General features: G+C 38.5%; 2 protein-coding genes and 1 pseudogene across 2 annotated transcripts; 1 reads left to right on the plus strand and 2 right to left on the minus strand.

Annotated features, from left to right (window-relative positions):
* Positions 1-3,020: 3,020 nt before the first annotated feature.
* Positions 3,021-3,138, minus strand: LOC129077208 (uncharacterized; annotated as a pseudogene).
* A 34,215-nt stretch (positions 3,139-37,353) lies between these two features.
* VEPH1 (ventricular zone expressed PH domain containing 1) lies at positions 37,354-224,918 on the minus strand. Its single transcript, XM_054579995.1, has 14 exons — positions 224,817-224,918; positions 220,382-220,673; positions 208,622-208,837; positions 198,814-198,988; positions 172,514-172,680; positions 165,113-165,322; positions 137,168-137,388; positions 122,824-123,033; positions 121,843-122,237; positions 87,176-87,315; positions 84,256-84,390; positions 59,882-59,999; positions 41,419-41,555; positions 37,354-37,840 (listed from the first exon to the last, which is right to left on the minus strand). The coding sequence occupies exons 2-14, from the start codon at positions 220,517-220,519 to the stop codon at positions 37,604-37,606; spliced, it is 2,499 nt and encodes an 832-aa protein (XP_054435970.1). The 5' UTR covers positions 220,520-220,673; positions 224,817-224,918; the 3' UTR covers positions 37,354-37,603.
* On the plus strand, positions 176,861-182,242 carry PTX3 (pentraxin 3). Its single transcript, XM_054580008.1, has 3 exons — positions 176,861-177,056; positions 177,502-177,903; positions 181,367-182,242. Exons 1-3 carry the CDS (start codon positions 176,927-176,929, stop codon positions 181,978-181,980), a joined length of 1,146 nt encoding a protein of 381 aa, XP_054435983.1. The 5' UTR covers positions 176,861-176,926; the 3' UTR covers positions 181,981-182,242.
* Positions 224,919-288,358: the final 63,440 nt, after the last annotated feature.

The following is a 288,358-nucleotide window of genomic DNA, read 5'->3' on the forward strand; positions in this document are numbered from 1 at the left end:
ACATTTCTTTATTTCTTTATTTCTTTATTTATTTTTAGAGAGGGGGATGGGAGGGAGAAAGAGAGGGAGAGAAACATCCATGTGTTGTTGCATTTCATGTGCCCCCTACTGGGGACCTGGCCTGCAACCTAGACCTGTGCCCTGCACTGGGAATCAAACTGGGGACCCTTTGGTTTGCAGGTCTGCGCTCAATCCACTGAGCCACACCAGCCAGGGCAGTTTTCTTTTTTTAAATGTAAGATTTAATCAAGGATCACGCATTATCTTGTTTTTAAAGTTTGCTTAGTTTTTAAATGTATCTATCAGTATACTATTTCATGTCCAGAGTTTCCAAGAGAAGAGTAAAATCCCCTCTCGGCAAGATCAAATAATTGAGAAAATCGATTAGTTCTACTTTTTCTCCTTTTGGAGATGCCGTCCCAAGCATCTCCATCCACACAAGTTCTGTGTGTGCTGGGATGGCCAAAAACCAAGAGAACTGCTTTTTTCTGACACTTCCATTCAACACCATCTGAGAATTTCCTTGACTTCTCTTCTAGGTTGGATTCCGTGTGGCCTGGACCTTAGGTCTCCCTCTGTCTTGATTTAATCCTTTATTTTTGTAGAAAACATCCTCCAGTAGCTTCTTGTGGAAGAGGGTGCATTGAAGATAAGTTTTCTGAGAATTTACATGTCTGAAAGGATCTGTTTTCTACCCTCAAACTCTATTGAAAGCTTAGTTTGGTACAGAATTCTAGGTGTAAAAATAATTTACCCTTAATATTTTGAAGGCATTGTTCTACTGATTCTCAGTTTGCTATGTGATTTACCTCCAATATGTTCTGATTAATTGTTCTGGGTGTATAACTCTGTTTCCCCCACCCCCACCCCTGCACCCACAGGGCTTTTAGGATTATTTCTTACCCCTCATGTTCTGATATTGTACAGTAATATGCCTTAGATTTTTTTTTTTCCCCTCAGTGGGCTGGGTACTAGGTAGTTGCTTTCAATCTGAAAACTCAGTTCTTTCCGTTTGGGGGAATGTGCTTTTACCATTATTTTCTCCCTTTGAGTTTTTCACATTTCTCTTTCTGGAACTCCTCTTACTCTAATGTTGAGGAGCCTGAATTTATCTCTAATGTTCCTACCATTTTTTAAAAAAATTTTCTTCCTTTTTATTTTTTGTTTCATGAGAAGTTAAAAAAAATTCTTCTAACCTTTCTATTGAGTTTTTATTCTAGTTATACTTTTAATTTTCAAAGCCTTTTCTTTTTCTCTGTTTTCTGCTGCTTCTTTTTTTTAAACTGTTTTCATAGCACCTTATTGGAGTGTCCTGGGTCCAACAGTGTTTCTTTTTCAGGGGATACAAGTTAATCTTTGAAATTTTCTTCTGTTATCGCATTATCTCTGTTTTTTCTAAGTTTTTTTTTTTGTTGTTGTTGTTGCTTAGACTATGTCTCTTATATTGGAGGCTTTTTCTAAATATCTGCTGATCCTTGGCTGCCTGTATTTAACAGTGAGTATTGAAAAATCTGATTTTGGTGGGAAGGGTAAAGTGTGATGGATGGTGAGCTTTACTGGAGGATTAAGAAGATAGGGGTGAGCCAGCTCTAGTGGGCTTGCCCAGAGTTAGCACACAGGGCACCCACCACTTCCTAGCTGTGGAGGGAGCATATCAGCCAGGCCTGACAGCTTTCTGGAAACTGAGTGGGCAAAGGAGTCAGCAGGTCTTGCAGACAGGTATGTAGTGTGGAAAGGAAAAAAAAAAAAGTGGGGGTGGAGGGGAATATTCTATAGAAACTGACCTCACAGGGTGATCTGATAATAGATTCCTAACTGGGCAGGTTATGGTGAATAGTCACGCCCCAGGCCTATAACTTTTTAGTGGTTCATCTTTGCCTTAAGCAAGCTCTGTCCCTTGTTTCTGTGCATCTAGATTAATGCCTATGAAATTACCAAGAGAACACATAATCTTGTTGCCCATCCTGTAATCCAGTCCCCATCTTGCTTCTCCCACCTCCATGCAATCTTCCCTAAAGTCCCTCCTAAACTTTAATTGCATTAAAAAAGCTGCAAAACTTAATCTCTGGAGCACCTGAGATACTGCTTACTTGCTGGCATATGTTGTCAGTTTGTCTCATAAAAATAAACTCATAAAAATTCTCTACAGGTTTGGTTATTTCTTATGTTGACAGTAGTTTTCTCCAAATTATATTCTGGCCCCTGCCTTTCCAGGTCCGGGGGTAGGGGGTATAGGGATTAGGTGTGGGGTGGGGGGTTCTTTTGATCTCTGAGTCCCCAGGGTTCTCGTATGGAATAGGCTTGGTTCTCACTTGTCCCCCACCATGGGTGTTTGGGTTTCAGCCTTTTCCTACATTAGTCACACATAGCCTTTGGTTGCCAGCTTCTTAAAAATGTGATTAGGTCTGCTGTTTTGTTCTCTCTCATTTTTTATTTCCTTGTGAATTTGTAACTTTTAGTTTCCTTTTCTGTCTTTTGAGGGGCATTTGGGAAGTGTTCAATTCTCTGTTTTTTTCATAGCTAATAATTCTGTTACTAGACTAAAGAGGTCTTTTTTCCTGTGTGCATCAAAGTCCAATAAAAGTCCAACAGGAGTTTGCAGCAAAGAAAGCAGAATTAAGGAAAGCGTACCAAGTTTGGAGACACAGATAAGCTAGTGCTCTGAAACCTAGCTCCCTGATGGCCTGCATGAGGGCAGGCTAGACAGGAAAAACTATTAATCATGGTGACTAAGAGGGTTGGGGTCATGGGCTCTCATGATTCTTTGGGGTAAGGGTAGGGAGTAGCTGATCATTGTGCCAGGTCTTGATGTCAGCCACGGCGTCACTCTGTCTAGTTTTGTGAGTGTGGTCTGTAGAGTCCTTCCACCTTCAGGGGCCTGGGGCTGAAACACAGCTGAAGTCAAGATGTCATCTTTAGCTTGACCAAAACTCTGTTTCTGTGGTCAGTAGACCTGAGACTTTGTTCTTCAGACAGTCTGATGCTGACCAGAATCTGATGTCCCAAGGCCTTAATGACAGAAAGGGTCAAGTTAAAGAAATGGAGTTTCTGCGTGGATACAATTTTTTAGTATTCAACTTTTTAAACTGGTAAGAACAGATACTACACTTGATCTTAGCCAAAAGGCCGAGAAGCGATATTATTAAACTTTTTAGATGATCACAACATGGTTTTCCCTTAGAGGAGAACTTCAATCAGATGTATAATTAAATTTGCTGTACTTTATCATAGCAGTAAATGTTCCACTGATAAAAGGTACTCAGTAGGTATTAGGGCCATCTAGTGGACAACTTGAGCTTAGCACCAGCACCATGGGCTTTAAACCTGACTGGGCACCTTCTGAAATGCAGGGAAAAGAGCTAGAAAACATCACTTACTCAGTTCTTGGTATCTCTATTCAAAATCCCCCCAGACAGAAGTGTCTCCTTTATTGTATGGAAATAACACACACATTTATTTTGTAGTTTATTTTAGTATCTGTTATTTCATCTTTATGGCTATCTTAAAGTCTGTTATAATTTAAAATGTTTCTGTGCTAATATCTTAGTGAGAAATGAAAAAATAAATTGACCTAACTGTTCTCCTTTCTTTGTAACAATTTTTTTATTCAGTGAGGATTAGATTCTATTCCTTTCTCCTCTGGGATATTTCCCATGTTCACTGCTGGCTTTTCTGAAGAATTAATTGAAAAGGAAATGGCAGGTATGATTAGGCTGCTGGACCCAGTACTAGGGTAGAGGCCAGGCGTGGAGGTACCCAAGGGCAGTGGAGGCCAGGTGCCATCCAATTATGCTGCTGTGTGGTTATTAAGACTTCGTGTTACACAGGTGAATTGAAAAGATGTAAGTTGTCCAGTCGCTCAATCTTACCCTAAATAATTTAGTTAAAAAAAACCCCAAAACTGATTTGAAGATTTTAGGCAGAAATTTAAAATTACTTCTCTCTTTCCATAACTCCAAAAGAATTTTATGTCTGTAGCTGCAGAACCTGATGTAGATTTTTCCTAAGCTTCAATTCTGCCAACTCCTGAGAGTTCCCACAGTGTCAAAATACATGAATTGCCAGTGCTTGAACCAAGTGCAAATCAATTAAGGTTTTAACTAGATCAAGTGTGTGCTGAAATCTGCTACAACATAATTGAAATGCCATCTAGTGGCCAAGTGCCATTTTTAGTCCTCAATCAAAACATCTTTGGTGCTTTCTAGTATTTTTCTTAACTTGATTTACCAAATAATTTTGAATTAGGGATATTATAGCTGCTTCTGCTTTTGGAGTGAAATGGCATATTTCCTTATTAAATAAATGTTTCACAGCTTGAAATGTGCACAAATTCCAGCTCTTATTCTAGGCCCATCTGTTTATGTGGCTGCCAAACAGTTGTTGCTTGGTTTGGTTACTAAGTCATTAAATAACACCAGTAGTTATAATTTATTACTTTGTAGTTGAAAAATAAAAAGTAGTGTACATGTAATGTCAGGTAACTAGTATAGGAACAACATTCTAAATATTGATAGCCAGAAGATTTTAAGGAGCGACCTTTAGTCTCAGAAAATTGAAGAGCTGTGAGGGAGACATATCATTTGTCCGTAAATGAATGCCATGGACAAACAAATTAGTGTGATAATAACAATAGCGGTAGTAGCAGCACCTAGCATGTATTGAGTGCACCTATGGCAGACACTGTTCTCAGTGCTCTGCTTGGAATAACTCATTTGATCTTCACAACAGCCTAATGAACTAGGTACTAGTGTTATATCTATTTTATAGACAAAAATCAAGGCACAGGGTGGTTAAATTGCATGTCCACTACAGAGAGTCCGAGTAGGGATCAGAATATTTGGAGTGTCCTTTGGTCTCTTGGCTGGTTAGGATTTTGGTTAGTATTGTTTTGGTTGAAGGATCCTCGGAAAATTATGAAGGCCCCTTTAATAGAACCAGGGCACAGTCAGCACTTGATCATTCTGGCCTGGGGCTCCAGGTAGGTTTTGGGATGTTTGTGCAAAGATGAAGCTGAGTGCTGGGGGATCGCTCTGGGCGCACGACCAGATCAACTTTGATTAGATCCACCTGCTCTTTTGGATAGGGCAGCGGGGAGGAACTGCTGCTGGAGAACTGAGAGTCAATTTGACTTTTGTATGTTGTGGTCTAGCATGATTTGTAATCTCTCCAGCTCTTTTTAGATAATAGAGAGTGGATTGATTTCCGTGTAGCCAAACTAGTTGTGGTTATGCAAGAAATGGAACATCATTAAATATTTCTCTTCTTGTTTGTCACAGATCTGGTTCTATTTTTTCCTTTCAGGTATTTGACCATTTAAATTCTTAAAGATAACAAGTTAGTTTAATACCTCACACAGTGCTTTCTTGCTCTCAATGGGCCTCACAAAGTATTTTTCAGGGGATGACAATGGGTTTATTATCTTCCATGTACAGATAAGGGAACTGGGACTCAGAGATATGAAGGGGCTTGCCAAAATTCACATGACTGCTGGCTGTAGAATTAAGACTAGAACACCAAGGCATTTCATTGCATTAATTAACACACACAATGACTCAGATTTTTCCAGGCATGGAGTATGAATATGTGTGCACACATAAATGACAATACCAATTGAATGTTAAGTAAGGTAGGCTAATGTAAAAGTGAACATTATACTAATTGTAATTTTTATCATCTATTTTTTTTTTACTTTCTCAGTTTACTTTTCAAAGATTTTTAAAAAGAAAGTCAGATAACCAAGTCAGTTACATAGGATAGATAGTTTAGATGCTTTACAGCCTGGAAGGAAAAACTTCGGTAATCTTTCAAGGTTTACTCTAGCCCTCTAATTTTAATTTTTAATTAAAAAAATCTAGAATTCTAATTCTTTAAACAAATTTTATTTGTAAAATGACATCTCTATAGCAGCTTTACAAGCTTATCATGCCTGATGCAATTTATCCAGAAGGAGGCAGCATTTTACTATTAAATTGATGCTTCTGCAAAGATTCTATCAAGCGTTTTTTCCCCCCCCTTTTTAAATATCTAGGCTACCTAATCACACACTTCCAAAACCGTTTCAGGGAAAAGATCCTTGGATATCACTAGAGCTTTGCACATTGAGACACTCGTAAAAGCCAAATTCTGCTCAGATTAACCACATTTAAAATTACAGATCACATGTGCCCAAATTCATTGGCAGACGGTGGTTTTGCAGTAATGATGCTAATTAAAATAGAGAGTTAAACAGAAGATGGAGTAGGAACAAGAGAAAAGTAATGATTCAGTCATTGCTACCTTGTAGAAAATAAGTATTTGGTCAATAAGAGATCAACTTTAGAGGAAAAAAAAAACCTTTAATGCACTCAAGAATAAGGGTAATAAATGAGTTTTAGTCATCTGCCTGCTTCTTCTTCTCCTGTTTTCATAGAATCACAGGATCTTTAGATGGGACCTTGAAATTTTATTTGACACATTTCAGTGACTAAAAGTCAAAACTCATTTCATCTATATAGGGAAGTGAGAGTCCATCTACTTTCCAAAGACACCTCATTAGCCTAAAAAAAGACACCTTTATTACTGTCATTACTTCAGAAATTCCAAGGGTTTAAGGACCTCTGTGCTTGGAATCAAAGACCAAATGTACAAGTATATTTCCTATTATAAATTACATCACAGCAAAAATTAGGAAAAAGTTAGATTATTTCATATTTATGCCCCATTAAGTAGAGATACATTGGCTATATAAGTATGTAATGGGAATGCTATTAAAAGACTGATATAATAATTTTATTTTTCCTAATTCCTGTTTTTTCCTCCATCCTTTGCTATTAAGGCTTATTTCCCAGGGAAAGAAAGGACAGCATCAAAATAGTGCTGAAGGAAATTGTGACAATCAGTGTTTTCCACACCATAGGAAGAGAAAGTAGAGAATACTTTAAGTTTCTAGGAAGTTGTGTGTATGTGTGGGGGCTGGTGAGGGACGGGGGGGGGCGAAGGGTTGGGGGGAGGAGAGGCAGATGTGCATACGCAGCACACACTCCACAATGCCTGTCCAATACACAAGGAAAAGGAAAGTTCAGGAAGAGAAAGGGACAGAAGTGGTCAAATAAGTACACCCTGATTTTCTCCTCAGACCTGCATGGTCCAAGGAGAGAGGGAGTTAAAAAAATTTTTTTTTTAAGCATAGGTAATCCTAGAGTAAGGAGATTTGTTTGTAGTTTCCCTAGACACACACTGAGAACATTTCAAGACATCTAAGAGAATCACAATAGCCAATCTGGAACCATCCAGGCAACCAAGTTAGAAAGTAACATTTAAGCATAGAGAGAATCAGATAGAGAGTCCCAAGAATCCCTTGGCTTCTCTGTGATGTAGAAGGATCCAGAAGGTCTTATGTACCCTAATGCAGAAATTGAAACCAGAGGCCTGCTACGGCTGTGGTAGCAATAGGTGGGACGGTACCCAGTGAAGAGCTCTCTCAGGGCTGCTGGAAGCTGAGGTGGATGAAGACTTAGAGGGTTTGCAGGGCTAGACTGGGCTAAGATGGAACCAGTTAACACAGGAAAAGACTCTGGAAACCCCCAGCTTGGCCAAAGAACTGGCAACTAATGTCAGCAGAAGCTATGACCAGGTAGCGCAGGGGGCATCTCGGAGGAGGCCAGTCCTGGGGTCAACTTTCCCCTTCAGCAGCCCACAGAGACAGGTCATCTCTGCCCGGAAACAAGTCTCAGAGGGAGTTAGAACTTTGAACTCACTGTGTATTTATCTGGAAGGGACTGTTAAAGCCAAAGTAACTGATTGATTCTTAACTGCAATTCTGTATCTTTCCTGATCCTACTTCGTCTCACCACCTCAAAAAGTGCATATTGGGATATACCGGTCAGCTCAGTGTGCCATAATAAAATACCATAGACTGGTGGCTTAAAAAACACACAGCTTTATTTTCTCATTATTCTGGAGACTGGAAATTCAAGAGTAGGTGCCAGCAGACTTGGTTCCTGGGGAGAACCCTTTGCTTCTCACTACGCCCTTCCATGGCAGAGAAAGAGAAAGCTCCGGTGTCACTTCCTCTTGAATAAGGACACTAAGCCCATCATGGCCCCTCCCCCTCGCATGGCCTCGTCAAAGCCTCCCTAAGGTCCCATCTCTCAATGCCATCGCATCTGAGGGTTTAAGTGTATGAATTTTGTGGGGGGGGCCAATTCAGTCCATTCAATGGGGCTTGTGAGGAAGTTTATATCATTATGGAAAAGCACAGTACCACAGTCTCTTGGTGTGTATAAATTAAAGTGTGCCATCAAAACCCAATTGTACTACCAGTATATTCAGTCCCCCACCTCCTCACCTTTGGGGACAGTGTCGGTAGAGAAACAGATTGAGAGGATGGAGGGAGGCGCAGGGGAGGAATACAAAGAGTATAAGAGGGAGGAGAAGAGAAAATAGAGGGAGATAAAGGACAGAGGGAGTAACCTGGAGACAGAGGGGGGAGTGGGACGGAGGCAGGAGAGAGGAAGAGAGGGGGGAGGTGGAGGGGAGAGGGAGTTGGCGCTCACTGGAGCGCTGGAGGGGGGAGGTTTGCCAGGAAGACTGGAATTTGGGGGGAAATTGGAATTAGGGAGAATTCTCTGGTAGCCTTGCTCTGTGATATGACACCCTCCTGCATTTCTCAAGACACCTTCTCTCAAGAAACACATTCCTGTTCTTCCCTTTTACAGTTGTTTTCCTGTTTCTATTCTGACACTTTGCTGTGTTGGGACGTGTGTGGGGAGGGCAGCCTTTGGGTCTTGCACTTTTCAAACAGTGGGGACCTAGGCTAAAGTTTAACAGGCCCCCATTATTACAGAGTCTGTCTTGTGTCTAATCCCATTTACAACATCCCCTCCTGTTTTTGTCCCCTCGGAGGGCGCCCTGTCCCTGGTGTGCCTAACAGTCATTGTGAACTGAAGTCTGATAGGAGAGCAGCCTCCAAGGTTTTCATTTCTTTCCAAATGGGAATGACCTTAGTTTCTTCCTTTGTTTCTCCTGGGCGCGGTAGGCTTTCCTTCTGAATCAGTTCATCGTCTAGAGCCTCCCTTGGATTTGCCGTGTGCTTCCTCAGCTAAGAAGCCTGGAACATGGCTAGCAAAAACCACTGAACACTACTTGGCTCTTGCATTTCCGAGTCATGTTCTATCTCTTTCAACAACTTTACATTTATTTCTCCAGACTATTTCCTTAATTAAATAAAAGGTCATATTTTCGTTGTAATGGTCCCAGTGATTTCAACTATTTGCTGTGTTATTCTGACTCCCTCAGACTTCGTGACAATGTTGGCTAGAGGACACGGCTGCTATATGCTTTTTGTCCGATAATCTGTTTTCAATATAAAACTCTTAGTGAATATTTAGAAGTTTGGTTTATTACAAAGTTAAGAGCGTGTGCTTACTTAAAATGAGAAAATTCTAAGTCTATCATAAATGTCTATTTTGGTTGACTACTTGCCTAATGAAGCATAATATACAAAAATGCTGAACATTCCATTCAACCCTGTGGGACAAACTGGGAATTCTGAAAGATTGAATTTCAGCATTAAAAAAAAAAGAGAAAATTCCATACAATTAAGAGGAGATGGGAAGAAGGAAATGCTAAGTTTGTAATTTTCAGGGAAAAACATTAAAGAATGGTTTTTCTTCCTGTGTAGAAAAGTAGGAGAAAGAGTTTCAGGATTTATAAAATGTGCAAACTGCCTTTATATCTCAGGGTAGATTTTGTGGTCCACTGTAAGGCTGAAAATAGTGTTTGCAAGAGTTGATTGGATTCATTATACCACAGGTGTCTGTCACAGTGAAAAGCTACCTGGAGGTAAGACCTATGGTGTTTGGGAATATTATCAAATACTAAGGTGCTCATGATCCCAAGCACACAACGATGTGAGTATTGGGCTGACCAAAGAGTCTGTTATATTTTTTTCCATAAACTAAAGGACAGATTTTTCATTTTCACCAATAACTTTATTGATTTAAGTATCTTGAGTTTGTCAGCTATCTCCCGCTATTGGCTTCTAGTGGGTAGAGGCCAGGAGTGCTGCTAAACATCTTCCAATGCATAAGGCGGCCCCTTAGCAAAGAATTATTTGGCCAAAATGTCAATAGTACCAAGAAACTTCACAAGCACTTTTGGCATGTTTGATCAATCATAACACCTTCTCTATACACTGCACCAATCTTTTTGTGCATGTATTTCAGTTGTGTTTTTACTTTTCTTGAAGTAATAAAGCATAATACACCAAAAATGTTGCATATTTTCTTCCATCTTCAATGTTAAAATGGCTGCACAAAAATTCACCAATTTTGATAACCTTTTTAAAATGCACACTGATGTGACAGTTGTCACAATACAATCTAACAAAAATTTGTTTCGAATTAAGTTAAAGAGAACTAAGCACTACTAGAGCCATCATATTGAAAAACTATAATGGACTTTTTGGCCAACCCAATAGCTTTAAAGGCTTCCTGGAAGCTATGTGGAAATTTTTTGGACAAGGTCAAAGGTATTTTGAAATATCAAGCACATTGTTTTGTTTTTGACCAAAAACATTAGAAAAGTAAAGCCATACTTAATTATATAAAAAGTAGCAAATTTGAAAAATAGAACATGCTAAACATCTGGACTATTTAAGAATATTGTTTTAAAAGAATGGCTATTGTATCTGTGTAACATCACCTGTATTCTGTATTCTCTTTGGTAAATAAAAAAGGAAATGTTTAGTTGAAGACAATAGCAGAGTTCATGTTTTCATGATCACATGTCTTAAAATCAAAATAGAAATTCCTGTTTGTTCCAAGAATTTGTCAGTTTCCATTTGATTTATTTTTGTTAATAAGGAAAAATATATTAAATTAAAGTTTTATATCAAACCTATGTCCTAAAGGATTTAAAATAAACCAGTCTGAATGACAGAGGAGTATGATACAAAAAAAATCACTAATGAAAATAAGGCAGGATTCCAAGTGTATCGGATGTCCATGTTTGTGGATGTTACATATTATAATAATGGATTTGTGATATAAACCTCGACTTGCTTTAAGATTTTGGTGTTTTAATGATCCATCTAGACCCTTTCTTCATCATTCCTTGACTATTCCAAAGCCTCTGCTTCTCCACTTCTGCCAACCCTAGACCTTATTGTCACCTGGAAATACTTCGTCACCACATTTTGTTTCCTTTGGTCACAACCTTTTCTCCTTCAAATTCCCCCATTCTCAACTCCTCTGGAATGGTTCTTTCTCCCATGCCAACCCTGGCACTCTGCCACGTAGCCTGTGGCATGCCCGCTCCAGCCGCTTGTCTCCCTTGACTCACTTGGGAGCCTGGAATCTTGTCTGGGCCAGACTTGGTCCTTGATAACATGTTTTTAGAAAGGTGAGCAGTTTCGATCTCATTGTGATCTTCTTTCCCTTAATACGTCCCTCTTTTCCAGTCTGTTGGCTCACCATTTCCTTTGCTTCAGCTGTGTGTTTAGGAAGAGTGTAGGGAAGGCACAACAAGAAGTGACCCATGTTACCTCTGCTCACATTCAATTGTTCAGTAGGACTGAGAGGGAGGCAGAAAAATGTAGAGGATTGGAGATATCAACCAGCACTAACGCTTTCTCTGACATCTACCTCGTAACTGTTTTGAGAATATGTTAACATTGGTAAAGTATCTAGCTCAGTGTTTGGTAGATAGTTTTCTCAATAATTATTTGGTATTCCAGTTCAATGGAAGTTGTCTTTCTCATTGTAAGTTGATGAATTAGCATTCTCCTTTATATTTCTGTGAGTTTTTTTAATGCAAAAAAAAAAAAAAAAAGTCAGAGAGGTTGCTTCAGATTCAGTGTACAAATAAAACAGCCTTTCTAGGTCTGCATATACAATGACTACCTAGAAATCACCTAGAAATGCCACCTTGTAGAGTCACATCTTGGGGGCTGTCAGCTTGGAGGTAAAATTGCTCAGTCACAACCAGTACCTTCCTGGAATTGCATCTGGTTCACCTGGTTCTAGAATATATTTTTTCCTTCTGATCTTAGCTGAGCTTTCAATATTAAGAGCCATGGGTGGAGTATCTAGCCATATGATTTTTTTTTGTCTTTCTAAGTTATCTTTGGTAGGCTCTTTTTCCCATCCCTGACAGCAGTGTCTGAACTTTTTCCAAGGATGCCTGCTATGGAGTTTGCTCCTGGTGTGTCCTGGAGTGGCTCACTCTTTAATTACCAATACTCCCACTGGCTTATCCTCTAATACTGACCCTGAATATGTTGCTCTTTTTAATAATTCCATATAATCATCCTTCTACCATTTTCTTCCCAGATCAGGGCATATCCTACCATCAGGAGACACGTAGCACATTTGCCTCAACATCATTTTTACTGGTGAGAAATAAAAACTATTATTCTGTTTTAGAACAAATATAAATATGTTAGGAAATAGAGTGTAAACTCCTCTTAAATTTTAAATCTAGAACTACAATAAAATTGGGTGGAACCCTTGCTCCATTTCTAGTTTGGTTTCCTTTGCATTTTGGATATACTGGGGGACGAGTTTAAGGACCATCCCTTCTCTCACTTGTTCGATTAACTTGCACTTAATCTTACTGAATCTAATATAAACCCTCTTTAAGCATGGTGTCTTCTGATAGGTCATTCCTGATATCCTTTGGCTGGTAGAAATAACTCTTTTTCATTCTCAGAGCTCTTATGACCCTTGTTCATGTTTCATATTTTATTAATTCTGTAGTTGTTTAACAAACACAGCACTTACTAGGGGCAAGGTAATCTTCTAAGTGATGAGCATATTTTAATTCTTATAACTACCATATGAAGGAGGTTCTGTTTTGTGTGTGTAATACATACATAAATAAATATAAAAAGTATATACATAAATATATAAAGCATATGTATAAAAGTATATGTATGTCTATGTATAAGCACAGACACATGCACACAGTTGACCCTTGAAGAGCATGGGGTGGGGAGGTGGTTAGGGGTGCCAATCTCTATGAAGATGAAAGTCCCCATATAACTTTTGGATCTAAAGTTGGTTTCTTGCATCTGCAGATTCAACCAACTGCGCATGGAACACAGTATTTGGGACAGAAAAGAGTTTTCTATCTGTGATTGGTTGAATTTGTGGATGTGAAACCCACAGATACGCAGGGCTGACTGTATTTATTGAAAATGAATCTGCATATAAGTGGACCCATGCAGTTCTAACTTGTGTCATTCAAGAGTTAACTGCACTGTATCTATATACAGGTGAATGTATACATACACATATGTGAGTGTGTGTATGTATGAAACACTGAGGCACAGAAGTTAAGTAACATTCTCAAAATTATACAGCCAATATGAACTATAAACCAGAGTGAGGATTTGAACTCGGCGGTCTCATTTCTAAGTCCATATGCTTAGTCACTGTGTTATTCTGGGTCTTGCTTGCATTAACTGCTGGTTAACTTTTCCCTTTCTCTCTAGTCTATAACAGCCGTGATGATAGAGTTTTATTTATTTCTGTGTTCCTCAGGCCTAGAATGAGGCCCAGCATACAATAACAGTGCTGAGTGGAACAAATTGTGAAACTTTTGTATAAAGTATCTTTAGGTGTTTTCCTAGAATATTCGAACAATTTCTTTGTTAATGTCTGAATAGGAATTCTAGAATTTCAATTTCCTTCTACACCCTGTTTGATTCTAGGAAATATGGTCTAGTTGTACTCATTCAAAATGTGTGAAAGTTTGGGACCCTTTGTGCCAAGATCTGAGATTTCAGTCTGTACTCTCTGTGTTGGAGAGGCAGACTCTACCAACAACAAAGAGCCTGCCCCCTCCCCGCCCCCGCCAAAACACCCCAACATTTTTGAAGCTTTGAAAATAGAAGCAAACACCTCTACCTACAGTATCAGCACTTTCCCTTGGCATCTTTCCTAAGCCACAGCTCAAGAAGGTGGTTTGGGATTGCGATTTTATATTCCCTGTGAGCTGAAGCATTTTGAGAACATACCCATCACAAGTGATGACTGGTTAGAAATAAATCTCCTGAGTGTCAGCTTGATGTAAGAGTAATCATCAGAGCTTGAGCAATTAAAACCATGTTTTTCTTAGAAATTATTTTCTTCACGAATATTAAGCTGGGGATCGCCCTTATTTTGTTTCTAATCAAAGGGAGGGCTTTTCATTACAGGAAATTTTGACTCTCTTGTGGTACTCATTTTTCCTGGCTGGCCTACCATATTACACACACGTGTGCATTTTTTTGTTTGTTTGTCTGTCTGTTTTTGTTTGAAATATTTTGCAAAAATATGGTCTTCCTGCTGTCACTACCCTGGTCAACATTTATTGACTCTAGTTTGGTAAATGGGATGTATAATTTTTACTGTGGCCTTGAGGTAGGCTAGTAAGAAACTAGGAAAATTCCTTGGCAAGTTGAATGGGGAGACTGAGGCAGACAACTTAACAAAACCAAACAATTTACAGCCAGATAATAAATCAAAAGGTCTTATCTTCCCTAACCAAGGATACTTAGGAGCAAATGGTTTACATATTGCAGATCATGCCAGGGCACACTTGCCCTGGTCCTGGTTCCTCTCCTGTGACATTTTTTGAAGGTGAGGCTGACTGGAGAATGACCCTGACCCCTCTATACACTCATTTTGATCAATCCGCATACTAAAGGACACACCTGGAAAGCTGATGAATATTCTGTTGAGATCCTCCCCTGAGACCTCCCCTAAAATTCCCACCTTTAGAAAACAGATAAAAACCCTTAAGACAAAGAATCCAGGGTACTCACTCTTGAGCACATCTGCTCCTTCCCCCACTTCTTTCCTCAAGAAGTGGGTCAAAGGCGTGTGTCTTTGCTTTCTCTTTCCTAAGCTGTAAGGGTTCCCGTGAGAGACTTGTGACCAGGGGAGCAGTGGACAGTAGCAGCTCGTCCTGAGCTAACTGCCCACCTGTCTCTGAGGGCCTCCTTTTGCCTCTGTAACTTGCTTCTTATGTCTATCCACTCCGGGGGACTCACTTCTGCCTCCGTGGCTTTCTTTCCAAAAGGCCAAGACAGCTCCACCTAGGCTCACTCCTGTTGCTATGATCTTGCTTCTTCTATCTTAAACTTTTCTTTGTTTCACTTCCCTGGCTTTAATAAATGATACAAATCACCTGGACTCAGGTTGTGAAATCTTTCCTGTGTGAAGTCAAGAATCCACACATGCTAGACCATGCCATGGCAGACGTACCTTTGTTCTAATCTTTTTCTGGTGACAACCTAACTTGCATCTGATTTTCCATTTCAAAAACTGGAAATAGTTACACATGCCTTTCTCTGATTAGGTAATTGAATCATATCAAAATTATTCATTCTCCCTCTTTCCTTTGTCTGCTCTCTTGCCCCACCTTCAACTTTGAAAACAAACCATTGATATTTTTTATAATCAGGGAGTACCTTGAAGGAGGAAATAATTCTATTTCCTCTTGAGGACAATTTAGCAAATTCTGCTAACACACTAAGAGGTGTGAGTCCATCCAGCAAGGTCAAAGAGATCACATGGCTGAATTCAGACCAGAAACAGTTACTTTGGATAGGAATGACTTTGTCACTGATTGTTTATGATATATTAAGGGCTATGGGCTGCAAAGATTATAAAATAACAAGAGTTAGGATAGCATATTTGATTTACTTGCTGAATATTACCTGTGGTAGGTATAAATGGTGTGAAAACACAGTGCTTCACATATTCCCACTTAGAATGTGTGCAGACATGTATTTATTTATTTATGGCTTTTCTTTTATACCAGAAAGGATTTAAGATTATTTACCAAAATATAAATGATACAAAGAGATAAATTAGGTAGAAAGCTGGTGGATGAGGGTGCTGAGCCCCAACTGAGGGTAGAAAAGAGACAGTGCCCTTTGTGTAAGGAGAAACTCTGTGGATTTAATGTCCCTGGCACCTTTGGCAGCTAAAATTAAATAATTTAATTCTTAATTAGGCCTTTGTTCACATGGTAACTGCTCTTCCTACTCAACTGCTTTTGTTCTCATTATTGTAGACACAAGTTACTGATGTGAGGTCTCTTTATCAAGCAGGAGGAGATAAATTCAGGGTCGCCCTGAGAATTTATAAGCTTGTTTTGCAGAAGGAAAGAATGACTTCAAGGAAGCTGTGACCAGCTGCTGACGCCCAGGAGTCTGTTGTGACAAAGCATTATCTGTGACTAAAGAAATACAGACTTCTCTCTCAGTTTCCTGGAACTCTCTCTTTCTTTCTTACTTTTGTCGACGTAAGAAACATCCAAACCTGTAGAAAAATTTTATGAAATTTTTGGAGCCAATCTGACCACAGTTGCTGGGGCTGAGAAAATGCTCCAGAAAATGGAAGTTTTATTACTTATTTTGTACATCAGAATCAAAGGGGAAGACATAAGGGAGTTACTGAAATCCATTGGGGATAGATTAGGGAGGCGGGAGAAAGCAAACACGAGGGGAGAATCTCTGGGACTGGATAAAAAGTTAAATGAGTAGACACATATTTCTTTTACATTGGTGGGTATAGGATAGTTGCCAGTTAATTAACATGATAATAACAATGAGGGGTTCTGTGGTCTTGTGTGTTCTGGTGCAGTGATGGTACTCTAAGGGGTCTGAAAAAGGAAACTACCCAGCGTGGCTGCTGAGGGTGAGGGTGATGTTTTGGATACCTGTGTGTTTGTTCTCATGGCTGCTGAAAATTACAACTCTAGAAAGTCTGAATTTGGGGAGAGGAGTTGATTTTTTTCTCTTGTGAATGGTATGGGCAGTCTGCTACTTTCACATAAAAACCTTCTTGAAAGCATGAAAGAAAACTGAATATTAAATATATACAGGGTGGGGCAAAGAAAGTTTACAGTTGTGAGTGCACAAAACACAACTTATTCTTGTATTATTTTCTATATGAACAACTGTAAACCTACTTTTGGCCCACCCTGTATTATAAGGTAAATCTATTCATATCAACTTAAACATAGTCTTCAAAAATGTATTTCTAACACAGCATATATGTGTTCCAATTTTGATCCCCCTTTTAAAATAGCACACACTTTCGCCTGGGTTAAGTCCAGTAAGTGTCTTGAATAAGGATGAAATCGATAGTTTTTGGCATGTCCACTGATTTCCATCTTTGTCTCAATAGTATTACTTTTATGAAACCTATTTTTCCACTACTATCAACCATTCTATTTTCCCATTTTCCACTACTTTTTATAAAATTATAATGGTAAAATATACTAAAACAGTGAAACTCTTTCTACAGCATTACCCACTGACCAAGATGGCTGTGCTGGCCACAGTGAGTGGCTGACTGGCCTCAGGCGGCCCCTTAAATCGTGGCTCAAAATGTTTGTCTGGAAGTGAAGAAGAAAATTCAGAAGGTGGCCAATAGCAATCCATTTAAGGGTTTTAATGTATAATGTATATAAAAAAGATACAGGTTATCTGAAGTTAAATTTAGGAAAATAGAGAACTGTATATAAGAGAAGATGGATCAGGTAGGACAAAACTAGCCTAAAGGTAACATCTAAACAACAACAAATGACTAAATTATATGCATAATAAAGACTCACTGTTTAGGATATAGAGTGCTGTTATTCAATTTCATTTTATTCGGGGAATGAGATGTGTGTTGAGGAAATAAGAGAAAAGTGAGGACTATTTCTGAGGCATTGCCACTTTAATGTATTTTCCCTGAAGTATCATTCTAGTTGCCACAGGAAAAAGTAACTACAAATAAAAGTATAAATAAGGAGGTTGATGGGGATATATTAGTTCTTAGTCCTGGTAACACCCCATACCTGCTGTGTTCCTGGCACTTGGACCTGAAAAGATGACCGAGATTCAGTCTTTACCCTCCAGTTACATTTTGCTGAATTCTGAGAGCACAAAAATAAAAAGTGGCAGCGATCCAAATTGAGTAATGAGATGCATTTTATATATTTGACAAATATAATATTTTGTTTCAAAATGTGGAACCTCAATAAACTTTCAGAAGAGGTGTAAATACAGTGCAGGACAGGACACTTTGTTTTCCTGAATAATTTGAGTAAGTTGCTGACTTGATGTTTCATCATCCCTAAATACTTCAGTACATTTCCATATAAACACATTCTCCCTACATAACCACAAAATAACCATCAACATCAGGAAATGAACACTCAACCGTTGCTAACTTTTAATCCTAAGGTCCCATTTACATTTTACCAATTATCCTAATTATGTACTTTATAGCAAAAGGATGCTGTTCAGGATCGCATGTGGTATTTAGTTGTCATGTTAGTGTCCTTCAGTCCTGAAGGTATCTTTAGTCCTCTGTTGACTTTTACAACCTTGACACTTTTAAGAATCACAGGCCAATCATTTTGTAAAATATCCCTTAGTTTGGGGTTGTCTGACACTTCTTCATGGTGCCATTCAGGTGATTCGTGTTGGTGGGAACATCACTGTGTTCTCTTTACCTCCTATCAGGTGATAGGTAGTTTAGATTTGTCCCATGGCTAATGGTTCGCTTTGATCAGCTGATTAAGGTATTAGGCTTTTCCATTGAAAGTTACTCTTTACTCCCCTTGGTACATTGTAACTATGTTTCTCATCAAACTTCAATTCATCCACTATTTAAATCTGTTAGGACTCACGGTTTCCTATTTTATTCAATAGGTTATAATTATTATTTTTATTTTGATGCTCAAATTATCCCTCATTTGGTCAGTGACAGCCCCTTCAAGCTGGCTTCTATGTCCTTTTGACATTTCCCCATTATTCTTTGAGCACTTTCTTTTTTCTTTTTTTGATATAAGATATTATAGACTCATCTTTTAGCCACCCTCACCTGGCCCTAGAATCATCCATTTTCCCAAGAAATCTAGTGGAGGATCATATCTATAACCTAAGATCTGGGTGCGTGGTCTGCTCATTGCTATTAGAGTTTGGCTCTTCCTGGGCCCTCTCGGGCAACAGAGATATACATATGGCATATCGATGCAAATGTGTCTTTATACACATATGGTTTTATTTATATGCACATAAAGACACATTTGCACCTATATACTTTTCTATATTTCTATACCTGTATGTATTGAAAATCATGAGTTCATACTGATACTTCCAATTCTACTTCAACACCATGGAGTTCATTCTAGTTTTCTTTCTTTATACAGATGTGCCTTCTTTCTCTGATAATGAGGAACCTGATTCTTCAGATCCTTAATTTACTTACCCACTCCCTCAATCTCCTCATATGTTACCTATCTTTGCAGTTACCCTCTTGCCCATAGGGACACTCCCCTCACTCAGGCTGAGACACCCTGTGCCTGGCTGTCCCCATCTCATGGACACTTGTTTACTTTGCTTGGGCTCCAACACTCTGTGCTGGGTGACGTCATGCCTGGACGCCCTCCACACCCTGTTTGGGCTCCGACAGTCTACACCAGGTAGCCCTTTGTAAGGACACCCAGCTCCAGCTCTGACCCTCTGTTGGGCAGCTGTCCTGGGAGGTCACTCCCTTGCTTGATTTGAGCTCTGATACCCTGCTCTGGGACATTAGGGTTCTCTCCTTGGAGGGCAGATGCCTACCTCACTCTGCTCTACTTCCTGGCTTCAGGATTGTGCTGTTGGGAAGGGAAAGCAAGGGGCCGGGGGAGGGAGAGGGGAGTAAAAGAAGGGCAAGGTCTATTTTACATTGTAAGAAACAATGTATACAATATATTTGTTTTCCATACCAGTAAGATATGAGGCTTTTTTCTAGGTCTTTTAAAAAGACTGAAAGATTTAAAAAAGACTAAAAGATTAAACATGTTTTTAAATTTTACACTTATTTTTTTTCTGGGGACTAATGTAATGCTGGATAATTAGACTCAGGTTTCTTATTTATATTCTTATTTGGGGCCTTAAGGGAAGTCTCTTTTAATATATAATCTTTCCTTTTTTAATATGCCCATAGGGGTTGGAAAATATTGGGAATTAACAATTATCGGTGAAGAGACTAGATTGTAAAGCTATTATATTTTAAAATAAGGGTCAGGATTGTTCCCTTTAATCACGTCTTGCAATTTTGCCCAAAGGCATTTATTCTTGTCTTTATCCGTTGAAATGCATCGTAAACCTTATTAATTTTATCCAGATGAAGTCAAACAGTTTTGACTCCATTTCGCCATTCTATTGGGGTAATTACTACTAAGTGATCAGTGATTGAAGCTGAAAAAAATGCATTTAATTATTATTAATTAAAAAACCACTGAGTTAATTAAACTGTCCTAGGATATTATGCTGGAAATTAATTGAATATATCTATCTACCTTCAAGAAATTATATTCAAGGGATATAAGAGAGGAGGCACAAGCCTTTTCCTTTAGATAAAAAGATACAATAAATGCTCATTAAAAATATTTTCTTAATATTTGAGAGCTGAGGTGGCTTGGGAGAGATAAATAACAATTTTATTTGTGCAAATTCTTATTATGGCAAACATCTCAAATGAATTAACAAAGTTGGAAAATCCAGTGCCTGGTCTCAGAATTTTAATGTCTAGCTAATAAACTGGATTTTAACAATGTGTCTATGTCGTCAGTTTTTAGTTTTTATTTTTGTAAAAGCTAGTAATGGCTAGGTTAAATTAAGGTAAATAACCTAAAGTCAAAAGGCTTAAAAATGGCTTTAAGCCCATTCCTTTCTTTTTCTTTTAAAACTCAAGAAGGCAAGCAATTTTCTTAAACAACGATAGAGCTTATGCTAGTATAGGTTTTCTGTCTCTGACTGGCTTGACCTTGCATTGTTCTGTGATTCTGGCTCAGGCTCCTTGCTAACCATAAATGTGGAAGAATTGCAGGGCCTTAATGCAAGCCATGATTCTGGAATGGTTGTCTCATAAATTCACAGATCAAAAAAGAAGTGAGATGTTTTGCACTTGGTAATGCAATGAGGGGGTTTGAAGGGGTTTTGCAAGTAAGTTAAGTGCCTCTAGAGAATACAGCATCCAGGAAGCTAAATTACTCACTGAAAAGGAAAGATGACCACAATACCTAACTATATGTTTAGTGATTCATCATAACCTTCAAAATGCATTTTACTTTTCTTTACACAAACATGTGTTTAAATACATTAAACAGAGCCTGAGTACAGTTTCGAGGATTCAAAAATCCTTGAAGAGCAATGAATAACAGAACCAATAGAAACAAACTGAAAGAAACTGTGAACATGGATGAGAAGATCGAGGTCTCTGGAAATTGTCAAGAAAAAAGATTCCTGACCACAGAGTGAGACCCCTGTTTGAGTTCTGAGAAGATAGAAAAGCAATTAAGTGATGCATCAATAGGAAAAGTATATATGTTTTGCTAAGAGGCAAGAACAACACGTTTGCTTTCAGAAGCAAACAACTCTGAGACTTCAAAGAAGACCTTTTTTTTCCCTGTCTTTCTTTTTCATTTCTTTTTGTTTTGTTTTGTTTAAATCTTTAAGAACCCAGTGACAGAACTGTATCTGATAATAACACAGTGGACTTTGGGAAACACTGCTTCGTGCTCAGCATGTGGTCAGTAGCCTGCAGCGTCCCTTGTAAGTCCCTGCCGCCACCCTAGCCCCTGGACCATTTCAGGACAGACTCCCTTCTGAAACCGTATCTGAATTTTAAAAAGCTTGCCTGAGAAAATGGACTTCTTTTACGTCTATAGAGCGTAAGGATCTTAAACAGGGAGATTTCCAAGCACAAAACCAGATTAGGAGGGAAGAGAAGGCTGTGTTTCTGAGGGCTAGTTTATGTTCGATTCAAAAATACAAAAACATGGCGGCCCATTTCAGAACAATTTAAAGCTAATTTAGGAGATAAGGAAAGGCATAGGTGGGAGTAGCTGTGGCCCTTTCAGCACGTGCCTTGGAAAGAAGGCCTGAGGAGCAGGCCTGAACCCAGCCGAAAGCCTCCCGTTCAGCCTGGCCCCCGCTGAGGCTAGCGAACCTGCAGACTCATACAGGGATACAGAAGGATTTTCTGTAAGCCACTGACCAATAAACTACTTCACAAGCTTGCTTTCAAAATTCACTTCTTAGTGTGAATTCTAAAGATCAAACGACATCACAAATGGCATCATCATCCCTACATATTTCTAATGGTTTTTCAAAATAAATGGCCCCAAAGCCTCCAAATATAAAAACATAATTGAATCTTAGATTGAGTTACGCTTAATATTGCTTACACATTTCAGCTCTCACCTTCTTAGTATGATGGATAAATAAACCCCAACTGAACTCCCAAATTCAAAACTTGAAATCATTTTACACGCAGAAAATACATTACCATGCAGCCATTATAAAGGGGAAGCCTATGCCCTGGGTTAATCTAATGCTCCACCTTCTCCACACCTGCACCTGAGCAGCTGAATGTGGAGAGAGAGCAGGTGAGAAACTCCACTCTTCTGGCTGATCTCTCTTCAGATTTATTGTTAATTCAGTCAGACGGTTATACCACACTTTCATGGTAAGTAGTTTTGTCTTTTCTCGGAAAGGGACAATTTCACATATTTTCTTCTCCTCTCAGCCCTCCGACACCTTTTCCCCTGGCCTCACTCTCAGCTAATAACATTGCTTCTTAGTTTACTGAGCAAATAGAGTCAATCAGGAGAGATCTACTTTATCTTCCTACCTCGAACTTGACCAGCCTCTCTTGCCTGTGCCATCATCGCTCCTGGTGTGTCATTCCAACAGTCCCTGGGCCTGTACGGGACAACGTGCCCCCTGTGCCCTGACTCACCGGAGCCCATCCTGTCCTGCCTCCCTGAGACCTTTGCCCCTGCAGTCACGCCTTCTTTCTGCGCCCTCAGTTTTCACCACCTCAGAGATTATTTTCATCAGCATACAAATGTCTCTTGTATTAAAAATCTTCTCTTTATCTGAGTTCTCCTCCATGATAGCTGTTCATCATAAAACTTCTTTAAACAGTTGCCTGTATTTGCTCTCTTCACTTCATCACCTCCCATCCTTCTCTATAAAACTCACTGTAATCAGGTTTTTATTCTCACTGCTTCAATGAAACTATTCTCATCAGAGTCACCAGAGACTTCCATGCTGCCAAGTTCCCTGGTCAATAACATGTGATGCTGCTGAATACTCTTCTTTCCGTGAAATACGCTTTTCACTTGAGTTAATGTTCACTATCTTCTTTCACTTATGTCCTACTGTACTGGACACTTCCCCATCTTCTCTGCTGGCTTGATCTCATCTTTAGACTTCTGGTTGGAAGGTCTAGGAGAGAGAACAGCCTTGATTCTGTTTGCTTATTTGTCATACCCTTTCCAGGTGATATTAACCAGCTTCATGGTCATGTATTTGTGGATTAATCCCAAATTTATGTCTCTTCTAAGCTCCAAACTCATATACCTACCTGCCTACTAGTCATCTCCACTTGTACGTCTAATAGGCCGTTCAAACCAGGCATGTCCAAAGCCAAACCTTTAACTTTCATGACCTGCTTTTTCCCCAGCCACCCCCATCTCAATAATAGTAACTCTATCCAATCAGTAGCTCAGGCCAAAAACTGAGGTCTCATCTTGGTAGTTTTCTTTCTTCCATTTCCCGTATCCAATAAAGAAAACCTATTAGATCCACCTTCGAATGATCCGAAATATGACTACTTCTTACCACTTCCCATGATCTCTAGGTCCCTTCTGAGGGACCGGCACCAGCGGGGCAGCAGGATGGCAGTGAGTGAAAGCAGAGGAAGGCCAGGGCATTTCTTCTCCACTCTGTCTTTGCTTTGAGCCTACAGGTCTGGCAGTAGCTGTACCCACACAGCTTTAGGGGACCCTTCTCCATGGCTCTGCTGGCACTGGGCTCTTCTGTGACTCTGTTCCTTCTTTTCTTTGCCCCTTTAGTCCTTGGGACAGTATCTGCTTTCCTCTTTTGCCTTGCGTCCCTCTGTAAACAGTCCCTTCATTGAAGTCTCTTCATCTGATACAACTGAGGGTAAAGTTTTTCTCTTGCTGGGATGCTGATTGACACACTATCTAAAATATCATTTCCCTCCACTTTTTACTCCATTAACTATTAGTAAGCTATTGACTAATAAACTAGTTCACAAGCTTGCTTTCAAAATTCACTTCTTAGTGTGAATTCTAAAGATCAAATGGCATCACAAATGGCATTGTAATCCCTACATATTTCTAATGGTTTTTCAAAATAAATAGCCTCAAAGCCTCCAAATATAAAAATATAATTGAATCTTAGATTGAGTTATGCTTAATATTGCTTAAACATTTTAGTTCACCTTCTTAATATGATGGATAAAAGAATGATGGATAAATATATATTTTAAAGATTTTATTTTTTTACTTTTAGAGAGAGGTGAGGGGAGGGAGAAGGAGAAGGAGAGAAATATCAATGTGTTGTTGCCTCTTGTGTGCCCTCTACTGGGGACCTGGCCCATGATCCAGGCATGTGCCCTGACTGAGAACTGAACAAGCGACACTTTGGTTCACAGGCTGGCGGCACTCAATCCACTGAGCCATACCAGCTAGGGCCCATTAACTATATTTTTATAGTACTGTTAAATAAAATTTATTATCTTTTTTTCTTTTTATTTTCTCTGTCCCCTCCTCTAAAATGTAAGCTTTCCAAAAACTTTTCTTTCTATTTCCATTTTTGTATCCTTAGACTTTAGAGGAATGTCTGATACACATGTTCATATAAATATGTTTCTAGGAAAGATGTTCCTGACATATTATATTTTTAAAAAGCAAGTTGAAAAAGAATATTATGGTATGGTTCTATTTTTTAAAAAACCTACCTATCCAGATATAATAATTAAGTAATAAAAAGAAAAGTCTGGAAGCATATAAATAAAAATATTAACAGAGTTTTTAGGATATTTTGGGAAGTAGATGACAGGATTTGGTTTTATGCTTTGGACATGTCTGTAAAGTTTGCATTTGTAGGAGAAGCAAGCAGGACCACCGGAAGCCTATGTGACATTTTTGGGAAAATGAGAAAAATTCATGTCTCCACTACAAGGTAGATACAGTGCCACTGGCACCAGGAGAGTGGATTTTATCTGTCACTTCTCACCATTTTGAAAACTCAACTTTACAACTTTACCTGTTGGCTTGGAGGATAAATACTATTTTTTAAGGTCAGAAAAAGTTGATTGAGATATTTCTTTGCTCTCAGTTTCTTTCCCAGGCCAACTTTTACATTTTTGAAAAATTCTTGATATTACAGAACGAAATGAAGTATGTTAATAGCCCCTATTACCTTTTCATGACAAAACAGAGCCAATGTTCTGAGTGACAGAACTTACTAATAGGCAAGAACTAAACTAAACAACAGACACAAGTCTTGTAAAGCCAAAGTGGGAACTCCGTGTTAACAGCTGAACATAGAAAGCTATTACAATATCTTTAAAAAAAAATCACAACTTAATAATAAAGCAATGTAGAAACTGAAAATTTATCCACTTTTTAAACCTGGAGCTGCTGACCGTTCAGAAATTCCAAGAATGGATCACGACTGGTGAGCAGCAGAAGAGGCTCTGGGTGTCCCCTATGAGCCAGGTTAATGTTGGCAGCAGACCTCATTTGAAATTGACAGATCTCATTGAATTTTGATGACTTGGCTCCTTATTATGCAGCCAACTAAATACTTTGGAAAAAATGAATCCATGGGAATTTGAACGCAGGAGCACCTAATTAGGCCCAACAGCTTTTCACACCTGGAGAGCTTAATTAGTGCCACAGTATCTGGTATAGGCACATAATGTAGAGAAACAAGACTTTGCATTTCCATTTGGTTCAGCTTGGTCAGCCCCAGAGGTGGCCCCTCCAGGTCAGAGTTGAGGCCCTTGGCTGGTGCCTCGTGAATGGTGTGGGGAAACTGCACCTATTGCCTGGGCTGTGTCTGTCTTAATACCTGCAAAGATGACCAGAAGCCTAGAGACCTTGGGCTGCTACTGGATGTCATGCCTGCCAGGGGGACCAGAGAGAGTCTTCAACAAGACCACAGAAATCTGGTCCACAGAAATCTGGTCCACAGGAGTGGTGATGGAGGGTGACTTGTGAGCAATATGACAGCTTACTCAGTGAGTTGCCTCTAATCTGCCTTGCCACCTGGTCATGAACCGTGTACTCGCTCTCATATGTCCTCCATCTTGCACCCATCTTTGTCAAAGAGTGAGCCACATAGATTAGAAAGGTTATGTATTTTGAAAAAAGTGAGTTCATAGGAACTCAAATGCAGAAGCATCCAACTGGACCTTAGGGTAATGGGGTCAATTGTCCCACTGGTCATAGAGTGGCTGATCTATTCTTTTAGATTCTCTATGATCACAGCAAATGCTTTACAGATGACACTAGTGGTTCTTGCCAAAGCAATGATTCTCTCAGGAGAGTTCCCTTCCAAGATATCATGTGTATTATTCTCTCTGTGCATGTTCTTAACCACTTTTCCTTTCCTCCCATGATTCTGCCCATTTTCTTTTCATGCAACCTGCTCTCATTCACACTAGAGTCCACCTACACAGTGTCTGGGAAGCTGAATCTGGTCAAGTGGTTAAATGTTTGGTCACTGGTGGTAGTAAATGCCAGGACTGTGGACACAGAGTGACCGAGAGGGAAGGGGGACAAGAAGGGAAGGAAAAGGTAAGATTCTGATCCTATATGAAGGGTAGTCTCATTGAAGGTCACCTTCCCTAGCTTTGTTTGAGTGATAAATAAATTGTATGTAAAGACACTGAGGTTTTGGAATTGTTTGTTACCACAGCATAAATTGGTTTATCCCGACTAATATGCTTGCTCGCAAATGTTAAAGTGCTTGTACAGTGGTATGTACTTTGACAATAAATAATAGTTAAATAAATTGTATGAAGAATGAATTTGACATTCAATGAACAAACTCATTTAACTGGGGGAGGAGACCAGCTACATTAGCTCAGTTCAGCAAATACTTATGAACTGGGACTGTAATGTATGTTGAGGATACAAAGATGAGTTAGATACAATTTCTAACCTGAAAGATTTTGATTGGAATATAAAGTTGAAAAGGCTTATTCTTGTCAGGGTGTGGAGGACCTTGAATTAAAGACTAAAGAGTTTTATTTCATCTTGTAGACAATGGTGGGGGGAGTGGCAATGGATTTTGAGTAGGGAAGCACTACTATTAAACTACTATTAATTTTAGAAAAGTTAATTTGCTGATGGTGGAGGAGGTACAGAAAGACCAACTGAGAGGCTATTTTAATAATCCAGGTGTGAGCAAATGAGGGCCTGGCCTAGTAGCATGCTGGTGAATGGAATGAAAGGGCATAATCAGAAAGGAAGGAGATTAGAAAATAAAAACAGGATGTTGGGTATGTGAGGGGTGAGGTGAGAAGAACGATTTAAGAATGACTCTGAGGTCCCACATCTGTGATGCCATGGAGGGAGGTTGGAGGAGGTAGATGAGATCCTTTTATGTATTGAATTTGAGGGGTGAGAGTTTGTGCATGGAGAAATAGCCTAAAGGACAGTGTGTAAAGTGGGATTGGATGCCACTTGACAGAGAGGTCAGGCTAGAACTAGAAGGTTATAGTGTGTGGTCACGCTGGAGACATGAGCAAATGAGGCGAGGTATTTAAGAGAGAGCTTGAACAGAGAGGACACCACAGGGCTTTGAGAGAAATCCACATTTGGTGATGGGAGAATTGGGCAGAGTCAGCATGGGCAACTGGAGAATAGTCAGAAAGGAGGGGTTAATAGTACAGGTAATTTTTATTGAGCACTTACTATGTCTTGAGAGTTTTGCATGTGTTCTCTTATCTAATCCTTATAGCATACCCTGGGAAAAGAGTTATCCAGTTTTACAGATGAGCAAACTGAGACGGAGAGATGTTTAAGAGTTTTCCCTTAATGTCAAACAGCTACTAAATAGCAGTGCCAGTTCTGCTTGACAACAAATTTACATTCTTAACCATTGCAAAATCTCAAATGACCTAAGTTTTACCTGACCTAAAGCATAGAAAGTTGCTATTGAGGAAGGGCTGACCACCAGGCTTTTTGAGAGAAGTCCATTGATTTGATGAGCAGGAAGTGATTGTTGTGAGTAGAATGGTGGACCAGGAACCCCTCTACAGGCAAAGGTGTGGGTGGGTGGAGTCACATGGAAGGAATTGGTGGAGACAATGAATCAAGAAACATTTGGTGAGAGGAACAAGAGGAAGGATTAGATCCTAGAGGGATATCAGGGCTAACTTAATGTAAATTAATGTATTCATTTCCATGTCATTATTTCCAATACAGAGAGACCACTTACAGACAAATGAAAGGGTACGGTAGAGCCAGAAAATGAAGGTTTCACAAAGATTGTGCCAACCGAGTTGGTAGCTGGTTGAGTAGAGTGAAAAGACTGGGACCTAAAGTCTGGGATGCAAAGGGCCAGCTCTAGAAGGGGGAACAACTGCCTACTTCCAGACCAGGGGGAAAGGTCTGCTGGATGAAGGCGTTTATTCAATTTATTTGAATTAACTGAAGTTTCCTTTGCTACACTGATACCAAATATAGCCAATTTTAATTTAGGTTAGGTCAGAGTTAAATTTTCAAGTTATTAAAATATCTGAGAGTTTGTGAAAATGCGAGGACTGTTCTTTACACTTATAAATATTTGATTTATAAAACAAAATTATAATAATTCTTCCAAGTTATGCTCCATTGCCCTCAGTACTTTATTTTAAGAAACAACTATTCCTTCACGGGATGAGTTCACTCCCAGTGCCTGGTCTATATTCTGACTCTAAAAAAAAAAAAAGAACAAACTATTAAATAACATACTCATTTTGAATACATCTCATGCAGCTGTTTTTTAAAAATATTATTAAAAATACCTTTGCATCTTAACTTTTTTGGCAGCTTTAAGTTACGATATGCAGATCTGAAATTATTTTTGTAATAACTTATTGGTTTCTTATATAAATTCCAAGGCATGGGTACGAGTGTCACTGCAACCCAAATCAATTTTTTTCTGAGCAAACAATCAGGAGGGCTTTAGGATATAGTACACACTTCAACATTTAGTAACTCCCCAGAAAATTAGAGAAATAAAGTGTCAAGAAATCGCCTCCCTCCCTGCTGCCCCCTGCTAACGAAGGCCAGCCTTGAGGAATGTCCTTGGCCTTGGTGGGATTTGAGGAACACGAAGATTGTTAGGAAATTCTTACAAGATTTAAAAAGGAATAGGAACATGTTATAAAAAAATGTAGGAAAGAAACTCAATGTTTTTGTCAGAAGTAAGTTTCCTCATAAAAGGAAAAATAAGTGTAATTTAATTTGCATGACTTTTTGTCAACTCTGGTTTATTTTGTTGCTTTTGTTTATTTATTTGCTTGCAAGGTTTTGGCTCCTGGGCCCTTGGACTAAGGCCTGAATAACTCAGCTCCATTACCCTTGATTTGCCAAGTGGTGTGCGAAATTGCATCTTTTTATATTCTTGAGTCTTGGGACAGAGGGGGATTATTATGCCACTTATGTTTTAGGAAGCATTGAGAGTTTTTATTATATTTCAACAGTCTTTCTGTTCTCTGAATTTTCTGAAATTTAGTTTATTTTCATAATCAGAAAAAATTTATATAAAAAAATGTGGACTGGTGATAAAGAGATCGGTTCTCTGTACCCATAAGTGTCTGAGCAGCTGAAATGATACCTCCTAGTGATGACAAGGAAGGGACTTCTCCTTGGAGTTGGGGGAGTTGGACCCCGCATGCTCTAAGATTCTTTGAACTCCAATAGCTCGTGATACTGTTAACTGCCGAGTCCCCTTCCTTGGAAGAACTTGGTCTAGTTTTCTTGGCTGCTTTGCATTCTGCTGGTGGCTTCTTTATACTGGAACCTCACTGTGACAGTATTGGCTACAGTGGAATTTGGTTTGTAATCACCTGAAGCTGATATAACATCAGGATTTCAGGAGACAGCAATGGTACAACGATGCCAAGAACATGAACATGTATGTGAGGGTATTTATGTGGAAAAGCCTAAGGTAACCCTGTATAACGTGTTTGAGCAAGATCTGATTAAAATGCTCTCAAACCATACTTAGAACACACATTCCCTAAGTATTATATTTAATGGTTAGTTTTTCTAGATAGACATTTCCCAGTTGTGGTTTTGGTTACATTAAAAAGATGGGCCCTATTCTGACTTTTGTTTTTATGAGCTAGTTTGGTAAATAGGGTCATTGTTTTTCTCTCTTAAGAGAAAAGACAATTAGACAATTTCCTCCAAATTATAATAGCTCTGAATTAAGAGGGAACAGAATACTCCCAGGGGAAATTTGGTGCGTGGAAGTGAATCTCGATTAAGAACAGTGCAACAACATACAGCAAGTTCTTACTGATCGTACGAAATCCCAGCCTAGACAAACAGAGGACAGGGAATCTAATATAAAATAATGAAATAATAAGATTGGTTTCTACAAAGTACATGTGAAAACAACTGTTTTGTTGCCATAATGCCTGTATAAAAATATGTTTATGTATATGTCTATAAATGTGTACTATACTGGCGAATATACATTATCCTAACATAAGTGAACAGGCAGTTAAAAATAAAATAATGCAAAAAGGAATTATAAAAGAATTCATAAAAGAAAATTTAGAATTTACTACTATTAAGCTCCTCCCACCCCCGTTTCCAGCAAGGTCTCATGGAACGGTTATTCCAATGAACACATGAGTCTGTCCTTTGTTTGAATACTTTATATTTTTATGTTATTTGAATACTTTATAACTCTTCTCTGTTCTTAGTATTGAAGTGAATTCTAATTACTTTATTGACTGAAAAACAGATGACATATATTTTCCTTCTATTTGATGCAAGCTTCAACAAGGTTTGTCCACCAAGGCATAAGGAGCTATGTAAATACAACATGTCTGATTAGCATCCTACAGAAAAATGCACAAGAAAGTTCCAGGACACCCAGCTCTCCTCTCCATACCCCCAGGAAATTTTTCATCTGAAGTAAATACATTCAATATGTACTGGGTTGGGGGTGTAGGATGAGAAGAATGTCAATATGAAAAGTGCTTTGCAAGGCTGAGGTTCTCATGACAGGACCCAGGAGCCAAGGCCTCTGCAGAGCTGGTCACCTGTCCTGCCAAGTATGGGACTAGGGCCTTGTGTCACCTGGTCATAGAAGTATATGCATGAGGAGGTTGAAACCTGTCTCATCAAAGCATATGGACCAGAACCCTCCACACCCGGGCAAGTACCTGAAAAAACTCAACCTTGGGAGCTGTCCTGCTTCTGTAAAGTTCATCTGGCCTGTGACCCATTCCACCTACTCTGCTCTGTGCCTCCCTCTGTCTGCTCTTTCCTGGTTCCCCATCTTCCAACTTGGCTGCAGTTGTTGCCTCCCAGATGTCGTCTCTGGTACGGTTGACCTGGAGGGTCTCTTCTGGAATGCTCCTCCTACTTGGTAAGAATTTCCCCGCAGGCAACATCCCAATTTCACCTCCAGACCCCTCAGTCAGACAGTGGGTGGAAGACATAGCACATGCCCTCTACCCTCACCCTGCCAACCTTGCCCCATTCTCTATCTAACTTCCCCACCGGGAAAGGGGCTTGGATAAAGGGGAGCACAGAAAGGAGGGTACAGAAGCACCAGAAAAATGGCTTGTGTGTGAACATTAGCCATCTCTATTTCCATCAAAAGAGAGAGTGTGATGGTTAATTTTATATGTGGACTTGACTAGCCTAAGGGATGACCAGAGCGCTGGTAAACATTATTTCTTGGTGTGTTAGTCTGGAAGAGATTAACATTTGATTCAGTAGACTGAGTAAAGAGATCCACCGTCACCATTGTAGAGGGACATTATCCAATCCATGTGGGACCTGCATGGAATAAAAAGGCAAAGGAGGGATAAATTCTTTCTTCTTGAGCTGGGATGTCCATCATCATCTGCTCTTGGACATCAGAACTCCTGGTTCTCGGACTTTGGACCCCAGGACTTACACCAGCAGCTCCTGGTTCTCAGACCTTTGATTTTGACTAATTTATACCAATGACTTTCTTGGGTCACCAGCTTACAGACAGCAAACTGTGGGACTTCTCGGCCTCCATAACTGTGAGCTAATTCCTATAATAAATCTTGATATATCCTATTGGTTCTCTTTCTCTGGAGAACCCTGACTAATACAGAGGGTCAGCCCTCACAGAAATGTTTGATCTCATACTTTTGAGAATGGATGCATTGGGGGCATTTTAACCATTTTAATAGATTTTAAAATTTCTTACATTTGCCATGTGCTTTATTGTTCACAAAAACTTTTATGTATAGTTTTGATTACTGTGAAACAAACTCCTGTGGAATTCTTAATTATTTTTCTTATTGATTTACATTTTTTCTCCCATATTTTAACAGTTCTGAAGTTAGGATGTGGCTTACAATTGTCATCCACCAGGAATGACCATGACTAGATATCATGCAAGCTTGGTGCCAGCTCTTTGTGTTTGTACTTCAGTTAGTCATGCCAATGGTCAACACTACATGTGTTTATTGATGCTTAGCAGGTCTTTAAACATTATATAATTTTTCTTTGAAAAAATAGTTATCATGTACACAGACAAGCACAGAAACAGAGGATTGAGATGAAATGTGACATTAGTGGGCCAAAGAGCCATTATTGGAGGAGTTGACCACAGTTCCATGTGGCGTTGCAAAGCAACAATTAAATGTTTTACCTAAGAAAGAAAGACATCACCATGAACGTAGATCCTTGTTTCACTTTGTTGCTGAAATGGATAGAAAAGAATGACCTATCACACACCACCTAAAGTCCCTAAAGTCAGAAGAAACTGTCAAATCCCTCAGATAAGAGATAAAAGACATTTTGAAGTAAAACATTACTCATTGGACGTTATTAAGGCATCACATCATAATTTCATTGGTAGGATTTTTTCCCTTCCCTACTGGAGTGTCATTACCAAGCACCTGTTAGGTTATAGGTTTTCTGTTAGATGCTTTGACCAATTCTGTTCCATCTCAGCCCATCTTAGAGATGAGAGATGAGCATTTTGCTTAAGTTGGTAATTTAGTTTTGGTAGAGCTAGGACTTGAATCTTCACATATCCACTCCCAGAGCCTGTGCCACTTTCTCTAGATTCCACAGTCCTGGTAGAAATCTCCCTGACTTGCCAACCCCTTTGTCTTTCAGAAGAATCTTGGAGAGGAATGGAGCGAGGAGGGCTACACGCAGGATGATATCTTGGGTGTTTCTTGATTCTTCGTTTGAAAACTTAGATTTTGGGGACTGGAAATCCTCATGAAGGCATTTATGTATTTACTTCTCCTCGGTGCACCTGCAATTCAGCTCACATAGTCTCTCACCTCATCTCACGATTGTTTCCTAAAATGGGAAATACTTTTCAACCAGGTAATCTTCATTTATGCCTGAGAATGTCATAATCAATAGGCCCCTAAAAAACCATCTTCAATTTAAAGTAGGTAAATTGAAGATGATCCAGTAAATGTCCCTGAACATCACAAGCTAAGGATTTTCTAGAAGACCCAGCATTAGAAAAATATTAAACATTTATTTATTTATTTATTTTACCAAACTCCAGGTTCTCAAGAAATAATCAGATGAGATTCTCACACATAAACATATTTTATACGGCTATCTGGGTGGGAGAAAGAGTCAAAATGCAATATAAAATAAAAACCACTTGAATTTCTGTCCATGATTATAATTGTATTCATACCAACATTTTTAAAGTTTTGCACATGTTTAGAAAAGTGGTTTCGTCTTAGAAACCGCTTCTTAGAAAAGCGGTTTCTTCTTTCCCCTTGGGAAAGGCCAGCCTGTGGTAAGCCAGCAGGGAACAGGGTGGAAGTGCCAGAAACATCAGTGGGAAGCTGATGATTCTGAAATTCCTAGTGTGATTCTGAACCCAGGAGAATTTGCCTGCATTTGGAATTAATGCATCATGATATGAAACCAGTAAGATCATTATTTAGACTTCATATATTTCCTTCTTTTTAGATCTGGTTCCAAGGCTCTGAGAATTGTGTTATAAACTAGAAGCATTTCATTAATTAAGTAACAAGGACTTTGTAACAAGTAATAAAGATACTTATTATAAACATACTAAAGGAACCTGGGAGGGCCGCTCTCTTTTTTTCTCAGGACAGTATTTAATGAAAACAGAATTAGTACGCAACCAGTGTTTTTGCTGTAACCTCTCTGCTATGAAGGGTTCAAGCATATTATTGGTGTTTAAATAACTAATGACAAATGCAATGCCACTTAATGTTTTATTTCTATTCATCAGCTACCAGTTTTTCCTAATTGATCAAACCAGCTACGGTTACTCACTGACTCTTAAGAAGGAGATGGTAGATTTTAAAATAATATTTAGAGAATCATTTATAACTATACCTGTTCTCACCTTTTTCCTGCCCAACTTCATAGGAGGAAGGGTCCCTCTAGTCCAAGGTGAATCACTTATCTATATTTTGAATGTATGCATTAAAATTAAATTTGCCATCTGCTCCATATCTCAAATTGTTGCTTCGAAGTTTCCTGTCTCAGTGAATGGTGTTATTATTCATTAAGTTTCCAAAGAAGGTATTAGGGGTCATCAGAGACTCCTCCCCTTTCCTATACCCCAGCTCCATCCAGCTCTTCAGTATCTTGTCCATTTCACTGATGCAACATATTTTTCCTGCCCTTTCATTTTCCTCTGTCTCCCCAGCTATCACATCAGTCCAGGTCTTCACCATCTTTCAAGAACCCGTCAAATCATCTCCTGGGTATAATACTTGATATCCCTACCATCCATTCTCTATACCACTATCAAAATTATTTCTCTACATGCAAATATTCTTAAAACTTTTTAATGATGTTTCACTATCTTAAGGAAAAAGTTCAAGACCCTTAGCATGGAACCAAACCCTTCATGCTATGGCCCTGCAGCCTTTTCAGCATGATTTTGCACCATTTCCCGACAGGCCGCTATGTTCCCATCCTAGGTAAGGACTCACTGTTTTGCAAATGGACCATGCTCCCCTCTCTCATTTGCCTTTGCAAAGGTTCCCTCTACTGACCATTTCCTCCTTGTCTGCCCGCAACACTGCTTATGTTCTTTAAGGTAAGCTCATTTTTGACAACTGTGGGAAACAGGGAGGGAGCCCACATTGAGTTCGAAGTCAATTGCAGAGGTGCCTTCTCTTGTTTCTGCAAACTTCCATCAAGGTACTTGCCACATGCATTTTAATTTCTGTTGATACATCAGTCTCCTCTACTACACTATGAATTCCTTGAGTGGAGGAGTTGGGTCTTCTGTTTTTGTCTCTCCAGGCCAAGCATGGTACCTGTTGCTTGATAGCTGCTCCATAAATTGCTGCAGCATAGGGAGTTTGATCTTTTTTCATCACTTCAGAAAACTTTCCTCAAGCAAAGTTATTTTTCATTATTCCTTCTGTATTTTAAATGTTTGTCCCTTAAGTTTAATTCATCTTTAAAACAAAGAGTAAAACACTTTCTCCATCTTAGCCCCTTCATCTTCTCCCTTTTGTTGAAAGAATAGTCCACTTACTGCTTTTAACTTCTAACTTCCTACTAATTTTTCAGCCCACTGAAATCTGACTTAACCTCATCACTTCAATGAAATTTTTACCAATGATACCAATTACTTCCTAATTGCAAAAGTCATCCTTTATATTAAGTGATTACTCTTGAAAATTTCACACTGTTGATCTCTCTTATATCCTGAAAACCTTACTTATTTGGCTCTTGTGATATTATTTCCCCTGGTCCATGACATCTCTGAATACTAATCAGCCCACCAACCCTGTCTTTGTGTAAGCGCTGGGTGTCCCAAGGAAGCCCTTATTAGGTCTTTTGTCTCATTTATCCTGAGTAATTTCACCTAATTCCCTATGGTCAGTGACCATCTATATATCCAATGAGCCTAAATTTTGACCTCCAGAACTCTATTTCCTGACTTGTAATAACTTCAGTGTCTCAAATGCCCTCAAATGTTATATGTTAAAGGTGAATTGTTTCCTTTCTCAATTGGCTTCTTTAATATTTCCTATCCTAGTGAGTTAGCAGTAGTCAAAGTAGAATTAAGGGTATTGATTACTTGCAGTCTTTCTCCCGGTTTCTATGTTAAATCACATAATTAATAAATTTCAAGGAAAAAAATTATCCTCTATGTATAGTCCAAGTTAGCTTTTGTGTTAGTTATCTATTGCTACATAACAAAGCGTCACACACTTAGCAACTTAAAAAAGCTTTTATTTATTATCCCAACTTTTCCACAGGTCAGGAGTCCAAGTAGGGCTCAGCTGGGTTCTCAGCTCAGTCTTCCATAAAGCTGCAGTCAAGGTGTTGGCCGGGTCTGAGCCCTTCTGTGAGGCTCAGGATCCTCTTCCAAGCTCACTGATTGCTGGCAAAACTCATTTCCTTGAAGCTGCAGATCTCAGAGTGGCTTGCTTACTCAAGGCCAATGGCAGAGAGTCTCTGGCTTGTTTGTCTTCTTTTAAAGGGATTATCTGATCAGGTCAGGTTTACCCTTTGGATAAACTTAAAGCCAACTGTTTACAGATCTTAATTATATCTGCAAAATCTCTTTGCCTTGGCTGTGTAATCTAACACAATTGGGGAAGCGACCTGTCTATCTCTTTTGCCATATTCTATTAGTTAGGAGCAAGTTACAGGTTCCCCCACCCACAAGGGGAGAAGTTTATACCAGGTTGTGGGCCCCTAGGATTCATCCTAGAATTCTGCTTACCACAGCTTCATTCTTAAAAAAAATGTGGGTAATGGCAAAAGCCAATAAATGTTTGTAATTTGGAGGCATTAAAAGGTTGAATACAAGGAAGAAAAGTACAGAATTTTAAAACCTCGAGCTAAAAAAAATTCAAGTTTAAATGGGAGCGGCACATATTTTGAAGATGGAGAAAATGGTTTCCTATGCTTATCCTAGCTTATACCTAAAGCCGTGGATGGGAGATACATGCAAGTATCTAAACTTTAGATCATATTATATAAATCAAAAAGATAATCAGATAAGTAGCTCTGAAAGATAGACATTACATAACTGGCTTAACTTGAGAACTATTTTACTATGGTTAGCTGCATTTGCATTAAGAGAGGATAAACGTAATAATGTCTATAAGTAAGTTATATGGTTTTCCTCAGTTTCCTTAATTTGACTTCTCCTAATAGTTTTTTTTTCTTTTAACACTTTTGAGATGCTGTGGTTTTCACTGAAAATGGCTAATCTTTCCTCATATGTAGGTATCTTTAGAAGGTGCTTTCTTGTGACGTACAGTGACACATCTACAGAAGTTCCTAGATCCTGACTCTCCCCTTTCTGGTCCCATCCCATCTGTAGCTCCTTTTCCTTACTGTATGCATCACACAGATGTTCTGGAGTCAATGCAAATGCCATTAGGACATGAAATGTACTAAGAATCCTGCGATGTTTGAGTCTTGCTTCTGAGGAAAAACTCTTTCACTGGTATTTAGTAAAATACAACACGAGTTGGTGGATTTATATCTTTTTCTTGACGTTAGCAATGATACTGCAGTGCCATTATATACAATTGGTATGAGGTCAGCTTGCAAATCCCTACAGATACGTGGTTACTTCTCTGCTTTCCCTCTCTTTTGCTTGGGCAACTGCCACATTGATGCATTGGAGCCACTCTTCTGCATTTTTCTCATCCTTGGCCTTGAAAACATAGGTTTTATTGTCTGTGAAGATTTCAAAAGCCCGAGGGAGAGAGCGGTCCCTGCGTTTTCTGGTCACAACTTTCACGCTCTGTACTTTGCTGAGTTCTATTGGTGAGTCATCAGGATCATCTTTCTGAAATGCATATGGGAAGTAAAAACATGAGCTGGCTCCCAGAGTATGAAAAGATCTCTGGCTATTGGAGAATTTTCCAGGAGGATCAGAATCCTTTCACTTCATATGGCTCAAGAACTTTGTTATTTTGGGTACTAATGCCTCAAAGAGTCATTAGAAAAATGAATGAGGGAGCATTTGGCCCTTTGATATTGTATCATAAATTTGCGCAAGATAGGCAATTTATAAAAATTATACAGTGGGATTGGGAAAATGTTTAATTCATATTTCTTTGACTTTATGTCATTTTCTATTGATATTAACACTACATTAATAGAGAAAAATGCAACAGTACAATTTGGAGTACTGTTAGAATGAGATAATTTGGAAGGCAATGAAATTTAATTTTACTCTGTGCTATCTCTGAGAAAGATTTTAATTGAATAAAAAGCATTTCAATGTTTAAGTAGATCAAACTGTTTTTGAAACTCTGTGGAACTTTGGAAGCATGATTTGTCTACAAATGTAAGTGAAGGGATATTTAATGACTTACATTTTTCTTGCATCAAAGCAGAGGCTTAAGGATCTCTACAACACAGGTCATCACAACTGGCTAGCATAAATAGTGTTCAGGGGTCAGGTAATTCTTTTAAGCAATTTCGGGTCTTAAACATCCCTGGAAACATTTTGCCTGCTGGAGAATGTACCTGTGGTTGAGGATCTTGTTAATTCCCCTTTCTCACCTCTTCTATACAATTACCCTTCTTTCACCTTGCAATGAAAAGACACCAGTCTCACTCATCCTAAACTTTCTATGGTGTATTATACAACTTGGAAATATTACAAGAGCAAGAAACAAACAATTAAAAGCAATTCAGAATATTGATGCCAGGGAAGCATCCTTTAAACAAGGTAACATACTTACTTCTCATCTATTTTTAACAGCATTTCATTTTTTTATGTTTAATAACTACTAATATAATAATACATTTGGCATTATGGCTTTTTCTAAATGATATAATATTTTTAAAAGAAAAATAAAAAATCTTAACATTTGGAGACTGATGGTCACAAGAAATTTAAATTTCAATTTATATACATAGTTTCATTGCAGTTAAAAATGATAGGGTGATTACAATGAAATGCTGTGGGAGAGGTAGAATAAAAATATGATTTTAAGGAAAAATGAAACAATGTAAACATTTCTACTTAGAAGAACTAATTTATATAATTTTTTAAGTGGACAGTGTTAGATGTCAAATTGCTATGGTATTTTATTTCAATGGTTATATTTAAAGGAAACATGAAATCTTTTTATTTTAAAATGACAATATTTATAGTTCAACAGAAATTGCAGTTTGTGCAACTGTTTAAACTTATGATAAAAGTATTGCTACAACTTAAAATGCTATGGGTAATATAGATCTTTCTAAATTCTTTTAGGGGATATATAGGATAAAGCTTGCATATATCTGTGTTAGACAATACTTTGTCAGCTTACTTTGGTTCATAGAATCTGACAGTAATAAAACTGTATTTTTTTGGATTAGTTTATAATACAGAAATTGATACATGAAAGAACTGATCAAGAAAGAAACATGACCTTAGTTATCTAAGAAGGGACAGTGAATTGACCAAGACAGAGAAGGACAGGAAGTCAGAGGACACCGTTGCTTGGCTGGTTGGTAGAGATTAAGACCTTAAGAATGCAACAGTATTCTTAACAGTAGAAATAGCACTATAGTCTTTTAGTTTTTATTTTAAAGTGCACATTTTTCTCATTTACAAGAAAGGCCCTTTACGATGTGGCTGAAGCTTTGGCTAGACTGCTAATCACTGCTAGGTTACTGTGTGCCTGGGGATCAGGGCGATTTTGCTGTGGTCCTCGTACTCCATTATACTATTTCCCAATATTTGAGCCATATGTTTCGTCAGATTTCGGGAATGTCAAACCATTATTTCCCGATAAAGATGTCAAACAAGTCAGCCAATTATAAAATAGCTTATTCTCTAAACTTTATTAAAAAGCTCTGAGTCAAGAAGTATTAAAGGTCATTATTTAAGTTCAGGAAAAACACTCTTTTATACTGACTCTGCTTTGTCTCAAGGGATCTAAGAAATCACTACTTCTTAGTTTCTATTTCTGATTCCTTTACTAAAAACAGGAAATTCAGATGGCCCTTTTTTTAATACTTTAAGAGTTTCAATGTGAACCTATGCTAAAAAATGTTTCTTAAAACCTTGAGTAACTGTCTAAATGGAACACACCATTACACTTCCCTTTTTAAAAGATCTTCAGCCACACAAAAATCCATCTGTATATTTTATAATACACACAGATGAGGAAAGTAACATGAATTCAGAGTAGGCATCATCCAGGTCTCTTTTTTTTTTCCATTCAAAAAGTAAACATAAAGTTTTATTGATTAAAATAGCACTGATCAGAATTTGTCAAATTCAGATCCATCACTCTTGATTTCTGCTGGGTAATAAATGCAAATAAATTTTATAATGCACAATCTAAAGATATAATGCATACGTATGTTCTCAGTGCATCATATTTTTAAGTAATTTAATACCTTTCATTAATTAATTCAGACACAGTTTGGCTGGCCACTGGCTCTGCAGTTAGTGTGCACGAGAAACAGGGCTGTGGACAGGCTTTGGTGTCATGCTTACTGCCCAAGCCTGACTCCAGTGTTACCCTATCTTACTGGCTCTCTCTTTGGTCAAGCCAATCAGTCTCTTTGAGCCTTGTTTCCTCATCTATAAAATGGCAATGATCATAGTGCTGACCTCGAAGGGTTGTTAGTGGCAATCCAGTGTGGCATGTGATAAGCACTGATGAGCTATTATCATTATATGTCCAAATAGCCAAGAAGTAGGTCAAGATTTCATTTCCCCTGATCCTGCATGAGTGGAGTTTAATGATAAATAAAACTGCTTTGAAAAGAAGGGGATAACTTTACGTTGTGAATGGGAGATAGGCTTCCCATTGAAAATTCAGAATACAGATGTTTACTGAGCATCCTAGTTCAGATTGGAAATTCTGTTACATATTTATTAATTATTTTAGAATTTCATTTTACTCATTAACTGCATGTTACATGAATGAAAGATAGTAATCTTATTTTTCCTAATCATATTGAACTTGTTGATTTCAAAAGTTACTTATAATAAATCGGCCTTTATTTTTTCCTCCCTGCCTATGCTCCCCCTTCCTTAGGTCCCCACATTGAAATATAATCTGTAGTTTTAAAAGAAATCATGGTCAATATGATGAGCCATAAATCTATGTAGGCAATCCACGAGGAAACAAAAGGCACAGTGTTTCAGTCAAGAGTAGTTGATCTTCTAAAATGTAAGTCAACAAAAACAGCTCCCATAATAAACTTGAGAGGGGTAGTGAACCAGCTAACATAGAACTGAACAGAATAGACAGTGAAAGGAACATGGGTAATAAAATAACACTGTAAAATTGTAAAACGGAGAAGGAAAAATATATTGGTATTTCAACTCAAGACAAAATGTCTCCCTAGCTGGTTGGTGCCAATCAAGACCTTAAAAATGCAAGTGTAATATACAACAGAGGAACTTACAGACTTTCCTTTTTGAAACAGAAGTTGATTTCCAGCCAGTGTGAAATAACGGGTTTTCCACCTTTTGATGAACTTCCATCTGACTTGCTTCTCTTTAAGTTTTCCTTCTATGAGAGGCTGGCCATCTTGATTTACAACTGTTGATGGTAACAGAATGATCAAGCCATTTATTTTCCATTATTTATTTGGCAAGTGATCAAAAGTCAGGATCGTCCAGTGAACTAGAACCCGGTAAGCATGTTTGGAAAGTAGGCTAATAAATTATGAATTTGGTTAACCTCTCCCCTTTTGTCCCTAAAAGAATGTGCAGTTTAGATATGATGATGGGAAAGTGTTGAAAGACCTCATAAAGGTTTTCAAAAGAAATACATCTCACAAAAAAGAGCATCTGGTTAGCAGTTTCTAAGCCTCACCCAGCTAGCCAGCTTTTCTGTGCTTCTTAATTCCTTTGCTTCATGATATTCTGTTCACATGAACTGCTTAGAAATATAACTTCATAAATAATCACAAACCAAGTATATTTAGCTATTTGGCAGCAAAAGTCAATATAGTGCTCCAAAAGACATGTTTTCCTAAAGCCATAACAGCTGCAAGGCAAATTTACCCAGTTCTTTTGAACATGCTATTTCCACTCTCTGGAACACACATACTCTCTTCACTCTCCATATTCCCATCTTCACCTAGTCAACAACTAATCATGCATGTTTCAACTCCAATGTTGCTTCCTTTGGTAGACCTTCTCTAAACCCAGACCAGAGTGGCTTTGCCTGTTATATGTTCTCATAGCATCTGGCATGTTTCTTTTATATCAGGCATCATCATCTGTAGATTGTTATTGGTTTTTATCTGATTAATATCTTCCTTTCCTGTTCAACCAAAAGCTCTGTGAGGGCCGTGTGTCTTGCTTTGTTCACTGTTGTAACACCAGGCATCTAATACTGTGCCTGGCAAATAACAGGGAATTTGTAAGTATTTGTTGAATGAGTGGATTAATTTGACATTGAAGTAGAGTGTTTATGATTACACATAATCATAGAATTAGAAGAACTGTTCCCATTTTCAGAAGTTTAGATGTCAAACTGAAGAATTTCATTTCTTTAACCAATTACATAAAATTCACTCTTTAAGTTTATATAAATGCATCTTGATTTCTGTGGAGTATGACAATATTTATTATGTTCAATTTTCACAGCACCTTGAAAGTGATAAAATTTTTTCCTATCACTTGGGAATTGGGACAGTGCCTGTTTTACCATAGGAACACAACTTAGCCTTCTTAGTCTACCATTTCTCTTTTCTAATGTAGGTCATATAAAGTATCTCGGAAGAGGATTTGTCCACTTTGACTGCATTTTCAAGCTAAGAACAATGAAATGTGTAGGTTTACCAAGTTCCAATGAGGATGGTTGGGCTTTTTTTTCCCCTTGTCTAGTAACTTATTAGACAAGGAACATCCCAGTTGGATGTTCCATTATCAGCCCCATATTGTCTAAAACACAGAAAATATATATCAAATATATTGTTAGATAATGATGGGGCTATGATAAAAATAGAATAGAGAATGAGTGACTTGGGGTTGGTGCACATGCATTTAAGTGGTCAGAAAAGAGCTTGGACATTCAGGGTGACATTTGATCTTGAGACATCAGTGTTGAGAAGTGTCGCCCATCTTCTGAGAAACTTCATGGTGGTTAGTATTGTGCATGATAGAGGATGGGGAAAGCAAGAGCTCAAGAGGTATTGACAATCGAATCAAGGAAGTGATTTCAGTGTTTTGCTTTGTTTTACCAAGAATCATCTGACTTGGACAATTCTTTTTCATTTATTTATTTATTTAGAGAGAAGGGAAGGGAGGAAGAAAGAAAGGGAGAGAAACATCGGTTGCTTCTTCTGCGTGCCTCCACCAGGGAACAACCCACAACCTGTGCCCTGATTTTTTGCTTTGTGGGATGACAGCCAACCAACTGAGCCACGGTGGTCAGGGCTGACTTAGACCATTCTTAAAACCAGTAACGCTCTTTGCGACTTTAAATTTTCCATAAACAAGGAACTTGCTTTGGGCGGCCTCTACAATCTGCAGTTCCCTCAGGGAAAGCACCTAGGACTCCATGTCTCTTCCAGGTGCCCTGCTTTGCGAGAGCAGGAGCAGCTTCACGCGATGTCTGCCTGCTTGAGCTGTGTGTTCAATGAGTGTTTACTAACAGTGTGCTGTGCTGTTGAGCCATGAATGAAGACCATGGCTGCCAGTGTGGGGAGAGGAAGGAAAGGTCCAAGGGAGAGCCAAGAGGAGAAAACAGGAAACAAAAAAACCCCAGCAACAACAAAAAGCCCACGCCAAAATTAGATTTAATAAAATTTTAACACCCATTTCTCATGCTTTCAAATTAGGAAAAAAAAATGCTAATCTAAATGTAATGTTCAAGGATTTTGAATTAAATTTCAGAAGAGTTAGATTTGAGTCCTCTCAACTGCAGTTTTCTGATCAGCAATGAGGAAATAATGATAGCTTTCTCCTGCTTAACAAGGATGCTGAGAGATCAAAAATCAAAATGAAAAAATTTATGTAAGGACACTAGGTAAGTGGCAAAGTACTTCCTCTACTCTGCTACTACTTTTATTAAAGACTTTACTTCACAGTTTGTAATCACATAGCTTTTTTCCATGGTTTTCACAGAAAGATGATCTAATGCAATGCTATGTACTAACAGTACATTTTTCCTGTTTTAGTTTTCCATATTTATTCAAAGAAACATTTGAAAATAACCATGCGACTGGAGCTGATTTGAAATCATGATTGATACAGGTAATATGTACACACGTGGGTCCTCTGGATCTGAGACAGGAGATTAGCTACACTTATTTCTCCTCAAGGCAGATCCAAATCCTTCAACTGAAGAGTATGTGTCAAAAGTTTGTGAGGAGCGCTTGGCAAAGTAGTTGAAAGGATTGTTTGAGAGAAGGTGGGGATGGAGTATTATAGCCACATACCCACATGCCTGTAATGACAGTGAGGGGACTCCACACAAAATGATAGGCTTATTTGAGAACAAAGGAAAAAGGACTGTAGAGAAATTCTGCTAAGCAAGGACTTTTCATTGTAGCCTAGAGAAAAATTAACCTCAGGAGAAAAGTCCATGTAAAGGGTTTTAGGAAAGAAATGTTAGCAGAACTTTAATGTAGCTACATGTGAGGGCCCTAATTCAGGCATCAGAGTTAGCTTTAGATAATTCTGTGAAAGCCAGATTATTTGTAGCTGTAGGATTAATTTAAAAATAGTTCTAAGAGGCAAAAAAAAAAAAAAAAAAAGAGAAAGACTTAAAATTTTTTTCCAGCTGCTATCTCATGTCTTAACTTTTTTTTGCAATTATGTCTAGCACACGCATGATTGACCATGTGTCATTTTAATAGGCCTATTGCCCATAGCACATCCTTGTTAGCAATAATTCTCATATGATGTCACAGTCTCTTCATGGATAAAACATGGAACTAATTCTTTCTAAACATGATCATATTTCATTTGAAAAATACAATGTGCAATGAGACCATGAAGGAAGGAGCTTGTGTCTAAAACTACCTTGCATGCATATAATGCATACAGGATATTTAAATATTTTCTCACTTGCCAATTAGCATATTATTTTATTTAAAGCATGGCAATTTGGCTAACATATTCTCTACCAAGATGGATCTTTCCTTTCTTTAATTATCAGTTGGCTGAAAAAACTATAGAATATTAAACTGAATTCTTTAATGTGATTGGAACCCAAACTGTTACCATATTTATCAGCATAAAAGTATTTCAGAATGCTAATGCAAATGTTTGTATAGTAATTGTATTTCTTTTGTGTACCAAGCATTGAAAATAGTTGTTAATAAAAGATGAATTTTGAAGGTGTTCATGTTAACAGGAAGTTGGTGAATAAGAAAGAAATAATACCAGACAGACACCTTAAAGTTCAGAAACACCACAGCAGGAAGAGTAAAGCAATAAAGAATATCCTCATGTTCATCTGTCAACCACCCAGCCCTCCCACACATACTCTTGAGCACAGATAAGCTGTAAGGCGCTGTGTTTGGATCTGAAGCCCAGTTCAGAGGGAGTTTGAATTTATCATCTTGTGGAGAGAGAAAGTATTTTACAAATTCTACAGCTCGGTGCAGATGGAGTTTGGAGAGTGCCACTGGAGAAGTAGAAGCCAGTCACTTGAAAGAGGAAATCTTTCCTCTAGCTGTGAGGAGATAACATGAGAGTGGGGCCTCTGCTGAAGAAGGGAGAAAGAATATTCTAGGAAGAGCGCAGAAAAAGGCTGAGGTAACAGGAGGGATGTGTGAGGGAAAGCACATGAAGAGAAAAACACTTAAAGAAGCAGGAAGAAGCCATGAGCTTAGAAGTGAGTTCGTAAAGCAGTTGTGTTAGGACATAATTATGAGCTGAAGGCTGAGGATATGAGGCTGATTCAGTTTCCTAGGTGTAAGATCCAGGAAAGAGACTGGGTATCACACAGTAATGGGGAAGTCACACTGGACTTTATTTGAAAATTCTTCTGAAGCCCCATTAGGGAGGTTTTGCTTTTCTTAAGGTCTGAGGGCCTGGGGCCTGTGAAGGTCCAGCCAGCACAGCTATGCAGGCTCATGGACCCCAGATGGGATCAGCTATGTTCATGTAGTGTCCTGGCAGGAAACACAGGGCACCTCAAGATGGGCAATTGGGAGTTAAAAAAGGGACTGTTTACGCAGATGTGGACAAGGTATAGGAAAAGCACCATGGTACTCTGGGCCCAGAAACTGTGAGGAAGCATCATAAACACTCTTCTGCCTGAAGAGGAAAAGGGAGAGAGAACGCTTTGCAACCAGAGGCAGAGCTGTGTGGAGAGAGCTGCCTGACAAGAGCTGTGGCAATGGATAGAGGACACAGTCAACCTGCAGTGACCAAGCAGAGAAGAAGCTGGGAATCAATAACATGACCTCATTCTTCTTCCTCTCTCTCATTTCCTGTTGGTATCCCCAGTGGTCTAATGCGGCTGAAAGCCAGAAGTAGGGGAGACTGGAATACAAAGGAGAGGTGCTTACCTCATATTCTCAACTAGGGTGTAGGAAGCACGAAAACCTCCTGGGGCAGATGTTGACTGAGATAAATTCTGAGGGACAAGTAGCAGATTCTGATGGTAAAGGGAGGAAGGGTATTCTAGAAAATGAAATCACATGCAAAGGGCCAAGCCTTACAGAGGGGGTATCAAATAATTTTAGGAACTGTCACTCATTCTATGTGATGGAACCTGGTGGGACTTGGAGAACAAGAGATGAGGCATGAGATTCAATGGAAAACCAATCCTAATGACCATTAGACATCACGCAGAGTGGCACCTAAAACTTTATGATATAAGAGAATAAAAAATAACAATTTCTGTAGTTATATACTCCTTTTTATCTCAAGAGCATAAGCATTCAGCAATTCGAGGTTTCTGTCTTGTCCTAAGATTTATTGCAATTCTGAATATGTCTTTAGCCAATTGTAATTTACTTAAACATGGTATGTTTTAATTCATGTTTAGTCCTTATTATAATAGGTCATATAGGGCTGTACCTAAATTTTTCTCTAGTATTGGCCTATAGTTTGTGGGGGCAAAGGCAGTGACTTTAGAGCCAGGCTTCAGTTGAAGTTGGGAGTTTGCCACGTAACAGCTGACTGATCTTGTGCAGATTACTTAACATCACTGAGCTTCAGTTTCCTCCACTCTAGAGTTGTCATGCTTAACAACAGGGCCACCATAAATGCCCATGCATGGTGTTTACTGCAAAAGAGCACTCAGCCAAGGTGGTGAGTAGGGGCTCAAATTCAGCCTGAATTTTGCTATTGAAGCCATGCATTCCTAAGTGAACTTCAACCACCATAAAAAGGGCATATAAAAATGCCATAAAGGTTAATAGTGGCCCTGCTTAGCTAAGTGTCTGGTACATGGAAAAGGATTAATAAATAGTAGTTACTATCATCGTGATCATAATCATGATCGTGATCATCATTAACATAAAATGATCATCCTCATCCTTTTATTGTAATGATGAACAGTTAGTTTTTATAAATATCTTATTCTCACAGCTCTAGGATAAAACCCATCTCTCTCCCTCCAATCTAATGTAATGAAACATACATGAAAGTATTAGGCATAGCGAGAGAGTTCAGAATGAGACAAGAATGCTTTCAAGGTTCAAGGACTGAAGGCTTTTAACTTCAGGTGTTACAGGCAATTCAGAGGGAGATACACTCCTATTTTTGAATAACTCACCCATTTTTTGACTGAGACTTCCATTTTCAAGCCAGTCCAATAATGGGTTAGGCTGCATTGGGAACATTTTTTGCTTTCTCTGTGGTTTCTCCATTTTCCTCCAGACTTCCTGCTTGTTCTTATGATTGTAGATGGTGACCCCCATATAACTACTATTCACATTGCACCCCGACTTCCAGATTCAGAAATTCCTTACACTGTATATGTTCTGGCTTATGCAACTTTTACTTGAAAGAATTGCATTGTGCATGAATATTTCACCATTAAGACTGTTGTGAATCTAACTTATGATATTTGAGTTTTTAGATATTCTTTCCTGATTGTTAAAGATGAACACCTTCAAAAGAAATTGAGAAAAAAAAAACTTCTGGCCAAGAGGGAGGCATAGTTAGACATACTCCACCTCATCACACAATCATAAGAAGGATCACAACTAACCTCAAAACAAAAAAAACAATCAGAACTGCCAGAAAATTGAATTGTATGGAAGGCCAACAACAAAGGATTTAAAGATGAAACATTCATCCAGATGGGTAGGAAGGATGGAGATGGGGAGCCAGGGCAGAGAGGACATGGTGTGGCAGTGGTGAGGTGGCCGTGGTGAGGCAGCAGCGGCGAGGCAGCAGCGGCGGCTGGTGGAACCAGTAGTCCCACATTTGCATGTGATGGATAAAAACTGGGAGGGACATGTGGGGAGCGGGTGATCCCAGTCTGGAGCCAAACCATGCAGCCCAGGATTCCAACCTCATAACTTCTGGCTGTAAAAAAACAGTGGTGCCCTGGCTGGTGTGGCTCAGTGACTGAGTGTGGCCTGTGAACTGAAAGGTCGCTGGTTCAATTCCAAGTCAGGGCACATGCCTGGGTGCAGGCCAGTTCCCCAGTTGGGGGCATGTGAGAGGTAACCTATTGATGTATCTATTGCACATCGATGTTTCTCTCCCTCTCTTTCCTCCTTGCTTCTCTTTCTAAAAATAAAAATAAATAAAATCTTTAAAAAAAACACAGTAGAGGATGGGGTGGTGGAAGAAACTGCCTGTCTCTCAGGTGAGTCTGTTCAAAAGGCCTCCATGGTCCTAGAATGTGTGAGAACCCACCCGCTCTGGGAGCCACTACCAGTGCAACAGCTAGAGGGGTGTCAGTCACATACAGGAAGTGGTGGAGTGACTGGAAACAGGACAAGGACTGAGCAAGTGGCAATGTTCCGTCTCCAACCCCTCCCCCACATACAGCACCACAAAGCAGCAAAGTGGGTTGCCCTGCCCTGGCGAATACCTAAAGCTCTGCCCTTTACAATGTAACAGATGTGCCAAGACAGGGGATCAAAGCAGCTCTACCTAATACACACAAAGAAACAGAGGGAGGCTACCAAATTGAGGAGACAAAAAAATATGGCCCAAATGAAAGAACAGATCAAAATTCCAGAAGAAGAACTAAGTGAAATGGAGATAATCAACCTATCAGATGCAGAGTTCAAAACACTGGTAATCGGGATGCCGACAGAAATGATCGAGTATGGCAAACACATAAGGGTAGAAATTAGAAGAGACTAAGAAGACTCTGGGACATCTCCAAGAGGGCCAATATTCAAAGCATAGGGATGCCAGAAGGAGAAGAGGAAGAGAAGAAATTGAAAGCTTATTTGAAAAAATAATGAAAGAAAACTTCCCTGATTTGGTGAAGGAAATAGACACATGAGTCCAGAGGCACAGAAAATCCCAAACAAGTTGGACCCGAAGAGGACCACACCAAGACACATCATAATTAAAATGCTTATAGTTAAAGATAAAGCGAGAATCTTAAAAGTAGCAAGAGAAAAGCAGAGAGTTACCTACAAAGGAGCTCCCACTGACTGTCATCTAATTTCTCAAAAGAAACTTTGCAAGCATGAAGGGACTGGCAAAAATTATTCAAAATGATGAAAAGCAAGGACCTACAATCAAGATTACTCTATCCAGCAAAACTATCATTAGAATTATAGGGCAGATAATGTGCTTCCCAGACAAGGTAAAGCTAAAGGAGTTCGTCATCACCAAGCTTTTATTATATGAAATGTTAAAAGAACTTGTTTAAGAAAAAGAAGATCAAAACTATGAACAGTAAAATGACAACAGACTCAAAACTATCAACAACTGAATCTAAAAAGCAAAAACAAAAACACCCTAAGCAAACCAGGAACAGAATCACAGATATGGAGACCATTTGGAGGGTTATCAGTGGAGGTGGGGGAGGGATAGAATGGGGAAAAGGCACAGGGATTAAGAAGCATGATTGGTAGGTACAAAATAGATGGGAATGTTAAGAATAGTATAGGAAACAGAGAAGCCAAAAAAGTTACATGCATGTCCCATGGTCATGTACTGAGGGGGAAGAGTGCTGGAGGGAAGGGGTGTACTTGGTGGAGAAGGGAAAAGGGGAAAATAATGGGACAACTATAATAGAATAATCAATAAAGTATACTTTAAAAAAATTGAGAAAAAATATGTTTAATTTTTTTTCCCCTTGAAATCCCAACTTCTGGGACTTACAACTCCTACATAGTCTGTGGGGAATTTTTTTGTATGTATCGAGAGTCTCAAATTTACTCTAATTTCCTCCCATGTTTTTACTGATTTGTGTGTGTATGTGCCAGTTGTAATAAAGCCAACTATGATTACAGAGAATATGCTTAAGGAGGGATAGAAGCATTAAATGAGGAGGTCACAGGAGCCACATTTAGCAGACTGAGCGTCTGTGGTTTTTGAAACCACGAAGGATTGCAATGAATGGCATGTTTGTTATGACTATCCAGGCAGTATTTTAGAGTACCATACCTTATCAGCAGTGAATAAATGAGGAGGCATAATCCAGCATAGATTCTGTAACATCTTACAAGATGCTCTGGGTCCAAAATAGTATGGACAAACTCAATTTGACAACAGATCTTTGAGGGTACTTTTACATGGTCCTGAATGGCTTCCTTTCTCAATAATTTCATACCCATCAAAATGAAACATGCTTTCTAGGCTTCTCTGTCAATCATTAAAATATTGATCTAAAAAGCCTCAGAGCTCCTATTTTATAAGTCTATAGAACAATGTTTCCCAAACTATGTTCTCAGGGCCACCTACATCAGAATGATCTGCTTGCTTGTTAAAATGCACATTCCAAGGCACTACTCCAAATTCACTGGCTCACAATATTTGGATGGGGTGAGGCACCCACCATTTGTAATAAAATCCCTAGATGATTCCTATGTAGCCCAAGAACTTCTAGAAAATGATAGTAGCCTCATGATAAATCACAGTAAGAGATCATATAATATATAAAACAGTAAAACTGCACCACCAATAGTGGAAGAAATTTATTATGACCTTTTCATGAAATTAAGCAATAAGATAACAGTATAAGGTCATATGCATGTCCTAAGTCAACAGAGTTACAGAAAAAGAAATGCTCAGAATCAATGTTTATAGAATTTGACTTGTTTTGTCATCCATGAAACAAAAATTCTAAAGTCATCTGCCAAGGAGGTAACCTGTTCAGTTGTTCTGAGCAGTAAGTATGGTCACCTTTGTGCTTTTATGGGAAGCTACCAAGGAAGATTGGTTTGGACTTAGCAAGCAACGACTGATATGGACCAATGGGAAAAGACCAGGGATGGTGGAAATGAATGGAAATAATTTCTCAATCTTAGAATTGACCTTTGAATAAGAAAGAGTCACACACATTTCCTATGTTGGTCTCACATTGTCATCTTATTAATACGATCTCATGGATAGGTATTACGGGCAACATCTGGCCATAGGATTTTAAGCAGTTTTAAATGTTGAGTGCTTTGCTGCACTGCCTATGCATTGTAGAGCTTTCCTCACAATGGGGAAAATAGATCTGACATACTTGTTCCAGGTTTATGATAATGAGGGTCCCCTGTTTGGGCTGTAAAAGTTGAGCACATCCTACCCATTGTCTTATCTGCTCGTACATTCTTGGTATTTTAGAACATTCTAAGGTTTTGTCTACACTGCTCTTGTGAAACTATTTTACACAGGTTCTATCTGTTGTGGTTCAACACTTGGCCTCAAATCTTTTGGCAATAAATAGAAGTTTTACAATGTCTGTTTTGGAAGGTTTATCTATAACATACACACCATTATACTCTCTGTGTATTTAGTTATATATACACACAATACCTTACTCTCTGTTAAATAAAATGATTTCCCATAATACTTTTGGAAAAGAACTTATATAAGAAGTTATTGTTTATATAAAAATATATTTGGCACAAAAAGTGCACGGGAAATGTCATCATATGAATATGTTTTTTCTCTTAAAATGTATCACTGTGAATTCACTAATTTTCTTTTTGTCAGCACTTGCTTGAGAAAAATTTTACTGAAAATTTTCTGAGAAGACACAAATTTGGACATTCACTTATATGGTAAATATTTATTGAGTATCTATTGTGTGCCAGGGACTGAGGATGGGTGGATGAGGGCTTCCTTCATAGAACCAGTGTTGACTGGAGGAGATAGACATCCATTAAATACTCACACATAAAAAAATAAGATGATAGCTGTAACGAGTGTTATGAGGAGAGGTCTAAGGTGCTTTGAAGGTCTTAGTATTAGTTAGGAAGGTTACAGAAGGCTTCCCTGTGGCAGTGAATTTGAGTTGTAATGGAGAAGCTCAAATCTACATTAGGTAAGTAGGTGTAGATGGGTAAAAGAGCAATTTGGGAAGAAAAACAGCACATACAAAATCCTGATGAAATCAGGAAGAAGTGTGGTGTGTATGGGAAACTGAAGGAAGCTCCTTCCCACCAGAGCAGAGGGGAGCAGACAGCACATGGGACAAGACAAGGCTTGAGGGGCTGGGAAAGGCCATTGCACTTGCAGCCATTGCATGTTATAGAGTTTCTTCTTCAAAATAAGAGCTGTGGGAAGCTATTGTAAGGTTTTATGTAGGGGCTGGCACAATTGGATTTTTGCTTTGAAGAGATCATTTTGGCTGAGTGTGGGAGGGAGATCAGAAGGGTCCAGATGAACTCAGTTAGGAGGCTAATGCCTTTATTTTAGGTGAGAGGTGATGGTATTTTGCTCTAGGGTGATGGAGAGAGGCAGACTGAGTTGAGAGCAATTAAGAAGGTAAAATCCACAATATTGGGGGATAGACTAGATGGGGATGAGGGAGAGCACAGTGGGTCTCTGGCTGGTGCAATGGAATAAGCGATGTTGTATTTACTGAGATAGGGGATTCTGGAAGAAGGCCAAGTGGTTTTTTAGGGCGAGACAATCATAAGTTTTAATTTAAATGAACTGAGTTTGAAGTGACTTTGAAGCAGCGAAGTGGGCAGTAGTAGATCTAAAGCTAGAGTTTGGAGGAGAGGGCTGGACTGCAGACACACATTTGGGAGTTGTCTATCAACGTGGTTGCAAAGCTGCAGGTCCAGCAAAGGTGGATTGGGGAGAGTGTACAGTGAGGATAAGAGAGATACTCTAACAGTGAATAGCTGGATAGAGGACTGTGGGCCCGGGAAGGAGGCAGAGAAAGGTCTAGAGAGTCAGAGGGAGAGCAGAAGAGTATGCGTCACAGAAGTCAAGGATGACAATGTTTGAAGAAGGAAGAAATGGTCAACAGAGTTGAATGCTGCTACAAGGCAAGTAACACATCTAGTGCATAGGTGACTTGCATGACTCTAATGGCCATAGAGATAATGGGCTTAGGAACCAGATAGAGAGGGGTCAAGTGAGGAGGTGAAGGGGGCAAGGAAGTGCAGAGCTTGAGCATTGACAACTCATTTGGCCTTAAAGAGGAGGTGAGAAAGAAGCAGTAGTTGAAGAGAAAGGAGAGGTTAAGTCAGTTGAGTGTGTTTAGAAGCCAATGGGAAGATTCAGTTGGGATGGAGAAAATTGAATAGAGAAGAGAGGAATAGTAATCTATATTATAGAATTTCTGAGAAAGTAGGAAGAATGAGATCCAAAGCAAAATATGACCACTCTACTGAGATACTGGGTGACTTCATGGTCAGTGGTGGCTAAAAGCACCTCTATGTGTTTATACATATGTGAGTTCATGGTTGAAAAACAAATTTCATTTCTAATGTATTTATATAGGTAAATAAAAAATGAGGATTGCTTTAAAAAATATAGTGTATTTTATTTTAAAAACTGCATACAGATTTTTTAAATCAGTGTCATCTTAAGCCTGCATAGTGATAGAGACTGATTCACTCACTCTATTCTGCCTTACTAAAGCATGCTTCCCCTCCTCCATATGTTGGCTTGACTCAGTTTATTCTCCACGTAGAGAAGGACACATTTCCATGTGTGATGATTGGTTTGTAGATAAGCACAGAGTGACTAATGCTTTCTTGCAAGTATAAGGCCTATGAGACACTTTTACCCTATATTAAGATAAGATTGCTGATCCATTATGGGAAGGCAGAAAGATTAGGAAAGTGATGTTGGAAGAAAAATAAATGTAAACCCTTGAAGGGTGATAGGTTAGTGAGCTTAGCTTATTTCCCATCGAGGCTCACAAGTTGTTAGCAAGTGTATTCTGGGCTCTGTGTGTATGTATGAATAGAAATATTTTCATGTAACATAAAAATTGGGTATCCATAAGGTGTTGAAACCTTGTACACAACAACATTTTCTTCTTATAAAGTTTATTTTGCAAAAGATAATTCAAAGTTACCATTCAGGAAGTTTTTTTTGTTTTTAGTTTTGAGAAAATATTAGATTTTTAAAAGTTAGATTTTAAAGTTACATTTGAAAACAAATCCTATTTCTTTCATAGTTATCCTACAACTTGCATGATCCATGAATTGCTCAATCATCCATCTGCTTGCCAAACACTCGTTAAACACTACTATGTGCCAGGCGTTGTGTAGGGCATACAAAGATGAATAAACCCATGGTTCTTCCTTCTCCAGTTTACTGTCTCGTGGGGGAGATTGAGGTCAACATGCTGTGGACACTACAAAAGTGTGGGCAGAGAATGGAAGGGACAGAGAGGAGAGAATTTATTCTGTTTGGGGGTGGCATGTCCAAGTGTGCCAGAGTGTGCATACGTGTGTGTATGTTTGAGGGGGTGGAATTTAACAGAGAGGAATGCCCATCCCAGAAAGGCTTAGACCATTGATATGGGAGGGGGGAAAAGGACAAAGACTCCAGGATAATAACTTATCTGAGTTGATAAGTGTGTATTTGTTTTGTCATAAAGTAATTCAAAGTATCTTTGAACAACAAGCTGAAGATCTATGTAATCAATACATATTCAGGAGTCACTAACACTGTGTAAACATGAGATGTCCTATGCAAGTGCTGCCCTGTTTTTGGTACTTGAACAACATTTAGCATATATGACAATGTTCTGACATGGGGTGGGAGGGAAGGCCATTGCATACATCCAAGGTGGGTTTTCTTTTGTCACCTTTACATTTTTGTGAATATTGACACTGAAATTAAGTGGAAAAGTTCCAGATGAATGGACTCACAAGATTATCTGTGTCCTACGGTCTGGTCCTCAGAGGTCATTTAGCCCATTTTCACATTGGTGCCTGGAACGGAAGGTCACTTTGCTCACACTAAAGCTGTCCAGCAAAGGATAGCCACAAATCTCCTTACAAAGGCTTTTCTTATCCTGATATAATTTTGAAACCATCTCTACTTGCCATGTGATATAATTAATGCACAGCATGCTCTTATAGCACAAATATTTGACACCAAGTTCTAGAGAAGAATCATGGTAGCAGGTAGTCTGGAAAAATTCTTTTATTTTATAACCATCGGAGACCTCCTACGACAATCACATTCAATACTTAATATCTAATGACTCAGAGAGAAATCATACTGGGGAACACTCAGACTTGTGGAGGAAGACACAAGTGCCAAAACTGAGCTGTCTCTAAGTTGTTTTTTGTAGGGTGTAAGGACAAAGGCATCCCATGTCTTCAGGAACATCAGGGAAAGTCATGACCTAGTTTTCCCTTGTCCTTTTAAAAAATGTGATTGAATAGATAGCCAGATGTGTTCCAGGATGGCTAGCTGACTAACTCTTACTGTTAACACACACCAGCAATTCCAAGACTCGAGGGTGACTGATAAAGGCGATTTGCTTAGTTTTCCAGAAATAAATTCTGTTCTGTTAAAACTATTTGCTCAATCTCCATTCTCCCATTCCTGTGGGGTAAAGAGATTGGCAATAAACACTAGCAGGCAAAAGTCCCGGGATTCTTGAGTTATTTCAGTAATTTTCTAATCTACTCTGGACTTTTATAAAATGATTATCAGAAACTGTATCAGCAATTGGAGTGTCTGGACATAGCTTGTAATGTAACTGTTCCCCACATGCAGCAATGACCCACATCTTACTGTGCAAAGCTCCTGCTCTTTTTTAACAAGAATAAGTTGTCAGGAAGAGTGAATTCCTTGGTCTTTTCATGACAAGGAAATGGAGTAATTGTTCTTGGAATTTCCAATATTCCATGTCCTTAACTTGGATGTGGCCTAGAGATTGAAGTTTCAGGTTCAGGAGAATTAATCTGGATTGAAATCCTAGTTCTACGGCCTAGTAGTTGTGTTACTTTAGGGAAATTACAATACCTTTCTGTGTTTCAGTTTCCTCATTTGTAAAATGGAGTCAATAATGATAAGAAAATAAGAAAAATGAATGTGAAGTTTAGCATATGGTTAACATGATAATGTCAGCAATTATAATCTTTTTAGGACCTTTATATTAATTTAGCATATAGTTTCCTCAGACATCACCAGCATCTAATTGGATAAAAATATATTTTATTGAACCAGATATTAAACTCTTGTGAATTTCTGTGTGTTGATGGTGGAGTTGGTGGGAAAATGAATGGGATTTGGTGGAATGATGAGACTTTTACCTGAAGAGGGGAATGTATATAAGGCAACCATGTAAGCCAGCTGATTTGCTGTCAATTTCTGGAGTCCAATAGTTTAGTCTACACACTGTTAAGAAGCATTTATATTTCGGGATGTCTAAGTTCTAACTGCCTCATGCTTTGTCCCTCATTTATGGTATAGCTGAAAATATTTTATTTATTAATTATTATTAATTAATTAATTTTTCTTTTTTATTGAGTTTATTGGGGTGATACTGGTTAATAAAATTATACAAGTTTCAGTTGTACAATTCTATAATATATCATCTGTATATCATATTGTGTATTAACTACCCCGCAAATATTTTTTAAATACTGAAACAATGAGTACTTGACAAGAATTACTGCATCATTTGTTGGTACCTTAAAAAACAAACGAGCGAACTCAAATCCAGTTTTTCCAGCCTTTTGTCTTAGACTCCAATCCTACTTCTTTAGACCCTCCTCCCTGAGGCCAACAGGACATCTGGACCCTGCGTGGGCACTGAAAAAATCCAGAGCAGTAACAGGACTCGGGCACAGTATGACCAGTACTAGGCAGGAAGGGAAGTGAATTTTTTTTTCCTTTTTGTGATGACTTCTCTCAAGGAGGAAATAAACATCATCCTTCATTTGCCAGATTCAAAATGTACTGTGTATGGGATAGTGATGTAGTTGACATGGTTAATGCATGATTACAATCTTGAAACATCATATTTTAATATTCAAGGCTTTGGCTTTGCCATTTCTAAATATTCATTTATTTATCCGTTCATTCACTTACTCAACAAGTATTTACTGCATGCTAAAAATATACAAGGAAGTATGCTTGATTTTTCCATCTATGCCTTCTAGGAGACATTCAACCTCAACAAATGTGCATTGCATAAATGAAAAATGAGATGCAAGTACTATGCTAGCCGTGCATAACCAAATCACAAAATATTTATTCCTATGTCCTGATCATCTTTGAACTTACAATTCAAGAAGGACATGAATGCAAATATTATCTTCGTGTATAACGTATGTGCCATCAGTGTTTCGTTAGATCTTTCACTTAGATTAAATATATAATTTACATGCTAATATAAAAATAAGAAGATGACATTAACAACCTATATAAACTTTACAGGGATTCAAGGGCTTTTGGTGAAAATATTAGTTTAAAATAGGATTTCTCTGTGGCTCAAACCCCCTTTCATGTAGTGAAAGGAAATGAGCAAAGAAATCCAAGCACACTGAAGTTTTCAGGGCCAAACATTTTGATTCAATATGTTCTGCTATAAAATATTTGGCCTTGTATGAATTTTTATTGCTATATGTTCTCAGTCTATATTTAACTGTGAGAAACACAAATAAGAAAGAGTGAATGTGCAAAATAGTCTTTTCAAGTGCATGGCAGTGAATTTGAGAAAACATATATTAAAGGAACACTTTGTGTTTTTAACTTTCAGTTCCTTTCCTGAGGCCTCCCTTGGCCAGATACAATGAACTGTTTATTGAACTAAGGACTCAGCTTACTTGGAAAGAAAATTCTGAAGGGCCTCTCTTTGCCACCTGATAAGCACCTTACTTTGCCATGCTCTCAAAATTTCTTTTAACCTCTTTTCATAGGTGAAATTAGAAATGTTTATAATGGAGACATTCAATTCCTCAATTCCCCAATTCCTTATTTGCTCAAACTAAGTTTTTTTTAAATCATAACCTGAGGATTTTTTTTAAAAAAATTAATTTTATAAAGAAAAGAAGGGAGAGAGAAAGAGAGAAATATTGATGTGAGAGAGAAACATTGTTCGGTTGCTTCCCGTCCAGTGGCCTGACTAGAGATTAAACCTGCAATTTAGGCATGTACCCTGACTTGGAATTGAATCCATAACCTTTTGGTGTATGGTGTAACTGAACCACCTGGCCAGGCCTTGAATTAACTTTTTAAAAATTGGAACGTTCACTCTGGCATCAGCTCAATCCAGACTCTAATCAACCAAAGATCTGCACATTGCAAAGGCTGCATCCTTAACTGCCAGCTTCTTCCATCCATACCTTTTCTGTGGGGTAATACATTTTAATTGGTGCCTCTCCTCGATCCCCTTGCATCTCCATCTGGCCAAATAAACACATTATTTTTCCTATTTAGCCTCAACATCTTGGCAGTTAGCAAGAGGACAGACTTGTCACAATGGGTAATCTCTAAACTGCACATAATTCTAAAATTAAAGGCACAGGTACAGGTGGTATAATCAATGGTTCTCTAGAGTAGAAGTTGGCTCATCTACAAAGTGACTTCAGCTCAACAGTGTTTTAACACTGTTCTCTTGGTCTGCACTGCAGTTCCTGAGCAGTGTTGGTGTTGACAGCTCTGTGTCCTTTTGAGGGCAAATCTCTGATGACATATCCAAAGAGCAGCGTAACTTTTGAATACAGGCTTATTACCAACCAATTTCTACTGGTCAGAGAGGGGCCAGTATAACCAGGAAGCAGAAGGGTGAAATGGTTAAGAGTGTGGGCTCTGGCGGCAGGTTGAGCCCTACCCTGCCACTCTGATCTCACTACCTGTGTGACTTTGGGAAGGTATCAAATTGTTCTGTGCCTCAGTTTCCCCATCAGTAAAACCTGAGACAATATTAGTACTAACCTCATAAGATTTTTGAGATGGTTAAATGAGGTATCTGACACATTTGGCACTGAGCTTGGCTCATATTCACTAACAGCTATTATTTTTAGGGAAGTAAAAGTTGACTTCCCTAAAATTCCCAAAAATTCCTTGAGCAGCAGAAAGAAAGAGGGAGGATGACTAATCAGCCATGATGTTACTCCTCAAATAATTTCTTACTCTTTAAGGAATTATTTTTACACAGTTTAATTGCAAAGCAAAAGTGTAAGGGACGATTAGGAGATGAGCCGGTCCATGCGCTCATCTGTTCATTAAGTGCGGCCTCATTTCTTTGACGCTCAGGACAGAATTCTTCCTTTCTCCAATCCTCAGGGTCATTTGTGTGGAAATGAAGATGGTTCCAGGGCAAAACTGCCAGACCTGCTTTCCTGGAAGCTATATATATGTAAGGTATTGTTTCTCTTGCTCATTTCTGGTTTATGTGTCTCCCCCTTTCAACATCTCTTTTTCTCACTCCCACTTTGGGGAGATACCTTTCTCAGTATGAAGCAGAGGCGATCGGGCACACCTCTGTGCATTATTACAACGGAGGATGTTTATGCAAGAAGGGGGCCAGCCAGAACAGTGGGGCTCACAGATCCCTGTCAATCCCAGGGGCGCACATGGTTCTTAGCAGTAAGGGGGGGTGTCTCTCACCGGTTGCTTTTTCAGGGTTGTTGCACATGAAGCATTGCCATGCTCCTGCTGCTTCACTGAAGCCAAACACGTCAAAGAACCTCACTTCTTCCAGATGGAGCTGTACTTGGTCCAGATCCTGTTTCAGGAACACAAAGCACAGGGAACATAAGCTGATCTGCCTGCTGCATAGAATTCTGAAGCCGGAAAGCAGGCTGTGGACGCAGGAGGGCCAGTGTTCAGTTTCAGTACTAGGGATGAGGAGGGAGTGTGGAGAAGACCTCTCTTGCTCCACCATGGGAAGAGCAGCACCTTAAACTCTTCCAAGGGACTGCTCTTAAATGCAGAGCCCCAGGCCCCAGGGCTGGGTGCCAGGGTAGGTGGTGAGGGGTCAGAGCCTGAAGTAGCCCATAATTTTCCTGCATCCAGCTGCAGTTCCAGGGTTTCTACAAAGAAGGGACATCTAAGTGGCAATGTGGTTGAAAGGAACGCTATTGGGGGATTTGTCTTTTAGGTACCCTTTACATGAATTTGAGAATCAATTATCCACGTCCAAAAATAATTTTTATTAGGTTGATTTTGCAGGGGGAAGGTGGAAAATGTGCAAGAAAGCTTAATCTTTCAATCTTTGGCTCCAATATTGTTTTAGCAGTTTGTTTTATCTTAAAAGTGTATGCAAATTTTTTCATTCTATTCTATTATATGGCTGTATTGGCTTTAATGGAAAATAATGTCTTAAATTACTTATCAGTAAATTAGTTAACTTTCCCCCTCCAAATGGTTGAGTAGAACTGACACACTAAGAAGACTGCCCATGTTTTATGAGCCTTGTGGCATTGTGCCAATGTGTTCCTATTTACGAGGCAGAGGAGAAAGGTTCCATTACACTGTAAATGGATGGAGAACTATTAGCCTAACCAAATGAAATAGCTCTACTATCCTCCTGAGGTTTTCCTATTATGTAAATGACTTGTATCCTCTGCTACAGGGTGGCCAGAACTGCACTCTTAAAAGGTTGCTATCTTAAGAGGAATTTAATGTCCTTGCTAGCCTTGCACATGCCCAGACAACTTATGTGTTTGTTCTCTGTTGAGCTGTGATATTATTTCCTTTCTTCTGGTCCATACACCCTTATCTTCTACCCATAGTGTCAGCTCCTAGCATGTCTGAGAGTTGAAGGATGGACTGCTTATGGTTGATCTAAAATAGAGAATGCTCGAATGGCTACCCACATTCTACCCCAGAGTTCTGGTTTACCGGTTCTACATGTCTTGACAGAAGTGAGAAGTATGCTAGACTCTAAGCTCCTTGAGGGCAGAAATAGCCTGCCTTGCTCACAGTTGTAGCCCCAAAGTCCAGTTCCACGTTGGTAGTAGAGCGAAGCCATTGGTTTGCAGGCCCAGTGCAAAGGTTACTAAAGGCCTGTACAAACAGTAAGAGAATTTTAAAGCGGCTTCTTTTTTAGAGAACATTTACACTCACTGGAACATAAACACAATGAGGGCAGGGGGTTTTCCCACTCTCACTTTGGTGAGATACCTTTCTCAGCATGAAGCAGAGGCGATCAGGCACACTTCTGCTGAGCAGAGGCTGTTATAACCTCAGCACCTAAAAGTGCCTGTCACATAAGCAATATTAAATAAATACATGTGGAATAATGAAAAGCATAAACTGGGACTAGAAATGAATACTTTCAAACATCTCTTATGAAGACTATTATAGCTCATGTTCTTGGATTGGACATTTTGGAGGCTCTACGTGCTGAATACAGCATTTTGAGTTGCTAACATTTAATACCATATTTGAGGCATTCCAATAGGCTTGTATATCCACAATGTTGTTTCAACAGAAGTGATTTCAAATGTGTTTAATGAAAAAAAGGAGACTTAAAAAATTTCTTTAAAGCATGTTCCCAAGATAAAGACTGAAGAAGCACCTGGGAGTTTTGTAGATTTCAAAGGATGAACTCCATATTAGAATTTATGGGGGAAAAGCAGATGTTCATAAATATCATTTTCAAAACTGCTAAGTCTCTGAAGTCTGTATTTGGCCATTGGTATGCAAATCACTTCCCTATTTTCCACACAATTGAAGTCTAATTTTTCATTCATCTCAAACACTGCTAGCAAATAAAGCACTTAGAATAATGCTTAAGAGTTCTCTGATTTTTCCTGTTCTGAGACCAGAAATGTCCCAGGTCGTATACCTATAATCCACATTTGTCTTGGTAAAGAGTTACTTAACAAGTTTGAGACAGATGCAAGCTCCATTGCAGCGATCAGGTTCTGAAGTCAAAAGCAGGTGGCTACAAACCCTCCTTCTTCAGAGGATTTAGGTGTTGTGCAAAGGGAACTGAGTGAAGAATATAGGCAGTAGTTCTATAAACCATTGAAGTTTACAAAACCAGCCAACTTGAACAGAGAGACAGACGAAACACATGGAGATCTAAATATTGGTAGGAAATCAAAGCAAAATAAATCACAAAACAAGCAAACACAAACCAACAACTAGTGATATATACATTTTTGAAAATTTGACCTTTTAATATGTTTGAGGCCATTATTTCTCTGACTTAATCTTCTTTACCCTCCTGGGTTCTGTAGCTTCCCTAGACCTTGCCCAAGAATTTCTGTATGGCTTCTATTGTTTTTGTTTTTGTTTTTTCAAGACAAGAGAACTAAGCCTAACTTGTTTAGAGAATTACAAACTTCCTAGACTCCAGAAGAGTAATAAAAATTGTTCATGTCTAAGTAGAGTCACTCCCTGAGTATTTCATTTCAATGGGATTATAGTGGACAGACCCTAGAGCAACCCCCTCCCCCCAATAATTTCCATCTCCTGGTGTTCATTCATTTGGATAATCCCCTCCCCTTAGTGTGGGAGGGATCTGTGTCTTGCTTCTAAAAGAGAATATGGCAAGTGTGATATGATATCAACCCCATCATTATCATAATGTACACACACATGCACACACACACAAACTTGTCTTGCTAGATGCAAAGAAAGACTGCTCTCCCAGTCTTGAAGAAGTAAGCTGTCATGTTGTGAACTGCCCATGGATGGCAGGGAACTGTGGGTGGCCACCAGGGCAAAAAGGTGGCCTTTAGCCAAAAGCCAGTAAGCCTTCAGTTCTACAAACTCTAGTAAATGGTTTCCGCCAAGAACCTGAGTGAGTCTGGAAGCAGACCCTCTCCATTTGAACCTCCACATGAGAACACAGCCCAGGCAATATCTTGTAGCTTTGTGAGGCCTTGAGCAGAGGACCCAGCTAAGTCACAAGCAGGCTCCTGACCCAAGGAAACTGTGAGATAACAAGTACGTGGTGTTTTAAGCTGCTAGATTTCTGGTAATTTGTTATGCAGCATTCAGAATCAAAGATAAGATTGTGCCATGAAGAAGGGTAGGCCACCCTGTTGGCCAGTTCTCAATGAGTGTGCTCCAAATCAGGCCTCAATAAAACCCGAAGAATATTGAAGTCCAACTTATTTCTGCTGACTTAAGGAAAAATATATATAATCATAGTAAATATGCATTACGAAGCACTTTTTCTAATAAACACCATCTAATTCAACAGGGATAAAAGCCCATGGAGGGAAAATGATGTTTTTAAGCAGCTGATTAAGTGAGAGTTCCTCCAGTTTTAGAAGAAAGTCACTAATGAGGGCAGGAGTTAGGAAACTATATAAAAAGTCCCATGTGAAGCCTCTTAGGGGAAAAATAGGCCAGGCAGCATGGAAAGATGAGAGGATATTTACAACATTATTTTGATGACAGTGACAGCATGAGTCAGCACTATGGATTCCTTAAAAGTGCAAAGTGGCCTCTGGATGTTATAATGTGGTCTATGTACTTACTGTAAAGAGGGTACTGAGGAGCAATTTTCCAGAAATCAGTGAAAGCATACATCTGGAAGAAGTTTGGATTCTGGCACATTTAAATTCTGTTCTAAAGTTATTTTTGCACAGATACAAACATAGGATTGCCTCATGTGCTCTGTGTGCCTATGGTTAATAGGATCAATTCTAGGCGCATACTTTAGGGGTGTTTTAAGAAACATAAACAAGAGGTTTAAAAAAAGCCCCAATATTTGCATGTAATAGTAAGGCTTTGTGTCATTATGGCTATATCTAGTGCATATATTCTAATTATATGGAGTCCAGAGTGTGAAATAAATTTATTGAGGGAAGAAAATTAACAACTCATTTTTATATTGTTCACTTTTATATTGTTTATATTGCCTACAATATGGAGGCATGGTGTCTTGCAAGAGACACTGTATGTTATGTGAATATACTAACGAAAGGACTCTTAAATTAAGAGTATGTATGCTACAATTTAATTTTTAAATTTATTTCAATTTTTGAAAAATATTACAATTGAATTCAATTCATAACATGTAGTCTTGACAGCAACTGGTGTCAGGAACCAAGGATAACCAGATGAAAGAGACAGAGACTTGTATTCCAAGGAGGTGAAAAAGTAATTCATTGAGTTCATAGTAGTCCTCACAGAGGAAAATTGGGATACATGGTTATTTGTGTTTGTTATTAAACTTCTTCTGGTGTGAATTCTTTGGCTCTCAGCTAGATTAGAGCTCTTTAGCAAGAAGAATGATTTATTTTGTAGCTTCTGAAAATACTTAGTATAGCATTTTGCCCATATTAGATTTTCAGTAAATTTTTACTAATTGAAACACATGGACTTTATCTCTAATTTATACCAATAGTAGCATTTAGGTTTTCAATTTTCATGTCTACTCAACTATGACCATTAAATATGCTTTTCAGAACATATTTATTTTAAAAATATATACTTTCATCTCTATGTGTATTATGGAAATTCATTTTATTTAATTGTATGAAACAAGTTTTTAGATTAAAATGTTAGTAATTGAAGAAGAATGTTTGGCTGACTTCATCAATATAGCATGTTGACTTCATGTTCTCAAGACTCTCAGCTTTTCCACATCACCAGTTCTCAGAAGGTGTTGGCATCAGGAATCCAGGGGAAACTTTTAATAAACACCAGATACAGGTTCCATTCCTGGAAACCTAAAATTATACGTCTGTGTTCAGGCCTGGGAATCTGCATTTCTAAATGAGCTTCCCCATGTTTTCTGATATGCACTGACTGGGAAATTAATCCTACACCCTTGGGAACAGATGTGGAACTGGCTGATCTGTCTCCATTAATTGGTATTTGAGGGATTTGTCAGTCCTCATGGGCTTATGTTCATACTTTACCACAATAGGTTTCATATGACAAAATATATAATCTGGTTGCAAGACCAAAAACTCCATTCTTAAAAAAAAAAGAGATGTTATTATTCCAAATTGTGCAATATTGAAGGGAGAGGTGAAGTGTGAAAATTGGACTTGTTGGGCCTCCTCTGAAACTTGGCAGAAGGCTGGGCTGTGTGGGAGGGAGGGGGGCAACAGGTGGGAGGCAGGCCCTAAGTAGAGGCAGCAAGGGTGCTGATCTGGAAGAACTCAGTGTGTTTCAGTATTCAACATGGGTGCCAGGCATGCGCTATGTTGCACTGCCTCCCCCTTTTCTATACCAAATTTAAAGAAAAACCCTAGGGACATGTGAATATATGGGGGAAATGTGGCATGCCTCTTACTATCACTGGAGGTCATGAAATAGACCTATTTTCCTAAGCTTTGAGTCAAAGTATGTTGGGAAGAACTGAATGGCTTCTTGGCAAGTTGCGGCAATTCTGACAATGGGTCTGGCTCTGAGGGTTTGGAAGAAAGCACTTGTCTTCGTTTGATTCATTTCAGAGAGAAGCTCTGAAGAACTCTTTTAAGAACCAACAGATATGATAAAATATTTTATTGGGTTCAAAAAGTCAAATTTTCACATCTAAAGATCATGAAAGAATAATCTGATTATATAATGTTGGCAATAAACATGACAAGAGCTTAAATAAAGCAGTTTTTAGGAAAACTAAGATAAGCATATGAGTTGAATAGAAAATAAAGGTGGCAAACTGAATGACATTTCATAAATGTTTGATAATTTCTTTATGAATACAATTAAAAAAAATAAAACCAGCAAAGTATTTTTGCAAAAAAATTTGAGCAAATTTTACTGAAACTTGGGACCTGGGCTAAAAGCACAAGCTTTAGAAGTTAATTTATGACTGATTAGAAGTTAGAGATCATCTAGAGAGATTTCTCTTCCCCAAAGTATGAGTTTACCTTTCAAGGTGGGGATGAGACCCAGGATTTGGAGATGTCCTTGGTTGTCAAGCTGGAGACACTAGTCCTATCCTACCCCTGGAGAGGTTTAGGTATCTCTGAAAGGATAGGAGTAGGAGCAAAGATTTTCTTCCCTTCTTTCAGATGAGTGGGAACAGCCTATTCCATCTCTATTTGAATATCCAGATTCATGTTTTCAGGGTTCTCAAACTATAGCGCAGATCCTACATGTGTGGGATGGTATCTGGTTCTCACAGTGTTGCCCCAGGCAACTGAGGCAAAGGGAAACTGGTGAGGTTATTTGCTGTAGATAATAATAATCTGCTCTGCTCCATAAACCTTGTTTGCATGAGACATTAAAAATTTAACATTATGCACATCCTTAACTTCACTAGGTTCTGATACATTGCTTTCCAAAATGGCTGTACAATTTCCATTCCAGCACAGCATGAAGTTTCTGGAATAATTACCATCCAACAGTCCTTTCCCATGTCTGAGACAGGCCATTTTTTTGGTGACCACAGACATATTGGTTTGATTGGATTAGGGGCTCGCAGCAGTCTCCGATGACTTCTTAAACCATGGGAAAAATCAGCCATGCTCTGTAGCAAGCATTGTATTTCTGTCCATTTTTTATTGCCTTTGCTATCATAAGAAGCATTCTAGGTTTTGGCAATCAGACCACCGTTTTTAGGTACAATTATTTTAATACACTAGTACATACCAACTTTTTGCCAGCGTCTAGTTTTACTTTAAGAACTGTTATTTTACTGATGTGTTTACTACTTGGAGCGGTTACAAAGAGGAATTAAACTACCATGACTCTGCCATGGACTTAAGAGAGAAGGTATTTCTTCCCATGGTGTGGGAATTGCAAATGTCTCACTCAGTCATGCAACAGACAGAGCACAGCACTAAGCATTGGTAAAGTAATAGTGATCAAGGCAGACATAATAAGTCAAACTACCCCTCTGAAGAAAAATGGATAAAGTGAACTATGGTCTGTTTACACAATGAAAAGTTTTGTAGGTGCTAAAATGGATGAGCTAACTCTACCTGTATGAACAGATATATTTTTATAAGGTAATCTTAAGCACAGAAAACATATAGCAAAAGATATGTAAAAAATATGATAACACACATGTAAAATTTTAAAACAATAGGCTAAAAGCACTCATGGAAATAATGCAGGCCAAACTTGGAAGAGTATTTGCAACACTTTTCTTCTGTTTGTAAAGAGAAATATTTAAAGTAACTATGGAGGAAATGTAAGCACCTTTTCTATTTAGTGGTTGGATTAGGTATCATCTTTCTTCACTATTCTGAATTTGTCAGCTATTTCTGAATTGAATAAAAATAAAAGTGAGGCAGAGAACAGAGTTCAGTGAAGCAAAGAGACTGGAAGAGGGTAGAATCTGTGAGGAAGAAAAGTTCTGTATGTATTGGGGGGCTCCTGTGGAACCCCTCACATTCCTTGGGGAGGAGACTATTTTGCCTGTATGAGGCTGGCCTTGGTTAAGGTCATTAAAGGACCATGTCTTTCTCCTGATTTTTGCATTTATTTCTGTAGGGGGGGGAGTGCTCCATATTAAAGCCCCTTTTAATCTAGCTCTTCAGACTGAGTGACAAAGACATAAGCATGAAATGCAAAGAGTTTGAAATATGTTTTATTGTTCTGTTTTCGAAAAGAAACCAAGCTTACAGCATACTGACATCAAGTTCTATCTTAGGTGTCACAGAATGGGTTAGATGACAGCAGAAACACTTAGAACTAAGATTTTTTTCCCCCTGCAGAGTTGTATGGAGTAAAGAAGGTGGTTTCAGAGCCGTAAGATCTGAGTTTGCGTCCTGCCACTGTCGTTCACTACTGGTCCTTGGGAAATATCTTCATTTCTCGGAGCTCTGAGTGCACTCCTCAGTCTGTGAAATGACAGTGATCCCTGAGCTGTCTCCTCTGGAAAGTTTTTGTGCCAAATCAATTCATGGCAATTACACTAACTGTAGAGAAATAATACAAAAGGTGATAATGATGATGAACAGAGCAATCAAAGAAGCTCCTTTTTATGTATATGAAATGTAGTGGGGTTTTTTTGGCTTTTAGTTAGATAAATATATGTAAATCTTTCTGAAATGAATGACTTGTTTAAGAAACACTGATGTTAGGTGCCTGAGAAACATATTTCATTTTCTAAAAGCAAGTAACATACTTATCTGTCTGTTTTCATTAGTGTGTTGTCAAACCTAGGGATATTGAGCATAATGAGATGCAAACATAATAGGATATAATGCAATGTGAACATTTGAAAGGGGAATAATGACATGTGCATGTTTGATGGGGCCATAATGAGATGTACAAATAGAAATGCACATAGAAATGTGCATGGGTAATGGTGTAATGAGATGCATAAATGGATGGGTGTAATGATAAAGGCATTTAGGGGGATGTAATGTGATTTATAAATGGCAGCATTAAATGGGGAGGGTGGAAAGGGCAGGTTGTGATAAGAAGCAGAGAGGAAGAATGCAGTGCTATGCATGAATGGAGGAGCTAATAATATGTGCATGATGAGGACGTAATGAGATAAAAATGGAATGGTATAATGAGGTTCACAGATGGAAGGATGTAATGAGCTGTGCAGAAAGGAGGGAATAATGACAAGCATAAAAGGAAGGATTTAATACTATGAATAAAGAAATGGGCATAAAAAGATGTGAGGACCGAAAGGAGGAGCAAGAAAAAAGGAACATTGGTGAAGGGATGGGAAATAACAAGGTGGGCAAATGGGGCACTCTAATGAGGTGCTGAAATTAAAGCATGCGACGAGGTGTGCCCGTTTAGGGAATAATTAGACACACGCATAGGATCATAACGAGGTACCCGGACCCTTATCAGACACAGACCACAGTATTCAGTTCTTACAAAGGAGGTGGAAATGGAAAAAAATTCAGAGCACAGAGCCACAAGATATCTAAATTGTTACGAATCCAGAAAAGAGAAGGCTAAACAGGTGATTTAACCACAGCCTCAGAATTCATGAAGTTATGGTTTTATAGGTGCCACTTGGGGTATTTACTCAGCGTCAGGTGCTGTGCTGGGTGTTTAATTGGATGTACCATGTAATTTCCCCTTCCTAGCAACCCTGTGAGGCAGTTGGATTAGTTCCTGGTTTATAGATGAAGACTGTGCTACAGGGAGGTCAACCAAATTGTCCAGATTCCCAGAGAATGTCACTTAAGATGTCACTTAAGTCAAGTCAACTGGATTCTAGTTGCCTTTGTCCCTCTTCTGGTATGTCTGTAAAAGTAGTCTGTGACCCCTCCCGCTTCCAAATCACCTGGATCACTTGTCATAGATGCAGAGTCCCAGGCTCACCCCAGTGAGTAGCATTTGCACGATCTGTAGAGGCCCTGGAAACCTGCATTTAAATAAGCTCTCCAGGGAGTCCTGCAAGCATTAAGGTCTGGGAACTACTCAGCAAGAGAGACCAGCACTAGAGTCAGGGTTATTCTAATGCTTCCCATTAGCTCTGGTGAAAGATTGTGAAGAAAGGGGCATATGTTTGGCATGAGCTACTTGGGCTGGCTGCACGGGACTGCAGAAGGAATTTCCAGGCCCTGGAATGAGGCATCAAATGTTTCTGTGTGCTGTCATTAACAGAGGACTAAAAAAAAAGGCCCCCTCCCATCAGACTGGTCTTCAGTAGGAACCCCAAATTATACTGAAAATAGTATATAATACAAAAATGTATTGAAATTAATTAGACTCTAGGAAATGTTTGTTTACTGAATTAAAAAAAAAAAAAAGGTCGCTCCATAATCTTGTAATCCCTTGGAGCTCTGAAGAGGATAATGTGTCTGTAGAACCTGAAGCTGGCCAATCTACATGCAACTTGCAGGGTTCTAAAAATAAAAGCAAATAGTGTTACTGTTCTCTCTCCTGATATGTTTAATATTGAGATACTTAAATTGCTATAATTTTTTTTGAATAAAAAACACAGAATTTTTGTTTTGAAATGAGTGTTCAACATGAATGACCACTCACAGTTTAGTGAAACATTCTCTGCTCAAAACATTTTTAAAAGTCTCTTTTGGGATTTTTAGAGTATATTCATGAGCCACATAAGAAAAAATTTCATTATTTTAGTGAAACCCAACTTTTAATTTGCAAAACTATTATTCAGTTGGAGTAGTCTCCTTTTGTAACAGACCTGGGTGGGCCTGGATAAAGTTTTGGTTAAGGTGAAAATAAAGCTCATACTCAAGAGATGGAACCTTTGTCATTCATTTTGTTTCGGGGGTTCTTGCAGAGAAAGTGCGGTAAAGTAGTATTAGTTACTGTTTATTGAGCACTTACTTTGTGCCAGTCACTGTTCTAAGAATTTTACATGTATTGTATCTTCTACGTCTCATAAAATCCCCTGTGAGGTGGGTACTATATTTTCTGCACTAGGCAGGTAAAGAAGATGAGGCAGAGGCTTTCATAAAAGAACTGGTAAGTGGTAGGGCCAGGATTTGAGCCAAGGCCCTAAGCTTCTAACTACCACACTTCCACTTTGCCTGGAAAGAGGTGCTATTTATTCTAATAGCTTAGTGCCCAGTGTTTGTAAGTATTTACACACTATCTGTGATCACATTGAGGGAAAAAGAAAAAAAATTTCCTCATGCACTGATTGTTTAAGAAAAGAACCTAAACCACTATTGGATTAGAACAGACATTTCAGAGGAACTCCATACCTCTGTTCCCCCAGGAATAGAGTTATTTTGTTAACTCTTTTCTAAAGTTTTTTTTTTTTTTAATTTCCCTGACTGATGCAGAACATCTGGCTGACTGTGAAGGAATGTTCACTACAGTAGTAAAATTGACATGCTTCATTATAGGACAGTCTGGCTTGCGTAATACGAAGAAAATGCAATGCATGTGATAAACCAAGATTTAAATAATCCAAGAAAATATTTCTTATGCCAATTTTAATTTCTTTAAAAAAGCTTATGTACAACAGAGGTATAGTATATATGGATTGCGGTTAGGGAGATATTAATAGTGTATATCAATTAACTTGGTGTAAGGATAGCAACTTTCTAATTTTTCAGTAGAGAATGGCACTGTCATTTAGGTTCAATGTGCTTACAAAATCATGTGCCCTCACTTAATATAATGAATTGTGTGTAAGAAGTTGTTTAAATGAGGGGCTCTATAGATTGTTATAATGTATAGCTCTTGAGGGGAAAAAAATGAATTCAAATGAAGGTAGAGACAGTATATTAGGAGGCAAAGTTTAGAAGTTGGCTGAACTTGCAAACTCAGTGGTCCCAAGGCATCGATAAAAGTCAAGCTTGTAAAAGTGTCCAGAAGACGTGTCAGTTCTCAAGGACTCTTTTCACCTTCGAGCCTCTCCTCTCACGTTAATCATGTTAATCCCAGTTGAACTATTATGTGGCTACAGGGGAGGAGTGCGAGTCCACTGGTACCGCATAAACTGTGATAAAAATTCATCTTGTGCTTAAGCTAATACTCTCCCAGTGCTACCCAGCATTGCGAGGCCTATGCACGGAGCATGGTGCAAAGGCAGCCCTGGTCACAGCCTCTTTCCCCTTGCTTGGCTGGCTGTCTGCCTTAGCCTTGGCCAACCTCGTGATAAATGAGCTTGTGTCCTTGTTTCCAAGGGGAATAGCAGAGCATCTGTTGGGGGTGGAAGGAAAAGCAGGGGGTTCTTGTGAAAAGAGGCTCAGCACAAATCCATCATCTTCATCATTTGGAAAATAACTTTTTCTCTCGGCTCTGAAGAGCATCTTCCTGTTTCTCAAATCAGGTTTCCTATGTGTAGACTCTTCTTCAGCATTTTATATCTTTCCTTTTGGTCTGCATCTTAAGCCTTTCTCTTCTCTCAAACACAGATCTCCCCTAACCCCTTGAAACAGTGGTACCATTTCATTACCACTGAATTAAAAACAATAAAGAAAAAAGGAAAACTTATTTTATCACCCTACTAGCTGATCACTGCTGGAGAAAAAAAATCACATTTCCATCTTACTTAAAATCTATCATCTCAGATTCCAAGTGAATGTTCCTCATTACCTGATGGTCCTGCTATTTTTCTCTAATAAGTTCATTCATGGCTGTTTTCTCTAAGAATTTCATTTGACTTTCTCTTTCCCCAAACCTCCCACATTCTACTCTTCCTTTCAGCCAATGGTCTCACCTCTTATTTCACCAAAAAAGATGAAAAGCCATCCAAAAGAACACACTCATCTTTCCACCATCAAATCCACTACTTGATCCGGAGCTGCATGCAATGGCTTTTTCCTCCCATCTGCTTATCATTTTCACTCTCTCTATTGCATCATCCCAACAACTTACAAACATGCTCTGGGGTTTCCATATTAAACCATCTCCATACTTCCTCCATTACCAACCCGTTCAGCAACAGACTTTTACAACAACTCTTTACACATGCTATGTTTCCTTCCTTATTCTTTTCTTCTCATTTTCCTCCACCGACTCCTGTTTGCACCTTGCCCTTAAAGCTCCATTAAAGCTGTCCTTCCCAAGTTGCCCAAATGAATAAACATTTTTCTGTACTTGTCTTCCTCGATTTGGCTGCCGAGTCCCAGCCATGCCCTTCCTCTTCCTTGGGCATTCTCTTAATATCTGCAACCTCTACATTTGCTGGCTTTCTTTTGTCTCTTGGCTGCTCTCTGGATTTAATCCTGAACTGCGGCCTTTTCCTCTCATGCTCTCTTCCAGATTGCTTTAATCTCCCCAAGGCTCTTTCATCACCTCTGTGCCGACAATGCCCTCATTTATATTTTTGTCTAAACTGCTTCACATTTGCCTGCTAGACGATTCCACTAGAACATCTTAGAGGCATTTTAAATTTAAGATATTCAAAAGCCTCTCTCCCCCTTACACCCCACCCATTAGCTGGTTATGTCCCTTTTATATCCAAAACTGATAGTGATGGGTCATTTATTCTATCCCAATTAGGACTGTTCCAGTTAAGCTACACTCTTCTCATCTGGATCAGTAATTGTCTCCTTCATGGTCTCCCAGATTCTGCTTTTGCTGCTTCTGATCTAGTCTCCACACACTGAGTGATCGTTTGAAGACCAGCTGGGTAATGTCTGCTGCTCAGAACCCCTCTGTGACTTCCCATAGACTGCAATAAAATCTCAGCTCCTTGCTATGGCTTACAAGGCCAGTGATCAGTTCCCCCAGATGAACGCTCCACTTGCCTTTCTTCCGATGTTGTGGAAGGAGAGAGTTTCCTCCTAGATGGGTGTGATCATCCACAGTGATGTCGGAAGAAGAAAATTTTAGAACTTTCACTTTATTTTTCATCTCATCTTTTAACATTTCTATTTTTGAATATGTTTTACAATAAACACAAGTATAATAATACATGGATATAATTTATAAGTAAATAAATATAAACATTGACGGTGCTGGCTCAGAAATTTTTTCTGATGGGAAGTGCGATTGAAATTCAGAGGAGCATGCTCTAATACGCCAACATTTTGCCTTGCTTTTCTTATTCTTTCTTTTTGGTTTTTGATCTCAAGGTCTTTGTGCAACATGTTCTCTTTGCCAGGAAAACTCATCAGACACCGCCTCAGAGAAGCCTTCCCTGACCACCCAACAAATGCTCCCTTCATCACTTCCCTTGGGCACTTCATATTTTTGCAGTCTCTGTCAGGGTGGAATTGAGAACTTACTTACTTGTATATTACTGTCTCCATCGGGGCAAGGCATGATTGCTTATGTTGGGTCTCTCTGCACAGTGCTTGGCATAGAGCGGGCATTCCCCCAAAATGTTTTTAACTGAATGAATGAACTTAGGGTCACATTTATGATGTTTTCACTGTGATTTTTTTTTTTTGTCTCCTCCGTGTCATTGCTGATATCATTCTCTTTACAGGGAACCATTTTCCTCTTTTTTAAAAAAACCCAGACTCCATATTGTAATGCCTACTGTCCTCCTACCCAGCTCACTCTCCATAGGACTGTCCCAGATATTTGCATCTGCACCCACCTCCCACCTTCAATCTGCCTTCCCGACCCCCTTGCCTCCAGTTTCTTATCACGATTTGTGTCCCCATGGCATTTACCCCTGAATCACTGTATTTACCCTCATGGCCTGGCTTTTTCGGATAGGCTCTTATTCATACATTCGTTTAATCTCTTTACCTCACCTTTGGTTTTTAGATACTGTCTATCAGATTTCCCCAGGTTCTGAGCTCAGAGCCCAGGACTCCCTACCTGCCCCCACCCCAACTGCCTGCCTCACATCTAGGCTTCTAAAATCCCAAACCTAATTCCTATTACCACATTTCCATGTAGCATGTTCTGAAAGGGAGGGTCAACATAGCTAATCTTTCTCAAACAATGGGATTCACACTGCTCTCCCTTGAGGCTGGCTTCTAACACTTAACACTCACATCACATGTGTAGACTTAAATTTTTCTTAAGAATTTAAACAGTTAACAGCCTTTATAATAAATAAGTCTACTCCTTATTTACTTCCTTATGCATATTATTTGTTTATTAAAGCACTGTATTAACAATGTATCTCAAATCACTAAATCTAAGCCTTCGGAGCAGCAGAAGGTCTCCTTTTGTTCCACACAAGATTGGTGTTTTCGTTTTATTTATGCTTTGACACTAGTGCCAATTACCCTGAGAACCATCATGTGTGTTTGTAGCAATGTGGACTGAAAACAAATCTCCAAATGTTAGCCAGATGGGGCACGTTTTTTTTTCAGCAGCAAATTTTAATTTTTTTTTTTGTTGTTTCCATAATGGGCATAGTTTTGAGACCTCATTTCTATGGCATATTGAATTTCTCCAGGCTTTGGGAACTGGAACATGTGTGTCAATAAAGGAGACTTTGCTCTCAGATTCCAGTCCTTTAGCAATTACCCAGTCAACTTTGTCAACTGCCTGGTCCTCTGATGATCAGAGTGCCTCCCCGCCTGAAAGGTGGAAATATTAATCGTGTCTGTAGTTACTCCATGGAGGCCATTCTCCCCATTTCTTACATAAGTCAATGGCTTTTGTATCCTTTTAAAAATTCTTATTTTATAATAAAAATTGATTATCTTAAAACAGAACTTTCTTTAAACAAGCTGCTCGTTTACATTTCCTTACATAAAACAGTATAACTAAAAGTGGTACTTCTGTAATAATATTTTTTCCTTGGTCATAAAAGAAATACATACTTCTTGGAAAAAATTTAGAAAATACTAGTCCCATCAACCAGAGCTAACCAGTGCTAACATTTTGGTATATTTCCTTTTGGTTGCTTGAGTGGGCAATCCTCCAAATAATCTTTGTATAAATGATTTTGTATATTGCAATGTGGTATTTGATATAAGTATTGTTTCATGTCATTAAACATTCCCCATAAACATGATTTTCATGGTTTCTTAATATTTTTTCATATGGATGGATATATAACTTTAATTCTGCCATCTCAAGATCTATATCTATATCTATATCATCTATATCTATATCTAAATCTGATACTCTAATTCTCCTTTCTTTAGACATTTAGGCCATTAATCACTCCACAGAACTTTCTTGGAATTTGTATCTAAAGTTTTGTACACACTTCAGATAATTTCTTTAGAACAGATTCCTAGAAGTGAAATCACTGTGTTAAAGGATATGAATATTTTTAAGACTCTTGACCAACATTGCTAAATTGTTTTTTATTAATGTTGAAATAATTTACACTTCAACTAGAAATGTGTGAGAGTGTCTAAATTTCCTCTTTATTTAGCACTGATTATTGTCTTTTAAACAATGATTTAAAAAGGATCATGTTATTTTATTTTCAGTTTTTATATCTTGACCACTAGTGAGGCTGAAAACTTTTTCTGGACTCCAAGTCTTATGTTCTCATGTCCATGGCTCATTGATTATTAATTTGAATGAACTTAGAGTATCTTAAGCATATTAAACTTTGTTTTCTATGCTTATTATACATATTTTCATTTAAGTTATTATATAGACAGGTTTTGGTTGTTATAAGCTTTATTTTTATACAGTCAAATCTATCAATCCTTGACTCTTTGATATTACCTGTAAGTTTAATTACATTTTTTTAAAAAGAAAGAAAAACATATACAATAAATAATGTAACAAATACCCATGTACTTGCTGAATAAACTTAATAAATACTCTTTTTTTTTGCTTCTGAATTTTTAAAAACAAAATTACAGATGAAATTGGGATCTCCTTAATCCCCTTTCCAGTAACATTTCCCTCCTTCTTCCCCTACTTCCTCGTTATCCAGATACAATGCCATCATGAATTTGGTATGATTTTAAATATGGTGTTATAGTTTGATCACAAGTGTATGTACCCATAAATAATGCATAGTGCTGCTTAGTATGTTTTAAAAATTTATGGAAGCTCTCATACTATTCCTGTCATACCCTTGCAACTTGCTTATTAAAATTCAATTTTATGTTTTCAAGATTTATCCCATGTTGCTACATATAAGTCTAATTAATTTCCTTTTACTGACTATATAGCATGACTATACCACAACATTTTTCTTCTTTCTTCTACTGATGTCCATTTTCATGGCTTCTGATTTTTTGGTGCAAACAGTGCTCAGTTAACATGTGTATGTGTCTCCTGGTGCAGGTATGTGAGAGTTTACTTAGAAATGGAATTACAAGATAATAGGGTACAATGAATTTATAATATAACCAGCTATTGCCAGATTGCTCTTTTAAAAAGGTTGTAAAGGGAAATTTGTCTTAAACCTTATCTAGGACAGAAAATTTTTGTACATTATAAACAAAATTTCCTTGTGGAAAGAAATGAGCATCTCTGTAAAATGCTTAAGCTCTGTAGAGAGAGAACTTAAATGTTTTCATGGAGGGGAGATAAATATGTGAGGTAATGAATCTGTTAATTAAGGAGATAGGGGAATCCTTTAGGGGGATCACTAAACATTTTTAAAATAAGCTTTAAATGAGATTAAGACTTTTGGAAAGCTACTTAACTACATTGACTGTGAGCTAGCTGTCTAATTTAATTATTATATATTTTTGTATTTAAGTCTCATTTAACTATTACATATATTTTTCTTAAATATTTTTTTAAGTTGGTAAACCTGTTTTATTCTCATGTGTTGTTTATAAACATTCTCATTTTTTCATGTCTTTGCCAAGACTTTTATTCTCTCAATATTTTATTCTCACCAGTTTGATCATTGTAAAATGGTGTACCACATTTAAAAATTTAAATAAATTATTTCAATAATTTCTAGTGAGACTAAACATCTTACATTTTTGGTCATTTGAATATCCTGTGCAGTGAATTTTCTGTTCATGTTCTTCACCAAGTTTTCTCTTTGGTTGTTTCTTTTGTGTTGCTTTATAGATTTTTGTGTGAGTTATATATATATCAAACACTTTCTTACAGCTTGTACTTGCCTTTTAACTTTGTTATGGTGTGTTTTGTCATACAGAAATTAAAACTTTTTATGTAGTCAAATCTATTCATATTGCTTCATGATTTCTGCTGAGTTGGTCTTAAGAAATCCTTATCTTGAAGTCATAAAGGCAACCTTTGGTATGCTAGCCTCAGGCTGCCTTGACTACATTTATCCCCTGATTTATCTGGAGCTGATATAGCTATACAGTGTCTGGGAGGAATCTAAATTTATCTTTTCAATTTGGAAAGTCACATGTCCCCATACTATTTTAAAAATATTTTATTTTCTCCTCACCCATTTGAAATCCTTTTTTTTTTTTTTTTTTTTTTTTTAAAATCTACCAAGCATCTCTATATGCCTGGGGCTATTTCTGGACTCTATTCTTTACAATTTATCCCTGAGGCAATAATAATGCTCTTATCTTATCACAGCTTTAGAACAAGTTTTCTTTTCCTAGTAGAAAAACTTCCTCTTCTATGTTCTTTTTCAGAATTGTTTAGGTTATTCTTAAATTTAGGATTAGTTTGTCAAATTCCATGAAGAAATTTTGTTGTTCTTATGACTGAAAATGAAATGGCATTTATATTTTAATTTGGGAAAAAAAATTTATTTGTCTGACAATGAGTATTCCTACCTATGAGGAGGGTTTATCTTTCCATTAGTTCAGGTTTTTAAAAAACATGTTCTTATTAATATTTAAAAAATTTTCGTCATCAAGGAGTTCCTTGTCTTATATTATTCCTGGATCCTTTATCAATTTTGTTGCTGTTACAAGTGATATGTTATTTTTTGCATTTTTTAATAGTTATTATTCATGTTTAGGTTTATTATTGATTTTGTATATTGATCTTATGTTAATTAACTTCACAGATAACCCTTATGATTTCTAAAGCTTAGATTCTTTTGAATTTTATATACAATGTCTGTAAATAATTTCTCTTTTTCTGCATCTCTCTCTCATTTTTCCTCTTTTAATTCTTATATCTCTTATTTGCTTTTTTTCCCTTTGCACATTGAGTACTATAGTAAAATTTTAAATATAGGAGCACTAGCTTGTCTAATTTCTAATTATAGACGATGTTTTTACAATTTTTATATGTACAAAATTAGCTCTAGGATTTGGTATCTAGTTTTATTCTTCCAGTTTTAAAAAATTTACTTATTTGAAATTTTATATTTTTATTGTGAGAGCCCTTTTTATTTAATCTTTATTGTATTTTTTCCATTACCATTTAGTCCCCTTATACCCCTCATCCCCCAGCACTCACCGCGCTGCTGTCCATGGGAAGAATACAAGATCTACTTTCCTAACAAATTTCCAAGTGTACAATATATTATTATTGAGTATAGGTATAATGTGGTACAGCAGATCTCTAGAGCTAATTCATCTGACTTCAATAGTCTTTTTTAAAGGACTTAATTTGTTTTATATGTATTTAATTATATATTATACCGTAACATATTATATGCATATATTTGTGTCACTTTCTGGACTACATAGTCTATTCCATTTATCTGTATGTTAATTCTTGCCTTAAAAGAAGAATGATGTAATGATTATAGCTTTTTATAGTATGTATTAAAAATTAGGAAAGTTCTCTTTTATTTTTTTCTCTCAAAAATTTAAAAACTAGTCTTACCTGTTTATCCTTTTCCTATATTTTACCATCATTTCATAAAGTATCAAAAAGCATTCTGCTAGAATTTAAATTGGAGTTTAGTTAACCTGTTAATTAACTTAGAAAATATTAACATCTTTGTAATGTTCGTTATTCCCAACCAGGAACCTGGTATGTCACTGTGTTTATTCAAGTCTTATTTCTCTCCATTGCTCTGTGACTTTGAGAAAATTAATTAATCTCTTTTTTACTTAGTTTACTCATTTGTAGAATGGGAATAACAATGCTATCTATCTCAAGGGGATGTTGTTAGAATTAGGTGAAATAATTAATAATAAGTACACACAACAGTGATTGGCATATTCTAAATGCCCGGTAAAAGTTAACTATTAAAGTGATGATTAATATTATTAATTGTAATAGTTTTTTGATTCTCATATTGTCTGAGAGTAATGTTGATTTTATTTCTTTCAAGTAGTATACTCTTTACTTCTGTCTTGTATTCTATTTATTCAACATATTATTATTATTTTTTTAATGCCTACTATGAGCCAGGCATGTTCTTTAACTACCCAATATGCTGTACAAATAAGACAGACAAGGTTCCTGCTCTCATGGAGCTTATATTCTCATGTCGGCTGATGTTTTTGAACAATACTAAATAAAAGAGGGTATTCTGGTTTTATTTTTGTTTGTAATAATAATCTTCAGTAGTTCACCCCTAAGTATAATTTTTCTTATGTTATAAGACAAGTATTTATCACGCTAAGAAATATCTAGTTATTAACAGTGCTCCTCCATTTTATTCAGTCAACACATGTCACCAAGTGCCTATCATATGCTAGGTGACGCTCTGAGTGCTGGGCGTACAATGATAAACATATGCCCTCATGGAAAAGCAGTCTAATTAGAGAGACGCACATTAATAAGATTTTTATACAAACTGTGTGATTATTAAAAACAGGTGTTGAATTTTATAAAATTTTATTTAAATATCTATAGATGATAATATTTTATTATTTAAACTATTAAACTGATGCATTATATTAAACTTTTCTTAATTTTATAACATAAAAATATTATAGCATTACAGTATAATAAGGATTTTCACGATTATACTCCTGTGTGAGCTTGACAAATAGTTTGCAAATAATAATTTGAATTTTATGCAGAAAATTCTTGTTTGACATTTGGAGAATATTTTCTGATAATGTTGGTCTGATCAAGTTAGAAAAGTACAATTATTTGAGAGACTGTTCTTGAGGTTCATCTTTCTACCTCTGCTCTGAGTCTCTCTTAATGCACCTGAAACAGATTTGAATTTGTGTTCTTTTTTGGGGGTGGGAAGGAGAGGGACAGGGGAAAATAGAGAGAGAGAGATGCTGGCTAGGAATCAGTATATTAGCTAACATTTATTGAGAGATCACAGTGATGGCAACTGTTCTGAGAGCTCTCTATGTATTAACTCACTCAGTCCTCAAACAGCTGTATGAGGTAGGCAGTAACACTGTCATTTTTGTAAGAGGCAAAGAAATGGAGGCACAGAGCCAAAGGCTTCAGAACTGGACAGTGGCCAAGTCAGGTTTTAAACCCAGGTAATCTGGCTTCAGAGCCAACATCCTTAACTACTCTGGTAGGTGTATGAGTCAAGATAGGTAGGTTATGGTACCATAACTAACATCAAAACTTAGTCTTTAACAAAACAAAAGATTGTTTCTTTCCCATGCAAAGTGTGTGGTGGGATTGGGTAGCTCTCCACAGAGCCAGTTCTCTGTATGGTGGCTTGGAATTCCAAGTGTGTCTTCAGTTCTGCGTTCATCTTCTGGCAACTCAACACCAACATTTGTATCTACGATCACCAGGTGGGGGAAGAGGGAGAACTTGGAGAATCACACACTGGCTTAAGCTTCTGCCTGGAATGACCCATCACTTTTCATAGTTTATTGGCTGGAGCAAGTCACATGAGCCAACCCTTACTTCCAGAGGTAGGAAAATGTAATCTTATGTGCCCAGGGTAGAGAAGAACAAGTTATATTGTTGACAGCCCTTATGTCACCATGATATGAGCTTGTACAGTAGCCCTGCTATTGACTGGCTATGTGACCTTCAATAGGTCCCTGTGCTTCCAATTTTAACGTCTAGAAAAAAACAAGATTACTTTATTTATTCAATTGGTACCCATTATATATTGAGCACTTACCATGGGCCAGGCACCATGGGACCCTGGAAAAGCAATAGTAAACATGGTGCAATCGCTGCACTCAAGCCATCTGCAAGTTAATAAATATCATACTGTTGATTTTCAGTTCTAAAATGCCAGAATTTTATTAAAATGCAACAGTAATAAGAAGCCTTCTAGCATTATATTCTAGAGACTCAGCCATTTTCTCAGGAGTTTCCCCCTTTCTGAATCAATTTAGCTACAGTGTCAACTCCGTCACACCAGCAGATACACGAATGCTCATCATTTTCAGTCCCTAGTATATGTATACACTGTACGGATTGTAAAAACTAAAGCAGCCTTTGGACTACTCTCACAGCAATTTTGAATTTAGTGGGCAGAACACTTCATAAAAAATAGAAGCAAGTCAGTTTGATTGAGAAATACCCAGGCAGAGAACTTGCCAAACATTGTACATTCCAGATAGTAAAGACTTGTTTCTATTACTTATGAATAAACCAAATTATAAAACTTAAAAAAATTTGAAAACATTTTGCTTTACAGTTAAGTTTTCCCGAGAGGACTATTTTTTTTTGGTATAAAATAGAAGAAATAAGAATAAGTATACTTGTGAGCATGCACAAAACTGGTTTGCCAAGTTTTTAAAAATCTCTTAGGACTTGAAGTAGCCTGCCAAATTTTAACTTACTAGTTGCCTCCAGTCAAAATACAGCTACAATGAAAAATCTATAGGAATTTGAGGAATTGTATCTGAACATGATGCATCAGTTTAAAATTTGAATAAAATATACAAAGAATTCCATTCTACTTTTCATTGGTGCAATTGTGGTATTTCCTTCAGTCTTTAATACCGCATTTCCAGTTCTTAAACCAAAAATAGTGATGCAATAGTTGGATGTGTCTTACTCTAAATAAACTTCTGGTTAATCACACCCATTTCTCATCCTTTTACAAGCCTTCAGCACATCAGAGATACTAAGTTAGTTTTGCAATATAACAGTTTTTGACTAATTTGCTACTCATTTGTACTTTGAACTTACTTAATATTGGTATGTTTTTTTCCCCTTCTCAATAGTAAAACAAGGACCAGACCATGATCATATACTCTCATAACCATGTTCATATACTCTCATTACCTCTGGTTTGCTCAGTAAGCATACAATGCTTATATCTGGGTTTTCTTGAAGGCAAATTAAGAATGAACAAGATCTTTGAGTATGGCAAGGGCTTAGAGGAGCTGGTTTTATTTACTGAAGAGAGATCAATAACCATTCTTTATATTCATTATACATATTCTGTTCTCCCTGAGTAATCCAATCTACTGTCATGAAGTCAAGTGCTATCTTTTGTCTTCCAAATCCACATCTCCAGTCCTGGTCTCCCAGAGGTCCATTTCGCCACCATCACCCTCTGGTTATCTACACAAACAACTCATACTCAAAAAATGTGAACAAGAATGCTTTATCTTCTTTCCCCAGAGCAGCTTCTTTTGCTGCGGTCTCTTTTCCAGGATGGCCCAATCACCCATTTAGCCATGAAGCACCTGAGTCATCCTCGGTTTTTCATCTTCCTTATCCGGCACCAAGTCCTGTTGATTCTACTTCTTTAATAATTCTTGAATCCATCCTCTTCCTACAATGTCCAGCTTTGATTCAGGTTTTCATTTCCTACCTGCTTACAGTAACAGCTTCCTAAGTAGCTTTCCTGTCTCCAGCCAGGTTTCTTCCCATCTTTTCTCTCCATACCCAGACCTGTGACTTTCCTCACATGCAAATCTGACCACTTCAGTGTACAACCACTTCCAATTTCACTCTATTGACTGGATGGGTGTAGTTCCACATTCTTGTCCTTTCCAAGTTTGGGGGGCCTTCACGGAGGTCTCAGACCACTGTGTCCTGAGAGCTATGCCCATTTTCACTCTCCTAAAATGCTCTGTGCCTCAAATCATCCTTGCCCGCCTCAGTAGAGCCCTTTCTCCGATCATGCTCGCCCTCTTCCTGCTCATGGTCATTTGTTTTGCTTTGTGGTGATAGCAGAGGACAAGGGGATGCGAGGAAGTGGGGCGGGGGCGAAGAAATGAAAAGCACTGAAAAATCTGGAGCCCAGTTCCCTGATGCTCTTTCCCTTTCAGTCCACGGTCTTCTTTGGTAAAATGTTTTTTACTGCATACTGTGTGCATAGTTTTTGAGTGGCTTTGAGTGGGCTGTATTACGGCAGAACGCGAGCCTCAAACAGCAGTATTAAAGTTTAGCTAAGCTACTCCATTTTGTTTGACCGAAGAGCCCAGGGGGGCCTTGAACTGACACTAGCCCCCTAATGCAAGTGCGTGTCCTGGACAACAGCCTGCACAGTCCCAGGCAAATGTAATGACTTCCCCAACAGCCCCATGATCAAGTTTTTTCCTTGCTTCCCAGGGCCTTCACCTTGGGTGCTCCTTTGAGACTTTTGTGGGACTTACCAAAACTCCATTCTTTTCTGTTTGAATTGACCAATCTGGCCTTAGCTTGGGAACCCCACAGACTCTCCACAAACTCAAATAAAGGCATGTGCCCCAGGTCCTGATCCCTCTCTGTGTCTGCACCTTCCCCTAACCTCTTCACAGGGCCTCTCAAGGCCTGCTGTGTACTTCCTCCAGGACCTGTGAGTAATAAACTTATCTATTTCAATTTTTCTTGTGGTCTTTTGTTGAACGGGGCTCACCATCTGGCACTCTGTGCGCCACTTAACAAATCATGATTTAGCAAAGTCACAATAGGCGATGACCCTGTCTATTGATCTCACTCTAACCTGAGTCCACTGTATGACTTAAGAAGGGTTTTTTTCTAATAATAAAAAGAGTAAAAGAAAGAAGGAAAAAAATGATCTGTTGAAAAAAGGCAAACTTTCAAGATAATCTTGAATTTTAGTTTAAAATAACATATCCTGGGAAAGAGGCATTTACCTTCTGCTGCGGAAATGTGGACTCCATCATGGCTGTTTCAAAGCTGTGAGCACCGTCTGCCTGGGTTTTCTCCCACAGAGATCTGAGAAATTGCACAGAACGACTCTGTATGGACAGGGGCTCCGGAAATAGGCTCTGAAAGGACATTAATGAGAAAAACATGTTATCTCTTGTCACAACAACATTGTTTGATTGACTACAATGCACTATTTGGGCTTGGTTTGAACTTTTACATGGTTTAAATTTAAATAAAACAACAAAGAAATCTATCTTGAAGATCAAACATATGATACATTTTAGGTTTTTCCTTTATTAACAGAAAAATTAAAATTCTTAAATAGGATTTTGAAGCCAGTTGATACTGGTCTCTATAAATATGCCTAACCTTTGTAACATAGTATTTACTTCTATCATTTCCCAAGCATGTTACCTAATTGGAAAATAATTAATATAAATATTCATATTTATTGTTTGAAGCTTTGAGAACTAAGGTACAAAATTAAATCTAAAACACAAATATCAGAGTAGGTCATAAGAATAGAAATTAAATAACTGAGTGTTCATTTTGCACATACTCAAACATGAACAGTGTGAGTGGATATGTGGGAAAGAGAAACACTTTTAATCCTTAAATATATAATGAGTGAATATTCCTAGAGCTTTAAGATATTCTAAGTCTTATATTAAAGATTGTTAATGTAAAGAAAAGCACATTGATATATATTTCATTCAAGCTAATGAAAATAACATTTTCAACTAAAGATTTGTGTTTGTATGTTTTCTAATCAATTATGTGTTTAATAGTCATTTATGTATTTGATGTTATACCTATAAATACGAGAAGCATTTGAAGGGATCAATTTTATAAAAGCACAGAACATACACAAAGGGCATAAAATACTATTTATATACATATAGAACCATATATATTATATTTTAGGTTGAGGTATGATAAAATAATGATACTGGCTTATAAAATCCTATTTTCTATGACCATGACATCTAAGCATTCACTTATGAGACTCTCTTGGTAGTTTGTATATGAAAAGTTTGTATTTAGTAAATAAAACTTAAAGTTTTTCCAAAAATATGTCATTATTATCATTAAGAGGAGCGGTTTCTCGTACAGAGTGAGGAAAGGTTAAGAATTTTATACTCTGAGTAAGTGGCCTGTAGATTAAAATAGGCTCAATGTCAGTAACGGTTAAATTGATTATGCAACCATAATGTAGATACATCTTGGAATGTATTGATCATTATCAGAAAACTTACACAGCACATGATTTTTTTTTTTTAATTTAAAGAAAAGCAGAGCCTGATTTTATTAATCACCAATCCAAAGGAACATTTAGTTTCCTTTGAAATGAGTGAATTTGAAAGCTCCATGAATGTGTTAAATTGACAGAGAGGAGAAAAAGCCTGGCCCAGCATACAAGGTTGGGTTTGTAATTATCAAGTCAAAGATTTGATTTTTATTCAAATCTTTTATTGATAGTGTGAAGTCAAGGCTTATCCAGACCACCCAATATCAAAGGTGTGGAAAAAGAAAAGAACCATTACAGTAAAATAAGCAAAGAAGAAAAGCAGTATAAACATGTTTTTGGTGATTTTGCTTAGAGAAAGATAAAGAACCAGACTAAGTCAATAAAATAAGATAAAGGGGCAAAAATAAAAGCAAGTTTCCTTGGTTTGTTTTCAGAATACTGACAACTGTTAAGAACAAAGCCAAAGATCAAACCAAATACAAAATCACTGATGAAAACTATTTGAAAACTGTAAGTAAAGAAAACTAAGGTCATTCTTTTATGAAATGGAAGAAAAATCAATGCTGTTTTTTTTCTTTTGTATTCCAACACAATTTGATTCACATCAAAATGTGAGTTGTTCTTTCTAAGATATTAGTAAGTCTTATAGAAAAAGATGGTGGTCTTAAGTCATGTCTAATCTGTCTCTTTTCTTACTTACTATAGTTTCACATTATGATATATTCACCTGCCTTTATTTATAATAAATATAACTATCTGGTTGGTGACTTTTGTAGGAGCTATTTTAGAAATATTTTATTAATAGAAGTAAATAAACTATTTTAGCACTTCCTAGTTTTTAAACATCTTAAAACACCTGAATTCTGTTTTTCCCCCTTTCTTCCCTGCACGTGCCTGCATCCACTCATTATATTTATTCTTTTAACACATGTGCAACAATGAAAAGACCACCGTATCGGAGTCAGTTGGTTTGAATTCTGCCCTTCAATTTTCTTATCTGTAAAAATGATGTCTAAGATCTCTTCTATTACTAACACTTCATAATCTATATTCAAATTTTATGTGAAAATCTAATGCATTCCAAATAAGAATCTCTTTTGATGCTAAAACATTTGCATCAAATTTTTAAATTTAATCTTTATTGTATTTTCCCCCATTACCATTTAGACCCCTTATGCCTGCTAACTCCCCAGCAATCTGCATCAAATTTTTTACTGTTAAGTTGAAAGTTCTTCATCATGTAATTTTGCCTTTATATATATATTTTGTGGAAAAAGTAGCAATTGTAGCATATAAAAATGTTAAAAAGGATGTGTGGACATACAAATTAATTGGATATTGGAAGGCTATAAGTAAAGGCTAGCTCTACATAATCAAAGTTATTCCCCCAAATAAATACTTTTGTTATTTGTTGAGCAAGAAGTATTTTCTCTTTCATTCTCCTTTTTAAATAGATATTAATAGAGTTGGCCTTCTGATTAGTAAGTTGGGGCTTTTTATAAGGAAAGTATCCTAAAATATAAAAAATCCTTATTAAATAAAATTAGTGATGAAATGTGTGTACATTGTTGTTAACTACATATCAACTTTGGTCAAAGAATAATTCATTAAAAATGCTTATAAACTCATACCCCATGAACTTAAATTATACACACCTGCTGAAATAGAAACATGATCTGGATCCATGGCTGAGGTTCTTGGCTGATGAGAATAAAACTGGATTTACTGTACAGGCAGTAATGACCCTTCAGAGAGCAGGTGAAGAACAACTTGGCTACACAACTTCTAACAGAATCTAGAAACAAATACACATACCGTTGAACATTTGATTCTTCTCCAAGTTACACTTTATACTTCAATACACAAACACCTTTAGAAATACATTATTCAGTTTTCACCCTGTCAACTAATAACTCCCAACAGTTGTGTATTTGGGAGTGGTTTCATTTCATGGAATGTAGATTTAAATTCTTTTTTAAAAGTTGTAGTTTATCCATCTTTTTGTTGTAATTAACGATGCATGAGGAATCTCCCAGCAAACTCACATGGAAGAGAGAAATCTCTCTCCATTCAAGAGAGAAATACTGTGTCATCTCCTTCTGGTTGAGTATGTGGAAATGATAATCTGGGAAGAACAAGCAAGTGGGCAGAGGAAATTCAGGCATTTTTCAGATGGTGGGTAGGGTAGTGTGTCATGAACCAGGGTCACTGTTCAGTTGGTTGTGCAGGGGCCACATGGACAGCTTCTAGAATAACTCTGGCCTGAGATGTGGCTTTCTGTGGACTGGCCTGTTCTGATTCAAAAAGGTCATTTCATCTTGAAGAGCTTCTACAGGGAAGCTTAACGAGATCATCCTTTAGGGACAAGAAAGTGGGGGAGGATGCTGGGAACGAAGTAGAACAGAAGCAGTGAGAAGCTCTATGTAGGAGGAGCAGTTTAATCTTTACAATCCTATGGTATGGGCATTGCGATTTCTATTTTTAAAGATGAGGGAACTTAGCTCATTTGAAGGTCAGCTTAGCAAACCACTCTGACTGCCTTGTTCAGCACTATGACCTTGGTATGTGATACACAATACATGCTCCACAGAGAATATCAGGACAGATGAATGATGCTCAGAGATCCAGGAAAAATTGCTGAAGACTGCCTAATCTGTGGCAGAAGCAGGATTGGAACTCAGCCGAACTGATGCCATGTTGGAATGCTTTAGGCACTACCATACTGGAGATGTTAGAATCTGTAGTCATATTAACATTTCATGTGGTATTTCTTATTTCAGAATTAATCTGACATTTTACATGAAACATTTGGAATATTAATCAATTCAGCATGTCCTACTATTAAAAATGGAAATGGATTACAGTTTATTAAAAGTATGTGGGGACCCTAAGAAGGTGAAAGAGTCAGTCACTGACTGCATATTAGGGGTCAGGTGTAAAGGCATAACAGGTGTTTCAGGAAGAGTTTGGAAGCTTTCAAGTAGAGTGGCTAATGAAATCTTACTAATATTAAGAGCATTTTGTGATTCTGACACACTGGTATGCAAGACAACTAGTTTTCATGAATGTTTTGGGGAATTAAAATGTGTTGAGTTGCGCATTTGATATCCTTGTTTAAAATAAGAAATTATTCCTGCATTCTGGGGGTGAATGGATCATGAAATACAAAGAGAGTTTGAAGGTTCAGTGGAAAAGACAAGGAAACCTGACTCTGAGGAAAAAAGAAAGAAAGAAAGAAAGAAAGAATGAAAGAAAGAAAGAAAGAAAGAAAGAAAGAAAGAAAAGAAAAGTCAAGATGGCAAAGGAGTGAATGGAAGTCAAACTGACTTCCTCCAATGACAAATCTGGAATTACAACTAAATTGTGGAGAAATCATCTGGAACAAACAACTGAACAATAGCAAGAGAGAAGCCTTATAACCTCGAACAGACAGAAGAATCAGCTTTAGCACAACCTAACTGGTAAAGAGTATGGTACAGACTTGAGAAGGCTGACAGGGTACCCACGGGTGGAAGCACCAGAAGGATATTGAAACAGCCGGCTGGATCCCCCTGAGAAGAGTGAGGTCTAAACCATAAGTGGGGATCTCCAGCCTACAGAACCAGAGCCAAAAAAGTACACAGATAACAGCCAGCTGTGAAAAGCTTCAGGGTTGCTCTCTGCCACAGACAGGTGGCTGGAGACACAAAGAGCTGTTTAAAGGGTCAACGCATAAATTTTTATTTGAAGCCACTTACCCTGGTCTCTGGTGAAGGCAGGGACAGAGTGGGCTAGAGACGACTGTGGGGAGACTGGGGAAGAAGGCTTTGGGAAGAGAAATGAGAGAATAGCCGGCGGGATCCCAGTGCTGACTCATCTCCCATGCGGCAGCAGCCATCTTGCTCAGGCAAACCACTCCCCCAAGAGGCAGCAGCGTGAGAGGACACACTAGCCCCGCCCCCAGGAGGGACTCTGCCCAGCCTTGTGATGTCTAAGCCTGACTGTTGAATGTAGAGTGACTGGATTAACATCTGAAGGAGACAGCCACAGAAAGTAGATTCCTGGAAGTCTCAAACAGAGTGCCTTATGTCAGACATCTGCATCAACATCTGACATCATCATAGGCAGACCCAGAAAGAAAAAATAGCGGTCTCCTACCATAGAAGTTTGCACCACAAAGTCAGGAAATCAAGACAGATCAATCAAAGAAGCAGAAGCAAAAAAGAAGAGTCTCACAAATAACGGGAAGACAAAGAAATACCCCCCAAGCAAAGGAAAGGAGGAATCTTCAGAAAAAGAACTAAATGAAGTAGAGGCAAGTAAACTATCAGATATTGAGTTCAAAACAATGGTTCTAACGAAGCTCAATGAGCTCAGTGAGCTCAGAGAGAATTACAAAAACTACAGGGAAACTACAAGGGATTTCCTGCAAACTATATCAGTGTGAAAAAGGACATAGGAACTATCAATAAGAGACGAGAGGAAACGAAGAATACAATTTCTGAATTGAAGAACACAGTAGAAGGAATCAAAAGCAGGCTAGATGAAGCAGGGCATCGAATCAGCAAGCTGGAGGACAAGGTAGAATAAAGCTCCCAGAAAGAGCAAGAAAATGAAAAAAGGCTCAAAAAGAATGAAGAGGCATTTAGGGAAATGCAGGACAACCTGAAATATAATAATATCTGTATAATAGGGATACCAAAAGGAGAAGAAGAGGAGGAAGGGATAGAGAACCTCTTTGAAAAAGTAATGATGGAAAACTTCCCTAATTGGAGGAGAAAAAAAGTCACACAGGCCCAGGAAGCACAGAGGGTCCCATTCAAGAGGAACCCAATGAGGCCCACTCCAAGACACATCATAATTAAAATGGCAAATATCAAAGACAAACAGAGAATCCTAAAGGCAGCAAGGGAGAAATAGGTTATAACATAAAAGGGAGCCCCGGTACGGCTAGCAGCTGACTTCTCAACAGAAATACTACAAACCAGAAGGGAATGGCAAGAAATATTCCAAGTCATGAAAAGCAAAGGCCTGCAACCAAGACTGCTCTACTCAGCAAAGCTCTCAATTAAAATGGAAGGTGAAATACGGAGTATCCCAGACAAAAGAAGGCTAAAAGAATACACCTCCACCAAACCAGCACTGCAAGAGATGCTAAAGGGACTGCTTTAAGAAGAAGAAAAAGTCTATGAATACTCAGTTCTTCTCACAGTCACCCATATTTTTAATACTTATTAATATGATTGTGACAATGATGTGTTATTTTAATTGTTCCTTTATTATTTGTTGAAACTAAACCTGCTTTTGTATATTTATTGCCTATTTCTATTATTTTTAAAGAGCTTTAAGTGACTTTTTTGTATCTTTATCCATTTTTAATTGTTTTTGTAGAACTTTTTCCCCTAAAAAAACCGATTAACCTTTTTTCAGATGTGTTGCAAATACTTTCTTATTCTATTTCTTGTCCTTTCACTTTTTTATGTGTATATTACTGTATAGTCTTAAGTGTTTAATATAGTCATGTTGTCAATATTTTACTTTTTAGCTTCTGGGTTTGAATATTTTACTTCAGGGTAAGAAAAATATTATTTTGTATTTTCTGCTAAAACTCCTTAGGTTTTACATATCGATTTTTAATACAGCTGAATATTTTTTGTTTAATGTGTGAAATAGGGCTCTATATTTGTTTTATTTCAAGTAATAGTGCTCCATACACCTTATTTGTTGAATAAGCCTTATTTTCCCCACTGATATAAAATATCAATTTAATCATATATTACACTGTTATACAGATATATACATTTGTTTCTAAAATGCTCATTTTATTTCATTGATATATGTAGTTATTTCTGTGCTGGTGTCATGTTGTTTTAATTTCTGAGACTTTATAATGGTTTTAAATTTTTAAATATTTTATAATAGATTTTGACATATAAAAAATCAATCAATCAATCTGCATTTAAAAAAAAAGAAAGAAAGAAGGAACTCCTACTTTTTACAACAATATGGATAGAACTGGAGAATATTATGCTGAGCGAAATAAGCCAGTAGTTGAAAGACAAATACCATATGATCTTACCTATAAGTGGCATCTATTCAATAAAATAAGCTCATGAACAAAATAAACCACAGGCATGGAAACATGGAATAGACTGAAAGTGACCAGAGGGTATGCGGGAGGAAGACAATGGTGGAAAGAAGGGGAAGGGACGAGACAAAGACCATGTATGAATGACCCATGGACATGGACAACAGTGTGGGGACTGCCTGTGGGAGTGGGGGGTAGAGGTGGGACAGGTGGAGCGGGGGTAAAGGGGGAAAAATTGAAACAACTGTAGTAAAATAAACATGATTTTAAAAAAATGCAGAAAGAAAGAAAGAAAGAAAGACTTCAGAATAGAATGCAGCACAATATCGGCTTAAAAGTGCCCTATCAGAATTTCTTTGACAACGGTAATGAAAAATATACTTTTGCACTGGTGCTCTGAAAAATAGAATTTAAATTATTCTATACTAGAGAAATAAGAAACCAAGTATATTGTAAGAGCAACACAGAAATGGTATTTGAAATAAACCTAATGTATGTAGACATTGAGATAGCAATATGTTTTGTTTTAATAGAAAGTTTCAAAGCAGTCAAAGTTCTTTTCTAAGAACCCAATGCAGCATTGTATCAGTTGCAAGTTGGACTTCAGGCCTCTGCCATGAAAAAAATGTTTTTGTCTATTTCCTTTGCTAAATTCTTACTGATCATTCATGTTTTCTTTTGAAAATGAACATTGCTTAGATTTATTTACTCACCCTGAGTCTACCAGTTTTCTATACACGAACCTCAGGGGTCCCAGATCACTTTAAATGGCCTAGCTGGTAGAGGAGAGACCTTTAACTTAGAAGCATATACATTGGCTGGAAAAATAAATCATTTCTGTGATAGAAGGTTTCTGTTAATACTTTTAGTAAAGCTGACCTGTATCAATATTTTTCTTCTCATTTTTTTCCCGCAGAGCTTTCCTGGCTCGAAAAGTTTTCCCCATGGTATTAACATTTAGTTGTTAATTTTTCTCTGTAATTCTATCCCTCCTGTTCATTCAATGGTACTGAATAGAAAGCACACAATAAATTGTCGTTGAATAAATGAATGAGTGTCAGAAACTGTGTGAGAGCAAGGGGGGCCGTGATGTCGAGCCTACTTGTAAGAAGCTTACAACTCAATAGGAGAAATGCCTATAGATAACATTGTTTATAAACATCTAGAAATAACATTTATAAAAAATTGTTTTAAGTCCATGAGCTGCACTACAGTGACTCCTCAGGGAAATGAGCAGCTTGTTCTCATTGGGGAGGAGATATTTGAGGGGAACCCTAAAAGATAATCATGATTTTGAACTTAAACGTGTGAGGAAGACAAGCATTTCAAATGTAGGGAACACCCTAAAAAATCACACAAGGCATGAGTTTTCAAGGTAATCCCAGGTAGTAAACCTAGTACATATAGGTCATTAAGAGTTGGTTTACTAATACAATTGATACCCAAAGGGTCTTTTTTTTTCTAGACTTATGATAAGTGAGAGAAGATCAGATGGAAGAACCATCATTAACAGTATCTATATAAAACTGTTTTAAGTCTGTGACATAATGGCGTTTTCGGAGGAAAACCGCAGAGGTAAGAGTACATTTGATTAACATGGCCTATGACTATTGATGTTGACCTTGATCACCTGGCTGAGGTAGTGTTTATCAGTTTCTCCACTGTAAAGTTACTCTTTTCCCTCTACTTTGCACAATGTACTCTTTGACAGGAAGTCACTGTGCACAGCCTGCACTTAAGGAGCGGAGAATTTACTTTACCGCTTTGAGGGCAGAATGACTACATAGATTATGTGGAATTCTTCTGCACAGATTTGCCTCTTCCTCCTCCAGTTATTTCATTCAAATTACTTAGTCCAATTATTCTATCAGTATGCGCTTATGGATATTTATTCCAAAATTCAATACTCTTTCACTTATTTATTTTTTGCCTGGATTGTTCTGGCTTTGGCCAGTAGCGTTCTTTCAGTTGGCTCCTGTGTCCATTTGATGTGATCTCATCATTGTGTGTGTGGGTTTTGCTTTTTTTTTGAGTACTTACTTTTTTTCTGGAATTAAAACAATCCTGGCTCATCTTGTATGTTTCCTGCCTCTGTTTTAGAATCATCTGTTTTTCTGAGGTGTTCTGGTTCCTTTTATTAGAGAATGGTATTGGAGACCAAGATCTGGGTGCTCAGTATGCTTGTTGCTGCTGGAGTGTCATTGCTCCTTGGCCCTCTCAGCTAACAGAGCAAGGAAATCATATGTGTATACTAATACTTATATGGACACATGTCAAATTTTTCTATATGCAACTATTTGTATCTATATTAAGCTAAACATAAGTTCATACTGATGACTTCAATTCTCATTCTTTACCATGTGGATAGTTTTAGCCTTGCTTATCCATAACTCCTACATCAACAGTGAGAGGCTCCCATTCCATTAGTGTTTTTATCTCTGTGCACTGTAGAAGGCAGAGTTTCTCTTTCTCTGTCCCCCTCCTACCTTCCCTTTCTGTCTCCTTCTCTTCCCTCTCTCCCTGCTCTCTTGCCTCTCTCTCTTTCTTAAAAATCTTTGTGTATTTAGCATCTACCATAGTGGTACTTGGCATAGAGAGACTTCTTTCAAAACATAATAATAAAATTTTATTACACACTCTTTCTGGTTCCTACTGGAGTAACAAAGATAAAAACAGTACGATATTCTCATGAACATGAGATATAATAATATAGTATTAATTTGGATTTTGAAATTTGATCTCACTTTGATCTATATACCCCACATAGTCATATTTAGCATGAGAGACAGCTATTTATTAATGTGAACATTCTTTTTTAGTTTGGACATTTGTATTTAAGCTGTACCCCAGATGCCAAGTATGTTGTGATCTTGGTAAAAAACAAACAAAGAAAAAACTTCTCTATTGTTTCGTGGTTATAAAATGCCAAAAGAAACCAAAACATTTGAAATGTAGGAAGTATACCAATTAACATTTTGGAAAACATTCTAAAATTAGAAAAATATATTAAATTAAATCATGAAGTTTCAGAAAAAAGTTATAATTTTATAATAATATTTTAAAACTCTAGTGGAAATTCTATATAAGCAAAATCATAATCAAAAATAAAATAAGGTTTTAGTTTAAATGTATGTGTGTGCATTGCTTAAAATACTAGAGAAAGTTGATGTGTGGAATAACTAATATTAGTGTTTACTTTTACATTAATCACTCTTAGGTGTTTTATGTAATTATCTTTTCATCTTCATAGTTAGCTATTATTATCTCTATTTTCAGTTAAGAGGTTAAAGGATCAGAGCTTTAATGACTTAATCAAGTAAGATGCTGAATCAGAATTTGGACTCAAGTTTATCAAAATACAAGACCTCTGTTTTTGCACAAAGTGATACAGCCTCTTCCACAGTCACATTGGCTATTGGACTTGAACCTGCCTATAATTTCTACAAGGACAAGATGGACAATCCAAGATAAATTGTCTATCTTTAACAAGACCACATAAGTTGTTCAGCCCTGGACATATAACTCAAGGAATTAACTTTTATGCAATTACTAGATAGTCAGCAACATTCACTGACCTGGTAATAGGACACATCTCCTTATGTCTAAAGAGCCATGGCAAATCTGTAAAGAGAAGCTCTTTATAGGCCTTCATAAAATGGGAATAATTGGCTTCTTTTATCCTTAAATATGGTAGGAGAAAGTTGGGGAGAGTTTTGAACCCGGAGGAAGTAATAAAAATGAGTAGGCTCGGAGGTGGAGAAAGCTGCGGAATTGGGTAAGGGGAGGGCTGCGGCATTAACATCGGTGGCCTGTGATGCTCTGCTATCAGTTGATAAGTGCGTGTCTTTTTCTACTTATTTATATAGGATCTGAGAAATACACCATTCTCCTTGGGAGCCTAGACACATAACTCATCTTGCAGGGTGGTCAGTTATATATAATCTATGCTGTCATGCACTTTTTATTTAGACATCAGTGCCTTTTAAGAATAAAAATAGAATATGGCTTTTTCTTATACCTCATAGAAATATCAAAGAGTTGGCTTTATTTTTTGGAAAAAGGAACGTTAGCTCTTGTTTTGAATTATTTACTGAACTTACACTGTCAAAGTACTCCTCCAGCTAAATAAGGGTCAAATAAATGTATGGAGCTTGTTTCCTAGGTTTTTCAATGAGCCATTCTCATCCAAACTGAATTTCAATTCAAACAGGAATATTTTCCTGAAATTGCTACATTGAAGGTATTCACACACTGAACATGTAAAGAAGCAACAAATTCAGAGAAGGCATTTGGAGGACTTAGCAGGAAGGGAGCTACTTTTCATGACCCCTTACTTTGTTTCTAGGTGTGGGGTAGCAAATTACATTGAACCCTTATGAAGCAGGTCTTGTTATCCCAGTTTTATGGAGTAGGAAATCTCAATATCAAATTTCCAGGAAGCAAATGAGCTGGAATTTGAATCCATAGCTCATTCTCCTTCAAAAGGATCAGAAAATAAGGGTAATAGAAGTACCTCAAAAAGGAAGTGTGGTTCACTGGAAAGAGCCTTGGCCCAGGAGTCAGGCAATCAGGACCACAGTGGGTGGACTATTATCTTTCTCTCTGTCCTCTTGCTTCTTATCTGGGAAATGGGGCAGGCTAGAGGCTGACCTAGATGCCCTTCTTAAAATTTTACATTTTTATGGAGCAGTAATAGCCTCTTCAAAAAATGGTGTTGGGAGAGCTGGACGGCTACATGCAAAAAATTGAAATTGGGCCATCAGCTGACACCATACACAAAAATAAACTCAAGATGGATAAAAGACTTAAATATAAGTTGCAACACCATAAAAGTCCCAGAGGAGAACATTGGCAGGAAACTCTCAGGTATCCCACACAGCAATTTTTTCACTGCTATGTCTCCTAAAGCAAGGGACATAAAGGAAAGAATAAACAAGTGGGACCTCATCAAAATAAGAAGCTTCTGCACGGCTAAAGAAAACATCAGCAAAATGAAAAGGGAGCCAACCATATGGAAAAATATATTCGCTAATGATACATCAGATAGAGGTTTGATCTCCAAGATATATAAAGAACTCACTTGACTCCACTCCAAGATGACAAACGATCCAATCAAAAAATGGGCAAAGGACCTGGGCAGATGCTTTTCAAGGAGGAGATACAGAGGGCCCAGAGGCATTTGAAAGGATGCTCAGCATCACTAGTCATCAGAGAAATGCAGATCAAAACCACCATGAGGTACCACCTCACACCGGTCAGAATGGCCATCATAAACAGATCAACAAACAACAGGTGCTGGCGAGGCTGTGGAGAAAAAGGAACCCTAGTCCACTGTTGGTGGGAATGCAGACTGGTGCAGCCACTATGGAAAGCAGTGTGGAATTTCCTCAAAAAGCTGAAAATGGAACTGCCTTTTGATCCAGTGATTCCCCTGCTGGCACTATACCCTAAGAACTCCAAAACGCCAATACAAAAGAACCTATGCACCCCAATGTTTATAGCAGCACAATTTACAATAGCCAAGTGTTGGAAGCAACCTAAATGCCCATCAGTAGATGATTGGATCAAAAAATTATGGTACATATACACAATGGAATATTAGGCAGCAGAAAGAAAAAAAGAACTACTCAACCTTGCGACAGCATGGATGGAACTGGAGAGCATTATGCTAAGCGAAATAAGCCAGGGGGTGAAAGACAAATACCATGTGATCTCACCTATAAGTGGAACCTAACCAACAATACAAAGATGCAAGGAAAATAAGACCAGCAACACTTAAAGGAAAAGAAATCGACAGAGACAAGAGGGAAGGAGGGGGGGGTGGGGAAAAGGAAGGGAAGGGGAAAGTCAAGGAACGTATAGCAAGGACTCATGGACAAAACCGAAGGGCAAGAGCTGAGGGAGGGAAAGAGGGAGGGGGCAAGGGAAAGTGGTCAGGGGTAGGCAGAGACAAATGTATTTGAAAAAAAAATTTACATTTTTATTTGCTTATTATCTTTTTCTCTTTAGATTGTAAACTCCATGAGAGTAAAGATTTTTTTTATTGTTGTTAAAATAAATATAACATGAAACTGACCATTTTAGCCATTTTTAGGTATACAGTTCAGTGGTATTAAATACACTCATATTGTTATATAATCATCACCACCATCCATCCCCAAAACTTTTTCATCTTCCCTAAATGAAACTCTGTCCATATCAAACTACAACTCTCCAATTCCCTCTTCCTCCAGCCCCAGGCAACTGCCAATCTATTTTCTGTCAATGAATTTGAACACTCTAAGTACCTCAGATAAGTGGAATCATAGAATATTCAATCTTTTGTGTCTGGCTTATTTCATTCAGCATAGTGTCTTTCAGGTTCATTAATGTTGTAGGATATATCAGAATCTCAGTCCACTTTAAGGCTGAGTAATTTCCATTGTGTATATACCACATTTTGTTTATTCATTCATCTGACATGGACATTTGTGTTGTTTCTCCCTTTGGTTATTGTGAATAATGCTGCTATGAACATGGGTGTGCAACTAGCTCTAAATTTCTGCCTTCAATTCTTTTGGGTATATCCTCAGGAGTGGGATTGCCAGATCATATTCTACATTAATTTTTTTTGAGGAACTGCCACACTAGGATGTATTTTTTAGCTCTGAAATTCTATGATTTGATGAGGGGCTACAGAGGCACACGAAGAAACATGCCTGTGATGACTGCTCAAAGCGGGGCTGGATGTTTGCCCAGGGCCCCACGACTTGCTCTCAGCACTCCATACAGGACAGATGGCAACAGGGTCTGTTAAACTAGATTTCCTCCTTCTGCTCGACACTAGCCAGACAGGAACCACTGAAGCCATTTCTTCCATTTTCCATTTAATTCTTCTTTGATGTATTTCAAAGACATGGGATTCAAAATACTGACCCAGAATGAATAAATAACACTGCCACTTAACTGTATAAATATCCTAAATTAGACAGAAAAAAAAGTAGGAGGAAATGAAACTGGTAATTTGTCTGATGATATCTTTTCCAAAGTAGGTAAAATAAAACATGTTTTTGAAGTCAACTATAAATTACAATTTGGGGGAAACTGTAGCACAAATATCACTCTAAAATACTTTTTTTCCCTTTAAGACATTTTATTACTTGTAAAACATAATAGGAGTAAAATAAAAATGGAGGAAGGCATCACAAGCCCATGTGAACCACTTACCAAACTTTAATTCCCTATGATTTGTAAAATATACTTTTGTTTTAGACTAAAACTGTGTAGTCATTCCCAAATTAAAGTTTAGAAGTTTGAAAAAAGTATCTCATTAACTTTGATGTAGGAAACAGAAGAAAAGATATTCCAAGGTAAAAAAAAATTAGATTGTTAAAAGCAAAGATGATTTTCTAAAATGACTGTTTGAAATCATATCAAAAAATTCTTCAAGAGTGGACATTGCTTTAATCACCTGGATATTTCTGGGGTTTGGTTCTGTAGTATGTTCCCAGAAATGCGGGTTGTTGAACTAATGTGTGCGTAAGGAAAAACGACCACATTTCTCATTTGACGAAGCAGTTAGGGCAGGAGGGCAATGAGAAAGAAGACTGTCTTGTTTTCACTAAGGACTCTTTATGACATTATTGGTTGAGAAATACATGGTCCCTTCTCAGCAGCTGGTTGGCCACTGGCCATATCACATGCACATGTGTGCAACATTCCTACCCAGAGCAAAGTACTCCTTTTCCTATTCATGGCAAAAATTTCAGTCAGTTGTTAAACAAGCATGCAGATGCTTTTGTTTTGAATCATCAGAAAATGACATCAAGTTATTTTACAAGTGATTGCTTTAATAATGCAAATAAAATTCTGAAAAACAAAGGGAAATTTGGTAATTGTATATTCAGAAATGTGCAAACCATAGGTGTATAATATCCTACTATTTGGAAAACAAGTCAAATTACGCGTTGGTATACGAGCACACATACAAGGCCTGCCTGGAAAAAGTCCAGCCATTGTTAATATAACAAGAACAGTTTGCACGACATCAATGTAACCTGGCAGGCAAGGAGGGTGTACTGGAAGTATATGTGTGAACAATTGATGACTTCACCCTACTAGTCAGTGGGGGCTGTAGATGCTGTTGAGTGCGCATGTGTACTGTGTGGTTATTGCATTCAAAACGACTGAGCGAGTAGAGCAACGAATCTGCATCAAATTTTGCATTAAGCTTGAATATTCCTTCACAGAAACTATTCAGATGATTCAGAAGTCTGCAGCTTTGGGCAACTGATGATTGGCATCTTCATCATGACAATGTGCCTGCTCATGCATTGCGTCTTGTGCAGAGTTTTTTGGCAAAACATCAAATCACCCAGGTGACTCAGCCCATCTACAGTCCAGATTTGGAGCCCTGTGACATCTGGTTTTTCCCAAAACTAAAATCATCTTTGAAAGGAAAGAGATTTCAGACCCTCAATAGATTTAGGAAAATATGATGAGGCAGCTGATGGTGACTGGGAAAACTGTGTGAAGTCCCAAGGTGCCTGCTTTGAAGGGGACTGAAGTGTCATTGTCCTATGTACAGTGTTTCTTGTATCTTGTATCTCTTCAATAAATGCCTCTATTTATTTTTTTGTAACATGGCTGGATACTTTCTGGACTGACCTTGCATTTATATAAGAGTATGTGAAAAAGGTCTGTATGGCTATAGATCAACTGGGTTGAGAAGTGACATTGGGTATGGGGAGCAGGCATTTTTTATTTCATAGATTTCTGTGTTATTGTAATTTTCTTCTTAGGGGATTAAGTTCATATGTTACATGTATAATTTAAAAATAAAAATATTAAATATAATGAAAAAGTTGATATTTAAATAATGTCTCACTAACCTATCTTACCATGGAATTGGAGCTAATATTTATAGTTTTAAATACATTTTTCTCCTTTTGCCTTCCTGAATTCACTACTTTTACCCTAATCCACTTGAGCCTCCATCTACTTGGCAATCAGGTGGGCATGTGGTGGTGGGCTGAATACTGGATAATTTTAGGAGTGTAAGGAGAAAGACCAAGGTAAGATAGAGTTCAAATACAGAGGTTGGATAATGCAGCATGACAATAGTCTTGCAAGCAAAGCTTTTGCCTTGAGGAAAGATAGTCTAAGTTTCCTTATCTCCCTTTAGTCTATCAACTGGCTTCCTCCGCCCACCACCCCACCCCCCGCCCCCACTGGCATCATAAGCACAGAGGACTTAACATTACAGACATGTGGTGTGGAGGGGTAGGCAGCCAGATCAGTTCTGAGGTTGGTATAGAGAAGAATATAGCACCGAAGAAGTAAAACAGTTCTGTAGAGAAGTAAAAGAAGTTCTGTAGAAGAGTACCATTTGAATGATTAGTTGGGATTAAATGTAAACGAGGACTCTTAATTTCCCTCCTTACAACCCTGTCATTAGTTGCTTACAATGAGTTCTAGACAAAATGATAGTTCACTTTCTCTGCACATCTGAGCCGTATTGTAAAATTTTATAATCTTACAATAGGTAAAGAGTAATGATAGAGAATAAAACTTCAGTGAATAAGAGGATCCAATTAGAGAAATAAATCTTGTTTTAATGAAAAGTCAGTCATAATAAGAGTCAGGTAGTAAAGGGTAGAGGATGTGGAGTCAGTTGAGAAAGAGTATCAGACATTTTGCACATGAGGGCTGACACCTAATCACACACAGTGGAATGCAATGTCTCTTGATGCATGTATGATTGTATGTTCCTTAGGTTAATACTGTTTAGGAATTGTACCAGCTTGTGGGTTTACATTGCTATTGAAGAATGAAGTTTGCCCATTAACCTTCAGCTAATGGAAAATCTTGGATGCTGCCCTGGCACAGGGACCAAAAAGCCCCTCCCTTCAGAAGCCACTGTAGGGCACCTCATCCAAAGTCCAGTGTGCTCCAAGATGGTGGCTAAGGGTGCACACTCTGGAGGTAGACTCTCCTACTTCCTAGCTTTATGTCCTTGGGCAAGTTATACAAATTATACAAAAAAAAAGTCACTCTGTGACTTAATTGGGAATAATAACAATGGCATCTATTTCTGAGGATTGATTTGAGTTACTAAGCCTTTTGGCTTGCCTGGGACTTGAGACTTCCACTGCTAAAACCGGGCAAGTCCCAGGCAAACCAAGAGGAATTGGAATTTGTCACCCTGGTTAATGTGAATATAAGATGTGAGCTTCCCTGACAGAAGTATGCTCAGCACAGAGTGAGGGCTTACTAATATTTGTAATCATTGTCATGGCCTCTATTACAACTGCTACTATTGTATATGGAAAAGGAAGTGATCCCTCAGCCTGGTGGAAGTTCTTGAATATTGCCATAAGGATGCGTAGAGAAAGGGGGGCTACATAATAACTTTTGAATCTCTAGGTCTTTAATGTCCTGAAATTTTCACCTCATTCTTTATTTTATTATACAAAGAGGTTAATACAGAGCTGACCCTGAAGTGCAGGCTGAAATTGAATTTTGTACAATGGAAAAAAATTTCTCTGGGGACATGACAGAAGATGTTGCAAGAAAAAAGATCTAGGAACAGTGCTTGAAGACATCCACTTGGCCTCTCTGAAATCCTCCCAAGTCCTCATACTACAGTCAGGAGCAAGTGAAACTTTTTATGCTAATGTTATTTTGAGGCTCAGAAGCACAGAAATGCATTGAGAACATCACCAAGAAGCTCTAAGGAAAGGCTAGACATTTTGCTATATTCAAAGCATTGTAAGTGAGAGGAAGATTTTTTTGCAGCAGAATAAGGAAAAAATAGCTAACATTAACTGACTGGTTTTTATATGCTGGACACCATTCTAAGATCTTTATGCATGCATTGCCACTTAATGCTCACAAATTTCCTATGATATAGATACTTCTAGCTTAGAGGAAGACGCTGAAGCTCAAAGATGGTAAGTAATTTATAAAGTGTAGATTAAACAGCAATTAATAGCCATTGAAGTCAAAGAGGGATTTAATTTATATCCAGCCATTTTAATTAGGGAAATCATATTATAAATTGTATATAACTTTCATTTACATGGCATTTAGGGATTTGTTGATAGTTTTGGTTTTGATTGAGAGTTTGATCTTTATAGTACAATTGGATGAGTTATGGTACATTCCCACTCATGCTCAAACCTCTCTTGAGAGAAGCCCATGTGATTGACCCATGAAATCTCAGCTCAAGGTATTAGTGTTCCCCAGCAGGAACCACCTAAACTGGAAGCATAGCATCAGGGAAATAAGTCAAAGAAATAAATTGCCTCTGTCAAGTTAACTTTGGAAACTAGAAAGTCTACAGTAGAAACAAGTATCATAATTATAAAAATATTTTTATATAAATTAATGTTACACATGACAGAGGTCAATATATCTTTGAAAGCCTTAGTTTTGTTTATTGCATTTTTCAAGTTGTATATGAGTGTAACTTGTTTTATTCCTAGGTGACCTAAAATCTAGGGATAATGGCATTAGTCATCATAATTAACACAAAAGAGAGTCAATTTTTTTACTCTTTCTGGTTAATTATTTCTACCTTCATATTCTTATTTCTGCCTCGAGACAAAGTGATATCATAAAATAGAGTAGCAATGTTACTTGGATTCCAAAAACTGAATTTTCTAGTTGTAAATATGGAATAGCTGGTTATATATTTTGTCCCAAAGAAGAAGACAGAAAGTCCTATTGAAGAACAAATGTGAAAATTAATAGAGTTGAATTATCTCTCCCTCAATTGTCTATTTCCCAACGGTCCATGCAGTAACATGAACTTTGGGGTGAGAATACAATCAACATTCATTCAACAGTGGGCAGGAATGGTCTACTGCCCCCTGGATTTCTGGCATCTCAAATGTTTGCCTTGTGTGGGAAATCTGTTGCCCGGTTCCTGTTAAAAGTCATCAAGTCCCAGAGCTGGAAGAGACATTAAGTGACAGGCTGCTCTTCTAAGACAGGATTGCAATAGATTCAGCTCAGAAAGCTACTCTCTCTCTCTTTTTTTAATCTTGAGATTCAAACAACCTTGAAAGCATGGCAAAGTTCACAATTTACCTTTTTCCATGTATTTAGATCATAATGGCTTTATTTTAAAATTCAATAAAGTCTTGGCAAGGTGGATCAGTTGGTTAGAGCATCACTTCCATATGCCAAGGTTGTTGGTTTGATCCCTAGTCAGGGCACATACAAGAATCAACCAATGAATGCATAAATAAGTGGAACAACAAAAATCAATGTCTCCCTTCTTCTCTCTCTCTCTCCCTCTCTCAAGTCAGTAAATAAAAATTAAAAATAAATAAAATAAAAATAAATATTTCTACATTGATAAGGCCTCTATTGTCAATTTTTATGTTTCACTGAAAGGCTTTTTTTGTGAAAGGGAATCTGAGAATCAGAGAGCCAAGATGGGAGGTATTGATGACCCAGAGCCTGTTTGAAAATTGTTGGGGTATTTAAAACATTTCTATGTATTGTGATAGCATCTTGCTCAAAGGAAACCTCTTAGCAGAAAACGATTGCACTGGTGCCCCTGGGGGAGGACCTTTCACATTCATGAGTTCACAGTCATCTGAGCCACCACACTGTATCTGGTATGAAAATATTATGCAAGGAAACACTTCATTATTATCAAGTCCTGGGCTGGCCTCTTGGATTGAAAGAAGTGGCAGCAAAAGAGCAGGTGAGAGAGATGATAAGGAGTCTTTCCTAGGATTTGGGTGGCAAAAAGGCAAGAAGTAGCTAATGTGCTAGGTTTCTATAAATGCTTATGAGGAACATGAAGTGGCCATGTGCTCCAAGTACGAATACCACAAAACCCGCCATTGCCTATGATTGCCCTGGTCACCTATCAACAGCAACAGTCTTCTATGGCAGGCTTTGACTGAGCCACCTCTAGAACCAAGGGAGGCAGACCTGGTGGTTAACCAGGAGCTTTGTCACTATTAGTTACCACTAATGTTACTGGGCTGGAAATAGTCTGGATTGGGATGAACAGAGATGGAAATATATGAACAGTAAGCCATTGGTCCTTACTTTCTCCCCACTGGTGGGATCCACTCATGTCTTCATTGGAATGGAAGCTGGCTCTGAATCCTGCCTAGCTACTGCCAGAGCCCTCCCACCTGGAGACTGGCCCAGTTCATGGAATTCCCTGTGTCTACTTGAATGGACTATGCTGGAATCATGCCTTTGACATTCATTTGCTGCCAAGAACTGCATCTGTCTAAGAGCTCTGGTTGTCCTGTAAAAGTCATCCTTTTCGATATGACTTTAGGCTCTGCCTGCAAGACTACTGTGTAAGGCCACAGAGCATTTCCACTGCAATGGGCCCAGGGATGTCATTCCCATAAGCCACATAAACGATGCCCTTCTTGAGTAGCCGCTGCAGAGGCCCTTGCTCATCCAAAGCAAGTGAGGTACACTCCGTGGACAGTGCGATTTGGGGTTGTTTGGAGATGCCTGGAGTAGGCTGACATTCTATTCTAGTTTTTACCTTGCCTATTGCTTCTTACCCCCATTCTCTGTTCTTACAATAATCTTTATGTGTCTCAAACTCCTGCATGCCTTGTGGCCAAGACCTTACTTCAGGACTCAACCATACCTCATTCAGCTAACTAAGTCTAGCCTCAAGAATGAAAGACATGGAAGAAGAGAGACATTTGAGAAATCACATGTAGCTGTTGTTCCAATACAAGGACATTACAGAGGGCCATAGGATATCCCTGACCAGAGCCAATAGTCTTATAGAGCACAGTAAATTTGCACTGAAAGAGAACTGTACTTCTTGTGGTTCTTTCATAGCATGTATATGTTCCATGGTGATTATATAAGTAAATAATAAAGGCAATAGAGATATGATTTTACTTCTTTTTACTATTTACAGATTTAAATAAAAATAGTCTGTTCTTTAAGAACTGAAACTTTATCAACATTTTTCTGAGAACCTGAGGACATGTAACCATAACCACATCAGCTTTACCATCACGGGATGAGATCAGCTCTACCTACAGCACAGCAGCTCACAGTACAGATCCTGCTGCTAGACAATCGGGAGCCAAATCTCAGGTCTACCATCTATGTGCCAATTACATAATCTGGGGAAAATTTTGTTTTCTATGTCAGTTTCTGCATTTTAAATTTAGGAATAATAATACTTTAATCAGGGTAAAGTGAAGAATTTAAAATCGCGCCTAGCATATAGTGCTTGCTGCTACCAGCAGCATAGAGGGATAACCCATAACCACACTATAATTACGTTTGTTTATGGAATACCTGCTGCTTATTAGTATGGGGTTTGTCACAGGATGTGAACTCATATATTTTTTATTATAAAATACATGACACAAAATTGATCATTTTAACTATTTTAAGTATACAATTCAGTGGCATTAAGTACATTTATGGCATTGTACAATCATCACCTCTATCTAGTTTCAGAACTTTTTCATTACTCCAAATGGAAACCCCGTACCCATTAAGCAGTTGCATTCCCTTCTCCCTAGCCCCTGACAATCACAAATCTGTATTTTGTTTCTATGGTTTTTCCTATTCTGGATATTTCATATAAATGGCATCATATAATATGTAGCTTTTTCTATCTGGTTTCTTTCATTTAGCATAATGTTTTCAAGGCTCATCAATGTTGTAGAATGTATTGGTACTTCATTCCTTTTGATCACTGTATAATATTCCATTATTGGATATGTTACATTTTCTTTATTCATTCATCGATGGACATTTGGGTTGTTTTCACTTTTTGGTTTTTGCACACAGAGCTGCTATGAACATTTATGTGCATGTTATTGTTTGAACACTTGTTCTCAGTTTTTCTGGGTATATACCTGGGAGTGGAATTGCTGGGTCATAAGGTAATTCTATGTTTAATTTGTTGAGAAATAGCCATATATAATTAAACCCTTGTCTTTATAATGCCCAAATTTAAAAATAAAACTATTGTATTAATTATGAAGGATATGTACCTGAATAGTAACATCAGTGGTCCTGTCCCTTTCCTGGTCCCCTGATTACACAGACAGATGAGTGGCAACCCTTACAAATAGTGCTCAAATCAGGATCATGTCTGATTTGGTGACTGATTTCTTATAATTATAGAAAAGGGTTAATATGGTAACACTGTTCATATTTTTGTGTTAAATTTAATGTCATTTCTAATATTTCCAGGAATTTAACCAATGTTCCCCCCAAAATAAGAATAATGAAAACATAAATTATGAACTAATTTAAAATTGAACTTATCTTTATATGACTACATTGATACTTTTATTTCTTCTGCGGGGAATTCTAGGTTACCACTAGAAGGAATGTATCTTCCAACAGCAGTAATTAGTCTGACTTAGCTCTAGGAAGAAGAACTTGAGCGCTTATCCAATCACAAAACCTCCAGGGTTAGTTCATTTGGAAGAAGTCAGCTTCTCCTACCATGCACTCTTGATGGTTACCAAATACAAGTTACATGTCCAAACAGTAAGAATGCTAAGTATTCAACATCAATATGATCAGAAATAAATCTGGGATATTTTTATAGACAGTAGCACAATTTTCAGACACAAAAGTAATCTTGGAATTTATATGAATTTTAAATCAATTACGTACATATGCATGCATATGTATATATAAATATATATATATATTTGCACAATGTTAATGTAGTTGATTTCTGGTAATGATACAGAGTCACTTTGTGGTCACACTGAGACAATGAAAGCCCATGTGTTATAAATAAACATTTGGCTCTTCCAAGCAGAGATTTATCAAAAGTTGTGCAGAGGCAAACAAGGCAGGCAAGCTGTGATCCCCTGCAGGTACCATTCCATGTGCTACCAATTACTTTACAATTCTGCACAATGTATAACAGCAACCAGATTTAGGGCACAGAAAATTTTAGGAAATTTCTTTATTAAACTCCACTAAAATGGGTCTGTTTACATTTTTTCTCTCTGAGGAAAGAAGAATAGGTCTAAGATTATCTATATGTGAATCATCTAGCTCACTGCTCTTTCCAGTTGTCAGTTCTGAACTGAGACTTCCTGGCCTCGCCACCAGCCAACAGCCTCAAGAGAGCACTCTTAGGAGCGTGATATGTATTTACCAAAAGGTTTGATTATGTCAGATAGTTCGGTGCAAGATGCATGGGTCTTCCAGGCAGTATATAGCAACTGTCTCAAACTCTTTGAAGCTCTTGCAAGAAGTCGCCTTTAGAAACTCTTAACCAAGCCTGGTTTTCCTAGAATGTCCATTAGGGATCTGTTCTCAGCTGATTTCATAATCATGTGTCTGACATTGAAAAACTAGGGAACATCTTGTTTCATTCACTACTGTTCAATGAGGTTTCACTGAATAGAAAGCAACTAATTTTGTGCAGCTAGCTCTGAGGATATGCCACAAATTTGGAAGCCAATTTTAGAACACAATTCTGGTCTTAAGGGAAACCCAATACCACAGCCTACAAACATGGCTGAAAGCCTCTGAGGAAGATATTTTCATATGAATCATATTCTGAGAGCATACATTCTGAAAGATGTTACAGATTACTTTTCATTGATTCAGTTGCTGTAATAATATGGATACATGTTAAGCTTGAAGAAGGTTGATTTCATTTGTTATCCTGCACCAGAGAAATGTCTAACATAATCATCATTATCAATAAATATTTTGGAGAGTTATCAATATGGGGTATTAGGTTGGGTACTGAAACTATAAAAAGACTCACTGAGAGTCATAATTTAAAAAGAGATATTAGGAATATATGGTTATAAAAAATAGCAATCCAAGGTAAAGTGCAAGATTAGCAGTAACTGGAATCACTGAAGACAGAGGAAGTAAGACTGGATCTAGATAGATAAATGGCAAGTCTAGATAGACGGAGCAGAAGGCACCTAGAAGAGCAACGGCACAGTCAAAGGCATGGATATGGGGATAATAATGACACATCCTAAAGGCAGTGTGAGATAGACAGGCAGTGACAAGGTGTGAATCCAGGGTCGAGCCCTGATTCTGCCATCTATTGGTTATCTATCCTTTGACAGGTTATTTGCCTTTCTAAATTTTTCTCATCCATAAAATGAGGACAATAATAACTAGATTGCTGACTTTTCACCAGGATTAAATAAATAATTGATTCCAATATTCTCTTATTCAATAAATATTTATGAAGCACTGTAAAGAGTCTCAGTAAACTATTTTTAAAAATAATAAGTTGACCTATTTGGAAAAAGCAAGTGCATGTGAGAAATTACTGAAGCCTGACACTAGAGCATAAACCACATCCAAGTGCAAATGGTGGCCATTGTCAATTTGCAGCCCTTTGATACCAGGACTGATACCAAGTCAAACCAATAGCAAAGACCAAATGATGGTCTATTTTTGTTATTTATAATATATATATTTCTTTGTTCATTAATTTGCAAGTAATTCCCTATTTTCTCCTTCATTTGTTTATAAAGGACAAGGGTTACTGGAAAGAAGGTAATCAGAATAGAGCCTAAAATATCCAGACGTACAAAGGTTTGGGATGATAGAGCTCCTTATAAAGATTTTTTTAAGCATTAAGAAAAATAATTATTAAAAGAGGTTCAATATAATGTAGGCATAGATTCACAGGAATTTTCAAAAGATCATTCATTCTACATGCACTCACTGAGTTGCGGCAATGTAGACATGGGATATGCAATAGTAAATAAAAGATGTGCTACCTATTTTGTCTAGTGGGGGAGACAAACAATAAAGGATAATATAGAAAAATACAAATATGGCAAGTCCTACGAAGAAAAAAGAACAGGAAAAATGCCACCCAACTAACAATATGGGAACAGCTAATTTAGATTGGGGTGGGGGTCAGAGAGGGCTGCTCTGAGGAAGCAACTTTTGTGCTGAGACTTCAAGGACAGGCAGGGGTGAGCGAGGTGAGGGATGAGGAAAAAGTGGTCCAGCTCTGGGTCTGGAGGGGGGAAGAGCCTGGACAGTGGGGCTGATGCACACAGTCCTCAAAGGCCTCACCAGACCTGGTAGCTTCTTTTTTTTTTTTTTTAATTTGTATCAACTTCGATAAATGACTTCAAAGCCAAGTTGGCTGGATGACCTCTAAGATCCATTGGCAACTCTTGGAAGAGAACTTTGAAAACCACTTCTGGCAGCAGGGGTGGTCTACGTCCCAAGCATCCATAGAAAGATGGCTTATAAAAGGTCCCTCAGCTTCAAGAGATCACATTCACACAGAGTAACTCACATCAGACCCAGTGAATTTATAAGAAATGATGTGACTACACTGTGCTCAGAGAATAAAAAGGTACTAAAGAGTGTCATAGAAGGTGGTAAGGTTAATTTTATTTTCTTTTTAAGATTATAACTCCTCCCATGTACCTTGCCCTAGTGAGATGGCCAAGCTCTTCCTGCAGGTCCAACATGACAAATGTGCACTACTGACCTTTCTCTGGTCTTGCTGAGCAGGCCCTTCTCCAAATACAGCTATTACTTAGCATAAATCCAAGGGTGAACAGTTGCAGGTTGTCTGCAGGTGTCCTTACAGATGTCCTGGGCACATAGGTGCCTTAGGAATCCACAGTAATGTAAAACCCAGTAGGCTGGAGAACCAGATGCCACCATGATCTGACAGCATCTAGTGGTAAATGATGGCAGGGATAATGCTCCACACCCATGACAGGCTCGTGGTTCCTTGTGTCTTATGCTTTTCCTAATCCACGTGTGGTGGAAGAGCTTTTGAATTTGATTTGATTTTAATTTTACCTCTGTCAAAACTTGAAATTGGTAACCAGCACCCTCCCCTAATCATTAATAATATGATGTTCTACGCTCGATGAGATGCTCTCTGAGAAGCTCCTGTTGAAAAGTCTAAAGTGTGTGAGTATAGAATATTTGGGGGTGTTTGTTCTTGGACATTCTCAAAGAGAGAAGACCAAACTGAAGATTGAAAAGGATGTATGTAGGATAAGGAAATGAAAATACAAAGAACTGAGGACAGGAAACAAACATTTTATTGAGAGGAAAGGAAGTCAAATCAAAAGAAAAACAATAATGTGATGGTGGTGATAATAATTCAAGTAGTCTAATGTTTTTCACTCTGAGTAGAGCAAACAGGACTTGAATATAACTAGTGCCTGCTTTGGGACGAAAGCGAGAACAGAGTACACAGTGTCTGTGTCAAAAAAAAACCTCAGGCAATTTTGCTTATTCTTTTTTCTCATCAACTTTTCAAATACTCTTCTGGGAAAGGAGGTGGGAGTTACTGGCTTAGAGTTAGTGGAGCCTGTTCTACGTGACCCCCGTGGCCCTTGAAGTGTGCATCTGCTACAACAGCAGCGCTTCCTAACACACCGTCCCTGTCTACGACGCCCGCACAGGGCTGTGGAGTGAGACATCCAGAGAGCCTACCATAGCCACCAGCTGCCTTCTGTCTGCCACTTTCTCTTGTGGACCAAGACCAAGACCAAGACCAAGACCAAGACCAAGACCAAGACATGCGAACCAGCAACCCAGAAACCTTCTTTCTGCTCTTTCTTGTCTTCTGATTTTGCGCCCCTTCCTCACAGGATGGAATCTCATCAGTGGGCATGAAGAACAACACTGCAAACATGAGCAAATGTTTCCTTGGGTCTTACAAAGAAGGTTGGAGGGAAGGAGTTTCGGAACAGCCTAATAGCAGAAAAGTGCTGATGTTAAACTGCTAGTTCTTCTTGGCACTATTCTTCTCATTCCAAAAGCTTGCTGAGTACCTAGCGTTTACAGCTGGGAGTCTGGCCTTCACCCTCACCCCTATCCACTCACAGGATGGAGTTTTCCAAATCAAGTTAGGACCCAGTTTGTGCCACTCCTGCACTAGGTCACTAGATATCAGCAGAACTGTACAAAATTCTATCATGTGGTACTCTTTTGTAATGCAAATGGTATTACAGACACTTTTTACTACCAAGTTTGCATCTCTTTCACTGTCAAACATTTTGTTGACATCATTTGTCTGCTGTCTTCTCCTAAGCTTATGCCTTTTAACTCTTTTATTATCATTTAAGTAGAATTTTAGATAAACATGTGTTCAACCAGCCATGTTTACTGAAAGCCTTCTCTGTGTTAGGAGGGGTATCAGAAATCCTTAAACACCATTATAACATAAAACTCCAGCTGAATGTGGCAGTCACTAAAAACTGATTGTCCAGAATGAGGCTTCATAAACTATGGCTCTGGACCAAGTCTGACTCACTGATTGTTTGTGTAAATAAAGTTTTATTGGAACACAGTCATGCCCATCCATTTATGTGTTATCTATGCATGCTTTTATACTACAATGACAGAGATAAGTAGTTGTAACAGAGACCACATGGCTTGTCTCTGTCCCAAAATTTTTACTACCTCTCTTTGATTTTACAGGAAAAGTTTGTGAACCTCTAGTCTAGAATATAAGCCAGTAACAGTAATTATTATTGCAAGCCTTGATGTAAATATTTTTCTATATTTCAAACTTGTTCAAAAAATGTTAAATTTTGTGGAATTATTGTGTTTATTGGTGTCAAAGTGAATGCCATGGGAAGGAAAGAATATATTTTACTAAAGTATGGTAAAAGGATATACTCTTAAAGAAAGGTACTGATCCAGATTTAATATCCAGTGTCCAATAGAGCTTTCAGATAAATGTTACTCAAAGAGGGAAATCTGACAATTCCTCACATATTAAATTAAAAAAATGTTGATCTGCTCTGCTCTTTCTCCTGGGCTGGCGTCAAGCACTGGAGCCTGCGCTGGGTGAGCAAGTACAAAAGCAGCTGTGAGCTATAATTGCTCTTTTGATTCGGACCATTCATTGGGGACATCTCACCCTTACACTCTCCCTTTGAGTTCTTGTGTCTCCAGACTCTCATCTGTCTAGACAACTTCAGCTCCTTCTGTCTGGAGAAATGGGAGATACGATGAGAATACAAAGGAAAACAATGCGAACAGAAATTATTTGCAACTCCTGCCCAAGAAGGTGGTAGTGGTATAGACTTTAGATTAGGAAAGAGAAGGGGAATTCTCAGACTCTCTGTGGTCCCTAACCCTTATCATTACTTTATTATGGGTAGTTCCAAGCCCAACTTTACCCGACATGAATGAGCAGAGAGGCCTCTCCACATCTCCCTTTACAAACCTAGCCTACGCCAGCCGATTCCGTGATTTCACGTCATTAGGTTTGGTTTTGTTTTTAATGACACTTTAAATGGAAGGAAAGGGCTGTGACCAAAATCAGAAAAAGATTTTTTTCCAAAAGCCAGGAGGGTCATTATTATAACAATCTGATACAGGTCTCTTTTTAACATAGCAAATGTCATTTTTTGATGAGATTTCTATTGTCAGTAAAACACCTCATAGGGATCAGAAGATTTTGCCAAATCATATCTTGGTGAGTAAAATGAAAGTGAATTTGAAACCCATTAATTGCATTTCCTTAAAATATGTATGAGTTCAAAAGTTAACTATAGCAATGTTTGACTAAAAGCATGTGGGAACTTCTGAAACTCCAAGTGTTTGAAAAACCAGTTTCTATTGTGAACTTAGATGGGTTCCCTTCCCCATTAGGGCAATATAATTTACAGTAAAGGTATTCATGGATAGCACTCTAACACACTAAGAAAGGAAACATGCTATCAATTAATCTTCTCTTTGTAAATTTTCTCATATTTTAGTACTTTAAATTCTCAAATAAACACTTTATATATTTACTGAGTTACTTTAAGAAGATAGAATATTCTTCTTGCCATTGCACATAAATTAAAAATATACAATAATCCAGGGAATGCTTAATTTAACATGATAAAATTTCTGGAAACATTAACAAACATCTTAAGTGTTTTATGTAAATTTGACTTGGAATTATGGCAAGATTATACAATATCAATGTTGCAAGAATATAAAGGATGCTTATGTTTGTCCTGATTCTTCTATTGTTAGATTCAATTGCTTATAAGAGTTCAAAGGCTTTGTTCAAAAACAAATGAAAAAGCCCACCAGGGTATAACTGTATTTATGAGCTGGTATGACTATAAAATAAAAATTCGATAGAAAGAGATGATAAGGTTGTAGGAAGTCTTAATTGTCTATGTTTACTGGAAAAGATAGCTATTACTTAAATATTTGTAAGGTTGTTTTTAAAAGAACTTAGGGAAAAAATCATTGTAGATTCAGTGAAGAAAAGACAGTGCAAAGTACAATGAATTCAGTTCTTTTCGAAAGGAATGAGGGCCAGCTGGACTAATCTTTAAATATCAGTGATAAGTGAATTTGCCTATAGATACTATCTCAAACCACCTTTCAATGTTTTGAGTTTAGTGAAGCTTAGTGGTTTTTTTTTTTTTTTTGGCTTAATTTAAATTCTCTGCATATTTTAAGGGAAATGTAATCCACATGTTTTGAATTCATTTACACAACATGGCTAAGAATGATTGAAGCACATTTGATACTTGTTAGTTATTCTGAAGCTGTTAAAACTCTCTTCCTTGAGGAACTAAATAGCATGTACATAAAAAGTCAGAAGATGACACACTAAAATTCAAACACATGCAAACAAGTAGTTTCCTGTCTTCCAAGTCAAATTATCCTTTTTTAAAACCCATATCCTGTGAGAAGATCCAAAGGACAATAGGAACCACAAGTTGAGTGCCATTAAGTGTCCAGATGACTGAGCCTGGTATGTCTGAGTGTCCTTGAGAAGAACACTCATCTCCTCTATTAAGAGGTGATGATTAAACAGTCAGTTAATTAAATCACAAATTCATCATGAGGAAGAAAATGATTTTCCCTGCTACTGGGACCTGCTGAAATGTCTCATTTCTGTAGTAGCAGTAGTGATTCTCAAACTGTAAGGTACATATAAATCACCAGAGGGACCTTGTTAAACGACAGATGCTGATTCAGGAGGACTAGGATAGGCCTTAGAATCTGAATTTCTAACAGGTGATGTCGATGTTGCTGGTCCATGGACCACATTTTGAGAAACAAGGCTCTCAAAATGTTTCTAACCCCTGTTTCAGGGTTTCTAAACCACTACTGATATTCTGGGTTGGATAATTCTTTGGCTTGGGGGCTCTTCTATTTGTTGTAGGCAGTTGAGCGACATCCAAAAGTTCCCAACCTGGGGACACAATTGCCTCTGGCTGAGAACCATGGCTCTATTGTTATATTTAGTGGCTACATATTTGTTGCATAATATAAACACCTCCTTTGAGGAACCAGCTTCAAGGAGTATAGCAGTCACCAAGCAAATAATTAAACAGCTTTCGTTTTTCTCCTGGGCAATTATTTTAACTGATTTTTGTTTTGCTCCTTACTATGGGCACTAGGGTGCTCAGAAGTAAATCTGTAAACCACATTTAACAATTGTGGAAATTTTTAGATATAAATTTCTGAAAAATAACTGAACTACTAGATTTGTTTTATTTCTCTCTGCTTTCCCCCCCCCTCACATTCAGTGAATCATTTTTTTATTATATATTTTTATAGGCTCTCATGGACAATTTGAAATTTGAAATAAGATTGGTTTCTATTAAGTAAGGTAAACCAAACAATTTAAATAGAAATAGATCAGTCAGGACAGGCACAATGCATTAATTTGCTAATCACAATGGGTCATTTGCTATTTGATGGATATTAATACATTTGGGTAGATAGTGAGACACACCTTAAGAGTATTAAACAATCTGGCTCATTTTCTCCCGAGAAATTGTAGTAAACTGATGAATACAGATGTCTGGAGAAAGGACAAGAAATTAACATGAAAAAAGATACTTTTTAACTTTGTAATGGAGATATAATATTAGCCATAAAGGTATTATTTGAAACTTTATCATGGAGATATAATATTAGTCATAAAATTGAGGGAGATGAAGAACTTGGCCAAATAACTAACATTTTACATTTTGCCAGCTTTGACATAAGGCGCTTAGAAAAAATTAATTTAGAGCATAAAGGACCTTAAAAAAAGGACCTCAAAAATGATTCAGCTGACTGTTTTACAAATTTCTTTGAGCTGTAGAATTCTTGGTTTAAACATTCATCGGAAGGTCAACGTGTGAACTCAGCTAACTCACAGCTGCTCTGCAGGGAAGGGAAAAAAGGAAAGAGGGGAGTTTGAGGCCGTCTGGAGAGGTCCCTGAAGCTCTTTTGGGAGCACAGGTTGAAAACCCAGGACCCTGTAACATGGTCTTGGGATAAGGGTGAGGAAGTGGTGGCACGAGGAGATGAAGGACCTGTATGAGGAATTGACACTGCCCAAGAAGAGTTGGGACTGAAACCCAATTCTATAGACTCTAGGCAGGATGCTTGAGAGTGAGGAGTTTTCACCTGGGTCAATGTTGCCAGCATCTCTCTCCAAACCTTTGAAATACTCAAGTTTCTCCCTCCCTCTCCCCTTCTCCTCACCCCCCATCCCCAATCTAACTCTTCAGAGAAAATCGGCGTAATAGTTTGATGTGTTTCCTCTAAAACTCTCCCTCTCCTTTTCTTTGTCCTGGTTCTACTTAGCCAGCTCTATTTTTCCTTTTATCATAGCAAATTACACATTCTAACACCTTACATAGTTCACTTGTCTATCATTTATTTATTGTTTGTTTCTTCCCACTAAAACAGTCTCTGTGAAGGCAAGGAAGAATATTTGCCTGTTTTGTTCACCAATGTTTCCCGAGTTCCTAGAATAAGGCTGGCAAGTAGTAGGCACTCAGAAATTGTTGTAGAATGAATGAATGAAGAGTGAATAGTCAGGATGAATAAGCAGAGCACAGAGAATTTTTATGGCAGTAAAACTATTCTGTGTGATACCACAATGGTGGATATATCCATACAATGAAATATGACTCAGCTCTAAAAAGAAATGACCTATCAAGCCATAAAGACACATTAAATGCATACTATGAGTGAAAGAAGCCAATCTGAAGAAACTACTTTGAAATTAGGAAATTTGATGTGAGAAGCAGAATCATACTCAAGAGTTTCTGCAATGGTGTTATATTTGCTGCATCTGTGACTTATTTTAATGGTGGCATAATATTTTAATGGCTGTTGGATAACTGATGTGAGTATTTTATCTGAAAAATGATTATTTTCTGTAAAACAACTTATTAAAAGTCCACTGAATCTTTTTTTAAGAAAAAAAAAGTTGTGTTCTGTAACTTCTTACTGGTCTTTAATATGTTCAGGGAACAATGTGGACAGAGGAAACCTAAGAATTCAGTGTCCTTCACTTGCTCTTTTTCACCCCATCCAAGTGTGCCTGCCATCTTGTGACACAGGCTCTGCCTGTTTTAGATAGACTCATGTGCAGTTTGAAATGGACTGTAACACAAATTAATGCCTGCCAAGTCATCGAATACCTGGACCCCTGATTGCCAACTATGTAATAGCCTGTTTTTGGAGAAACATTTAACAATCTTTCATCATCTGAAGTTTGATGGCTTTTGTGAAACAAGAAAGAGGAAATTATTTTTTTTTCCTTTACCTCTGTCATATCAAAACCCTTTACCTAGTCATATAATCTCTTTTCAGTTCCCTGGCTACCAGCTTTTCATTACTCACAGTGCTCAGAAATATGGATTTACTCAGTTTTTAAATGAGATTTGATACTATCCAGGGACCGTTTTGTTTCCCTAAAGGGCATATACTGCCAGTTTCATAAAAGAAGTAAATGGAAAATAACATTCACTTTCTTGAAATTTGGTTTGTGGCAAACTAGATATAAATGTGCCCTTCTGCTGGGACCATTTGCACAGAACCAGTGCGCACAGCACTGCACCCTTGGGAATAGAGACCGTCTCCAAACAACAGCAATGGATGACTGATAATAATCTCTGAGTACAAGCTTCCCTTAAAAAAAGATAACAATACTCCTTTAAAACATAATACAATTAGAAGAAAATATTTAAGAACAAGAAATATGCCACAGTAAACTACTTCTGCTCCTAGAAACCACCCCCTTTTTTTCTTCTTCTCTTCCTTCTTTTAATGTGCCTACTTTTAGGGTAAAATATACTGAAATGCATATCTGTGCATTTTTGCTCCAGTTATGTATATACTTTCACTTCTGTTTTTTTTTTTTTTTAAGATTTTATTTATTTTTAGAGAGGGAAAGGGAGGGAGGAAGAGAGGAGAGGAATATCAATGTGTGGTTGCCTCTGGTGCGCCCCCTACTGGGGACCTGGCCCGCAACCCAGGCATGTGCCCTGACTGGGAATCCAACCGGTAACCCTTTGGTTTGCAGGCTAGCACTTAATCCACTGAGCCATACTGGCAAGACACTTCTGTTTATTAGCAAGGCCCCATTAAACCTATTAGGGACATACCCAAGGTGGACACTATGTTGGGGAAACTCCATTTCAAAGGGCTTGGATGACTCATTTCATTTACAGGCAGATTATCTCTCCTGAACTTTCACAAAAAAATGGCCCAAAAATGTACGTGTGCTTACCAATTTTACTTTAAGCTGCTTTCTAGTTGAATAAATATATCCATTGTCTGTAGGTAAATATCAGGTAAACCAAGAGGCAGATAAACAACATACCCTTTTATCCAATAGCATTGTGAAGGCATTTTTATTTATTTATTTTATTGTTCAAAGAAAATCGAACTCTTTTAAGAAGGAGGAGTCTTTGAACACATAATTAATGAGAAGTAAAGTTATTTGACATCCTCTAGTGGGACTTTGCAACATGTTACATTGTGAATTTAAGAATGTAACATGCTCACCAGCAATGTGAACCTCTGTCATCCCAAGATGAGGTTGGACTTGACTGCATGCACAATTTCAATAAGGAAGCTTTATTTGTAATTAATTATGAAAACAGCTTCTGCTGCTTGATATTTACAATGAACTTTATTTCACTTTCGTATATTCTTGTATCTGTTCAAGTCAAGAAAAGTCAACTCATGTAGGTCTATTAGAAAAGGACACATTACTAGCTTTAAAATCATCTTTCTGCAAGTCAGGCTTGCTGATACGCTCTTGTATTTATTTGCATCCAATTGAGAAATACTTCAAAGCTAACAAAGCAGCATTGATGAGTTCTTGTAAGCTTTTATATCATCCTTTATGGAACCCCAGTGATGAGCCAGATTTTCAAGGATTTATTTCAATGTCATGCTTTTTTTTTAAACCCTCATCATTTTTGTTCACATAAATGAACACCAGTGATTCAGATTTCTAACATGCCCTTTAGCAGATGAACTAAATTCCTTTCGTCTTGTAAGTAAATACAATCAGGGAGTGATATTAGACCATCACTTGGCGTATGAATACATAACTTGCAGTGGCTGGCAAACCCGCACCCATGTCAGGGGCCTCTAAGGCCCAGGAGAGAATTACCGACTTGAGAATAACAGGCTCTTTCATAACCAAAATGAAACTGCTGACTCAACCTCAATAAAAACCTGGGGCTTGTCAATTTTTCCAGACATGCTGATAGATTTGTGCTGATCTCTTTATACCCCATCGCCTGTCCCCACTGTGATCAATATCATGTGATAATAAGATGGCTGACCGGGGCTCAGAGAGCTCTTTGTAACTTTGATTATTCTGCTGTATTGTAACTAGTGAGGTACCTGTTCCTTTAACGCAGTTTATTACCAAAGTGTTAAGTTGAACCATTTGAGAGTGATGTTTTTGTAGATCAAAATACAGGAAGTTGAATATCAGTTTTGGCACATGATTCTAACAAATACCAAAAGAACTTTTCTAAAGGGTAGTTTTGTCATGTTTTTGTAGTATGGACTTGTAACGCCAGTCTAAAATTACAGTTAATATTTTGTTGTTGTTGTTCTTGTTTCCTGCTGGCTGTTTGTCTTTTTAACTTTAATGTTGTGGATGTGATTTTAATGCTTCCTCCCTTTATTTCTTGATTACTTTGCATAATTTAGTAAGAAAGACCAAAAAGCAACAACACATTTACACCAACAACACATTAAATATAACAATTTCTAAGCCTAAATCTTTCTTCAATACATTTTTAAGAAAAGAAGCATGATATCATTGAACTGCGTGAACTCATAAGAACAAGCAAAATTGTGTCAGCCAGATGACTGCTGGCATTCTGCTAAATGGTTTACACAATCTCTGGAATAATAACAACGCGTCCCCTGCAGTCAGCATGAGGCCTTTCTTGGTGGATATGTATACAGTGAGTCATATAAATCTTCCATCCCTCACACATATATCTGTGCAAGGAATTTCCTAAAAACATCCAGGAAATTATAAGAGTATGATTGAATTCCAAAGTATCAACTTAAAAATATACAAACTCAGTTTAAGGTCATCCCTTATAGGAAACATCAAAAGGAAAATGGCATTTTTCTTTTTTTTTAAGTAAAGATGATGGATTCATCCAATATTTTTAAAAAGAAAAAACACAAGTCACCTAGTTAACTTTCAAACTCCCAGAATAATTTAAGGCAATAAGAAATATCATGTGTTTTTGACAACTAGATGCTTGAAGTAACTCTGCAGGACTTTCACATTTTCATAAGATTATAACTCACTGTATCTTTAGTGCATATCTATAATGCTTCGGGCTAAACTTAAAACAAAACAAAACAACCCAAAACAGACACTATCATAGTAGATGGAAATGTGGCTATAGTTGCTACAGACTTCCTCTGTTAGACTGGGAAATTCATTTAACCTCTCTTATATTAAATTCTCCAACTTGTCCATAAATACATAGCTTATTAGTGCAAGGGGCAATTGTAAAGAGTTTGTATTAGTTGAGATTTATTGATTTTAGCTATTTTCAAGTCCTGGTGTACTTAATTACCCAAAAGTTTTATCGACTATGAGCAATATCACTTTTATTGTCACCATTTTAAAAAAGTTTCAAGGAGGCTAATCAATAAATTATTGTATATACCTTTGAAAATGTCAGATTTTACACAGACATATTAAGTAATATTTGTCATTTGCAAACCCTTGAACCACTCTCCCTTCCCTTTGTCAGCCTGAAAATATGTTCTTCCCTCTGCTTTGTCATGGAAAAAGGGGTAGAGAGTAGAGTAGGGAAAATCCTCCAATTCTACAACCTGGAAGGGAATGACGGCCAGTAGGTGGGCGAATGTGAATCACCTTAGCTGTGATTCTTTCTGGAAGATGGGCTCCATGGCTTTTTCAATGAGGGCCCTATCCTGTGAGAATGTTTCTTGTCCAAGGAGAAGGCTAGGACTTTCATCTAAATCTCAAGAGAAGAACATGCCTGCTGCTTAAGTGTGATCGTAGGAAAGTTCTAATTAGCTCCACAGTGCCTTGGAACCGTCCAGACCTGTTTAATGCACAACCAGAAGGGTGAGCCTACCCTGGTCGCCCTGCCATGTGTCTCAAACCCATTGTTTTTCCCAGGGACAGGACTAGGGCACAAAATGAAGGAGGCACCAGAAAATGTGGTACTCAAGATAAATAATATTTAAAAAAATTTAAGTTAATACAAAAAAGTCCATGATGAACAAAATGTCAAAAGCTGTAAATAGAGACATGATCAATATCATTACCTCCCTCTAGTCCTACATGACATGGCAAAACATTGCTACTGATTCAGCCCTTACTTAAAATTTTACTGATGTTTTTGGGTACCTCTTTAAAATGTGCACCCAAGAGAAATGTTGAACCCTGATATCCTTTTCTTACTTTGCATTTTGTTTTCTGACTAGCTCAGACTCTCACTAGCTCCTGACCTACATCACCTCCTGACTATGGTGTTGCTCCTTTCTTTCTATACACTAATGTCCAAGAGATCAAGGATTGTGTCTCTGGGTCATAGGTGAATCTCTCACAAAGCTCAGTCTTTGGCACAGCACCTGGCACATAGTAGCTGCTTCATAAATGCTGACTGAATGAATGGAGCTCAAAGCTATGTATAGCTTTCTTGCATGATTATGTAGGTGAAAAAATGCCTCTGGCTGGACCCCTACCCTCAAGCTTGTTTTGGGGGCCACAGACCCCACTCTAGGATTTTCCTGAATACTACGGACAAGGAACCAGAAACAATATATCTTGTGTTTCAAGAAACTCAGAGGTGTGTAAGTAGATTCAAATGAGAATCAAAAAGATGATTGACCTTTTTGGGGGAAAAAGTAACTAAAACCATGTGGGGGTATTTCAAAATGATCTATTTTGTAATAGACCCAGAAAATGCAATATATATCATTTTGAGGGTTTTTTTTTCAGTGATGTCTTAAATTTCTCAACTTTGGGGAGTTCGGAGCACTTACCTTCAATGGTACACTGATCAGGGACTGGGATCTTCTTTCCGATTTCCACAGCGTATGCTTTCACTTTACTGAGGTTCTTCTTTAAGTGCAAGTAGAGCTTATCCTGGTATTCTATAGGACTTACAGTCATCTCTAGAGTTTCTTCCTGGTAGTTTTTTTTAACTGTTTCTGGCAGATTCTCTGATTCTATATGTATAATACTTGGGTGTGAAACTGAAGAATTCCCCAGCTGTGATCCATCAGTGTCTGCCTTAAAAGGCAACTTATTTCCTTGGCTAAGTGAATCTATTTCTGAAAGAGAGATGCTGGCTGGTATATCGCCACTCCCAACAACTTCCCCGTCATCTGAACTCATATCCTTTGTGAGCACAGTGTGCAAAGCCAAACTCTTCGACCTATAAGACAAACAAAGGGAAGGTTGAGACAGTAAAGAGCTACTGTTCATTGACAAAAAAAGGAAAGAATAACGCTGGGCAAAAGTTATTTCATCTGGAGTATGAAATGGAAAATCGGAGCTATTAACAGATTTGATAGAACATAGACCACCAAATTATGTAATAAGCCAAATCTTTGAAGATCTATACCACCTCCCAAAATGAAGATTTAAAAATCAATTTCATGCAAAACTGGCTGGAATATGGTGGACTTACATATTTATATTCCTTTTTCTACTTCAGCTTTTTCATCAGAAGTCAAGCTTTTGATAAGTCATTCTCAATATTAGCACATCTAAAGAATTGAAAAAGTATTTTTAAAAAAATAAACCATAGGTTTGTTTCCAAATTTGTATTCTCTTTTTTAAAAAAGAGAACTTCTTTAGATAATTAAAGCATTGTGGGGGACATTTCATTCATGAAAGGATGGCAATTTGGGCAACTATAGGTAAAAGATCCTTAAAAATCACCTGATAGCAATGTGATAACAAAACCAGCAGCAAGCATGAATTACATACTTTAAAAACCAGCCAAGCAAAATGAATACCTGCTAAATCTAATTCCTTTTTTTTCTTCATTGGAAATGTGGCCCAAACTATATCTTCTGATAGATCCAGGAGTATTGTTCTCAGCATTTATTTTGTCTTCAAAAGCCTGTATTTTAACTTGGAGCTTTTCCTGGTCTTCATTTTCAGCTATGGCGAGCTTGGTTCCTTCTAGCTTCTCAGGGAATTCAATTTCAGTGCTGGTTTTTCTCCTAAAAGAATAAAAATCATTGCATTGGAAGCTGGTCACATACACCCTTCAGAACAGCATTGCTCTCTAACTGCTTTTTATTCAAAACTGAAAACTTTACCTGATAAATTTTTTATTAGTCATTTAACAAATATTTATTAACAACTATGAACATAGGTCTTTGAAATTGTTTCTATAGCTTATTCTGCCAGAAGTGTGAAGCCTTGATGTTTATGTCAACTTTGTATTAGAAATAATTTGAAGGATTCAGAGAATTAAAAGCAGTTTTTATGGTCATCTGCAATATTCTGTCTAGCTCTCCAAAACCATGGCTTTCATATGAAATTCATGCCAGGCATTTTGTAGAAAATTTACACGTGCTGATCTGTTTGTACTGAAGTTGACAGAATAGGAAGATTTCAAACGGACTGTGTAAACTCATGATTTTGTTAATTTTATGCAAATCAATGTGATTCTTTCATCTTGGAAAGCAACAAACATCTTACAGAATTTTAATATGTTGGATAAAAGAGATTTTCCATGAATGATATTAATATTCTAATATCTTTGATAGCACAATTTATAAAACACTCTGCGAGTCATTAAAATTGCCTCCTTTAAGGCAGGGGCTTTTTGAGGAGTAACTCTGAAAGGGCGAGCGCAGTGCCTTGGATAGAGCAGGGGATACGAAGTAGCTGCTGGAATAGCTTGCTGCTGCTCACTAAGGTGCTGAATGATTACAGAAATGCCGTCTGCATTTATCTTCTCTACCCCGCCTGCTAATAGGAGCCCACCTAGAGCTATTTTAATTTTTATTTATCATGTGGGGTTAGTATTCTTTTTTTTTTTTTTAATAACGCAAGGGTTAATTATCCCTAGAAGCCAATTCATCAAGATGGCTTAATGATTCTGTTGGTTTGTCTGTGTGTATTTACTTGGCTCTTTTAGCATTTTCCCTAGAAGTTGAGGAAAGGACCCAACACTTACAGAAATATCCTGACTTTTGCAAACACATGACTATTTTTTCCTAAGGGCCAAAGTAAAGCTGGCATAGTACTTTGGTGATGGTGAGAAAATACAATTTTTTTAAAAAATGGCACTGCTTTTTAATGAAAAACCAAGGCAAAAGGGCTGGTGACAATTTTTTTTCAGTTACATCTCACCCATTCTTGGGCCATGTCTCTGGTGAGCACTGGGGAAGGCTGGTTGGCAGGGTTGGATCCTGCAGCTTTTGTGGCTGGCCAAGACAGGGGTCCTGGCATTTAGAGAGGGTTCATAATTGGGGGTCTTCAGTGGTTGGAATTCCCTTGTTAGTTCAGCCAACTAAGTACATTAACAGGGCAAGCTGGGGAGAAGAGTAGGTCATCCATTAGGTCACCAGGAACTTGTTTATTGTCTAAGAAGCTATTGCTGAGAAAATTTAAATACATTTTTATGTAATTTTATAGGCATTCTATGGTTTTTTCCATACGTAATACAAAATTTATTACCCATACCATGCTTGACTGAAACATACATGAGTCAATTTCAAGAATCAGTACATGGAAATAAAGGTTAATCGTGAACATGGTTCCCTTTCTGACACATATATGATACTTGTTGCCCACAAACAGATGGGAGGCTTGGACATCTCCTAGCCAGAAATGGTTTCATTTCCTGTTACAAATGAAACCAAGATAGTGCTATCATTGGATAGTATTTTACAAACCATGATGATTACCAAGGTTAATGTTAAAAGATCCAATAAACCCTCTCAAGATGAGAAAGTTTGGGAGTATTTATTTTCTATCTATTTTTCTGGTTCTTTATATTTCAAAAATGAAATGTGAGTATGTTACAAGAAGTCTATTTTAGAAGTTGCTCTAGCTGGGATTATCAAAACTTAACAAGTTGTAAAAGCACAAAGTCTACCACAATATACACATATCACATATTGGGCATTATACAAATTTTTAAACTTCAAAACATGTGAGTTGTTCAAGGAATAATTTCTCATGAATTTACTAGTTTTCTTTTTGCACATAAAGCTCTGGGTTACAACAACAGTTAAAATAGTAGTTTCATTGTTTTTTTGGTTGGGTTTAGCCAAAGGAAAACGCCGGCAGGACGTTGGATGGAAGAGGTCGGGTCAGGGCAAGGAGTCTCCTGGCTCCCTCTCCATCAAGGCATAGTTTCCCCTACTGAGACCACAGCTCCTGTTGAAAAGCTTGTAGGAGAATGTAACCGTTTTGTCTCCCCCCGACCCCCCGCCCTGAACAGTCTTCACCTCCAGTGGCTGCAAGTGGTCACAGTGATTGTCCCTTGTTCGTCGCTGTGGATCTGGGTGGCCTGGAGCCAGAGGCCACTACTGTCTCTTCCTATCCAGCCCAGGTGGGGAGGGAGGGAGGTTTTAGACTCCAGATCCCTTTCCTTGCCATCTTATTCCCAAGCCTCCCTGGGCCCAGGAAAAGCAAGTGGTGGGGACCCTCTGCCGGCTTCCAGAGCTTTGGCTGAAGACAGTTCTTTCACTCCTACTCAGGGACGATGGCTGAAATGGTGGCCGCCAGTCACACCTAAGAGCTGGGGCCCTGAAATCCAGGGATCACTTGGCCTCAGGGGCCACTTAGTAACCTCCCAGCTGAGAGGGGCCACTGTGCCGCCTGTCTGTCACCACAGTGCCTGTGCCAGAGGCGGAGAGGTGAGTCCTTCAGAGCTTCCTGGCAGCTCTCTGCCCTGCTCTGGCCGCTCACCTCCCTAACCCTTTTCTTCTTCTGGCTGACCTGCCCTCCCCTAATTTAGGTCTCTTCTTGTCTGTCCCTTTGGGACTGAGTGAAAAGAAAAATAGCATTGCCTCTCCCTGCACCCACTGCCAAAAGGAATCATCAAATTTCACATGATTATAATAAATCTTCCTAGATAGTTTTATTGGACCAATTTCTAATGTTTTAAAAATAAAATTTTCTTATTTATGAAGTTTTTTCTTTTATTTGTTGTACTCTTTACACCAATTTCCCTGTCTATGAAATGGGGACCATAGTGTACTTAACTCATTGGACTGTTCAAAAGATGAAATGAAAAGAACCAGGGTGTGGTACAGTTCCTAGCACATAACAGGCAGTCAATAGATGTTACATTGTATTATTGTTATTAATTGTTTTTATTACTGTTGTTTCTTTGGAATTTAATCTGCCATATCTATACCTTGTGTTAATATATAAAGAAAACATCAGTGGCTGAGATGCAGGCTGACCAAAACTCCATATCCCAGAAGGAAGTGATGTCCCTGGAGAATGCAAGGGCCTCAGACTACAGGAGAGGACAGTCACACAGCTCCCTTTCCTTGCCCGGTCTCCAGGTACCAGGTGTTGGTTAGTAAGCACTGTGGCCTGAGTCAGAGCTCTCCCAGAGGGGGGCGTAACTTCTTTCTCCCTCAGACTGTGTGTAGCATCCCTTGGAGGGGACTTTGGGCATGCGAGAGGCTATGACTTATCCCTGGATGTCCACCAAGAGGGGTAAGGCAGGTGTCTCTAGTCGGGGAGGAGAGGGTTGCCAGGTTAAATACGGGATACCCTGCCAAATTTGAATTTCAGCTAACAAAATTTTTTGAAATTTTTTAGTATGTGCTAATGAAATATACTAAAAATGTATTATACTATACGAAAGTGATTTTATTTATTCTACAAATGATTTGTTCTTTACCTAAAATTTAACTGGATGTCCTGTATTTCTATTTGTTAAATCCAGCAACCTTACCCCTGGCAAACCCCTGCTGCTTGGTGGGCAGAGACTGGTACTGCTTATTTTGTTCCCCTGTGCTTGGCCCGCACAGGCACCGGAAGTGTCTGTGGAATAAATGAACAGACACCGCCTTGATTTCGGAGGCCAGCCTGCACGCCCCCGCCCCCAACCTCCTGAGTTCTAGGAGATGCTCATGAAGTGCTGGCTACTCTTCCTGGTCCATGGGAGGTGGTGTCATTGGATAAATATCAAATGTGAAGAGAAACAAGGAGCAAGAAGAGGAACGAAAAGATTTGCAAAAGGGCCAAATAAGAAGTGTGAAAAAGCAACACTAAAATGTCTGGGCCAGAGAAGTGGTCTCTGGTTATGAGGCTGCTGAGAAGAATTCTCACCGCAAAGACTTTCTGTTATACACAGTTTTTATTGTTTTCTGGATCTGGAAATTTGTATAACACAGGAGGCAGGGACCAGGGGTAATAATGGAGAGTCACCGAGGCAACCAAAGCTGCAAGGTTGGCCAAGGAGAACTTTCTCTCACTGGCCATCATTCCCCCTGTGCTGGCCACACAGTTTTTCTGGCAGGGAATTAGGGCAAGTTATGAGTCCAATGGGCTGGAAGTTCAGGAAATGGTAGACAAAAGTTTGAGCTTATGTAAACATTCACTGCTTCTTCTCCTCTTGGTTTTTAAATTTTAAAGAATTGGAGAGAATTTGTTCATAAACAAAGGCCTTTCCCAGAGATAAACTCTGCATTCCTTCTAGAGCAAGGAAATGTATCCCAAATGTGAAAAAACTGGTGAATCTGTTGGTCCTGTTTGGGGTGGGGGCCAGTGGGCTGGGGTTGTTATTTCTTTTCCATTTGTCACTTCTAACTCCAGAAGTAATTTCACGGAAATCTTTGTCAGTGGTCTATAATCCCCTAAATATTAACTTGGCTTTAACTCAACACACCACATTACAAGAGGCTCAGATGATTTCCAGTCTGAATGATTTCTGGTCTCTGTTGCCAAAGTCAAGTTTTTAAAAATACCTCTAGGGATGCCCGGGGGAGGCCTAATTACCTCCCTCTGTGTGAGTGGGACTCCCTTTGGAAACAAATTGGTCCTCGGGCAGCTTTCTGCTCTCACTAAGCTGGGAGATGAGACTATAAAGCTGGCAGGCATGGAGAGATTGGCAGCCTCTCTTCCTGGATCCTTAAATCAAAGAAAAAATACTATTAGTTAATGTTTGATGAGCTTGGCTTACACTCCCATGTCCAGGATATGTAGTCCTGCAAAGTTAACCTTGTTAAAAGAGAAGTGGGAGAACATAATGGATCAAATCCACTTGAGAGCCCTAAATTCTCAGGATGCTATGCTCCTTACTCTTCAACAATTTCTTGGGTCATTAGTCATCATAACAACGACAAAGACAATCCCCCAGCTTCACAGTGCTATTGTCTGTTTTAGGACTGCCTTGAGCCATTCTGCTGAACCTTTACACTCAAACACTAAGGAAAAGGACAATGATAAGTCTAGGTTCTTGGTACCCTATTCTGGTTCAGACCTATTTGTGCATAAGAGCAGAGACCAGCAGGAGCCCAGTGATATGGGGACCAGAATGTGGTCATGCCAATGGGAGAACTTTGCTCAAATGAAATGACTACATTTTATTTCATTCACAGAGGTTTTAAAAAGGGGGTTCAAAGGAGATCATTATGGGGAAAAGAACTGAACATAACTTTACAGGGAAAAGACCTAGGTTATGACTCCTGCATCCTGTTTATCAGGGATGCGGCAAATCCCTTTATGACTCCCTGACTCATTTTTGTCATTGAAAAATGGGATTAATGACACTGCATCACTAGATTGCGGAAAGCATTATGGAAGAAAATGGATTTGACTATGTAGCCCACACAGAATAGGCATGAATAAGTCAAATGGTAAAACCTGGGTGGCTGTGGCCCAGCGTGGACTTTGACTCTAAAAGATGGTGGCTTGTCCTAGTGATACCACACCTGGAAGATGAACTTCTTCTGCTTAAAGCCAGGGAGGCCTTACCAGTCCCTCACACCACTGCAGCCTCCCACAGAACGGGGACTACAGGCGAGTGGTCCTCCCTGCTGGGTGAGAATACAAGAGCCGGGATGTATAAATAGTTGACGTTTAAAATTTCTGTACTTCATGTATAAATTCTGAGCAATCACAAACATAGAGAATTCCCTGCAATTAGAATAAACGTTTGAAAGTCCTGAGATGAGGACATGGCCACTCAAATGCAGATGCTGTTATTTGCTCACTTTTCATTCAACCAACATGAGGGAGACGAGGACAGGGAAAAACGATGAGCGAAAGTGCAAGGCCCCTGCCCTTACTACTCAGAGTCGGGGCACTGGACATCAGCATGACCTTGGAGGTTGTTGGAGATGCAGGATCTCAGGCTCCGCCGCAGACCTACCAAATCAGAGTATGCATCTTAACACAATCCCCAGGTGCCCCACTGGCCTATGAAAGTTTGAGAAGCACTGGCCCGGACAACCAAAAAACAGAATCTGAAGTGGACCAGGGCAGAGGCATTTTCCCTTGATCAAGCAAGGAGCTAAGGATTTCAGTCATCCTGCAGGGAGGTGAGACTTAAAACAGCTTGTGCGGTATTTGGAGCTGATGCACGGCAAACTGCATGCAGTTTCCATTCCATAGTTTTGCCATCCTCAAGACTTTCAGGTCTTTGTCAGTTTTGAGGCAAAGGTACCTTGTCAGTTTTTGCCACTGATAAATAGTGGTTCAGATGTCTCCCAGATCTTTGATCAAGATCTCTAAGACTAGAATGGCAAACTGGATGAGCAGCAGCCTCGCAGAAGGCTGCCAGATCCCAACGAATGGCCATCTCAATGTGGCACAAGTCACAGAAGCACCGGTACGTTATAAAGCGGTATAAAAATGTAGTAATCAGGGGTGAGAACTGTAAAAACAGTACACGTCTCTTTTTCTAGCCTCACTTTACAGACTGGGAACGTGAGCAGGTCTCAGGGGCTGGCCGTGGGGGTTAAGGTGGGAGTATCTGTGTACACATGAGCACTGGGCCTGGGAAGGGCAAAAGGTAACATGTGGCACTGTCAGCTTCTGCGGCTGGAGAGTAGGAAAATGGTTAACTTTTCCTTTTTGGTACATCTTTTCATAGACTCCACCCTAAATATGACATCCTACGTTATTTTTAATAGGTAGGATAGCTACCAGAAATGGAGAAATACTGTTAGTTATGCACACTGATGATGGAGCTGGGGTAGAACTCTACACATAACCCTGTGTATGTGGACAATTTCTAGCCCACCTAGAATTTGGCACGTACCTACAGCAAAATCTAGCTGACAGCCTTCAGGCTGCCAGCTCATAAATAATCCACCTTTTGCCTGATAATAAATACGAATACCATTAAGAACCGTTTTTCCTCAGATAAGCTATTCCACAATAGCTGTATCTAAATCATGGCTGACATGTTGTGTATTCATTACTTTTCATTTATTAAATCTCTTTCTTTAGATCCCAAAGGAAAGTTTGGGGAGCAAAATTCTAGTTATTAAAGAAATAGAGCTGAGATTTGTTCAGGCTCAGCTGCATTGAGGACCTAATACAATGTGTCTCAAACACCCATCTTTCGGTTTTTTAATTTTTATATGTCACAGGCCAGTATTTTGGTAAAATATAGTAAAAATAAATCACCAGAGAAATAAAATGAGTTAAATAAAGACACTGTTCATGCATTTGGGCATCACAGCAATGTCAAATTGCTACAAAAATTCTAAACACTTATTTTCAAACTCCGTAGTAAACTTGGTGCAGGCTGGTAAGGAACAGGTTCCAAATGGGTGCTGGTTCACAGGCTATGCTTTGAGTAGCTGTAGTCTAAGGGACAAGCAAAGTGACATCATCTACTCTCATGCCCACCCGAGCAGAGTACTGATGCTGTTAATGTCTATTGAGGGCTTTCTATGCACAAGGAGCTCTCTGTTCTAGTCTGATACACGGATTGCTTTTCCTATAGCCCAGCTGGGCAGCCCTATTACTCTCTCCATTTACAGGTGGAGAAGCTGAAACAGAGAGAGGTTGAGCAACTTACTGAAGGTCAAGCAGTAAACCCAGCATTGAACTCTGCTTCCAGAGCAGCAGTAAACTCTGCTTCACACCCCTCTCCCACTGCCTCTCAGTAGGTATTTGGTTAAGGTGGCATCTGAATCTACCTGAGGAATAAGTAATACTTATGGGATTGACGATAGTGCAATAAGCAACGAGAATTACTGCATCCTAACATCTCTGAGTAACATCTTGTAGGAACAGGCACTGGAACAGAATTGATGTCTTATCATGGAGCGACCCTTCACAGTGATCTGAAACATGAATTCTGGTATGTCCTATAACCAAAACTGAGGAGATGCTCAAAACACAAGAAATGTCACGCAAACAGCAACCTCAGAGTTCAGATATGACTGATACCAAGAAGGAACAGTGAGCATTGGGGAACGATAATAGCAAATGGCTAGGTCATGGGGTCAAGTAAGAACCGTTTTAGCCTCAGCTGTCACCTCTCCACAGTGGCTGTAAAGGTCAAGTCCCTCTCACCCCGCTCCCACAGCACACTTTTTCCTTTCCTCCAGGCTAAAGCTTTGGTGTTCCTGTCTCGTTTGTAATGGGAAACCAAGCCACAGGAGCTTGATGAAAAGCTGTTCTCCTTTTCGGGTGCCTCGTATTTCGAACACCGCTGTGTTACAGGAGAGGGGCCTGATTCCCCTGGAAAAGCTGTAACCGTGCTGTTCACACTCCTGGCAGGGCTGCCCTGCCCCCACCCCCAGCCCTCCGTGTCCACACTTGCGGAGTCAGCCCCTCTGGGGTCTCACACTTCCTGGGCTCCCTCCATCGTTCCAAAGCTGGTAATGATGCCTCCCACCTACATCTCTTGCTGAATTCCTGAAATACCTTTATAGGCCTTCATATCACCATAAATGCTGCTTTAAGGAAGGACAAATGGTGGAGTAAATGAACAACAGATGGAAGGTAAATGGTACCACATGTCAGACTTAACCTCTTCAGTAAGGAGAGGGGCAACAAACCCCAAACCCTTCCTTCCTTCCCTATGCAAGGAGGAGTAACAATAGCCACCGCTACTGCCACGAGTGACAGTTACAGTGTTCCTTTTATACAATTGACCAGCATAGACCTCTCTAGATTGAAGAGATGTATGTATTATGTATTAAAACTCTGGTTACCTTGGTGGGGTGAAATTTAATTTAACTTTTTCTAAGCAGGGGGCAATGCTGACCAGAACGTCAGATGTTTTTAATTATGGTCCCGAACCTCCTCGTGTATGTTCCCTGAGCCAACAGTTCCTCGCAAAGAATCAATTTCTCTTTGTATAAACATGTCTTGCCTAAAAAAGGTGGAGTTCTTGTAAGCACTTTTAAGACTATTTTCTTTCCATTGAGCAAATGTTCTGCATCTTAGCTCCTTCAAGCCTGGGGGACATTGGAGGGGCACAGGAAAGATATCTAATGCTCAAGGCAGGGCTGTGAGTGTGGACGAGCGGAGGAGCAGTTGGAGCTGCAGTCAGCTGAGGACGGAAGGTCTCCATGGGCAGGGAGGAGTGCGGAAGACCTCATGGGCAAGTGGTACCAAACTGGAGTCTTGGAGAAGGGCAGTCTTCAATGGTAAGAGAGGCAGGAGAAGGGTATTATAAAAGGTAGTAATAAAGGTTAGTGGGGTACCACTTTTGGAAGGAAAAGGCAAAAATCACCCTTAACATCCCTTTGAAGTTCCTTTGAATTATCCGTGATGTACTGTGACCACTGTAAATCTCATCCACACTGAAATTTGGGATCCATGGCGCTACACTGAAGGAAGAAATGAAGGGAAACTCCAAGAGCTGGTATCCGGGCATTTACACTATTGCCTGCTAAGAACTATCATGGACCTAGAGGGGAGGAGGAATTGGGTAGAGAATTTTATTTTGTTTTTGCCTGTCCTCAAGGTTTACTCCATTATGCCTCTGTAATCCTCACATATATTTAAAGACTTTCTTGCTGTGAGGATTAAACCAAGTAACAGTAAATGACCCCGGCAAGGAATCTGTCATGTGGTGGGAGGTAGTTAAAAGCTTGATCAGCCCTGATCAACCTGGCTCAGTGCGTTGGGCATCCTCATGCAAAGCAAAAGGTTGGCGGTTTGATTCCCAGCCAGGGCACATGCCTGGGTTGTGGGTCCAGCCCCCGGTTGGGGTGCATTTGGGAGGCAACCTATAGATGTTGCTCTCTCGCGTGGTTGTCTCTCCCTTTCTCTTTCTCCCTCCCTTCCCTGCTCTGTAAAAATAAATAAATAAAAATAAATAAATAAAATCTTATTTTAAAAAGACTTGATCAGACCTACAGACACAGTCTTTCTTGCAAAATTATAGAGAAAAACTTGACTCTCACTCCCCTCCCCACTCCCTGCTCTCTGCAACTTCTGCTGTGGACTCAGTACAGAGGAATCATTCTCAAGCTCTTGGGCAATGCAACTGGAGACTGTGTATGACCCGGAGTTAGGGTCTGATGTGACTCCCAGGATGTCAAGATGGGATCTCTGGCATGACAGGTCGCAAAGGGTCTCACAGCTTGCAAAAGCTCTTTGCAGGCCAAATTGCTTGTCTATAGGGCCATACACTGCCTCAGATCCCTGGCTCTCCCTTGCTGTCCATTTCTTTGATGTTCATTGCATGAAACTTAGGATAAACCAAAACTGGGGCTACTCCAAGGCGGGCAGATTTCCTGGAGCCATTCTCCTGTGAACATGATCTCCTTATTCTGTTTTCCATTCATTCTCTCCCACACAAAGTTTTATTTCTTTCCCTCCATCTGTCATCTCTTTCCATGTATACCAAAATCAGATTTACCCTACCCAACTGATTTTGACTATAATTTACTTTTCATTCTCCTCCCCCCCAAGGCCTGATTCTTAAAAACAAAAAATAAACACAAAATCTCACCACTACCACCACCATCACCACCAAAACAACAACAACAAAAAAAATACCACTCATTTAACTGAACCAGAGGTTTGGGAAAGTTTTCATCACACACTTTGTGTTAAAGCTTTTCTTATAAGCAATTTTTTCCTTCATGACTTTGATGGCTTTGCCTAGGGTGTGAAAGCTGGATCTGAGGGAACTGTCACCTTGCTTCTCAAGTCCCCACCATGGCCTGGGACTTGGGGCGGTGCAGGGACTCTTCCTGTTTTCTCTCTGCTTTCCCCTTGTACCTTTTCCTATTGCCATCCTTTCTCCCTACCATTTCTCATTTCTCCTATTTGCTTCCCACCCCTGCCTTCTTTCCACAATTTCCATCCCTCAAAGTTTCCATCCCTAACTGGGGCCTGAGCCACACCTCCTACTAAGACCACCTATAACAAACTGTCCCCAACTCCGATGATGCCTGATTAGAGCAGCCTCCCTGGCGCCACATGCATTTGGCAAAGGTACCTTCTAGACTCTGATCAGTGGATGCTCAGCCAGCATACAGTTGTCAGAAGTCACCTTCTTCTTCCCCAGCCTCCCCTGGCTCCTGGCAGGCAAATGGTTCAATGGATAGTGGCTGCCCAGAAGACTACTGAAGGCTCACACAGTCTTAAACAGTACTGGCCTTTTCCCCTAGTTTATCCTCCCCCCGTTTTTTTTTTTTTTTTAATCAATCCACAATTGCTATTATTCCCCTTCTGCTTCTCCAGAATTAATTTGAAAATCTAAATGCTTTGCTTGGCTCTCCTGTTCTTCGGCCTCTGCTGGTTTATTATTTAGATATAATAATATCCGCTCCCCTCCACACAAAGTAGGAACAAGAAAGGTGAAAGTGTGCTTACCTGATGCATTTAATAAAGCTCACCCAGTTAATTTAGTCACTTTGCACAAAGAAGCTCCTATCTGCTTCAGTTTTTCCTTCTCTCTAGGATGCTAATTGTTTTTCTTTTGATAATCTTGCAGTTTTGGCCTGAAGTCTAAAATCTGGCCTGCTGGGCTGTGTGTCAGATTTGTAAATTAGATGACATCTGTTTTGAATTTTATCATCTTTAATTTTCTTTCAAGCTCTCTTCACTTATTTATTTCCCCTCCAATTGTAAGGATCAGACTTTGCTGGATGCTTTAGACAAAAGTGTTGACCTTTCTGCATTGAGAGACATGGATTAAAATTACTGAAGCTAAATAGTCACAATGAAGGCTATTCAGGGAAAAGATGCTGGGAGAGAAGCCTTAGCAACCACTCCAGAGAAGATGAGCAGTCAATACAAAAGGCTGGCTGTCCGCACCAGCATTTTGAAGTTCCCACCGAATAATTGTAATCGATTAGAAGGAGATTGACGGGGAGATTGACTGGGTAAAGTATTTTGATTTAAAGAGGTTGAGGTGGTGGCAATGGCAGCGGTGGTAGTACATGAGGTGACTGGTGACCTTTCATCTCTTCACACTTAATTTTCCTCAAAAAAAAAAAAAATTGAGGAGAAACTTAACTGCATTCTCAAACATGAAGACTCATATTTTGATAATGAGATCTTATTTTTTCCCCTCCTGTCTATACACCTCCTAAATCCTTCTTTTCATGGGGAAATTATCTATTGCTTTTTGGATTGGGCTTGCTTATTAAGGGTCAATTTTCCTGATAGAGTGCCTAATGTAATACGCTTGCATAACATGTTTTCCCTTTATATAAACCTTTTCACACATATACTCTCACAGATGTCAGTTGGCCCCTTGCAACTTTGCATTTGTACAGGCAACAGAGAATGGATTAATGGCTGGCCAGAACATGTGCCTAGCTTTCACATCAGATGCATGTGTCAGTCATCACTGGAACAAGAAATAGCAGGCCGGCTGTGGACGAAAAAAAGCACCCCAAACTCCAGCCTGAGCACTCCACCTAAATAAATTACTAAAGGCTTTTTTCTGATTTTTTTAATTATTATTACTTTAATGTTTTTCTTATAGTATCAAACCATTTCAGCAAATCATCATATCAGCAGGCAGTCATATGGGTATATGATACTACCTTTTATTGTTTATGACTGTTGTTTATTAGCCTTACTTTAAACGATCTGCATGGAATATACTTTCAGAAATCTTATTTATTGATCAGAATAATTTATGTTAGATGCTGTTAAGCATGGGTAAAGCAGTAGACAGATCAGTACGTGGAGCTTCACAACCGTTATCGCTGATAGAGGCATCAGAAAGTTGATAAGATTTTCAGCTTTGTTTTTCAAGATATCAGATGACGCTCAGAACATCATTAGAAGTAAAGAAAAAAAATTTGTAGAAAATATCTTCACGATCAAACTATTCTATTGACTTTTTAATGACGGGCGTGCCAAATAGTACAAGCGCAGTAAGGACCAGATTAACAGCATCTTGCCTTTGCTACTGTTTCTTTTAGTTATCAGCATCAGCGTCATAGAGCTCTGGGTGGAAATACCACTACAGTTTCTTCCCTTTCTCTCTGTACTTTTCAGCTGTTTATAAAGCCTCAGGAGATCAAATTCTCAATCTTATCTGAATATCAGAGTAATGATCTCTTTGTAGGAGCTCAACATGTTCCATCACAGCAGATAGCAGGAGCTATTAGACAGAATTCTTCTGCGCCTATCCTGTAACTGGCAGAAGCTTTGGGCGCCATTGAGTCAAAACTCAGCCATAATGTGAGCCCCTTCCTCATTCACCTAGTCCTTTGGTGAGGAAATATTTGAGTACCTACTCTGATAATTACTGCGCTAAGAGCTGCGATCATTCCCTGGATTAAAATCTTTTCAAGCTTTCATGTTGCTTATGGGACAAACTCCTTGCTTCTTGCCACAGCCTGTATGATCTCTGATAATCTGCCTTCGACCCAACTTTTCTGCTTACGCTCCTACTCTACACTGACAATCTTGAACCAGTCAGATTGAACAAATTGCTTTTCAGGGACACACACTCTTAAGCTCTTTTATCCTTGCACATGAGGCGTGTCTTTTCTATTTGCAGTGTCCTTTCTACTCCTATCTGGGGTACTCTCATTAATCTTGTGCAACTGAATGCTTAGCACATGAACATTACTCAATAAATATGGAATGAACTTACATTTCACCTTCTCTGTTAAACACTCTTCAATTGGCTGGCTGTTGGTCACTATGCCTCCCATGTTCCATAACTCATTGTATGCACTTTTATGACTTTGATGAAAATCCTGTCACATACCCTGACTGTGAATCCCTTGAGGGATGGTGTTTGAAGATACCCCATATTTAGAAAAAGTTCTTGTGAGTCTCATAATTTATTGAGAAGTCACTCTAGGTTGAGACAGCCTGTTTGGCCTTCTTTGGGAAGTTTAATGCCTACAAAAGAAAGTGTAGTATCTGTGCTATGTCTCCATGGGTTCATGACAGATTCCTGAGTCCACAGTAATTCCTGCTTACCTGCCAGTTCTGGGCTTGGTCATTTCCAGTTGTCGGGTAAGGAGCTTGGCAATGGCAGTGAAGCTGTTGCTCATGCGGAAGATGTCTCTGCTCTGAGGACCCAGGATGGAGGAGAATGTGTCTGTGATGCTCTTAATCTCCAGCAGGAGAATATGGTGAAATGAGTGCTCCATGTTGGCCAGCTGACTCACCAGGAATGGCAGGCAGCTCCTGGCTCTCTCCTGCCAAGAACAATGCAGAACATGTACAAGTGTTGGTGGGAATGTAAAGCAGGACAGCCACTATGAAAAACAGTGTGACGGTTCCCCAAGAAATTAAAAATAGAACTACCATATGATCCAGCAATCTCACTTCTGGGACTGTATCCCCCCAAAATGAAATAATTGTCTCGAAGAGATAGCTGCACTCCTATGTTCTTTATAGCAATATTCACAACACCCAAGTCATAAGAAAAGGTCCCTTTACAAATGGATGGTTAAAGAAGATGTAATATCTAATACATATATGTATATACATTATATTGGAATATTATTCAGCCATAAAAAGAAGGGCATCCTGCCATTTGCATAACATGGATGAACCTGGAGGGCATTACGCTAAGTGAGATAAGCCAGACAGAGAAGGACAAATACTGCATGGTTTCACTTTCATGTGAAATCTGAAACAAACACTCATCAAACTGAGACTAGAAAAGGGGTTGCCAGAGGCTGGGGATGGTGGAAATAGAGTAGAAGGATACAAACATAGTTACAAGATGACATGGTCTGAAGACCTAATGTATGACATGGTGACTATAGTTGATAACACTGTACTGTGTAATCGAAGTTTGCTAAAACATGTGAGGTGATGGATATGTTTATTAACTCAATGGGGGGAATCCTTTTGCAATGTATATGCATATCAGATCATCACATTGTAAGCCTTAAATATCTTATAATTTAACTTGTTAATTACACCTCAACAAATTAGGGGTAGGAAGAACAATGAAAAACAAAGGTCTATATTTTAAAGGAAAATAAGAGTCCATGTCCTACAGATGCCAATTCTATGGGAGTTTACTTAGAGAGCTAGCTGAAGCTAAACAATATCATTCATAATGCTTCTAAATTGGCTTCTTTGAGGTTTAAATATTTTTTCTCATTTCCAGAAAATTTTTTTAAAAATAAAACTTTTTTCTGTTACTTCTTTCTTATAAATATCTAAATAGTCTTATTAACCTAATTTGCCAGGTCCAAACCTCTCAACCATCATTAATAATCCTGCCCCACATGCCTGCCCTTCCCAACTTTGTGTCCTTCTCTGGCAAGTCTCCAAGCCTGTGACTCACTAATTCTGTCTGCACAGCAGAGGCCTGGTCAGTGGTACCCCCGATCCACCCATCTGGCAGACGATGCCAGCTATCAAACCAGTGTCCAAAGTTTACCTCCTCCCCCCAAGACATGTTCACTCATTTGTTTACTTGAAGAATCAACATGTTCCAGAGCTAACGTGCCTGGTCAAACAAGTAGATTGTATTACCTAGCTTTAATCAAGTAAACTTTCACAAGGGACTTAAAAGAAACTGAAGATGAATGACAATATGAACAATGCAGGCATGAGTGAGTAATAAGAAAATGACTAGCAGACATGTTTTCTTATACCGATCAAAACTCCTAATTGGCCATAGTAGGAGGTGACATAATTTAATCAAATATGACTAGAAAATATCCAAAAATTGTTCTCAATTATCAAGAAGGTTATTTGAAATGCAGATGTGTGCTCAATATAAATAATGACATATCATTAACAAATAAATAAAAATAATTTAAAATATGGGTTATTTCATTTTTAATCTTTTAAAATCTTCTTTTTATATATTTAAAATTATTTATAATGTTAGTATAATAGAAAACATATATAATTATGAATAAATATATATATTAGAAGTTGATGCTCAAAATCCTTTTAAGTGATAGATGTACAGGTTGAAGTTATTCTCACCAGGAATTCCCTTTTATCCTTTGTTCTAGCATTTGAAGCCTTAATTTCTTTAAAGATGTCATTCCTATCAAAACCTGTTCCATCTCCTCTATGAAACTGTCCCCCGTGACCTCTTCTATCTGAATTTTCACTGCATTATAGACTGTTTTAAGGAATCTTATTTAGCACTTGATCACTTGCTTACTCTTGCCTTTATTTAGTGACCAAATAGGTGTTGTATGCCTCTAATACACCTGTGCTAGACTCTAGATGACAGAAGTAAATGAGAATTGGTTTTTGCCTTAAGGGACCTGCAACCCTCCTTTCATTTATAATTCTCTAATGGTTACATGTACCCGTCAAGTCTCCTAAAGGGGCCACTTCTCAAACATCAATCATCTGCCTGGCACAGAACCGAGCCTGTAGAGTCTATACCAAGTGTGTATGTCTTGGTTTATTGACTTAAGCAAACTTCCATGTCAAAATATGACCTGACAAATAGAGTATGGAGTTGCAAAAGAATCTACATTTTACAAGAAATATTACAGAACACATTTAAGTCCTGCAGTTCCCTAGTCTTAGCTTGATTTTCAAAGATTCATGTATAATTACACTGGAACATATATTTTGAAGAAGTAGAGTACACAGCTCAACAGCTAATTGAAGAGATAGTTGTTCACTAAAGGATAAAAATATTAGATGAATGAAAAATAGGAGCATTGGAACAAGTTCTTGACAGCCCATTTTATATTTGTCTCATACAATTGCCAGGTTGCAGAAAGACACTTAAATGCTCTTGAGACATAGCTATAGCTATAGCTATAGATAGATATAGGTTTCTCAACATAGATGCTTTCATTAATGTAAAGGTGCCATACGTAAATTCATGGTTCGAAATGCATCACAGGGATATTTTTCATTTTCCATTTAAAGCCAAAACTTGGATATGGGGGTCCTACTATATGCCAGGCACTGTTATAGAAACCAGGAACACAGCATTGAAGAAAAAGGATGAAAATACCTGCCATGATAATGAGGCAACAGATAATAAACAAAATGCATATGTAAAATATATAGTGTGTTGGATGGAGAAAAGAGCCTCAGAAAAAGATGGGTCAGGACGAGGAGTCCCAGGGATGGTGTCAGTGTTAATTAGTGTGGTCAGGTCAGATCTCTTAGAGAAGATGACACATGAATTTAGCAAGGCATTAGAATCTAAACCCAACATTCTCTTAGAGAATGATAACTATAGAGAATAATTACAGTAAAATTCACCCTAGTCAACACAGGGAGTGCAAAAGATATGAGAACTGGGACACGGGAGAGGTGGCATTTTATTACTGAGAATGTAACTTCAAATTTCAAGTAACTTCCTCAGCTTTTGATTCAGATTCTTCTTTCGCAACTTTTTTACGCCATATCACAAACATTTCATTCGCTTATCTAAATGTCGCTCTGGTTTCATTAAGAATTCTTCTTATTATAAAAATCATCAAGCCCTTTCTTTAAAACATTCTTCTTTCTATAGGTGAAGATGGCTGTGAGGGTATTCGCTGAAATCCACACAATTCTGATGATCTTCTGGAGGCCAAATTGAGCTGAAGGGAAAATTAATCACAGTGCAGGAACAAGAAAAATCATCACTCTGGAACTAACTCATGAAACCAAGCCAAACTCACATGGTTTTTTCTGAAACCTTGGAACATGTCCATGTACCTCTCAGGGGTAACAGATAGAATTTTGGATTAGAAAGTGTGATGTAGGGTATGAAGGGGGTTGGGAGATTCTAATTTCTTTCTTGGATCCACGATGTTTTGTCTCTGGAGCCAGTGACTGCATTTTTTTTTTCCTGCTTCCAGTCACCCCACTGTGGGGACAGGGTCAACAACACCTGTGTGCCTTAATTGCAGGCCTGACCTCATCCCTTTTGACATAAATTATTTATTTATTATCAAAATAATAATAGCTGACCCACAGAGAGCACTTAATCTAGGTGACAAATCTATTGTACCTGTTTTTTTTTTTAATGTATTTATTCATGTATTTCTCCCAGTATTACTATGAGGTAAGTACTGTGATCAGTGCCGTTTCAATAGAACAAAACTGAGGCACAGGTAGAAGACTAACTTGCTCAAAGTCACACTGCCCCTTCTGTTTCTACAGCCGTGTCCTCGCTGGCTATACCCTAGCCCCTCCTGTCAAAAATTCCAACCTACCCATGCACATATTTGTCCACTCCTTTTTTCTATATCTCTTTCATTATCAGTTATGTGGTCCTTTCATTTAATTATTTTAGATTTAGTGATATAAACATTCTAAATACTCTATAAATACAAAATAGCCCAGCAGTTGTCAAACTCTTTGGTCACAGGACTCCTTTACTGTCTTAAAAATTATGGGCGACCACAAAGAGTTTTTTTGTTTATCTGAATTATACCTATTGATATTTACCATATATGAAGTTAAAATTGACAGATTAAAAAAATATATATATATCTGTAGACATTTCAGTTGTTACACCTGGGGAATGGGAGGAAGGGCTGGTAGTAGAATCTAGCTGATAGAGGCCGGAGGCGCTGCGAAACATCGTCCTGCGACCAAGGCTGAGAAACCCTGTCTTAAGTGAAACTGGCTTTTCTCTCCTGCTGCGAGTACTTGGAGGTGAAGAATACAGCTATGAGTATATTTCGTTGCCATTGTCTTGATTTGTGCTAAGGTACTAGCAGTTTTACCAGTCATTGTTTTTGTTATCGTGCAAATGTTAACACAGTGAAAAAGGTCAATGATGTATGAATATTACGTCATTGGGTTGATGGACCACACTGAGAATTGATGGACTGAAATCAAGTATCAGCGAACTTCTGTAAAGGACCAGAGAGTAAATATTTTTTTGACTTAGTGGGCTATTTGATCTTTGTTGTGGTAAAACAATTCCAGACAATAAGTAAATAAAGAGGCGTGGCTGGCTTTGGCCCACAAGGTATCAATTTAATGATCCCTGAACTAGATTAAGTGCTTGCAAAATTGCCTTGGCCATTCAATTCATTTTTATCAGTTTGTTTGTTTTTGTTTTTAAAATAGTGCTACTCTTATCTTATAAACTCCTCCACTATTCTTTGTCAGGATAACAGAATGTAACTTAGAAAGTAGCCAAAAATTGAAGTGTGGGTGCCTGGTTATGAGGACAATAATTTCCCTTTATTAAGCACCTACCACATGCCAGGTACTTGGCATATGCTTCCTCACTTAACCCTCACAACAGCCTTGCAAAATGAGTACCAGGATGAGTATTGGAGTCAAGAAGTCCAATCACTTGACCCAACTTCCACAGGTGGGGGAGTCATAGTGACAAAGCACAATTAAATGAAGATATGCCTGATTCCAGAGTTTGAATGTTTCTACTCTGCCTGGGCTGAAAAAGGCCGTTGAGTGCAGCCCTGGATGCTGCAAGCTTCCTCTCTCTTGTACCCACAGCAGCTTCGCCAGTTGATTACAGTGCTCTTCTCTGCTGAACATTCCTGAGACCCTTTCTCAACACTGTTCTCCTTGACAGCGGTTCTCGACCCTGGCTGCACATTAAAATCACCTAGGCAGACTTTAGAACAATTCCAATCTCTGCAACTTCCCACCCCCGTTCCTCTAAATGTCATTGAATTGGGTGTGGTACAGGCAAAGGAATTCTTAAACCTCCCAGATAATTCTAATGTGCAGCCAGGGTTGAGAATTACTCGTCTGTACAGAGGTGGGCAAAAATAAGTTTACAGTGGTGAGTGTAGGGAAACACAGCATTTATCCTTGTATTATTATTTACTTACTAATCATTGTATTATTTAACATTATTATTAACCTACTTTTGCCCACCCCCGTAGAGTCCCAAAACTTTAAAATTTTAGAATTTGCTGATTTCAGAAATGTAGATTTGGTCCTAAAATCCATACTTTTTCCCCTTCTATCCTTTATCAATTTACACATGAGTAATAGGAAATAATATATTTAGCTGTCTGCATGAAAATATTTTATCCAGCATCTGTTATTCTTGCTCCTTTATTGTCATTTATGGCATTTTAAGTTTTATAATGACAAAGTCATTGTATTTGTTCATAGCTCAACTCTTTGTCTCTACAAGCCAGAGACACTTGTGAGGGCCATTAGAAATGTAAATCAAACGTCAGCGTTTTCTCAACCAAGCTTTGCCAGGGAGCCTGCCGGCTTCTAGAGGAGCTCCCAGAAGCCCTCAGAAGCCCAAGTGTAGCCAGTGGTGCTTAAATGCTTGGCAGTGTGATGTATTTACTCCGTGAGTCTCTTTATTAATGGTGGTGGGGTTACCAGCTCCAGAGCAAAATTTGAAGTGTTTGTATGGGTCTATGGCTCCGCCTCAATTCTTCAACCTTGAGACTCTCTGGAGTAGGGAAACCAATTCTTTTCAGTTTGTCCTGGGACTTCTCCAGTTTTAGCATTGAAAGTTCTTCACCCTGGGAAATCCCCCAATCAAAGGCAAATTGAAAGAGTTGGTCACTCTCCTCTGGAGCCTGTGAGGAGGTAGAAAATTATTTCGCCTTAGATGACTCTGCTCAGTCTACTCACATTGCTGGTGAACATGACAATATATCATCTCCCTCTGTCTCTGTGTGTGTGTGTGTACATATAGTTAATTATCATTGTTCATGGCAGCTGTTCTCTAAAAAGCCACTTTGAACCCTGAATTAGTAAATACTGAAGCATTGCTTCTAGGGGAAATAGAGGAGTACATTCCTGCAAGCCTCTGGTCACACATTTTCATTAACTTATCAATACAAAACCTTATTTTATGTGTTTCCATTTAAAGACACCTTAATTACTATACATTGTTAATTCATTAAAATTGAACTCAGAGCCAGCAGCATGAATGAAGCTTATGTATTACACGAATTTTCCCCACAAGGCACCTCACAGCCTTCTTGCATTTAAGAACACTAGAGAGCACTTTAACACTACACTTGTGGGACATTTTACACAGTGAAATCACCAACAAAAAGCACAAAAATGAGAAAAATGTGGCACTAAATAGGCCCCCAAAAGAACAGACACTTGTTTACAAAAAGAAAGCTGAAACAAGAAGGCAGGACATTGACTTGTTGGATCTCAGCTGGGAACCTGTGCATTAGGCAACTTAAATTTTTTGCTGCTCTATGCTTGCCTGTGAATGGCCTCAAAAGTGCCTCAAGTATTGATTTGGGGTTACAAACACATTTTAGCAAATAGGTGAATTTGAAAATATGAAATCTATGAGGTGGATACAAAAATAGATAGATCAATCAATTGATCCCAGATCTTTGTGGATATCCTATAAAAGAAACATCTGCTTTTATCTTGGTTGGTGAGAGTTGAAAGACATTCCAAACTGGAAGAGCCTATCTACAGAATTGAAAGATATTCTAAACACTTAAGACATGACTTTGCATTAAGCCATCACTATCATGTTGAGAAGGCAAATTCAACTTTTCTGACGTTGGATGGCATTTGGTTTGAGTTTAAGTCTCCAGCACATCTTCTAGTCAGTCTTTCCGTCTACTCTCTACTATGGCAGGTTCTCTCATTTTCTTTAAACTAAAATTTTCTTTCCTTAGCAATTTACTATACAGTCCCTCAGTATTCATGGGGGATTTGTTCCAAGACACCCTGTAGATAGCAAAATCCGAGGATGAGTAAGTTTCTTATATAAAATTGTATAGTATTTGCATGTAACCTATGCAATCCTCCTGTACACTTTAAATCAGCTCTAGATTACCTAATACAATGGAAATGCTATGAAATAGTTGTTATACTATATTGTTCAAAGAATAATGACAAGAAAGAAAAGCCTGTGCATTTTCAGCACAGATGCAGCGATGGTAGGCCTAACTACACAGTACACCTCAGCAAAAGCAGAACATTTAAAAAAAATATTTTTGATCCACAGTTAGTTGAAGTTATAGATGCAGAACCCACAGATACAAAGGACTGAGTATACCCCAAATCCATGTTAATTCTGTTTTTTACCCACATATTAATTTTTATCCTCATTATACATTATATTGTATACATGACCCAACTCAAGTGTGCAGATTGAGGACTAGTAACAGCAATTTGCTTTTTGTAATTCAACTGTTTATAGTAGAATATGAAAAATGTGGAGAACATAAAGTATTTTGAAATCATTTTTTTCTTTCCTTGTTCTCCACATGAAACAAAAAAAAGAGATGTTAGAATAATGCCTTTTTTAAAAAGAAGAGGTCCATTTGGTTTAGGACACTGAGTTAGGGAGTTCTCCCTGAGTAAGAATGGCGATTATGAGTTTGTTGCTCCTGTCTTAGTGCTAGTTACACCTCTGATGTATTTTCACGACAGCTCTGACATCATTATCTGCAATTTATGTGTCCGTTTGTCTTGCTTTCCCTGGTGTGCCCTTGAAAGGCTGGGCATCTTCGTACCTTTGTACTTTTGTACCTTCGTACCTTCTTACCTTCATACCTTGGCATACAGTGATGTTTATTGTTGAAAACCACTACCAATACCCCATTATTCCTGGATACAGCTCAGAACCGTAAGGTAGGGAAAGCTACTATTTTTCAGCAAAATAGGACTTTTAAACCTTCCTACCTCCTTTTGGGGAATGGCTGTCCTAATAAATTTATTTAGTGTTGTTGAATTTATACTGAGAAAAACTTGGAGTGATTTTTGGCTCAATGCTTAATTAGCTGCATAATTTTGAGCATCTTATTTGACTACTCTGAACCTCAGCATTTTCATCTGTAAATTGGAGCTAGCAGTTTAGTGGCAGAATATTTTGATTACCTCTCAATAGTCATAGTTACCCACTCACCTTCTTTCATATGGGTAGAAGGTCCATCCTTCATAAAGTGAAAATGATAGCCTTTCAATTTCTCAAACTTGTTTGTAACTAGGGGATGGGTATTTGACTGTATCCTTGGTTGGTATTTGTACCTGAAGCGAAGTTTTCTGTGGTAAGAAACTGATAGAAAAGATTTACCTCCCAAATAAAGATACATGGAAGGACATGCACCTTTTCTTTAACCGGACATTGCTGTATCTACATCATATACTGTCTGGATCTGTGGCAGCCACCTAGAAAGCACGAGGAAGCATGTTTATGGGTCCAAGTCAATATACTGAGGATGGTGGAGAGAGGATGGAAGGGCTTTGTCATCAAGGGTCCTTGATGACATTGACATTGTACAACTTTTAAATGAAACTTGAACCTACCATGTCTTCCAGACTTCTCGTTATATGAAATAATAAATATTCTTATTACTGAAGTCAGCTTCAGCTGAGTATGCTAGTATCAAAATCAACTTAGTTGGCACAATATTATACTTTATAATATTGTTCTGAGGAATAATGAAATAACACCAGCAAGGGCGTGGCAAAGAACAAATGATTTTTTCAAATGGTAGCAACCAATTGGTATTATAAGTATTATTTTTAATAATATCTGAGGAGATTAGAATATCAATGAATTAAAAAATAGACCACTTGGTAGAGCTCCAGTGTTTATTATAAATGATTTTATTCTCAATGCCAGGTATCCTATTTGGCACATAGTAAATGTTTAATGGTTTTTTTTGGGTTTTTTTTTGACATTGTGGAATATATGCTACATGTGAAAGACCACATATAAACATACTTAAGTAATGAACCAGAACATTAGCAATACCATTGAAGGCACCTGTGGGCCCCTCCCCGTGCTTCTCTCTGCCTCTCTCTGGGCACCTTCCCTTGTGGTTTCCTTGATTCCTATCCTAATACACTGGAAGACCTTTGGTACCCCCTAGTCTGTTTGTTCATAGTTTGATTATTAACCTGTAATATAAAATTTCAAATATTCTATTAACTGAAGAGTTTATAGTCACTCCTTTCAGAAAAGCCAAAATGGTAACTGAGTCAGACATTAGAGACCGGCCTGTGCTGCCTTTTGGTTGGGTTCAGCAGGTCTGCCTGAGCAATGTGTTACATTTTCCCCTCCCAGCCACCGCTCAAGCCTCCCTAAACTGCTCCCAATCTAGGGATTTGTAGCTCTTTCTTCCAGCAATTGCCTAAATTATTCCACCCCCTAAAATCTCCCCTTGGGAAAGAAGGAGCGGTTAAGCTTTTGGTTTTCCTGAGGCTTTCTTTTCTGCAGGTAAAGTAGAATTGGCAAGTAAGAGACTAGCAAAGCAAATAAGACTATTGGCTGTTCGCATTGTCAATAAATGTGATAAATATGCACAGAGAAAGTCCCACTCTCAGAGGACAGAAATGTGAGTACCACGTAAGCTCTCCCCGCTGAGCCTCCAGTCCGAGAGGCGTGGGCTGTGCTGTGGTGGTCACAGGGTGGTTCAGAACCTTCTTCCTAAGTTTGAATCCTGGCACTATGACTGGCCAGTCACAGGCCTTGGGCCAATTATTGGCCTCTATGGCTCAGTTTAAAGATTTTATTTGTTTATTTTTAGAGAGAGGGGAAGGGAGGGAGAGAACCATTGATATGAGAGAAAAGCATTAATCGGTTGCCTCTCATATGCATCCCACCTGGATACTGAACCCACAACCCAGGCATGTGCCCTGACTGTGGATCAAACTGGAGGCCCTTCACTCTGAAGGAAGACACCCAACCAACTGAGCCACGTCTATCAGGGCCATGGCTCAGTTTACAAAATGGGTTAATAGCAGTGTCTGACTCATGAAGTCACTGTGAGGATTCACTAAGTTAGAAACATCGCATGGGAATGCTAAATAAATGTTGGCTATTACTATTTGAGTGTCAAAAATACTAAGTGCAGGCATATTTCAATTATCACAAAAACTAAAAACAGGCTATCGCAGAAGCCACCTACCCCCTTAATTTTTTCCCAGTTAACATATTTTGTAAATTGATAAATATTCAAAAGTTCTAGAAATGTCCAAAACCCCAAACCAGCTCAGTATAAGCAAATGTGGACCAGTATTTTGGTAACCTGCCAAAAAGTTTACCTAAAAGAGAAATATGCTCATTTTACTGAGAAAGCCTGTTAAATGGAACATTATTAAGTCAAAACACTGTAAAACTTAAGATTTTCTTAGTGACCTGAACCCCATTTTAGCTTCTTACCTATAGATAGCTAGATCTTTTTCTCTTTGCAATTATTTCCCAATCTTTTTCAATTTTTTCTTGTGTCTGAAGTAAAAATATTCTACTATTATAACATTTTTCTTTTTGCTTTTTTAAATTTAATCTTTATTGTATTTTTTTTTCCATTATCATTTAGTTCCCTTATATCCTGCTGGCTCCAGCATATTATAACATTTTCAATCCCACAAAAAGTTATTGGCATAGACAAGGCAGTAATGGACAAACTATCTAATAATCTACAAATTCTAAAATAATTATATCAGCAATAAGTTTTATTCTTTAAAAATTATGCTACCCAGATAAGGTATGCACTTCTAGCCTTAAAATATTGGCATAAAAATATATGCAAAATGCTTGCACAGTAAGTAGTCATCAAATGTTGTTAGTTTATCATATTCAAAAGCAAAGCTTCAATAATTCTTTTCAGAGAACATTGAGAGGGCAAACTCCCTGAGATCCTTTTTTCTTGAGTAGAGTAGAGAATAAATTTTAAAAATAGTTAAAGTCTCTCTTAGGCAGATAAACCTCCAATTTTGAGCTGGTTTTAAAAACAGCAGTGAAAAAGTCACATTCCTCCTTTATCCTCTGATCATGCCTTAATTTTGTTATTGATCAGCTCAGAGTAATTGAACATATTTTTCTTCCTATTAATAAATAAAAATGCTATTAGAACTTTAAACTTACCGTATTTACCGATTCTAAATGATTACTTAGTCGATGTAAATGGAGTAAGTTTCCATTCTTTCCTTAGTATTTTTGATTAAGTTTGCATGATTTCAGGAACTCATAGTTTCTGTGGGCACATGGGAGAGTAATAAATCATGCCTGGTAGAACAACACTGCCTAGGCAAAACAATTTTAAAAATAAGTCTCAGTAATAAAAATCCAGAAACAGCTGATGAAAACAGATGTATCCTTTGTTTTGAAAGAGCCTCAAATTTTGTAATATGGCAAAAATTAAGGATTAGCTGGACTGAGTTCAACTCTATGCATTTGGCATAGAATGCTAAAGTAAATCCCACCCTTGTAAAAGAAAAAACAGGTATAATTTTTGTGTTTACAAAGCAATAATGACTTTTATTTAAATATGGAACTTACTGTATCTTCCCCAAAAAGATATTTGAATGAAATTGACTTAGGATTTAAAACAAAAATCAGAGAATGTGGAAGTAGCTTATCTTTAAGCCTTGCTATTTGAGACAATAATGTAACCGAATAAATTATGTTTTTGGCATGATTGATTTTTTAAAGGGCAGAAAACTGGACACAGTCTGCTGTCAAATAAAATTTTCAATTTTTCCCAAAATAACATTGTGACCACATTTATGTTTGAAAACCCAAATCTCTCCATTTGTGCTCAGAGTTTATTTCCCAATATTTTTTCTTTGCATTGACCCCCAAATACTTACAGAGCTTAAAGCTTGTAGAAGTTTATCTAATTTGAACGTTGAACATAGAGTTATTTTGTGGGTTAATAAAAGATTTAGAGGTCCTATAGTTCGTATTTACTCCCTAAAATCTGGGGGCTTGGGAACTTAGCCTCTTAAAGGTAAGTCTTTTGTGTGGGCTCAAGGGACTCAGAAAGAATTATACTGAGCCAGAATTTCTTCTTCCACCACACCATGGTCCCCTCATGTAAATGACCTCTCATTGATTATCCTGAACAATGGTTCCACTATTTCTTTTGCTTCAATTAAGCAAAACTTTGAAAGGCCATTGGGGACTTTAGCATTGAAACATTTCTAGAGAACTCAAAGAAGCAGCCCATCTTTAATTACACAATATATGTTTAGCAAATGTGGTGTAATCATAGAATGATAGAAAAAAGTAACCACAGAGCTTCTGGCCCAATCAAGGAAACGATTTTGAAAAAAGGTACTGATTATGGGTCCAAAAAGAAAGAAAAGAAATAGAAAGAAAGAAACCAGAAAGAAAGAGAGAAATCGTGTTTGAACTTTCTGCCAGGAAAAAAAGAAGTACTTTGTGCTTATTAACAATATGGTAAGATTTAGCTCAGTCAAACTATACATCAGCTACAATTGAACTTTCCATAATTATTCATTACATTATATAATTTACTCATTATGTAATTAAATACAAGTTGTCTTTCTTTGCACCTACTTATTTTCTTTTTTTAATGTTTAGCCCATGTTTACTTTTTAAATTTTTTAAATTATATTTTATTGATGATGCTATTACAGTTGTCCTGATTTCTCCCTCTTTGCTCCCCCTCTACCCAGCACCACCCCACTCCCTCAGGCAATTTCTCTACCATCGTTCATATCCATGGGTCATAATGTGTTAAGTTCTTTGGCTACTCCATTTCCTATACTGTACTTGAAATCCCCCTGACTATTCTGTAACTACCTATTTGTACTTCTTAATTCCCTCACCTCTTCACCCATTCCCCTACACCCACCTCCCCTCTGGCAACAATTAAAACGCTCTCTGTATCCATGATTCTGTCTCTGTTCTTCCTATTTGCTTACTTTGTTTTTTAGATTCAATTGTTGATAGATACATATTTTTTTTTTTTTGCCATTTTATTGTTCATAGTTTTGATCTTTTTCTTAAATAAGTTTCTGTAACATTTCTATAATAATGGTTTGGCGATGACAAACTCCTTTAGTGTTTTCTTGTCTGGGAGCTTTTTATCTGCCCTTCAATTCTAAATAATAGCTTTGCTGGGTAGAGCAATCTTGGCTGTAGGCCCCTACTTTTCATGACTTTGAATATTTCTTGCCAATCCCTTCTGGCCTGCAAAGTTTCTTCTGAGAAATCAGCTGACAATCTTATGGGAACTCTCCTGTAGGTAACTAACTGCTTTTCTCTTTATGCGTTTAAGATTCTCTTGGTATTTTAATGATGATGTATCTTGGAGTGGGCTTCTTTGCATCCATCTTGTTTGGGATTCTCTGTGCTTCCTAGACTTGCATGTCTATTTCCTACACCAGATAAGGGAACTTTTCCTTTATTAATTTTTCAAACAGATTTCCAATTTCTTGCTCTTTCTCTTCTTTTCTGGCACCCCAATAATGTGAATGTTGCAACATTTGAAGTTGTCCTAGAAGCTGCTTACACTACCTTCATTTTTCTGGATTCTTTTTTTACTTTTTGTTGTTCTGATGGGTTGATTTTTGCTTCCTTATGTTCCAAAGCATTGATTTGATTCTTGGCTTCATCCACTCTACTGTAAATTTTTCTTTATTTCAATTAGTGTATCCTTTGTTTCTGACTGTATCTTTTTTATGCTGTTGAGGTCCTCACTAAATTCCTTGAGTATCCTTATCACCAGTGTTTTGAACTCTGCATCTGATAGATTGCTTAGCTCCATTTTGTTTAGTTATTTTTCTGGAGTTTTGATCTGTTCTTTCATTTGGGCCATGTTTCTTTGTCCCCTCATTTTGGCAGCCTCCCTGCATTTGTTTCTATGTATTAGGTAGAGCTGCTTTGACTCTATGTCTTGGTAGTGTGGTTTAATGTAGTAGGTGTCTTGTAGGATCCAGTGGCATAGCCTCCCCTATCACCCAAGCTGGGTATTGAGGTGAGTCCTTTGTGTGGGCTAAGCACACTCTCCTCTTGTAGTTGAGTCTTGGTTGCTGCTGTCAGGTCAATGAGAAGGATTTACCCAGGCCAGTCAGCTGCAAAAATTGGCTGTGACCACTTATCACCAACCTCCATCCTCTGTTGAGGACCAGCTGTGCAGTGGCAGGGTGCTCTGATGTGGTCTGTAGATGTCCACTGGGTGCGCTGGCCTCTGGGATTTCCTGGATGATACAGGCCAAAGTCAGCCCCGATCTGTGTTTTGCCCAGGGCCACCCTTCCCGATATATAAAGCAATCTGAGATGGCTATTACTTGTGCTGGACTTGGAGATTCCCAGGCGAAGTCAAGCTGTGGATCTAGGCTGGCTCACTGAGGCCAGCTGCTGTTTGAGGTTTTAAGAAGCTGTGAAACATGAGCTAAGAGCAGCCATTCATATGCAAACTCACTGTTAACAGCTTGGGTGGGACCATAAGTTTGGCGGGCTGGAACCTCATAGGATATCCAGGGAAGGACAAACAGTGTTATCCAGGTTGATGGAGTCTCAGATATATATATTGTCCCTGCCTGCCCGGTCTGTGGCTCTGTGGTGGCAGATGGTTTGGAAAAGAAACAATGGCTTCTGTCCACCTTTCTGTCTCGGAGAAAGGTGTCCCTCAGCTCTTGCCTTGATGTCAGACACTTCAGTTCCTCCCTGTATGTCACTAGTGTCTTTCAAGCTGTTACCTCCCTGCTGTAGCTCAGAGGGAGTGAGTCTGAGTAAGGAGCAAGTCTGTGTGTACGTTCTTTAAGAGGAACTCCTTGGGACTCCAGAAGTTTCTTCCACCAACTCAATACCTGCTGATTTTTGCAGCCAGAAGTTATAGGGACTTATTACCCTGGCATTGGAACCCTGGGCTGGGGGTGGGGGTACCCTGTATAGGGCTTGGACTCCCCGCTCCTGATATATTCCTTCTGAATTTTTATCTACCACATGTGTGTGAGGGACCATTCTGCATCTGCACCCCTCCTACCAGTCTGGATGGATGTGATTTCTTTAATTCCATAGTTGTCAGACTTTCATTCAACTCAATTTCTGACAGTTCTGAGTGATGGTTGTTCTATATTTTAGTTGTAATTTTGGTGTGGTCATGAGAAGAGGCAAGCCCTGTCTGCCTATGCCACCATCTTGACCAGGCATCTAGCAACTACTTATTTTCAAAAGAAATAGCCAGATTTTTTTTCATGGTAGCTGAGATGTAACTCCAAATATAAGTTAGGCAGAAATATTTGGAAGAATATTATTTCATTACTTAAAGGGGACAATGAAATGGAAAATTGCAGTTTGCAAAAGTGTAAACCTTGTTTGAGACTGGCAATTTCCATAGCTAGGAGAGTTTGCTATAGTTTTTGTTAGTACCTTGTCCCACATTCCTCCAAGTGCTCCCTTTTTTTGTTCCTGGATTTTGCCTTGGGTGAAGTTTTTTATTATTTATCTATCTATCTATCTATCTATCTATTTATTTATTTATTTGCTCTTAGATCAACTATGTTTTCATTGTGAACTGCCTTAACTGCTTGCTGGACACAAGATGAAAATAAATAAGTAGATAAAAATATGCAAACAAATTACAACTAGTAGTATGGGGTTTTTCAGCCAGGGTGGGCTGGAAAGAAAAAGTTTCAAATACACTAGCCTGGAGAAAACATTAATTGCCTTCCAAATTGCTTTCCACTCATCCATGAGCTCACTATTATGTAAATGGTGTAAATAAAATAAAACAGCCTTTTAGGATTTCTAGATAGGATTGCATTAAGATCTTGAATGGACTCATGTTTTGTTTTAGTCCTTTTAGGCTGCTATAACAAAGTATCACATACTGGGTAGCTGATACACAACAAACATTTATTTCTCACAGTTTTGGAGGTTGGGAAGTCCAAGATCATAGTGCTGGCAGATTTGGTGATTGGTTCCACAGAGGAAGGGGCAAGGGCACTAATCCCATGCATGAGGGCTCCACTCTCATGACCTAATTACCTCTCAAGGTCCCACCTCCTAATATTTCACCTTGGGGGTTAGCTTTCAACATATGAATGGTGGGGGTGCATCATACAATAGTATGGTTTAATCTTACCATTTCTCAAAAGAATAACAGAGGAGTCAGGTCATTGTGTCTACTGTTTCCATTGTGCCTACTGTTTCAACTGTGTCTACTGCATAGGTTAATAAAATCTATGCATCTTGACTTCAAGGTCATTCTTACTTTCTAAGGGAGCCTATTTCCTTTAGGAAATCTTTGTAACTTCTGTTTCCTCTCATCACTCTCCTTCCCTGTTAATTTAATTTGTGCCTACCCGTCATAAGGAGAAGGAGTTGGTAACCAAATAGTGCTTTAGGAATGTGGAGCTCTCATTGAGAAGTTGGGCTCTGGGCAGCAATTTTTTGTGGGGGGGGGGGCGGTTGGAGTGGCACTGCTTATTGAAAGGCAATCTTGCTTTATCCAGTTCACTTACATGGAAGTAGCTTTGTAAGAATATCTCTTCCTCATGACAAACCACAGCAACCAAACCATACTGGAAAGTAGAAACCCAACAGAATTAGCCTACTGTCATTGCCAAATGACATTCAGAAGAAGGAAAAAAAAATTATGAAGATACATGATGATTGTCTCCTCAGCATTGCATTTGGCCACATACTTATTTATTAAATAAAATATATTTTCTTTTAAGCTAGCTAAAGGAAATATTATTGAGTAGGGTTAGTTCTTAAAGTGAGAAGCAGAAAAAAAATGTAATAATAAGAAAATCAAAGAATGAGAGTATGTCAGAGCTGGAAAGGACCTTGGGCTTTTGGTCCTCATTTATTCTGGACAGCCTGAGGCTCTGACAGCACATTGACCACCACTCCCCAAGGTCACCCTGTCAAAGTCACCAGGCTAAGATGAACCACAGGCTTGAAAACACCTCTTAACTCCCAGTCCAGTGTTTTGAATGAGGAAAGGGACATTTGCATGAGCTAAGGGCTATAGTCAGGAAGAAGGAAGAGATGAGTAGGAGTTTAGCATAACCCAGGGATTTCTGCAATCAACCACACTTAGTAAATAAAGAGTTCAATGATGTGAGATAGTTAGGAAAGTTTGTTTTCTATTTCTCTGGGTGAACTGCCAGATACTTGAAACTTCATAGGGCTCTACATAGGAGTGAAGTTGGGAAACATTGCCTAGATTGTTTTCATTTATTCATGTTCTGGGAACACTTATTTTCCACTCATCTCAAATTTATTAATCTTAAATAGCAACAACTATTCCTTTATCAACTTTAGATTTATTTATTACTTAACAAGAAATAAACTGATGTCAAGATACCCTTCTCAGTGTAATTTTGTATGTGCTATCTACATGTATTCACGGTTAAGGCTAAGAATATAATAACATGAACATGTCAGCGAGACAGTTCATTGCTGATCAGCCAACTGTCAGATACACCTTAGGGGATTTAGCTCAGTCCAAGTGAACGAGTATCAAGTTCCCAAATCCTATTCACTATGAAATAAATTCAGGCTTAAACTTTTTGATATATCCCTGGGGGATTTTAGAGCAGAAAAACCCTGTAGGTTAGGGCTTGGAATCTTGACAATGCCTCTTACACTTTCATGTGCATACACATCACCCAAGGATCTTATTAAATTGTAGATTCTGATTCCAGCTCTCAGGTGATGTCCAATGCTGCTGGTCTGGGAACCACACACATTTGTCAGCCAGCAGACTGACAAATTTTGAAAACCAGTAGCCAACATCCATGGATGGAACCCAGTGCCTATAGTTTTCCTGGCCCTTCTCAAACACAACCTGCCAATGTTACCAGCTGCCATTTACTAATACAAAACACAGATGCTCAGTTAACCTTCAGTCTCTGCAGAACAACTAGTCCATATTGATCTGTGGGCCCCCTGCTGTAAGCCCATTGCTGGGATGAATCATCAGGGAGTGTGAAGGAATGTGAGGAAGTGTGAAGCATGGCTCTGTGGATAAAAAAGGGGCCACAAACTAATCCTGACAAGCTCAGGGAAGGCCTTCATGGTGTCCTCACAAACTCAGAGACCTAAAGTAATCACATAGGATGGTCCAAACATAAAAATTCATAACTAAAAGTGAGTCATGGTGGGTAGCCATGTCCTAGGCCAGGACCTTCCTTGACAAAAGTCAATATTTACCTTAACTGAGCATGTCTATTGTCTTTTTGCATCTACAATAACATACCTTTGGAATATCAGAGTAATTCCCTTTTTTCCAGACCCCTCAAGGTACAATCTCCCACCAGAACCCAAGACCACAGGACTCCTCACTGTTATCTTGTTCCCTGTATACCATCTCTGTGTGCTGTAAATGTTTTTTGTTAACTATCTCATACCCACCAATGTAAAAGAAGTATGTTTTATCCATTTTATTCTTTATTCAGTCCCAGAGATTTCCACCCCATTGATTTGGGACAAATGGATTTCATGTAACCCACTGACGTGTCCTTCTTTGATTGTAATGCATAAAATAAACTGAAAAACTGCCATTCTCCAGAGCATTTTCTCTTTTAAAATTTATTTTTATTGTATTTTTTTCCATTTTGCTCTTGTTTCCTGGCAATTGTTGTCAGTTTGGCTCAAATAAACTCATAAATATTCCCTACAGGATTGGACGTTTTTTACGTCATCAGTTCTTTCTTCCCCAGTGCTTACAGTGGGTTGGGGGTGTATATGTTCATATGCTGAATGGATTGAAAGCAAATGCAACCAGAAGAAAATTGGGTGCTAAACTCTACATTACAGATGTATATTCTCAAGGGTTTGGAGCAAGAGAAATTGCAGTTGCCTGGGGAGGTGTGGAAATGCCTCCTCCTGGAATAGGCTCTCTGGAACAGGCTGACCCTGAGATGATTTGAGTGCAAATGATCTACCTGGAAATTGCAGGAGACTGGTAGGCAAGAAAAGAATGAGGAAGAGAAGGAACATAGCTCAGAAATGATGCCTGTGAGTTCTGGGGAAAGGCTATCTCATTTGGGATTGGGAATGGGGGGTTGAGAGAGTTGGGGTATAAGCACCCCATCATTGGTTGAGGGCTGCTGGGGGCAGTGTTAATTCCTTACACATCCTGCCATGCATTTTAACAACATGGCTTGTAAAGTTGGGGGAAGCCATAGGCAAAGAAATGCAGGTGCTGGTAGTTGGAAGCAGTAGACTTACACCAAGCGATTTGAGTCTGAGGACTGTGGAATGAGAGTGTGGGTGGGGCAAAGACTCCTGCTGCCAGCTTAACAGGGCTGTAGGATTTGAACTGGAATTAGCAACTACTTCACACTCTCAACCCTGCTGTGGCCAATGGCCAGTTTTCCTTTCTGGTGAATCCAGGATTCATTCACTTATTGAGCTCAAGGCTATAAGGGGATGTCACTTGGTGGAAACTTTCTGCCTCTCTTGGGGGAAGCACTGGCCTACTTCTGTCATGGCTCCTGGTGTGAGAAAGTCAGATTATGCCCCTCTGCAGAGAGGAAGATCAGATTGGTGGGGACCAGCTGACCTTTCTTGGTGTGAAGCTGGCCAGGCAGAGGCTCCTTTCAGGTGCTTACGGCCTGAGAGCGCTTTGTGGATTGGCCAGTTGGTCTCAGTTGCAGTTGATAATTAAGACATTGTTGAGAACTCTTGCAACACATAACTTCTGTAACCATTACTTACTATTTTAGCTTTGCAACCATTTGTGGGGACATTTTGTCCTTTTACCCGGTTCTTTACTTTCTTAGGAATTGAGGTACATAGTATTCGCTTACTGGTCTGCACCATGAAGGGAAACAAAATACTGTTCTTAGGTCACTAGGGTATCAGTAATGGAGCGAGAAGGTAGAAGACAGGAACTATTACCAGTGGTATTTAACTAAGAAAGAGAGCAAAGGGGAATAGACATTGAGTTTAATAAAGTGGGAAGCAGAAGCCTGCTTGCTAGCCAGGAAGCTACAGCTTCACACTCCAGGGGATCCCAGCATTTCTTCAAGAGGATTAACACTCCTACCTTCTCCTTCTATGGTGGGAGCTAGGAAGGCAGGCACATGCACAACATAAGTCTAAATGGCAATGGAGGGAGGTGCTGGACCAAAGAGACAGGGGAAAAATGGGACTGGTTGGGAGATGGGCCCATCCAAACTCCACGGAAGCTTGAGAAGTTCATTGGTCATTTTGAAAGGGTACCTGGTCTGTCCCACACCCAAGCTAATATAATCCCAGGGGAACAAAGAAGTTCTCTCTTTTGCCCACCTGGTGACGTGCTCACCATTCATTCATGCACTCTCTCGTCCGAGAGCAGATGACCATGAGGGCCCAGCAGCTTCCAAGCCCACAGCAGATGGTGTGGGCTCCAAGAGGACTAAGTTCTCTCTCTTGCTTGGGTGACCCTTGTTCACCCTGTGTGTTCCTGCATCTTCTCTCCATATCCATGCAGCCTTAGCAGCCATGTGGCCCATGGCCATGTGACTCCACACACAGGCTCCAGGAAGAGGGAAGCTGAAATGGACTACAGCAGGAACAAGTTAAGCTACCTGCATGAAGATTGAGGCTGCTTATCAGCCACCTGCAGGCTCCAAAGGACTGAACTTTGGTATGGAGCCGGTCTGGACACTGGCTTTTGTCTTGGCCTTCCTGAGGACACGGTTTGGACTTTTTCCATGGCAGGACAGAGGGAGATGGTACGTTGGAAACCCAGGGAGCAGCTTTCATGGTACAAATAAGCCTTGCCATACTACTGTCTCCCATGCATGGGTCCTTGGAATGCTTTCCCTGTGATCCTGTGGAAGGAACTAATTCCCACCTACAACAGAACTGTCTGTTAATCCATGAGAAATTTTCATAATCTGAGTCTACCTTCCAGCCTCATCCCTCCTCCTCTGCATTCAGTGCTCCAGGCACTTGAAACTCTTCACTGTTTCTAGAAGACTCCAGGCCTTTCCCCATCTTTTTGCTCTTCCTTCTGTGGATACCCTCTTCTCCCTTCCCTGACATAATCCCATTAGCCAACAAACCCAGTTTGTTACACATTCCCAAACTCCCCTATGCAGGGTTTTCTTCCTTTTTGATCCAGTTCAGAAGTCAGGAGTAACAGGCACCAAATTACATTTAAATTCATCTGTTTGCACATCTTTCTCATCCCCATTCACTGTGAGACCCTCTAGGGCAGAGACCGTGTCTTTCTCCTCTCTGTGTCCCCATCACCAGCACTAGGTTTTGCACCCCAAAAGAATCAGCAGCTCAACTCCTGAAGAAAGGAGAATATGGAATATCAGCAGTTATTTGAAAGTATATTTTGTATATACTCAAAATTTTTTCTTTCTCTTTACACTGTGCAAGAGACTTAGTATTATTTACAGTTAGCATGTAACCTTCTTAGAATATAAAAAAACAATAATTTTTTTTTCATTTTGGACAAAAGTAATTGTTCCTAATTGATGACAATTCTATAGTACTAAGTAGTAGCTGCCTGGCTCTAATCAAAGCTTGAGAAAATAAATTCCCAGTCACTGAGTCTACTAAAGTCTACCAATTTCACCATCTTTGGGGAAATTGTGGTTTTAAGTCACAGCTCTTTCCCCCTATAGAATGGGCCCCAAATCCTTTCATCTTGATTTGCAAGTTAAAGACACAAATTGTCTATCTAGCTCCTATTTTGCAGGATGTTTTTCCTCAGTCAGGATGAGGATAGTAATGCGGTTTTCAGTTGCCTTTGTCATTCTGTTCCTTTTCCTCCTGAAAGTGTTTTTGTGAAAGGCCTGCCGGATGTCACAGAAATGTGACCTGGGCAAGATGTGTGTCACTTCTTTACTTGAAAAGTGTTCATGACTCTGAGCCCAGAGAGGATGTAATAAACACGCCCTGGTGCTTGGCCAGCTTATCCCAGCCAGTTAGAAAAACAAGGCGAGAGCACAGGATTTAACACCCCCACTGGCAGCGGCTGCACTCAGAGGGCACACCATTTGATTCTTCACAGGTGCAGACTTTTGGTCTCCAGCTAAGGAAAACAACAGGCCATAGCATCCTTCCACATGCCATGAGATCATTTGTAAAGAGCATTTGAAAGCTTCTCCTTTCTGTTTCCACCACATAGGTCGGCTGCCTTGTAGGTCTGGCACAGGGGCAAAAAACGGATATGGAAAACATGCTACGAACTAGTGTGCCTTCTAATGAGACTCGGTCCTAATGAGGATTTGACTATTAAACAAAAATGGTCTCGATTCATTTGAGACTTCAGCAGATGGATAGAACACATGAATTCAATTCAGCTTCTCAAGAATTCAAAGCCATTTCTAAAGGAGTCTCTTTGCCATGTTGACCTATATTAGGAAAGAGAGCTGTAATAAGTCCAGTACCCCAAGAAGCAGGCCAAGACCACTTGCACAGCTGAGAGGGTCTAATGGGTGAAGAAAGTAATGAAAAAGAAAAAGAAAAGCTTCTAGAATAGAAATATTCTATTTTAGTTCTCCATGGACAAGAAAAGTCAGTCTGGTCTACATTTAATTTAAACCACTTCAGATTTAGTTAATGAGAGTTTTTTTTAAAAAGCTATAAACTTATTTGTACGGTTTTTATAAGTGGGAAGCTGGGGAACACCTGCTGTTTATGAAAAGCAATGCACTTCCAGTGCACCGAACAAAATAGGCCTATTTTAAATTATCAAATTTTATAAAATGTGGCTTCATTATTATTTTTATTACTCTTATTCCCCTTAGGAAAAATGCTCTGCAATATAAATATAAAATAGATACATATAGATACACTCTGAGTCAAAAACAAAACAAAACACAAAAACTATGCATACCAGTTATTTCCTAAAAAAAAGAAAGCACATAATCACTTCTGCTTTATACCTTTAATGATACAAATGGTTACCTATGGTACCTCATTTTTTTTTTCTGTATGGCCTTATTTTGACTTGTCCCATGCATATCCATCTATTCAGACTCTTCCCTTGGAGAGAAGCAGGGAAAAAGCAAGCCATTTCCATGGTTGCTGTCTTCCCTAATTTCTCTGTTAGACTTAAGTTTAAGCCCATATCCAAATACATGCAATGAGAAAGGCTTGAGTAACAACTCATCATTTACTCTAGAAGAAAACTTCTCTGCTCTTTGACACTCCCATTTTCACTCTCCATCCAAGAGATATGCATTAGATGTCAGCACATATTTGAAAAAGGCTGGTGAGTCACTGTATAGCTTCCTATAGTGACACAAGAATTTTATGGCTATTAAGCATGCTTTCATGTAACTTTGGGCAACCCCCCCCCCCAAAAAAAACTATTGAGGTAATTTGAGAGAGAGAGAAAATAAGGATCTCTAGGGTTATTTTTTTTTTATTTTGTCCAGCTTCCCTCTGTTGGGTGTAATACAGATGGAAAAACTGTGATGTAGCTACCAAGTTGTTGAAGCAGTTTGCCCACTCAGATGGGCTCTGATTTAAAAGACTTAAAAGATGCACCGATCTGGTTCCCCACAGCTGGCCCTGAAGTTCTTACACCTGGCTTCACACAAGCACAGAAGGTGAAGCATACGTCAATTAATAACTTGTGTGATTGATTCTGAGTTGAATCTACCCCTGAGGCTCTCTCTGGTCTGCACACTCCCAGGAGACTCTATTTTTCCTCTTAAGGGTCAAGTAATATAGTTTGCCAGAACCACACAACAAGGGGGGTTGGAATAGTGGGCATTGATTAGTCACAGATTTTGTATTTCAAAAGTTGGAGCAAGCTACTTAAAGTTCAATTAGTTTTTCTGCATTTCCAAAATGTTTGAAATCTTAACAACAAAATCACTTGATACTTGGTATCCCCTGAATACATCTGAAATTTTTATGTTGGTGTCAAAGAAAAAAATTTTAAATTAAGTCAATTTTCAGGTGAGGCCAGGACAGGGTGACAAGAAGATCCTAGGGCCTGAGGTCACTGGGGTCCTATTGAAACAGGAAAGTTAGCATAGGGAATGAAGGCCCCCAGGCTCTACCCCACCCCTCCCTATTCTGCCCATTGCTACCTTCCCTATTTCTTGGGGTAAAAAACAGTTAAGATAAACAAAACCACTCTCTGCCAGAGTTGGCAACCATGTTGACCTACATCACAATTTTGAAAACACTCTGTCCTCCAGATCACCAGGCCACCATGCAGAGAGGAAGAAAAACGATGAGTTGTGCTGATGACTGTCACCCTCCAAGCCACCCCATCTCCTCCCCTTGCGCAGAGTCGATCAAAACCTCCACCCAGATCCCCTCAGTGTGACTAGCTGTCTGAGTTCACCCACACTTCCTTCTTAAGTGTGTAATGTCACTTTAATAAATCTGCTTTGTTAAACCTCTTTTTCTCACTCTTAAATTCTTTCCTGTGCAGTGATAAGAACCTGTACACAACCACTGGGTTAATGGGTTCACTCAAATTAAACAGTTATTAGCTGTTTAAACTACTATATTCATTCTTGGAACATCTGAGCTTTAGCATTCTTTGAAGATAAAAGAAGGATTTTCTAAAATGATATTCAAGCATTAGGAACAAATAACAAGGGGCATTATTCTTGAGTAAAGGAGCTTGACTGACAATTATACATAATTACATCAGTTTTATCCTAAGTGAAATAAAATAAAGGAATCAAAGAATATCAGCCAGAAGGGAGTTAAAGCAGTGTAAAACATTATTTTTGAGAGAAAAGACAAGAGAAATGAAATGACTTGACAATCTGCAACAGAGAAATTCTTTGTCTTTCATATTTCTTTCTGCCCTTCTCTCTCAATTAGCTGGGTGTGTGGCCATCTGAATCTAGACTACATGTTCCAGTCTCCCTTGCAGCTAGGTATGGTCATGTGCAGCTTTGTTCTACTTAGTCAATGGAATATAAACAATAGATTATGTTTGTATGGAAAGGTGTTTTCTCCTTTCATCTTCCTGCTGGTTGAAATGCTGACTTGATTGGTAAAGATGAGTAGCCACCTTGGACCATGAGGTAGAAGCCATGTGCTCTCTGGTGTGCTCAAGGATGATAGAGTAACTAAGTAGAAAATCCCTGGGTTTCTGCAACCATAAAGTTCTAGACTAGCTGCCTTCTAGACTTATTTATGTGCAAGAGAAATAGATATCAACCTTTGTTTAAGCCACCGTTGTTTTGAATTTTTTTGTTACTCCCAGCCACATCTTATCTAAACTGCTATAGTTTCCTGTAGTGTGGAACAGTTTTAACTGATTAGCATGGCTTGGGAGGAGGGTAGGATGGGTAATGAACAAAGCCTGATTCTAAGTTTAAAACAGAAAAATGTTTTAAATACTTTACATCAAAGGATCTCAAATATTGACCCACAAGCAATGACATCAGGATCACCCTAGCAGAAGGTCCCATAAATCCAGAGTCCTGGGTCCTTTTCCTGAAGATTTTGATTTAGTAGGTAGTTTACGGTGCCCAACAACTTATATTATTAAAAAATTTTTTCATGTAATTCTAATATCTAGATACATTTGGAAATATTTGCTCTAGAATTTTTCTCCACTGGGAAACTGAATGAGAACCACCAAAAAATTATTTTTTCTCTATCAAACATAAATGTGTCCATGGGCACATGAGGATCAGAGCTGGGTCGGGGGCAGAGAGAGACAGAGTGAGAGACAGGAGAGAATATGTTAATATTCTGAATTCTGAAATAAATGATTCTTAATGCTATTTGGATCCTTTCTTCTTTCTGCTCCCATCTAGAGTCACACAAATCTCACCTAATAGACCATTCTCTCTTAGATTTGCTTTAGTTTGGAAAAACCTACAGTAACATAATTGTTATGTGGCTAGTGTTTTGGGGTTTTTTTTAGTAGATTAGAGTTTCTGTGGAAAATTTAGTCATTTCCAATGTGCATTACTAGATTTTAATGAGTCATGAATGTATTTGTGACAAAAAGAACACCACTAAAGTACAGGAAAGTACACTTTTTAAAGATTCCAAGGCTCCCATATAAGAGGTTGAAATTTTTGGTCCATGAAAAATTACGTAAGGTCAGCAGTTTCAAACAGCTGTCTGCTAAAGTTGGCCTAAAAGCACTTGGGCACATCAGCAGGTTCTCCTGGCAACAAAGGTGACAACAGCACGGGAAAGTGTTACCAGGAGGCAGATTGTGGCAGGCGTGAGGCATTCCCAACAGTAATGAATAGAAAGGGATTAGACTAAGCAGCTTGTCCCTATCAAAGTAATCCTTTTACAAAATCCACCCTCACGCTGACAGGTGCAGGCTGCTTGGAAGCTCAGCTCTCCACCTTCTTTGGGGAAGCTAGGGGAGAAAGCCCTCCTCCAGGAGGAAAGCTAGCATTCCCTGGGCTCTCTGCAAATCTCAGCAGGACCAAAGATCCACTTGAACACAACATTTGAAAAGAGTGTCAAGAACACCAAAGACCTAATTCCAACCGAGTTGCCAACTAACTGGCTCTGAGTCTGGGTAAGTCACTTAACTTTTCCATTTTTTAATTTTCTCCTGTAGAGAATCAAGAGGTTGAACTTGATGAGCTATGAAATTTCTTTTAAGAATTGTACAGTTTTATATTTATCTTATAGGAAACGATAACATATGTCAGTGTATAAAAGTAAAAGCTTCCCTCCATCAATTATATATTTGCCTTTATTTTTAAAAGGTAAAAATCCTAAATCCCAATATAAAATCATCAGACAGACAGGCATGTGTATGTACATATGCATGCATACAACCTTTGGAACTTGAATTTCTGGAAATTTTTTCTTAGGAGCCTAATCCCCACAAGTTCCAGTGGCATCTTGTTGTGTCTGCTAAAAGATCCCACTAAACAAATATTTAGGCTAGTCGTTTTAAACGTCCATGAAGGTTTATTTCACTCACCCAAGTAACACCATCCAGAGGCCTCAAAACATACTTTGTACAGGTCCTTATTGACAGGAAAGCAAAGGATTCTCATTAATAATAGGTAGCCTCTGATTTGGTGCTTACTGATGGTCTCCTGGATTATGCAGAAGTGCGACCAAAATGAGATAAAACTTATTTATTGGTTGTTTTTATTAAAAAGTGGTCTTGAATATGTCATAGAGACATTTTAACCTTTCTTTTTTCTCAGGTGACACTCTGGCAATGATATCTTTACTTCCTGAACCTTTCACGTAGTCCCGCTATAAGGGGCCCTGGATCCAGAGGTTGCTGTTTATGCAAAAGATTTGAAAGAGACATGGGAACTCTCAGAAGTCCCAGAAAAAAATGTGCAAGCCATAGAACTTCAGTGGAGTGAATGTCAGTGGAATTTAAGGAAGATAAGAGGAAAACCAGCCAAACTTACTTCATCCACATGCCCCACAGCTCCATAAATTCTCGCCATCTGTCCAATGAGGTAGGGGAATCTTTCACCAATCTCTTTCAGCATTGGAAGAAAACTGTTCAAAGCCACTGGTTGGTAGCCTGCGATCTCTAAGAGGATGTTTAGGATGAAATCATTATGGGCCGAGTCCTTCAAATGCCTGATTAAGAAAGGAATACACTTCTGAACCACCTACAAAAAGAAAGGAGAGAAAAAGGCAAGAAAGGGAAACAAGGAGGGATATTAATTAAGTCAGAATCCATCTAATAGATTTTTATATTAAACCTGAACTCAACGCATTCTGAGATTATTACTCTTGTTAGAACTGAAGCAGATTTCCTAAGTCTGGAATTTTAAGTTTATAGTAAAAATTAGAGGCTTCAGTTTCTTTTTCTTTTATCTGTGATCTGCCATTGAAGAGAATTTTGCAAGTGCTTAAATACTGCTATTCATAAATCAAGTTTTGATGTGTTAGATCCTCAGAAGTGATATATTTCCCTCCAACCACCATGAGAGCTACAATTTGAAGGACAAAGTATGTAAGAGATCCATTGATGACTTTAATCGAAGCCTCCAAATTGGATTAATATGGTTTAGAACTATTGAATAATAAAAATAAGAACGCAGAAAACAGTCCTTACATTTGGTTTTATTTTTCACTTTAATCACAAAAATGTAACAAGAAAAAAAATTATTAAAGTAATTTCTACTACATTCCCAATACCCTAATATTTCTTTCTGTATTTTAATGCTTTTATGAATAGAAAGATGCAATTTAATAAATTGTTTTGTCTGCTAAAATAAAAGAATTAGAAGAGACAACCTGTGGAAAACTAAACAATAAAAGCAAAAACTATTTGTCCATTCGTATTTCTTCTATACTTATTTCTCTTGTTTGTTGTTGGTATGCTTTTTTTTGTTTGTTATTTTTTTGGTAAGAGAAACTTGAAATGTAACTTGCAGTATAAAAACCACGCCCGATGCCCAGCTCAACCTGCTGAACTCACCATCCGCCCCTGCCCTGAAACTGCTTTTCCCACCTGTCAGGCCACAAGTATCTCCTTTCTCTATAAATGAAACCATTACCTGCTTGGAAATCAAGCCAGGAATCTGGGACTCATTCTTGATGACCGACTGTTTTTCCCTTATCAGCAACCTTGAGTCCTACTAACTCCAGTTCCCAAGTATCCCACAAATCTGTCCATTTCCCTCGTCTCCATTCATCCATCCATTCTTTCATTCACAAATAGGTATTGATTCCTTCTTATTTGCAAGGTACGACTCTGGGTGCTGGAGTCACAGTTGCTAAGAAGTGTAACAGGCTCCTGCCTGCATGAAATAATTCACTATCTAATAAAGGAGACATTTAGTAAAAAAATTACAACAGAAACACATATAAAATTTTATTAATAAATACCATGCAGAGAAAATAGAGTGTGCTGTAAGACCATTCCAGGATCTTAATTTAGGTTAGGGGTCAGGGACATTTAAGCTGAGACCACTGATCCAATCATCGTGCCTTTGAGTTATTCCAACAGCTTCCTAACTGTTCTCCCTGCCTGCAGTCTTGCCTACCCAATCCCTTCTCCACTTGTGGTCGCAATGGTGGCCCTTTCCTGCTTACAGTACTTCACTAATTCGCCATTACTCTTCAGATAGAGGCTTAACATATCTTTTCTGAAATGTTATCCATCTTTCCAGGCTTATCTCTTCACCCACCTACTCTACCCTCTCCCCATTCGGGACTTGTCGTATATCACACACTTCACTCATGTTGAATTTTTTAAAGTTTTCTTTTATTTACTTATTTGTTTTTAGAGAGAGGGCAAGGGAAGGAGAAAGAGAGGGTGAGAAACATTGATGTGGGATAGAAACATCGATCAGTTGCCTCTTGTACACACCCTGATGGGGGACCTAACCCACAACCCAGGCATATGCCCGACCAGGAATTTGCAGGATGAGGCCCAATCAAGCCATACCGGTCAGGGCTAAAAGTTTTCTTGACTTGCTAAGTGTTTCCTTGCATCTGTGATTTAACTCATATGATTCACTTTGCCTGTGATTCTTATTGCCCCAGTTTTGCTGGATAACTCCTAGTCATTCCAGAGGCCTCAGGTTAGCTGTTCTTTCCTTAAAAAGCCTTCCTTAACTTTCCTTCTCTCAGTCAAGTACCCCTGCTGAAGCTCCAGTCACACCCTAAATGGCTCTGAGGAGGTCATTTTCAGGACTTCTTCTTATTGCTGGTCTAGATGTCTGCTTTGCAGACCAGATTGAAAGCTCTGTGAAGCCAAGAATCATTTCTATTTTGTATGCCATTGTATACTCAATGCCTAGCACAGAGCCTGGTCAGAACGCGAGTGAGTCAATAAATATTTGAGGAACACATTAAAGAAAGGCAAGTGTAAATGATTTTACAGGGTAACATTTTGATACTTCCCCATATATGTGAATGGTTGTATATAATGTTTAAACGTATATACATCATGTACCATATACAGCATAATGAACTGAAGCATAAGTAAAATCATCCTACATGTACATTTAAACTTTATATTCATATCTAGTACTTGTGGAGGAAAGGACTGGGCTAGTTTTAAATGGCACAGATGAATGAACAGTTCAATAAATGCTGTCTGTGCATTGGGAGCTATTGTATGTTCCTCAGGGGAAACCAGGAGAGATCCCTGGCACATACAGCAGAAGAGTCAGCCAGCTGCTCCGGGTCAGGGCGGCACATTTAACCCGAGGCTTTTAGGAATGGAAAATGCTTACACATTTCCTGCCCCATTCTATAACATTCCATTTCCCAGTCCTTACTCTTCACATCCTATTCCTGGAACACCAAGGTCCCTGTGACATGTGCTTTTAGTCATGCTAATTTCATTTAAATTCCACCCATACACCCCAAGTCATGCAAGAGTACCTTATGTCTGTTGCCTCATAAAGAAAAACAAAAAGGAAAAGAAGAAAAGAGAAAAGGAACAAGAGAAAAAAGGGAGAGAAACTAAAAAAGGCTCAAGGCGAATCCATACACCTGACCAGAGTTGAATGCATAGGATAAGCAAAGAGAAAAGATGCCCCAAACAATGTAAACAAAGTGATATCAGTTCCACCAATTAGACAAAAGTTTATTACTTCCTACAGTTTCCTGATAAATCAAAGTTTATTATGATGGTGATAGAAAAGATCAGTATTTCTTAAAGTTTATCGTACATGTGATAAGGAAGTTGTGCTTTGAGATTTAGATAGATTACTCTTGGGTAAGAAAGAATTTTAGTTTCCAAACACAGGACATTTCTTTAGTCTGGTCTCTTCAGAGCTGCTGCATGTCTCAGAAAAAGCTTTGCCTTTGCTCCGAGCAGAGTGGCCACTCTGACAACACAGATGGCTGGCAGAGAGCAAGATGCCACGGCCTTTGTTCAGGCCATAAGTCCCATTCCATGGGCCACTGAAAAAGCTCTCAAACTGGCCTTATAGCCTGAAGTATCTGTTTTTTCTGTTAAGTCTCCTCACTGCCATCAGAGTTACTGTCCTAAAACCCCATTTGATCATGTCAAGACTTCAAAGGTTTCCTGAAGCCAATGGCCGGAATCTGGTCTGGCCACAGCATTCCAGGGTCTTCACTGATGGGCAAATCTGCTGCCTTTCTCCCCACGCACCCTCTCACTCAGTAACAGGCCATTGACCACCCGCAGTGCCTAGAACACAAAGAGAAGTCTCATACTTTCGAAGTCCATCTCAAACAGCTGACTTCTGGGAAGGCTTCCCTCCAGCAGGACCTGGGGCTGGGGTACTCATGGAGGCCTGAAGACCCTGCACCTAAATATTCAGTAGCTATTAAAAAATGCTCTATCCTTCTACCTGACATGTATTTTTATAGCAATTTTTAGCTTCTGTAGAAGGAACAGGAAGAAATGGCACTTAGCTTCCATACCTTTCCCCTCCCTTCTCCTCCTATCCCTGGCTTTGCCCTTCAAGGAGTCTCTTATGCAAATATATGGATACTCCAGCCCACATACGATGAGCCCACAGCTCATCAAGGCTACCCTTCAGGCCTGTGGGGTCACACTGTTGGCATAGCCTGTCCTTGGGAGAACAGACCCTGGTAACAGGCCTGTTCTGTTAATAAGCTCTGGAAACAGGATGGAGACACGTACAAAAGGGCTTCTGAGTTATTCGGACTATGGTTAGTAGGTGGGGGAATGGATGGGAACTGCGAACAGGCTCGGACACGAACCCAGTAGCCTAGGGAAGGGTCCTATCCCTGGCTTCTCTGGTCAGTCCTGAGCAGAATTGATTGCTGCCTTTTTATTTTCTTCCATAGCAGTGTGCTGACAAGTTTAGTATCTTGTCGCTGAACTGAAATGTTGTAGACACATCTCATCACCCCAAGCAACTGGTACCTTGAAGGCAAGCCATCTGGAAACAGACCACCATAACTTAAATGTATAGAATAAAAGGTAGACCTGTTTGTGTGTATACATGTGTGTGCATGCACTCACTCTAACACTATCTTCTTAATGTTGTGCAACTGATGTCTTATTTTAAATACCAAAAGTGACATCTAAGGAATGTCAGCATGGTGATGCTTTGAATGGTACTGTAGGATTAGGTATGTAAATAGAAGTGCTCTACACTACTGAGAGAAAAAGCCTAGAAAATGACTCTCTTTCCTAGGGAATAGACCATAAAAGTAGCTCCTCTGACTCTGGATATTAATCCACAGAGGGCTGAGCTTGCCATTTGCTGCTACTCATCTCTGTACAGTTAGGGCTAGAAGCCCTTGTTCTGAGGATAACAGATACAATCGTATGTGTTACTGAATTCTGTTCCTTTCATTGGCTAGGCCGCAGCAGAATTCGTGGCAGCCAAGAACACAGGCTTAGCTCCAGAAGGCCACCTGGAAAAACTGACCACCCAGCCTCTTTCTATAAATGGACTCTAAGGATTCTCTGGAAATTCTTGCCATGAATCACTAACCAGGAACTGCCTATTTTCACCTAGAAAGGATGGCTTACTAAGAGAGGGATCACCAGAGGGCCGCAATGACAGAAGGGAACCCACCTGTCCCACCAGCCACATGGAAGTCCACAGACATATGGTTGATGTTGAAAAAGCTATGCCATGTTTGCAGTCCCATGGACTACTGGACTGCTCAGCCATACATAGGGAAGATGTTTCTTTCAAGAGCCAACTGTTGACCCTCTAGCCCTTGAAAGCCAGGTTATCACCAGTCACAGAAGGTGGGTAATTAGGATGACATTCAAGAAAGCGTGAAACAGCTCTGCATGTTGCCCTCACTGGAGAGCCCCAGCACTTTACCTCCAAGTTGCAGAGCATTGGCACAGCTTTTATGCAGAAGGAAAAGCTCCACTTTAATCCAAATTTCACAAGGTCAAAAACCTCTCCTTTTAGCTTCCTATTTCATCTGAAATTAAATGAACCAGACTGTCATCGAAAACCTCAGTCCTCATTTCTGATTGTTGCCATGAATTTCGCTGTCCTCTCTCAGTACACCCTTTCACTGTATTTCTCCCATTCCCTTTGCCTGCTGTCTAATTAAGGAACAACTTAAGGCAGAGGAAGTGAATCAGGCACTCTCTGGCTCACTGCCTGTGCATCTCAGCAATCAAGGGTGAGCTAAAGAAGAGCTGATGACTGAAGGAGGCAAGGCAGGGGTGCTACTTTAACAAGAAGGGGCACGTTGATGAGACACAAAGGGTTGGATGGCTCTCCCATCATAACTTCTTCCCACCATTAGGACCTTGGCATAGGGGATGTCTGTTTGCATCACTGTGGCTGCTTCCTAAGCCCTTGTGTCTTCATTCTGGGATCCACACTCAGCACCCACAGTACCTGCATGAATCTGTTTTCACCCTCTCCTCCTTGTTCAGTTCAATTCTCTTCCTCTTGTCTAGCATACCTTCCTGACTAGCTTCTTCTGCTGTGGCCCCAGAACTGCCATTTGCTGTACTAGCCACAGCCTTGCAGCCTTACTTTTTTACTGTTTTGAGGTTAAAAGATCTTACTATTTAGATTTAGACTGGGTTTACAATGTAGCTTGGCCTGACCTGTAGGGCTCTGGGAAAGTTACCTAACCAGTGTCAGCCTGCAGAGAAAGGAAACCAAAGTCAGGAGTCATATCTGAGAAACAGGAATAGAGAAACTGTTTTGTTCACATTATTTGAGCCCCTGTATCCAGCCTCATCTGAGGGTTCTTTCCCATTACAATAGTTAATAAATTCCTTTTATTGTTTACACTAGTGTGGGTTGGGTGTTCTGTTACTGATAATCACAAGTATCCTAATTACTGTATTTTTCTATGTATAATTCTCTTTTTTTGCCCAAATTTTTGAGGGAAAAATAAAGATGTGCATTATACATGGGTATAATGATTACATACCATGGGTATAATAATCCTGTGATAATGTGCACAAAAATGTGGGTGCACATTATACATGGCAAAAGATGGTGTTACAATCTTTTACTTCAATCCAAAGAATGATAACTAATTTGCTCTTTAGAAGACGAGCCTCGGTGCGGGCTGATTTCCTCATCTATCAAGGCAGGGAAGGGTCTTCCCCTCAGCTCTGAAAAACCATAGATTCCTAGGACTGCTTGACCACACTCAGCCTCAGTAAAGCTGTCCTTCAGTGGCCACAGATTTGCACATTTGATGTGTTTTATTACTGCACCCATGATAGTTATTTTGTGTGTCAACTCCACTGGGTCACTAGGTGCCCAGATATTTGGTTAAGCATTAGTCTGGGCGTCTGTGAGAGTGTTTCCGCATGAGACTGGTGTTTAAATCAGTGGACTGAGTAAAGGACATTAGAGGGCAGTAGACTGATTGCCATCTCCAGGGTGGACGAGCCTCATCCAGTCTGTCAGGGGCCTGAATATGACTTTTTGAGCAAGGACATCGGTCCTCTCTTATTCTCAGACAGGAACTTAGACCATCATCCCTCAGGTTCTCGGGTATTTGGACTTCCATAAGAACTCACACCATCAGTTCTCTTGTTTCTAAGGTCTTCAGATTCAGGCTTGAATTACAGCATTTGGTCTCCTGAGCACTCATCTTGCAGATGGAAGATTGTAGGACTTCTCAGCCTCCATAATCACATAAGCCAACTCTTTATAATAAATCAGAAACACACACTCATACACGTAAATCCTATTGGTTTGGTTTCTCTGTAGAACCCCAAGACAGTACCCAACTTCTGCCATCACCTCCTGATTTTTATGATTCTAGAAGAAGTGGATGAGTGCTTTCATTTAAAGATGGGTGTGTATAGACACATGAGAGAATTAACCTGAAGTACACATCCTGCTCAAAGACATGCCTGGCTGTGTGGACCATCAAGTACATGATGTACTCTTTACCTCTGGTTGCTTTCTCTTTGCAGCTACGTGCAAAAGCCGTAGGAGATGGTACTGTTCTGCTTGTTCCAGCTGAGACATCAAGGCCAGGAGTTCTGTCAGGTGTCTGTTAATTGGATGAGGCTGTTTTTCATACACAGCAGGTAACACTCTCAGCAACATGGCATTACCTGTTGAGAAAACAATAAAAGGAATGATGACATTATCAATCCATGAGCACTAGAAATAACATTACTGTCAATGCAATAACCTTTGTACTCACACATTAAATAGCATGAGCTGATGTCCAAGTCTTCTGCTGAAATAACATTGTACAATACCTTACGCTGCTTATTCCAAGAAATCACAAAAGCACAATAAAACGATTCCATAAAAGAGAATATTGTATGAAATGATTAGCATTGTTATCTAATGAAAAATTTTCCTGAGTAATGCACCATGGGGAGAAAGGAAACTTTGACAGTAATCAGACCACACCCTTGAGAAGGAAACAGTTCTGAAGGATCCCTGATGAGAACATTTGGATGTTGTTTAAGTGAAAACTAAGTGTCATAAGCATGAACCTAAATGAAACTGAACAACAAAAAATAAAGTGCAGAGGAATATATTCACATTCCTGAGAAATACCAGGCACATGATTTAGACAACGGACATATGGAAACTATGCCTTGTTTTTATGAATAGTTAGGAAAGTAGCAATGCAAATTTAAATCCCCATTTCTGCACTATTTCAAAGGAAGTTTAGAGTCAGCTTGTTTGTCACATGTGATTTGCCTCAAAGACATGTATGAACAACTGGATTTAAAATGGCAAAATCTCAAGAATAAATATTACATAAACTAGAGGGATTTATCCGCAAACAACATATGGGAAACATCTGCCTATCACTTTATGGTATGGATTTTTTTTCCCCTCAAAATACTCTCATGTACTGAACTGTCTCAGGAGAACTGGTTCCTATGCATTTCTTGGACAAGAATTTTCTTGCTTCTATTTACATTAAATTCGGCTTTGTATGTAGAAAATATACACAGAAAGAATCACATAAGCAGTGATTACACATATGTAGACCTTTATTAAATTGTGGGGACAAGCCCACATATAAAGGACATTTAGATATCAGAATAAAGAAAGGAAGGTCACTATTTTCAGAGTGTCAATAACTAAATTTAATGAAAGGCTGATTCTGGATCAAACTGAATGTATTTGAGTGACAATAAATAATGAGAATTGCTTTTTCCACATGTGGTTCATAGAATTAGTCTCAAACAGATTTTCTTAGATGCCCATAGAGTACAAGGTGTTGGAAATATTCAGGGTTTCCTTTTAAAGAAAATGCTGTGTCCATTGAAAAATATCGTTTTATTTTGTTTATTTTTACCAAGGGCTTTTCCTTAAAAGATCAGGAATTTTAAGCGTACACAGAGCACATTGGATCATAGAGTTTAGTTACGTAGGAAAACTGATCACCTCTGAAAAGGGTCATGATGAATGGGACTGTTGTTGGGATTCAAGACAGGAAATTGGTGCGATGATTTTTGGTACAACACTTCCTAAAGGCCCTGGGAGCCTCGAAGGGGAAACCCCCAGATCAGTCATTTTTCACTTGACTTGAGTTTTGATCAAACAATACAAAAATAAATGCGTAAGAACTTTTTTTTGAGTTAGAAACTGATGTAGAAATTCTATAAATTCCATTAATAAATTAGTATAGTCTTTTAAATTATGAAATATTCCAGCCACGAGACAAATGCAGGCAATAATAGAAGAAACACTGGTGCATCTACCAAGCAGCTTTGCCAAAACTTAACTTTATGCCATAATTGCTTCCCATCCCATTCATTTCTTTTTCTCCTTAGAAGGAACCACCATCCTGAAGTTGGTATTTATCGTCATGAATGTTTTTATACTTTAATTGCATGTGTATGTATCAATAACCATTTCATGGTCTTATTTTGCATGCTTTAAATTTTATATCAATATTATCATATTGAACATATTTCTCTGCAACATGTTTTTTTCCCCTACTCAACATTATTTTGAAGTTTTATCTCCAAGAAGCTCTTCTTTTATTCTTACAGCTGTATAGTATTCCATTGTAAAAATATGCAACAATTTATTAATATACTCTATGGTTGAAAGATTATTTGTTTTTACTAATAGTGCTGTATTTTTTATCCTTATTTCTTTGTGTATAAATGGGAGGTATTCCCTAGGACACTGCTTTTGAGCTCAGTGTGCTTAGAAATCACCCGGGAAACTTGTTAAAACCCGGACACTATTTCAGCAGGTTGAGGGTAGGGCTGGAGAATCTGATTTTTTACCGATTTTTAAGGTGATGCTGATGGTCTTTAGACCACACAGTAGCAAAGCCATGAGTATGTCCTTGGGAATTAAGTTTCTAGATCTTCTAAAATTTCCTTGCAGTGATTTTAATAGTTTTCTATTGCAGCCATAAGTAATTACCAAAAACTCAGTAGTCCAAAACCCCACAAATTTATTATCCTATATTTCTATAGTGTGGAACGCTGATGTGAATCTCACTGGGCTAAAATTCAGATGCTGGAAGGGCTGGGTTCCTTCCTGGAGGTGGTGGGAGGGAATCCGTTTCCTTGGCTTTTCTGGCTTCTGGAGACCACCAGCCTTCTTTGGCTCAGAGTCCCCTTTCTCCATCTTCAAAGGCATCAGCACAGCATCTCTCTGACCCTGCTTCCCTTATCACACTTCTTTCCCTGATTGTCTCTTCTGCCTCTCTTCCACTTTTAAGCACTCTTGTGATTACATGGAGCCCATCTGGATAATCTAGGACTTTCCCTCTCTCTTTTATGAAACAACCCTAATTCCTTCTTCAGTGCAGAAAAACATACTGTGTTCACTGGTTATAAGGATTAAGATGTCGGCGTCTTTGGGGAGACATTACGGATGTGGCTGGGATTACAGACGGGGCTCTGTTGAATTCCATCAAAGAGAAACACGCTTACTTTCCACTCTCTGGAGCTAGGACAGAGAGTAAGGCTATTACCTACCTGAGAATCTGGCTTTAGGTGAGGGTCTCACTTCTAACTCTCCACCCTGGCATAAGCTTTGCTCCCACATGGTCACTAATACAGCTGTTAGAGACCTGACAGCCTCTCTCCAGGGGTTCTCCAGCATCAGCTCTTGGGCTTACCCTTCTGGTTTTGGTTCCTTCTCTATCTTTTGCCCCTGAATATTTCCCTTATTTAGGGAGATACTTATTTGTACATTTAAAATTATTATTTAAACACATTTCTAGGTGTTTTGTGCAGGAAAGTTTTCAATATAGATAGATCTCCATACATTGGCAGAAGCAGGAACCCCTAAATTTACTCTAAAAACATGACTTTTGATTCTAAGGCTAGTGGAAAAATATAATTTACATATAATATTGGGTTATTAAAAACACACCTAAAGTCAGTTTATTCCTCTCCACCAGGTCTTTCTCATTTTAGGTTTACCAGTTTTGCTGTGTTGTCATTTTAAAAAGTGTGTTTGGCTGGGTAGCCCAGGTGGTTAGAGCATTGTCTGGATTCACCAAGGTTGTGGGTCTGTTCCAGGGCCAAGGCTCATACAAGAATCAACCAAGGAACCCTTAAATAAGTGGAACAACAAGTTGATGTTTCCCCTCTCTCTTCCTCCTTCCCTCCTTCTTTCCCCTCTTTTCCAAATCAATAAAAACAAAAGTGTGTTTATACAGTAACTCCATAAGGATTAAAGATAGAATAACTAGAAACAGACTTGGCTCCCAGAGCCATAGAAATTCAAAGTTGGTTTATCTCAAAATCAGTGAGTTACTTTCATGGTTTAGACCTGTAAAACTGCTTACAAAAGAAAAAGTGAAAAAGAGTTTTCTACCCATAAAAGGTTGTGAAATAATAAAACTGCACACAAAATGCTGAAATGATGATCTTGCTTTCACACCTCTATGCCCGGGAAAATTATTTCTCTCCCTAACCCAGCTCCCCTTCCTTCCATCCCTCAGTGCTACCAATTCAAGTTACAAGATAATCCTCAGGGGCAAAGTCGTAACCCAGTCCCCACCCTCCGCTCCCCTCCCCCGCCCCCATCCCACCCCCACCCCTTTCCCCTCTGACCCTCCTCCAATTAATCTGCCTGCTGTGCAAACCTTTGTGGTTTACTACTGAGCAACCTCCAAGTCTCCCTCACCCTCCCACCCAGCCCCCTCCCCCTCAAATTCAGGGGAACTCCCGCTATGCAGTGCCACCGGCATTACTCATTCATCCCCATTCAGGCTTCCCCAGCATTTATTAAGGGCTCTCGGCTCCTGCCTCTCACTCTCACTCGCCTCTGCTCAAAGTCTGCTCACTTGAGAGGCTCTAGGCTGGTCCCCTCCACCGGCTGTGCGAAGTCGCGGAACAACTTTGTCTCTCTCCAGCAATGCATCTCTATGCGATTCTATTTTGTGTTCTCTGGTCTGCAGCGTGTGCCGAGAACTCGGATGACTATGAGCTCATGTATGTGAATTTGGACAACGAAATAGACAATGGACTCCATCCCACTGAGGAGCGTAAGTTCATTTTAACTGTTTCTCTGCTAACCCTAACTACATATCAACCGCTTTGGGTCTAAAAATCACATATATTTTGTAGCCAGTGAAACGGGCTAAAAAGTATAGTTTGTTTTGCAAAAGAGAGAAGCACTTCAAGAAAGCTTTCAAAAAGTTATTTCTGTCACAGATCCATAACGGGCTGAACCCTATGAAATCGCCTACGTTTGCCTGTTTTGGGCTACATGAACGGCAATTTCATAGAGTTCAGCTTAACATGTACCTGCGTGAATGGTTTCTGTCATTCTCAGATATCTTTCTGCTGTTTCTTCCAGGTGTCCTTAAAGGGAAGGGGGGGGGTGCTGGGCCATAACTTGGGACCACCTGGGGAGGTCAGCTTTTTACAAAGCACATCGAAGGAAGGCCTGGGCAGGTCGGTAACATGTGTGTGCGTCCTGCGCTCTAGCTACGCCGTGTGACTGCCGTCGGGAGCACTCCGAGTGGGACAAGCTCTTCATCATGCTGGAGAACTCGCAGATGAGGGAGGGCATGCTGCTGCAGGCCACCGACGACGTCCTCCGTGGCGAGCTGCGGAGGCTGCGGGCAGAGCTGGGCCGGCTGGCCGGCAGTCTGGCCAGGCCGTGCGCACCGGCAGCCCCCGCGGAGGCCAGGCTGGCCCCGGCGCTGGACGAGCTGCTGCAAGCGAGCCGCGAGGCGGGCCGCAGGCTGGCGCGCCTGGAGGGCGCCGAGGCGCAGCGCCCGGGGGAGGCGGGGCGCGCCCTGGACGCCGTGCTCGAGGAGCTGCGGCGGACGCGAGCGGACCTCCGCGCTGTGCAGGACTGGGCGGCCAGGCGGTGGCTGCCTGCAGGTAAGGACGCGGCCAGGCAGGGTCGTCCCTGCGGCTTTGTTCTTCGAGCGCGCGTTGCGGGAAGCCAAGTCAGGCATCCCTCCAGCGGACACTTTAAGAGGGGAAACAAACACACACACTCACTCACTCACTCACTCACTCACTCACTCACTCTTCCCCCCACCCCCCTTTCTCCACGCAGTCACAGAGCACAGACACACTATACAAGTATACAAGGCGGGAAAACTGGCTTTAAAAAGTATTCTCCATTCCCGAGGAACCCCGAAAATAGCTATGGAGGAGACCATCATAGGCTCAAAATAGGCAAGGGCCCCTAGCGGACACCCGATCTGCCCAGGCGTTGCAGGGGCTGTATTGGCCAGTTATAACTGACCTCTCTAGCGGTCTTGCTTCCCTCCGTTAGGGATTTCCACTTCTTCTAAATTTAGCCGGTCTCTCTCGTTAGGGAAGCTCTGGTTCCCCGCGCTATTTTGGGGCCCAGCATAATTTTTAGGGATGTTTTCCAGTCCCTGGGCCAGCCTCTCCTTCCCGCCAGTTCTGAGCAAGCGACTTGGGGCTGAATCTGATCTCAGGAAGGGTTATGGAATTCCCAAGGGGCCCCCAGCCCCCAGGGCCTGTGGAATTAGCTGGCCAGTGGAGGGCCCAGGGTGTACGCTTTGGAATAAACCGGCTGCTGAGGGACCCCAAGTGCAGCCGGCAGTGTAGAACAACTCTTATTGGATGGTGTATGAGGAAAATCATAAGCATGTGTGAAAGCACATAGCATTTAAATTACAGAAACTGTACCAGAATATCAATCTTTACTGAATGTTTGAGGATTGTTTATCAGTTCAGAACATCTTTTCTTAAACATTCAGTAGGGCTTCAGAGGGGGGAAAAGCATAATATCAAATACACAGTAGATCCTCAATGTAAGTGAGAAAGACAAATTATAATTCTGTGGCTATTTTTAATGAGTGAAATTTCTTGTCTTTTGCAAACCATGTAAAGTCTTTGTCCATATAATGTACTTGAAAAACTGAAGAATTACTCCAATTTTCATCTTTACCTCTGCATATTAGTTAGAGCAGAAGAGGGATGTATTTCTGAATCCTCAGATGTTAATTTTTAATTAAATCCAATAATACATTTACTCACATGCTTTGATTTCCCCCCTCTTGGTTTCCTGCCAGCTTGGCTTCTAAGGGATTCCTAATCATTCTGTTGTTGGCCTCCGAAGAACCTGGTTTTAATTTTGTTTGGTCTTTGATAACATAATCAGAAAAACCTATTAGTTAAAAGCTATTTCATGAGAGAGTTTCTGACATTTTAAAGAGATATCAAGAGCCTCCATCACTGGTCCCCAAAACTAACCAGAAAAAGCCTGCCAACATGCAGTTCCACTCCATGAACTCACAGAACCAGGGCAGCCTGCAGGGGAAGCTGGGTCTTTGAGAGGCCATGAAGGAATGCTTTGGAATGCAACCCTGACTGCCTGCGCTTATTTAAACAGGAAATCAGTTAATTAGGTTGCAGTAGGCACCCTCTTGAACACTATTTTTCTGAAACATTACAGGGGAATATCTCAAATGCCCAAGCATAATGTGATCTTTTGTTCCATGATCTTTGTTTGATTTATTTAACACAGCTAGAAAAACAAAATTGCACCTACCAATTTCACTTGAAAAAGAATCAATGTCTCATTAAAAATTAATTTTTAAAAATCTTCAAAAATTCAAATTATTCAGTGAAAAAGTTAATACCAGAGAGTGACAGGGCCAGGTTTGTGCTTTAGTAGTGCAGTTACTTTTATAGGATTTTATGAATCTTAATATTTTCTTTGGCTGTTTACATCTGTTTAATTTTTCTGAGGACAGAGCCTAGCCCTTAGCCACTTGCATGCATTTAACTTAGCTTCGCGTACTTTTCATGGATGCTTGATTCCTGCAGGTTCTGTCTATTTACCAGTTAGTCTTTAAATGCTCTGGAAATTTACTTTTCAAATCTGTTTTATGGCAAATCTTCCTTAGGTTGTTACAGAGGTAATGACTGGTCCTAATTTAGATTAAAAAATATTTCTTTATCTGTTTGTCTATACACATATGAAGTTAGCATAAAGCAGAATTCATCTGTTAAAGGTTTTAGCACATAGTTTCCCAGAGACACCCAGAAGGTCTTCATTTCAGCATTTCCAGTCCCCTTACCAGACATGTGATCTGGAGCGGAGCAGAGGGGGGAGTTCACTGAGCTCCCAGACCCTAAGTTTGAAAGTCTCCTTCTAAGTGCTCTTTAGCAGAAATAGGTTTTCCAACAATCCCCTTGGAAGAATTCACTCTTCCTTAAAGTTTTCTATTATTGCTTAAATAGTATTTATAAGCATGAGAACAAAGTAAGATTTTTTAAGCATACTCTTGGTCTACACAGCCCTTCCTGAGTGCTACATAGTTGTTGCTTACTAATTCACAGAATATTGGAAGGAGAATGGAAGGAAGAACCTTTTATAGAAAACCGTAAAGCTTGGAGAGATTAGTGGGCTCATCAAAAGCTGCACAGCTTACTAGCAGTACACCAAACTGAATTCCAGCTGTTCTAGCCAAATCCAGGGGGCTCTTCTACCATTAAAGAGCAATGCGTGTGCAGGTTAAGGGTGTTGGCTCTGCAGCCAGAGTGCCCAAATCCAAACCTCAGTTTTACTACTTATCAACTGTGTAAACATAACTCGGTACTTAGTGCTCTTTGACTCAGTTTTCTTATCTGTCAAATGGGAATATTATGACTATCTCTTAGAGTTGGTATGAAGATTAAAATGGCATATAAAGTGTTAAGAACAGTATCTGGCACATAGTGAGCACCCAATACAAATTAGTCATCCCTATTATACATTGTTGCCTTTCAAAGGTAATTTTCTACAAATTTTGCAAAACTTACAAGTATCTGAGAACATGTGGTATATTCAGCAACAACATGACTGTCCTATGTTTAAAATGAATGTTAACAGTGGCTAAATGAGGTAAGCTAGATCAAAGAATTTACAAGTTTTTGTTCTAGAAACTTGGTGAAATCAAGGAGAAGGAAACCAGTTTGGCCCTGAGTTCTCGGAAATTATGGTATCATTGTTTGAAGTTAATGCATAGTGATTCAACATTTTTTAAAGAGCTGTAACAAAGAAAAAAAGTTAATTGGGAGGGGAAATACTTATTAAAACATGATTTTCATTATTTTGTGGTTTGGACAGTTTGGCTTCTCTGCACGCCTTCCCCTCCGTTTAGATGCTTCATTGAAGGAGACAGTTGGCTTTCTTTGTTCCTGTTTTCTTTGCTCTACAGAGAGTACATTTGAGGCCCCTCAAGTCATAATGTGATACTGCATATAATTTTCAATTGTAATCATTAAAATGTCCATGCTAAAATACCTAAATACCAGAATCACTTCTGAATGACTTCATATTTTCTTTCATATTCTTCTTATTGTCTTGCTACTCTAGGTTGTGAAACAGCGATTTTATTCCCAATGCGTTCCAAAAAGATTTTTGGAAGCGTGCATCCAGCGACACCAATGAAGCTTGAATCTTTTAGTGCCTGCATTTGGGTCAAAGCCACAGATGTATTAAACAAAACCATCCTGTTTTCCTATGGCACGAAGAGGAATCCATATGAGATGCAGCTGTACCTCAGCAATCAGTCCATGGTGTTTGTGGTGGGTGGAGAGGAGAACAGACTGGTTGCCGATACTGTGATTTCCCTGGGAAGGTGGACCCATCTGTGCAGCACCTGGAATTCAGAGAAAGGGCTCATGTCCTTGTGGGTAAATGGTGAACTGGTGGCTACTACTGTAGGGATGGCCACCGGTCACATTATTCCTGAGGGAGGCATACTGCAGATTGGCCAAGAAAAGAATGGCTGCTGTGTGGGCGGTGGCTTTGATGAAACATTAGCTTTTTCTGGAAGACTCACAGGCTTCAATATCTGGGATCGTGTTCTCAGCAACGAAGAGATAAGAGAGACTGGAGGAGCAGAGTCATGTCACATCCGGGGAAATGTTGTTGGGTGGGGAGTCACTGAGATTCAGCCACATGGAGGAGCTCAGTATGTTTCCTAAGCGTTGTGAAACTCTACTTGAAGCCAAAGAAAGAAACTCACATTTTAAACATATGCCAGCTGGGAAGGTCTAAAAACCTCAATGCATATTAAGAACACTTGAGACTAATGAAGGAGAGAGTTGAGATCAATCTTTATTTATCTTGGCAAAAAACTGAATAAACAGTTGAGCAAAGACATCGGAGAAGGCTTTTGGGGATATTGTTACTAGACTTTATGCCACAGTGCTTTCAAATTAATGCGGTGTCTTTGTCCGATAAACTCTCAAATAATTAAAAAGGACTGTGTTGTTGAACAGAAGGACAATTGTTTTACTTTTCTTTGGTTAATTTTGTTTTGGCCAGAGATGACTTTTACATTGGAAGAATAATAAAATAACATTGTTGTCCATTGTTCATTGTTATTGGCATGTACCTTATTATTAAAAAATGGTGATGAAACATATTTATACTACAATGTGACTTAACAAATACAAATTGTAGTTTATGTGTTATAATCAAATGTCACTTTTTTGAGAAGATAGTTATATAAGTTATATTGTAAAATGGTTTTGTATTAATTTTATTAAAACTATTTTTGTAAAGCTCTACTGTAAATAAAATATTTTATAAACCTAGCCCATGTCATGTAATTATACATTTAAAAGATTTTGGAGCAACTCCACACTTTTTTTTTCATCTAAAGGGGGCAATTAGTTTTCAGATACTAGTCTATTATGTAAATAGTAAGAGTTAATATTATTGGAAATAAACTGTGGAGTTGTTTTAAGCTTTGGCTTTCTGTAAATCATAATGAAGAAATATGATCTTGGCTACATCAATTCATCTCTCTGGGTTTAGATTTTGCAACTGAGAAATCAAGAACTTGAGAAAATAGTGATCTCTAGCTCCCTTCCAGTTTGATAATTCTGTGAGCATATACAACTTTCTGTCCTGTGTAAGTGGTAAAAAAATGAATTATCAGAGTTCCCCTGATACATGTGACACCTGAAAGAGGTGGCTTAGGACTGTCGTTTGGGAGATCTAAAAATCTGGAAAGAAACAATGACTCCTGCTCCTCATGCACATCTTACCACACACGAAGGAGAGGGCCGTCAAGCCCCTTCGCCCTGCAGATGAGACGGTAACTCTCTACCACGCTAGCGTCCTCCTCCTGTAGAGGTTATGTGAGGCTGATAGAACATCACAAAGCTGCTTCTGAGTGTCAGTGGGAAGGAAATATGGTAGAACCACAGTGATGATGTGTCCACCTAAAGATAGGTCCTGAACAACCACAGCTCATATCCTGTTCATGATATTTGGAGAATTGGACCAGGAGTAATTATCAAAGTACGTCTTGTAACTAAATAGCTTGATATCCTTAGACAAGTTACTTAACTCTTGTGGGTCTTCTCAACAAAAGGAGGGAGTTGGAGTCTTGGTACCTGTTACTAATAAAATTCCAGGAATCCAGGAATCTTTGAGGATGCTCAGGGTGTCAGTATAGTCTTCTCCCTCCTTGTGAGACTCACAAAACCAGGCTCTCAAAGAAAGTTGCAGTTATGAGGTCATAGGCCAGACTCAGACCCTTGGAGATGACATAATTCAAGGTTGCAGGCACAGTGGTCACATGCAAATCCATTTAGCTATTGCCTATGTGAGTTGAATGTTTAACTGGAAGAAGAAATATTGGACCCAGCTTTAAGCAGAGGGTTTGGCATGGTTTCAATTACTTTCCACATTTCAGCATGAATTATGTCTGTTGAAGAGAACCAAGATGATGCAGGACAAGATATATGCAAACTCATATGCTGACGATGTAAGTGGACTTACTTTTTTTTTTTTTACAGGGATCACATGTTGAGGGCAGAGGAAAAAAAAACAAATAGGAAAGACTAAAGTAATTCTTGGGTTATAAACGTGGAAATTTCATTTACTGTAGTAGCTAAGTCTGGATAGATGTTCCAGGAACATCTAATTGTTCCTTGGTACTTTTTTCCCCTCTTTCCCTAAGTAACAGAATTCTGGTTTTAGTGGTACATGTGGCAACTCAGAGTAAAGTCTATATTTTACAGTGTTAATATCAGCTAGATGTGGCCATATGACTAAGTTGTGGCTGAGGTTGAAATATTGAATGTGATTCTCTTTCCCTTCCTCCCTCTCACTGATTGGAATATCGTAATGATGGCTGGAATCTCAGCAACCATCTTAGACCATGAAATTCAGTGTAACAATGTCGAGAAAGCCTGGTTTTCCGATGGTGTAAAGTTTCTTTGCCAGCCCTGAGCTGCCTGTCCCTGGACTACTTTCACAGGAGAGAAAATACACTTCTATCTTCTTTAATGCACTATTGATTGATCACCTAATTTAATTCTTATCCAGTGGAGCAATTCTTTTTAAATTAAAAAAATGCACTTTATTCCCTCAAAATGCATGCAGACCTGCTATGTTCATTACAGCATTATTTACAATAGCCAAGATTTGGAAACAACCTAGGTACCCATTGAGAGGCAATGGATCAAAAAAATGTTACACATATTTACAATAGAATATTATTCAACCAAGAAAGAGAGAATAAAAATCTTTCCATTTGCAACAACATGGATGGACCTAGAGGATATTATGCTAAGTAAAATACGCCAGACAGAGAAACTGAAATACCGTATGATTTCACTTATATGTGGGATCTAAAAAACAAAACAAAGTAAAAAAAAATTCATAAATACAGAGAACAAACTGATAGTTGCTGAGGGTTGGAAGGTAAGGGTGGGGTGATGGGTCAAAAAGGTCAAAAAAGGTCAAAGGGATTAAGAAGTATTATAAAATACCAGTTTTAAAATTAGTCACAGAGACTTCCTGCCAAGATGGAGGTATAGGTAGATACACTTTGTCTCCTTGCACAACCAAAAGAAGGACAACAACAAATTCAAAAACAAAAAATAACCAGAACTTCCAGAAAATCAAACCTTATGGAAGTTGAACAACCAAGGAGTTAAAGAAGAAACATTTATCCAGACTGGTAGAAGAGGTAGAAACAGGTAGCCGGGGAGGAGAGGATGTGTGGTAAAGTGGCTGGTGGACCGGGCAGTCCCACATTTGCATGCGGATAAACCATGAGGAACAGCTGGGGAATGAGACAGACCATGCAATCCAGGGTTCCAGTACAGGAAAAGAAAGCCTCAAAACCTCTGGTCATAAAAACTGGTGGGGGTTGTGGCAGCAAAAAAACTCCCAGCCTCACAGGAGAGTCTGTTGGAGAGACCCACAGGGTTCTAAAATATACACAAACCCACCCACCTGGGAATCAGCAGCAGAAGGGCTCAATTTGCCTGTGGGTAGTGGTGGAAGTGACTGAAAGCTGGTGGAGAGCTGAGCAAGAGGCATTGTTCCCTCTCGGACCCCTCCCCCACATTCATTGTCACAACCCAGCCACCTGGGTTGCCCCTCCCTGGCAAATGGCTAAGGCTCTGCCCCTCCCAATGTAACAGGCACATGGAGACAAGGAAATATGGCCCAAATGAAAGAATAGATCAAAGCTCCAAAAGTAGAACTAAGCGATGAACAGATAGCCAACCTATCAGATGCACAGTTCAAATCACTGGTAATCTGGATGCTCACTGAATTGGTTGAGTATGGTTGCAAAATGGAGGAAAAAGTGAAGTCTATGCAAAGTGAAATAAAGAAAATTATACAGGGAATGAACAGTAAAGGGAAGGAAACTGGGACTCAAATTAACGATTTGGAGCAGGAGGAAGAGAGAAACATTCAACCAGAACAGAATGAAGAAACAAGAATTCAAAAAAATGAGGAGAGGCTTAGGAACCTCTGGGACAACTTTAAATGTTCCAACACCCAAATCATAGGGGTGCCAGAAGGAGAAGAAGAAGAGCAAGAAATTGAAAACTTATTTGAAAAAATAATGAAGGAGTACTTCCCCAGTCTGGCCAAGGAAATAGACTTCCAGCAGATCCAGGAAGCTTAGAGTCCCAAAGAAGCTGGACCCAAGGAAGCACACACCAAGGCACATCATAATTACATTACCCAAGATTAAAGATAAGGAGAGAATCTTAAAGGCAGCAAGAGAAAAGGAGACAGTTACCTACAAAGGAGTTCCCATAAGACTATCAACTGATTTCTCAAAAGAAACCTTGCAGGCAAGAAGGGGCTGGCAAGAAGTATTCAAAGTCATGAAATACAAGGACCTACATCCAAGATTACTCTATCCAGCAAAGCTATCATTTAGAATGGAAGGGCAGATAAAGTGCTTCCCAGATAAGGTAAAGTTAAAGGAGTTCACCATCACCAAGCCCTTATTATAGGAAATGTTAAAGGGACTTAGCTAAGAAAAAGAAGAAGATCAAAACCTATGAACAGTGAAATGACAACAAATTCACAACTATCAACAACTGAACCTAAAAACAAAAACAAAAACAAACTAAGCAAACAACTCGAACAGAAATAGAATCATAGAATAGAGATCAGAGAGGCAGGGGAGGAGGAAGAATGGGGGAAAATGTACTGGGAGTAAGCAGCATAAATAGTAGGTACAAAATAGACAGAGGGAGGTTAAGAATAATATAGGAAATGGAGAAGCCAAAGAACTTATACCTACGACCCAAGGACATGAACTAAGAGGGAAGGGAAGGCTGGGGGGAGGGGCAGTGCAGGGTGGAGTGGAATGAAGGGGAGGAAAAAATGGGGAGGATAACTACAATAGCATAATCAATAAAATATATATTAAAAAATAAAATTAGTCACAGAGATTTAATGTACAGTGTAGGGAATATAGTCAATAATATTCTAATAACTACATACAGTGTCAGATGGGTACAAGTCTTAATATGGTAATCATTTCATATGGTATATAAGTATCTAATTATGATATCGTATACCTGAAATCAATATAATATTGTATACCAATGATAATTTTTTAAAAATTAAAAAACCTATAGACTACTTAGAAAATACATTTTATAAATTCTCAGGAGTTGGTTGGCTATCTGACTTTGTATTTTTACTAATAGAATTTAAAGGGTTTTAGAATACATTGTGGCAGCAAGAGGAGACAGTAAAACTGAGATAAAATATCTAAAAAATTATTAGTATGTTGGTTTAGTTTAGTACATTTATTCATCGAAATGGTTATTATGGGCAACATCATATGATGGCATAGTAAAATAATTGTGAAAGATGATTCAAGTTATTAGGAAGAAAAAGTATAATACATTATACATGTATAAAGAATAAAATATTATATGTGTGTGCAAGGGTGACCAACTGTCCTGGTTGGCCTAAGACCTTCCCATCTTTAGCACTGAAAGTCCCATGTCCCAGGAAACCCTTCAGTTCCAGGTAAATCGTGACAGTTTGTCACTCTAACAGATACATAAGTATGTCAGTAGAACAACTTTTTTTTTTGCAGTGATAATATATAAACAAAACAGAGTTGATCTATTTTCCTTCTCTATTACAATATAAATTGGTTTTTAATTAAGTATTAATTCCTTTAGAATATATCTAGAATATTTGATCACTAAGAATTTAGAGCTTGGCATTTACACTCATTTAATTAATTTTACTTTAACAAGGAATTAAATTTGTAAACAAAGAAGGAATAATAGCTGAATTTTATTTCATCTTGTTAAATTTTATATTATAAAGCTCTTGAGAGCTAACTAAAATGGAATATTTCCTAAACTATCTTTTAGCCACTTAATAAGTGGCTCTCGTAAAGTTAAAAATCTTAAAGTAATGTATATGTTCATTTAAATATTCTTAAATTTACTGAACTTCAAAACTCAAATTCCTGACACTGCATTCGGCTTTATAAATCTGGAGTGTAGAAGAAAATTTGCTGGGCTTGGGGTCAGAAATCTAGCACTCAAATCTTACCACCATTACCTACTAACTATAAGAAGTTGAGACTGCCAACTAATCTTTATGAGTCTTAAGTTAGCCAAAAGATTAGGGATATTAGGACTTGCCTACATTGCTGAAGGGTTATTATGAAGATGGCAGAAAATGTATCTAAAAGTGATTTCAAAACCATAAAATAATAATTGAAATAAAAGTTTCCTTAAAAGTGTTTTTCGAAGTCATTCCCAGTGGATTAAATAGAAAATAAGCAAACAAATAAATGTAAAGATTCCCTTTCATTGCGGGGTAAGTCGATCTTAAGAGTTCAGCACCTGGATGCTCAGCTCTGGCCAGGTCTTAGTCTACTTCACAGCACCATCTGCTGGTAGAGTTGAAAAGGCGCAAACTCCAGCCCGGGCCTGATCCAAGATTTGGTTAACAACTCATCCCTTTCTGTTTCAAAATATGTCTCTACTTCTTCATCCACATTTGGGTTGGCTTTTTACAACATTATATTTAGTACTTACCTATATATAAATATTCAGGTTAAATATTTTTAATTAGGTTGTCCAATCACCCATTTTCCAGAATATTTGATTAATAAATTCTTTCCCCACAACCTGTAATATGGCAACCTTAAAACCTTTTCTTTTAAAAATAATTGTATCATGAGCTGTTAATGGCTAAGTGTCTCCTAGGGATTATTAAACTCCACAAGTGGATATGGTTCTGCCTTCAGTATTTTAATGTTGGCCTGGCACATGGCATATGATAATGATTAAAGACAAGGATGGTGATGATGATGATGATGATGATGATATTAAGAGGAATCACAGTAACCATGATGAGCTATAGCCTGGCATTGTGCAAAATACATCTGCCTTATCTATTTAAGCTTCGCATCTACCCTATGTGGTACATATTACTACTGCCATTATAAATTGGGGGGTGTGGTCAATTGGCTATCTCTATTTCTTCAGAGACAGCTCACTAATCATTGGTTTGAATTTTCTTTCACATCGAAAAAGAAATGAAGTAAATTCATCATCATTAACTAGACAGTCCTTTTTAGGCCATTGGCAACAAGTCAGAAAGGAATTTGGACTCTTGCTGAGACAATATTACATTTTCTTTCCTAAGACTTTCTACTTAAGTTTCAAATCATTTGTGGTCATCTTGTTACTTGTGCCAGAGGGACCCTCTAAAAGGCATATTGACAGAGAGACAGAGTGTTTCCTTATTATGACCACGGACTCGGAAATGCGAAGGAAGGGGCACCGCTGCCCTCCTGTTGACGCCGGGGGTGTGCTTTGCACCTCAGAACTCCAGGTCAGCATTTGGAAAGGGTTTCTCTACAAACCCTCAAATCAACCCTTAGAGTTGGAGAGACCCTAATCTTAGGGGTTCCCCATAATATTGTCATCTTCTTGGGTGAAAGACAAGCATTAGTCATGCTTTTAAATTCTAATATTGGACAGGTTCTACAGAGCACCTTCACGTGGCAAAGGACAGGTCTGGAGAATTACTCAGAGCCACTGGAAAGTGACTCACCTGTTCTGAAAACGTTCTGATGTTACAAAATGTGAAATTACTTCTGATACGATTTAAGCAAAAAACAAATTCATTACCCAAGAGACATTCTTGTCCTATTTATTAATTGGGGAAACGTTCAATATTTTCCCACCAAAGATGATTTTAACTATAGGTTTTTTGTAGATATCCTTTATTAATTAAGAATGTTTCCTTCCATTGCTAGTCTGCTGAGAGATTTTTAAAAATCATGAATAGCTTTGCATTTTACAAAAGGAAAGATTTAAAGTTTACTTTATTCCATATGAAATTAATCTGTGCATGTTGTAATATGGACAGTTGTTCCAGAATCATTTCTCGAGTAGTCTACCCTCATTCATTATGAAGATTCCCCTGCCTTCTGCAATTTCCTTATATGCATAGATGTGTTTCTTGCCTCTATTTTATTCTATAGGCTAAAAACCTGTTCTTATACCAGTGCTGCACCTTTTTTTTTACACCTTTAGTTTTTTTCCTCAAAAAACTAAAACTGGAACTGCCTTTTGATCCAGCAATTCCACTGCTGGGATCATACCCTATGAATCCCAAAACACCAATTCGAAAGAACCTATGCACCCCAATGTTCATAGCAGCACAATTTATAATAGCCAAGGGTTGGAAGCAATCTAAGTGCCTAACAGTAAATGAATGGATCAAAAAACTATGGTACATTTACACCATGGAGTACTACGCAGCAGAAAGAAAGAAAGAAAGAAAGAAAGAAAGAAAGAAAGAAAGAAAGAAAGAAAGAAAGAAAGCTAAAAGAAAGGAAAGAAAAGAAAAGAGAAAAGAAAAGAAAGAGCTACTACCCTTCAAGACAGTATGAGTGGAACTGGAGAGCGTATGCTAAGCAAAATAAGCCAGGTGGTGAAAGACAAATACCATATTATCTCGCCTATAAGTGGAACTTGATCAGCAAAGCTAACAAGCAAGCAGAATATAACCAGCGACACTGAAATAAATAACAAACTGACAGTAACCAGAGGGAAGGGGGGAGGGGGACAGTGGGGAAAAGAAAGGGAAGGGTCATTAAGGAACATGTATAAAGGACCCATGGACAAAGCCAAAGGCGGGAACGATTGAGGGTGGGAAGTGGGGATGGGTGGAGCAGGGGAAAGTGGTGGCAGGAAAATGGAGACAACTGTATTTGAACAATTAAAAAATAGTTTAAAAATTTTATGTTATTGATTATGTGTTATAGTTGTCTTGATTTTTCCTCCTTTGCCTCACTTCATGCAGCATCCCTCAGTCCCTCAGGCAATCTGCATACCATTGTACATGTCCATGGGTCTCGTATATGGTTCTTTGGCTACTCCCTTTCCTATACTGTACTATACATCCCCATGGCTCTTCTGTAATTATCTATTTGTACTTTTTAATCCCCTCACCTCTCACCCATTCTCCCAGCCCCCCTCCCATCTCTTTATTTTTAATCTTTGGCATTTTAATTATGATGTATCTTGGGGTGGCCCTCTTTGCATCCATCTTGTTTGGGACTCTCTGTGCTTCCTGGACTTGCATGTCTGTTTTCTTCACCAAATTAGGGAAGTTTTCTTTTGTTATTTTTTTCAAAAAGGTTTCCAATTTCCTGCTCTATCTCTTCTTCCTCTGGCAAGTGCTGGATTGCTTAAAGTTGTCCCACAGGCTGTTTACAATACCCTCATTTTTTTGGATTCTCTTTTCTTCTTGTTCTGATTGGTTGTTTTGCTTCCTTATGTTCTAAAACATTGATTTGATTTTTGGCTTCATCCAGTCTACTGTTGTTTCCCTGTAAATTGTTATTTCAATTAGTGTATCCTTCATTTCTGACTGGGTCTTTTTTATGCTATTAGGGTCTTCACTAACTTCCCTGAGTGTCCTTATAACCAGCATATTGAACTCTGCATCTGATAGATTGGTTAGCTCCATTTCATTTAGGTCTTTTCCTGGAGTTTTGATCTGTTCTATCACTTGGGCCATGTTTCTTTGTCTCCTCATTTTGGCAGTTTCCCTGCATTTGTTTCTATGTATTAGGTAGAGCTGCTTGACTCTGTCTTGGTAGTGTGGCCTAATGTATTAGGTGTCCTGTAGGGTCCAGTGGCACAGCCTCCCCTAACACCCAAGCTGGGTACTCAAGGTACACCCTTTGTGTGGGTTGAGTACACCCTCCTCTTGTAGTTGAGTCTTGGTTGCTGTTGGCAGATTAATGAGAGGGGTTAACCCAGGCCAGTCAACTGCAAGGATTGGCTATGACCACTTAATACCAACCTCTGCCCTCTGTGGAAGACCAGCTGTGCAGGGGCAGAGTAGTGCTCCAACTTGGTCTGCAGCTGTCCACTGGGTGCACTGGCCCTGCGTTTTCCCAGGTGGTGCAAACCAAGATCAGTCCCCACCTGTGTTTTGCCTGGGGCCACCCTGCCAGAGTTATGAAGCAATCTGAAATGATTACTACTTGTGCAGGACTTGAAGATTTCCAGGTGAAGCTAAGCTGTGAATCTTGGCTGCTAGTTCCAGGCCTGGGAGGCCAGCTGTTGCTTGTTTGAGAGGATTTAGGAAGTTGTGCAGCACGAGCGCGAGGACCAGTCATTCTTATGGAAAAGCATCTTGGGTGGGCCTATAAGTTGGGTGGGGTGGAGTCTCTGGGGATCTCGAAGGCAGGTCAGTGTTAGCGAGGTTGGAATCTTAGATATGGTACCAGTCTGCTTGGTCTGTTGGGGGAGGACCCAGACAAGGGACAATGGCCTCTGTTCGCCTTGATGTCAGATACCCCAGCCTCCCCCTGAATGCAACTGGTGCTCCTGGAGCTGCCACCCTGGTGCTGGAGCCCACAGGGAGTGAGTCTGAGTAGGTGAGTCTATGTGTGCGCTCTTTTAGAGGAACTGCTTGGTTCTTCTACTGACTCAACCCCCTCTGGTTTTTGCAGCCAGAAGTTGTGAGCACTTATCTTCCTGGCTTCCTTGAACCCTGGGCTTGGGGCCTGGTGTGGGGCTGGGACTCCTTGCTTCCAAGACATTCCTCTTGAATTTTTATCTACCATATGTGGATGTGGGACCAGTCCATTCCATGTCTGTGCCCCTCCTACCAGTCTGGATGGATGTGGTTTCTTAAATTCCGTAGTTGTCAGACTTGTACTCAGCTAGATTTATGCTGGTTCTGAGTTATGGTTGTTCTATATCTTAGTTGTAATTTTGTTGTAGTTTTGTGAAGATGTGAGCCATGCCTGCCTATGCTGCCATCCTGACCAGAAGTTCTAGCACTACACCTTTTTAATTACGGATGCTTTATGTCATGATGAACTCATTGTAAATTGAAAATATTATAAGTTGAAAATACATTTAATACACCTAACCTACTAAACACCATAGCTTAGTCCAGTATACCTTAAGCATGGTCAGAACTTACATTAGCCTATAGGTAGGCAGTTATGCTAAATTTCACCTCAAGAGTAATTGAATTTCTCTTCTTCTCACAAGAACAGGAGACAGACAGGCATTTGTAGACAAGATAGGATGTGAAAACACAAAACACAACATCCAGAAATCCCTGGCAACACAGGATCTTATATAGTATCAGTTGTTTATCTTCATAATCTTGTGGCTGACTTGGAGCTGTGGCTCACTGTCACTGCACAGCATCAGAAAAGTATCATTCTGCATATGGCTAGCCCAGGAAAAGATCAGAGTTCATAACTAAAAGTTTGTTTTCTACCAAATGTGTACCACTTTCACACTATGGTAGAGTTAAACCATTGTGAGCTTGGGGCGGTCTGTGTTGTGACTTCGCAATGTCTTGATATCTGGAAATTACTGCCTCCTTCTCCTTCCCAAACCTCCCCATTTTCTGCAAAATTGTTGTGCCTACCTGTTCCAGTGTATTTCACTTGTGATTTTAAAATCAGCTTGTCATCTTTCACAGAACCTTTGTGGGGATTTTGTGAAAATTTCATTGTATTTATAGATTAACTTAGAGAAAATTGACATGATTGCTACATCACTTTCCAATCCATGAACATGGTTTATCACTCTATTTGCTTATCCTTTATTTAATTACTTTCAATAAAATTTTATTATTTTATTTTCAGAAATCATATATTCTTTTCTCTAGGTATCTTTTACGTTGCTAGTTTATTATTTTTAATATTACATTTTAATTTTTTATCAGCAGTGTATAGGAAAACAATGGTTTCTATAAATTAATCTCACTTTCAGCAATTTTTCTGAAATTTCTCTTACTATGTCCAAGAATTGACTAGAGAGTTTGGGAATTTCTGCTACAGGTAATCATGTTTTAGAAATAATAATTTTGTCACTTTCTGATTCTCATAACCAGGGTTATATAGTGTCATCATAGATAAAAGTTAATTTAGTGGCATTCTTGTTTCATTCCTGACTTTAAAGGAGTGCTTCTAATGCCTGGAAAAAGTCCAACCATTGTTAATATAATGAGAATGGTTTGCACAACATAGACGTAACCTGGCAGCCAAGGAAATGGACTGGAATGCGCATGTGTGAACAATGAGACTTCACTCTACTAGTTAGTGAGGGTGGTAGATGCCATTGAGTGAGCATGTATACTGTGTGGCCATCACATTCAAAATGACTGAAAGAGTAGAGCAATGAATCTGCATTAAATTTTTGTGTTGAGCTTGAACATCACTCCGCAGAAACTATTCAGATGATTCAGAAGGCTGCAACTATGGGCAACTGGTGATTGGCAGGTTTATCACAACAATGCTCCTGTTATGCATCACATCTGGTGCAGAGGTTTTGGCAAAACATAAAATCACCCAGGTGACTCAGCCCTCTTACAGCCCAGATGTGGTGCCCTTTGACTTCTGGCTTTTCCCAAAACTAAAATCACCTTTGAAAAGGAAGAGCTTTCAGACCATTGATGAGATTCAGGAAAATACAACCGGGCGGCTGATGGCGACTGGAAGAACTGTGTGAGGTCCCACGGTGCCTGCTTTGAAGGAGACTGAATCGTCATTGTTCTATGTACAATGTTTTTCGTATCTTCTGCAATAAATATCTTTATTTTTCATAGTACATGGCTGGATACTTTCTGGAAAGATCTTCATATATAGTGGTGAAATGTTAGAAGTGTATAATAAATATGCTTTTAATCAGTTTAAGAAGTTTTCCAAATTTCTAGTTCATAAGGTTTTTTTTTTCATGGATAGGTACTGAGTTTTATGAGATGCTTACTGATCACATGACTTTTTCCACCTTTAGTCTTTATTGTGGGGAATTCTATTTTGAATATTAACTTATCCTCTCATTCCTGGGATAAATTCACCTTAGTCATTATGAACTTTATAAAATGAAGATAATGGGGGGGGGTGGGATGTGTGGAGGAGGGCAAAGGGGAAAAATAGAGACAACTATAATAGAATAAACATGACTTAAAAATTATAAATAAATAAATAAATAAATAAAATGATAGTTTCTCCCTCATAAGATATTGGGAAAATTATATGAATTAAAATAGCAGTATCTGGTACAGAAAAATCACTCAACGAATGTGTACTGCCTTTTTCTTTAAGCATTGCCAGAGTCATTTTGCTAAAATTTTTCTTTGTGACTTGTGTATATATGTTTATAATTGAGATTAGCCTGTATTTTCCTTTCTTATATTGTTCTCATCTGGTATTGCTACCATGGCTCTAGCTGGCCTTGTCAAAATGGTCAGAGACTAGCTAGACTCTGACATTTCAGATAATTTTTAATTATTTGAAAAAGTTTAGATAAGAGTGCAATTATTTTTTGTATATTTGTTCTAATTTGCCTATAAAACTAAATGGGACAGTTTTTTGTTTTTGCTTTTATTTGGTGGGTTGATTTAAAAGTACTGATTCAACTGCCTTATTTGGTAGAGAAAAATTCAGGTTTTCTATCTCCTTAGCTCTGAAGTACAAATCAAGGCAACACTGCTAATGCCTTTAATCCTCTCTCCAAAAAGACACCTGCACAATTTCCTTCTTGCTGGGAGGGTTCAGAGAATACAAAACAGACAAATGAAGTCTAAACAAAATGAGTAAAATAAACATGTTTATATTTAATGTAAAAGTAAACACTATTTTTTATATGTACTCATTAATAATGAGAAGTAGCAAAAAATGGCTTGGAACTATGGAAATATTTTACTCCAGGGATAAATAGATAAGCTCATTTGACAAAGCCTCTCATGATTGATTTGTAAGCATAATGGAGGCACTTGGTTTGGAATCAGGGACAGACATGTACAATATAATTGAACAATTATGATTAATAATATCATCCGAGTGTAAGGGGCAGTCACCACTGGTACACCACACACCACGAGGATTGTCTGGCCCCATCTGGTCTACATCTTTTAATTAATGTTTTAAAATGAAAGTAGAGGGGTTCTTTTCATAAAATTTACAGATGGCAAGAACCATGGAAGAACTAAAGATACATTGAAATAAAGAATTATCATCCAGTATCTTCACATGCCAAAACAGTGGCCTAACCTCTTAAGAATAGAGTGTAAAGTGATAAAGGTAAATACTTATATAAGGATGTCAATGGGCATGTGATCCATGTCATTTCAAACAGAGACAATGCAATTAGATATGGAGTTTCTTTTACTTAATTGGTATTCATGAGGATGTGGGCTTTTCACTGCAGAGGCCCAGAATGTGGAGCACAAGAGTGAAACTAATCCACAGGAAGCAGAGCTCAGGAATGACTTTTGGGACCACCGCTGAGCCCTGAATCAAGCAACATGGGCAGCTGGATATACTCATGCACTTTCCAGTCATGTGTTCCATTGAGGAGCTTTTCCTTCTCCTCCTACTTCTTCTACTTCTCCTCTCCTCCTCTACCTCCTTTTCCTCCTCCTCCTCCCTCTTCTTCTTCTTTCTCTTCTTCTTCATCATCATCCTTGTCATCACAATTATTAAGACATTTATGAGTATACCTAGGGTATCTGTTACCTAAAATACTATTAATTGGTAATATGGGATAATAATAGGACTACTGTTATGGAATTGTTGTGAATATAATTAATATAAAGTAGTAATACAGTATTTGGCTTAAAGAGAGCATGAAATAAATTTTAGCCCTTGTAATTATTATGGTTATTATAATTATTATTGCTATCATTGAATGGATGTTGATTTGGGGGGATTCAAGCATTGCCTGGGCAACTGAGCCAAAACCTAAGATTTTATACTTCTATAATTCTAGTCTTGTAAAAACTTAGATCAAACCAAACAACTGTAAACTTTAACATTTTCTGTAGAAGTAGAAAAATGGAAGAATAAGGGTTCAGATAAAGATAATGGAACTCAAGCAGGAAGTTCTAAAGGGGGAAAACTATAGGTAAAGAAAAGAAATCTTTTTGATGTTTCCAAAGGCTATTTGGCAGGAGATATATATATGACAAAAATTTGCAGAGCTAAAAACTCACTATTCAGATATAGCAAGATCATTTCTGCTTTGAAGCTCAAAGTTTGATGTGCTCATGTGAGTGATTGTGAAGTTTTACAGACATATCTGTCCTAAAAATCTAAACCCTGAAATATGTAGCCCCAACCTTTTAGGTCAAATTGTCATTTATTTTATGGTAATTTTCATTGTGCCAGATCAAATAAACCAAATCATTTGTTTATTTCAAATGCTTGCAGTGAATTAAGAAAAGTGTATTTTGCATTTCAAAAGATTTCTTTGTCATTGAAAGTGCATTTAAAAAAAAAAAACCCAAATACATGACCTAAGTTCTTGGCACCTACAAAGAGACAATTTAATTTTTTTTTTCATCTATCTGTTACTTATGAGTCTAACTATCATGGATTTAAAATGTGTGGTGTGTATAAGTGTTCGTAATTCCTATAAAATCTGTTCCAAATATGTAGCCAAGATGGTGAAAAAAAATAATTGTTTTTCCAGACATTTAGCAACTTTAATATGTATAAAGTGAAATTAGCAATTCAGTCCTGTAGCCAAGAGAGTGATACTGACTAGTAATATTGATGACAAATCTTCCCAGGGGAGCACAGGGAGAGTGATAAACTTCCACTGTCGTGGCTGGGGTTCAGACATATCTGGGCATCTGGCAGACGACTGGGGTGGCTGGTCAGATGTCTGGGGGCTTGGGGTGGGTGACTCTTCTTGGGAATGTCTGGTATAATAAACAGAACCTCAGTCCTTGGCAGGCCATAGGCATTTTGAGAAATGGAGGACTAATTTCTTGCTAGCTGGACTCTTGGGTCAATAGTGGAGCCCAGGGAAGAGACAGTTTATATAATATAGAACTGTCTATTGACCACAAACTGGGTAACATAGTTTGGCACTGAGAGCCAAGCAACCCTGCTCTGGGGCCTCGCTACCAAAAAGGAACCCCGAGGAGAAATCCAAAATCCAGGTGTTCTCCCTGACCCTGCTGAATGAAATTGGTGGACTGAGGGCTGGTGGCTCCTGAGCTTCAAGGGGAGCAGCACAAAAGGACAGACAGGCAAGGCAGTGTGGAGTGCAGTCTATTCCTGGGACCTTGATGGCAGTTGCAGCTGCAGAGTTGGCTGGGCCCAGGGTGGCGGAGGTGGAAGTCACCACAGCCTGCCAGGCTGGGAAGCATGGAGAGACAGCTGCATAGGCGTGTTAAACGGTCTGGACACCTCAGAAAGAGAGCACATGCAGGGCTCCCTTGGGGATGCCAGGAAATACTTTGTCTGGGAGCACTTGACAGGGGGTTGATGTTCACTTGTGCTTGTGTGGAGGGGGTGCTAGTAAAATGCAGGCCAGAAACTCACGGGCCTCATACAATTTTATTGATGAGCACTGCAGACATTTCGGTGCATATTAAATAATACCATATATTTTTCTCTTATCCAAAATCTTTAAAAAACATGGTTTCTGATTTGAAACCAAAGGAAAAATCCCAAGAAAAAGAAAGTATTTTGAGTGGATTAATTTGTTTTCTTTCATTCAAATGTAAAACAGTTAACAGAGGTTAACTATTAACTTCTGATTTGAGATTTTATGATAGAATTTAACACAATTACAAATCAGTCATTCACATTTAAGAAGTCTTTACACATTTTCCTGCTTTTGGAAACCAGAGGAAGAAGACATTATCCATCTGCCACTGAGAGCAACAGGATACATTTCACTCCGTGCAGACAGACACACTTACCATAGTCCGCAGATGAACAAGGTGACCAGAAGCATGGAAAACACAGTTCTCCAAACTGAGAGATGTAGAGTTAGAGGGAAGCTTACAACTTCTCTAATGAGTCCAAATAATTCATCTGCCCAGTGAAGAGACACAGACTCAACTGGCCCAAGTAACCTCACCTGTGTTCACAAGTTAGCTAGTCGTAAAGCAGAGTATCTAAGGTATCTCTCAATCCTCTAGGTCTCACTTTCCACAAACTGAAAACACTTTTCAAAGACTTCTAAAACATGTCCCCAAGCTCAGCCTTCACACCATACCTTGGAGTATGCTCTTGACTATCACTTCTGTGTGATCAGCCAGGAGATCCGCCTCAGTGATCGCCGCCAGGGACAGGTAGTTGGACATATTCCTGCACAGTTCCTTGTTGCCTCTGTGGAGGAATTTCACTGCGATGGGGATGGCTAATGCCATCACTGGGGGCCGGCTGTAATTCTGAGGAAATGCAAGAAAGCAACATATACTAAGTGGCTCATTATTCATTCATTTATTCATTCATTGAAAAAAAAGATTCCTTGAGTTAAGCTCTCAAAGTGCAGCTGTGACAACAAAGGCTCTTCCCTGTTTTCATTGTATTTGGGAACTCTTGTTCTTATTAGGGAGACTTAAAGGCAAACAGACAGTTAATAGCAAAGGCTAATGAGGGCCATGCTAGGCAAAGTTCAGGGTACTGATGGAGCAAAGAAAGAGCACCTAATCCAGTCTTGCAGGTGGTGTCAAGAAAGACTTCACAGAGGTGATGTCTTGGTTGAGACCTAGTTGATGAATAGGAGATAGCTGGGTGAGGGCAAGAAAATGAGTGGGCAGAAGGAAAAGCACACATGGAGGCACAGAGGGGAGACAGAGTTTGTGCATTTGGGGAACTGTGAATCCTTCATTATGGATGGAGTGCAATACATGTGGAAACACTGGGGTGGGGAGGCAAGAGAAGGGACTGGAGAGGTAAACAGGGGTGTACTTATGAAAGGCCTGGCGTGGCATGCTATGGAGTTTGGATTTGATCATTAGGGTGATCAGAAGTCATTGAGGAAAAGAATAATATCAGATTTATGCTTGAGGAAACAACCCAGGGAATACTGAAGAAATTGCTTTCTGACTGTATCTTAAAATCTAAAGTTTCAGCCCATGAGATTCAGAAGAAAAAAATGAATGAACACAAGTAAAGGAATTTTGGATTCTAAAATAATTCTCTTCTTGATTTACTTTGTGATTGAACATCAATATCTTACATATAAAATAATGCTATCAGCAGTTAAGTACCTAATTTGGGAATAATATTTGGAAAATACAAGTTGTTTTCTTACAGGTGAATGGTATGTTTTCATTACCATCAATGTTTTTGACCATTGACTCCACCCAGGGACTAAATATAAAGCAAAACTTGCACAGTGTATAGTGTGTTCAGGAAGCTGAGTTCATGTTATTATATTAGAGATAAAAAGTGGTTGTTTTTCCCTAACTGTTCATGTAAAAAGTGCTTATGTCTTTCCACCTTGAATTATCCCCTCTAATACCTCCTACAATTTTGGGGTTTTGGTAGATGTTCAGTAAACCTTTGTTTAATTAAATAACAAATAAAAAAACATGTTCATCTATTGTTACAGTTGTCACTGGGAACATAATGTAGGAAAGGCAGAGGGGGTGGGGGATCCCACTGGCACTTCTCCCTCTCGCTGGTATCATCCATGGACAGCAATGGCCCAGTATGAGTCCAATGCCCCAGTGCCATTCATTTTCCGGGCTTGTTGATGGGGCAGGTGAGTGGTTACACACTCCTTAGCTGATTCCAACTTCCAGAACCATCATCTCAGGTACTTCTCACAAAGACATTTCCGCTCTTGACTTTAACAGTGGTCAAATGACTCAGACCTTGGCCAGAGAATCACATGGTCCTGGTCCAAATGATGGGTTCAAGTTATCCAATTATAATTAAAGAACTATTAAGGGCTCCATGAAGGAGATTCTGTTTTCTGATGGATTCAAAGCACTGATAATGGAAGATGGAGTAGGTGCCACCATCTCATGACTTCAGGAGAGAATTTATTTGAAATTCAAGGCAATATTGCTCTATATGAGAGATAAGCTTAGAAAAACTAGGTCCTTTTGAGATCCTTTGAGCCCCATGCATGAGGGTGTGCCTTAGGCCGGTTCTACCCCTAAATTGTTTTAAGTGAACCAGTTAAGTCTCTTGTACTTAATTTTTTATTTCTTCCCAGTCCCTGGAAACAAAAACAGATAATCTCTGATAAACCCTTAATCCATTCCTGCAGTATCACCCATGTTCCAGACTCAGAGGTCAATCTGACTTCTGAGCAGAGAAAATGAATATTTGGCAACCTAATCTGACATCACACCATGAAGTCAGCCATACTGAAACCTCTGACCCTATTCCTTGATGACAAATCATGCTTAGATAGCAATTTCACTTACTAGGTTTCTGTCCTAACTTCTCAGAGTTCCTAAAACTGTAATACTATCAAAAAGACCATGGCCTGCAGCCTTACTTCTCTAACACTAGGTTTATCTCCCCTCTTGGTGAATTGAATTAGGTCTGATTGGTCTTGCCCATTACTGGTATGATGAACTGTGAGGACTCCCTGAGAAGCTGGCTGCTCCCTTTACTTCAGTTTTGGACATCTGAAGATGTGTCTGGTCAGCCACCCAGAATCCTTTGTATCCACTGAGGCTAACTTACACCAAGGGATTTCCAAGAGGCTGGTACACAATCAGTCATGCCAATTTACTCATCCACAGTAAGGGCGTCTCCCAGGTCATACCTATGTAACCCTTTCACATTATTAGGATATCAGGAACTAGATTACTAACCAGAATTTTCACTCATGGGCAAAAGATCTGATCGGAACAAAGGAAAATTCTGTGAGGTATATCACCTGTGCCAGGTGAAACCTCACCAAAATAATACTCCTCACTCTAACCAAATCACTGTCTTTAGTGACCAGAACTGCAACAGAGTCAGTCTCTAACCTCTAGGCAGAGCTAGATAAATGTGCCAAAATAATGACTCCATGGGGCACATTGTCTTTTTGTTGACTTACTCTTCAGACCCGTAGTCTTCAGGAAGGCCAATTCATGTGTCCATTTTCTCTATTAAAATCCTATTCTACTTCTGCTCCCTTGAGGTTCTATTCATATTACCTCACTTAGAGCATTAGATGTTTTCTAAACCCTTCAATCCTTCCTATACGATTTCTTGGGTTGTTCTTATACACAGCCAATTTCTCCATTATGTATAACTTTTGTGAGTTTAACTTTTAGATGACACATTTTTGTTCCTCTGATGGCAGGTCAAAGTCCTCATTTTGAGACTAGAACACAATCAACCAATTCTTCTCAGAGCTTCTCTGAGCTTCCAGTGAACTGTAGGCCCAAGTTTATTGTATCTACTCTGGGTCCTTAGCCAAGAACATCTTGCAGCTAGAGAGGTATACATCTTGCATTAGAGGTCTAGGTCACCTTTACCTGTAACTTGCTGAGAAACCACGCACAGTGGCACTGGGAAGTACAACTCAGGTGTTTCCAGCTAATTGTAGACACAGGCTGGCAGAGTGAAAGGTCAATGGAAATCAGTATTCCCAGCAACTAATGTTTTTGCACTTTGGATGAGAACTAACACTTGCCAGCAACAATGAAATAACAGGCTGTCTTAGCCAATTTGATCATATTCTTTTTCCAAAATTCTAGATGTTCTGAGAAAAATAGCAGGCAGTTATTAATGTCTGTAAAGTGTGGTTCCAAGGGAAATAAAATCCCCTAAAAATGTATATTGTTATTATTTAAAAAAACTTTAACATGCTCAATTTTTCTGTTTTCCTCCCACATAGGTCATCTAAAAATCTCTTAAATGACAGGAGAAGTGAAACATTATGCAAAGAGCAAGTAGTTCATATAAACACTAAAGAATTGCGACCAAAGGCTCACACAATCTCTAAACAGTGTCTAGACAGTTCCTTGTGTATCAAGAAGCCTTGGGCATGGCTAACAGCAACAGGATGTGAGTGAGGGGCTGGGAGGCCAAGATAAGGCTGGATAGACATGGGTCCTAGGACCTGATAGGTACTATAGAATCTCCTTCGCTCTCAAGTGATGCAAAAGGAGTTGCTAGTGCAGAAGATTTCAGGCCCATGAAACTGTTTTATCACTAAGGTTCTTTGGATCATGGGAATGCTAATGGCATACATGCTGAGAAAGACCTATGAATACCTGTACAAATAAACCACTTTAGCAGGAGCTGTTAACTCCAGAGCCCATGAGAGATCTTGACCCTCAGCACAGACGTGTGCATGTTGGTATGTGTATCGTCTTACACACAACTCAGTGCCCAGCACTCAGGAAACAAGTTCAGTGAAGTACGGGGTAGAAATAAAGACATGTTCACAGGGACAGTTATATTTAGCTGGAGAAGCAAAACAAGAGGCCCTTGTTCTACAGATGCCAAGAATTATATTTCTTAACTAGATTAGCACCAATTTGAGCTCTTGGTGGAGATTTTCCTTTTGAAAATGTACTTTGGGAACATTTCCCAGTGTTTTAAAATTGAAAAGAATAAAGCTAAGTAGAAGAGATATTTATCTGAGGTGATAGCAACTAAAAAGCTCTTTGGCTCTTAGGCCTTGAATTCAAGAAAGAGCCACAAAAGAGTAGTCTCAAGAAATAGTAAACATCATTTATTAAAATAGTTATACTATGGTTATCCATCTAGCATCATTGATCAGGTAATCAAACTAAATTTGGATTTATATATAAAATGTTTTGTTCTTAGTAGCATGGCTATACATCAAATCTATATGGCACATATTCTTAAGTTTTCCCAGTGTATTTTCTGACGTGTAATGAGAGAGTGGGTCTCAGGATCCTGGGGGTGTGCCCCAGTTGCCTCCCATTTCATGCCACTGTCTCATGTGGCTTTAATTGAGGATTAAGGACTTTGGCCCACTCTGGGAGAAGGGTAGCTGTTGTGGAAGCCAGAAAACAATGATGTGTCTTGAACCATTTGTTCATTCATTCATTCATTCATTCATTTAATACATATTATTTTGAGCACCATTCGCTTATTCTAGGTGCTAAGACTACACTAGTGAATAAAACAGAGCTTATATTTTGGGGATGGGGAGATAGGCAAAGAACAATGGCTATAATAAATACTTAAATTAATAACCTTTTACAAAGTGTTGAGTGCTATTTTAGAGTCTTCTGTGGATGATACTAATGGTGATACTAATCAAAGTCAATACTCATGCAGCAATTTCTGTATTCTAAAGATTTTATGTCTACTTTTACTATGTCTATTTATTTAATCCTCACAACAAACTTATGAGGCAGCTACGCTTGTCACTTGCATTTTACAGATGACAGAATGAAAGCACAAAAAGATTAATTTGCTCAAGATCGCACTGCAAGTAAATGATAGAGCCGGGTGGCCGATTGAACAAACTTCTAAACCAACATAAGCAATCCTCCCTCTAAGAGTTGCATTGGAAATGCTCTCAAAGTTGTCCAAGGCACATTGCATACAATGCCAGTCAAGGGGCAAATTTTGAATTCTCATGAAACATTAACTGGGGAAGAAGAAATAAGAAAATTGAAGTGTGGAGTAAAAGAGAAAGATTAATGGGGTCCTTCTAAAGAGGAAATAGAGATACCTTCTGATTTTCCAACAGTAGGTTTGGGGAGTACTCCTATCCTTCCTTCCAAATAACCACCTTGGGCAATCATCCTCTTCCTGGGGGTCATCAACAGCGTGAACAGAGATGAGACAGAGATAAAATGCAGTGCTAACTGGACAGCAGCTCTGCCAAGTGATCTGATTGGAGGAGAGGCTCTAACTGCTCTAGAATTTCATTCTAGTACATCAGCTGTGTCAATGAACCTTGAGGTGCCTTTTAATTTTTCTCAACTGTCTCCAGGTTTGGATTTATCCTGGAATGTTATGTGCTTTGTGGAGGACACCTTCCTCTTTGTAATTTTTCAAGTGGCAAAAATATAGGCAGTGGACAACTCCACACATAAACCTGGTCAGAGGGAGCTGTGGTTTGAAAATAGGTACTTCTGGATAGTGGCTAGACTACACAGGGACATTGCTTTTATCATAAAAGATGCTTTTCATGAGCAAGGAGTTTGTTATGCCCATTTTAAAATTGTCAGAACAGAGGTTTAGGTAGATAAAATAAATTACCTCTCATTTATATATGACAAATAGCATCTGACTTTAAGGTCCTCAAGCTCTAAAGCTCTTTGTTATTCCACCTCTCAGCATCTCCTGGGGAAATCAGAATTTCAAACCAGAAGGTGATCTGGTCCATCCTTTGTTTCTTAGTTGACAGTTTGAGAGGCTTGTCTAAGGACTCAGGATGGTTTGTAAAAGACATATCATCCAGCCCTGGCAGGTGTGGCTCAGGTGATTGGAGTGTCCTCCTATAAGCCAAAGGGCTGCCAGTTCGATTCCTGGTTGGGGCATATGCCTGGGCTGTGGGTTTGGTCCCCTATCAATGTTTCTCTCCCTCTCTCTCTCCCTCCCTTCCCCTCTCTCTAAAATCAATAAATATTTTTGTCCTATCATCCAAGGCAAAAAAAAGCAGAACTTGGAAGTACATGCTGCACACCTGTATTGATTTTATACTGAGGAATGTCTAGAGGGTGAATTCTGGGATTTTATATTATTTTAAGATTAATCTAGGGACCAAGAAAACAAAGGACTCAATATAGGAATTGGCAAAAGTAGGTTTACAGTTGTGAGGGTACCCAACAGTTTATTCTTGTATTATAATCTATTAATTATTGTGTTACTTATTTGTACAACTGTAAACCTACTTTTGCCTACCACGTATTATTACTCATTAAAAGAGGAAGAGGAATGGTCCCTTGGGGTATGTTGGAGTATAGGTTAACAAAGGTAATTTTGGGGAAAATAAGACAAAGCTTTTTGTGAGTGAATATATTTATGTTTACAATGACAGTGAAGTGCCCAGAAAAAAACATCGAGTGAAATGGGCGAAGACATGGAAAGAGCTGATGGGCCCTGGCCCAATGCCGGGCTTCCTTATCTGGGGAGGAGGGGTGGAGAGAGAGGAAATAACTTTTTCTTCTTCTTCTTCTTCTTCTTCTTTTTTTTTTTTTTCTGTTGTGCAAGCTAAAAATGCTAAGGATGTCTTTTGAAAGTTGATCTATACTGAAAAAACAGAATAGAATAGGAGTCATCTGGATTTATACATGGTTCCCACAAGAACGTAAATTACAAGTAGGATAAAATCGTCTTTTCAGTATTTACTGCAAGCCAACAATTCTCCTTAAAATTTGGTGACAGCTAAATGCCAGTGCTGGGACCACAGCTCTGCCTGTGGTCCTGGAGCTGACTTTCTGGGATCACATCCCCAGGGGTGGCCAGGACAAATCGCTGACCCAGGCTGAAAGGCGAGTTTCCTTTTGGGGCTTCCTGACTTCCACTATAAAAACCTCCTGCCTCCTTGGAGGGTATACTAAGGACACCCTGTGCCCACAATGGCTCTACAGGCTGGTGTTCCTTGTCCCCCTCAACCAAGAGGATTATCCCTTTGCTCTTTTCTCAATCTCTTCCCAAAATATCAGTGCTTGTCTTCAGGACTCTATCCTCAACAATCTTACAAACTCATTTCCGCAGTATCACTGAGTCATTGACCAGCAGTAAATTTAGCATTTTTATTTCTCAAAAGTGTTTGCTGCCTTCTCTCCCATCGTACCCCCAAGTTTTAAGTAGGAGGCATAACACCTTACCCAGAACGAAACATCCCTTTGCCTTAGAATTTAGCACTTTGGAAAGGGCAACCTTCTTTTCTGATCTTGGTCTTATTTCTACCCATGTGAAGCTATTGAGCACCTGGAAGTTGACACTCCAAAGATGTGCTGAAACCCACACCAGATTTATAAGATTTAGTATTAGGTTGGTCAAAAAGTTCACTTGGTTTTTTTGGTAAGACGACTCTAGTAGCGCTTAGTTGTCTTTAATTTCATTCGAGATAATTTTGTTAGATTGTATTGCGACAGCTATCATAACAATGTGTATTAAAAAAAGGCAAAATTGGTGAATTTTTGTGTAGCCATGTTAATACTGAAAATGGAAGATAATACATAACATTTTTGGCATATTATGCTTCATTATTTCAAGAAAGGTAAAAATCCAACTGAAAAGCAAAATAAGATTTGTGCAGTGTATGGAGAAGGCGCTGTAACTGATTGAATGTGTCAAAAGGGGCTTGCAAAGCTTTTGTTAGAAGTTTCTCGCTGGATGCTCCATGGTCAGGTAGACCAGTTGAAGTTGACAGTGATCAAATTGAGACATTAATTGAGAACAATCAATGTTATACAAGGTGTGAGATAGCCAGCATATTCAAAATATTCAAATCAATAAAGTTATTTGTGAAAATGAAAAACATGTCTTTTATTTTATGGAAAAATCATACCAACTTTTTGATCAACTCAATATTAAAAAAAGTAAAATATTTCATTAATTTTTATATTGATTACATGCTGAAATAATATGATTTTGGATACATTGAGTTAAGGAAAATATATTACTAAATCAATTTCATGTGTTTCTTTGTACTTTAAAATGTTGCTACTGGAAAATTTCAAATGACCTATGCGGCTGGCGTTTGAGGCCTGCACTCGGTTTCTCTTTGGCGGCACTCTTCTGGAGTCTAGACCAACGGTATTGGAATTGTAGTGGGAGCTGAAGAGTACAGATGATTTGTGAGTTTCTGTCTGAATGTCCCTGGAGTGGTACTTTGGAGTACATAATTTGTTTCTGAGGTATATCAATAACATATTTAAGATAGCCAATAAAGAACAGATTTATTAGGTCTTTATGGTTACATCCAAGCAGCATTAATTTCTCATTAGCTTTGTTGAAATCCCCATTTCCTCTCCTCTCCTCCCCTCCCTAACCCTAGAGATAAAAAACAAAACGAAACAAAATTAACAAAAAAAACAAAACAAAAACAAAACTGTGATAGTGTGCGTAGGGTCCTTTGTTCAGTTGGCCAGTTCCTAGACTGGATATGAAATATGCTCCAGTTAAGCATAGACTACTGTGAGAAAAAAATAAAAGAAGAAGAACTGAATCTAACATTAGCCGCCCCACACAGTGCTAGACATAGTCAGAATTCCCTGGACTGTGCTTAGTGGAACCACAGTTCTGAGGGCTATTCATGTATGATGTGTTAGGGGTGGGGTGGGGGGAGAAACATCATGGGGGAATACATCAGAGCAGAAAATGCTGTACTAAACACTTAGCCAGCTTGCTTTATTCCAGGACTTTCCAGAGACTTTAATATACTATGAAACATTGTGATAGCTCAAAAGGAAAACATTGAGTTCAGTGTTTACCAACTTATTTGATCCAGGGTTCTCTTTTGAGAGACACCTATCACCATGGATGGATGGTAAAATTTGTCATAGACAATGTTGCTTCATCTGCATTTTACAGGGAGGAAACTGTGGTTTAGGAAGTTAAGTGTCCTGCCCAACATTTTAATCTTACATAATTGTTTTGTGGCTAAGCCCAAATTCCAAAGATGTTTATGCCAGAGGAAAGAATTTAAATATGATCAGAACAGGCAAATATTATTATTATGGAGAAATTGCAATACACACAGAAATACACTTAAAAATGACTGAGTTAATTCTCTCCACACATTCCGTGCTTATTGCCCCTCAGTTCTCCACTCCCTTTTTCAGACTCCTTGGATGAAAGAAGTCTCCTTTTCTGCATTTTCCAATATTCCTCATTTAAATCTTGGCACACACGGTTTTATTGTTAGCTTTTTATACGTACATGTCTTATCTTTCCAAACAAATTAGCGCTTGCTGTAGTTTTCCTTTGAACTCCTCACAGGGTGTCGTGCATATAATAGGTTTATTAATGACCAGACTGTCTGGGTTAGCTATTGATGGTTCGTGGTATCTTTTTACAGTAGCCAAACACAACAGAACATTGGCTCTTGGTTCAGAGACACCACGTGTTCACCTAAACGGCCAAGCCAGTATCAAATAGCATGATGTCGAACACTGACATACCTGTAAAATGCAACTCATGATATCGGAGGCGATTTTTGCATGGGGAGTGTCTTCGTCTCTCCCGGAGGTTCTCAGGCTGTGTTCCAAGCAGGAGTCCCAGAGAGCCACGAGGGCCTTAGCGTGCTTTTCAATGGACTCTGTCTCTCTGATGGCTGTTGTGATTCTTGTGATGCAGATTTCAACCACGGCCTGGTCATTGTTATTAGTTTGGTAATCCTATTTGGAAGAAAACCTTCATGTTATATAGTACTCTGGAAAGCTATGCTTCAAAGGCCTGACAAAATACAGGTGTGCAACACCATGTGCTAGGAGCTGATGCTGTAAAGCCCAATACAACACACCTGCCTTTGAGACGGGAAGGTGGACTTGTGGAGGAGGCAGAGTTGGCAACGAGCTCAGATGGAGCAGGTCTGTGTATCACAGATACACAGAGAGGGATCAGTGAGAGTCCAAAGGAGCTTAATTATTCACTTGCAAGTGGGTTTAATCTTCAGGCTATTTAGGTGTCTAAGCCCGTTATTGTTATTATTTTTTGCTCTGACGTTGCAGTGACTTTTGTGCATTGTTCCAAGTTACCTTCCTGTTTCTCCTCCCACTCTTTCTCTCTCTGTACACAACAGATCATTTCATCTTTCTTTCTCAAACAACGACCAAATCCACTTTATCTTTCCCCAACTCAATTTCTCCTCATTCCTCTATTTTAATTTTCCCTTAAATACCTAATCATTTTTCCTGACAGATGATGTGACCCTTCAAAACACCTAAATGTGAAAACTAGGCCCATTACTTTAATTTGGAGATTGGTCTGACTGTGAACTCCGCGTGGTGGGCTGAATCCTACACCAGCATAGGCCATTAGCTGGGAGGTGATGGGGCTTTCTATCCCACTGCAAACTATAGTGCTAACAACCTTTATAACTGTTACAACTAATGTTGCAGGAACCATCTTATGCACGAAGCCCTCGCCACCCTGTAGATTAATTCGAGTCTAGATATCCCAGAAGTGGAAATTTCTGAGGCAAAGCACAGCAACATTTTTAAGGCTCGCAATACATTCTGCCCAACTATTTTCCAGAAATGTCTTACTGATTTATATTCCCATCAACTGGGTGAAAACATGCTCTGCCTATTGTACCTTTGCAAGAAGAAAGTATTTTTGTTTTGCTAGTATGATCAGTGGAAAACAATATCTCATTGCTGTTTTACTTGGAATTTCCTTGATCAGAAGAAAGGTTGACTATTTTGTCATGTTTATTGGCCATTTGTATTTCCTTCTTTGGAAATTGCCCACTGTATTCTTCTGTTTATTTTTCCTTAGATGACTTCATTTTTTTTTTTTTTTGTTCTCCCTTGGTGCAATATCTTTTTCTAGTAAGGATATTAAGTCAACATTTGGCATATTGCTTGGGAATATGTCTCCATGCTTCAGTATTTTCAGATTTTTTTTTTGTTGCTATGTATTGACATGCAAATTTTTTTGGTAGTCAAATATGTCAATCTTTTGGGATCTTATTGTTTTTCCTTTTATAAATTGAAAATTTAAGTTATTTATGATTATCGATTAAAATATAGAACTGAGGATATGAAACCATAATGTATCACATACAGATGAAAAATACAAAAGATTAAGAGGAATGGAAGATAAAATAAGATAGGCTATAAAGGATATAAGGGCAATAATTTTTGTTGGCTTTGTTCAGTAATTTATTTCCAATGCAATATTATGGAAAGATAAAAGATAAATTCTTGTGGAATATATATATGAATAAATAAGATTTACAGAATGAGAGATTGGGTGGAAAAGATAATAGTTGATATAATACTTTAGAGCTTTCCAAAATTGATAAAAAGCATAAAACCCAAACTCACAATATACAATGAGGATTGACTAAGAAAATGCAAACAAAATCATGTCTAGAAATATAATAGAACCACAGAATACCAGACACAGAGAAAATAATAAAAAAAGAAAAATATATTAACTATAAAAAAATGACAAGTAAACTGACAATAGATGTTATAACCACAATTGTGAAAAATCCTGAGAAATAAAAAGATTGCCAATCTAGAAATTTGTATCCAGGTAATTATCATTCAAAATTTAGAGCAAAATAATAACTTTTTAAAAAAACAAACAAACATTGAAGCTTTGTTGCTAACAGATCTTTATGGAACTGGACTTTTAAAATGTACCCTTCAAAAAATAAAAACTTGAATTCAGAAGAATGATCAGAAAACAAACAGGAAAATATTAGGTACTCAAAGTAAACATTGGCTGAATTTTTAAAAAATCAGTGATTTTAAAGAATAGTTTCTAGGGAATTAAACAAGGTGGAATAAAAGTGTTGCTGAAGAATGATATGTGAGATGGGCATTAAAGTGTTCCAAGGTCCTTATGGTAAAAGGAGAATAAAGCTATTGAATAACTTTAGATAAGTTATTGTAATTCTACAAATGTAAGAAGGCGTGAATTATGAGATCTTCCTTTATGAAGAGAGAGAAAAGACTGCCAATGAGGTTGTGAGTTACATTATGCCTTAAAAAGAATTCTACAAAGACATGAATTGATGGTATTAGCCTCTCATTTCTCTGCAATTTCTTTCATCTCTTTCAAAAGAATTGCCTTTTTCTCCTATTTTCAGTTGTATTACTTACTGTAGTGTAATAGACCATTTTAAAACAATATCTTAGTAACAAAAAAGTAAGTTCTCTTTCAGTTTCTATAAAGATCTTCAGTTATTATTTTGCAATTTATGATAAACTTTTAGAATAGTTCCTGGCACATGGTCAGCACTACATAAGTATTAGCCATTGTTACATACTCAGATGAGACTTAAACTGTATTATAAAGCAAGTCTTAACCACTTCCAAACAACTAGTATCATGGAGTTCACATTCTCTGGCTAGAATGCAATAAAATTTTAACTTAGCAACAAAAAGATTACAAAAATTGTTTGGGAAAATAAAACACAGACTTCTAAATCACTATGGGTCAAATAGGAAATCACAGCCAAAATAAGTATTTAAAATTCATAATGAAAATAATATATCTTGAAAACTTGTGGAGTTAAGCTAAATGGTCTTATACTTACATTTATGGTTATAAATGCTTTTATTAAAATAAAATAAAGTAAAAAAATCAATAAGTAGTAACACACCTGAGATTAGAAAAAGAATATAAAATTCAACCAAAGAAAGAACAAAGAGGAAACTAGTAAACATTAATGAAATAGTTAATGAGAGATAAAAAGATCCCATTTATTAATGAAGTAAAAGCTTTTTAGAAAAGACAAAGCTTTGAAAATATCAATGAAAGAAAACATCAGTGAAAAAGTGCATTTAAGTACAGGTGCAGAAGAACACAAGAAAAAATACAAATAATTATATGCCAATAAATGTGAAAACTCAGACAAAACATACAATTTTCTAGAAAATAAATTTTACAAAAAGTGACTAAAGCAACTGCCCCATTTTCTTCAAATAAATTGAATCAGTCAATTTTCTCCAAATAAATTAAATCAGTAGTTTAAAAATCTACTTAAAAAAACCCAAAACAAGACAAATCTCATGATACCCAGAAGGTTTTATAGTTTTCTATGAAATCAAGAAATAGGTCATTGTAATCTTATAAAACTCTTGTATACAGTAGAAATATGAAGACATTTCCCAATTCATTTTATGAGACTAGTATGTGTAAGTTGATACCAAGCCAGATAGACAGTAGAAAAGGGTAATTATAAGCCAATCTCAGTTCCAAAACTCCTTTAAAAGTAGCAAACCGAATCAGGACATGTATTAAAATAAGTACCAGATTTCATTTTATCCCAGGAATGTGAAAATCTATTAGTGAAATTCAGCACATTAACAAATTAAAAGGGAAAAAAAGATCTCAAAAGAGCAGAAAATTAAATAATTCTTAGAAAAATGGGAATAAAAGGAAGTCTCCTCAGTCTGATAAAAGGATATTAACTAAAAGCCTGGGGCAAACATCATAGTTACATTGAAAAGTCAGGAAACTTCCTTTAAAGAATGAGAAAAGGACTCCTATTATCCTCAGCTTATTCAACATTGTTCTGGAGTGCCAGTCAGGACAATGAGGCAAAGGAATCATATAAAAGGCAGAAGGATTAGAAAGAAAGAAACAAACCCATCACTATTTTAAGATAATGATTATTTACTTAAAAACTCCAAAGAATGTCTTTCTCTCATCCTAAAAAATAATCCTTTGTTGACTCCCTAATGCTGTCTAATTGCCACCCCATTTCTCTGCTCCTCTTTATAGGAAAATGCATTGTCAATGCTCATTCTTTTCAGATCTTTTCCTCCCATTTCGTCTTTAACTGCAACCCAACTTTTCACCCCTACCTATCCAGTTGTACTGCTTTTCTCAAGCCACATGACCTTCAAGTGCCTGAATCAAAGGTGAATTCTCAGTCCTCACCTCACTAGGCCTATCGGCAGCGTTTGACATGACTCTGTCCTTGATACAGTCTCTTCAGTTTGCTTTCAGGACATCATGCTCTTCTGACTTTGTCTCCTTGCCTACACTTTCTCTCAGGTCTTTACGGGTCTTTCATCATCTTTGTGACTTCTAAGAACTGGGATCAGTATTTGGATTCTCTTAATTTCTTTCTATGTTCATTCCTTTGGTGATCTCATTCATTCTTAAATCTGATGACTTCCAAAATGATAATGTCCAGCCTAGACTTCGTGCCTCACCTCTAGACTCATATATCCAGCTTTCTACATGCGTCTCTGCTCAGACATCTGACAGCCCTTATTTTGCATGTCTACAGCACAACTCTTGATTCCTTCATACCTCTCTCCTCTAGTCTCTTCCTCCCTCAGTCTTCTCCATCTTACTCAATGATAATTTTATCATTCTAGTTTTCCAGGTCAAAAACCTTTGCAATTCTCTCTCATTCTCTCTCTCTCTCCGTACCACATCTACATCCACAGCAGTAAACCCTGTTGGTTCCACCTTCATAAAATATATCCAGACTCTGAACACTTCTCCCCACTTCCATTGCTCCATGATGGTCAGTCTCTGTTCTTCTTAATCTGTATTATTGCAGATTATAACTGGCCTCCCTAACTCCACCTCTGCCTTTCCATAGACTGTTCTCAAAATAGGAAAAGGAAAATTAGTTCATGCTACTTTCTGGCCAGAGTTGCCCAATGGCTGCCCAAGACCCCATGTGATCCAATCTCCACTTCCCTTCTGTCCTGTTGTTCTTTGACTTCCCTGCCTTGCTCCCTCTATTATGGCCACATTGGCTTTCTTGCTGTTTCTCAAAAACTCCAGGCTGCCCCCAACTTCAGGGCCTTTGCCCTAGATTTTTCTTTTGCAGGCCTGCAATGATTTCCTCCAGGTATCCACAGGTTCTGCTCCCTCATATCCAAGTTTTGCCTAAATGCTGGCTTCTCAGCATGTCCTACCACCTCTACCCTGTTAAAAATTCAGAATTCTAATATCTTGTCCTTCTCCTCTGCTTTATTTTTCTACACAGCACTTACTTATCCTTTTCTAGTATACTACATATTTTTCTTATTTATTTTGTTTATTTTCTGTTTCACCCAATTAAATGGATGATGGCAGACATTTCATTTATTTGTTTAGCTATTTATTTATTTTGGTTTATTGTGCTCAGATCTGTATCCTTGGCATCCAGTATAGTGTCTGTAACATTGGAAGGTCCTAATATATTAGTTGAATAAATTGAAAAAGTAGACAAATTATTAGTATTAATAAGAGAGTTATGTGAGACTACTAGATATAAGGTCACTACACAAGTGGTATTTCTGTTACAATCACCTTAAAAATAGTTGTGAAATACAATTTTTTAAAAAAGGATGCCATTTATAATATCAGCTAAAATATAAAATAGTTATAAATTGAAACAAGATGTGTAAGACTTTTAAGACCCTTATGAAAAAATTATAAAACTTTATTGAAAGATACTTAAGAAGAGCTAAACAAATAGATATACAAGATCTACAGATAAGACTATACCATGAAGATGTTAATCTTCTTCAAATTAATCACAGACATGATGAAATTCCAATCAAGGTACTACAGAATTATTCATAAAACTTGAGAAACCTAATATAAAATTGTTAAAGAACAAAAACTCATGAAAGCAATTTTAAAGAAGGAATTGGGGATACTTGTCCTACCAGATATCAATACTTATTAAAGTAAGAGGTAAAAGGTAAGTTACATTTGGAGCAAGAGATGTATAACATGTATAAGTAACAAAGAATTAGTACAAAAATATACAAAAAACTTTCAAATTAATAAGACTATATATATATATACATATATATATATTTAATCTCCTTAGAAAAATGGAAAGAAAAACCCCCTCAAACATAAACAAGTACTTAACAAAAGAAGAGAGCCAAATGACAAGTAGCAAATGAACTTATTTTTAAAATGGTCAGCTACCCTAATGAGGGGATTGCAACTTTTAATAGCAATCATTTGCCTAAATTGAAAACACTTTAGAAATCTGATAAAAGCAAGCATTGGTGAAATAAAGCTGCTGGTACACTTGCACATAGCTGATGGGAGAGTAAATTGGTACAATCACACTGGAGAACAATTTCAGAAGGTTGAAAATACACAAAGCCCTCAAACTAGTTGTTTTACTTTGAGTTGTGTACCCTAGAAATACCAGCACGTTTGCCCAAATTGCTAGTTACAAGAATGTTCACTGTGGCACTGTCTAAATAGTAAATGTTCATCAAACAAAGAATGGGTAAACAAATTGGGGCATAGTCATGTAATGGAATACTCTATCCCACTGAAAACAAATGAATTGGAAATGCATGTACTAACATAGCCAAACCTCAAAAACATAATATTGAGTTTATGACTGCATTTATATGAAATTTAAAAACAAGAAATATAATACTATAAGTAATTTTTAATCATGATCTTGTAACAAAGAAATGAAAACATGCATAAATAAATACCACAATCAGGATATTGGCTACCTTTGAGAGAAAAGGGAGAGGAAATGGATTAGAGATTGACATGCAAACGATTTCAATTTTATCTAATTGGTTCACTTAGGTGATTTTTGAGTGCCTAACATTTTTTATTGTTAATAACAAATTAAAGAGAACTGGCAGAGAGATGGAGCAACGAGGCGTGGGTCAACATCTTGGAGAAGGTGGAGGTGGGAGTGGGAGGAGACAACCTCACCTGAAGTAGTCTGGGGGGAGAACCAAGGGAGTAGAAGAAGTGATTATTAGGTAAAGGCATTGCAGAGAGGACTTCAAATGAAAAGACTTAAAGTCACATTGGGGAACTTGGAGAGGATTTTTAGAGCAAAGTCACATTTCCAAATCAAAGGGAAAAGACAAAAAATTTTTAGCAGTGTTTTGCGGGAACGGGGGGAAAAAGAGGGCTTGAAATGCAGGGCATGATCTAGTACATTTCAATTATTTTGTGAGTGATTTTAGAAGAAGGATTAGAGGCTCACTTAGCAAATTTTCAGATCTACAAAGCTAAGAATGATAACTAAAATATTGGACAGAATCATGATTTTTTAAAAAGGGATGGATATCTTGGAAGAAGGACCAAAACACAAGAATATTATTGCAATGGTTTAAAATGTGACATAATTCACTTAAAATTTTTTAAAAAGTTATCCAATTACAAGTCTTGATTCAACCTGAGGATCTTGGCACATCACAGGACAAAGGTGGCCAACTATGTGATGTTATTATTGAAAATAAATTTTAGAAACAGATTATATGACTAGGATCAGCAGTTGTTCTAAGCAATTTGTTCAATACTGGGCAATGATACATTACAATAATAAATTAGGAAGATTCCAGGGTAGGTGAACCAGAATGTTGAGAATGCAGGCAGTACTAGGGAGTTACAATGAAGCATCTTCCAAGAACTTGAAAATAAGATTGTCCTTTAAGGATTAAACAACAGCAACAACAACAAAAAAATCATTTGTATAAGTGGAATTAGCCAGGTACTGGGCTAACCCAAGATGCTGTAGGCACATGGATGACTTCACAAGTGAGTTAAATATAATCTCGGGAAGGTAGAACGGAAATGTGATTATAACAAAGGAAGAAGAAGCCTAATGAGTAATAGCATTCCTCGTCTAGTGAAAGACCGGGTAAATAGACTTGGAGAGAATAGCATGGAGCATACAAGAATTCTGACATGAGTTTTATTTTACATTGTAAACCAAAAAGTCTCCATTCTAATCTATACTTTTGAATCTTGCCTTTAGATAGCATGATTTGGATAACATTTCTCACATACCAACAAAATTGATTTTCTAGACCTGACACTAGAAATGTGAGGTAATATAGCTTTTCCCTGTTATTGGCCCCTTCCTTGTCATGGAAAAACATGAGAGCACGAAGGATGTTTAGCTGGAAAGAGAGAAGCCAGAAAAGGATACCCATCTTCATGTTTAAAGGTCTTCTTGTAGGAGCAGAAGTTATATTATTTTGACTGTTGGGGCAAAGAAAAGAACTGAGCACAATGGATAGAAAAGACAATAAAGTTTCATCTGGCTGAAAGAAGTAACAAGCTAACAATTTGAACAGCGGAACAGCTGGTTTTTGTTTTTGTTTTTGTTTTTGTTTTTTTTTTGTCAGTTAGGACTCATTGGTCATAAGCTGCAGACAAAGTGTAGAGACTGCAGTAAAATAATAATCATAAAAATATGAGGTAGCGCACAGATTTTAAGAAATTCTGTACTACCTGCCTCAGAAGGACAAGACCAAAGCAGATATGGTGACAGAGGGACAGGAACCAAAGGACGGTTTCTTGCAAACCATCATCACAAATCACTGCTGATTTCTTTCCAAAATTACTGGGAAATAAATTCTGGTTACTATAGTTTGGGTCAGATGTCTCTATTTCTTGTCTTCCTTTTCCCCAGGCAAAGGCAAGGTAGGGAATGTTGACTTGAGACCACATCAAGGCTTCATGCAATGGAAAGGGAAAATTTATGGAAGGAAAATTGTCAAGCAGAAAAATATCAGAAACCTACTATGTCCCCCTCATCATTGCAAGTGCAGCAGGGAAGACCACCTATTTGTTAGGAATCCTAAAGAAGAAATTTCTGTGCTGAAAGGAAGTTGGGAAAGATGACTTAGAAGGTCTCTTCTAGTTCTGTTTCTAACGAGAAACTGAGAAGTGGAATTGATTACTGAGATCCAAGGTCATTAGGAAGGAACTGATAAGGAAGATCTGATCCTGTTCCTAAGGGAAGGATGGTATGCAGCTAACAGTGGAGCAAGCGACGGAGTAGGTATGGTTGCTTCAGTGGACTGATGGCTGGCATTGGTCATTGAATGTCATGGGCATTGAGGCATCATGGGTAGATTTTGAAGAGTGGAGAGACATGTAGTAAAATCTGGTTGAGGAAGTCGAATCTGGTAACTGTTAGTAGAATGAACTAGAGAAAGGCAGGAGATCAATTATTTGGAAGGCCTGAGCCAGGGGGATAGCAGCAGGAAGGGAAAAGAAGGAGCAGATGAGAAGCATTTCTCTGGCAGTGTTTACAGAACTCACAGGGCAAGGGGGGAGTGAGAGAAAGAGTGATCCAGGAAAACGGCAATGTAACTGTGAGAAAGAAAATAACTTCTACCTGAGGTGCCGGGTATTACTGTGATGAACTTGAAGCTGAGAGAGAGATGTCAAGCCTAAAAGCATAGATCTAGGATTCCCTCATGCAGAGATTGCACTTGGGGTTATATGAATAGATGATTTTCTGTAAGAACAAATATAATGCAAAAGGGCAATTACTTTATGTCTTTTTAGAAAGAAGTAATCACTGAGAACTAAAACCATTGAAGGAATAATGAAACTTAAACCGGTTTTTAAAGGAATAGAGAGGGAAAAGGAATTCCACAAAGGGACATATTTAAAATTGACTAGGAAACTTAAATATTGAATTGATCTGAATGATTGAATAATTGGATTGATTTTCATGATTCTTCTAAAAAATGATTGTTTTTATTCTGCCACCCATCTGCTCTCTGCCATGGCTACAGAGAGAGAAATGGAAGGAATGAGATACGAGAGAAGTTAGATGAAGAACGCAGGAGAAATACCGATTTCTAGACCTGCTGACCTGGGGGGATGCTGACTGGAAGGCTTAAAGGAAGGACAATGCTCCTGATGCAGGGACCGGCCAGCCCTAATGGTTAATAGTGCGACATGTAACAGGGCTCACCAGTCCTAAAATTCTGCATTTAACATCTGTGAGACAAAGCAATTAATGGAGGAAACAACAACAAAAATCACTGACACTAGTGACCTCTAGTGGAAACAGGTTTCTGGAAAAATATATATATATAAATATAAATTTATTATGTCTAATTATTATAAATAAGACTGTATTTATTATATCTAATACATGTTATAAACAAGATACTATTTATTAGAAGCATATATATATATGTATATATGCTATTAGATTAGGCAAAAATCAGTGGCACATTAACCCAATTTATTTCCAGAGTATGAAGAATGGGGCTGCTGGAAATAGCATATAAATCTTACCCAGAAAGTGGCAATGAACCAGGAATACTTGGTGTTTCGAGCCAGACTAAGTTGATTAATGTTCTGGGAAAAATGTGGATGCTAATTGCTGTTGAAGGCATTACCTGAGAACAGAAGAGTGTTTGGGCAGTGACTTCACTGGTCTCTGGAGGAATCTGGCATGTTAATGGCAGCCAAAAAGAGAACATGCTGACAGGCTTGAGGAGGAAGCTGCACTGCTTGCTAGCATGCCTTCTCAACATTTTTCCCTTTATAACATGGAAGAAAGCTGTTATTTCTGAAGTGTGTACATATTTGCTAATTCAGTATTTTATGGCTTGAGTCCTGTCTCTTTCCTCCACCCCGTGGGTGTTTATGCCGCACATTGGCAAATGCTGTCGAGCTGAGAGGATGCAAGAGGATGCTCAGGGGCCTGGGCCTTTGAAATGGGCCCAGTCTCATGAAGGGTTCAGGCATGATCAGGAAGGTCAAGATCCTAGCACACCACATCCAGCCCCTTTGGATGGACTTTCAGAACCTATAATCTCGACATTGAAGGGAAGCAAAGGAATGGGAGGGTTGACAGAAATTTTTAATTTGTCTGATCACTCTGGGGGCTAATAATTGGTGAGGTGAATTAAATGGTGGGGGAGGGGAATGTAGAAAAGCTGCAAAGCAGAGGGAAAAAAAAAACAACCAGAGATCATATAGAAGCTAAGAGAATCAGTGTTATCAAGCCTTGGGCAACTGTCACTTCTGGCGGCACAGTGATGCTTGTCCTTGTCTCATATTACTTGCATGGCAGGAGGTGTCATCCTGCCTTCTTTCATTATTCAGCCTCCACCACATGATCTGCTTTGTTTCCTGATGCTGCTGTGTAGCCTGGCAGGTCTGCTTCTCCCCAGATTCGCTCCCTCTCCTCTCCATGTCATTCCAAGGATTTAGAAATAACACTTAGAGAAGCCTTTGTGAAAATTCCACTCTGGTCTGCAATTTCCAGAGTTCTGGCCTCTGTGAGTGGGCAAAAGGTGGGCTGGCTGCCCCCTGTCAATGACTTTCTGGTATCATTTCTTAGAGGCCAACTAAACCACAGAGCCGAGTTAAGAGAGACCAACACCAGTGATCCTTCCTCTTTCCCCCACAAAGATCCTTTCCCCCAGGATTAGCACAATTATTTGGCTCTAAAGTAGTTCATTTCAGGGCTCTAGTCTGAAAAGCAGTTTACTTACTGAAGATGAGCTAATTATTTTAATTTGCTCCAAAGCTTCTGTCAGGCTGTCTTCAATCTCAGAGTCATCTAAGGAGAAGAGGTCCCCAGCTCGGGAAAGGTCTTTTTGTCCCAAGACCAGTCTGAACAGGTGATGCATGATGAGGAGTTTGATAGTCAATTGACTTTCTGTAGGCCCAGGGCCATGTGTCCCAGTTATCAGAGGTCAGCAAGACAAAAACATGTAGCAGGAGGTATACTTTGTAGTCCTCGAAAGGTCATTTTTCTTCAGACTTTGAGGCCTTTTACATTCTCTACAAGAGAAACAAATGACACAATGTAGCCATTAGTAGAAAAACATGACCTCAGAATATGAACTTGGTGCCCAACAGAGAGAAAAAAAAATAGACCTTTGGAAATGTGCATCTAGAAGCGAGTTCCAACCTTTCTCATCTCAGGGCACACATAAACTAATTACTAAAATTCTGCAGCACACAAAAACACATATTTTTTGCTGATCTGACCAAAAAACAGGTATAATTTTGTTTCATTGACACCAGACAGCTCTTGTTGTGTTGGCTGTTGTCATTTTCTAAAATTTGACAATCTAAGGGAAAAGAGGTCAGTGCCCCTGACTAAATAATCAGGCTTTGCATGTTTTAAAATTTTTTGTGACACACCAGTATGTCTCCTGCAGTGCACCAGTCGAAAATCGCTGGCACGGAGGAACAGATCCTGGCTTGATAGCTTCAAATGAGCTCTTTCCTTATTTTTGCCACAAAAAAAATCCTGTCAAAAATTATTAGGTTTTTCCAGAATTTAATTTGAGGCTTAAAAGGCAGCATAAATCCCACAAGTATTTTTTCTCTTTTCTATATACTTCTCCTTTTTTCCATGCCATAAGGAAATAAGTGGACAAGCAACAAATATGCCCAACACTTGCCAGATTTTCCCCAAACACATCCCATGGAAACCAAACAGAAAAATGCAATGAAAGAAAAGAGAGAACACAGGAAACATCTTTTAGACCCACTGCCTGGTTTTCTCTCTTTTCCGGGACGTGGAAACCAACGCTTTCCTTCCTGGCTGGGCTTCTTTGCTACATTGACCATAGAAGCTGCCCCAACCTTCAGTCCAAAAGATGACGTAAATACCTTTTTCTTATGCGCTCTCTAAACAAGAAGCAGTGGAATAAAGGACTCTTCTTAGGAGCGTGTGGCTAGTTAAATCTTGGCAGAACGTGAGCATGAACTTGGATATTGAACTTGAAGATGACAACATTTCAATGCAGGCTAAAGGAGAAGGGCTTTGGAATCAAGCTATCCTCCTAGTCCCACAGCTGAAATAATGAACTCCCACTGTAATTCTCACTCAATTAACAGTCCAAAGAGAGTAGGGAAATGGCACAAATTAAATATCTGATTATTCTCATCAACTGCCTTGTGGGCCTAATAAGATCACAGACCATTCGCACCATAGAGGCCTTAGCAATCATTTACGGGCCAGGGAGGTTTAATGACTTCACCAAGGCCCCATGGTAACTGTGGCAGTGCTGTTCTAACGTCAGGCCTGTGGGCTTCTCTCACATTTTGCAGTGGAGTTATCTCATACATGCAAGTAACGCACAAGTGCAGCCACCTGTGCAGAGAGGGAGACCTGAGAGTGATTTATTTAATGCAGGCAATAGGCACATCTTTCCAGCATTTCACTCTGCCTGTTCTCCACAGAATGAGTACGAAAGGGAAGAGGGGAGTCTCTTGTTTCCTGGGCCATCTCAGACATCCCTTCTGAGCTGTCACTGTGGGAATACTTGTGTGCTAAATGCAATCTTAAAGTTTAAAGATACATATCTTCTATGCAATATAGTCTCTAAATACAACCCAAATCTTTCACCAGGCACTCAGTGAAATAAGCTCTCAGTAGTATTCCAAAAGATGAAATTCATGGGCCACTGAAGGGATTTCAAGGGTAATATTGCCTACATGAAACTTATACACTACCCACTACCTTTAGAAAAGTGACTCCCAATATTTATATATGCTTGTCTGTCTGCCAGGTACTATTCTAGATGCTTTGTAAACATTAACTCATTTAATCCCTGTAATAACTGTGTGAGGATATTTTATCCTCATTTGACAGGTAAGGAACCCAAGACATTAAATAACTTGTCCAAGCCACACAGCTAGTAAACTACAGAACCAGATTTTGGATCCAGAGTGCTAAGTTCCAAGTTCATAACCATTGTGCTATGTTGACTCCATGTGAGGCTACTATTAGGAGGAAAGGCTCTTAGAGCCTTAGTAACATTTGAGGATGAAGAGATGGGTAGAGTCTTAAGAAATTGAACTCCTCTTCTCTGCTACACTGCCTCTGCATCCCTGACCATCTATGCCCTGGGATTTAGGCCAATCGGAGAGCAGAAGAGTTGCAAGGAAGAGACACTTAGAGGAAGAAAAATGAAGGAGACTGGTAGGGAAGGTTTCAGGGGGTAGGAAGAGGAGAGTGAGGGTCCTACAGAGTAGTTTACACCCTGGCAAGTGTGGAAAGGTGAATTGCAATAGGAATAAGAAAAATTAGGCAGTTTTTTCCTTCAATTTTCCCTTTAACACATTCTTCCACCCCCACTTAGATATTTACAGTGAGACAGTCTCAGGGAAATCATATTCAGGATGGAAATCACATTCTGGATGGAAATGAGTTTACCTTGACCAGTCAGCTTCTTGGTCAATGTTTGGCACTTTCTTCATCAGATTGAGCTGCCCCACACATATCAGAGCTGGAGCTCTGAGAAGGAGCAGAAATATGGGCTGGGAGAGAGGGGTACCCACAGGCTTTTCCTGAGCATTTCCTTTACTTTCCTAATATATTGCAACAGCTGGTATGGAGCCCCACACTCATGCTTTCACCTTCAGCTGTTACTCCTAAGTGTCCTTCATGTGCAAAATGCTATTGTTCAACACACAGCTTTACATGAAAACTTTCACATATCTAGGGGTGGAGGAAGAAGGGATGAGACTTATGCCAAACACTCTACAATACAAAGACGACCCAGGGAAAAGCCTTCTGTGTACTGTAAAAGAAAGTTTGCAGAAATGCAAGGAGAGAGTGATCACTCCTAGGGAAAGATGATAAGGAATGGCTTTGTGGAGGAAATGGTGTTTGAGCCAAACCTTTTAGAAGACACTTCATTGAGCCAAACCTTTTAGAATATGTTTCATTCAATGCATATGCCCTGAGTACATACTTAAGTCAGCTTCTTGTCCAGGGACCAAGGTTCCCAGACTGGCCACTCAGTGGTTATGGGACTTTTGATTCATGCTTTTTCCTTCCCTGAGCCTCAGTTTCTTGATCTGCAAAATGGGTTTAATACATGCCTACTTTATATCATCAGATTGTTTTGCAGGTCAAAGCTGATAACACGTGAAAGAACTCTTTGTAAAATAATGACACCGACACTTGATGTCTAGAGAGTGTTAACCAGGTGTCAGGCACTACTCCAAGCACTTCCCAAGTACTGAGTAACTTAATTCTCATGACATTTCCATGTGATGAGAAACTGATGTTAAGAAAGGAAAACAACCAGCCCAGGGCATGTGGAGAGTAAATTGCGGAGTTCGGGTTGAAGGCACTTGGTCCCCTAAGAGAAAGCCCATTCGGGACTGTGTACAGTTGTATACATGACTGTGTATGATTACTATTAAGCTGCCTTCCTTCCCATCAGTCCTCATTTAAAGAGCACCCCACAGGCTACACTGTGCCGTCTTTCCTGGATAAGGATCAGCAAGACATGTTATCTATTTTTCAGCAGCTCGGGTCAATGTTTTGCTCAAGTGTCTGGTTTCCTTGAAACAGCAGAGAAGGTCAGAGCCAGATCAAATTCTACCTCATTTTCTGGGAAACCCACTATTCTTATGAATGTCATAGCCCTGTGGCCTAAATCCATGTAGACAGAGGCATCCCATGGTACACACACAAGCACACACATATGCACACAAGCACATAGGTGTGCACACTCAGATACTTTCTACACACGAAGCTCTTTGCTAGCCACTTTCTTTTCGTAGGTCTCCCATCAACCCTGCAGGTTACAAAGAGGAAACCGGACCAGTGAGATTCAACATCCTGCCCCAGGCTGCACACAGAGCCAAGATTCACATCCAAGTAGGTCAGCCTCCAAATCTCGTACTTTTTGAATAATTAAAAAACAATACAAAACAAAACAATACTGGCTCATAAAATTCCTTCTTTCACTCTCATCATTTCTTTTTCTAATGTCACGGGAGCCTAAACTGAAGTCCACATTCTCATTAGTTAGGGTATATTTCTGAAGCAGGTATTGGTTGACAAGCCAGGCTTCCATAAGGAGAAAGAGACACCCCCCAAAGAGAAATGATTCTGCACGAAGCGTGACACATTTCAGGGAGTCACAGCTCTCCCTCCCGGCAAACTCAGTTTACCTGCGTGCTAGTCCTCACAGGCGCGCTGGCTGTCACACTGAGCTGTGTGCTGGGAGGCTGGGCGGGAGATCGGGCCGCGGGCTCCCGGGGCACAGCGAGCGGGATCCACTCGGCTCGGTGAACCTGAAGCTGCTCATTGTGGTGCTGGCGCCGGGTGAAAGAATTCAAGGAATGCAGCCCGATGCCACCGGCAGCTCGAGCTGGTCAGGTGACAGGCTGCACCTCGCCCAGTGGGGAGAGAGTTACCTCTGAGTGAAATGCTCAGTTTCCTGGGGCGAAACAGAAAGCGTGCTCCAGTAAAGGAGAGTTGTTTTTAACAGGGAAAACAAAACTCCCTGTGTTCGTGAAAATCTATACTTGCCCTGGGAAGAATGGGGGGAAGAGAGCCACACAGGAAACACGGTTTCAACAGCAACTCAAGCAGGTGACTGGAATGGCTATTGGGAGCCATTTCACAAAGCCCGGGGAAGAGAGAACTGCAACTTAATTAACACTTCCTTCCCCCTGAGATCTCACACACGGAGTTTGAAACACTTGAGTTTGTCCTGTAAGAGCCATAGCTCCTGAAGAAGTGATTTCGACCATTTCATCTCATGGCACACATAAACTAATTGCTAAAATTCTGCGGCACACCAAAATATATATATATTTTTTGCTGATTTGACACACAAAAAAAGGTATAATTCTGATTCATTCACATTGGACAGTTGTTGTGTTGGCTGTTGTTATTTTTTAGTTTGACAATCTAAGGGAAAAGAGATCAGTGCACCTGACTAAATAGCCAAGTATTGCATGTTTTAAAAATTCTTGTGGCACACTGGTTGAAAATTGCTGCTCTGGGTTAGTACTGTTAAAAGTTTAATGATGCAGGAAGTTGTTAATAAACAAACTTAACCAAAATGCACGCAACATGTTCTCAAATAATGTCCTTTCATTCAACATTGTTTTGTTATAACATTGAAAGGAAAATTCCAGTCCCAGCCGGCAGCCACCGTGTGTGGAGTTTTCAAGTTCTCCTCATGTCTGCGTGAGTGTTCTCTGGGTGTTTCAGTTTCCTCTCACATCCCTTAGATGTGTATGTGAGGTGAATGGGCTTGTCTAAATTGTCCCAGACTGTGCGTGAGACAATTTAGTGTCAGTGCGCCCCCCAATGGAAGGGTGTCCTGTCCAAGTGGCTTCTGCCCTGCACCCTGATCTGCAAGGATAGACGCCTGCCATCGAAGACCCTGAACTGGATTAAGCAGGTTGGAAAATTGTGATCTGACTTGTTTTTATTAATCTTTCTTAAGTGTATGCATAGTTACATTTATTTCAATGTTTACTATTAGAAGCATTTTAGGTCTTCATTAAAAGCTTGTTATGTTTTTGTGACCAGAAACTTAACTATTGTTTATATCAATTAGCCTATGGTAAAATTGGTTTTGTTATACCTCATTTTGTTTCCAAGAACCTATTGATAACATCAAGTGAGGACTTACTACTGCATCCTCTTTTTTCCCCACTTTATTTGCTAGAAGTTTCTTCATAAATATCTACTTGGACCAGATACATCAATTTGTATTTTAAATATTGCAGATAAAATGTTTATCCTGCTTGATCTATTGATACTTCAGAGGAGAAAAGAAACCTTCTTTTATTGTTTCAACAGTTAATAGTGCATTTAAAAAAGACACATTTTTTAAACTGTTTAATTCTCTACCTCTATTTTGTCTGTTCCTGTACCAGGTCCACTGTCCATCAAGTCACTTATCTGCTGGCGAAGTGTACGGGAAGCTGTGCCATAGATAAATTCATTTGTGTGTGGTTGCTGAGATGTGGATATCCTGACGATCTTCACAGAGTGCTACCCCGCAAAGGTGTGTGGTCAGATAGCCACACATCTACCATTGAAGCAGGTTATAGGCTCCAGGAGACCAACTGCATTAATCTTCCCAGACATTTGATGATCAATCATATTTTTATGCCATCAACACATGGAGAAATGTCCCCTTGAAGAGTGTATTTTATGAAAATAGAGAATCTGGTCATCTGTGAGTAGGTGTATTATTTTATTAGTAACTTTTCTAGCTTACAGATAGTGATAGCATCCCTTCTTTTAATGGGTAATTTATATTTCTTTAGTATTCTTTCTTTTTCATCCTCCATTCTTAATGGTTCTTAACACTAGATTTTATCCAATTTTCTTACGTTTTTAAAAGAGTGTGGGGTCCTGGCTTGGACACATGGGAATCCAATAAAAAGTGGGAATGTAGACACAATTGGGCTCAGCTATTCCATTGCCTGCTGTGTAAACCTGGGCAGATTAATTAACCTCCTTGAGCCTCATGTTTCTTATTTGCACCTGAGGATAGTGATATGGGTTGTCAGGAGGTTCAATGAGATTACATGAAGCATTTAACACAGACCTTGGCAGATAGCAATCACCAAGAAGTGACAGCAATTATATCCTTAAAAATATTATTTTTATAGGTCATTCTCCGGTTAACACGTCCCATTGCCACTGATGCACTACTGTAAAGCTACTTACCATCGAGAGCGCAGCGTTAAAGAGGCCCAGATTTGCCCCTTTGTGTCATGTTTATATCCTACTTGTACTCTGTCCCTCAATCTTAAATCTGGGTACTTCATGAACTGTCTTGAATGTGTCCCTATTGGGTTTTTTTTGCAAACCTATCTTGTTCCCGAGAAAGAAAACCTTATTGTGACACTACCCCCACCATGGCTAAATAGTAACAGTGGGGAGGAAGTGTATGATTCCCTTCAGGACACCAGAGGGAAAGTTCTTTATGGCTTTCCAAGGTGACCTACACTCAATGGATGCTAACAAAGCATTGCTGGTTTACACTATTATGCATCAGTAGCTTCTGCTAGATGGAAATGTAGGAAAACTCAGGAAGCCAGTTCATTCTGAGGAAATTATCCTCTAGCTTCCATCTCCAGGTTCAGATATTCTCTGGCTTCTTCAATTCTAGAATAACAATGTTTAGTCACATTATGCTTTGGACAACATTACTGTGAATCAAAAAATTCTCATTTTATTCACCTGTATTAAAAATCCCCACTGACAAATATAGTTCTAAAAACTGTTGATAAAGTTCTCAGATTTTCCCTTGAAAGAAAGGATTAAAGATTCTTTTCAAGGAGCATCTTTTTCACACAGTGTGAAAGAACGACAGGCGTTCCCATGGGAATTGGCCGCATACATTTCAGCCCTTCCCACAAGATGTCTATTGTTCCGGGGCGTCTTTTGGTTTCCATTGCCACCGCATGTTGCTACACTTCACTTCCACTGAAAGCCTCTGAGGCTGGGTTGTTCCGAATGATGCTAAAGAACTCAGCCCTTGGGCTTTTTGCTAGGACTCTTACAGTCTAAGGTTTGTAGCAGGCCTGTTACCATAAGCATGCAAAATAAAAAATAAAAAAAAAAAGGTAGGTTTGGTGACCTATTTAGGCAAGAATGCAAAAACCATATTTAAATTTGAATATGTATTGCAGCTTATTGAAACACAAATAGATAGGAAACATTTTTCTTTGTGGGGAATGAGGGAAACATCTTCAAGTCTAACCAGCTTTCTAAACCAAGAATTTGTGATCTGGCATAATGATTTCATAGTGTGTCCACTTTCACCTGTAAAATTAGATTTTACAGGTCATATTTGCTCTGGAATTGCTAAAAAATTTAATTCAAATTTTGTGGCTTTATGTTTCCAGAAAGCATACCCAAACTCTCGAATTATAAGAAATATTCAATGTTAAGTGTATCTTTATTTACATTTAAATTCCATATATCAAACAACTACATGACCAATTCAAATAATTCCTTAAGTATTGTTTTCTATTTTTTCAGTTGAAAACATATATAAATGTCCTGAAATCCAATGCCAGATTACTCTAGTAATTTGAAAGGACAAAACACATATTTGAAAGAACAAAAAAGTGATTAGATTCAGTTATGATTTCTAAGAAACCTGAGTGATAGCAACAGCAAATAGTAACGGTGACTGTCCTGCTCAGTGACTATAATAATGCTGTTGAATTTTCTTTGAAAATTATAGGCAGGGTCAGTTTCTTTGCTGGTTGCAAAATGTTTCTTCGGGTAAACAAAGGTATGAAATAGAAATGAGCCTAAACTATTATGGAGTAAAGGAAAAATGCACCTAGAAACACAGCTTTCTGTTCCTGAGGCCTAGAGACATGTTTCAATAACTCAGAGAGAGGTGGTTTTTTTTTACCCTAATAACTGAAAAGCATGCACACATGGCTAAACACACAACTCCCAAATGTCCTTAATCTGCATAGTCAGCCAGCCCCTGGAAGTTTCTCTGCCCAGGTCCCCAAGCCCACTCCTTGTCTCACTGCAGCTTCTGACATTTACTTTAATTAGCTTTTGTTTTTACTGAACAAAAGGACAGGAAAGAGGATAGCCATACCTCTTAGCACAGGAAACTGGCCATCATAGGAAAAAGAAGGCAAAATGCTTGATTTGTAGAACAATTCGTCTGGAACCCAGGACCATGCTCAGAGACAGCCGGGAAGCCCCTGTCCCGTCCTGTCCTGCTGGCCGCAGCTGAGCTTCCCCGTGCTGCTGGTCAAGCCTGCGGTACACTTGATTCCCTCCCCTGGACTCACCGTGTGGAATAGGGCAAATGAGTAACTTCTCCTCCCTCTCCCAAACTTCTGCTTAGAGCTCACAATTGGCACAAAGCTTTGCTTATTTCTACAGGAGATTTACAGAAGCTGCTTTGAGCATATCAGTAGTTTGAAAGAATTAGACTTGCCAAAGAAATTTAACTTCTGTTAATGAATAACTCACTTGAAGGAATGAAGGAAGTTTTAAGTTAATATAAGATGTAGGTCCTTTTATCAGGCAGGCATCAAAAAAAGGCTGGGGGAGGAATGGAGAGAGGGAAACAATGAAGTGAGATAGTATTTAAGCCAAATGTGATAGAAGAAAAATACCACAAGAGAGGTAAAATGGCCAAAGGAGCAAAAAGTCTAAGTATGCTATTGGTATTGCTGATGAAATACTGGACAACTAAATGAGGCAGTGGGGATTTTTCCACGCTAGCACTGTTCCTTCTTGCACCCACTCAAATTGCTAAGTCACTTTCTTTTATCATCCAAATATAGAACTCTTCCTTTCAGGCTTAATACACTAGGGATCTCTTACAAGCAGTCCTACATCTCCTTACATCTCTCTCTTTTAAGAAGAATGCTCTTCAAACCTCTAATGCATAAACTAATTGGTGGTACCCAGTGGGTTTTTATATGTGGAGGCTCTTCTCTTCCCTTTAAGTATATGACATGGGCTTTGGCCCCCTATTGATCTGAGGTTTTGCCTACATATAGAAGGATAGAATATTTCTGAGTCACTTCTAACTAGCATTCAGTCAAACTAAGTGTGTGCATGTGGTGAGGAAGAGTAAGATACACAACTGGAAATATCAACATTTCTGTGTCATTGGCAATCACGCTGACCTGTAAATAAATTGCTGGCTCAATTAAAAGACATATTCAGGAGGTAAAGATGACTTTCTTTTTGTGTTTACTACCAAACATCCTCTTACCCTACTTCTTGTAAGAACTGTACCCAAATTTCTCTTGGGAAACAATGCTCTTTAGGCAGAATTGACTCAGAGAGACAGGCTGGGTCTTAGCCAGTTGGAGAAATTGCATTCCCTTGACCATAGTGATTAGTCTTGGGGAGGTGTGTGACTCCTTCCAGACCAATGAGAGTGATGACAAAGATAAATATTTGGCTTTGATGGGACAGTCATTCCTGCCGGATGAATTTGATGACAAGAAAATATGAACACTGGTTGTTCTTGTCATTTGGCTACCAAAAGACCAAATCTTAGTGACTCAATTTGGGCCCCTTAAACCAGCTACCCCTGAAGTTGACCAAGATCTACCCTTCACTGTAAGTCAATTTGGTACTCGCTTAAATAATTTTAGGTTGGGTTTTTCTGCCATTTTCTATTAAAAAAAACCCTACCCAACAGAAGCAGCAAAACTCAGGTTTGTCGGAGGGTTCTTCTGGGTCCCCACAGGGCAGCTCCTTGCAAAGGAAATGAATGAGGAGACTCATTGGGAACCAACTATGATAACTGAGCCCTTTTAATGACTACTACAGGCTTCCACAACCAGTGGAGGACTGGGAAAAAATGTAGCCATTCAATGTACCTGAGAGTGGGATGTTCCAAATGAATTCTTCTTAACCAACTATGTGTTGAGGTCTTCCAATACTTCCACTTTAACCACCTAGACTTGTTTGGTGGTTCCTAGCCACATACTGTTTGACCAATAAACGATTGTGGAATCCACCCATGCATGCATAATTTTCATAAATTCCTTTGGGTAATTAGTTTCACAGATTATTGCTCTATTTTTTCCCCCTTTGCTCCTGCCCCCACCCCATCATTGGTAAATTTGAAACAAAGAACATTCTGTTTAACCATGCTAAGGTGCTAAGATGTTTCCTTTATAGCAATTACATAAATTCAAAAGCAACTTTAAATGGGTAAATTATATATAGACACTGGGAATTCCTGGATGGTTTCACTTTCTGTAAGTAACATTTCTTACCTGAGACAGTCCTCCAGGTAGATCATTTCTGTGTTTAACCACCCAGCTTTGTAAGAGCCTATTATAGGCAGAGAAAAACTCAGAGATATCCAGGAACCCCCAAAGAGCTTCATTGGTACGTTCTATACAACACTTAAGAAATAAATATACCAATTGTATACAAATTCTTTCAGAAATTTTATTTCACAGTGAGATGCTTTGAATACTATTGATATGTAAATTATAAAGAAATACCTATAGATGTGTGTAGTGGCTGATAGCATGTCATCCTAGGAATATAGCATGTTCTGTTTATTCATTCCTCTACTGATAAAGTCATAAGTAGTATGCAGGATTTTATAAAGAGACACTGTTTTTGGGGGATGAAAGAACACATCTTTGAGTTAGGCTGCCTGGGTTCACATCCAGTCCTACCACGTGGCTTTGGGCCATAATCCCAATCTTTTGTTTTAATATGTCAGGGTTTTTGGTTTTGTTTTTCTCTAAGGCAAGGATATGAATTGTACCTACTTCCTAGAGTTGTTATGAGGATTATCTGGGACAATATTTGTAAAGTGCTTATAACCAGACTGGAATGTAGTAAGTGCAACACAAGTGTTTGTTAAATACACACTAAAAGGAACATCTTTATAAGTGCTTCCTGGTGCACAATTGCAAGAACTAATCTAGGATACATACCAGGAGTGAAATTACTGGGTTGTAGGGAGTGTTTGTTAAATGCACACTAAAAGAAACATCTTTGTAAGTGATTCTTGGCGCATAGATGCAGGAATTTGTCTAGGATATCTAGCAGAAGTGAAATTACTGTGTTGTAGAATATGCACATCATTCATTTTACTAAATGCTGTCAACATACACTCCAAACTGTCAGTACCAACTAGTATTCCCACAAGACAGGTGCATTTTGGTCATATGCCTGACAACATTCAATAAAGACTGTTTAATTTGACCTGTTACATGAAAATGCTATTTTTTTGTATTAATTTGCCTTTCCATATAAGTGATGAAATTAAACACATTTTAAATTCTGAATATATTCATAATTCTTCTGTTAAATGTTTGTTTAGACTTATTTTATTTCCTGGGTTTTTATGGAGTATCTTTTTCTTACTAATTTGAACCAGAATTTTTTGTACTGTAGATAGCCAGGCTTTGTTGACCACATATATCTTAATTAAATTTATGTTTCACCTTTGTTTTAGAGAGGGCATTTGCTATAAAAACATTTTGTTTTAATTTAAAATTCAAGAAGGTGATGTATTCACATAGTTCAAAAATTTAAAAAATGTATATACTAAAATGTGTACAGTGAAAAGATACCCTCAATCCCCTGTTCCCCATCTATTTAGGTCCTGCCCAGGCTCCGATTATAAGAAATAACATATATTCTTTCAAAATTTCTTAATTCAAATACAAATATAAATACATATTTTATTTCCCCAATTTTATATAAATGGCCATTTGCTATACATACTCAATTCTGTATATTACTTTAATCACTTAATATCTTGGTGCTTTTCCCATATTTGCATGTAGAGACCTTATTTTATTAAAGCTGCATATTATTCTACTGTATGGATATCCCATAATTTATTTAATAATTTATATTCAGGTAAATTTGTCCTTTTTTTACCTCTAAAAATAAAGCAATAAATGAAAACAGAAGGTTTTACCTTTTAACATATTCATCTTTCCTTTTATGGTTTATACTTTTTATTTCTTATTTAAGAAAGCCTTTCCTACACTGAGTTCATAAAGATAGATAATTCTATATTTTTTCTAAAGTAGGTAGATGTTTTTCATATTTAGGTTTTAATGTAAAATTTATGTTTGTAATGTGAGATGAGAATCTGGTTTTATATATGTGCATTACAAAATATATATGTAGCAAATTTTTCTACACGTTTTTTAGTCTTCCCATAACCCATCAATTTATGATACCAGTGATTTATGATTTATGATAGCAATAAGTTCTGCTATGTTCCAAGTTTTCATGTATGTCTGAGTCTATTTCAAGAGTCTCATTATATACCATTAGTCTGTTTTCCTCTGTGCCAATATCACACTGTTTTGATTATCTTAGCTTTTAAGTATGTCTTCACATTGTATGAAAAGGGTCACTTTTCTTTACTCTTTCTTTAAAAATTGTCTTAGTAATTCTTTGACCTTTACAATACATTGACCACATAAATTTTAGACTCAGTTACTTTTTTCATAGAAATTAATTGGAGATCTTGAGTAGAATTGTAATTAGATTGGTATGGATTGTAATGAATTATATATAGACTGTGAAGTACTGATATTTTTCATTTTTTAATTTAACCTTTACTGTACTTTTTTCACCACCATTTCCTCTCCTTATCCCCCCTACCCCCCAAATCACCCCACTGTTGTCCATGTCCCTGAGTCCTTTTTCCTTTTTGCTCAATCCCTTCACCCCTATCCTCCTCCCTACCTGCAACTAGCTGTCATCTGCTCTCCATCTATGAGTCTGTCTCTGTTTTGCTTGTTAGTTCAGTTTGTTCATTAGATTCTACACATGAGTGAAATCATTTGGTATTTGTCTTTCTCTGACTGGTTTTTTCACATAATGTTCTCAAAAGCCATCCATACTGTTGCAAAGAGTAAAACTTTGTTCTTTTTTATGGCCAAGTAGAAATCCATTGTGTAAATATCCCATAGCTGTTTTATCCACTCCTCTACCCATGGGTACCTGGGCTGCTTCCATATCTTGGCATTTGTAAATAACACTGCAATGAACATAGGGGTGCTTATGTTCAAATTAGTGTTTTAGGTTTCTTTGGATACATCCTAAAAGTAGGATCGCTGGGTCTTAAGGCAGTTCCATTTTTAATTTTTTGAGGTATCACCATACTGATTTCCTCAGTGGCTACACCAGTCTGCGTTCCTACCAACAGTGCTAAAGTGTTCCTTTCTCCACATCCTCTCCAGCACTTGCCATTTGTTGATTTATTAATGACGGCCATTCTGACTGGTGTGAAGTGGTATCTCATTGTGGTTTTAATTTGCATTTCTCTGATGATTACTGACGTTGAGCATCTTTTCATATGTCTATTGGCCATCTGTATGTCCACTTTGAAGAAGTGTCTATTCAGGTCCTTTGACCTTTTTTAATTGGGTTGTTTGATTTTTGGTGTTGAGTTTTTTAAGTACTTTATAAATTTTGGATATTAACCTCTTATCAGATGTATTGGTTAATATGTCCTCCCATTCTGGGTTGTCTTTTTATCTTGTTGATGATTTCCTTTGCTGTGCAAAAACTTTTAAATTTGATGTAGTCCCATTTGTTTATTTTTTCTTTTGTTTCCCTTGTCTGGGGAGATATATCTGATAAAAAGTTTCTACAAGCAATGTCTGAGATTTTGCTGCCTATGTTTTTCTTCTAGGATTTTTATGGTTTCTGCCCTAACATTTAAGTATTTGATCCATTTTGAATTTATTTTTGTGTGTGATAAAGAAAATGGTCTAGTTTCATTTTTCATTGGACATGTATCTGTCCAATTTTCCCACCACCATTTTTTGAATAAACTATCTTTAGCACATTGAGTGTGCTTGTTTCCTCTGTAGAATATTAATGAACTAAAAAGGTGTGGTTTTATTTCTGGGTACTCTATTCTCTATTGATCTATGTGTTTGTTTTTATGTCAATACCAGGCTGTTTTCATTACTATTGTCTTGTGGTATCATTTGATATTAGATAGCATGATTTCTTCAGCTTTGTTCTTCTTTTTTAAGACCACTGTTGCTCTGTGGGGCCTTTTGTGGTTTCGTATACATTTTTGAAATATTTCTTCTAGTTCTGTGAAATGTCATTGGAACCTTGATGAGAATTGCATTGAATTTACAGATTGCTTTGGGTAGTATGGACATTTTAATGATATTAATTCTTGCTATCTATGAACATTGTATGTGCTTCCACATATTGTATCTTCTCCAATTTCTTTCTTCAGGGTCAATTATAATTTTCCAAGTACAGACCTTTTATATCCTTGGTTAGGTTTATTCCTGGGTATTTTATTCTTTTTGAAGCAATTGTGAATGGGATTGTTTTCCTAATATCCCTTTCTGTTAGTTCATTATTGATATATAAAAATGCAGCTGATTACTGGATATTAATTTTGTATACTACTACTTCACTGAATTCATTTATCAGATCTAGTAGTTTCTTGGTGGAATCTTTGGGGTTCTCTATGTACAGTATTATGTGAATTGCAAATAAAGATAGTTTTACTTTTTCTTTTCCAATTTGGATGCCTTTTATTTCTTCTTCTAATCTGATTGTTGTTGCTAGGTCTTCCAGTAATATGTTGAATAAGAGAGGTGAAAGCAAACATCCCTGTCTTGTTCCCAGTCTTAAGGGGAATGCTTGTAGTTTTTGCCTGTTGACTGTGATGCTGGCAGTGGGTTTGTCATATATGGTTTTTATTATGTTTAGTTATATTCCCTCTATTCCCACTTTGCTGAGAGTTTAGATCATAAATGGGTGCTGGATTTTATCAAAAGCTTTTTCTCATCTATTGATATGATCATGTGGTTTTTATCCTTCATTTTGTTCATGTGGTGAATCACATTTATTGATTTCCAAATGTACCAACCTTGCATTCCTGGAATAAATCCAACTTAATCATGGTGTATGATATTTTTGATTTATTGCTGTATTCAGTTTGCTAATATTTTGTTGAGGATTTGAGCATCTATGTCCATCAGGGATATTGGCCTATAATTTTCTTTCTTCATAGTATCTTTATCTGGCTGTGTAATTAGGATAATGCTGGCCTCACAAAATGAGTTTGGAGCCCTGCTTCATATTGATTTTTTTTGAAATAGTTTGATAAGGAGAGGTGTTAGTTCTCGGAATGTTTGGTAAAATTCACCTGTGAAACCACCTGGTCCAGGGCTTTTGCTTGTTGGGTGTTTTTTGATTACTGTTTCAATTTCATTAGGTGTAATCTGTCTATTCAGATTCTCTGTTTCTTCCTGATTATTTTTGGAAGATTATATGTTTCTAAGAATTTATCCATTTTGTCCAGGTTGTCCAGTTTGTTGGCATATAATAGTTCATAATATTTTCTTACAATCCTTTGTATTTCTTTGGTGTCAGTTGTTATTTCTCCTCTTTCATTTCTGATTTTATTTATTTGGGTCCTTTCTCTTTTTTTCTTGATGAGCCTGGTTAAAGGTGTGTCAATCTTGTTTATCTTTGCAAAAAACCAACTCTTTGATTCATTGACCTTTTGTATCATCTTTTTATATTCTATTTTGCTTATTTCTGCTCTAATCTTAATAATTTCCTTCCTTCTGCTCACTTTGGGCTTTGTTGTTTTCTTCAAGTTCCTTTAATTATGAAGTTAGATTTTTTTTTATTTCAGTTTTTTCTCTTTTTTTGCCCATAGAACTATGAACTTCCCTCTTAGGATTGCTTTCCCAGTGTCCCACAGATTTTAGATTGTTGTGTCCTCATTTTCATTTGTTTCAAGGCATCTTTTGATTTCTTCCTTGATCTTGTTGTTAACCCATAAATTGTTTAATAACATGTTATTTAGCTTCCATGTCTTTGAGTGTTTTTCAGTGTTCTTCTTGTGATTGATTTCTAGTTTCATAGTATTGTGGTCAAAGCAGATACTTGATATGATTTCAATCTTTTTAAATTCGTGGAGACTTGTTTTGTGTCCTAATGTGGTCTATCCTAAAAAACATTCCATGTGCACTTGAAAAAGTATGTATGTTCTGCTAGTTTGGGGTGAAATGGCCTGAAGATATCAATTAAATCCTTTTGATCTAGTGTGTCATTTGTGGCTGCTATCTCCGTGTTGATTTTCTGCCTGGAAGATCTATCCTTTGAAGTCAATGGAGTGTTATAATCCCCAGCTATGATTGTATTTTTGTTGATCTCTCCCTTTATATCTTAAGATTTGCTTTACACACTCAGGTGCTCCTATGTTGGGTGTTTAAAGGTGTTTCTAAGGTTATATCTTCTCATTATATCCTCTTTATCATTATGTAGCGTCCTTCTTTGTCTCTTACTATAGCCTTAGTTTTAAAGTCTATTTTGTTGGAATAAGTACTGCTACCCCAGCTTTTTTTTCTTTTCCATTTGTATGAAATATCTTTTTCCAACCCTTTACTTTTAGTCTGAGACTAAAGTAAAGGTATCTTTCAATCTGAGATGGGTCTCTTGGAGGCAGCATATATATGGATCTTGTATTCTCAGCCATTCATCTACCCTATGTATTTTTGTCAGAGCATTTAAACCATGTACATTTAAGGTGATTATTGATAGATACGCATGTAGTGCTATTTTATTATTAGGCTGTTTTCCTCTGCTTTTTCCCCCTTTTTTTCACTTTCTTTTTTTAATTTTAATTTTTTTATTGTTGTTCAATTACAGCTGTTCCCATTCCTCCCCATTACTCTCCCCTGACTTACCCACCCTCCATGTCTCACATTCAATCCTTCCGCTCATTGTCTTTGTTCATGGGTCGTTTATACATGTTACTTGACCTGACTCTTCCCCTTCTTTCTTTCTCCCGTTACCCCCATCCCCCTCCCCTCTGGTCACTGTCAGTTTGTTCTTTATTCCTATGTCTCTGGTTCTATTTTGCTTGCTTGTTGGTTTTGTTGATTAGGTTTCACTTATAGGTGAGGTCATATGGTATTTGTCTTTCACCATCTGGCTTATTTCACTTAGCATAATATTCTCCAGTTCCATCCATGCTGCTGGAAGCAAGCCCTTTAACATTTGTTGCTGTACTGGTTTGGTGTTAACAAACTCCTTTAGCTTTTACTAGTTTGGGAAGCTCCTTATTTCTCTTTAGATTTTAAATGATAGCCTTGCCGGGTAAAATAGCCTTCACTGTAGGTGCTTGTTTCTCATCACCTTGAATATTTCACGCCCTTCCTTTCTGGCCTGAAACGATCCTGTTGAGTAATCAGATGCCAGTCTAATTGGTGCTCCCTTGTAGGTAACTCCCTGCTTTTCTTTTGAGGCTTTTAGGATTCTCTCCTTATCTTTAAGACTTGTCATTTCAATTACGATGTGTCTCAGTATAGGCCTCTTTGGGTGCAATTTGTTTGGGATTCTCTGAGCTTCCTGGACTTGTGTGACTCTTTCCTTCACCAGATTAGGAAAGTTTTTGGTCATTATTTCTTCGGTCATTATTTCTTGATCCCTTGCTTGCTCTCTCTCCTTCTGGTATTCCCATGATGCAGATGTTGTTATGCTTCACATTGTCCAAAATGTATCTTAAGCTCACTTTATTTTTTAAAATTCTTTTTTCCTTTTGCTGCTCTGTCTGGGTGTTTCTTTCTACCTTGTCTTCCAAAACACTGATTCTTTCCTCTGTTTCATCTAACCTATTGTTTATCCCTTCTCATGTATTATTTATTTCAGATTTTGCATTCTTTATTTCTGACTGGTCCTTTTTTATGGTATCTGTGTCTTTTATCATGCTGTGGCGTATCCTTATAATCATTACTCTTAACTATATGATAAGTTGTTTGCCTCCATTTCATCTAGTTCTTCTGGGAAATTCACTTGTTCTTTCATTTGAGATCTGTTTCTTTGTCTTCCCATTTTGGCTGCTTTGTACTTTCTGCCTTAGCTGTTAAAATAATCAGCCATTAAACTGATCAGTTGTTAATCTATTCAAGCTGTAATCAGCAGCCTGGCTTAAGCACCACAGGGTGGAGCAGAGTAATTCCTGCAGGGGGGGGTTATTGTTTTCCTTTAGGCTGATGCCATACAGAGAGGAATGCTTTGCCTGAGAGTAGTGGCTCCTGCAGAATGGGAATGACTCTGCATAGGGATCCTGGAGACTGTTCCTTCAGTTTTCTCTCTGGAGCCACCAACCCCAGACTCTCCTCAAGCATCTCTAGTCCACTCTGCCCTCCCTTTGCTGGCACCCAGGATAAGTGGCTGCAAATGCAATTTTGTGTTTTGGTCCTTTAAGAGGTTGTCTGCATATCCAGCTGTCTCTCCCTGGCAGACAGAAACCCTGCTGCTATTCACAGCTAGATGTTATCTGGGTTCCTTTCTGGCTCTGGTGCTATGGGCTAGGGAGCCCAGCTTGGGATTTAGACCCCACACTTCTCAATGGGAACCTTCCGGCTGCTGAAATATCCTTGTGGCACTTCAGCTGTCACCTGTGGTAGCCCAGCCAGCTGTCTTGCATCTCCTCTGCACTCCCTCCCAGTCACATTGTGGTGAAGTGGTTTCTTCTGTCTGTTCGTAGTTATAAGGCTTCTCTCCAGCTAGTAGTGTTCAGTTGGTTATTCTGTATAATGTCGCTATAATTTAGTCAGAATTCTAGATTGGTCCTGGGAGGAGGTTAGTGTAGCTTCCACTTACTCTTCAGCCATCTTGGATCCCTGAGTACTGATATTTTCTAATGCTGATTTCTTTAATTCATTAACAAGGTAAAATTTTTACTTATTTTTGTCCTCTTTTATGCTCTTCAATAAACAGTTACATATTTTTTTCATGAAGTTTAAGCACATACCTATAGGGTTTTTCTCCCTAGGTACTTTATAGTTCAGTTGCTATTGTATCTTTTTATCTTTTTTTTGTGATGTTTTTCCCTAATATTCTCTATTTTTTATTCTTAGTGTGAGGAAACCTTAATGATTTTTGTGTATTGATCTTGTATCCACAGCCTTGTTGAATTCTATTATTAATTTTAAAGCTTTGTCTGTAGAGGCTTTTGATTGTAGACAATTCAATCCATTTTTAGGTATTGAGCTTAAGACACTGAGCTTCATTTTCTATATTTCCAGTTTACCCTCTTCTGTTCCTAGGGTCTAGACCTTCAGGATTTCTATAGGGGTTTGTACATGTCCTCTTCCCTTCCTGATAGGTCATAGGCTCTAATGCCTATTTCCTTTCTTCTGCAAATCTGTGAGAAGTAATGCTCAGTTTTTCAGCCTCTTAGACTTTCAGGTTCTTTTTTGAATTAGGAAAAAAATTTAGAAAGCCCACTAAGGAAAAAAGAAACCCAAAACCCAAGTTCCCCTCTGTCAGCTTCCATCCTCCATCCTCCTCCATAGCTTGGCTCACCAATACTATTCTTTCATTTTTTGTCATTTGAGTGCTTTGAAACACAGTTTTTTCTTAACCACTTAAAAAAATTGTCTTGCCCAGGTTGTATTGTACTCTGCAGATGGATTGGTTAGATTTATCTGTACTATCTTTATTGGTGGTGGAAGTCTAAAACAGTTTTTCATCTCTAAAATGCATTGTTTTTTTTTCTTAATATTAGAAAATGAGTCTATACATGTAATGAGAATGTACCAGAATAGCATTTATGGTTATGTTTGTAACATTTCTACAACCTTAGTTTTAAAGGTTCAAGAGTTCACTTTGTGAAGACATGGAATAAAGCAATAACTTGCTTTGAAACATGCCTGAACTTCAATTATTCTTTCCCAGCATACATAACTTGTTGCTTCATAAGTAATGGTATTACAGTTGCCAGGAAACATCTTACCTATCTCCTTTATCCTTGAGCCATCATAATAGATTTCCACCTAAATTTTCAAGGACAAAGCAATGGCTAACTTTCTTAACTAAAAGGGGATTTCAGAAAATAACTAGTAAGGCTGATATGAAACATATGCTAAGAAGGTAAGACCATGAAATTAAATATTTTTTTATGTCAGTACTATTGTCTTTATCTTTATTACCCTATAAAGAATGGTTTGTAGGCTGGATACAACCCCCATCCCTAATGTGCTTCATTATTAAAACAACACTTAATTAAGTGGTGGAAAAAGCCAGAAATGTGCTATGGTTTAAGGAGATCTCTTAGGTTATTTTCAGATGTTTCTAGTTTAGCAAAAGCCAAAGCATATTTTGTTGAGCACATTTTATTCCTATGTGTATTATAAGGAAAATCTAACCCATGTGTTTTATTTCATTAATATTTTGCCAAGTTAAATGGTCCTTTTACAAGATATATATAATGTTAAGTTATTTTTATGAGACTTTTTTCCTTGGATTATGAATTCATATGTCACCTAAAGTAACTATACTTTGATCCAAATATCTTGTAGTTATGAAGTCAGAAACCCACAAAACTTGGGCGATTTCCTAACAGTGCCAAATACAATATTTCATTTCTACTACTAACATCATGATTTTTTCGTCACATTTGTCAATCAGCACTTTATTAAGAAAACAGCAGAGTTATTCTCCTTTTTAAGCCCTGCTTTTTTGATAAATGCCCAAACGAGGCCATGGCCCAATTCAGTAAGGGTCCCTAACTTCAAATCGTGGGCATAGATCTAAGTGTAGGATTTGTATACTGACTGAATCCCGTCTGTGGTTACTTAGGAGTGTGATGTAAGTCAGCACATCAGAGGGCTTGATGAATACTAACTCGTGAGAGTGGCAAAAATGACAGGTGAGGATATGGGCAGCAGAAATTTTCAATCAATGCTGGTGGGATTGCAAATTAGTAAGCTTCTGCAGAAAACAACTATTACCTAGTAAAGTTTCAGATGTATATGCCTTCTTACCTACTAATGTCACTCCTAGGTATAGTCCCAAAGAAACGTGCATATGTGAACCAGGAGACATGTACAAGAAAATTCATTATGATAAAGTAACAAAAAAACTAGAAACAACCTAAATATCAGTCAGTAGAAAAAAATTGCTAAGTCCACTGTAATAGTCATACAATGTGATTGTAAAAAGAAATTGAAATGAATAAATTATAAGCATGTACATTATATCACGGACCAGTCTCAAAAAAATGAGTGATGAGTGGTAAAAGACCAAGTCATAGTAGAGAAAAATGCAGTATTATTGTATTCATATGAAGTTTAAAAATCTATCAAAACAAAGAATTTAGTGTTCAGAAATATATACAAATATGAATAGTATAAACAAAAACTATGAGATAATATAAATAAAATTCAGGATAGGCATTGCTTTGCTTGGGATAATGGAAAGTGGAGAGGAGAGGATAAGGGAAGGACTTCTAAGAATGTATTAATGTTCCATTTTTAAAAACTGTATGTTTTGTACTCAAGTTCTTTTTTTCCCATTATTTTATACTTAGAAAATATATTGTAAATATTATTTTGTATTTATTCAAACTTAAAATTTTAATTTTAAAATGCCATCAACATACTGGTTTATTTAGCCAGTGCCCCAATTCTCATGAAACTATGGCATAAGGTATATTCTGTCAAAGTTTAGATATAGACTTAATGTTTCTCTTCCTGTTCTGACTTAAAAAAAAATCTCTTTGGGTTCTTCCCATGTCTTACATAGCTGGGTTATTTCTTATGTTTTTAGATTAGATTAAGTACTATCAGGCAGCTTCTGTCATTCCACACAAGTAGTAGTAATTATTCTATTGAAAAAAATCTATAACATGTTATAGAAGTTAATGTTTGACAAGCAAGTCTCAGTAGTGTGCTAGAGCTGTCAGTGTAGCCATTTACAACACAAGACACACTGGGCTAAACCCTGTAAGAGAATAGAGCTTTCCCTCAGTCAGGAAAAGGCTGAACTCTTTCCAGACAATAGAGATTCTGTTTATTGTATATAATCAGTTATTCACAAATCTAGGACAGCCAGCCTCCTTCCCTTCCCACCCCCTTCTCTACTTTTTTCCTTCTCTCTCTCCCTTCCTCCTTCTTTTTCTTCCCTCTTTTCTCTTTCCTTTCCTTCTTTTCCTCCTTTCTTTCACCAACTGTATCAAATATCTAGTATGTACCAGGTGTCAAATACTTATGTATGCACTGGTGTCCCAAATGAATTAATGGGACCTATGGCAGTGCATATACTGTAATCACACCTCTTTTTTTCACTGGCATAGAATGACCTTTACTTGGTTAACCAAGTGATGCTTTCACAATTTTTCTCATATTTGTTAGATATATAACTTATTTTGTCTTTTTTAAAATTGTGAGTTCTACAATACATACAAATGAGTGTATAAGATGTATATTTTTATATACAATTTAAGGGCTGATGAAATCAACACTTGTACTCATCAACCATCTACAGAAATAAACATTAACTGTGGTTAGAATGTGTCCACCTCCGCAATTTTTCCTTCCTTTCTCCAACCAGGAATAATGCACTATTTGAATTGTATACCATCATTATCTTGCTTTACTTTATGGTTTTATAACCTATGTATTTATCTAAATATTTTATATTTAAGAAATACTTATTGGATACTATAGTATCTACTCTTTTGTGACTAAGTGTTTTTCATTCAATATTTTGTGTTTTTGCAATTCATGCATGGAGCTGTGGCTCACTTACTTTTTACAGTTGCATAGTATTCCATAGTATGTCTTTGTCCCACTTTATCCTTTCTTTGTTGATGTGCATCTGGCTTGTTCCATTTTTGCTGTTATAGAGAGTCTGCTCTGGACATTCTTATACATGTTACCTGGCACAAACGTGCAAGTTGTATATACTCAGGTATATACTTAGAAGTGGAATTGTTAGGTCAAAGACTATGTGAATCCTCCACTGTACTGGAAAATGCTTATTTATTATCCAAAGTACGTGTCCTGGTTTACATTCTCATCTGCAAAGGTGAGTTCTTAGTTTTACATCATCATCAACAGATAATAGTGCTTGACTTATAAATTGTATCTTACTCTGGTTTTAAATTGCGATTTATTGATAACCAATGAGTTTGAGCATCTTTTAATATTTATTTGCCATCCACATTTTCTTCTCTGAAATGCCTATTTATTACTTTTGCCTTTTTTCTATTTGGTTATTTATCTTTTTCATAATGATTTGTAGGAGTTCTTTATTGTATTTTTGATAAAAAGTTCTTTTCCAGATATATGTATTTCAAATACATTCTGCAGTTTGTGGTTTGCATTTCACTCTCTTTATGACATTTTTAAGTGTTTTTTAATATCTTGATTTTAAGGTAGTGAAAATTATAAATCTTTTTCTTGATGCTTTGTGCTTTTTGTGTCTTAAGAAATCCTTCCCTACACAGAGGTCATAAATTTATTCCCCTTTACTGTCTCATAAAATTTAAGTTTTGCATTTCACATTTCAGTCTTAGTTGACAAAGAATTAACTGTTGTGTTTGGTGGTACATGGGGCTCTGTTTTATCTTCCCCTGTGTAGTCAACCAGTAGTCAGAGGACTATTTACTTAGGAGTTTATCCCTTTACTAGTAACCTGCACTGCCATCTCCATCTTTGCCATTCCCCTCTAGAGGATGCTCTGTTTCTGGGTTGTTTGTTTTGTTTTCTTAGTATACAGTCGATCTCTGCACTAATATCACATCCTCTTAATTACCACATTTGGTAGAGCAAGATGCCTAATGGTTTTCTTTTACAAAATTAGTCTGGCTATTTTTAATCCTTTGAATTTCCATGCAAATTTCAGTATCAGATTATAACTTCCAGGTAAAACTTTATCTAAATTTTGATTGGAATATAAAATTTACAATTAATTTGAGGAGAGTTAATATTTATATAATATTAAATTTTCTTACCCATTGTATAATTTCAAAATTATTTAGATCTTCACTGATGTTTTTTAATAAGTTACTTCAATAAATAAATAAGTAAGTTTTGCATTTTTAAAACATGTTAAACACTTTTTAAAATAACATTAATCTATAATTGATATAAGAAAACTGCACATATTTAATATATACAGTTTGAGGAGTTGGGACATATGCATGCACCTTTTCATGAAACTATCACCACAATCCATATAATAAATATGCCCATCGCCTCCCAAATTTTCCTTGTGCCCTTTGTGTTTGGTTTTATTTTTGAGGCAAGAATACATAATATGAGATCTCTCCTCTTTTCAAAAAAATTTACATACATCATTTATTCACATCAACATCCAGATTATATTTATACATTTTTAATGTAAATGTTAATGTATCAGAATATTCACTATGTCATATCAATAAGTTCCTTCCCTGTAGGTAAGCTATGTGATAAGTTAACTTATAATCAGACTTTCTATTTATAAAAGTATAATGAAAACTCTTGAATCTTCTGTAAGTTCATGTCAGTTTGATGTGCTCAGTGTTTCTTTGCAGAGAATCTCTCCTAAAGGAAATGATATTATCAAAAAGCTGCAAGTTGAGCCTGGAATCAGAATAGGGGTTATGACTGATACCAGTTGACTATGTAATTGCATCAGTTTTTTATATTTCTGGACAAAGCCATCAAGACAGGAGCATTGTGTGTGTCTGTGTATGAAGGTAGCCTGTCTCTTCTAGCTAATGTATGCATGGACCTTGCTATAGTCTGTCTTCAAGAAAGAGGGTGTTTTATAACAACAATAGCCTCATATAATGTTTGTGAGGATAACGTGACACAGCCTCTGTAAGGGACTTACTGGGAATTTAATAAACACTTATTATCTAAATAATGTGAATTCATTATTCTTTCTTTGTACCTTCATTTTTGTGGTCTTTTCCTTGTTCATCATCTTATTATTATCTCTGCCTTGGATGACCAACCCTTCTACTGAAGGCCACTCTTTCTCTCTAGAAGTTGGTCTCCTCCAACTCTTTCTCTTCAGTCTAGGATAGGAGTCCTTTTGCCACTTTAAGGAGTGTTTGCATGTCCCTGCTCTAATTTATTATTTAAATATTTAAAGTTAATTCTCAAATGTCCACATTTTTCATTTCCAAGTTTTTGAGAACTGTGTAGAACTTTACTTTAGCATCTACATGAACAACAATTTTCATCATTTAGTTGGGAGGGCTGGTGGTGTCCAATGTCTGATGGGTTGCCTGGCGTGTGGTAACCACTCAATAACCATTGTTTGAATTAATTATACCCCTCAAAAGCCCTTTCTTTTAGACCAGACCCTATTGACTTGACATGTGGAATAAATTTTGTGACTGGATCATTCTTTGTGGTGGGGACTGACTGTCCTGTGCACTATAGGATGTTGAGCAGCAATCCTGGCCCCTACACAATAGATGTCAGTTGCATGGAGAATTGTGGGAAAAAATGTATACTGTGGGGCAGAATAGAGGATTGTGGGAGAGAATAAAGATTTGTGGGATGAAACAGGTAATCGTGGGAGACACAGGGAATTATGAGAAAGCAGTGGAATTAGGGGAGAGAATAGAGAATAGTGGGTTGGTGAACAGGTTTGTGGGAGACAAGAGATTGTCAAGGGAAAAGGAGGATTCTGGAAGAGAATAAACAATTGTACAGGAGACAAGGAATTGAGGGAGAGTAGAATTGTGGGATACTTTAGGGAATTGTGGGAAAGCAATATAATCGGGGAAGAAAATGGAGAATTGTGTAGTAAGACAGAGAATTGTGGGAAAGCAATGGAATTGTGGAATAAAATTGAGAATTTTTGGACAATACTGGGAATTATGGAAGACATAGGAGAGAAGAGGACTGCAGGAGGGAGCAAAGAATGCTGAGACCGTACAGAGAACTGTGGGAAACAATAGAAATGTGGGAAACAATGGGGAATTGTGGGACAGTTCATAAAATTATGGGCCAACACAGGCTTGTGGAACAGTACTATGGGAGAGAATAGGATTAGTGAGAGAAGCAGAGAATTCTGAGAGAGAATGAGATTATGAGAAGCAGAGAACTGAGGGAGAGAGTGGGATTTAGGGAGAAGCAAGGAACTATTGGAGAAAATGGACAATTGTGGGAGAAGCAGGGACTTGTCTGAGAGAATAGTATTATGGAAGAAGCAGAGAACTATGAGAGATAATGGGCTTATGGGAGAGAATGGAGAATTATGGTAGAAGCAGAGAATTATCTGAGATAATGGAATTATGGAAGAAGCAGGGAATGGTGGGAGAGATTAAGATTGTGGGAGAAGCCCAGATCTCCCCTCTTAACAAAATTTTTAAGTGCACAACACAGTATTGTTGCACTTAAACAGTATTATACAGTATATAAGAACTATGTTGTACCACATATCTCTACAATCAGTTATCTTGTATAACTGAAACTTTGTATACAGCCATTGAACAACTCCCCCACCATCTCTCTCACCAAGTCCCTGGAACCACCATTCTATTTTCTGTTTCTATGAGTTTGACTCAATTAGGAAAAAAAATGAAATAATATTTCATTGTAAGTATGTTCCACATTTCCTTAATCATTCATCCATTGATGGCCATTTAAATTGTTTTCATATTTTGGCTGTTGTGAATAATGCTGCATTGATGGGGACGGCAGATATCTCTTTGGCATCTTGTTTTCATTTTTTTTGGATGTATATCCAGAAGTGGAATTGCTGGATCATATGGTAGTTCTATTTTTTAATTTTTGTAGGAACCTCCATGATGTTTTTCATAGTGGCTGCACCATTTTACATTCCCACCAACATTATACAAGTGTTCCAATTTTCCCACATGCTTGCCAACACGTGTTGCAATTTTTTGAGAATAGCAGTCCTAACAGGTATGTGGTGACATCTTACTGTGGCTTTGATTTGAAATTCTCTGATGATTAGTGATGTTGAACATCTTTCCATGTACATGGTGGCCATTTGTATGTCTTTTTTGAGAAATATTTACTCAAGTCCTTTTTTCTTTTAAAAATTGGGTTATTCTGGTTTTTTCTTTTTTTGCTATTGAGTTGTTGGAGTGTCTTACATATTTTGGATATTAACTACTTATTGGATATATGATTTTCAAACAGTTCCTGCCATTCCATATGTTGCCTGTTCTTTCTATTGTTTCTTTTGCTGAGCTTAAGCTTTTAAGTTTGATGTATTCTCATTTACTAATCTTTGCTTTTATTGCCTGTGTTGTTGGCATCATATGTTGAGCAGCTTTCCCCCCATGATTACTTCTAGAAGTTTCACAGTTTCAGATCTTATATTTAAGTTTTTAATCCATTTTGAGTTGTTTTTCATATATAGTGTGAGACAAAGATCCAGTAATTGTTTGTTGCTATTTTAAATAGTGAGAGTGTAAATTAATAAAACTATTCCAGAAAACAATGCAATATTACCTTATAAAGTGGAAGAAGAACATACCTAGGACCTAGCAATTCCATTTGTAAGTGTATACCCAAGAGAATCTTTTCTTCACGAACACCAGGAGATCTGTAAGAGCAGCATTGATTGTTCATAATAATAATAAAAAGAACAGTATACTGGATAAGTTATTGTAATATATTCAGTGGAACAGTACACAGGAATGAAAATGCATAAACTAAATCTATACATATTAATATGTCAATACTAAAATCATAATATTGAATGAAAAAAGTAACTTCAGAATAATTCATTTAGTGAGGGTCTTTTTAATGTAAAATGGAAGGATGGGAAATATTAGATAATATATTGCTTAGAGGTACATGCACACGTAGTAAGATTATAAAGAAAGAAAAGGAAATGATCAACCTTAAACTCAGTAAAATAGGCACCTGGGAAAGGGAGGGAATGAGGTTGCTGCTGGGGAAACACAATGGCAGCATCAAAATGTGAGTCATTTTCTTTCTTAAAGTAGCTAGACGGCACAGGTATGCCTTATTATTTTAAAAATATACATAGATGTGTACACATGTCATACATACAGCTATAGCATATATGCTTTTGATACTGCTATACTTTATTAATATTAATAAAATATCATTAAAACATTTAATAACTGAGCATTAGTTTTCAGTAATTCAAAGAGTAGCTTCATGATTTTATGACAGCTGATTAATGTGTTAGTGCCTCAAGAGGTGTTCTGAGTCTGAGCTTCTTACTTTGTATTTTTCTATATGGTGAGGTAATAGGCTAACTCCAGTAATGTGCTTTTAAGACTCTTTTGCCTGTGTATAATGAATTTTTGAAATTCACATTTTCTGATGGATCAAGAAAGAGGGGCCTCATGCAGATGTGGGTCTGTCCCCATGGCAGCATTGAACAGTGTGTGATGTCACTGAAACGAGGTGTAGAAAAACTTCCCTGTTGATCCTTAACTTCTTTTTCTTCCTAGGCTTATGGCTGGAGCACTTTTCTTAGTTCATCCAAGAAATGAAAATGGGATAAGCGAAAAATTTTGAGATTCATCTATTATTTACATGATTTACTCCTATCCTTCATTCTTCCTAAAATTTTCAACAGATACACAAGACTGTTTTATAGGCTGAACTGTATGAAACTTTCTTACTCAAGGACAAAACCTAGCCCAAGTTTTCCTAAACTTCAGCCATTTGAAAATCCCTTAATGATTTTTGATGTATCCATTTATCACATGTCCTGTTATATATGTAGTATTTTTCTTTAAGTTTATTTAATTAAACTCACGTTGCTACCTTTTGCCTCACTCTGACAAATAATATTAGTTAAATCATGAATTTGATGGGATATTTCTATTTCATCTAATATTCATGGAAATAGAATCATAACTATAACCATTTTTAAGTTTGCCCATATACCACATTTGACCAAAAGTCATTCTGGGTATGTCCATGTGCTACACTTTGGAAAAGTCCAATCAAATTGAGAAAGACAAAAAAAAAGTCTGCCTCTCTCCCACATCCTCTGCCCTAACACTACATGTTCAACAGAAGGGCAACTGGCAGCCAGCTCCAGCCTCAGCACTTGCCAGACGGTCTATCGGCTCCTTTGTCTGCAGCATGTTTTCCATTTGGATCTGCATTCTGCCTTTTATTTGGGATTGCCATATTTCTGCTGCTCGCCTCATTATAGAAGGGGTAAATTTATGCCCTGGGAAACCAACACTCCTGCAGCTGCAATGCCAGCCGGTCGGCCAAGATAAGGTAGCAGAGCAGAATTAATAGACTGGTGCTCCAAGTCCTCGTTTATACACGGGCCAAGTCACTGGGGGCATGTGTGACTGTGTTAAAAGTGGGTTGTCAACCTTCCCATCAGCATCCTGCCAATAACTGGGTAACAGCAGGCCCCGTAGTCTTCTGTGACAATCCAATTCAGATGTCTCCTCAGTGATCATCAACCACTCGGGTTTAATTTACTCAAATTCTCCACCAAGTTTCTAGCTGGGGCATTCTTGTTTTATTAAGCCTGGCTTTTTTCTTAGTGGTATGGGGCATCTCTGATACAGTTTGATTAAAGCACTTTTTTTTCTCTTTCTTTTAGCTGCTCTTCAAGGTCAGATGGTTTAGATATTTCCAGAAGGCTGCCACTACCTCTTAGTTCCACACATGTATATGACGCCATTGGCAGCGGCTTCCAGGCGCATGGCTGAGTCCATTAAGATTTAGTGAAGCCTGAAAGGGAGAATCAATGTTTCATTTACATCAGAAGGCTGGACATCTCATCACATCCTGCTGGAAACAGGCTGGACAATATCTTAATACTAATCAGCTCTCTCTGACATTGCATTCTAAGGGTTGGTATTTTGAAAACCAACAATATTGGCTCTGACCCTCCAGCTCCTCTCAGGCAATCAGCTGCCCCCTTGCCAGACTGTACAATTTGACACTCTTGTTTAGTTACTTCTCACTCATTAAACTGATCAAGATACAAAACTTGTTAGTTAATTTTTCATGCACTTGGGGGATCTGGTTGCATATTTTAATGATCTGCTTTCAGAATGTGCTGATCAAACTGCATATTTTGTTGATTCGCCGTGACATATCCTTAACCACAGCGTTGCTCGTACAGGGTCCTGGGTGATGTGAGCTGCATCCGGGAAACGCGGGGTGAATGCTCTGTTTGCTAATTGAGCTGTGAAGCTCCACCAAGGCATTGCTGTGCTCTTTACTGATTGATCTGAATAATAAATGTCTGGGATTTTCATATTTTGCACCTTAGGGCTCAGAGGGTATCAAAACCAATATTTACTAGAATAGCATTTGTTAGCCTTTAAACACTTTTCTCATTTTCAAGGTTTCAGTCATGAAAACTGGGTTATCCCCTATCTACCCTCCCCCCTGCCCCCACCCCAACACACACACACACACACACACACAACAAATAAGATAAAAGAAGAAGTCAGGGGGTAATTTTAGACAAGTTCAAACAGAGCGCTAACAACAGTCCTTAGCTACCCTCTCTGGATTCTGTCGCTATTCAGGGTTTAGGATTGGCTCTGTGCTTTTGGAAAATAAATATTCCAACCTTGCTGTCCCTGACCCCAAGTCACTGGCTCCAGAATAACTCCTGTGGGCAAAGTCGGTGTTCGGGGTGCCCTGCCAATGAGCAGGCAGAGAGCAGGGCTGCTGGACCCTCCTCAGACACTGAGGGCCGAGGGGTAGGTCTGACCCAAACACCACGGGGAACGTAACGGAACAATAAAAAATGAATAAAAGATTTGCAAGAGGCCTTGAGGTCCCAGATCAGATTCTGAGAGTATAAATACATAATGGATTTTAATAGCACTATTTGGGGATTTTCCTCCCAAGTAATACTCATCAGCTGAGATCAAAGAAAGACAGACAGGGTGTGAGTTACACAAAGGTGGGAGCATTCTAGGTGGGAATTTCAGGAAGCCAATGAGGAGAGGGATGGTAGGTGCTGTGGGGACAGTAAAAGAATGACCCAGGGCAAGGGGACAGCCAGGTGAAGCCCCAAGGATAGTGACGTTGCAGAGAACATCATGGAAGCCCAATATCAATTACTAATATCATTTAGCTGGTTTGTTTCATTTCCTAACATTCGTCAGAATGAATTAATTTCCAAAGCTTATTGAACTATCCTTTTGTGATATGAGAAAGCAAGAGAAACTTAGTCCTTCCAGGGATCTAAGAGAGGAAAAAGGCAGGGAATTTCCAAATGTTAGTTAATTAAAATGGAATTCCCTCTCCCTCATCTGATCACTATTTCACAAAAGTTGCATTTAATCGTCCAGTCTGTGGGCTCCCTCAGTGAAGGAGAGCGATGGGCAGGGCAGTTGGTCCGCAGGGCTCCCCGAGGCCCCATCCAAAGGAGAGCCCGCAGCCTGGTGCGGTCCTCGAACCCATGGCACACAGCGCCCAGCTTCTCTCTTTCCAGCTTAAGATCCTCAGTTTCGCTAGTGCTTCTTGACATTTTCAAATACCTGAATTTTTGGCAGCACAGTTGAGGGAATGAGAAGACAAACACTTTTTTGTTTGTTTGTTTAAAGCAAGTCTCAGGAAAATTCCTATAATTGTCCTGTTGTCCTTCTGTTTGCCTGCTGGTGTCATATCGCTGCCTGAGTGGACACGGTTGCTGCTCTGAGAATGTTCCCCTGTGTCCTCCTAGAGTACAGCTCTTCTGGGTCCCAGTAAACTTGTGCCTTTCCGGTGGCCCTGACTTGATTTCTCATTTCTGCCTTTACGTTTACTCACAATAAGTTGACCTCTGAACCACAATACCACCCAACCAGATCTCACCTCAAATTTGCAGTAGAACAAATTGATCACACTTATCATGTGAGTCTGGACACCTTTGGTGATACACATACGGCAGCTGAGCAAATGGAAGCTGATTTACCACCTCTGGCATACCTTGTAGAAAAGTTAAAAAATCTTAAATTTTACAACTTTCACTGAACCAAGAGCTTCCAAACTCTGTAATTGATGAATTTCTGCATCTGGAAGCCATTAAAAAAAAATAGAAATGCAAATGTCTTTCTCTGATTTTACATGCACACACTGGCAGGTAAGAGTGATAGCTGTTTTAGTACAACAGTCACTATGCTAAAAATACTTCCTATACACTATTTCATTTGCTTCCCACAACAACCCTTATCTATAGCAACAACCAACACCTAATAGGGCATTGTTATTATTCTGCTTTATAGATGGGGCGACCGAAGCTTAGAGAACAGCAAAATGACTCCCTAAAGTCGCACAACAACTAACAGAGCCCAGCTCTGCATCCAGGCAGCCTGAGTTCAGAGTTAACATACTTCTTTACCACTTTACAATTCATTCACTAGCTTTTTCATATATAATTCATCATAAATGATTCAAGTTTTCTAGAACCTGAGACTGTAAGCTTAATTGCCCCAGGCTCTCCTACCCACCCAGCTACACACATTTCCTTATTTGATGAAGTGCCTGTTTCCTTACACAGCTCTTTACAAAATGTGGTCAACAAGCATTTTATTCATTGCCTCGCCCTTGGTCTTCTCACAGGATCCTGAGCGCAAAACTCGTTCCTCTGCACCAGCTCTTACTCACATCTTCCACAAGGGGGCACATTCTGACCATGAAGCTTTTGATGTTCTTGCCAGTCTGCTAAAATACAACCGGTGTCACCCTAATGCTTTCATTCTGTTACAAGAAATGGCTTTATTCAAGCTACACTCCTCATTGTTATTTCATGGAGGGGGATCAACAGTAAAAGAGGAAACCATATAATTTTTGTGGACTGTTTCTCCATAATTCATTCACTGGATTTCTGTGTTATGTTGTATGGAATCCATTAAGCAGGATATTGAAGCTTATGAATGGAGACCTAGTAATTCTTCTTTAATAAACATGAGTTACTTTTATTTCTTAAACTTTATTAGGCACTTACTCAAAACATTACTCAAAAATGCTTGTTAATAATATGAATGATGATTTTGATTCCGTTTGCATTATTAGTATTTCCAAAGGCCTAGCATACAAAGTCTGGACTATTCTTAGAAAAGACTGAGAAAATGGCTGGCATTTGAATGTAAATCTTTGTGCCTGAGTTTAATTCCATCTTGACACTTCTCACCACACCTTGTGAGGAAGGTAGTGGCTGCTACCACAGGGGCCTTTTTGTGTAGCTGAGGAAACTAGGACCGGAGGAGACTCAGAGCCTTAGGAGGGAGTCCTAGGAGGAGCAGGGCTGGTTCTTGTTGGTTTCCTGTCACTTTCACTATTCACCAAGCAGAGCAGTTATCAAGGGTAAAGAAATAGGAACACATTTCTCACTTTTCACTGAAGCTTACTCTGTCCTTCTTAGCCACCAGACCTCTGAACGCTGGGATCCAGCTGAGTGCCGGTCCGTCTTTCCTTCTCCATCACACACTCTCTTAGGCAACCTCATCCGTTTCTGTGACTTTGAAGACCATTTGTAGAGTGATGACTCTCAAACTTAGATCTCCCCAGACCTGTCCCCTGAACCTCTGAATCATATCTAAATATCTCCCTAACAATGCCATGCAGGTAGCTTCTTGCCATATCAAACTACACAAGTCTAAATGGAACAATTGTTTTCCCTCCACAACCCCCCAAAAGCTGGCAGAGCTACTGTAGACAGATGGTCCAGTCAGGACAGTGCAAGGTCCTGAGTGACCCAGAGTTGGTGGTTAGAAATCCTACAACTACAGAGATAAAGTTACGCTCTCTTCTGTGCCACCTCTCCCTGCTGTTGGGCTAAGAAAAGGGAGCGGTCCTCCTTTTGGGACCCTCCTTGTTCCCTAGGGCAGGGCAGCTGTGGAAGCAGACTTGGGGGGAGAGAAGACAGGCCCCTGAGAGGAAGTGGGGTACCCCAGGTGGGTTTGCTCTGGTGATGGTCTCTCCAAGGCAGTTTCTCTTTTTGGGTAAGGAAATCCAATTCCAAGACTTTTGGAATTCTAGACCAGCAGCAAATCAAAACAGCAACAGAAGTGAAAGAAGTATACAACTCCAACTATTAAAATTTTACTATATTAGAACATTTTTACCAAAAAAAGCCATAACCAAAATATTTCTACTTCCCCTATCATTTCATAGAAGAAAGGATATTTTCTCTCACTCTCCCACCTCCCCTCCTCCAAGAGATGAGGAATCATTATTTCAGAGTAAGAGCCCATTCTTTAAACTGAACGAATGTGGTTTTATGAAAAACTTCCTACAAAGCCATAGCTTTCTTACTTTGATTTTGAGCAGTGAAAATTCTTTTATGCATCTGTATGGGATCAATTGGTAGCAGGGAACCACTGACTTCCAGGGCTCCAACTCTCCCGAGGGAATTGGAGATGGAACAACTGGAACGCGTTGTTTGTCCGCACTGTCTCCTCTCCCTCACCTTCCCTTCACCTCTCACTGTCAGGCCTCCTTCTGTGTCCCATCACTTCATCGACAATGGGCTCGCTAAGGCGACCCATGCCTTCCTACTGCCTCGACGGAATACACCTCTCAGGCATCTTTCTTCATCTCACTGGCCCGGGAAACCTGGCCATTCCATCATTCTTTTGTTGGTGTTTTTTTTCCCCCTCTAATATAATTACACTTTACCCCAGAGAATCAGGTCCTGCTTTTTCTCACTTTTCTCACACAACTGAGCCAGACAAGATTTTAGCCACAAAATATTAACAATAAGGAGATCAATAGAGGTTTTGTATGGGCAAATGTTGGGAGGCTTTTTTTTTTTTTCCTTTTTCCCTATGTGGTAATACATATGTAACATTGCCAAGTACAGTGATTTAGGAAAGTAGATACGTACTTTTTTATGATAGTCTGAAGAGGGTACAATCAAATTTTACCTTTAATTACTCATAATGAGAAAAACATACCAAAAAATGGTTTTATCCAAGCCCTAGAGGATGATTATTTTTTCCTCGCAGCTTACTCAATTGAATTTAACTACACAATTACAAAAAACATTCAAGTCCTAATGGCACTAAAAGCAATTATTTATGGGCAATATTTTTTGTCCCCATTTCTATAAAGATAGCATTCTAACTCTTAGATCTTAAGTTTATGTCTAAAATGTATCTCTGTAGCCAAAACATTATTTTAAAGAATATTGACATATAAAATATTTTTTTTGTACTCTACATTTTAGAGTTTAGCTCTATCATGGGGATAAAATCGGCCTTTTCCTCTTTTTTAAAATGTTGGGGGTTTTTAGACCTAAATCATGAAATAATAACAGTATTAAACACAAACTTATCCTTACTACTAACCTAAGAATTTATTTATTTAATTTTTAGAAACATTTCTGAGATTCAAATAATCTCTTACAGAGCTTCCCTAATCCCTGCACAAAGTAAGTTCTCAATATTTGTCCAGTTGAATACTTCAGGGAGATTATGCAACATCCAAACCCTTGATTTGTGTCTTTCATTTGTCGCCTTTAGTCTGCTCTGTATTACAGTTATTTGTATGTGTTTCCTATCAGTAATGATCCTGTTAGTTTAGTTTCTAGAGGTAGGACTTGTGTCTCATGTAATTTTGTCTACTTCATAGCACCTAGCACCTTTCATGTTGCAAATGTTAAATAAATATTTGTGCTGGGGGAAAACAAAAAGGGATGAATACTAAACCTTATGAAAACCTATAGCAAACTTCAAACTGGTGAATTGTTAGAAGTGTCTATGAAATCAGGAATGAGGAGCTAGAAACCAGGAACTACAAGACCTGCTACTGCCACTTGTATTCAGTATTGATCACTGAATTGGTAGGTATAATGAGAGAAACAGAGAGAGAGAGAGACAGAGAGAGAGAGAGAGAGAGAGAGAGAAATTAGGAAGGAAGGAAGGAAGGAAGGAAGGAAGGAAGGAAGGAAGGAAGGAAGGAAAGAAGGAAGGAAGAAAGGAAGAAAAATAGCAGTGAAAATTAATGAACCAGAGCTGTAATTGTTCACATGGATGAATCTCAGAAATGAAACTAAGCAAAAAGAAACAAACATATGTAGACCACAAATTTTTGCAGAGACAACAGTTGCTTAAGCCATTCTCTACTTTCCTCTTTGTAATAGAACACCGATATTACTCAGCAAACCACTTCCCAGAATACAGAGGACCTTCCTTGCACCTTAGTGTCATCATGTGATTTAGTTCTGACGAATGAGTTGTAAGTGGAAGTGATGACTAGGACTTCCAGGAATTTCCTAAAGGGGATCTGCTCATCTGATAATGATATTGATTGATTGATTAATTTTTGCCATTCTGCCTTTTCCCCTTCGTCCAGCCAGCAATGTAAACATCATGGGTGAAACTCAAAGCAATGAACTTTAGGCAACATTGAAAATAGAAACCATGAGTTAGGATGAAATGAATTCTGGGTACCACTATTATCAGCCCTGAATGTCCTACTTCCAGATTTCTTTTATGTGTTCAAAATTTTATTTTGTTTAAGCTGCTTTCATTTTTTTCTGCTGATGTCAATTTGCTCCTATTTATATCTGATACAGATGTAAATAAAGTTTAAAAACATGCAATGCAATTAGCATGTAGCAAAGGCATGAGAAACTTGTAGTAGTAAACAAATTCAGGATAGTGATTTCTTTTGGGGTGAGATGCAGGAGAGAAGATGGGAAGTGTATATAAAACATGTACAAACAGTTTTGTTCAGTTTGATTGTTTGTGCTTTGTGAATGTCTTAAGTACTGGAATAATGCCATTTAAGACTTTGGAGCCTTGGGAGCTCTTGGAACCTAAAGAATATGGAGTTACCACCATGTGCTTGCATTCATCTGCCTCCCTCAATTCTCCTGTCCCTTAGGAGACCTGAGTGGAACAAACAGAAATAAACCTGCTGATTTTCTTGACTCTTTTCCTTGAAGGTCAAAACAGTCACCTCAATATACTTTCTTTCCTCTCCTTTTCTCTTGTCCCTCACAGATACTCAGAGAAGCCTTCCTTTAGCCAAAAGTCTTTCCAGTCTTAGAACATTTCTGCCCTTCCTTTCCAAGTGTCCCCTCAGCCTGTATTCCTAGAAAGGGAGAAGCAGGAGAAGAGAGGGGACCTCTATCATCTCTGCACCCTGGGATGGAGTTTGATTTTACATCACATTAAATTTTCCTTTTCTCAGGTGTCATTATTTCAAAGAGTTAAAGAAGCAGGGGCGTTGCTGTGGAGCCAGCTGTTGCTTGGTGCCTGGCACCTCAGGCTGCTGTCCCCCCACCAGGCTAAGAGGATGTCAAATCTGTTGGGCATTTAGGAGCATGCCAAGAGCAGAGCAGCTCCTACAATGACAGTGTAACAATTTCCCTCTGGAACATTTCACAAATGGGCTGATGGGATTAGACAGCATGCCTTTCTTAGAAGACTTTATAGACACAACCACTTGTATAAAGATGAAAGTGGTGTTTTAGGGCAAATGCCAAGTTGCAAATCTGAGGTGGAGAAGATATTCCACTAACCTTGTATCTACTAGGCTGTCTATTAATTTCAAATGATAAAGGGATGTCAGATTAAGCCAATTAGCATAAAACACTCTTAGTCAGCCCTGCAAAACTTCAACAAATAGCAACAAGGATGAAGGACATTTGGGGATGGAGTTTTTCCAAGGGACTATTAAAAGTGATTGTGTCTTCACTTTCTTTCATCTTGTATATTATGTGTGCAAGTCCTAAGGCAATTACTAAGTGATTTCCTAAATCTATTCTTCTCTTGTCTTTTCTCTCCTTTGTGATTTAATGCTCTGGATGTCTTTGCAGAGAAGAGACAAATGAAGACACATTCTTCTGGGGAAGGAAACACATGATTAAACGTGATATCCAGATTGATTGAGAGTCCCTTGACCTACTGAGAAACTGCCATTCTTATTTTTATTTTTTATTTATTTTACTTATTTCTCTTTAGAGAGAAAGGAAGGGAGGGACAGAGGGAGAGAAGCATCAAAGTGTGAGAGATGCATCTACTGGCTGTCTCTCACATGCCCACAACCAGATACCTGGCCTGCAACCCAGGCATGTGTCCTGATGGGGAATCAAACCAGCGACTCTTTGGTTCACAGGCCCTCGCTCAACCCACTGAGCCACACTAGCCAAGATGAAACTGCCATTTTAAAATTCTTGGTGCAGTTGTAATGCTGAGGTTTCCATTTGGGGTTATTTCAGTGGTTAAGATAAGGATTGAGGACAATAATGGGTGAACACTTTACAAACTGAGTTTGTGTGGTGGTGATTCTTTGTTTTCCAAATGCGTCCCTGGGTATACTGTTACAGGCTGATTTTTAAATGTTCACCTTACGCTTGGCTCTGGGCTGATCAGCATGGAAGACCCTGGAGGCTTCTGAGGAATAGAATTTTCTACTGTATAAGGCACGTAGGGCTGAGGACCATGCTTTACTCATCACCATTTCCCTAGTGCCAGGTCTATAGTAGATGCTCAATAACAGTCTTTAAGTAAACAAATCTATATACTTCAAAAAATTAAACAACGAGTGATAGCACCGTATGTAATAACTACGAAAATGTGATACTGACTGTAAGAGCTATAGAAGCTCCAAGAAGAGGAAAGTCATACTCAGGGATTGCAAGATAGAAGAAATAGAACTTGAGGAGGCACCTGAATACTAGTTACAAGAGCACAGGGCATTCTAGGGAATACAACTAACATTGGTAAACTCATTGAGGTAGATGTGAATGAAGACTATTGCAAGATGAATAAAATAGGCTTGTATTGGACATATAAAGCATTCTTTTGGGAAATAATGATGTTAACAACAACTGACACTTTTCTGAACACTTTACAGCTCTTAAATCATTTAACCCTACAATAACCTTATGAGGTAGTTTTTAAAATACTAGTTTTATAGATGAGGAAAGTGAAGTAGAGAGAACTTAAGTAACTCATCCAAGGTCACTTAACTTATAAATGGCAGAATCAGAATTGAATTTGTTATAAACTGAATGTTTGTCTTTCCAAAATTCTATGTTAAGGCCCTATTGCCAAATGTTATGATATTTGGAGATGGGGCCATTGAGATAATTAGGTTTATATGAGGTCATGAGGGTGGCGCTCTCATGGTGGGATTAGTGTCCTTATAAGAACACAAAAGAGACTGCTCTCTCTGTCTCTCTGTCCCTCCCTACTTTCTTCACTCCCTCCCTCCTTCTTTGTCTCTCCGCATTAACCTCAGAGGAAAGACTATGTGAAGCCATAGGAAGAAGGTAGCCATCTGAAAGGAAAGGAGTGAGTTCTCCTCAGAAACCAAACACTGTTAATCCTTGGACTTCCCAACATCCAGAACTTGAGAAATACACTTCTGCTGATTAAGCCAGGCAGTCTGTAGTATGTTGTGGCAGCCTGAGCTGACTAAGCCCGAGCTCCTGCCATCTGGTCCCATAGTTTATACTCTTAAGCAGTAGGGGATAAGGGATGGCTACCCTTACTAAAACAAAACACAAGCCTCATCAAGGTATAGCCCTGAGAGATGGGAGGAGGTGACTGGTTAAGCAATTCTGATCTATCCCATGGTGTTTTCCCTTCCCCTCAGAATTCTCTTATGTAGACTACTATTGTCTTTTGGCTGGAGAATGCTCCAAGGATTTAAAGTGCTAGCCCAGGTGTAGGCAAGACCTCTTGTCTTTTAGTGTCCCAAGATCAGCTGAAATGCACAAAAGGAAATGACAAAGTACAAAACAAAAACAAAGATAAAACGAGATGCAATAGGAGAGGGAAATAAAGTTGGGCCCATATAAAGTACTGATTTCTATTTCTATTCTGTTAAGTGTTCTCTCAGGGTTTATGCCAATCTGCAGTTATTAATGCTTCAGACTCAGAGGGCAGGCATATGTAGCCTCCTGAGCCCTGAGCCAGACCCCAGTCTTGTGTACCAGCACAGCCCCCACATCTCTGCCAGCCACTCAGAAATGTCCACCTGTTCTGGTCCTGGGCAAGAGAGTGGTTCTTTCTATTGTCTACTCATGACACTTCCACAGATGGCACAACAGCCATGATAACAGAAAAATGAGTATTTTTATTCAAATGATATCAACTGCCTTTATCAAATCAGGGTACCAAGCCTTATATTCTCAACAGAAAATATATCTTTCCTACCCGTAAACTCATGAGGGGAAGGTGAGGAGGAAACTGATTCCAGAGAGCCTAGACAGAGTGGCCAACTCATCCCCATTGTTTACATTAGAAGTTCTACATCTCAGGAAATGCCTCAGACCCAGGGAAAACAGGATACACAAAATAATCCTATATACTTAATTTTGTATGAAATGGTGATGAGTAGAGGAGACTTTGATGCCTTTGGTCTCACTAAAAAAAACATAGGGAGATAATAATAATTATTATAATAACTACAGCTAGCATTTGTTGAATCTTTGCTATGTACCAGGGGCTTCCTGTAGCACTTTACATTATTTATCACAAGAAGGAAATATTTGTATTAGTTAAGGCAATGCAACCTGCTCTAACAAATTCCAAAATATAATAAATGGCTCAAACACAATAGAAGCTTGCTTATTCACTCAAGTTCACTAGGAGTTTTTCTCGTTGGCAGACACTTCACCTCCAGATGGAGATCCAGAGGTCCCAGGTTCTTTCTACACTGTTGCTCCTTCATTTCCAATGTGTGGCTTCCTAGGATGTTCTGGACACTGACACCTAGCAGGCAAGTGAGGAAATAGGTACAGAAGATGCACCTACTTCCAAACCACATTAACAGAAAGTAACACACATCACTTCTGCTCACCTTTCACTGAACTAACCACATAGCCCCACCTAGGTGCAATGGGGGCCAACAAAATGTAGTCCTTGGCCAGGGAAGCACTTTACAGAACAATTCTACACTATGGGAAGAGAACAAGAATTATCTGTCCTTAAGTGCCCTTTTTATCTCTATTTTGCAACTGAGGAAACTCATACAGAGAAAGGTTAAGCGATCCACCTGAGACCACAGTGCTCGCGTACACTGTGCTCCTTTGAAATATTCTCTCTTAAAAATTACTGCATATTCTTGGGTATTTGCTTTATTTATAATTATGATACCTCTTGCTACATCAGGCACTATTAAGTATAATGAGAGGAAAATATGGCCAAATTAAACTGAAAAATAAAACTTAGCGAGGACTGCCCAACCATATAGCTTCACATTCCTCATCTCTGTTTGGAAACGTGGTCAGTTTTGATTGTCGCAAACGCTGGGGTGCTACTCACATATAATGACCAAGGCCAGGGTTACCAGATGTACTGTGATTCCTGAGACAGAAGTGTCCTGTTCAAAAACCCAGTAGCATCCCTGTGTGACAGTAGGCTCAGGTTGTCCCTCCCGTGGCGTGCTTGCTTATCAGTGTGCAGGAAAAATGTGCATGCTGAGAACGAGCCAGTGGAGGGTGTGAGATGGAGCATAGGTCCTGGGGTCGGAAGGTTTCTGCCTGAGCTCTGTCCTGCCACTGGCAAGACAGTTTAGAGGAAGTTAGGGTGTAAAAGTAGCTGAAGAGAGAGACGGGATGACCATTTGAAGTGGAATAGGGAGCAGGGAGAAGATGGTCTGCTCGGGAGATGTTAACTCAATGTGGGTGGAAGAGCTGGAACGATGGAAAGGGGGAAAGGTGTACCTCATTCCAAGGAGGAAGGCACAGGGAGTCCATGAGGGACACTGCTCTCTGGGTGTTTCAGTCTTGAATGGAAACGTGTGCAGCATGGCTGCAGGGGAAGTAGAAAGTGAAAGGGACTTCAGCAGGGCCGAAAGAACAGTTATTGTGTTCTGAGGGTAAGAAGTCTCTTTCACCTTTTATTTATTGCCATTCCTTTTAGATTCTCTCTCCATAAAGCACTGGTGTGAACTCCCACGAAAGTGAGACTTGGCGTCTGGACTCAGATGATGATGATGATCGCAACATCTGTGTGCCAGACAGGCATGGTTCTAAGAGCTTCCATTATGCTCTGTACCTACATACAGGTGTCTCATTTAACCCAGCCCCTGGAGCGGTGTGTAGCACAAGGTAAGAGGCACTCAATAAGCTGTAAAAGTATAATCAAGTTATCTTATTTAAAAAGCCCTCATTGAATGCATGGAAGTCTGGGAAAGGTGGGAGATGGAGAAAGAAAAGATGATGTCACAGTTTAGATCTTCTTCCTGGCCAATAGGAACCTAACACTGGTAGGAGTTGAGAGAGCGGTCTATCTCAGCTGGTTGCCATTAATGGTCTATGGCTGGCTGTGGGTGCTTTCAGGGGATGGAGATGCACAGCAAGTATGTGATTTTTATCGAGCTGCTTCGGTGGGAGGTCTTTTCCAGCACCAAGATGCTGCATGGCTGGTTCTCTGCGTATAAATTGCCCAAATAAAGCAGTAAATCTCTCTAACTTCCCTCTGTCAAAACACTAGGAGCTGCATGCAGTCATATCTGACTGCCAAAATGGGCCAGGTGTGATCTCCTCCAAATCACAGCGGGGAAGTTAGACTAACAAAATTGTCTTAACTTTAACTATTTTCCCACTCACATTACCTAAAACTTTGGTGCTTGTTACAACTTGTTGGCTTGTGAGTGTGAACAGAAGGTCTAATGAGGGATCAAGGAACAGGTGACCATACATGGCAAAATCAGAAGCAGCAAACTGTACGGTGTGGCAGCTTGACTTTTTTTTTTCTTTTAACACATCTAGCTTGTGACTTTTATATTGCGAACACATAATTCAGGACTGTATCTGCTAGTTGCGATACTTCTCATTCATATGATGGAAATTATATATCTTGTATTTCCTGGTATTCTTCAGAGAGTTGCCCATGACATCAGGGGCTCTGCCTCCTAAACCGATTGGAGAGCTTCAGCTCCAGAAACAAGGATGATAGGCCTGCTTAGCAGGCTCTGCACCCTCTTCTTCACCACTTAAGAAAAACACTCAAAATTGCCGAGCCTCAGTTTGAGCAAATATAAATTAGTAACAATAATTTCTACTTTGTGAATAGTAGAGAATACAGATACAAAAGTATCTAAGAAACAGTGCCTGGCACATAATAGTTGCTCCATGAATGGTCTGAATGGAGGTAAACAAGAAAGTGCCCAACTGACATAGTATAGGAACTACAGCAGCGCCCCTCACATGGAGGTATGATGATCTTGTTGAATTGCAGTTTTTGATTCTTTAGGTCTGGGTTGGAGCTTGACATTCTGCATTTCTAATGAGCTCCCAGATGATGTAGATGCTACTTGTCTGCACAATTCAGTAGCAAGGAAATAGACTCTGGTGTACAGTAAGGCACAGGTGCTGGATGTCGAGAGGTAGGTTTGGCCAAGCAGCCCCTTTGAGAGGACTGACTCAAGGGGAGATCAAAGAATGAGAACAAATTTTTCACTTGGGAGAATTTTTTTATTTCTATTGTTTAAATTGAATTTCACTCTTGAGTTCTCCAGGCTCATTGTTTTCTTTCCCTTCGGTCGACTTGGGTCGATATTGTAGTTAAAGTCTTCCTCAGCATTCCCTTTACAAAGTTCCAGATGCTCTCACTGTGTCATGGAGAATGGTGGGACTTCAGAGACTTGGCTCCTGTTGTCTGCAGGACATGGCACTGCGGACAGAACCAGCCTTATTGAGTCACTGCTGTGTGTCAGGCCCAGTGCTTGTCGTTTTACACACATTTTCATATTTACTCTTTTGAGACTCAGAAGTTAAACTTAATGCAATCATATGGCTATAAAATGGCAGAGCCAGGATTTAAATTAGATCTATATCTTATCGCTACATCCATGCTCCACCCTCTAAACCTATTGCTGTATCATTAACCTTTTTACAGAAATAATTTTCTTATGACATTTAAGCAGCTAAGTATTATTTGGTAACTTGTTGGAAGTAGCACCATGCCCCCCATACTCCTGCTGAGCAGAGTCGGGGTAAGAAGTGGTATCTGACTTTGAGGACTCTGAGTCTGCGTGTTGTTTCCCTTATTCTCATGTTGAAAAAAAAGAAACCTAAAGATAGGTGAAACCAATCAGTCATACCTCAGAGAGAGTAGTGTAAAAGGGAAAAGAGAATTTAGCAAAGCAGAAAAGCTATCTGCAGTCATTTAAAATGGTTTTGTGAAGTGAGAACAAAAAGTTCAAAAAAGTTAAGTGTTCCTCAAGCAAGTAGCAGAGATAAGATTTTTATTTTAAGTTTGAGTAAAAAAGAAGACGAGGAGACCAGGGTCATAATGGACCAGCTCCAGTTATCCTAAGACACAAAAAAACCCAGCCTCCCATTCAGAAAGTAATGCCTTCCCTTGAGATTCCTCTGCAGTCATGCTATAGAATCTGTAACAAGGTTTTCTTAAAAGCCAGAGTTGCAAACTCAAAGGCCAGCAGATCCATAGGGTGCTTTCCTTTCTAGAAGGTAAATCTGTTCCTCAGCTCCACCCCATTGTTGTGGAGAAAGATGCTCTAATTGCCCAATTTTTCCATTTCCAAGAGAAACCCAAATTTTCTGCTGTTATGTGAAATCTCTTTGTTTTTAAATGTTGGCAACAACTTAAATTTTTTACAACTGGAAGCAAAGAATTATTCAGCTTCAGGCCACATTTGACCACAGCTCTGCGGTATTGTGCCCTCAAAATAGATCTTAGGAAAGAAGGATAGAATTTGAAGCTGGTAGCAGAGGAAGTTTAAGAAGGAGGAGGGTATAAGCTGGACCACTGCCTTGGTGATGTGGCCTGAGATTCCTGGTTTCCCCGGTGCCTGTGTCTGGATTGTCAGGGGCACCTTTGCCGCAGTTTCTTGTCCCTAACACCTCCCCTACCCAAGTGGAGCCCCAAGGCAGCTGTCCAACTTATATGGTTTTAGATAAGGCCCTGTAGCAACAAGCCAGCTGACAACCCTCTCAGGCACATGTTGCATGCTTATATCCTTTTCAAGGACAGGAATCACTAGCCCAGAACCTTGTGTGGTGGTCATGAGGCATGTACCTGGGTACCTTGGAAAAAGGGAGAAAGGAAATCTGTATGGATGAGTCTCTTATATCAGACTGTGGCCCTAGACCTGGCATCAATAACTTCTGGAGTAGAAAAGTTTACGATGGCTGCCCTGCATTTGCTGGCATTGACAAGTGTGTGCTTGGCAATTTGTATATGGCAATTAAACACACGAGGTCTCAATCCTGTACTCTGTTGTGAGTTTCAGACTCTGTGAGAGAAAAGGGGACATAGTGTGTTGTAAAATATTTGACTCGTATAGCTCAGATGAAGAACAAGGTGTGAAATTTTTTTTTTCTATGGAAATTCTTTATCTGATACTTTTAACTTGTCTTAATTGGTGTCTTCCATTCAACAGACTTTAGCCCACTGTTTTTATGTGATGTGAGGTAATTCTGAAAGCCTGTTCGTCAAGCAAGTGAGAGGATCAGTACAAATTTCCAGTGAGTGGTATTTACATTTTTTGACATTTGGATCACTTTGATCATTCATATCATGATTGCAATCTGCTGAGACTGGGTTTTATTTAGGAATTAAATAAATCTCTGGAAAAATACTGAAATCACAGCTCCACATCACGGTGGGCAGAGGGAGTGCTGTGGAGATCTTTACAGATATGTGTTGACACTTCAACTGCCAGCAGTTTTTAAAGAATTGTGTAAAGTATTAACAACAGCAGTAAAATCTGTTAGGGTGTTCTACATGACAGCAATTTCATTTCTAAGTGATCAGTCAGAAAGCTGGACTGACCTAAACACAAGTATATTATTTAATGCATAATATACATCTTGAATTTATTTCTGAGCACAACAAAGTCATGCTAGAATTACACATTTGCACTATTAGAGAGAGCTGGCTGATGGCATCTTGGGTGGTATTTGCCTCATTTGACTAACACTTACTGGCTGATGGACTGATATTGATGTGTGAGCTGTGTGAGGTGCCTGAGCTTTCTCCTTTTTATTAGTTAGAGAACAATTCAGGAGAGTTTCCAAAAGATTAAACCAAAGACTTCCATTTTCTAACAGTTTTGTTTTTACAATAAAAGATTACTGAGAGGTTGGAAATGGAGAGTAAAATGTGTGTGTGTCTCAAAGCTAAATGTAATTTCAAAAAAGAAAAATTTGATTATTAACTTCAAACAAAATCTTACAAGATTTTATAGATGGGATCTGCATTTTCATACTAATAACATTGATAGCATCTCTTAAGGTGATTAATAGCTTATTGCTGCATTTTTGTGTGTGTGGGATAGTGAATTTTGTGAGAAACACAATAATGAAACATGGTTTAATACTTTTAGGAAATTTGTTTTTCTACTTTAATCAGCTCTATGTTTAAATATATATGTTAGAAGAAGTGGAAATATGGTTCAAAAAAAGAGGTTTAATCTTCAAATTCTAAAACAAGCTTCCAAGATACTTATGCATGAATAGTTTTTCCTCTCTGAGTCTGAAAGAATCTAAAAGTCTCTACCTCTAAGCTGTATTTTTAATACCATTTCTGGTGATCACACTCATTTTCAAAACACATTCTTTAGGACCTAAACATGTAGCACTGATAAATAAGATAGGCCTCTGTATTATTTCATATTCCAAACCAACAATCATACCCCATGCTGTCGAGAGGACAGAAAGGTAAGCTGATTTGCTTTTATGAGTTTTTTCCCTCAGTATTAGCATTTTGGCAGCCAACTGCTACCCCAAAAGCCATTAAATAAGAGGTCAGATAAACACACAATGTGTTCCAAATGCATCTCCTTCTCTAAACTTGCACTCTTCTAAAGTGACAGAATTTTCAAGGCCTTTTTCTCAATTTGGAAGAGAGTTGTGAAATAAAATTTTGCTTTTTAGGAATTTAAAGAACAATTTCTATCTACCCCTTCAAAGAAACCCTCCCAAGAGTCTTAATTAGGATTGGTCTTTCCATCTTCTATACCCTTTATACCATTAAAAAAAATCCATTCTATTAGAAAATAGAAAAACAATAGAGGAAATTAATGAACCAAAATCCAGTTCTTTGAAAAGATCAACATAATTGACAAACCTTTAGCTAGACTGCAAAGAAAAAAGAGAAGATACAAAAATTAAAATCAGAAATTAAACTAGGTTCTTAACCAGCCTTACAGAAAATAAAATGGATTAAAATAGAATAATATGAACAATTATAGCCCAGCAAATTAAACAGCCTAGATGAAATGGACAAATTTCTAGAAACACACCACCAAAATAGACTCAGAAGAAATAAAAATCTTAACAGATCTATAACAAGAGATTAACTCAGTAATCAAACCTCCCAACAAAGAAAAGTCTAGAACCAGATAGCTTCGCTGGTGAATTCTACCAAACATTTAAGGAAGAATTAATCTTACAAAACTCTTCCAAAAAGTTGAAGATAAGGAAATACTTCAAAATTCATTCTACCCTGAAACCAAGACCAGGTAAAGACTCCACAGAAAACAGCAGACAATAGCACTTGTAAACATAGTTGTAAAAATCACCAACAAAAAAACTATGAAACTGAATCCAACAGCATATTAAAAAGATTATATACCATAGCTGGGTGAGATTTAACCCAAGAATGCATGAAAAGATCAAAGTAAAAAATAAGGAAAAAAAATTAAGATAGGGGAGGAGTGAATGGAAATCACAATGACCTCCTACAAGGACCAATCTGGAATTACAACAAAATTGTGGAGAAATCACCTGAAATAAACAACTGAACTATAGCGAGAGAGAAGCCTTATAACCTTGGACAGACAGAAGAATCAGTTTTAGTACAACCTAACTGGTAAGGAGTGTGGTAGACACTCGAGAAGGCAGGCAGGGCACCCCCAGTGGCAGCACCAGAAAGATATTGAAATGGCCAGCTGGAGAGCGGACTCTAAACCATAAGTAGGAATCTCCAGCCTATAGCACCAGAGCCCAAAAAGTACCCAGACAACAGCTAGCTACAAAAAGCGACAGGGTTGCTCTGTGCCAGAGATGGGTGGCTGAAGAAGTAAAGAACCATTGAAAGGCCAATGCATAAATTTTTATTTGCAGCCACTTACCCTGGTCTCTGGTAAGGCAGGGGCAGATTGGGCAAGAGACACCTGAGGAGAGACTGGGGAAGGGTTTTGGGAAGAGAACTGAGAGAGTAGCAAGAGAGATCTGGGTGCTGACTCATCCCCATACAGCAGCAGCCATCTTGCTCAGGGAGACCACTCCCCTGAGTGGCAACACCAGAAGAGGACACATTAGCCCCACCCCCAGGAGGGACTCTGCCCCACCCTCTGGTGTCTAAGCCTGGCTGCTGAGTTCAGAGTGACTAGATTAACAACTGAAGGAGACAGCCACAGGAAGCAGATTCCTGGAAGTCTTGAACAGACTGCCTAAGGTCAGACAGGGTCAACATCTGACATTATCAGAGGCAGATACAGAAAGTAAAAAACAGCAGTCTCCTACCATAAGAGTTCACACCATAAAGTCAGGAAATCAAAACACATCAGTTGAAGAAGCAGAAGCAAAAAAAAAGAAAGAAAGAAAGAAAGAAAGAGTGTCTCACAAATAATGGGAAGACAAAGAAACACCCCCCACTCAAAGGGAAAGGAGGAATCCTCAGAAAGAGAACTAAATGAAATAGAGGCAAGTAAACAATCAGATATTGAGTTCAAAACAATGGTTCTAAGGAAGCCCAGTGAGCTCAGTGAACTCAGAGAAAATTATAAAAAAACTACAGGGAAACTATGAGGAACGTACTGCAAACTATATCAGCATGAAAAAGGACATAGAAAATATCAATAAGGGACAAGAGGAAATGAAGAATACAATTTCTGAATTGAAGAACACAGTAGGAGGAATCAAAAGCAGGCTAGATGGAGCAGAGGAACGAATTAGTAAGCTGGAGGATAAGGTAGAAAAAAGCTCCCAGAAAGAGTAAGATAATGAAAAAATACTCAAAAAGAATGAAGAGGCATTTAGGAAAACGCAGGAAAACCTGAAACATAATAATATCTGTATAATAGGGATACCAGAAGGAGAAGAAGAGGAGGAAGGGATAGAGAACATGCTTGAAAAATTAATGATGGAAAACTTCCATGATCTGAGGAGAGAAAAAGCCACACAAGTCCAGGAAGCACAGAGGGCCCCATTCAAGAGGAACCCAACAAGGCCCTCTCCAAGACACATCATCATTAAAATGGCAGATATCAAAGATAAACAGAGAATCCTAAAGGCAGCAAGGGAGAAATAGGTAGTAACGTACAAGGGAGCCCCAGTATGGCTAGCAGCCAACTTCTCAACAGAAACACTATAAGCCAGAAGGGAATGGCAAGAATTCCCTTCCAAGTTATGAAAAGCAAAGGCCTGCAACCAAGGCTGCTCTACCCAGCAAGGCTCTCAATTAAAATGGAAGGCAAAATAAGGAGTTTCCCAGACAAAAGAAGGCTAAAAGAACATACCTCTACCAAACCAGCATTGCAAGATATGACAAAGGGACAACTTTAAGAAGATGAATAAAAAGAGTCTAGGAATACCCATTTCCCTTCACAGTCACCAATAATACTTGATATTACCAATATGTTTAATACTTATTAATCTGTGTTAATAATCTGTGTTATTGATGTGTTATTTTAATTTTTACTTTATTATTTGTTGAAACTAAGCCTGTTTTTGTATATTTCTTGCCTATTTCTATTATTCGTAAAAAGCTTTAAATGACTTTTTTGGTATTCTTTATCCATTTTTTGATTAAATGTTTGTAGAATTTTTTCCTTAAAAAATCAAAACTATTAACCCTTTTTTAGATGTGTTGCAAATACTTTCATATTCTATTACTTATCCTTTAACTATATATATGTGTGTATATATATATATATATCTCAAAATCATCGTATAGACTTAAATGTTTAATATAGTCATATTGTCAGTATTTTACTTTATAGCTTCTGGGTTTGAATATTTTACTTCAGGGTAAGAAAAATAGTATTTTGTATTTTCTCTAAAACTCCTTAGATTTTATATATTGATTTTTAACTCACCTGAATATCTTTTGTATCATGTGTGAAATAGGGCTCTGCATTTGTTTTATTTCAAGTAATAGTGGTTCATGCACCTTATTCATTGAATAAGCCTTATTTTCCCCATTGATTTGAAATGTCAATTTAATCATATATTACATGTTAAATATATACATTTGTTTTTAGAATGTTTAATTTATTTCATTGGTCTACTTGATTATTTCTGTGCTGGTGTCATGCTTTAATTGCTGAGACTTTATAGTGGATTTAAATTTTTTAATATTTTATAATAGATTTTGACATTTAAAAAATAAATAAATAAAATGAGTCTGCATTAAAAAAATAAAAGAAAGAAAGAAGGAACTCTTACCTTTTGTGACAATATGGATGGAACTGGAGAATATTATGCTAAGTGAGATTAGCCAGTCGGTGAAAGACAAATACCATATGATCTCACCGATAAGTGAGCTCTATTCAATAAAATAAACTAACGAACACAATTAACCACAGGCACGGAAACGTGGAGCGGACTGAAAGTGACCAGAGGGGATGGGGAAGGAGGACAATGGTGGAAAGAAGGAGAAAGGACTAGACAAAGAACATGTATGAATGACCCATAGACATGGACAACAGAGTGGGAACTGACTGTGGGAAAGGAGTGTGGGGTGGGAGGGGTGGAGGAGGGCAAAGGGGGATAAACTGAGACAGCTGTAATAGAAGAAACATGATTTAAAAATTGAAAAAATCAATAAATATAATTTAGTACACCATATTAATACATTGAAAGGGAAAAAAACACAGTATCATCTCAGTTGACACAGAAAATATATTTGACAAAATCCAATGTCCTTTCATGATAAATATACACTCAGAAAATTATATAGAAATCAGAGGGATCTTCCTTAACATGATAAAGGGCATTTATTAAAAACCCACAGCTAATACTCAATGTTGAAAGACTAAGCTTTCTGCCTTGGATGAAGAACAATACAGTGGTGCCTGCTTTTACCACTGCTATTTGGCATTGTATTAGAAACTTTAGCTTGTGCAATTAGGTAAGGGAAAGAAATAAAAGGCATTCAAATTAGAAAGGAAGAAGTAAACTATCTCTATTCACAGATGATGTGGTCCTAAAAATAGAAAAATCTCAAAGAATCCACACACAAAATAACTACTAGTGCTAATAAATGAATTGAGTGAAGTTGCAGGGTACTAGATTAATATACAAAAATCAGCTGTATTTCTTAAACACCAGCAATGTACTACTCTAAAAAAAAATTAAGCAAACAATTCTATTTACAATAACATTCAAAGAATAAAATACCTAAGAACAAATTTAATTAAGGCCATGAGAGACTTGTACACTGAACACTATAAAATATTGCTGAGAGAAATTAAAGTAGACCTAAGTAAATGTTAAAATATCTATGTTCATGGATTGGAAGAGCTAATATTGTTAAGATGGCAATACTACCCAAAGTGTTCTACAGAGTCAATAAATGCCTGTCAAAATTCTAACAGTCTTTTTTGCAGAAATGGAAAAGGTAATTCTCAAATTTATATGGGCACTCAAGGGTAGGCAACACAATATTTAAAAAGAAGAAAGCTGGAAGACTCATACGTCCTGATTTCAAAACTTATGACAAAGCTACAATCAGAACCATGTGATACTGGCATAAGGATTGACATAGGGAATAGAATTGAGAATCAAAGGACAATATAAAGAAAGTGAAAAGACAGCCCACAGAATGGAAGAAAATATTTGCAAATCATATACTGCCTGATAAAGATATACAATCAAGAAGACAAACAACCCGATTTCAAAATGAGCAAATGACTGAAATAGACATTTATCCAAAGAAGACATAGATATGATCTACAAGCATATAAAAAGCCACTCAACACCATTAGTCATTAGGGGACTGCAAATTAAAATCACAATGAGATACCACTTCACAACAATTAGCATGGCTATAATTATTTTTTAAAGAGGAAAATAACAAGTGTTAGTGAGGATGTGGAGAAATGGGAACACTTGCATGTTGTTGAGGAGAATGTAAAATGGCCCAATTGCTTTGGAAACAGCTTGGCATTTCTTCAAAAAGTTAAACATGGACTTACCATAGGACCCAGAAATTCTAAGCATAGATCCCAAATAATTAAAAATATGTATTCAAAGAAATACATATGCATGCATGTTCATCGTAGCACTGTTCACAATAGCTAAAAGTTGAAAACAACCCAAATGTCCATCAACAGATAAATGGATAAATGAATTGTGGTATGTGCATCCAATGGAATATTATTCAGCCATAAAAGGAATGAAGTACCGATATATGCTACAGTACGGACACACCTCAAAACATTTTGCTAAGTGAAAGAATCCAGACACAGAAGGCCCATAATGTATGGTTTTATTTATATGAACTACCCAGAACAAGTAAGTCCACAGAGAGAGAAAGCAGATTAGTGGTTGCTAGGGACCAGGATAAAGGGGAAATTTGGTGTAACTGCTTAATGGGTATATGGATTTCCCTCAGCGTGATGAAATGTTTTGGAACTAGATAGAGGTGGTGGTTTCCCAGCATTGTGAATATACCAGAATCCACTGGGCTTTACACTTTAAAATGGCAACTTTATTTTTTATGAATTTCATCTCAGTAAAACTGCTATATTGAGGTATGATATCCATGAAATAAAATACACCCAATTTAAGTGGCTAGTCCATGAATTTTGACACATATATAGAGCCATATAACTCCAATATTTCCATCAGCCGAGAAGCCCTTGTGCCCTTTCCAGTCATAATGCTGCCTGTATGCCCAGCCTAGGAAACTAATAATCTGTTTTCTCATACCATGGATTAGTATTCCCATTTCAGAACTTCTTACAACTACAGTATGTCTACTTCTGGGGGGTTAGCTTCTTTTACTCAGTATGTTTTTGAGATTTGCCCATTTTATTAGTGTATCAGTAACTCATTCTTGTTTAATCCTGAGTAGATTCCATTGTATGATTAAGCCACACTTTTATCATCATCCACTGCTAAACATTTGAGCTGTTTCTAATTTTTGGCAATTATTAATAAAGCCCCTAAAAGAATTTGTGTACAATTCATTGTATGGGCAGGTTTTCATTTTTCTTGGTAAATACCAATGTAATTTTGTGGATCATAAAGTAAACGTGTGTTTAACTTTATTTTTCGGGAAAAAAAAAGTTAAACCTCTTCCTGAGTGCCTTACACTCCCATCAGCAATGTATGAGAATCAGTTGCTCCACATCCTCACCAAGGCTTGGTGTGGTTAGTCCTTTTAATTTTAGACATCATCTAAGTCCAGTTTACATCTACTCCCAAAGCATGGCCTTTTTGGAATCTACTGAATGTTCTTGGTATCCAACAAGTTCTCTATGTCCTGCCTAGTCAGAACCCAAATGTCTTCTAGTACTATGTGAGCTCCAGTAGCATTTCTGTTAATAGTTCCCAAGTAGTTTTCCTTTCCCTGGTTGTTATTCTTTGCCTGGCCTTATGGAGTCTTGGTCTACTTTGGATTAATATTCAACCAAAGACTTAAGGTGACCCACATGCAGATCTCTGGAGCTCCCTCTCTCATAGCTTCCTCCTCTTCACAACACTAAACTATGATCGCTGTTCCTCACTCCCGTAATATTTTATGTGTGTCCCTTAAAGAAGCGTAACAATAGCATGTCTTTCATTAAATTTATGTATGTATGTATTCAATGTATCTTTTTATGTCTCACTAAACTTAGCACAGAGTTTTGCACATAATAGAAGCTTAGATAATGTTTCCATAGTCACACTCAACTTGTTAAAGTTACATAGTTTGGAGGCAGAGACTGAGAAGCCTTTTCTAAGCACCATTATCATTGTGCACACACATCTCCTTCCTCTGTGTCACTCCACGAGCCCAGAACAGGTAAAGTACTCACAGTGAGAGCCTCCACAGCACCCTGTCATAGCCCTTGTCCACCTTTCCGGCCAGACTGCAAGTTCTGTGGAGGCAGGACTTTGTCACTCTTGGCCACCACTCTATGCCTAGCACCTAGCATCCTGACTAGAACATAGTAAGCATCCAATATCTGTCAATTCTACACTGAACTTTTCCTTTCGCACTTGCCTCATTCTCCCTTGTTAATTGGATATTAGCAAAGAGTGATTGGCTGTTTCATTTGCAGTTATTTTCGTTTTTAAGACAAGATGGTGATCGGTTTCTCCAAGTCATCCTGAGTCATTCTGTAATATAAACATTCATGGGTGACATATTGCTGGAAGCAGCCACATAAGCAAACTAGAGATTGCTGTATTAGAATAACAGCTCAGCTGCTATATCAAATAATTGCCAAAACAAAATAGTTGTTTATTTCTCCCTCTTGTCACAATGTGAGCACAGACAGTTAGATGTGTAGAAACATATGAAGACCTTAGCGTCTTTATTCTAGTTTTGCTGCCAACTTCAACACATGGATTCATCTTGTGACCAAAGATGGTGTTGCCTTTGTTTCTCCGCATCATCCAGAATGAAGAAGAGAAAGTGGAGAGGAAGATATGTCCTTTCCCTTAAGGCCATAGAAGTTCTTCTTACAGTAGTTAGTAGTACTCTTTTCACTTTTTAGGCTGAATAATATTCCATTGTATGAATAGATCATGTTTTGTTTATCCACTCAATAGTAACAGCCGTTTGTGTTGTTTCCACCTTTGGCTACTATGAAGAATGTCGTTATGCATATTTGCGTACAAACTTTTATTTGAACACCTGTTTTCAGTTCTCTTGGGCATACGCCTAGGAAGAGAATTGCTGAGTCATATGCTAATTCCATGTTTAACTTTATGAGGAGTTGTTGAAACGTGATATGTTGCCGTTAGGGGATATCTTATTCTTTTCTGTGCTAAGGCTGAAGAATGATCCACGGATGCTGACAGATCGTCCACAATGAGAGGAATCATTAAAAATACAGTCAGTATTTTTACAGGCAAACATCTCTCTGACAGCTTTCAAGTGGAAAACAAAATAAAGTAGAAGATGGTGTAAGCTTTAAAAATACCTTGCTAATGTATTTAATCATGTAAATCACTTCGTCACCTTCCCGTATCGCATTATAGATGTTGGATAATGGTAGCTTTGGATTTTATGCTCACAAACGTCCATGCTTGTTTATACTCCAGAGGCTGACTGCTGTGTTCTGCATGAACGGGGGTGCGCACGTGCTCTTGCAATTCACGTCAGAGAAGTGAAAGGGTCAGAAGAGAAAACCGAAGAATCAGTGACAGTTGATTCTAACTTGTAATTGATATTTTATCATTTAAAAACCAATAGAACATTTCAGAGTTGTTTTCAATGGGACAAGGCACTCTTTGGTCAGACGTAACATTTCTCTTAATCCTCCCAATGAATCTTTTGAGAATTTTTGGCACATTTAGATTCCATTTTATTATCTTTCATTTTAATGCATCTGTGTGATTGAAAAATTAACCAACGATAAAAGAATGCTTTTGGTTTCCCTAGTAAGAAAGAGACTGTCAGGAAAAGTCAAATACTCAGAGATTTCTGTAGGTGATAAACAGTACCACTTTTTCTCTCTTGGCCACTCTGAAACACATCCTCCCCCCAAGTGATAACTGTACATAGTTCCTGTTTACTGTTTGTCAGTGCTTTTGTAACTCCGTTAACCTTCGTGCCACCCCATAGGCAGGTGCTATTTTTGTCTTCAGAGGCTGATACACATTAAGCATTCAACCCATATTTGTTGAATAACTGAGTATTATTTTTACATTTGCTTTGATTACTGTTTCTTTAAGTGACTATTTTCTTTTTTGTTTGTGTCTTCACTTGTTTGTCTATAAAGCAGCACAAGAACAAAATGTGTTTTTAGCTTTGTAGCTACAAAAGTGGCCCCATTCCTCCCCTCAGGACTGTTGGGGCACATTTTCTACTGCCCCCTGGTGGCTGTAATTATAATAAGGGTGAAAACTGCTACTCCAATCAATTAATACAAAATCAATTTCACATCTTACTGTGTACTATTTTGAGGAAGGCAGGGGCAGGGGTGAGGAGGAGGATGGACACATCCTAGTTGTGTACCAAGCACTGTATTAGGTCTTTTATGTGTGCTCTTTGTTCTCATTTCTCATAGCAACTCCATTTTACAGATGGGAAAATTGAGGCAAAAATAGGCCAGAACAAGGTCACCCAGCTACCAAGTTGAGGCATTATATTTCCAAGTGAACACAAGGTGATTTCAAGAATTTATCTGACTGATTCACAGTTTAAACAACATCAGGTGACCCATAATCTTCGTAAGAATGGGGTCTATCTCTGTCTGTTCATTACTGAGTCCCAAACATCTAGCATATAGAGGGCATCCAGTGAAGAGTGATGTAAAATGGAACAAATTTTAAAATATGTGAAAGACCCCAATAAAGCTCTGGGTTCTTAGAGGACATCCTGTCAGTTTCCTCCATTGTACCTTCCTTCACCCCAACACCGGACCCACTTTAAGTATATTCAATAAAGCATGGCATCAAGAATTAAAATAAAAGGCCCACTTGGTAAATGGTCACTAAAATGGCAGGGTGTGTGTGTGTGTGTGTGTGTGTGTGTGTGTGTGTGTGTGTGTAGTCACCACCATAGCTAGTTCAATCAATCTAGAACTAATCCTGAATTTCTGTAGCAACCAGTCTAAAACGGTATGACAGGCTAGCTCTCTTCAATTTACTCCCTCAGGCTTAAATTGAGCAGCTCATACAATTTATGAGGTTTCCAGAACAGTTTTGCTTAGCTGCAATATCTTGTGTGGGCAAAGTAGACTGAATTTGGAACGATGTTAAACTTAGGGTCAATGCAGTGTTCAAAAAGAAAATTAAGTTTTGCAAAGGAATGTGTGCTCGATGGTCTCCCAACCTGGAGTATTAAGGGCTAAAGCAAATCCCCCACATAAAGTGTGTTTGAAGGTAATTTTTTTATTAAAGTCTATTGTCTTAACATGTGGTTGTAATAGGAAAGAAACTGTGGGTTCTCCTTCTCTGTTATAACTCCACAAATGTTTTTAAATAAATGATTCATCAGTTTGATGTTAAGCAAGTGGGAATGATTTACCCTGAATCTTGCAATCAGATGTCTGCATGTCTGGTATCTCCTGATGTTTCCCTAATACAGATGCAGCATAACCTTAAAAATTAAAAATAGAGTACAGAGGGTAACCTTAAAAATTAAAAATAGAGTACAGAGGGTAAAACTGTATGGAGCCCTGGCTGGTGTGGCTCAGAGGATCGAGTGTGAACTGAAGGGTCACTGGTTTGATTCCCTGTCAGGGCACATGCATAAGTTGTGGGCCAGGTCCCCAGTTGGGGATGTGCAAGAAACAACCAATCGATGTTTCTCTCACACATCGAAGTTTCTCTCCCTCTTTCTCTCTCCCTTCCTCTCTCTCTGAAAATAAATAAATAAGAATCTTGAAAAAAAAAAAATCAAACCCTGCCTGGACTTACTCTGCCTCTCTCACCCCATGGTGGATGATGGTGTGATTTGTAAGAGACCAAGTTTCCTACTTAAACATAGGTTTTTGTAATTTTTGTTTGTTTGGTTGGTTTTTGGCTTTGCCTTTCACGTTTGCTAAATTTCTACATTCCAGTATTTCCTAGCTTCCTAAATAAGGGTATTCAATTTGATTATTGCTCCTGGAAGTTCTCATGCTTTTATTATTACCTGGTGGAGTAAGAACACAGCCAGACAGAACTCATGGAGAAGGAGCCCTTCTGTGCTGTCTAGTTAATGGTTTACGGACCAGTTGCTTCTTATTTTTTTCTTGGGGAGCCTTTACTGGTGCTGCTGATTTAACCTTGAATGCTCTAGGTGCAGATGTATGAGATGTGGTCCTTAGGATGTAATGACTCAATCTATAGCATCTTGGAGTACCAGCATGAATTACTCAGTTTTGCATTCCTAGTCTCTAGAAATGTAGGTGTTTATTAAGGATTTGTTGATTAAATGGTTCCTCTTTCCCCCTCACAGGACCCCTGCTTGACATGTTCCTGGGTTTCTCTTGGTCACTTTGCTTTTTATCTGTTTTGGGTACAAGCCTTTTGGCCACCTCTCTCCTGCTGTGAGGACTTGTTACTACTTTTAATTTCTGTTGGCTGCTGTGGCCACTAACAACACCTTTCATCTCCTCTACCCTTGCGCACACTTTCGCCCTACTTCATCTCTGTAGTGTTCTCCTTTCTCGTCTGATGTGCCCCGACAGGGCCGGTCAGCACGAGTGAAGATGGAGGCACTGAGCTTATAACAGTGTAGCTGGCAATGAGAACAGTACTTTCCTTTACTATAATTGATCCAGCCAGTCACAATCTACCAGGTGCTGCCTCGTCTCAAATGTACTTAGTGATCTTGAGTTCTAAGTAAAGGACTTTTTTTTTTCCTGGATACCTTCTAGTGCGAGCCATTCCAGAAACTCAAGTAGTCTGGAGATAACCAGGAAATACCAGGTTAAGTACTATTTAGCTGCAGTAATTTCTTTCAGCGTGCCATTGAGTATCAGTTTAGTAGCTGATACTCACCATTGTCCTAGCTTGATTTGAAGCGCTGGCGAGTAGAAGCCTGCAGATCTGAAGTGTGATGGGGGTTATGGTTGCTCACTGTGTTGTTAGTGATAATACCGAGTCTATTTCTGTGGATGAAGAACTGACATAGGGCTTCAACAGAGGCAAAAAGGTTAATCTTCATTTGAGAGTCATAAACCCTTTCTTTTAGATTCATTTTTGAGGTCACTTTAGAAATATTTTCGCAGAGTTTTCTCTGTTGTTAATCTTATAACCTTCACAAAGATACCATAGACATTTGGAAGTTAGTCAAGGAAATATTTTATTTTAAAAGTGAAATGAGAGTGTGCTGGGAAGCAATCTCTACTCCTTCCATGATCTCCCAATAAAGAAATTCGAGAAGAATTTTGTATTAACTTTTTGAAATACATTTATGAAACTTCAAGCCTTTGGGATTCCACAGGTAGAGAACTTCAGTATGTTGGAACTGATCAGGGCTTGAGAAGAACCAGATGGGTGAGAATCTGGAGAATACCTTCTCCTTGTATGGGACAGAGGCTGATGGGCAGGAAAGCCTGACCCAAAGTGGGAAGACCCACCCTGTTGGTGGACCTGCCCACTTGGCCCCTCCTCTAGACAGATAATATTATACTGGTCAGAGAAGCGTTTCTGTGGTACTGATCCAGAAGTCCAGATGGAAAGCAGGTAACTAAACCTATATTGAAGTTATCGAGAAATAAAATTTAAATCTCCATTATTCAAAAACAATTTAGCATATTTGAGGAGATAGATAAGTGGTCTCCAAAATAACAAGGACACAGAGAGGAAAATACTTAGATCCCAGTTTTCCCTAATGACTCCAGTTTCCCTTAAAATACTTAGATCCTAATGTATGTTTAGATTGCTCCTTAATGGTATTATTCTTTCTGTGTTTCTGCTTTTAGGATACACTTGGCATAATTGAAATGTCAGGCTTTATTTGTGGCTATATATCTTGTATGTTCTATTTGGGATCTTGAGTCCCCCAACTATACAGAAATGTAAGTACATTATTTGTTCTGTATGCTCTGATCAATCAAAAGTGCTTCTTATCTCTTTTTGTATACCTTTGGAAGATGTACCTTGAAATTCTGAGAAGTGCTTTTGGGACCCACAACATGCAAGTCACAGTGTTGAATTAATTCTTGTCAGATTTTTGTTGTTACTGTTTATTAAGCTCCTTTCAGCTTAGGTGGCAGAATATAGATCAGCCAGCATTGTTGTCTAAATCTGTTTTGCTGGGCTTCCATATTAACACCAATATAGTGAAATCACAATAAATTATACAAAGCATTTTTACCAGGATATTGTGGTTGTTTCAACTCATGAAGAAGTCACTATTCCCTTGCACTTTGCAGCTAACATACCTTACTGTGGCAACCTACAAGGGACCCAATTTAGAGATGTGCACCTTATCTTCCTGATGTTTTAAAGTCATCCATGGTTTCTTTGAATTTCCAGTTGCATATTCTCTCATTCTGTCAGGTCCTAGAAATCAAAACTTCTACCTAAATTTCTGAATGTTTTATGGGAGTAAAATGGTATTTTTCTCTAATTAATGCATTTAAATTTCCATATGGTCCAAATATTTTTACACATTTGTAAATATTTTGAAAAGAAGTACTGCAAAAGGTAAAATTATATATAATATACATAAATATTGCAGGCTTAAAATAAAGAAGGTTTGTGGAAATAGCACTTTTTTCAGGGCAGATTATTATGGTCCCTCCCTCATAATTGCCTTGAAGATAAGCCCAAGAGTCAGATGCATAGCAGGTAAGTATTTACTGACCTTGAATCCAATACTGGAGCTAAGTTTTAGGTGCCATATGGCACTTAAAAGGACATTAACTGTTACCAATATCACACACAGAATATACTTTAAATATTTAAAGCTTAGTACTTTCTGATCTTGAAAGAAATGGGTGAGAAGGGAAAAGTGTTATAGAATTGACTATAAGTATTTGACATATAGATATCACATATAGATATCACATCAAAACATAAAGAAAACTACAGCAGCCAAGCTATGGAAGCAGCCCAGGTGCCCAAAATTAGAAAATAGATAAAAAAGCTGTGGTACATATATATCATAGAATATTATTTGGCCATAAAAAAGAATGAAATCTTATCATTTGTAACAGCATGGGTGGACCTAAAAGATATTATGCTAAGTGAAATAAGTCAGACAGAGAAAGGCAAATACCATATGACTTCACTTATATGTGGAATCTAAAGATCAATATAAATGAACAAACAGAACAGAAATAGATTCATAGATACAGAGAACAGACTAATGGATGACAGAGGGAAGAAAAGTGAAGGGATGAAGAAGTACAGACTGGTAGTTAAAAAACAATTGTGAGGAGGTAAAGTACGGCACAGGAAATAGAGTCAGTAATAGTGTAATAACTATGTATGGTGCCAGGTGGGCACTGGAAATATCGGGGGCGGGGGGTGTCACTTGTAAAGTACATGGTTGCCTGACCACTATGCTGTGCACCTGAAACTAATACAAAACAATATTGAATGTAAACTGTAATTGAAAAAATTTTTTAAAAATACAGAACACATTAGAGAATACATATGGTGAGTAACAGAATGTTAATAAGAATTTCCATAAATTGAGGGAAAAAACAATCAAATAGAAAAATTTACATAGCACTTAAAAACAGATAACTGAATACCAAAAAAAATACATGAAAAATAAAAAATAACTGCCCTAGGACTTGAAGAGATGCAAAATGAAATAATAGACCTTTTTCATCTATCAAATTAGCAAATGTAGAAATTTTAGGGATCAAATTAATAAAGGCAGGGCTTGTTGGTACACTGATATGCTGCTGAGTAGTTATATAAATTGTTACAGCCTTTCTGCAAGACAGTTTAGCAGTTTGTACCAAGAGCTTTAAAAGTATAGACTCCAGCCCTGGTTGGTGCAGCTCAGTGGATTGACTGCTGGCCTGCAAACCAAAGGGCCGCCAGTTCCTTCCTTTCCTAGTCCAGGGCACATGTCTGGGTTTCAGGCCAAGTGCCCAGTAGGGGGCGTGTGAGAGGCAACCACTCATTGATGTTTCTTTCTCTGCCTCTCTTTCTCCCTCCCTTCCCCCTCAAATAATAAATAAATACAATCTTTTTTAAAAAAGTATGGATTCCTCATCTAGATATATATTCTAAGGGAATTACCAGAAAAATGAACAAAGATGTATGCTGCTCAGAAATTTGTCACAATATTGTCTATAAGTTTAGGGAAAACCTAAATGCATAACACAATAAAATATTCTGTAACAATTTTAAAATGATAAAAATTTTTAATGAAATTAAGAAATTCTTATATAACATTGGAGAAAAGGGCAGGATAAAATATTATGTGCAACTCAATCATAAGGGTGCTTATTATAATTGAGATCTTCATCTATCAGGAAAGCTCTCTCCTTTCTAAGGACTCCTAGGTTGTTAACATTTTATCAGAGGATTAATTACAAATAAGTGCATATCCCTTGGCTATCTGTGGTTCATCAGATAGAAAACATTTGAAACAAAGTTAAACATTTTAAATATCAAATTCTAGTTAGATTACAATGGCAGGCATTAAGAAATTGAGACATCCCACCTCTGAAAATCTCTACAGAGAACAATTAGAATTAATAAATGATAACTGGAGCCCTGCCTTCCGTCAATGAAGTGAATCTTATGAATTAATAGTATATAGTAAATAAAACATCTGGAAAAATTGGCTAATGAATTGAATGAAAATTAACAATAATGTTTAAACCTACATCCTTTGAATGTAGGGAACAAATATGGGGGTACTCTTTGTCTAATTATCTTAGCTTACTAAAGTGTATAATAGTTATGTAGTTAAATTCAAATATTATATTTCTGTGTTATTTTACCTCTGGTTACTGTACTTTCAGTTTCAAAAAATAGGTGTGTTTATTATCAATCAGCTAGATAAAACTGGCTGGTTGTCATTTGGAACTGCAGAATGAGGAACCCAAGTCTCATGTTCTGGATTGTCAGAGTATCAAATAATCACTTAAGAGTACTTGGTATGAATTTTACTTTTATTTTTTGGATGCAGCTATTAAAGAAAATTGAAATGGCCTCATGCACTTTAGCAGCTCTTCATAATTTTTAGTACTTTGCTTACTAAAAAGTCCTCTCAAATGCTTTTGTGAAGCAGAAAATCAAGAGCCTCATTTAACATGATATACTTTGAGGCAGAAAGCCTAGGAATACATCGTGAGTGAATGACAAGGTTGGGACCTGCTCCTGAGCCCCTGTCCCCAGCAGGTCCCTGGGAGGGAAGAGGCAGTCCCAAAACCCACACAATGGAGGATTCAAGCGTCATTCTAGAGCTCCTTGCCACTGCAGGACTGGGACAAGGAAATTGTGGTTGAGTGACAGCATATTTGTTTCAATTTCTTTCAAATTTAGGGAATTGGGTAGATTTATGATCTCTTCAATGAAAAACCCAAAATGCTGTTGTTATTTTGATTTGATCATATGAATGCTTAATCTCCTTTCCATATATTGGAATGCATGGGAGGGTATTGTCCTCCAACTGACCTTTCCCAAAAGGGAAACCTGAGTCTAAAAGCTGTAACCTAAAACTCAAATCATGGCCTTGAAGAAATTTCCCTGAGAGAATTAGGCTATTCCTTTTTCATTTCTAAATGTATGTGCCTCATGCATGCATTCAGAGAGTGTGGTATCCTTGGCCTCAAGCCTCCCTCAATTTGGGGATGTGTGGATAAGCAATAATCTCTCAGTTCCAACTTGATTGGAGCCTGAACCCTGTCTCACTCGAAATTAGTTTTCAAATCCAAATGCAATTAAAAACAGATGTTTCCAAGTAGACTGAAAAAGGTTGCGAAGAAAAAAAAATCAGGTTCACTGCCTTTAGAATTGGTTGAATTTTTTCGGTATTTGTAATCAACAGGAAGGGAGAAGAAAGAAGAGTTGTTCCTGGAGTTTGATGTTTCTTCCTTCTACGCTGAGCCCTCCAAGTGCTTAAACCTGTGCCTTCGGATGAGGTGGGTTATGATCTGCCAGGCTGGCCTTTTCTGCCTCGTTCACTTTCTAATCTATTCCAGGTCAAGACAAACAGGCATCTTGGGTTAGCCACTTAATAATTCTTATTGCTGACAATTATTTTCTACATATAGAAGAAACACATAAAAATAACTTATTCAAAAGCACTAGAATATTAAAAATTCTTGCACAGAAAGTTTCATTTAGCACATGCTTTAAAATTCCTCCTAAAACTAGCCTAATGGCAATTCAGGAAACATTAGTAAGTTGTAGAAAGTTTTTCCCCATTGAATTAAATCCCCATTAAGGATGCATGGTTGGGAAAAGGGGGAGAAAGCTTACTTGTGGACAAATAGTACCCATGAACTTTAATACATTAAAATGGATTCATAAGTTCCTCTAAGATGAAAAACATGTGTCCAATTATTGTGAGATTCACCATTCCTTACAAGTTCAGAACAGACAGTCCTCATCTCCTTGTCTTAAAATGAGTATGTCTATTTTCAGAATAAGTTTCAGCATTAAGTCTGGCCCACCATTTGATTTCTAATCTCCTCTTTTATCCCTGGAATCTTGCATTCCTGGTGCACTTTATCTTTTTTTGTGTGGAATAATATCCCTCAGAAATCTTTGATGCATTCGTGAATTAAAAGAAAAAAATGAGATGTAAGTGCTTGCTCTATTCGTCATTTTTAATACATTTTGAGCCCCTTGATTTATGATTAAGCATTTCTTGGGAGAGGAGAATGTTTAAGGTGGTATTTTGAGCTCCATTTAAGGCAATTTAGTTGTCATCAGGCCTCCTCACCCTATAACCTTTGTAAGACCTTGCTTCATAAATTGGACCCAAACAATTGGCTTGTGTTTCGAGTAGACAAAGCCTTATGGAAATGATACTTGCTAAGTGTTTTTATTGGACATCTGGGTAAGAGTTCGCCTTTGTCAGACCAGTCACAGACCACAGCTAGCCTGACTCCTACACCCTTGGTGGCAGTTTCTGCTTTTAGAAAAAAACTCTTTTAAAATTCTTTTAAATTGAGAGGAAATGAGATTTTGGACTCATTTTTCCCCAGATTCCTGCTTTGATTTCTGATTCAGTGGCTTAAATTAAGGGTGTTTCCTCCACCTCTCCCTGATCTTTATATCAAATCTCTGCATTTAGTGCCTCTCTTGCCCTCCATTCTGGTGTGGTGCGCCTTGGCTTTGGGCTGCATTTATATAGATCATATTCTGTCCATATTAGAGCAGGACATGGTGGTTCTACTAAAGCGTGCCAGAGCAACTTCAGGCCCTGGAGGTGTTAAATTGACTTTAGTTAGCTTGAAAGAATGACTGGGATTGTTACTACCCTCACTGCTTCCTCTCAATGAATCGTCTTGATCCCAACTAATGTCAGATGCCGGTGGCACTGAACCTCTTCATTGTCTCTTTGACCCTAGATGAGAGAAAGAAAAGTGAGTACAATTTCACTCCAATTTTTGATAGAATAATTACTCTTTGTTTAAAAGGAATAAAAGTAATGAGTGTAGTATCCCTCAGGGGTGATTACAGAATGAAAAAGATCGAGAAACTCTCTGTAGCATTTTTTTTTTGTTAGTTCTTCCATAATATAGAAATTTTTTGGTTTGGAAAACCCTTCAGCCATGAACTTAGTTCTAGAAATTCCTGGGCAAAAGGTAGAATATCTCTTAGATAAGAACTTCATGGACAAAGGTTATAAAGTGACTCGGCCAAATATGAAGTAATTAAGTAGACAAATAGAGGAGGGAAAATGTTCAGAGTATTCACAAAATAAATTTTCTTCTTATTTAAACTGAGAAAAAATGTCCATTCCCCCAAAGAGAATGGATTTGCATGTGCTTTGGGGTGCTGACAAGAATAACACATCATTCTAGCATGTGGTACCCTCCCTCTTCTTCTTATTACTCTCCTGAGAGTTCCAAGCTATTTTAAATGTGAAAATTTAAGAAGTGTGCACCCTTGGAGGTGTTCATGTAACTCCTCCCACTGAGGATACACACCGGAGAGCTTACTAAATGTCACAAGTCCTCATTGTGCCTTGGTGTCACTTTGGAATTGAGGAGATATAAAAATCAGTGCAGTATATGGATGATACACAGAGCTTTTAAAACATCGAAACATTTAAAATGTTATCTATCCAGTGACAAGAAATTTCACACATGACGTCCCAGACTGGCTGTTCTTTGGAGGAAAGGCCCTTGGAGAATTCAAAGAGGCAGTGTAGTCTTTGCTTCTGAAATTCCTTCACTGGTACCGACTAGAGAGCCACAGGCGTGAGCCACAGGCGTGAGCCACACGAGCCAAGGAATTCCACTGCAGCCAGCTGCTATCGTTCTGCTCCTCAGTTTGCTTGTCAATAATGAAAGGAATTGAGTTTCACCTTTAATAGCCTTTCCAGCTTTAGAATTATTTGTATATACTCTTTATTCAACTCAAGAGGTTTTTTACATTCGCTTGTTTGTTTGAATTCTTTTTGGTGTAGGGCATAGAGGAAAGCAAGCAAGCCAGGGAAGGAGGTGAGGAAGGCAAAGACCAGGAAAGGGAAATGAGTGAAAAAGAACTTGGAGAAGAATGGAAGGAAATAGGCTTATCGATAAGTAATGGGGTGAGAGAACCGGGGGAGGTGGATTAATTTCCTGTATCTCAGATTTAATATGAGGGGAAAATAGCTGATGATTTGCAGTGTAATTCTGTAAGTAGTGTCAGAGTTAATAATCCTTTTAACTTTTTCCTTAAAAAAAACATACCAGGTGACTGCACAGCTCCTGCTGTGCTGCAGGCAGACCAGGATGGCCCATTGGTGGTGCTGGAAGGAGGGCCATTGCTGGTTAATGGAGAGGGTGCAGAGCGTGTGAGCCGCAGCCTCTGTGCCTGATGTGGCAAGGAACTCGTTTTGCTGAGGCTCCTTGGGTGCAGGGGTGGGTTCACACTGTTTCCTCCCTGTAGCATATTCACTCTGTACACAATTAAAGAATGCATTTTCCATCAAGACTTTCTGCAACTGGCAACATTTTAGTTGATCTGAAAATCTGTAGGAATTACTATCTCTGCTTCTAACTCTATTCAGTGGTCAGAAGTTCTTATTTCTTTAAGGTGCACAATAACAGAAAACACTCAGGTGTGTTCTGTGTGACACATAGTCTTTTAAAGCAGAGAGGGGCTGAGTGGGGATTGGGCCCCTTTTGTTGTGGGTAATTGTGAAATGTTTCATTTCCTAGGGGGCTGTGGGTACTATATTGATAACGTGTGCAGTGAACTGATTCTGAGAAAGATTGGAAAGCCTTTTCAAAGTGGAATTGCCTGGTGCGAGCAGGCTTTCCATGAACATTAGATCAGACCCTGTGGAGGGGATGACCTGCGGGCTTGGCAATGGCTGGGAGGGGATCCCAGTGCAGACACTGCTCTCCAGGCCGGCCAGGTGACGGGGCTGAGAGGGCAACTGCAGCCCTTCTCCAGACAGTGCTCAGACATTGTCTCTGAGGCCATTGTCCTGAGCTCTTTGTTTAGAAAGAAGCATTATTGTTCCTCAAGCCCCAGGTCTATTACCTGCTGCTCGGAGTTTAGCAAATCCTACAAGGGGTTCTTTGTTGATGAAAACCACACCTCAGTACAACCCTTCATCGACACGGCAGTGGGTATTCAGGAGGGTCCCTCTTGCGTAAGCTGAGCGGGATAAGGAGTTGGATAGTTGGTTGGAAAACATATATAAAATGAAGAGTCATTTTTTTAAAAAACAGATATATACTTACCATAAACATTTTCTTTTACCTTAAATACAAAGTTGTATATTCATTCAGGAATCATTTGATATAGGAGTGTGAAAGCCTTTTTCTTGAATCTGGGTCTGACATTGGAGTTACCTTTCACAAAC

The sequence above is a fragment of the Pteronotus mesoamericanus genome, unplaced genomic scaffold (assembly GCF_021234165.1).
Source record: "Pteronotus mesoamericanus isolate MK-2021 breed Mesoamerican mustached bat unplaced genomic scaffold, CSHL_Meso_final contig_116, whole genome shotgun sequence".
NCBI classification, from domain to species: Eukaryota; Metazoa; Chordata; class Mammalia; order Chiroptera; family Mormoopidae; genus Pteronotus; species Pteronotus mesoamericanus.

Excerpts from the sequence above, each read along its gene's own strand:
- PTX3 (XM_054580008.1), top strand. The coding sequence starts at position 176,927 with ATGCATCTCTATGCGATTCTATTTTGTGTTCTCTGGTCTGCAGCGTGT. Across the intron at positions 177,057-177,501 it reads ACTCCATCCCACTGAGGAGC|CTACGCCGTGTGACTGCCGT; the intron begins GTAAGTTCATTT and ends CCTGCGCTCTAG. Across the intron at positions 177,904-181,366 it reads CAGGCGGTGGCTGCCTGCAG|GTTGTGAAACAGCGATTTTA; the intron begins GTAAGGACGCGG and ends TTGCTACTCTAG.
- VEPH1 (XM_054579995.1), bottom strand. The coding sequence starts at position 220,519 with ATGCATCACCTGTTCAGACTGGTCTTGGGACAAAAAGACCTTTCCCGA. Across the intron at positions 208,838-220,381 it reads AAATAATTAGCTCATCTTCA|GATTACCAAACTAATAACAA; the intron begins GTAAGTAAACTG and ends TCTTCCAAATAG. Across the intron at positions 122,238-122,823 it reads AAAGGAATTAGATTTAGCAG|GTCGAAGAGTTTGGCTTTGC; the intron begins GTATTCATTTTG and ends TTTGTCTTATAG.